Source organism: Eubalaena glacialis, chromosome 1 (assembly GCF_028564815.1).
Source record: "Eubalaena glacialis isolate mEubGla1 chromosome 1, mEubGla1.1.hap2.+ XY, whole genome shotgun sequence".
Taxonomy (NCBI): domain Eukaryota; kingdom Metazoa; phylum Chordata; class Mammalia; order Artiodactyla; family Balaenidae; genus Eubalaena; species Eubalaena glacialis.
In genome coordinates this window covers 19431311-19678614 of record NC_083716.1, presented here as the reverse complement: position 1 = coordinate 19678614, position 247304 = coordinate 19431311, and the positions used below count along the sequence as shown (strand labels likewise).

At 44.4% G+C, this 247304-nt stretch overlaps 1 protein-coding gene across 1 annotated transcript; it reads left to right on the top strand.

Annotated features, from left to right (window-relative positions):
• The first annotated feature begins 33547 nt into the window (after positions 1 to 33547).
• On the top strand, positions 33548 to 236721 carry RBM20 (RNA binding motif protein 20). The gene is made up of 14 exons (XM_061193420.1): positions 33548 to 33714; positions 174648 to 175734; positions 177134 to 177195; positions 179050 to 179141; positions 179946 to 180043; positions 191956 to 192090; positions 196839 to 196970; positions 205469 to 205548; positions 208400 to 209048; positions 215484 to 215588; positions 216963 to 217623; positions 219175 to 219309; positions 232661 to 232782; positions 236611 to 236721. Exons 1-14 carry the CDS (start codon positions 33548 to 33550, stop codon positions 236719 to 236721), a joined length of 3636 nt encoding a protein of 1211 aa, XP_061049403.1.
• The last annotated feature ends 10583 nt before the right edge of the window (positions 236722 to 247304 follow it).

Sequence of the window (247304 nt, the reverse complement as noted above, 5' to 3'; positions counted from 1 at the left end):
TTGTGACTGACTTCCTTTATTTAGCATGTTTTCAAGGTTCATTTATGTTGTAGCACATACCGGGACTTGATTCCTTTTTATTGCTGAATAATATCCCATTGTATGAATATACAATTTGACCCTTGAACAACATGGGTTTGAACTGCTCAGGTCCACTTATACTTGGGTTTTTTTCAGTATAGCACCTGTACTGTCATTTTATTGATCTTCAAGTATGAGGATAAAGATTGTGTTCATAATATGTGGAATCAAAAGATCTAGGGTTTGAGGCCTTATTCTATCCAAACTGTTTTAGCTTCCTGCCCTTGGGTGAGTAATTTATCAATTCCTTTGTTTTTGAGGCAGAGATAACAGTACATGAATTTTCAACTCCAAAGGGGAGTCAGCACCCCTAACCTATATGTTCAGGGGTCAACTGTATACCATGGTTTGTTTATCCATTCATTAGTTGGACATTTGGGTTGTTTCTACCTTTTGGCTATTATAAATAATGCTGCTATTTATGAACATTTATGAACAAGTTTTTGTGTGAATATGTTTTCATTTTTCTTGGGTATTTACCCTGGATTGGAATTGTTGGGTCATATGGTATGTTTAACATCTTGAGAAACTGCCAAACTTTTCCAAAGGAGCGGTACCATTTTACATTTCCACCAGTAATGTATGAGGGTTATGATTTTTCCACATCCTCACGAACACTTATTTTTCTGTCTTTTTAGTATAGCCATTCTTGTGTGAAGTAGTACCTCATTGTGGTTTAAATTTGCATTTTCCTGATGACTAATGATGTTAAGCATCTTTTTATGTGCTTACTGGTCATTTATATATCTTCTTCGGTGAGATGTCTATTCATATCTTTTGCCCATATTTAAATTCTGTTACTTGTGTTTTTATTATAGAATCATAGTTTGCATTATTATAGAATACTAATAACAGAAGTGAGAGTTCTTTATGTATTCTGGATGCAAAAGACCCTTGTCAGGTGTGTGACTTGTAAATACTCCAGCCCTTGGATTGTCTTTTTACTTTCTTAATGGTATCTTTTGAAGCATAACATTTAAAAGAAATAAGCTTGTTTGTCCAAATTTCCTCCTAAGGACACCAGTCAGATTGGATTAGGGCCCACTCTCTCCAGCCTTATTGTAACTTGGTCACCTCTTTAAAAGGTCCTATCTCCAAAACAGTAGTGATATTTGGAGGTAGTGGGTTTGGGACTTAAACTTGTGCATTTGGAGGGCGGGTACAATTCAGCCCATAACAGTTACCGTGGTACATTTTTCCCCCAACGTGGGTACATTTAGTTTTTCAACTAAACTTCAGATTTTGCCAGTTTTTCCACTAATGCCTTTTTTTCTCAGATCCCACAGAGGATACTACATTACTTTTACTTGTCATGTCTCCTCTGGTCTGTGACAGTTTCTTAGTCTGTTTTTCATCCTTGACAGTTTTGAGGACTGCTTTTCAGATGTTTTGTAGAATGTCCCTCAATTTGGGCTTGTCCGCTATTTTTCTCATGGTTAAACTGGAGTTAAATATATAATACCATAGAGGTGAAATGTCCTCATCACCTCACATCAGCAGTGCCTGTTATTAACATGCTTTATCACTGGTGATGTTTACCTCGATCACCTGCCCAAGATTGTTTGTCGGGCTTCTTCACTATAGTTACTTTTTTCCCCCTTTGACACTCCTTTGGAAGCAAGTCACCAGTACAGCCTATACTGGGTTGAATACTCTTGTGTCCTTGGAAATCTCCCTTATTCTACTAGGTCTTTTTTGTAGATTCTTTGAGATTTTCTACATAATCATGTCATATGCAAATAGAGACAGTTTTATTTCTTCCTTTTTAATATATATACCATTTATTTCTTTTTCTTGCTGACTTTTTTTTTCCCTCAGAGTTTATAGTTGTTATCTACAAGAGGGCTGGTTTGTTAGGAGTCTCCATTGGTGGGAGCCAGAAATCCCTAAAGATGCTCTTCTAAAATGAGGAAAAAGTATTGTGACTTTAAATTTAAAATGTACATTCACTTTGAGTTTTCATTTTGACCAGCTGAATCTCTGTAGAGTTTAAATGTTCAGTATATTGTTTATAGTTTTGCCATAATATAACTGATCTTCCCTAACAGAGAATTTGGTATAAGAAATATTCTAAGACCCCATTCAAAGGGTTATGTAAGCACAGTATCTTTGTGATATTCCGAAAATGTTTCTTAAGCATCTCCCCAAGAATATTCATTATGAGTCACTACCTGTGGAGATTGAAATGGTATATAGTTTATGATCTATAACTTTGCCCTGATATGACCCACCCTCTATAATAAAGAATTTGGCAAGGGATGTTACCTGCATGCCATCATTCTAGAACTTCCTAATAATCTTCTTAAGCATCTCCCCAAGAATATCAGTATAAATGAGACTCCAGTGAATTTGTAACAATAAGCACCTAGATAATGAAACATAGAATATAAATATAAAACCCATATTCCTTGTTATATCTCAGTCATAAATTTATTGTTTTATTTTTATTTTTGCGCCGCACTGCACAGCTTGTGGGATCTTAGCTCCCCGACCAGGGATTGAAACTGGGCCCCGGCAGTGGATGTGCAGAGTCCTAAGCACTGAACTGCCAGGAAATTCCCTATAAATTATTAATTCTTAATGAAAATGAATAGAAAAATGTGACAATCCTGGACATACTTGGCTAACTGAGAAACTTAGAGGAAGGACAGAAATTCACCAAAGGAATTAGCCAGTGATTCATAAATCTAAAAAGTGCTTCTCTGTGGCTGGATAGTCCTGTCCTGATTTTTCCACTTTGAGATTTTGTTAATATTGTTTCCAAGTATTAGTAGATTTGAAGTGCGTATATAATTTTATATCCTGAATTTTTCACTTAGTAATACAATATAAAATATTCCTCTGTTTAACCTCTTCAGAAACAAAATTTTAATAGCCACAAAATTCTGTCAAATAGAAGTAGCCTGATTTACTTAAAATACCTCCTATTGGGTGCTTAGATTGTTTCCTTTTGGCTACAATGCCAAAAACAAACCCCCTTAAACTGAGCATTTTTACACAGAACTGTGGAAATTCAGGATTATTTTCCCAAGATAGAAAGTTGTTTGTATAATTTTTGCACCTTTTTAAAAAATGTAAAATATGGAATGGTTAGCTCCTTGTTCCCCCTGGTTAACTATGAAAGTAAGAGATATTTTGTACCATAATTGTACAGTGTTGATTGGTCCTCCTCGTTACACCCAGTAACAGATTTTAAGGGCGACTTACCACCATCTTTAGTTTTCTTTACCTTTTCCCTCCCCACCCTTCTCCCCTTTTCTTTCGCCCTCACCCATTTAGGTACACTCTGATCACTTGTGTCCCTGAATGTCCTAGGGGGATTGGGTTACGCCCGGTTGCCAGACTTCTGCATGTAAGATGTCAGTGTTGCTCCATAAATCTGCCACCATGTGGCACCGAGTCTCCCCTTGCTAGAGACAGAGAGTCTCCTGGGTGTAAGAGCCCTTGTGGCAGCCAGTAACTGCACAGGGATAGGAGGCAGCATAGAGATTTGGTTTTCAAGGAGAATGTGGATATATTTACTCTCTCAAGTCATCACATTGGTTGGTATAAGTCTGTTGCAAAGAGGACATTAACATTTGAATGTCATCTTTTATGTATTCTGTGTGCTTCAGACCAGTGCATGGCATGTTGATTATATAATACACAAGCAGTCAAGTGTGCAGTGATACCAAGTCCTGCTTTAGCCTCATAAGTTAAGTCTGAAATTTTTCCTTCATTAAAGATGATAGTTATAAAGACTGGTAACACAGAAGTACATATAGGTGAGAGAGAGAGAAAAACGGTAGAAAGTTGAATTTGGCGGACATGGATGTGAGACCAAATCATTTGGAACTAAGGTCACAGAGGCAGTTAATGTGTAACATAGTAAAAGGGTCATGCCACTTCTAAGGCAGAAGCCTTTGCTAGGAGAGGTTTTTCAAACAGGAATCTATCATACGCCCTCAGAATTAGAAATGATGACTGCAAAGGTTTGCTTCAGCTTTGTCTATGCAGCTATTTTTTTCTCCTGATATTCTAAATCTCAAGTTACTTTGTTTATTTCCAGAACCGCTAGAGGGGGCCCTTGACGCATGCCAACCCCTCCATTTTTCCAGTCTAGTTTTCAAACTAGTTTCCTCTTTAGTTCCTCATTAGTAGAGTTCCAGGAGCAATGAGAAGGTCAAGGTGTGATATTCTTGAGATTGCCCTGTTGCTGGAGTTTATGAGCTAAGTGTTATAACTGCTTGCAACTCAGTCATAAAGCAGATGCTTTCAGCCAAGGTACCTAGTGCTCGCAACAGGTTGTATTGCCATTTAGAAAGATATACAGCAGCTGTTTAATAGGATCTTGTTAACAAAATGGCAACACTTTCTTCCAACAGCCTACTTGTTCCTCCTCAGAGCAGCATTTTTTTCTGCCGGTGTCTTCTGAATCCTTCTGTAGACCCAGAAGAGATTGTCTTCTTTTTCCCTGTTTCCTATTTCTGACTCACACCTTGCATCCCTTAATGGAAACACCTTCACCTATTACGTTGCTTTTCAGTTTACCATTTCAGCATCATCTCCCCAACACTACTCTGAGTCAGAATTAGGATCTCTTACATTCTCTCACAGAGTGATGACAATACTTAATGATTTGTTTTCTTGTTAGAAACCTAGTTAGCACCCCTGTAGCATTGGAGAAAGCACTATTATCCTCTTTAGGATTTTCCCAGAAGTCCAGTTTCTGTACTGCTGAAGAATAAAGTGTTCATTCTCTCGGTGAGCAGGTATGAAGGAGCATGTGTGCCTGCCTGTGCACATGCATGGCCCTGCCTCTGTTCCTCAGCTGGAGTCACACAGTGGCCTAAATCTTGTCCTCCCTAACACTCCATCCATGACCCTGATGCAAATACTGGCACCAAGCGTGGCCTTATGATGCACTGGAGTTTAAGGTACAAGTAGAGAAATAAGCAACATGGTGTTTCACTTCTGAGGTGAGAGTGTCTGTCTTTCATCTCAATTGTGAGATTAAAGCTCTGGAACCTTCAAGAAAGAGAAATTACTGAAGCTGCATGCCAAAGAGGTCTTTCCAGTGACTCTTTGCTTTTTCTTGTGGACACGCTCCTGGGGTGTCTCTCTCTCTAACCTCTGCCCTTGTCTGGGTATTAAAAAGAAACGTTTGGGGACTTCCCTGGCAGTCCAGTGGTTAGGACTCTGCTCTCCCACTGCCCAGGCACTGGGTTCGATCTCTGGTCAGGGAACTAAGATCCTGCAAGACACGCAGTGCAGCAAAAAAAAAAAAAAAAGTTCAATTTCAGGTGGTCAACTTGATGCCTTGGGGCAGAAGCATGAGGATTACAGTCTTCAGAGACAGCATCTTTGCCAGGTATTGATTTACACAGTGTAACTTGGTGTGAGTTAATAGTAATTAATTACCTATTAAGTACCAGACAGACCCTTTTATCATCTCACTTAAGGGCAACAGCTTTGAGGTGGGTGGCATGAACCAGTCTGCAAAAAGGGAAATGAAGCTTCCGTGAGGTTGAAGTAACTTGCTGAAAAATTCCTGTTAGAAAGTAGTGGGGCTGAGAGTAGAGCCCTGGTCTCTCCTATTTCACTAGACTTCTCTGACACCCTTTTTAAAACTCAAAATAAAGTTGGTGCCAACACTTGCAGATTGAGTAGCCACAGAGTAGCGTGAAAGCACCTCTGCAAATCTGTCGTGTATTTGTGAAGCTTTGCTTTTTCCTGCAGCTTTGTTCCCCCACCCCCACCCGTCTCCCAGGGATGCAAGGCCACAAAAGCAGAAGGTCTTGTTGAAACACCATCCTGCGTTCTGCAAGCTCTTAGCTTTAGGTGGTCCCTGGGAAGGAACTGCAAATCCAAAACCAGGAGCCCCCTTTTCCCCCTACTCTGTATCACACAAGCATCTTTGCAGAGGAGGATGCTGGCTGAGTGTTTTTGATTTTGGAATTCTCTAGCAGTTAACCATCAACTCCTCTTAAGTCCCCCAACCCTATTCTCTGCTCCCAATTTGAAAAAGGCAAAGGTTGCACACTGAGCACTGCCACCACCGCCACTCCTCTTCCCTAGCCTCTTAGAGCTCGGTTTTCCCTGAGGAGAGCCTGGGTTCAGTCCTCATTCATCTTATCTTCCAGTTCTGAAGAGCAGGACTGTGTGTGATTCTGTGCCCCTTCCCACACCATCCCTTTTCTCTTTTGGTTCTCAAATCCATTTAATTAGTCTTCACTTTGTAGTTTGCAGGTACAGGAAGGTTTTAAAGCAGTAACTTGAGACATTTGAGGTAGAGGCAGACTTGGAAGTTGATAGAACTAAGAATAGTTCCAGGTGACCAAGCTTTTAGACACACTAGTGTAGGGACAGGGCACGGGAGTAACAGTTTTATTTGTTCTTCAAGGCTGAAAAGGTTCTCCGGTCTCAGGAATTCAGGCCCCCTTTCTGGGACCTCCACAATCTATTCTTTTTTTTTTTTTTTTTAACATTTGGTCTTTAAATTTATTTATTTATTTATTTATGGCTGTGTTGGGTCTTCGTTTCTGTGCGAGGGCTTTCTCTAGTTGCGGCAAGTGGGGGCCACTCTTCATCGCAGTACGCGGGCCTCTCATTATCGCGGCCTCTCTTGTTGCGGAGCACAGGCTCCAGACGCGCAGGCTCAGTAATTGTGGCTCACGGGCCTAGTTGCTCCGCGGCATGTGGGATCTTCCCAGACCAGGGCTGGAACCCGTGTCCCCTGCATTGGCAGGCAGATCCTCAACCACTGCGCCACCAGGGAAGCCCTCCACAATCTATTCTTGCTCCAACAGATTGAATCTGAAAGCAGGAGCAAGGGCAGAACTCTCATCTGAATCAAACCTGTGCTTTTCCCCAAAGTTCTTTTCCTCTGTCACTTTAAAAACAAAAACCTTTTATTTGCCTTACTTTAGAGTAAAATCCCTTTAAAACCCTCTATTCTGTAAGCACTATGAGGACTGGGGCCATGTCTAAGTTTTTGTTTTGCTGTTTGTTTTTGCCGTTTTTATGCAGAGAGTGCTTGTAGAATGAACGATTGATAATAGCAGCTGGCACTTACTGAACACTTACTGTGTGCCAGGCTCTGTGCTCAGTGACTTATATTCTTTATGTCAGACAAACCTCACAACAACCCTGAGAGAGGAACTGCTGTCCTCATTTTCCAAAGAAGGTGACCAAGCCTCAAAGAGGCTATTTCCCCACCCCGAACCCCAGTCACACAGCTCTACATGGGGGCAGCCGGACCCCAGCCCAGGTCTGTCCTCCTCTGAGGTCCACAGGCACGTAGTGCCTCCCCGTCAGTGAGACTTCCTCCTGCCTGCGGGCCGTGTCCTGGGACACCCCAGGCTGCTTCTCCCCTCTGACTTCTCCCTCAGACTATTTCTATCATCGCCCTGGTTCCCTTTGACAGGGTTCTCCCCATGGAGAAGGGGGTGTGGATGCTCGGCAAAGCTATGCTCTGTGGGGTCCACTCTGCCCCACCCTAGGGGTGAACCTGGTGGCTGGGGAAGAAGCTGGAATAATTTAGTAGAAGTTTGACGAGAAGTGTATGAATACCCCATATCCTGGCAGAGTTCTAACAGAAACGTATTTTACCCAGGCCTTGCCTCATCATCAAATTCACTTGGAGTGGTTTTTTTTTTTTTAATCCCCCCCTTTTTTCTTTTTCTTTTTTGGCCATGCCGCACGGCTTGCAGGATCTCAGTTCCCCAACCGAGGATTGAACCTGGGTCACGGCAGTGAAAGCCCCAAATCCTAACCACTAGACCACCAGGGAACTCCCCACGTGGAGCGGTTTAGGAAGATGCAGTTTCTCCAGCCTTTCCCCCTGGAGATTCTAAATCAGCAGGTCTGGGGCAGGGCGCAGGAAGGCCTCAGGTCCTGCCTGTTAACTGGGGAAATCTACGGGCCTCACAGAGTGGGCTCAGGCCTGTTGAAAGCCTTGACCTCTGGAACAAAGAATGGCTGGTGACCTGGGAGAAATCCTTCTGAAGACGTCTATGCAAAGGAAAGCAGCAGACTTTTTTGGTTATGCTTCATCCAAAGAGGAAAATGAAACTTTCATCTGAACCGAGGTAAAGAGTGGGTGGCAGCTGGCTGCAGGGGGGTGGGTGGGAGGGAGGTCCCTACGACTGGCAGACCAGAGCCGCCACCGTCCCAACCTGCCTCAGGACCATTCCACCTCCCCCACTGGACTTGGGCGCTTTAAACTAATTCCTGTCTTGAGGGGAGAGTAGTTTTAAACTTACCAGCTTGACTCACGGGCTTCCTCAATAGAAGGGGCCTGGAGGCTCCCAGCTGAGGGTCCGTGCCTGCTGCCAGCAGTCCTAAGGGTGACCCTCGGGGGATAATCACCGCCCTGGTGCTGCAGTGGACGCAGCTAGAGGGCCTGACAGCTGCTCCTTGCTGCCCTGATACCTTCCTTGCACACCTGAGGTTTCTGGGGAGCTTTTGTTGAAAGCCAAGAGCCACGACCCAAGATGAGTGTGACCAACTCAGGGTGTCCTCTCGCCCAGCCAGGGAGGAAAACCCCCTTTTCTTAATCCCATTTTTTTTTTTTTCGGACACACTGCACAGCTTGCAGGATCTCAGTTCCCCGGCCAAGGACTGAACCCGGGTCACGGCAGTGAAAGCCCCAAATCCTAACCACTAGACCACCAGGAAAACCTCCAGTGCCTTTTGCCCAGAGTCCCCACTAGGAGCAGTTCTGACCTCTGATGTGCACCAGACCCTGCTCTGGTACAAGCCCCAGGCCTGCCCAGTCTGTCACCGGCCTCACTATGACTCCGCTTCCTTCCAGACGGCTTCCCGCCCTCCTGCTGCCTTCATCCCTGGGCCTGAGGCGAGGTCCTTGCAGCCAGCCATCCTCCATACCTGCCCCACCTCCTCCGAAACCTCTTATATCGCGAAGCCTTCTGGAACCTTCAGCCTCAATCTCAACACCTGAAACCTTCCTTCTACCCCCTGATGATTTCCTCTGAGGTCTCTCATTGTCGAAGCCCTTTTGATGGAGACCACATTTTCTCACCTGTCTCTTCTCTCAGGCTTAGGAAGAGGGACCCGTGAGCTCTGGGCTCTCCGTTGCCACTTTGCATCATCACGATGTTCAGCAATCACCCCTCTGTAGTTCCATCTACCCCCTCTCCTCTGCACCCCCCACACACATCACCACCAGCATCCTAAGCATCACTGCTCTCAGGACACAGGTGCACTTGGCCTTAAGCTTAGCCTTCCTCTCCATCCACAGCCCGTCATCCTCCACAGGGGCTGCATTCTTTCCAATTTCCACCCTCAGGGGTCCTCCCACCCCAACCCTGGCCTCTTCCTAAAAACGTGAGATCTGTGTTGAAGCATCATTTTTGAAAAGTTGAAAATACAATTCTCATACACAATATAGTGAGCGTGTGTTAAGAGATTTATCTCATTAATGAGGGAACCAGCAGCATGACAAAGGCTCTATAGGTCAATAAAACTATAATCTTTGGGGTTATTTTTCTAGCCTACAAGGATCATTTCCAACTTCCTAATCCTGTTTCTTTCTAAGTTAACATCTAACTTTGCAGAGTCTACACCCTAATCAGTGGAAGACAGTGTGTCAAACAAAATGACCTTCCCTTAGAGAGTCAGAAGGCCCCTAGGGGGCCTGTTGGACACTGCTCTAGTGTGACCTTGAAAGAGCATTCAGTAGGCTTACACCTTATTTCCAAGAACTGGGTACATTTTCTAAACATCCAAAGCCTCTTGGACCCCCCCACTCTAGCCCTCAGAAATGTGACCCTGAGGAAAGTAGCTCACGGACTTGCAGGGTTGGAAGGGGGAGGCCTAGGAAAGAGCACCTCGGGTCAAGCCCAGCTGAGTAGGTGTAGGGGTGCTAGGAAGGAAAGAAGTGCAGAGGAGAGTGGGGTCCGGGGCCTGTACCACAGGGAATGGATGGGTCGATGTGGCGGGGACTGGTTTTACTCAACCAGCGTTTGGTGAGGACCTGGGATGTAAAAACCTACGAGTTAGGTGCTATGATGGACCCATTTTACACGTGAGGAAACTGAAGCTTAGATTAGGAGCAGGCCCAGACTCGCCAAATTCATAACTGGTGAAGCCCAGAGTTAATCCAGGCCTGGGCCTCCTGTGCGAGGTCACTGGGTGGGAGGTGGAGGAGGCTTCCTCTGTGTGTGCGCATGTGCGCACTTGTCCGCACGCTGGTGCAAGGGAGGAGGCGGCCCTACCACCCGTCTAAACAAAGCCAACTGCAGGATTCCTCACATCCTCACCACAGGGCTCTCGTTCCTGCCCCTCTTCAGCAGCCGCCGCCGCCTAAGACCCCAGAGAATGAGCTCGGAGGGCGGGGGCCACAGCGATGACGGCAGCTGGCAGGGCCTTGGGTAGCTTCGTCCTCCGGCTCCCGCGTTGTTCGCGGGCAGGCTGGGCCTCTGCTTTCCTTTAGCAGCAGCAGGAGCAGGAGGAGGCCAGGGACTCTGGGGTCTGTAATCGGATCAGAGGCTGGGATGGTGACAGCTGTGCCAGGGGCCTGAGGAAGGGGCTTGGGCAGGTGGAGAAAGGCTGGGCCCGGGGTTTGTGCTCGTTCATTATCCTAGAGGCAGCTCTCCTGGGGCCCTGGGACCCTCACTCCAGCGTCTGCCCAGAGCTCCTAGTGCCACCAACACAGCCTGTCCAGGTGTGTTGTCTCAGACGTGGGGAGGGCCCCAGGGAAGCACCCGCCATCGAGGGAGGTTCTGGAAAAAAGCAGGGGTTTGAATCCCAGCCCTGGCATTTGCTAGTTGTATGGTCTTAGGCCAGCTTGCTAACCTCTGTTTCCATTTCCTCTCTAGGAAAATGGAGATACCACATGAAACTATCTTAAAAGGTGGTTCTAGAATTAAATGAGAACAGAGTGCTTTGCACGCCTTGGTTGCTCCATAAGAATTACGTTTAATTTTTTTTTTATGCCAGTTGGCATCCAAGTTACATTTGTAATATTTGGGGCCAAAATTAGCTTTAAGAAAAGCTCCAAAGAAATCCATGCTGACAACATGTATATAATTCAGGGGTGTGTGTACTCGCTTTTGAAAGTAGTCAACAGCCAGCTGCTCTCTGATATGTTCAGGATGGAAAGTTACCGTACAGTTATCTATTGCTGTGCAACAAATGAGACCAAACTCAGTAGATTAAAACAACCACCATTCTATTCTATCTCATGATTTTGTGGGTCAGGAATCTGGTCAGGGCTCAGCTAGGTGATTCTTTGCTCTGTGTGGCATCAATGGCAGTCCCCTGTGTGGGATTCAGCTGGAAGATGGGATCACCTGGGAGAGTCCAAGGTGGCTTCATTCCTGTATCTGGTATGAAGTTAAGGGAAACTAACCGTAGATGTCCCAGAGCATCATTCTCACATCATTCATTTGTTAGGCGACTCACGAAGCCACAGAGCCCAGCCGAGTTCCAAGGTGAGGGCCCCACCTCTGCACGGGAGGAATAGCCAAGATTTTGCAGCCATCTCTAATCTACCGCACTTACCCTCAAGTAGGAGCTTATAAAATATTTATTTCTTCATGTAGAACTTTTGCAGTGGCATCTTGGGGGAGTAGGAAGAGTCCTGGGCTCACCACCAGGAAACCTGGGTTTGAGTTCAGCCCGCTATCGCTTTGAGCCCCTGTTACTCTTGAGGCCTTAGATCTGACGCTGGGAACACAGAGGTGGGCAGGAGAGTATTCCTGGGTTGTAGACCTCAGCCTGCACCTGCTTCTACTGTGGGTGACCTCAGGCAAGTCCTGTCCTTTCTTGGCACTCCACTTTCCTGTCTAGAGGAATGGAAGGAGGCTGGACTTGCCGCCCACTGAATCTTTCCCCAGGATCACCACCTCTGCCAACACTCCCAGGGCTAACTAGAACTACTGGGGAAACAGAGAGCCCTGCTGGCTTCTTGCTGACCTTCCAGAGCGGTCTGTGTGCCTCTCACCTTTAACAAAGTCACAGAAAAACAGCTTTACAGAGCTCAACCGGGGAGGGGGCTGTCTGTTTAGAAATAAAGTCACAGCACGAGTCCTTTAGATGGCCGGCTCTCCCAAAGCTCCAGAACAGGAAGGGGATTCCTGACCCCTCCTCAGAAACGCTGAGGCTAAAGTGCTCCACCTGCTGTACCAGCTCCCGTGTGGGAGGGACTAAGGATCCACACCCCTGGCTGAGCCACATGTAAGGCGAGAGGCCCAGGCTGTGCCTCCCTCCACTCGCTGGTTCCAGATGGATCTCCTTAACCTGGAGAGGTCCCCGGAGCAGGCAAGCAGTGCAGAGTCTCCAAAAAGCCCTGCAGACAACCGGGGTCCCAGCCTCTGCCCTGGACCCCCTCCCTGGACCCTTCAGGACCACTCTGGAGCCCCTGATGCTCTGTGGCTTCCCAGGGCCCTGGGTAGGCATGGACCAGGCCATGTGGGGAGAGAGGAAGGCAGCAGGGCTCTGGCCACCAGCAGAGGAGGTGGGGTAGGGTTGGCAAGTGTTCTGGCCTGGGCCCAGGGCTGTGGGATTTACAGTCATCCTGGGGCCTATACATGCTTGGAGCAGCTTTTTAATTTTGAGGCCATGAGTAATTGAGCCAACTGTGTGCTGTATCCCACAGCCGGCCCTGCCTTTTCTCACTCATGAACACACACGTGTATTTACACCTTTACACACACACACACCGGCACACACATCATTTGGAGAGAGAGCAGAAGTACCTTGTATGGAGGGTTTGTCCTCTGTGCTAGGCGGGTGCCAGGTGCTTTTCCTACACTCTCTTACTTACCTCTGAAAACTCTTTAAGCCGGGCCTCATTTATCCCCATTTTGCAGAGAACTGGCTGAGCCAAGGCGAGGTAAGGCAGCTTGCCCAAGAATCCACAGCTAAGTGGCAGAGAAAGGATTTGAGCCCCTGTCCCCTCCCCACCAGCTCAGGCCCTTCCCAGGCTCAATCCAAGGCTGCTATATCCATTCATCTGTTGATGGGCACTTAGGCGGCTGCCATATCTTGGCCATTGTAAATAATGCTGCAATGAACACAAGGGTGCATATATCTTTTCTAATTAGTGTTTTTGTTTTCTTTGGATAAATACTCAAGAGTGGAAGTGCTAGATCATATGGTAGCTCTATTTTCAATTTTTTTGAGGAATCCTCGTATTGTCTTCTATAATGGCTGCACCAATTTACCTTCCCACCAACCCTACACAAGAGTTCCCTTTTCTTCACATCCTTACCAACACTTGATATTTGTTCTTTTTGATAACAGCCATTCTGACACGTGTGAGATGATATCTCATTGTGATTTTGATTTGCATTTCCTTGATGATTAGTGATTTTGAGCATCTTTTTTTGTGCCTGTTGGTCATCTGTAGGTCTTCTATAGAAAAATGTCTATTAAGGTCCCCTACCTATTTTTAATCAGGTTGTTTGTTTTTTTGATGTTGAGTTCTTTGTATATTTTGGATATTAACCCCTTATCAGATATATCATTTGCAAATATCTTCTCCCATTCAGTAGGTGGCCCTTTCGTTTTGTTGATAGTTTCCTTCCTTGTGCAAAAAACTTTTTAGTTTGATATAGTCCCGTTTGTTTATTTTTCCTTTTTATTCTTTTTGATGTGATTGTAAATGGGATTGTTTTCTTAGTTTCTCTTTCTGATAGTTCATTGTTAGTGTATAGAAATGTAACAGATTTCTGTACACTAATTCTGTATCCTGAAACTTTACCAAATTCATTGATGAGTTCTAGTAGTTTTTTTGGTGACATCTTTAGGATTTTCTTTGTATGGTATCATGTCTTCTGCAAACAGTGATAGTTTTACTTCTTCCTTTCCAATTTGGATTCCTTTTATTTCTTTTTCTTGCCTGACTTCTGTGTCTAGGACTTCCAAAACTATGTTGAATAAAAGTGGCAAGAGTGGGCATCCTTATTCCTGATATTAGAGGAAATGCTTTCAGGTTTTCACCATTGAGTATTATGTTAGCTGTAGGCTTCTCATATATGGCCTTTATTATGTTGAGGTATGTTCCCTCTATACCCACTTTGTGGTGAGTTTTTATCATAAATGGATGTTGAATTTAGTCAGAAGCTTTTTCTGCATCTACTGAGATGGCTATATAATTTTTATTCTTGTTAAAGATGGTTTATCACATTGTTTGATTTATGGATACTGAACCATCCTTGCATCCCTGGGATAAATTTTATTGATTCTTTCAAAGTAGTAGCTTGTGGTTTAATTGATTTTTATCCATTTGCCCATTTCTTATTTCTTTGGTTTCTGCCCTGGTCTTTATTATTTTCTTCCGTCTATTTATTTACCCTGAATTTAATTTGCTCTTCTTTTGGTAGGTTCTTAAGATGGAAGCTTAGATAATTTACTTTAGAGGTTTCCTTTTTTCTTTTTTTCTAATATGAGCATTTAAAGCTATAAATATCCCTCTATGCACCACTTTAACTGCACCCCACAAATTTTGATATGTGGTACTTTTTTTTCTTTTCTTTTTTAAAAAATTTATTTATTTATTTATTTTTGGCTGCGTTGAGTCTTCATTGCTGCACGTGGGCTCTCTCTAGTTGTGGCGAGCGGGGGCTACTCTTCGCTGTGGTGCGCGGGCTTCTCATTGCGGTGGCTTCTCTTGTTGCGGAGCACAGGCTCTAGGCATGTGGGCTTCAGTAGTTGTGGCACGCGGGCTTCAGTAGTTGCGGCTCGCGGGCTCTAGAGCGCAGGCTCAGTAGTGTGGCGCACAGGCTTAGTTGCTCCGCGGCATGTGGGATCTTCCCTGACCAGGGCTCAAACTCATGTACCTTGCATTGGCAGGCAGATTCTTAACCACTGCACCACCAGGGAAGCCCTGATATGTGGTACTTTTATTTTCATTCATTTCCAAATATATTCTAATTTCCCTTTTGATTTCTACTTTGGCCCATGGATTATTTAGAAGTTTGCTGTTTAATTTCCAAATATTCTGTATTCTTTAATATTTTCATATGATATGAATATATTACTTATTCAAAAATTAAATTTGAAATAATTTTAAAATAAGAATAATGACTCACAAGTTAGGTGTGAGAATCTACCCACAGACTGAACTTTCCATCTTCCCCTGACTACTCTCTCTCTTGTGTGCCATAATTCATCTCCATCCACCCACCTGCCTAGGCCAGAATACTTTTACACTGTCCTTAGCTTCTCCCTCTCTCATTCCTCATATCCAAATAACTACCATGGCTTGTGGCTTTTATTTTCTGAGGTTTATGAAATATGCCCACCTCCTTTGCTGTTATCTCAGTAGAAGACATCATTGACTCTAGTTTGCACACATGCAGCAGCATCCTAATGGCTTCCCCACAAAATTCTTATTAGTTACAAAGGGGAAAAGAGTGACTGTACAGTATAGAAGCCTGGAAGACGTCATCTTAATCAGGTGGTCCAAATGAACATCACTGTTAATGGGACAAATTGAAACCATGCACCTTGTTAAGATGCAATGAGAAAAATGCATACTAAATATATCATTTGAAATTTTATGTCAGAAATCCTAACATCTTTAAAAAAATCCTATTATTTTAATTTAATCTGTATTAAAAATTTCCTTTCTATTATTTGATTTTATTAGCTTTCTTTCTTAGGGTTAGATTTCTTGATGTGCTCAAAATTTTTGGTTTTCAGGTTCATCTTCAGTAGTCCACAGAGGTGTTCATTGTGCTCTGGAGCAAGGATTAATTTTTTTTGATATTTTATCTATTATTCTTTTGTACTTGAAGCAGCAGTAGTGCCTTAAAATATGAACTTATAGAGCAAATCTTTAAAGTCCAACATTCTGTCTATACCCTGATGTAGTAGAAAGAGCCAGGCTCTCAGCAGGCCAGAGCCCTACTTTTGAACCCTAGCTCTGCTGTGTGATCTTGTTCATGCTTCTGAATTTTGAGACCTAGTTCTCTCACCCAACAAATGTGCATAAGAACAGTTTTTTGTGAGGATTAAGTGAAAAGTGCCTGGCCCGGCTTCCCAAATGTTGACTTTGTAGTTGAGACTGTGATTGACTCTCCCATACAGCATGAATGAAACAGAGCAATTTGATATTCTGCCAACAGGTGCAAAGGAGGCTGCTGGACTTTAAACAAAAGGACTCCAGATACCTGTGACTGCTCACATTGACATTGAGTGGTCCCTTAATCCAATTTCTGTCTGTGTGTTAGAGGGAGTAAGTAGAACACAACGAAGTCAGAATGTATGTTATTTCTGGAGCCAGAAAGTGAAAAATCCAGTAGCAGAAGTAACCTTTCCGGTGCTGATCAGTTGCTGGAGCTCTGGTAACTTGCAGAAATTAACTAGGCAGGACCTATGTCTTTCTTAGGGACAGAGTCAAAGGGTCCTGTCATTCAGATCCAAACAGCCAGTAGTAATAAGAAGCTGGAGGATATTGGATGTTTAGGTGTGGGAGGTGAGAAGCTAGAGCTACATTTTTTTAAAAAATTTTTATTGGAGTATAGTTGAGTTACAATGTTGTGTTAGTTTCAGGTGTATAGCAAAGTGATTCAGTTATACATATACATATATTAGAGCTAGCTTTGAGTGAAAAAATGTCACAGATGAGCCCTGGTGAAGATCTGAGGCTGCCTTCCTTTGGCATTTTTAAAATTAAATTCTTGAGTCTTGATAGCATTTTTCTGGAGCACTTCCAAACCCAGGACCCAGCATTTGTCTCCACTTCCCAGATATTCCAAGATTCTTTTTGTGGGTTCCCTCTCCCTTGGAGGTGCTCACCAGATCCCTTCCAACCTGGCACCTGACTCCTAAAGTCATGGCCAGCCCCACACGGATTTTCACTTGAATTACTGACTCTCCCTTCTTTTTCAGGGTCTGCCTCATGGCCAGTACATCCTTCACAAGGACACCAGAGGGGGAAATTAAGGCAAGAGAAAGAACTGAAAAAGGTATGTGACTACATTTAATGCACTTTCACATTTGGAAATTCATTTAATTCACTGAAACCTTATAAGGCAAGGAGGACATAATACTTATTTTTACTTTATGAATGAGTTTCAGGGAGCTGGTAATAAACCCTGGTCACTTTTACTTTAATCACAAAATTTTTGAAATTATAGAAAAAATAACCTTATTTTGCTACATTAAAAGAAATAGTTAAAATTTGTTTTATTAGTCAAAATCAGCCTAAAAGAATTATTTTTGTTCTGTTTTTTCTTTCACTGACTACTGAATATCACTGTAAATGATAATGACAACAACAAAATAAACATCATTTATCAAACACATGTTCATAGTAAGTAGGCGCTAGGATAAACCTGTTTTGTCTCATTTAATCATCACAACAAACCAGTATAGTAGATGTTAATAGCCCCATTTTCCAGGTGAGGCCAAAAGAAATTTAACTTGTCTATCGCTTAACATTCTCACATAATTATTTTCCTAAGTTCCCATATAGTGTTCATGACTGGGGTTGTTAATTGCTACAGGCTAGTAATGTTTCCTAACTCACCCAGTTCCTTTTCCCTTCTTAGGTATGATGATTAAAAGAGCTGGGGGGAGCATTATTCATTTATTTGTTGCACAAATATTTAGTTAGCTCCTCCGATGCTGTCAGGTGCTGTGTTAGATCCAGGGGATACAATAGCAAGACAAAAACATTCACTTTCACAGAGCAGCCCACAGCTTCCAGGGGATATAGCCTGCAAGAGGCAAATACAAGGAAGGGTGGGACGGGGGAAGCCCTGGATGCTGTGGGAGCACAGACCAGGGAGCCTAACCCATGCCAGCAAGTGCAGAAGAACAGCTGCCAATTAAGGTTAAGTCACTCCTGGAAGACCGGAATGAGTTGAATGGTCACAAGTTACCATCTGCAAAACCATTACGGCCACCAGACATGAGCCATCCATGACCCTTTGATAGAACTTGGAAATTTAGGGGTCTCAGGGGTTCAGGTACTTTAGGATTTGGAGCCCCAAACTATTTTCATTCCATGGTAATTTCATCAGAGTCTTGTTTGCCATTCCCTAGGCCAAAGGGGCCTAAAACAGCAATGGTCATGCCTCTACTGTCCTTGTGGTGATGACATTGGTGATGACAATAATGGTGGTGCTGGTGCTGGTTTTGACAGCTTTCAATAACTAAGCAGCTAGATGCTCACTTTGTGAATGTTATTTCATTGATCTTCACAGCAGTCCTATAGGTAGTATTGTTACCCTCATTTCTTTAGGTCAGAAACTAAACCAGAGAGGTTAGGTAACTTGCTCGAGCTCAACTTACTAATAAACAGAAGGAACCAGTTCTCGAACCACAAGAGTTATACCATTCAGACGGTTAAGAGCAGTGAGAGTGTGCTGGTTTTCCCCTAAGGGTGCTAGTGGTGGGTTATCGTGTTTAAATTATATATACCCTGCTGCTCTTAATAAAGTGCTTGAGGTAGCTTACAATAAAAGCATTACAATATGGCTTAAAAATAGGTACTACTGAGTGGGAGTTAAAGCCAATGTGCTAACTGTTGCTGTGATTGCTCAGATAGGCTCTGAGCTTCGTGGCAGCCATGGTAAAAATGGGGGTATTGTGAGTTGCAAAGCTATTATTATGGAGAATACGGTGCATGCTTTTCCTGGCACTAATTTAGAAAAGCAATTTTTTTTAAAAAATTAATTAATTAATTTATTTTTTGCTGCATCGGGTCTGCGTTGCTGCGCACGGGCTTTTCTCTAGTTGCGGTGAGTGGGGGCTACTCTTCGCTGCGGTGCGCGGGCTCCTCATTGCAGTGGCTTCTCCCATTGCGGAACACGGGCTCTAGGCCCGCGTGCTCAGTAGTTGTGGCTCATGGGCTCTAGAGCGCAGGCTCAGCAGTTGTGGTGCGCGGGCTTAGTTGTTCCGTGGCATGTGGGATCTTCCCAGACCAGGGCTTGAACCCGTGTCCCCTGCATTGGCAGGTGGGCTCCCAACCACTGCGCCACCAAGGAAGTCCCACAAAAGCAATTTTTTATGATGGCACTAAATTATGTAAAGTATAATATCCTCAACAATTTTTTTGGGAAAGCAGAAGATGAATCCCCATAGCTATATTCTTCTATGTAGTGTCTATAGAAACCAAAGACAGATATTTTCAGTTGGGTTTCCCAAAAAAAGACTCTAAGACTGATCTTTGTGTACAAGAGGAGTGTTCTCAGTAACAAAATCTGTGAGGAATGTGAGAAGCAGGACTGTGCAGAGGGGAGGTTAAACTGCTGTGCAACTGCCACAGAGGTGTCGTCCTTCTGAGCCTATAGGAAGCAACCATTTCAGTCCACCCCTCGTATCTCTCAGTTGCACCTGCTTTTGTACAACAAACTTATCGCAGCAGGGAACAGCTCCTCCAAGATTCTAGTGGTTTCTTTGAGCGGAAAACTTACAAGAGAAATGTTAGTGAGACGAAGTACAGACCCCACTGCTAGAAATGGTCTTAAAGCTGCAACTGACACACTTCATCCATGGTACGCAGAATAATGACCCCACAGAAGATGACTTGCCTGCAAGTTTTTGTTCTCTTTTCAGGGATGGTGCTATATCAGGGACTCAGCTTTGGTCTCAGTTTTGGGCAGGTTGGATATTCAGCAATGCATTAGCTAGATCATCCTTAATGATTGGGAGCCCGTGCTGTTGAGTTGTTAAATGACCTCCATTCCTGGTACTCTAGATATTTCTTTGATATACTCATTGTGACAGTACCAGGGTGGCTGATGACAGAGGCTGACTGATATTAACTGGCCAAGTCTTTCTGGATACTTGGATGTTCCCTGCCTTTTCTATGGTGAATGCTTTCTGGTGAGCACTTAACATGTGATACAAGGATCTCCACACTTTATGCCCACTTCCATAGCTCCACCCATCTGCCTCAACCCTAGACTCCCATGTGCCTAATATTCCAATCCTTCTCTTTCCAGGACCCTGTCAAATGAGCCAGGTCACTCACCACTGCCCATGAGTCTATGCATATTCTTGTCTTGGGCTACTTCTGTGTCCACAGAAAGTGAATGGCCAAGTGTACCATTTGAAGCTCTTCCCACTGGGAGGACTTCCTCTCAGTGCTCTTACAGTGCTACACCAGAGCAGAGCTACATGGGCAGCAGTTCATTTTTGGCTCCATGTACCAAACAACCCATTTATGAGGACTTTTCCTTCTCTGTCAGCTGGTCATAAAGGACTTTCCCTTGTGAACATAGATACGAGCTGAGGGAGAGGCACTGGTGCAACAGTGATGGATGACAAGGGGTCTCAGCCACCTGCTGGTGCAGCTTACTTGTGTGCTCAGGTGTTGGTCATGCCCAGACCTGCCATACGACTTCCATCTTTCAATGGATTGCTGGTGGACCTACCTGAGCTTTTGACTTAGTGGGTTTAAGATAATCCGGTTCATGATAGGCAGCTGTGGTGGGACCATTTCTAAAATGGCCCCCAAATGTCCTATCTTAATCCTCAGAATTTGTGAATATGATGAGCTATGCCTCCTGTAATTCTGTTATGCTATCCAGCACATTTAACCTTAAGATAAGAAGATTATCCAGGTGGGCCTGATCTAATCACATTAGCCTAATCACATTAGCCAGGTGGGCCTGATCTAATCACATTAGATCTAATCACATTAGCCTTTCAAAGTGGAGAGCTTTCTTCGGCTATTTCCAAAAGAGGAAGTCAGAGAGATTTGAAGTGGGAGGGGAATTAGTTGTACTGTTGCTGGCTTGAGGATGATGGGGCCACATTAGAAGGAATGTAGGGGCCTTAAGGAGCTGAGAAAAGCCCTCAGTTGGCAGCCAACAAGAACAGTCCTACAACCACAAGGAACTGAATTTGGCCAACAACCTGGTTGGAAGCAGATTCTTACCTAGAGCCTCCAGATAAGTACTTAGCCTGGTCAACACCTTGATTTTGGCCTTGTGATATGCTAAGCAGAGAACCCATCTGAGCCATTCTGGACTTCTGACCTATACAACTGTAAGCAAATAAATGTGTGTTCCTTTAAGCCATTACATCTGTGGTGATTTGTTACACATCAATAAAAATAGATTACAGCATCTCTGGCCACATAGGCACTTGTTGCTCCATGGTCAGCAAGGTCAGAGATTCTGTCTCTACCAGGGCCCGGATATTTTTCATACATATATAATTCTCTGCTGCACATGTCATGGCTTATTCCAGAACACAGGTGTATACATTATGATTCTCCTATTGGGGTTTGTAATGAATTCTACACAGCATCTCCTCCTTACAGAAACCCCTCCAGCACCATAGGGTCTTCTGTGTCATGTGACCCAAGCAGCAGCCTGGACATAACTGCAGAATCCATTCTTAGTCGGTGCCTTGGTCAAAGCTGGCAGCCTTCTGTATCACTTGACAGATGATGGGTCAGAGCAGTATCCCAAGTGTGAAATAAATATGCTGCCTCTAGAACAGGAAGAGGTCAAGCAAGTGTTGTGTTTCCTTTTTGGTGGTGGGTGATGCAAGATGCAGTAATTTGTCTGTTACTTTGGAGGGGATGTCTGGCAGGCCTCAGACCACTGGATCCTTAACAGTTCACTAATGTGGCAGGCCCCTGAATCTTTATAAGGTTCACTATCTCACCATTTGGACTCCAACATATTTCTTGCTCATCTGCTATTATTAATATGATATTATCAAAATAGAGGACTCTTGTGATATCCTGCAGAATTTACAGCTTGTCCAAGATCCTTTGGGCCATTTTATGACAGATGACAGGAGAGTTAAAGTTCTGGAGCAAGACCATTGATGTATACTGCTGACTGCCCCATGTGAATGAAAACTACTTTTAATAGTCTACGTAGGCTACAGTGGGCTTAGCCCACCAGGCCAAAAGCGGAACTATTAAAGCAAAAATTAATGAGTTTAAAAAGTAGAAAGACAGCAGAAATAGTGAACATACCCAAATGCTTGTTCTTTGAAAAATCAACAAAATACTTAAACCTCTAGTTAATCTAATATGAAAAAGGAGCAAGGCAAAATACACAAAAGCAATGACAGGAACAAAAATCCCTGTTCCTGGAAACAGGGAACAGGCTATATTTTTCTATGTAGCGTCTATAGAAACCGAAGGCAGATATTTTCCTTGTAGCCACCTATGTAAGTAATTTTGAATCCCTAGTTTATCACAAGCGCAGGTATCAGGAGGGCGGTGTCTAGTCTCAGGAGAGGTGCTATAGCTGCACTTTCTGCCTTGGCTGGTTATCCATCTGGCTCCAGGTCTCTTGTGCCTCTGCGCTATGAGACTGGCAGCTGGTGTCAATGTGGTGATTTTGTTGGCTCTGTCCTCTCTTCTGGTATCACTTTTTCTGTAATAAAACTTTTGCTTTGATCTGCTGGAGTGTCAAGTGTTTTATTTGCTACCAATAAAATAATCAAAACCTCTCTGAGGAAAACTTTAAAACGCTCCCAAAAGGCATAAAAGGAGACTTGGACAAAGCAAGAGACATCCCTTGTTCTCTGACAGGACCATTCAACATCATAAAGCTCTAATTCTCCTGAAGTTAATATATAATTTTAACATGATCCTAATAAAAATACCATATTCTTTTCTAGAGGAGTCAACTCCAGAAATCATGTAGAAAAATAAACATGCAAGAATAGCTATAAAACCCCTCAAAAGGGACTTCCCTGGTGGCGCAGTGGTTAAGAATCCGCCTGCCAATGCAGGGGACACGGGTTTGAGCCCTGGTCTGGGAAGATCCCACATGCCGCAGAGCAACTAAGCCCATGCGCCACAACTACTGAGCCCATGCGCCACAACTACTGAAGCCCGTGCGCCCTAGAGCCCATGCGCCACAAGAAGAGAAGCCCCTGCTTGCTGCAACTAGAGAAAGCCCACGTGCAGCAACAAAGACCCAATGCAGCCAAAAACAAAACAAAACAACAACAACAAAACACCGTTAAAAGAAGAGCTGTGAGAAGAGAATAGGCTTCTCAAATAGTAAATGATATTATAAAAGATCTATGATTAAAACTGGTAAATAAATAGACGGACTATTAGAATAAAATAGCAAGTCCGGGAATAGACCTTAGTGCACGTGGGAATTTAGCATATGATAAAGATATTATCTCAAATCACTGAGGAAAAGCTGGTTCTTTTAATAAGTGGTGTTGGAGCAACTGGATGGCTATTTGGAGACAGATAAAGTTGGATCCACGCCTTACACTGTACATCAGAATAAACTCCAAATAGAACAGAGGTCTAAGCATACAAAATAAAGTCATACAGGTACTAGAAGAAAACAGAATCAACTAACAAGCATAGAAGGGTTGATTCAATTAGAAAAGCCTTCATTTATAACAGCTTCTGGCAAGGGTCATTAGTGGACGCTAAAACCATTGGGTGAATGACTATTGGTGACCAAGACACTTACATAGTCTCAAAGTGTCAGCGCAAAGATGATTTCTAATTACAAAGGGAAAGAGATGAGACCTGTTTTAACCAAGCAAAACCACTTAGTATCATTAATAATGGTACAATCTGAAAAAAATGGGCCTCTCATGCGAGGAATGGAAAACATACAACATCACCTATGTAGTCTTCTTGCTAAAAAATCTTAACCTGAATCTAGTAATGAGAAAATGATAAGACAAATTCAGAATATAGAATATGAACTCTACATATCAATTCACCTGGACCCTTTAAAAATGTCAATGTCGTGAATGATGGGAAAAAAACGGTGTGGAAACTGTTCTAGGATAAAGCAGACTAAAGAGAATAACAAATGCAATGCAAAAATTTGGTTGAATCTTAGACTGAAACAAAAAAGCAAATATAAAGGACATTATTTAGATGACTGGGAAAATTTGCATATGAAATGAAAATTATATATTATTGTATCAACGTTATATTTCTTGGGTGTCTTAATGATATTGTGGTTGTAGAGAAGAACATCCTTGTTCTTTGGGAATACTTGGCATTTAGGAATGAACTGTCATGGTGTCTACCACTTATTTTTAACTAGTTCAGGAACAACAAAAATATTAGATAATTATCTGAATCCTCGAAGCTTAATATGAAACACACATTTAAAAAACCGTTGTTTGGTGTTCCCTGGTGGCCTAGGGGTTAGGATTCCGGGCTTTCCCTGCCGTGGTCCAGGTTCAATCCCTGGTCAGGGAACTGAGATCCTGTAAGCCGCACAGCGCACCCAAAAAAAGAAAAAAAACCAAAAAACCTGTTGCTTTAGTAATGATCTTCATCTTCATGACACACCCTTAGAAATCTGAATTCTAATTGTTGGAGGTCTGGGGTGAAGGTTGTAGAGACACTCAATTATGATAAAAATCATCCTGGATGAAATAGTTCTTCAGGCAATGAACACCAAGGAATGGAGTGGTTGTAACTTGTCAAAGATTATGGACAGAAAGGAAAGACTAGAATATGAAGAAAGAATGCAGTCTTACTATCTAGCCTTAGACTATGTGAGATTTCTTTTTTTTTTTTTTCTTTTACTTTTTAAGGAACATTTTCACTAAAGTATAACATATGTGTAGAAAGAGACACAAATCATAAATGTATAGCTTGTGGAATTTCTACAAAGTGAATCCATCTATGAAACCATCCAGATCAAGACACAGAGCATCCAACAGCTCAGAAGCCTCGCTAGGACTAAGATTTAAAACTCAACTTGAGGATCACTCAGGGGATGCTTTTTTTCCCATTTACTTGGAATATTTATTTAATTGTTTAATACCTTCCTCTGAGTCAGACACCCTGCAATGCATGTTGCATCACACATCATCATGTCCTTCATTCTCAGTACACACCTGCCCTACCAGAGGCTGTTCCTATGCTAACATCCTTTTCAGTTAAAGAATAGACGTTTGTCAGGCTTTCACAGTCCAGCATCCACCTATTCCTGGCACCCTCAGATTTTCCACTAGGGGAATCACAGGCTCTCCAATATGCCTGCTTCAGGTGGAGTGGATGTGGCATCTGGCACCAGGGGTGAGCATGATCTCTGGCTCAGCCAGTGAGATTATCACATTTTTTGGCTGTAGATTGGTTCACAAATAGGCACAGGACTCAATCAGAGCCAGAGAAGTGTAATAAGGATTTTGTTAGATGACAGGGAGAGGCACACTCACTTTTCTACTAGACTTGAACCAAGGGGGAGTGTAGATGTGGAAATGCTGAGAGCCATTTGCCACTTCTGATGGGCCACCCCAGCCTCAGAATTTCCATGGGGTTGGCTGAGGTCTCCATTGAGGCTTTATTATAGCCTGACTTCTCTTTCTGCCCAATCCTGCTTCCTTCTCTTCTCTTCCACATGTACTGATCCCATGAGCAGGCCCTAATAAACCTGCTGTAGCCCATTTCCGTCTCAGAGTCTGCTTCCCAGGGAATTTTGGCAGGCTTGGTGCCAAGCACTTACATATATTGTTCATCCGCAGATGAACTCTGAAGGCATACTATGTGCCGGACACACAGCGCTGTAACACTCACAACCTATGAACCTCATTTTAGAGGAGAGGAAACTGAAGCACGCAAAGGTTAGTAACTTACCGAAGGTCACACAGGTATTAAGTGACAGAATCAGGATTCAAGCCCAGGTCTGTCTGATTCTAAAGGCCATGCCCCTAATGATACTGCTACAAACAAGCCAATGGCAGAACTAAAAACCACTCCAGATTTCCAAGTCTTCATAGCCAACATTCTTGTGCTGAATCAAAGAAACAAATATACATTCTATTGTGGGCAAATCTCCATGTTTGAGGATGAAAGGGCTACTAGGAGAAGCATGCCCAGTCCCTGCAGCCCAGGCATTCCTGATGTAGTCAGGAGAACAAGGCATGACACATGAAAACTTAAACCACAAAACAGTAAAAAAGGATCACATTATCAAATAAAAAATATACACACTTACTGGGAGTACGTGATTAATTGCCAAGTGAGATGTGCAGACCAGCAGTGCAATATGCTCTCCAAGAAGGGAGACATTCCTGGGCTAGAAGGCGCTCCTGGGGTGGAAATGGGCTCAGTCAGGCAGGGCACAGAGGGAGAAGGGCACAGAAGAAGAGGTGCAGGGGGCAAAACGCATAAGGTGTTTTCCAGGGAAAGGATTAGACCAGCCTGGCCAGACTCAAGTGTGAAAGGAGCTGAGCCTGGAGGCTGGACCGGGGGGAGGCTGTGAAGGTTTCTGGATGTCAGAGTCCTTCCTTCTTGGACCATGGATCCTTGTTTCCTGGCTTCTCACCACTTCCTATTCTCACGGAGTGAAAATATCTTGCCTTCCCTGGTGGCCCTGGGGTTGGAGTTGAGCTCAAGCCCTCAGGGGCTGGGGGATAAGGTGGGGAGCCCCCGAGTCCCCTCTGGTTGTACATCCCTTCACCTGGCTTACTGGGCTGTCAGACCAAGGGAACAAAATCCCTCAGCTCCTCCCTCTCCACCAGTCCCTTTCCTCCCTATATTACTTTCCTCAGGCTGTTGTAACAAAGCACCACAAACCAGGTGGTTTACCACAACAGAAATGTATCCTCTCACAGTTCTGGAGGCCAGAAGTCAGAAATCCAGGTGTCAGCAGGGCCATCTGAGCCTCTGGGGGAATCCTTCCTTGCCTCTCCCTAGTTTCTGGTGGTGGCTGCCAATCTTTGGTGTTCCCAGCCTTGCAGCTGTGTCATGCCAGTCTCTGCCTCTGTCATCACACGGCATTTTCCCTATGTAATCTATGTCTCAATTGCCCTCTTTTTGTAAGACACCAGTCATATTGGATCAGGGCCCACTTATGATGGGGGCACTATTATTCCCATTTTTCAGATGGGAACACTGAGGCTCAGAGAGGTAAGGTAGCCTAAAGTCATGCAGCTAACAGGTCATGGGGCTGGGTTTCTAATCCAGCTATTCTGACTCCAGAGTCTATGCTGAGAGGTGGCTGGGCAGGGCGTCCTGCTTCGGGTGACCCTGGGATGACCATAGGTGCCACATCAGGGAGTAGCACCAGTCTCCCCACTCCAGGCCAGCTGCATGGCTGCCCACTCAGTGAGGTCAGCATATCACAGGTTCTCACTGTTCCTGGCATCACGCTGGCATGCAAAGGCCTCCGGTGTTGCCTTCCATAATGGTCACCTGATCCCCGAGCCAGTGGGCAAACAGCCTGAGATGTTTATTCCCTGCTGACCAACTGGCCTGACAGACAGACAGCCCTGGTGATAAGGGAAGACGGAGGAGGCACCTGTGGGGAGGGGCTGGATAAAGGAATCCCCTGCCTCTGAGAAGTGCTGTTTTGCTTGGCTCTGGCCCGAGTCATACTACCAGCCTCTGCATGACAGTGACATTCCCCAGGGATTAAGCTTGCAGTGTAGAAGCTGGGTCTCCACAGGGGGTGCCGGGCCCCATGGAAGTTAAATCATGCAACTAGCCACCAGCTAACATTTCTCCCACATTCATTTCATACCTCCATCGCTTCCCATCCCCCCTCCAAGAAAATTCAGCTGCAACTTGTTTTATAACACCCCTTATTGTACCCTGCTGCTTTGCTTTCTCTTGGTAATAGCAAAAGAGATAAAGCCATTCTCTGGATCCTTCAAAGCACAGCTCAAAATTCTTCTTTTCCTGGAAGCCAGATGCAGGTAACCCTGCCCTACCCGGCTCTGAGCGCCTAGGATTCTAACTCAATCCACTGTTGGTTCATGGCCAGGTACTGAGCAAGCAGTGGAAAGACAGAGGTCAAGCTACCTAGGCTTGGGGCAGTGATGCTTTTAGGGAAGGCAAAGATGTTGATGTCACTCCTGGTTTGAGATGACTGCTTTTCTGTTCAGGAACACTGGATACACCTAGTGGTCCAGAACCCAGATTTTCTGACTCCCAGCCAACTGTTATTTTGATTAGAGTACAATACCTGTGCGTCTCATCAGAGGGCAAGGGGCCTGGCTGATAAATCCACCACCAGAGAGATGGAGGCTAAGCCTGTCCCTACAGCCAATGAGGGATGCTCTCCGTGAGTTGTTAGGCAGAAAAGAACCTCTTGGGTCATGTCCTCACTTTTCCTCAGCTAAAGTTCCCTGACTGTCTCCTTCAAATTCAAATGTGCATCCAGATCCATGAGTAACCATATTATTTTTAAACAGCATCCTTCAGCCACTGCCTCTCCTGCGTTTTCAGAGAGGCAATCCTTTGTGAAGCTAGCACAGGATTTTATTTTATGATTGTTTTGAGACATCTGCAGGGATTCCATGGAGTTTAAGTAAAAGATTAGGGTGTAGCTCTGAGAGAGAAGCCAGCAAACAGGTAAAGCTCACCTCAGGGGGATAGAAAAGAGAAGCCAGGTCTTGTGGAGAGATAGGAAACCAAAGGATGAGGTACTGGAGACAGCAGAGAGCGTCAAACCAGCCAGCATTTAGCCGAGGAACGCCTGGCCTCAGAAGCCCCATTATACCAAGAATCATCATGCCACCATGTGGAGCAGTTAAAAGCTCTATCCTAGGAGGAATAGGGACTGGGGTTAGATTTGCAGTTCCTCCACTTAGTAGCTGTTGAGTGGCTTAACTTCTTTGAGCCTTAGTTTTCTTATCCTTAAAATGGGCATAAACACAGCCACCTAATAAGGTAATTGTGAGGATTAAATGAGAAATATTATGTGCTCAAGACAGTCTGGCATAGAGTAATACTCAAGAAATGATAACTGTTGTTATTAATACCCAGATAACAGTTAATATGTTGTGGCTAATGTTGATAGGTTGCTTAATATTTATCCACAATTATCAAACTAGTAGATTGTAACTGTATCAACATAACTGATGGCAACTTAATGAGTTAATTATTCAATTGTCTCTACTGGGGTTGTTAGGATAACAAAAGGCTACTCTGGACAATACATTGTCCAGTCATTCTTCCAGTCGAAGTTTTACCTTAAAAATAAAATCCTATTCATGTGCAAAGTGTTATTAAGAATTACTAGTTGAAAAAAGAAAGAATTGTTTTGTTGTTAGTTAATAAAAAAAACCCACATGTTTATAGTAAAAAATTTCAAACACTATATATTTTGTACTTCGATAAAATTTTATTTCAAATAAAAACGATATAAAAGGTCATAAAAGAAAAAGGTTCCTGCCCCATCCCAATTTCCAGAGGTAATTACTGTTAATAATTAATTACTTGTATAATTTTCCTGGAATGTTTTATACTCTTTGGTTTTATACAAATTTAATCATACTGCAATACTGCTGAGGAACTTGTATTTTCTCCTTAGTAACAGGTCTTGGCAATTTCTTCCTAGCAGTGCGTACAGACCTGCCCCCTTCTTTTTGAGGGCTACATTGTAATCCCTTCCATGTAGGGACCATCCTTTATGTAACCAGTCCCTTTGCTTAGCATTCTGGTTGTTTCTGGTTTTTGCTATTATGAACAATGCCACAATAAACTTCCTTGAACATGGAACTTTGGTTGTTGCTACAAATAAACCTATAGGATAAATTCCTAGAAGGGTAACTACTGAGTCAGTTTCCTTGGTTGTAACTGTAATAGACAGTGCCAACTCACTTCCAAAGAGGTTGCAGCAACTGATAATTTCACCCACAGTATATGAGAATGTTTGTGTCCTGCATTTTCACCAGTTCTGAGTATTATCAAACTTTATAATCTACTAAGTAAATTGTCATTAAAAAATAGTAGTAATATACCTATATGGAATAGCAGTACATATTAAGTGATTCCATCTGCAGAGATGAATGCTCACAATCACCTTGAACAGAGGGCAGGTAGTTGCAGGGAGTCAGACCAGGGTCTGAACTTCAGCTCCACTATTTATTATCCCTGTGACCTCGGACAGGTTCATCAAGCTTCTCTGTCTGCAAACTGGTGATATTAAATGAAATAAGGCATAAGAAAGCTCCTAGAACCACTGTCTGGAACCCAGTAAATATTTATTAATATTACAAAACAAACCAGAGTGCCAGAGTCCCTGGCAAGTTTGAGAGTGACAGAGACCTGGTTTCTATTTCCTGCTCCTTTCTACTACCCACTGCTAGGCTGCTTAATTTCTTTAAATTTTCTTGTTTATAAGACATCAATTTGGATCCTGCCTATTAATTTACTGATTCGGATAAATATGAGTGGCAGAGTTGAATCACAATGCAGGGGGCATTTTACATTCACTGGAAGATGCAGGCAGCATCACAGCAAAAGAAGACAGGTGGCATCTTAGGTCTAGGTGTGCCACTGAGGCAGTGGGAGAGGTTTGGGGTCAGACTGACCTAACTGCAGTCCTGCTTCTGCCTCTTAAAAGCCAGGTGACCTGGGGCAAGTTCTTATAGCCCTCTAGTCTCAGTTTCCTGAATTCTAAAACAAGGTAACAGTAGCTACATCATGGGATTATTGTGAGTATGAAGTAAGTAATGATCTATGAAAGCATTTAGCAGCTGACTCCTGTGAAATGTTCAATATATTCATAGACAGCAAAAGCCTCACTTCCTGATCACAGTTTACTGGTATGTCAGCAGGGACAGAATGCTTCTGCAGAGTGGAACAGAGATGTTACCAGCCTTCCCCTCCCCATTTGTCACGTCGGGTGACCCCTCCCCCCAGCCTTTCCTTCACTTCAGTAACTGTAAAGCACATCCTAGTGTGATGGGGGTGGTGATGACACAGGGCAGACCCACAAAAGCAAGACTGCTAAAGATTCTTACATGGCTGCAACCCCAGCCAGGGGTCTTTCTCATTTTTCCTGGAAAGGAGTGAAACGACATTAAGTTAATAAGTACTTTTCATTGGAATTGCTTAATACACTTAATGTTTGACTTGCAAAATGGAAAGTCTTGTTCATTATTATCCTGGACAACATTTTGAGGGGATCTGAGATAGGACAGGAACTAGCTTAAGGTTTTTGCTGCAGTGTTTCCCTCACCCTTCACATCTGCTTCAATTCAAATTTCAGTTCTTACATAATACAGAAACTGCAAACATTAAGCTATGCTCATGGAAATGGGGCTTCTTAAAAACACCTTGTGAATTATTATTTTTTTCCTTTTTTTTTGAAAATTTCAATTTACAGAAAGGATGAAAGAAAAGTCTAATGAATAACCAAGATTTACCCACTGTTATTATTTTGTCACAAAACTAATACATCATTTTTGAGATGTAGAAAGGTGCATTTGTATAATACGAATTTCCTTTCCTCCCTCCCTTCCTTTTTTTTTCCTTCCTCCCTCCCTTCTTTCCTTCCTTTCTTCCTTTGTTTTTTGTGCCAGTAAAAATGTTATGAGAATGGATTAAGTTATATTAATATTGTGACTTCCAGGCATTCAGCTTCCTGGAGTTTGAGATCTGTTCTTCTCTTTGGCTACAAGTTTGGAATATAAGGAATCATGTTTGTGAGACCTGCCAGATTGAATACCTCTTGCACCAAATGTGCAAGATACATTATCTCTAATCCTAACACTGTGCAAGTCCGGGTCTCATCCCTGCCAGTTTACATATTTGGTAACTGACACTCAGAGAGACTGAGTCACTCAACCTCTCTAGTAAAAACTGCTGATCTGTCTTTTTTTGACTACAAAGCTTTTTTCACAAAGGTTTTGGGGGATTCTCAGAGTGATATTTTAATGCAAGCATATGGAAAGTTTTAGTTTCTGGGACAGTTGCAATGTTAATTTCAGATAATTTCCCTCAACCAAGGAGGTAGGGGAGCAGTGGAAGGTGAAGTTTTATGGAAACCATAGTCAGGACTTCAGTGATAGAAACTAAAGATGATGAACTAACCACTCCCAGAGCCCGAGAAGACTCTTTTTGGGACAGCCTCTTACTAGCCATATATAGTTGGAAAAATCACCCTGACTTGCCTCATTTGTGAAATGAATAAACAATCAGTACCTCTTTACCAGGGTTTTCTGGTGAGATTCAATTTTGCGAATTGTAATTACTTTTACGAATACAAGGAACTGATGTACCATTTTATCTGTAGGTGAAGGAGGGAGAGAGAGAGAGAGAAGGAAGGGTGAGAGTGGACAGGGCATTTTATGTATAGGAGAGAGAGAGGGAGGGAGCGGCAAAGATCTAAGTAGGATGACAGCAATCAAGGGAGGCTTACCTTCCTGAAACTGGCAGGGAAGTTGACAGAAACTCACAGTCTAGGGAGAGAAGAAAGCATCTTTCAGGGAATTCAATTAGTTGCCGGTCCCGGAGAACCCATCTCCAGAATTTTCCTTCACGTGGCTGCGGGAGGAGGATGGGTTGGCTTGAGACCTTCAGCAAACTTCTTTCCAGGCCGTGGGGTATCCTGACGTGCGCTCTGGCTTCCAACGCACCCAAGGGACGCTTTTCGGTGCTGCCCGTGTCAGGATTTAAAAAGCCGTGTGCCCGACGGAGGGTAAGGATCTCCAGGGTAACCACTCTCCGAGGTCTTTGCCCAGCTTCTAGATGTTTCTGCGGCACCAGGTGCCTCCCCAGACCTCTACCCGTGCTACCACTTTGCGGGGTGACTCCTCAGCGCAGGATGCCTGCGTCCACAACTGTGAACCGGTGTGTGCAGGTGAACTGGCGCACACTGGCTTCCCAGCAACCAACAGAGCTTCAGAGGCGGTGATCTTGGGGGTGCGATGTCACCGAACTCCTTTCCAGCCTTTACATTCCTACTGAGATCTGGGCAATAAATAACAAGAATAAAACATATACGTGGTTTTGTCTTTGCGCTCGCGGGATCGTGGCAGGTCCTTTAGAGAAGTGAGGAAATAAATGAAGAGAAATCACGGCGGCCTCGCCGGCTGCTTCTGGGGACCCCTGAAATCAGCAGCTGGAATGGCCAGTTTGGAGAGCCCTCGGGTCCGGTCATCTAAGACCTGGGGTTACCAGTCCCACCGACATGCGGAAATTCCGGGCTTTTCCCCCGCGGGGTCGGACCCCTCAGCCACCAGTGGCGCTGGCCCGGCTCCAGTCGCGGGAAGGTGCCAAGCCCCGCGCACTTTGCGCTGGCGAAGAGCGCAGACGCCCGGGGCGCGCTGGGTCCGCCCCGCTTGGCAGGAGCGCGCCAAGTCGCGCGCGCGGTCCCCAGGGATAGCCCGGAGGCAGCCCGGCTAGCGGGAGAGGCGAGAACTCGGCGTCCGGCGGCGGACTGGCGTGCGTCTCGCCGCCTCACGCGGTTGCACTGAGCTGCGGGGCGCCGGACCGGGGACCCAGAGGGCGCGCGGTGGCGGGCGGTGAACGCCGCGCCCAGGAGCGGCGGGCAGAGCTCCCCCGACCACCTGGGCGCCCAGGGGCTCCTGCTGGCTGGGAGACGCCCCCAGGCCCCTACCTCTGTTTGGCCCGGCCGGGCGAGCGGGACCGGCGGGAGGAGGAGGAGGAGGAGGAGGTGGCGCCGCCGGGACTGCCTCCTCCCCGCCCCTCGCGTCTCCTCCCCGCGCCACCGGGAAGGACAAGGGGACTGGGCACGGGGACCCCGGCCAGTGAGCGCCCGCGCCCCGGGGCCGCCCCTCGCGCGCGCTCTCCCGCCGCGAGCCCGGGCCGGTCTCGTTTCGCAAGGTGCTGGCCGCAGCCATGAGCCAGGACGCCGAGCCCAGCGGCCCCGAGCAACCGGACAGAGATGCCCGCAGCGTGCCCGGTGCCCCGGCGCCCCCGGCGCCCCCGGCGCCCCCAGGCCCGAGAGGGATGCAGCCGCCGCCACCGCCTCCGCCCCAAGCCGGCCTACCCCAGATCATCCAAAAGTAAGAGGAGGAAAGGGGGAGAGGGGACCCGGGTGCGCTTGGGGGACACGCCCCGGGCGCCCCCTTTTGTGGCTTCCTCTCTCCCGTTCCCGCTAAACTTCCCTCGGCCGCCTTGCGTTTGAAGTTTTCTTGCCCGCCCTCTCGGCAGGGTCGGTGTCATTCTGGCTGTTTGTGAGTTTGGGGAAAGGGAAGCCAAGCTATTTGGGGAAAGGGATGCCAAGCTATTTGGGGAAAATAATTTTGTTCTTCCTCATCCCCTGTCTCTTCTCTTCGGGGACGTTACCGGATATTTTGAACTAAATTAACTCAAACTGGGGGGAAATGGCCCAGGGACTATATTTCATCTTTCTAGTCCCAAGAGGCCGCTGGAACGTATGGAGAGCCATGCGTGAGTGTGTGCGCGCGCGTGCTGGAGGGCGTGTAAGTAAAACGCCGCCCGAAGAAACCCCGGTTAATGGTGCCCATGAAGTCAAACAGTGATGTTGGGTGAAAAGGGTGGTGAGGGTTTGTAGACAACGTATTTTTGCTTTGTCCTGCAAGAAGTGTTTACACTTTCCAAGAAGGCCCTTGCGAAGAGTTTTTAGCCGCGGAACCGTTTTCCATTAACGTTACCATCTTGTGATTTGGTTGAAACTGTGCGACGTGGGTCGCGAGTTTTCCGGGCCGGCCGTCCCAATGCGTCGAGTAGTTTGGGGGTGGTCAGTAGGCTCTGAGAAGCTCTTTCAGCCCATTTGGGAGACATAAAAGTAAAACGGTGAGGCTTCGTTCATTCTTTCGAGATTTTGTTTGACAGTTTAAGGCCTAGAATGTTGGTTTGTTTGAAGGATCTTTATTCTCCGAAAAGTTTCCCTCAGCTTGTAATGAAGTCCTCAAAACTAGTGTAATTAGTGTTGGGAAGTCTGAATGATGAGTGTTTGGGCGAAACTGGAGAAAATTAAAGAAATACAAGCACAGCAAAATCAGTCCTATGGAACCGAGCAGGGGTTTTTCGCCACTGCTTTGAGTTACATAAACTTATTAAAATGTAAGAGAAATAACCAGTGATGGGGCATAAATGGAAGTAAATATTGTTTTTAAGACTGACTTATGTAATAGAATAGTGAAAATTTAAGTTTGACATCAAAGAACGCTGGTATCGTATTTCAGAACAAAATGGTTCCCTTTTTTTTGACTGGTAGAATATTAAAAGCTCCATTTATGACAACTTTTTGCTTTAGTTTGATTTTATATAACTTTCAACTACTTACAAGTAGCTAACTATTTGATACTGAAAATATTTTATATTGTTCTGTTCCCTTTGTTTTGCAAATTTCAGCTAAGATTTACTAAATATGATAGACAGTTTAAGTACATCTTTGCTTAAAATTTGTCTTTAGTCCTTAACATAAATATAAACTAACAGAGAAAAAAATGTTTAAAACCTAAGGTTTATTTAGTAAAAGAGAAAAAAGAAACCTAATTGACTGATTATTAACTGGGAAACATCTCATGTGCTTCTTACTGGCCAGTGTCTTGTGGCTTGAAGTTAAGGTGCACATTGAGTTTGCTTTGGTATTGTAGTCACCCTGCATTTTCTTATCATTTACTTTTAATTAGGAAAAAACTAAGAATTTTATGTTCATAGAAAAATCTTTGTAGAGGGGTGACTGATTTTGAAATGTCGCCAGGTTGAAAATAAAGGCCGTTTTTGTGGGAGATGGATCATTTCAAGTGTATTTCAGTTACCTCGTGTAATAAATAATTTACCCTGTAAATTCACCCCCATTTTTAAAATTCCACTCCTGGAATATTTTACTTTAGTAGATAAGCCTGAGCTCTTCAAAGATGGCCCCTTCGGCTAGCAGTCCAGGATGGAGACCTCAAAGAGGTGCCTGATGGCTCTGCCTTGTTTTGCATTGGTGACAGATCAGTGTTCAGGCACCAGGTCCAAGGCTGGTGAATGTGCTCATGGGATTTGATGTTTGTGTGCTTATGTTTCTTTCTTTTTTTTTTTTTTAACATCTTTATTGGAGTATAATTGCTTTACATTGTTGTGTTAGTTTCTGCTGTATAACAAAGTGAATCAGCTATACATATACTTGTATCCCCATATCCCCTCCCTCTTGTGTCTCCCTCCCACCCTCCCTATCCCACCCTTTTAGGTGGACACAAAGCACCGAGCTGATCTCCCTGTGCTATGCGGCTGTTTCTCACTAGCTATCTATTTTACGTTTGGTAGTGTATATATGTCAGTGCCACTCTCTCACTTTGTACCAGTTTACCCTTCCCCCTCCCCGTGTCCTTGCGCTTATGTTTCAAAGTCTTTATTTATAAGGATGATTTGGGGTTTGCACTCCCCTCAGTAACCACTGAAATTCCATTGGAAGCAGACATAACATGGCAGACGCCTTGCAGGTCCATCTTTAATGGGCTGAAACTTGAGCAGGTTATTTTGAAACTGCGTTTGCATAATTTAATCTGAGCAACCATTTTATGTAGTTATGAGGTGCTGTTTGTATCAGCCATCTTTGAGAAAATGTAGTGGGGAGATTGCCCTCAGCCGCGAAATGAGTTGTCCTCCTCTTGATTTGAGAATTGTGTGAGCTAGAGCTTTGGGTGAAATTCTCCTCTAGTGGATGGCATGTTAAATACATTGTATTGGGGGACCTGCACTTTTTCTAGTTATTTGAGTAAGGTTATTATGTAATTCATAAGAGGAGAAGTTTTGTGTTTTTTTAATTAATTAATTAATTTATTTATTTATTATTTTTGGCTGCATTGGGTCTTCGTTGCTGCACGTGGCTTTCTCTAGTTGTGGCGACTGGGGGCTACTCTTCGTTACGGTGTGCGGGCTTCTCATTGCGGTGGCTTCTCTTGTTGTGGAGCACGGGCTCTAGGCCCACAGGCTTCAGTAGTTGTGGCGCGTGGGCTCAGTAATTGTGGCTCGTGGGCTCTAGAGAGCAGGCTCAGTAGTTGTGGTGCACAGGCTCAGTTGCTCTGTGGCATGTGGGATCTTCCCGGACCAGTGCTCAAACCTGTGTCCCCTGCATTGGCAGGCAATTCTTAACCACTGAGCCACCAGGGAAGCCCAAGAGGAGAAGTTTTGATTGCTTTCAAAATGATGAAGATATCAATATTCTTCATGTTGCATAGCGTTTAAGGATTACAAGAATTTTTTCACTTTCTTTTTTTTAAATAAATTTATAAATTTATTTATTTATTTATGGCTGCATTGGGTCTTCATTGCTGCGCGTGGGCTTTCTCTAGTTGCGGCGAGCAGGGGCTACCCTTCCTTGTGGTGTGCGGGCTTCTTATTGCAGTGGCTTCTCTTGTTGCAGAGCACAGTCTCTAGGCAGGTGGGCTTCAGTAGTTGTGGCATGTGGGCTTCAGTAGTTGTGGCTTGCGGGCTCTAGAGCGCAGGCTCAGTAGTTGTGGCGCATGGGCTTAGTTGCTCCGCGGCATGTGGGATCTTCCCAGACCAGGGCTCGAACCCATGTCCCCTGCATTGGCGGGCGGATTCTTAACCACTGCGCCACCAGGGAAGTCCCTTTTTCACTGCTTAATGTCTCTATTTACGGATCTTCATTAATCACGGTTTTCATTCTGGGTAAAGTCATGATCATAATAAAAACAGAATCCTATTCACCTATGTTATATTTGGTCTTAAGAGAATGAGGTGTGACAGTGAATAATGTGACTGACTTTGGTGTTTGTCTTATGGAATCCAGTCTCGGTATTTACGAAGATGGTGCCAAAAGTTAACTACTGTGGAGTTCCTTTGGCCTGTTCAGGTATAGTTAGTTTTCTCATTGTTGCATTGTTAGCTTCAGTCAAGCATGGTCCATGACCTCTCTGCTCTTGTTAACCTCTGACTCCAGGCCAATATTCGCATTACCTATGAAGATTATCAGCCATGTTAGACACATATAACTAATATCTTGTAAGATCTTTGTTTTAAACGTGCATTCTCTAAGATGGCCAATGTGGAGACATTATTGGATAAAATGTGAAGCATGTAAGCCATTTGGGCAACAACTAATATAAATAACACCTTAAGAAGAGATTTGGGATGAGTTTAGGAAATCAGAATAACTTGAAAGCTTAAAAAAATATCTTCATATAAGCAGAAGTGAGACATTGATGTTGTTGGTGAACATTTTACAAGGATTTATCTCCTCAAATATTCACAATATTTTATTTCCAAAAGTATTTTATATTTTAATTTTAATCAAACTTAATTCTTGATTTATAACAAGTTATTTTTTAACCATGATGAACATCAGAAATTACAATTTTAGGTTGTAAGCTTTAAAACTCTCTTCAGAATGAAAACAGAGCCATTAGTTCTGTGTGCTGTGTTGAATTCATTTGTCAGATGCAGTTAGAAAGTGTGGTACTAATCATGGTGAAAATTAACCAAACCAGCACACACATCTATGAGGTGAGCACACAGGTGATTTTCCTAAATTATTTGATTTGCAGTGAAATACTCCTGGCTAATGCTTGATATCGGGTTGCATATTTAATTTGCATATAGATGACTTATTTTTTCCTTTACAGATTATTTTGGTATGAAATGAATAAAAAATCAATTATGGAAATAGAAGAAGTTTTGGTTTAGCATTTGCTAGTTAGCATCACCTGCATGTGTTTGTGACGTATGAAGATATAAATCCAGCTTTGCTGAAGTTTATAGTCTCCTGCATCGCGTTAGGACACCGGCCAACTGTGTTTTCAGAGCAAAGCGCTCCTTAAGTCAGTCTCGAAAATGTTACAAGTGGTCACTCTGATCGCAGATCATTCTACAGACATTTTGCATTTGGAAGGATCTCCATGTAACTCTTAGAGAGTGATACACAGGCGAGTTGTGTGTGATGTCCACCCACTGTGATGGGCATGCTGACAGTTACATCCAGAATCGGAGAGGAAATAAGAATTTGCCAAAAAGGGACATTATCTCAACTCAAGTTGGTCCTTTTCTGGAAAAAGGATGTAATTTCTAACATCAGTGCCACTTTCTAACATTAGTTTGAGTCCGTTTTTAGGGGAAACAAGGATACACTTTTAGAAGGAATTTTGAAAAATTTAAACACCATCTTAAACTGCACGTAAGACAAGCATTCAGCAGGAGAAAACATCTGAGAAGATTAAGCGTTTACCCAAAACGGGGAAAGAGAGAGGGTGGGTTCCTTTCTTAGCATTCTGAAAAGTTTCTTTGCTTCATTAGAAAGCCTATTAAGGGTTGTTTTTTTTTTTTTTTTTTTAAGAAATTTTGCTTGAGAGGTTGTTGTGATAAGTATTTTTAGATAGTAAGTGTAGCCATCCAGTTATGAGTTTTTCTCAAATTGCCAAAGAGATCAGTATTATGAAATGTAGCACATTATTCCCATTAGTCACAGTAAATGACTATACATATGGTGTACAAAGAGCTGTTCTAATGCCAGTGCTGCAGGAGAAAAAAAAAGAAGTCAAATTTTGTTACCCATTTTACTCTTCTATCCACTTTTTCTTTTGTTACCGGTTTAGCAGTTTATCAAATTAATAATTTAAAAAGCCCATATCTGTCAGTTGGAATGTGGACTCTTGATCTGTTAAGATCTCTTTGCCTATGCATGTAAGTCACCAGGGGGGAAAAAAACCCCACCAGGATTGACTCACAGTGAAATGATCCCCCATCATCCAGTTTCTCTCTCTCTCTCTGATTTATTTTTCTTGCGGCTGTAGGTTCTTGACTCCAACTAAACTAATATTTCTTCCCCGCCCACAACAGCTAGTCCTCAAGTAAACAAACCAATATAGCTCAATTCAAAGCTTTGATAAACAAGAGTCTACAAAATGTTAGGAACTGAGATCTAACCAAGGGATAGAATTAAAAACAGACTGAACTAAACTTGGAAAGCAAGAATGGAAGAAGCTTGAGATAGTGGAGTTAAAACTCCAAAGACAAATTCAGAGGTAGGGCTCCCCATCCCTTCATCCTCCTTGGTCCCCCTGTTAGGCAAAAGCTTGAAGGGGTCTCCTGTGCCACAAAAATCCCACTTAATCTGATTTTTTGTTTCCTGCCACAGTAATTATTTTGTTTGGGATGGTCTAGCTGATACAATTTCGTGTATTTTAACAGGGGAAGTTGCTGTGGATCCACAGCTGGTGTGAGTGACTGGTAGCTGGGTTTAGAATAGCGTGTTGAAAAGTTTTGCAGAAAGGAAAGTGGTCCTTATTCCAGAATCGGGGCAAAAGACCGTAATTAGTGGCTTGTAGAAAGGAGCACATGGCAATTCCCTTTCTGGTTAATGAAACTGACTAGGTCTTGGTGATGTGTGTGTTGTTCTGGAAGCCTCATATTTCTTGTTCCCACCAGTGAGAAGACTGGGAAATCCTGACTTTAATTAAGAAGGCACATTTTTCCATCAGGAATGTGAATTTGGTTTCCAGCCACCACCAAGGGGGTATTGGCGGTGGGCTGGTATTTTGCCTGGCTCAGCGGGTGGTCACTGTTTAAATTCCAGCCAACTAAGGTTTCAGTCTTCGACATTTACAGGACAGCAAGTTTGGGGTATTTTGGATTTAATGCGTATGTCCATCTAATAGGATAAAGTCTTTACAGTGGCAGAAGTGACAGCCAAGTTAATTCAAACTCCCCTTTCCTACAATTCCTGCTGGATTTTATAAGATAAATAAGTCCCCTGACGGTTTACAAGGCAACTTTTCCAACTTGCTGACAGCAGCTCCGTCAGGGGGATGGTACATATTGATGTGAATGTACTTTATGAGCAAAAAGGGAGCTGTTAAGCAAGTTGTATGAGGATGTGTTAATAACTTGTAGCTCAGTTTGCCAAATAAGTCTTTCCATGTGTTCAGAAACAAAAGGCCCGGGGTCGTGCCTGTGTTTGGGGGTGGTTTTCACCCCATGAAGATAGTTTTCACGCCACTTTTCCCTTCTTTAACGTGGATATTTGCTTCAGGGATGCACCAGGGCCATTTGCTACTGCCCTTTGTTTGCACCTGCTTTCCCTCCATCACAGTAATGACCCACCAGTTCTCAGTTACCACTTCCACTCTGGTCCGAACCTAGAAACCTCCATTCACAGCTGTCTGAACATCTTAAATGCTTTTCAGTTGTGCAGCTTGTCTATAGACTGTCTTCCAGATATGTTTTTGGTTCTTACTGGACCCGCCCTTAAACCTGACCTCCAGTGTCATGATGCTGAAAGAGTAGACAAGGTAATATATATTTTAAAGATGTATTCATTTCACGGTTACTTCTTTTGGTTTATTTTGAATTCATTATTGAGTAGAATGATAGGTAGGATCTTCCCAGTGTTGTCAAGTGTAAAATGAGCGTCTTTGTTTTAAATTAATTATTGGGTTTCTGACAAAGAGGGTCAGAGAGGAAAAGGAAACCCTGGATTGGGAGGAGGTGATCTGGACAAGCCAATTAACCTTCCTAATCCTGCTTCTCCAGGGATTGGAAATGATTGGTGTCAGTTCCTTCCAAGAATAAAATTATGTGAATCCCCGGGAATATTGCTGAGTGATTATCACTCTAGAATGCCTCCCCTCGCCTCCTAGACATCTGATGGAGAATGAGTTACATTTTAATCAAGGGCATAGGTACATGTTTGTGAGATTGATCACTCACAGAAACAACAATAACCACAAAAAGAGAATTAAAAACTTTCTACAACACTTGCAAAGTATATTTGGATCAGTGACATAATTTTAAGACGGAAAAGTAGACACTAATGTCAGTGAAAAGGAGGGCATTTCATACTGTTTTCTAATTATTACAAACTTTAAAAAATAAAAACAATTATTTTGGAATGTTAATTATTTTGGAATCTTAAAGTGAATAGTTGAGTTTGCAAAAAGAGTACTGTTCTCAATTCGGGAGAAAGATCCAGTAATTTTCACGTGTCTAAATTTGATTGTATTAAACACAGGCAGGTGGGGGTGTGTTTGGTGATATTATTATTTTTAGAGGCAGAGAACATAAGCATAGGCTGACAGATATTTCTAAGAGCCTACCAGCTGCCCCAAGTAGGACTTGGTAAACGATGCTGTGTGCTCAGTTACCACAGCGTGGGCTGCACCCAGAGCTCACGGCCAAAAAACACTTTGCAAAGAGATCACGGTTATCCAAAAGCTGGGCCTCAGGTTTCCGTGTGGCCTCCTTGAATCGAAGAGACCAAATATTGTTTCCAGAGCCTTCTAAAGACCGGGTCTCCTCGGGCCCCTACGTCCTCCTGGGCTGGCAGGGTTGCTGATAGTCTGGAGTTATGGAGAACCTTTATTTGATACTTGAAAAGAGATTTTTTTACTTTCTGTATGAAAAGAGAGAGGGGTTGTGTGATTAAATCTTGATTTAGAGACTTTACATAATGAGGATGAACATAAGATATTTATTGCAGCATTGTCTAGAAGAGCAGAAAATCAGAAACCACCCAGATGTTTCTCACTGAGAAAATAAATCATGTGCATGTATAATATCATGTACCATTCAGCCATTAGAATGGTGCCATTATTCTATATTTATTAATATGGAATATAAACTATATAATATTGTTAACTAAAAAAAATTAGAAGCAGCATGTATACAGGGATCTCATGTTTTTTAAAAAACGTGTATGAGCCTGTGCCAAGGCCTGCAAGCCTGGAAAAGCATCTAAAGAACAACTATAAAGACAGTAACAGTGGTGCTAACTCTAGGTGGCGTAATTATAGTGGTTTGTCTTTTTTATCCGTTTTTTTTTCTTTTTAATTAATTAATTAATTTAATTTTTTGGCTGCGTTGGGTCTTCGTTGCTGCACGCGGGCTTTCTCTAGTTGGGGTGAGCGGGGGCTACTCTTCGTTGAGGTGCGCAGGCTTCTCATTGTGGTAGCTTCTCTTGTTGCAGAGCACGGGCTCTAGGCACGCAGGCTTCAGTAGTTGTGGCTTGCGGGCTCAGTAGTTGTGGCTCATGGGCTCTAGAGCGCAGGCTCAGTAGTCGTGGCTCACAGGCCCAGTTGCTCTGCAGCATGTGGGATCTTTCTGGACCAGGGCTTGAACCTGTGTCCCCCTGCATTGGCAGGCGGATTCTTAACCACTGTGCCACCAGGGAATCCCTTCTTTTTGTACTTTTTTTTTTTCGGTGAGCATGTATTAATTTTCTAATCAGAGGAAAAAAACTACTTGCATTTTTATTTATTTATTTATTTATTTATTTATTTTAATGAGCTCTCTAATTATTCTTCTAAAACTGTTTCTTTTTTTATATAAATTTATTTATTTTATTTATTTATTTTTGGCTGCGTTGGGTCTTCGTTGCTGCACGTGGGCTTTCTCTAGTTGTGGTGAGCGGGGGCTACTCTTTGTTGTGCTACGCGGTCTTCTCACTGCGGTGGTTTCTCTTGTTGCGGAGCACAGGCTTTAGGCGTGCGGGCTTCAATAGTTGTGGCTCGTGGGCTCTAGAGCGCAGGCTCAGTAGTTGTGGCGCATGGGCTTAGTTGCTCCGCAGCATGTGGGGTCTTCCCAGACCAGGGCTCGAACCCGTGTCCCCTGCATTGGCAGGCGGATTCTTAACCACTGCGCCACCAGGAAGCCCACTACTTGCATTTTTAAAAACAAAAATAGGAATAGACTTTTCACGTTGGCATTGCACATTGTCTTTAAAGACTGAATGAGCCATTAGCATCTTGGATTTTAGACCTGGGAGGCATTTGAAAGTTGCTTTAGCCCAGCCCTCCTGTTTTTCTAGGTAAGGCAAGTGAGCATGGGAGAAGTCAAGAGAATTGTTTGAGGTCACACAGCAAGGTAATGGGCAGGCTGGGATAAGAATCCTCATATTTCCGTCTACGGTGTTTTCTGCTATTTGCCCTTTTTTCTGCCTGGAAATGGGAGAGAGAGAAATGGAGAACATTCATAAACTGACCTTTTATCTGCCGGCTCTAGTCTGCTCAGCCCCCGAAAGAGAATTTTGGAAAGCATCTTTGGGTATGTTATCTCCTCCCATATCTTCCCCCAAAGGTTTTTCTGCACGGGGGGGTAGACTGGGTCTCTCTGGGGCGTCTCATGCTCTGTTCCATCCTTCCAAACAGAAGCAGAGCATCACATATTTTTCTCCTGAGCATTTGAAAGTAAATTGCATCACCATAATTCTGTTATCATATCTAAGAAAATTAGTCTTACTTAAATGAGTTTTCTGATAAACACTTGATTTTTAACTTTTTCCAGTTGTCAGAAAAATGTCTCATGTAGCGATTTTTAAACCCCCCTGGTTCAAGTTCACAGTGCATTTGTTTGTTTATGATGTCTCTTTTAATGTAGCAAGTGTACCTGCTCTTTTCTACTCTTCGTGTCCAAAGATTCCATGCTAGTTGTCTTGTAGAATGAACCATGATCTGGATGTGTCTGTTGTTTCCTCATGACCAGATTCAGGTTAAGCACTTTGGCAAGGATCCCCATACAACGGGTAATGTGTGTTCCGCTAAGTTTGATCCCTTGGTTAACGTGGTCACCGCCAGATCTCTCTATCACTACGGGACATTTTTCTCTTTGTGATTAGTAAGTTGTCTTTGGGAGTGATACCGTGAGACCCTCTGAATATCCTGTTTCCCAACAAACTTTCAGCTAGTGGTGTTATCTTTTAATTTGACCATATTTAAAAAAACTCCTCAATGAAATCTGTGGAACTGGAACAATAACTACATATCACTTTAGAATGGATTAGTTTGGATATGTAGGTTAAATCAGACAGCCTTGCAAATATGTTTGCATTGTACCAGCCCGTAGATATGATTTGGATCCTCTGGTTTTTTTCTCGTCTTGACTTGATAGGAACTTAATTGATGGGCCTGCCACTTTCCATTTAACCCCTCCAGCAGACATTCTATCCCGGGCTGCAGTACTTTTTAATGTCCATACAAAGTGAATATATAAATCTGTTTTAATGCTGAAGGCAGTGAATGGGCAGTATGTAATTTTTGCTAGCTCACACAATTTTGGGGGCATCCTCAAAGCTCTGTTGACTCTTTGCAGAAACCTTTTATCCCCCTTTTCGAAATCACTATGTGAAGACGATTTTAAAAATGACTGATGACTTGCCCTGGAACCTAAACTGGATGAGTCCTGGAGCTGGTCTGTGACTACCAGTTTGTTCATGCTTTTCAGATTTAAATTACACAGCTATTTTTGCCTTTTCCAGATTGGTACTCTTATTTTCATGCACAAAATATGTATGGGTGGGGAAAGTGGTGTGGAGTAATGAAAAGAATCAGGAGCAGGCATGCTGTATGTTCTACATTCAGCTTTGCCACCACTAACCCTGAGCCTCAGTGTTCTCATCTGTAAAAGGGAATAGTAATAATAACATGAATAACAACTAACACTCATTGAGTGATTCCTGTGTGTCAGCTACTAGTCTAAGCACTTTATATATGTATAATCTATTTAATCATTTAATCCAACAATAATCCTGTGAGGCTAGTGCTGTTATTCTCCCCATTTTACAGATGAAGAAATCAAGTCACAAACTTAAAAGGACTCAACAAAGTAAGAAAAATAGTATTTATGAAAGAACTGGTGGGGTGGGGCTGGGATGGGAGGATGTTATATAATACAGGTGATCATGTCATCTCTATGTAAATATCTACATCCTCAAAATAATTTATAGAAAACCCATTATTTGCAAAGAAAATATTATGGAAAAAACTGCTGAAATAAATTTGAAACTAGGCCAAATTTAATTTGAGACAAACTAAGCAGTCCAATTAAAAACCCCCTTTTTCCGTTTCTTGTAGCTTTAAGTATTCCTTTTTGGTTTTGAAATCCACATCCCAGTTTAAATTCCACGAGCAAATCTGACTCTGGCATTTGATTCACTGTCTTATTCTGCTTGTTATACATGTTAGGCAAGATCTGAATTTGATGCTTACGGAGAGTATATAAACACTAATAATCCACTCAGCGTGTGCTAAAATAATAACATATGATCGTTTGATTTGCAAAGTGAGCCTCTGCCAGACCATTTTTGAACCAATTCAGAAAACCAGGATTCAGCAGTGATTAAAGTGTCCTAGGCTCCTATTAATAGCAAGAAGAATTTCTGACTTGAAACATGGCCACATCAAGCTCGCTTAGTCTCCACCAGACATACTCTTGAACGGTTTTAGCAGACATTGTTACAGGTGTTCTTTTGCTTTAATAAACCGTTGAATGTAAAAAGCAGACTTAATAGAATCAATAAATCAGGGAAAGACTGTTTGCTTTTGACCTTTGAAAGGGGTTATAGCAAAGATCCTTTAAACAGTGAATTCCTCAGTGTATTTAGAAATTTAATAAGTCTAAGAATTTAGACATCCAGTGATAATTTTTAAAACATTTTTTGGTCTTTTTTTTTCAATTTTACAGAGGTATAATGGAAGTACCCTAAGCTGTACATGTTTAAAGCATCAATCAAACAATAAAGATAGTAAGAGTTTCTTCATGCCTTTTATAATTTATCTTTCTCTCTTTCCCTTAAGCCCCTTCCTCTCAAGCTACTAGTGACCTGCTTTCTAGCACTATAGATGAGTTTGCATTTTCTAGAATTTCATACAAATGAAATCACAGTATGCACTCCTTTTGTTGCCTGGCTCTTTCACTCAGCATAATGATTTCTGGGGAAATAATATTTTTTAAAACTGTGATAAAATACGTGTAACATTAACCATTTTAACTATTTTAAAGTGTAATTTAGTGGTTTTAAGTACATTCACAATGTTGTTTAACAGCTACTGCTATCTAGTTCCAGAACATTTGCATCACCCCGAAGGGAAGCCCTGTCCCCATTAAGCAGTTATTCCCCATTCCCTCCTCTCCCAGGCCTTTGGCAACCACTAATCTGCTTTTTACTGTCTCTATGGACTTGCCTATTCTAGACAGTTCATATAAATGGAATCATACAATATGTGGCCTTTTGTATCAGGCTTTCTTTCACTTAGCATAATGTTTTCAAGGTTCATCCATGTTGTAACGTGTATCAGTACTTCATTCCTTTTTATTGCTGAGTAAAATTCCATTGTATGGGTAGACAGTGTTTTGTTTTTCCATCCATCAGTTGATGGATTTGGGCTGTTTCCACCTTTTGACTATTGTGAGTAATGCTGCTATGAATTTTGTGTACAAGTGTTCGCTTGAACATCTGTTTCCAATACTTTTGGGTATGTATCTTGAAGTGGAGTTGCTGAGTCATTTGGTAATTCTGTGTTTAATTTATTGAGGAACTTCCAAACTGTTTTCTAAGTGGCTGCACCGTTTTACATTCCCACCAGCAGTGAATGAGGGTTCCAGTTTCTCCACAACCTTGCCAACGCTTGTTATTTTCCGTTTTTTAAAAAAATTATGGCCATCCTAGTGGGTATGAAGTAGTATCTCATGGTGGTTTTGATTTGCATTTCCCTAATGACTAATGATGTTGAGCATCTTTTCATGTGCTTGTTGTATTTATATCTTCTTTAGAGAAATGTCTGTTCAAGTCCTTTGTCTCTTTTTAAATTGAGATGTTTATCTTTTTGATGTGAAATTGTGTGTCCTTTATAAATTCTGGATACGAGACCCTTTTCAGATAGATGATTTGTAAGTACTTTCTCCCATTCTGTGGGTTTTCTTTCTGCATACGACTTTAAGGTTCATCTCTTCTTTTGCATATATCAAAAGTTTGGTCCTTTTTATTGCTGAGTGGTATTCTATTTTACAGATATGTCATAAATTATTTATCCACTCACCTGTTGATGGACATTTAGGATGTTTCTAATTTTTTGGCTATTACAAATAAAGCTATATGAATATTCCTTTGCAAGTTTTAACGTGGACATGTCTTTTAGTTTTCTTGGGTAAACATCTAGGCCAATGATAATTTAACCTTTTGGGAGCACAGATGTTATACATAAGAATCATTCTTTTGTTTGAAAACACCTTTGAATTTTTATGACTGTGTCTTTGAATGGAACTTATTAATATGAGCCTTCAAGGCTTTTAAAGAACACACACTTTATCATTTAAGTTTTCAGTGTCAGTTACTCATTAGCTTAGTTTATTTTCCTTCTATTGGTGACTCTTCCTTCAATAATTTTTCATTTTACAAATAATTATTACCCTGGAAATTGGGATACAAGATGAATAAGAAAACAAAACTTCAAGCTGAAAGGCACCCTAGAGATCCTCTAATTCAATGATCTTGTTTTGTAGAAAAGGAAGCCAGGTCCAGAAGGAAGACCAGATTTACCAAAGACCACTCAGCTGTCAGAGAAGTTAAGTGAGCAGAGAAAACATATGTGCCTGTGAGGGTAACTTTAAGTCTCCTAGCGACGAGGGGTCTACAGATGCAACAGTGCAGGGGGTGAGTGGACAGTCCTGCTTTCCTGCCATGCTGTATGGTTCACAAGGCACTGTTAATCCTCCAGCAACCCTGTGAAGTAGGTAGGGATTAAATAAGTACTAGTAGCTCAGGGTCCTCAAGCCAGCGACTGGAGAGCCCAGGCTCAGAGCCAGGCCCTCTGACCCATTCCAACTTGCCCTGTCCCCTTCCTTCAGAACTCCCTACCCACATTTCTTGCCCACTGCCACGGCCTCAGGCCTCTCAGCTTCTCCCCTGCCTCCAATGGAGCCTGTCCTCAGACTGTTCTTTTCTCCGTACCAGCACAGCCTTCGCCTTGTCATCTGCTTACTTAAAGCCCTGCGGTACCTTCTCATTGCTTGTGGCTCGAGATTCAGATGCTGAGAAGCCCCTTCTGGCCCTGCCCCCACTAGCTCTCCAGTCTGGACTTGCTGTTCTGTCTTGGCTGCCCTCCTGCTTCGTCCACCTGAACCACCTTCCCTGTCCTCAACTGGAACATTCCTTTTGTCTTCATGGATTCTGCTGACTCCCCTCTTCTAGGGAGATTTCCCTGGCCCCAGGCAGGAAGGGGGCGTTGGGTGCCTGTTTTCTGTCATGCTCCATGGCCTCCACTGTAGCATTTACCCCGTGCTCACCTCTTGTTGATCTCCTCTAAAGACCCTGCCACGTCCTTGCAGGCAGGGCCACTGTTGTTCATCTTGGTGTCCTCAGCATCTGGCAGGGTCCCTGGCACATAGTTTGTTGAACACCTGAGAAAAGGAGCAAGTTACCTGCAACCTAACTTTTGATCTCAGTGACTTTGTGATGAGAAAATCCACTCAGGAGGGTCTCATGGCTGAGAATTGATGTGAGACCAAAGCTTGGTTTTCTCCAACTTACGCTTTGTTTGGGCTGCCAGTCTGAAAGGGCTAGAGAGACACAACTAGTCTGCCTTTGTGTTTGGAGAGGTGGGATAAGTGGTGGTGTGTGTGGGAGCCACAAACTCAGGCAGCAAGAAGCCCAAGCTCTGGTCTGGGCTCCACCTTCAAGGCACACGTGAGCCGAGGTGCGGGGCTTCTGAGAGAGTGTGGGCTTCTTACAGGAAGTGGGGTTGAGTGTAACAGTCAGCGACATGACACAGGGACAGGAATATAGGAAGGACATGCTGAATACATGTTTGTCATAGCGTAACCTGGCTTTCTGTCTCACTCAGCCATCTCCAGTCAGGGGCCTAATTGTGCCTTTAAAGGTACAGGCAATTTCCAGGCTGAATTTCTTCTGTGAGATTCAATTCAAATAGGGGAGATGGTGGACGTGACCACCTGGGACACCCCTTAAGCCCCATGGCATCAAAGTTTTCAACAACAGAAATTCTTATGACAAAAAAAGTTTTTAAGCCCTAAGTGAACACTCTCCTTATTTCAAGCAATTTCTAGAACACCACAACTCAAGACAACTGCAGCATTTGGATACCTTATTATTACCTTGACATTGTGATAACAACAGTTTAATTGTGGCAATGGTAATGACAGTTGACCTGTGGCAGCTGCAAAAAGGAGTTGCCCAGAAAATAAGTTATGTGCCATGATTTGCCGCTGAGATCCACTCTGACCACTATTTAATTTGCATCCTGCATTTCCAGTCCAAACTCCCTTACTTTGTTCTGTTTTCTCCATAGCACTTGTTATCTTCAAACAAACTATCATTTACTTATTTTACTTATTTATTATGTTTTTATTGTCTATTACATTTCCTCCCATCCTGCCTGTGCTGGGGAGTTTTATCCAGTGATTTACACCCCCAGCCCTCAAGAACAATACCTGGTTCTTAGAAGCAGCTCACCAAATATTTGTTGAATGACTAGATGAAATGCCAAGCTTAGTCATTGACACATGGTGGCATCTGTTTCCTGTCTGAGCCCACCTAAGATGTGAACTCTGTGGGCTGCAGGATCTGAGTTTTGTGATTCAGGAAACTGAAATGAAGGTGCAAGAAGTTAGAGGATCATAACCTCTGCTCCTGTGTGGTTCTTGGAAGTAAAAGAAGGTGCAGAACCTGGGCTGCTCCCCCTGGATCTGGCATCATGACTTGGTGCTCTTATCATGGCTTGGCTCCAGCAGTGGCCAGTCCCACTGGACTCTCTTTGGCAGAGATCAGAGCTGTGCGCTTGGGGGAATCTTGATGTTGGACGAAGAGCAGCAGGACGAGGTCTCACTCAGTCCCTTGAAACAGGGGATATACTCTATTCCATGTCCAGCAACAGGGGATTAATCAATAAATACGGCTCTATCCTCCCATACTATGAGGATCATCTCTGTGTGCTGTAACAGAGAAATCCCAAAGATATATCAAGAGAAAAAAGCAGGGTGCAGAAAGTGTGCATAGTTGGCTAGCTTTTGTGTAAGAAAAGGGGAGAATAGGAACATATATAATATTATTATGTAAAATATATGTATATATTATGTCTAACATTTATATATTCTTAAATATATAAATATATATTCATATCTTCCTTTGTTGCATAAAAATTACTGGAAGAATAAACAAAAAGAAGACCTGATAAAATGATTACCTCTGAGTGCAGGTGGAGAAGAGGGTTGAGTGGGTAGAGGGTGTGAGAGTGAGACTCTGTTGTAGCAGGTACTGTAGGGGGGATGGAGGGTGGAGGAGGAGGGTCCAGGAAGGACCAGCCCAGATGTCTGAGGAGGTCATCCTGAGCTGATTCTGAGTCTGTGCCTAAGGGCTTGTCAAGTGGATGGGGGAGGGTGGGGTCTAGATGGAGGTGGGAGAAGAGATGCATTTTCAGAGATGAGAAAAAACGTGGTGAACTGGGAGCCCCAGAGTAATTCCACTTGACTGGAGGTCAGAGTGTGTTTTTAACTAATGGGCACGGATATGGGATGGAGTGGCTGGGAATGGCGAGAGCTGAGGATGTAAAAAAAGGCAGGATGCTGGTGATACAGAACTGTGTTTCTCAAGTTAAGGAGTTTGGATGTTATCTTTTGAGTAGTCATTTGTAAGCAGGGGTCTGATGTAATGCGATTGGTGTTCTGGAAAGATTACATGGGTATTGGAGAAGGGAGGATAATTGGCAGAGTTGTGTGCATGTGTGCACGTGTGTGTGTGTGTGTGTGTGTGTAGGCGTGCCCCTAGAGATGGGGAATGTCAGTTGGGAGGCCCCTGCACTAGTTGGGCGACAGGTGATGAGGGTCTGAAACATAGAAGCACCGCAGCACAACCGTTAAAGGTAGGTATGCATCCTGGCTAGCTTGGTGTGCATCCTGGCTAGCTTGCTAGCTGTGTGACCTTGAACTAATTACTTAACCTCTCTGCTCTTGCATTTCTTCAGGTGTAAAATGGGGCCGATAGGGCATCCACCTCATACTGGTATTGTGAGGAGTGAATGAGATAAGTGCCTAATCTGAGACGCTGGGAGGATACTGTAGGGAAAGGGGTGCTCAGGGGAGATGCTCTTCAGTGGTGTGGGTGCGGATAGGAGCCAGCACCCGCCTGTGGTACCATCGCAATCCTCATCAAATCTGTGATTTGTTAAAAGGAGGAAAGGGGACCAGGAAAGGAGAGAGCACTGAGAAGCCCCCTGCTCCCCACCCGTGAACTTCGAGTTTTCAGTTCAGGGAACGACTTGTAGTTCACAAAGACCTAAACTAACCTATGATATTTTCAATCCGAATATTTAATACTGTGCCTAACTTCTCTGACATAGAAAGAATTATGTGTAAACTGTGTATTTAAGTCAGAAGGGCAAGGGAGGAAGGCAGTTCCTCGAGCATGTCATTGCCCTTTCTCAAAAGAAATTTCCTTTGTCCAGAACGTGGAGAATTGAATTAGATGGGCTTCATTAAAACCCCTTTCAGGGATTTTTAATTAAGGCCCCTGAGATTTCAGAGATTTTTTAATATTAAAGTCAGCATGTAAAAATTATCACCTCATGGTGGGTATATAAAAATGGTACCACTTCTAAGGAGGGGAATTTGGCAATATTTAGCAAAATTACATGTGCATTTTCTTTTGACCACACAATCCTGTTTATAAGGTCTGTCCCCAAAATACACAGGCAAAAATAGGAAAAGACGTATGCAGAAGGCTTTCTGTGGTGGCATTATTTGTAATAGCAGAAGACTGGAAACAACCCAAATGTCCATCAATAGGGAATGGGTTAAGTCAGCTATGGGACATCCATACAGTGGGTTTCTATAGAGCTATAGAAAGGAAGGAGAATGATCTCTGTATCCAGCTACAGCTGTGGGATGATCTCCTGGGTATATTGTTAAGTGTAAAAAGCAGGGTGCAGAAATAATAGATAGCATGTTACCTCTTATCTGAGAAATACATATATATTTGCTTGTAATTAAAAGAAATGAAAGAGTAAACCAGTAAAATAGAGGGAGGGAGGAAATGGATGGATGGGTCAGGGATAGAATCTAGACTCTTTAAAATGTATTTTGTTTTATAGATTTGACTTTGGAACCCTATAGATGTTTTCCTTAACTATAAACAAAATTTAATTAAAATAGAAAAAATAACCCCCCCAAATCAAGATTAAAATGAAACAAATTTATGTGTCAAGTTGGTAGCTTAATCACACAAAGAATTATTCCACACAACTTTAAAACACAGTAATTTGATTATACATCTCTAGTGGAATATATCTTAAGGGCAAAACAAATTCAAATAAATCTTAAGCTGTTTTCAGTAATACTGTTAGTAATAATATTGGTTATTACTATTTGGAATCGATCACTTATATGTGTGTGTGTGTGTGTATATATATATATATATATATATATATATATATATAGTAATTATGTTAAAATCATCAGAAAGCAATATTTTTAGCATAATAGAAAAGAGACAGCAATTTTATAATCAAAGATGTTAAGTAAAAATCCTGTAATCTTAAATTTGAATTGAAAATTTTGGTATGAACTCCTGATGTATTTTTCTCTTTAACAAATGAAAAAGTATTTCCTAACTTTGTCCACTGAAAAGCCTAGAAATAGGGACCAACTCAGTAGCAATGAGCACCTGTAACATCTGGATTGTGGCCTCTAAATACAATTCCCCACTAAAAGGGACTAAGAATCCTGAGAAAAATGGCTGATTCCAGGTCTGGGACAGGAAATGTACAAAATGAGTTGGCATATCTTACATCAGAAAGCAAAGAAGCTATCAAAGACCACTTGTGTCATGTCAAAAGCACTTTGGAGACAAGTTGAAGGGCCTCCTGGTGCCCAAATATGGACTAATTTGAGCATTAAAACGAATAACTATACTGGATTCACATATATCAAACCTGTTCCAAAGTGTAAAATTCACGAGTTAAAAATTCAGTGATTTTTCACTGGAGAAGGTTGGGAAGCCAACTCATTCTGAACACTGGCCAAGAAAGGGAAAGAATCAGACATTCATTCTGTCCTTTCTTATTGGTTACCTTAGGGTATCCAAACTAGGGTAGATGAGGAAAAGTTCTTTTTTGTAGAAGAATTCTATCTAATAAATGCAGAAGGAATTATAGAATTGGAACATCACTATTTTGTAACCCCTAGTGAAACAATGAATTTAGAGAACATGGTTATTAAATGGCTGCTAAAACATTAGGTGAAGCTGATGGGAAACTTTATAATGGATGGATCAGGCTGATGACATTTAAACCTACTGATCAATCTTAATGTCCCAAAAAAGAAAGACTTCCAGGCATCATGTGCCTACTGATGCAGCAGGAAGTACACAGCGCCATCAAAAATAGAACCTGAATCTACGCCAGGCTTGAGATCTAACTATCCGTTTATAGGAAATACGGGGGACAGAGGAACATGTTAAAACAACACCATGGAGGTAATAATCCACCAATTGGAACGTGGACATTCTTTAGGCCAGGAGACCTGTTTTCTTCAACAAATAAATTACAAGAATAAGAACTGCAGGTGGTTTTATCTATGGGGCCTATAATCTTTGGATCTTAGCTGTAACAAACCAACTATTAAAAAACGAACTATGCCCCAGGTCTAGAATACCTAACACATAGTAGGTGTTAAATAAATATTTTAAAAATTGCTATACCAGAGAAACACAAGATCTAAAGGTAAAAATTCTAAAGTATCAAAAGCTCCCATGAAAGCTACTGGTTAGGTTTGATTAAATAAAGGCCTTTATTTTTTACAGGTTATAGAATTGACTTTGATTTCTACAGTTTTTCATTCTGGCTGGTGCTTGCTATGGGGTGGAAATTACGTGTAGTATGCACATATGAATAAAGTAGTATCCAAAACAAAAATCACTTAGGACGTTTGAACAGACTGGATATTGATGCTAAAGATTTATTTATTTATTTATAGTTGTGATAAAGATACTGAAATTATGTTAAAATTGAAATGATATTATATTTTAGAGCTAGATACCAAAGTATTTATAGATGAAATGATGTATCTGGAATTGGCTTCAAAATAATAGTGTGGAGGGTGGGAATGGGTAGGGGTACACAGCAATAAACAAGGCGGACCAAAAGTTAGTAATTGTTGAAGCTGGGTGATGGGTACATGGGACTTCATTATACTGCTTTCTCTACCTTTGTATAGTTAGAACATTTCCATAATAAAAGTTAAAAAAAAAAAAAAGCTGCCAGCTCAGTCATTTGGCCAATTCTGATTTCAGCTGCTCCTGAATTTAATTTGGGGCTGTGGAGTACACCCTTGTTGAAGTCACTTGGCTAGCAAGAAGAAGGGCTGGAATGCGAACTCACATCTGTCTGGCCACAAAGCTCAAATCAAGGTCTCTCCATTTTTCCCTGTATGTTATGACCTTCTATGGCTCAGGCTATCGTGGCATTGTTTAGGTTGAGGGTTTATAGGATTTTACAAGTGGCCAAAATATAAACGTGGAAAAATGGGGGCAAAAGCAAAATAAGAACCAAAAATCGGAACCAAAACATTAGAGTTGTCTTCCTTTGAGGGAGGGAAATTTACCCAAGTGAAAGGCAAGAAGGTGGAAAAATACTGCATACCTTCCACCTTGACTTTGTTGGGCCTTTCCTATTGCACTACCCTGGGTTTTGGATTGAGAGAGACCTGGTTAAAGCATGGCCCATCCCTTTCTAACTGTGTGACCTTACTGTTCTGTGCCTCGGTTTCTTCAACCAATCTCATCTGGTTGTTGGGAGGATTATGTGAGTTTGTAAGGCCTCAAATGTTTACTCAGGCAAGAAAGCAGAAGAGCAATTCACTGAGATCCTAAGAATCCCTAAGCTGGGCTGGGGATTGTGTGTTTGGAAGTGCCTTGTGACCTGGACACGCACACACACCCCAGCCCTAGCACTTTCTCCAGGACCTGGGGCAGCCTTGCCCAAGTTTGGAATTACCAGTTAGCCTGGGTGAGGAGGCTCAGTGCTCTAGGGGTGGTAATTTTCCCACCTGGCCACATTTTATTTTGTTATGCGGCTTGATAGCCAAGGGCAGCTGGAGAGGATCCTTCTTCGGTGGGTCCATGGAAAGGTCCAGCCGGATAGCCAGAGGCCAGTTTTAACTTCGCCATCTCTGAGATTGGAAGGAAAAGGTGAAATTGCTTGTCCTTTCTGAAGGAAGCATCACATATTCTCTACCTTCTACCCTGTGCACCTCCTACAATCACAACCTGTCCCCCTTGCCTCACTAAATCTCATAACACACCGGGCTCCATCCTGGCAATGAGGATCTTTTCAGGAGCCCTTTTTAAAAGAGTTCCTGGCGAATGCTCTTGGTTGAGGCACTTGGTCCCCTGTGAAGTGTCCAGGAGCCATACCTTGTGGTCTTTGATCGAGTGTGGCTTCTGATCCCTGGTGTCGGACTCACTTTCCCCCACTGCATGTGACCGGCCCCCTTGCTGGGGGCTTGGGTGTGAGGGAGCTGCTGGCCTGGGGAAGCTCAGCCAGAGGGAACCCTGATTTACGAACTGTCCAGATTTAACTGAGGCTACAGCACTTTTATTAATAGAACATGCTGCATTTCCTTTTTATAAAAACATGAAGATCGCTGCCCTCAGGAAAATGCCTGGTGACTTTCTGTCTTTAGGGCATGTTCGCATCACCAGGCTAAAATTAAAAGTGAAGTCAGGTCCTTCTTGAGCCTATTTTTAACCAAGTTTAGCATATGAATGTGAAAGTGAAGTCTTTCTTTAGATCTCCCTTAACTCAATTACTTACTTATGCCAAGCATCCCGCCTGGAATTCCTGAGCTGTGGCTGGGTCTACCTACAGGGGGAGGCCCAAAGGGAAATTAGGGGTACCTTGCTGATCCCCAGCTGTCTGAGTTTGCCTGTCTTTGTCCATCCCAACTCCACAGAAAGTTATTAGGGAAGGTCAAGGTGGAGCTAGTCATTATACTGAAAAAAATAAAACAAAGGGAGAAACCCACCAGCCAACCTATGGCCATTCTGTGATGCTTAGCTATCACGTAGCCCCCGATTGGTACATATTTTTCTAGGGGCCCCAATTTAGAAGCAGCCACTTGGGTGGAAGGGGAGACATGGGATTGCAGGGGAGACTTTGTCATTCAAGCAGAAAGTGCGATGGGCCCCAGCATACCAACAGAGACTTGGGACGACAGGTGGAGGGAGGGAGAGGGAAAAAAACTTAACAAGTGTCATTCCTGTGCAGAGAGTTCATGATGAGTGATGAGAATGCTAGGGAAAACTTTCAGAAACCCTCTTAAATTCTCTCTTTGAAATCTTTTTAATATCTGCTCTTTGAGGACTGTGAAGGGAAGGGAGGGCAGAGGGCAGAGTTGATCCTAACTTTTCTTTGGCCTAAAGTTTCACTGGAAGGCAGGGACTGACAAAGGCTCTTTTTTGAACTTCCTCCTAGGGCAGTTCTCTGTGGACATTTTTTGGAAGAGAAGCCTGTTTATCATGATAAATCCTGGCCTTGTTTGTTTGTTGTTTTTTTTGAAAAGTGATTTTTTTTTCTTTTTTTCTTTTTTTTGGCCATGCCGCGAGGTTTGCGGGATCTTAGATCCGGACCAGGGATTGAACCCGTGCCCTCGACAGTGAAAGCGCCGAGTCCTAACCACTGGACCGCCAGGGAATTCACAAAAAGCGATTTTTTAAATGGTGATTTTATGTGAAAAAACACTGACAGTTTGTATAGGTTGTGTCATTTCTCTTTGCAGTTTTACACGAATTCAACTCCTGTTGTCCTGAACCCCTTTTAAGGTGTTGTCATTTTTAAGCAGAGGGAAAACTTCCTTCTCTTTTTTTGGTATGGCAGCAAAGCCATCGTTGAGGATAAGCAGAAGATTAATTTAAAATACCAGTTACTTTTGCTAATCCGCTGATGGTGAGGTTGTTTATGGCTAGAGAACTTTGAAAATGTTTCCAGATAGAGTCTGAGAGGGGAGCATGGGGAAGAGGTGTGTGGAGGTGTGTGTGTGTGTTGTCGTTTTACTTTGGGGAATTGGAAAGATATTTGACCAATGAGCTCCTTCCATATATTATTTGCATTTTCTGTTAAAAGCAATCAAAATGAAGTATGATGTGTTTATAGGCCACTACCGTCTGTCAGAAAAAATCTCTTAATGGGTTTTTGCCTGCAGTTGTTGCCTGCAACAAGCCATTGCATGCTTTAATGATCTTTTCAATAAAATTTTGGACTAAATTACAACACTTTTAGGCTCAGAAGGTTGTTTTCAATTCTGAAAACTTTGTACCTTCACTTGGTTGCAGTAAATTTTAAGGGACAGGCTCTCCCAGCCAGACTGATATTTTTGGGTCTGTCCATTTAGTGAAAGAAGGTAGGGGCAGGGGTGGGAAGAGGTATACATTGCCTCAGTCTTTAAGTACAGTGACTGAAAGATGCTCTTCTGGTCTGAATAAGGCAGTTGCTTGGGATTTGGTGAACGGACAAACCCCTCATAAAGAGACTTCCTGAATTCAAAATAACATGCCATTTCTTTTCTTTCTTTCTTTCTTTCCTTTTTTTTGGCCACACTGCACAGCTTGTTGGATCTTAGTTCCCAGACCAGGGATTGAACCCGGGTCCTGGCAGAGAAAGCTTGGAGTCCTAACCACTGGACCTCCAGGGAATTCCCTGCCATTTCTTTGGAACCATTCAATTTTACCCTATTCAATTGTTCCAGATATTTGTCTTACTTTTGACCTTGACTCAACATTATTCTTTAGTGAATTTAATGATTCATCCTGTGAAACCTTTCAGTATCACTTTGGTTGTTCTTGTTAAGGAGAGCATTTTTGTCTTGTTTTTTCTTTGCCTCAACTTGACCCCTTAGAGAAGCTAAGGATTTCACATCTTGGAGTTTCAGGGTGGATCCAAGAAATGGTCAGGATCACTCTTATCTCTTGCCCAGGGACTGTTGGGTGGTGCCTGGCAGATAGATCACAGATAGATCAGGAAGTGAAGAATGTGGCACATTCTGAAATTGTCCGAAATTTCTCACTTCTTTAGATCGTGTGCTTGTATGTGAAAAGCCTCTGGCATTAGCCTTTGCTTCTTTCACTGTTATCATGATTTGTGGGATTGAGGCTAGGCCTGGAATCCCCACTGTGTTGTCTCAGCTGGAGTTCCCTAGCACAGCGGCTGAGAGCGGTGCTAATTCCAGCTGCCAGCAGGATCCTCCTCCTTCCCTAGCTACGGGGAGCCAGGCTCAGGGACCATTTAAATACAATGGAACCATCCCTTTGAAGCTTCTGAGGATTCAGAAGTTTCCTTCTGAATGCTCAAGGCTTGTGCAAATCTGGCTTATTCTCATAAATACTTTAAGACATACTTCCCTTTCTCCAGATTTTATTTATAACAGCTCTACTGTAACAATATAAAGGGAAATTTTTGAAAGAAAACAATTACCAGTGATCTGTCAGTCTCATTTATTTGCCTGTTTTGTCTTCATTACTTTAATGTTCGGTCATGTGCATATATTTTGAAATAGTACATGCAACTTTATTTTTCTCTACTTAACGATATATTGTAAACGTATTTTTTTTTGCAGCTGCATCATCTTCATAATTTAATTTTCCATGACTGCTTGATATCCCACTGAGCTGATCTACCAAAATTGTATCTAATTATTCACCAACTGATAGAAAATTATGGTTTCACTTTTTCACTCTTAATACTATAGTAATGGATATCTTCATGCATGGAGCCTTGGAATATTTCCCAGGAATGGGATTACTAGGTCAGAGGGTATGAGTATTTTCCTTGCTCTTGATATATTTGCCATGTTGCTTTACAATAAAGTTTTACCAGTTTACAAAGTCAGCAGTAACTTACAAGGGTATGAATTGCATATGAAACTCATGATTTTCATGAGGGGGTAGGAGAACCACTTTGCCTGGGGTTGAATCCCAGCTTTTCCACTTGCCACTTACCAGCTGTGTGTCCTTGGGCAAGTTATTTAACCTCTCTGTGCCTCCGTTACATCTTCTGTATAACCATGTGTGGGGATAACCATAGTACCTACCTCATGGGGCTATTATTAAGAATGAGTTAATATTTGTATAGTGTCTAGAAGAGTACTCAAAGTATTATGCACTGCTTGTTTGTAAAACACATCTCTCTAGTTCAAGATTTTAAAAATTAATAGAAATAATGTTAACACTTTGTTTTTATATTTAAACGTGTTTATTAACAGTATTTCTAAGTAACACCCCCTTTAAAATCTCTTTTTTGGAAAAGGTAGATTTTATAATGTTGATTTACAGAACAGACCCATTCTGGTGGGATTATTCACATTAATTAGGAGTTCTTAAATTTTTTTTTAAAATAAATTATTTATTTATTTTTGGCTGCGTTGGGTCTTCATTGCTGCTGGCGGGCTTTCTCTAGTTGTGGCGAGCGGGGGCTACTCTTCGTTGTGGTGTGCGGGCTTCTCATTGCGGTGGCTTCTCTTTATTGCAGAGCACGGGCTCTAGGCGCATGGGCTTCAGTAGTTTTGGTTCGCGGGCTCTAGAGCGCAGGCTCAGTAGTTGCTGAGCATGGGCTTAGTTGCTCCCGGGCATGTGGGATCTTCCTGGACCAGAGCTCAAACCCATGTCCCCTGAATCGGCAGGCAGATTCTTAACCACTGCGTCACCAGGGGAGTCCCAGGAGTCCTTAAACTTTTAAAACAGAGATCCTGTATCCCTTTAGGTTCCCGTCTGAAGGTCAGATGTCAGCTGGGTGGGAGAGGTGCCGAGGCTGAAGGTCAGCCACCCATCTCTGAGGAATTAGAATGCTTAAATGGGACCTCCGCCTCTCCTTCCGCCACGCTGGGAGTGGAGTGGAGTGGGCAAACACATGGGTATTTTAGGGCCTGTATTAAGGAATCCTCTTCCTCTCTTGTTGGATGGATGGCTGTTAATGTAGAATCCGGGTTTGGGTGTCCAAGATTGCTTTTACCTGGGAAAATGCAGGAGACCCTCGTTGCTGCTTCCGCGTTTCTTGGCGCACGTGGAGCGAGTTCTTCCGCGCCCGGTGGCGATGCCCTGGACCCTGCGGGTGCCGGCGGTGGTGGGGTTTCAGCTCGAACTGGGCGGCCAGGGTTGGAGGGCGGGAGAAGTGGCAGCTCTTGTCACTTTATGGCTCCATCAGCTTTCCTCTCCTTAATCCTGATTGTTTCTGCTGAGCTCTCCGAATAATTCAATCCTTGTGTGTGTTTAAAAGCTCTAGAAGCCTGAGAAATCTCCGCGAGCCGGTCGAAGGCGAGACTTCCCGTGCGCCGTGCGCCGTGTGTCATTTGTGCGGGGACCCTGCGTCCTCGCTCCGCCGAGACTGCCTCTACCGGCTGGCGGCCGCCCTCTCTCGGACCCGCGGAGCTTTCGCGGGGGTCGTCGGTCGAAAGCCCCGGATGGTGGTCTGGGACACTGACATCTTCCTGGGAGGGCGCCGGGAGGTGTGCGCGCACGCCCGCACGGTTCGCCGTCGCCCCCGAAGCTGCTGCATACGCAGCTTCTGCCCCCTGCTTGGAGACCTTTCCAGGCCTGGACGGGCATAGTGGCCCCAGAGAGATGATCTTTCCTCCTGGATTGGGAAAGCAGCTTCTTTCGTTTGGGGCGCCAATGCCCCCAGCGTGCTGGAACATACCATGGACCTGTACCTTACCAGTTTTTCAAATAGGGCTTAACAGGTGCTTAATATAGGACAGTAGAAAAGAAGGCAAAAAAACTCTTATGGGTCCACTCTCCAAAATCAGCTGCTGTTTGGGATAGTCCCTTTGCCTGCCTTTTCTATCCGTAGATTAGTTTTTCCTTTTTTCCTGGTTTTAATTGTACTATAATGTTGAATTTTGAAGTCTGCTTTTTTTCACTTAACATTATCTTACAAACGTGCATATTGGCTGTGTAACTGCCATTCCTCTGTTGGATATTTAGATGGTTGGGGTTTTCTTTTTATTTAAAAAAAAATAATTCTGTGGTAAACATCTTTTTGCCTAAAGCTTTCTCTGTATTAGGTTGTAGTCTCATTACTGTAATTTTTTGGAGCAAAGTGTGGGGATATTTTTAAGCCTTTCTCTGTGTGTGTGTGTGTGTGTATTTCAAATGGCTTTCCAAAAAGTTTGTACCAATTTTCACTCCTGCTAGCTATGCCTGAATGTATGTTCTGTGCCAGCCTCACCAGCCCTGAGTATTATGAGAATCCTCATCAGATACTGAGGCCAAGGCCACAGGCAGAGTATTAGGAAGTACTGACTGTGGAAGCCTGCCTTCTGTAACCCACTTATTTCCAACTCCCTGCCTTTTGAGGACATCAGCCTATACTGAACCCGAGGAAATGAGGTTTAGTTGTGTGTCAGGGATTGAAGTGGTTCTAGAGGTGTTCTTGGATTGATGTGTTTAAAGTAGGGCACCATCTGAAATTGTCATGGCTTGGTAAGGCAGGAGCTTGAGTCACATATAAAGGGAACACCATTTTCTGTGTGTGACACACCTCTGGGGGCTTGGCTTTCCCTCGGCAGTTTGAGGATGTGTCTTCTTGGGACAGGGGCTGGATCTGACATCGTTATGTGCGCTTTCCCAACCCTAACCAGCCCCAGAGGTTTATCCTGCAGTTGCTTGTTATGACTGTTGCCTGGAGAGAGAGGGTCTCTCTTCAAGGGTGCACGTCAGTCCTTTTGTGTGTCAGGTCGATGGGAAGACATGCAGAAATCACTTATAGCCATCAGTCTGCAAATGTCTTGGAAGTGTTACCAACCAGGGTGCTTAGCCTTCCTTCACCAGTAGAAGTTGATAAGAGGCCAGATGAGAAATTCAGGCAAGGCTTTACTGGGGCTCCTGCTGCAGCAGTGGGGAGCGAAAACAAGTAACAGGTTCTCTTGCTTGTTCTCTGAGTGGGGGGCGAGTTGGTTCTTTATGTGGGGTAAGGGTAGGGGCGGGTCCAGGGGTCCTGCTGGAAGGGTGGCTTAGGTAGTTTGCCCACCCCTCTGGTGGTGGTGTGTGCAGGGGGCATGCGCAGTACCCTGCTTTTGCTCCCAGTACCTCAGAAGTGGCAGTTGGGTTTTTGGGGTTTTTTGTATCTTGTTCATAATTTTCCCCAACTGCCCATGCACACAGTACTTTTTAGTCCCTTATAGTTTCTTTGTATTTTGTTGCTGGAGGAGATGTTTGTCCAGGTGCAAGCCCTGCAGCAAAGGGTCCCAGGTCCTAGGTCCCAGCCTGTCTCAGAAGGGCTGGGTTTAATAACAAGTGAACTGTGTAGGATGGTATTCTTGTTTGAATTGTTCATGGTCAATTCTTATTTTCTGTAAAATCCACTAGAAAACCTGTAACTGTATCAGCAGTTCACATATTCTGTGCCTGGCTCTCATGTTCCTGGGACTTTGCTTACAACTGTGAGCTCTTAAATCCAAGGCTGCTGTATTTGCCCTACTGCTTTCGAGTTAGAGCTGGGGTTCAATGTTCTGCATTTTAAACAAGTTGCGAGTATCTTCTTAGAGTTATTCTCAATTCCCAGCCCATGTCCAGATGATGGGCAGACTTGAATTATGTAACCTGTAGCTGGATGTTTGTGTCATGATTATACAAGCTCAACAGTGTCTCCCAAGTCTTTGTGGAGCACTTAGAAACTCACTGGATTAATGAAGCTTTTTTTTTTTTCTTTAAACCTTACAAAGCATTTTCATGTTCATTATCTGATTTAATCCTCAAATCAACTCCATGAGATAGTTATTATTTTCCCATTAGAAATGACCACATATTAAATCCTTAGTGATTGCTCAAGAAAAGCTGAAATCTTGAGTGTTACATGTTTTTTTTTTTTTTTTTAAACTTTGGGTTTATTTATTTATTTATTTATTTATTTATGGCTGTGTTGGGTCTTCGTTTCTGTGTGAGGGCTTTCTCTAGTTGCAGCAAGTGGGGGCCACTCTTCATCGCGGTGCGCGGGCCTCTCACTATCGCGGCCTCTCTTGTTGCGGAGCACAGGCTCCAGATGCGCAGGCTCAGTAATTGTGGCTCACGGGCCTAGTTGCTCCGCGGCATGTGGGATCTTCCCAGACCAGGGCTCGAACCCGTGTCCCCTGCATTGGCAGGCAGATTCTCAACCACTGCACCACCAGGGAAGCCCAATGAAGCTTTTTAATCCACATAATTTCAATTGCATAAAGGAAGCCAGCATATTAACAAGATGATAGTAAGAGTAGGCATTAAGATTGATACTGCTTAAGGCTTCGAGATCAAACATAGGGTCTGGTATTTTAGAGGCTGTCAATGAACGATATTCTTTAGACTCTTTCTTGAGTTCATTCTCCACTCTTGGAGATAATTTAATTATCTCAAATAAGTATGTTAAGTATCTTAAAATAATTTAAGCCAATAGTTTTAGGATTCCCCCACCAGGGGATATGCCCATTTTATATTGCTGTGGGTATGTGTGTGTGTGTGTGTGTACACTAGCTCTCTGTGTCATTGCTTGTAGAAGATATAGAAGTATCTCACGTACTGTCCTCAAGGAGCTTGCAACCAGGTTGTGGGAATAAGGCAAATAAAGCTGAAATATTAAATGAATGCTTCAAGACAGGATATAATTTTGTATTCATGGGGCATTGCTGATTGTTGATGATTTCTAAGTGCCAGTGTTAACGGGGTGCAAATGGTCTGGAAGGAGAAGATCAGTGGGGCCTCAGTGTTTGGGGAAGACTTCCTGGAGGGGGAGGAATTTTGAGGGGCCTTGAAGGAATGAGCAGGTTTTGGATAGTGGAAGTGAAGTTACTGAAGTTATACCCAGAGGAGACTGTTGTGGAATAGAGGAGATGAGAGCCTGGTCAGGAGAGTAAGATTTTTGTTACTTTTTGTGGGTGAAAGTTTCGATAGGATGGTGGGTCTAGGTTTGGGAGGAGCCCAAGGTCAGGAAGAGAGGCTGATCCTTGAAACCCCAGTCGCCATCATCATCAACAGCATAGTGTTAGCAGCTAGCCTTTATTGTGTGCTTACTACATAGTTCTAAGGACTTCACATATGTTGTCTTACTTAACCCTCAGACAACTTTATGAAACAATTACTAATATGTCCACTTTACAGCAGAGGAACTGAGATGTAAAGAAGTTAAGTAACTTCCAGCTGGTATGTGATAGAGTTGGGATTCCAATGGACTGAATCAGGCAGCCTGATTTTAGAGTCTGTGTTTTCACCACAGTGTGTTACTACCTCTTAGTAATAGTTAAGAGCTCTTGATGAGATTAACATGGTCCCCGCTTCCCCTTAGGTTCTGGAGGATCCCAGCCTTTCAAGTCAGACAGACCTGGGCTCACATTCTAGCTCTACTACTTAGTAGCTATAACCTTGCAAGTCATTTCTCTGAACCTGGATTTCATCATTTGTGAAGGAGGGATAATAACATTTACTTCAGGGTTGTTGGGAGGATTAAATGAGATAATAAATATACATATCACCTAGCAGAATACCCAGCAGGGAGTAAGCAGGTGGGAAATGATAGATACTACGGGCTTATATTTCTCAGATATACCTTGGGCTATAAAGAGGCCTCTGAGAAGGAGAAGGAATGAGGGTAAGACATGATTCAGGTAGAATTTATTTGGTGTCACTTGCAATCATAATTAGCCAACACAGATACCAGATGCTGGATTCCTTCTGGAGCATTCCAGGAATGGACTATAAATTCCAAAGGTGGTTCTGCATTGCTCTGTGAACAGACTGTATTTCTCTTTGTCCTCCAAAACTTGGAGGGTAAAACCAGGACATTGCCATTGTACTGAAATTTGGCACAGGGAAAGTGCCAGTTGTACATTCCAGGGGCTGAAATTGGGATCTGCTGAAATTATGGGAGTCCTTGCTTTGCTGCTTCCTGCTTCTTGATGGTGCTGACCGCAGATAATTGGGTTGCATCTTAGAAAGAACCATAAATATGTGAAAGTTGCATATTTAATTGTCTATAAAGTTAAATGATGCATGGAATAATTATAACTAAGACAGGGACATTTGAACAAAATATTTAAAAGGAACAGTAGAAGAAAAACCGTGCACTAAGATGAAATGCTGTTTAGAAATATGACTCTCAGAATTGATGAAGAAACAGCACTTCGTGTTTCTCATGCTTGAATCCCTGCACATTTCAAACTGTTCACATGGTAGTTTTCCTCTGTGATATTCTGTGGCTGTAGTTTTTCTTAACGTTACTTCTTCAAAGAATTGCAAAAGCCTCAATGCAAGGGGCTACAAAAAAAGAACAGTTTCTAGTTTTTTTCTGATTTTCAGTCTCCTTGGTTGTGATAAGTCTATTTGTTCTTGCCTGTATCCTTGATATAATCCAATTTGGTTTCTTTGGAACTATCAAATGTTCTTTGTTGCTCTTAATCCACTGTTGGTTTTGAAATTTGGGAATGCAAGAAGGTATAAAGGGAAATAAGTGTTTAAAAATATGTAGTGTTTCTGAAAATGTGAAAAGTTATTAAAATTCCAGAGTCACTGTAGAATTTTTAAGTTTTCGAATACAGCTAGAGTCAGATTGCTACTTGCTAGATCTATTTGGTGCTAAGGGGTATTTTGGAAAAACCAGAGTGTTGCCCACTGTTTCATTTTCCAAATTTCCTGATAAGCGCATTTTAAAACAGGGGGTCTTAAATAGTTGGTTATTTTGATGGGCATGTATCTCACATTGCTTTTCTTCATGTAATGGATGACTGTCCAAAGGTAATAATGTCAACCTGATTGGTAAAATAATGGCTTTCTGAATTGTTTTGTTTTAAGAAAAGGGGGTTCGCATCGTCCAGAGCCTGCTGCTTCCCCATCTAACACATGGGACACTTCATTCAACTAAGAGAAGTATTTATTGAACACGTACCAGTGCTAGGTGCTGTCATAGGTGCTGAGTGATGAACAGAACACGTGTGGTCTTTGTGGGTGGAAACTACAGTCTAATGGAGAAAACAAATATAAACCAAAAAAAAAAAAAAATACAGATAACTATAAAAGCATTAATTGAGATAAGTAATAGGAAGGAAAAGAAAGGAGTTCTTTCTACCCATGGTGGGAAAATAGAGCTATGGGAACTAAAACTAAAAAGTTTATTCGTATAAAAAAAGTTTCCTATAAAAGCCTAAACAAAGAACAAAGATTAAGAATGATTATGCAAAAAATGTGAGCGTCAAGGTGTTTAAATACATCAAGTTGCCATTAATTGGCCATGAAGGTGTCACTAAATGAATTCAAGACACATTTGAGTCCATGGCCATGCTGAGACCGTTAGCAGTGGATTTTCTCATAGTTTGGTTCATTTTAGTTAAAGCAGCATCATACCTACTGCAGTGTCATTGGAGAATGTCCCCCACTGGAGTCAGGGCCATCATGGAAAACATCTGATTGGGTGACTCCCCCTCATTGTTTATTTCTTTTTTTTTTTTTAATTTATTTATTTATTCATTTTATTTAATTTTTGGCTGCATTGGGTCTTCGCTGCTGCACGCGGGATTTCTCTAGTTGCAGTGAGCGGGGGCTACTCTTTGTTGCGGGGCGCAGGCTTCTCATTGTGGTGGCTTCTCTTGTTGCAGAGCACAGGCTCTAGGCGCGCGGGCTTCAGTAGCTGTGGCACACGGGCTTCAGTAGCTGTGGCTCGCGGGCTCTAGAGCGCAGGCTCAGTAGTTGTGGCGCACGGGCTTAGTTGCTCCGCGGCATGTGGGATCTTCCCAGACCAGGGCTCGAACCCGTGTCCCCTGCATTGGCAAGCGGATTCTTAACCACTGCGCCACCAGGGAAGCCCCTCATTGTTTATTTCTGGTAAAGTGCAGTTTGGTTCTGGAAAGCACTCTTGAGCATGCAAGGCCAGGGGGGTATGGGGGTCTACTCTCCATTCTGCTGCATCTCCTTTATTCAAGGAGCTTGGCTTCCCTGAGACTAGGGGAGTTGGAATATGAAGGGGTTGAACTTGATGTCCTTAAAGGATCTTTCTAGGTCCAAATTTTATTTTAGAAGAAATGGGCAGTAGGAGAATGTTTGGGTAGAATCACTTCATATTAAGACGTTTTCATGGTGTGATGCAGTAGAGGGAGCCCTGGACCAGAAGTGTGAAAGTTCCAGGCTCAACAATACCACGGACTCCTGGAATGACTTAGTTTGTGCTCATTCAGGCCCAGAGCATAGATGAGCTTGTGGTCAGCTGCAGCCCACGTTCCGAGACAAGGGGGCTCCATAGTGGGTACGCTTGCAGGCTCTGGGTTCAAATCCAGAACACTGCACTAAGTAGCCGTGTGGACTTGGGTGGGAAACTTGGCCTTCTTGAGCCTTGGCTTTTGCATCAATGAAATGGAGCCTCCTTTTTTCATCTATAAATCCTCCTCTCTTCCTCATAATGTTTCTCCCGATAAATGTCCATTACTGCTGTCATTTTTCTTATTAATAATTATTATGGCTTCGGTTATTGTAGCTCTCCAGTTGGGCACGTCACATAACCCCCTTTGTCTTGGTGTCCTGCCTATGGTGCCTGTCTCTCGGAATTGTTTGGAAAGTCAAATGTGATTATGTGAACGTGCTTTGTGAACGCTGAGATCCTCTCCGAGGGCCAGTTGGTAGGACTGGGCAGGTAAAAGCAGAAGGTTGGAGGTCTGTCTGTCTGCAGGGTGGCTGTTTTCTGAGGGAGGGCTTGGCTGAGGCTAGAAAGCAGGTCTGTCTTCCCCCTGCCCTGATGGACTGTGGCACATGCAGACACACTTCCCATCCAGACAGACAGGCCCAGCCCACAGATGGCCACCAAGTCATTCACTTGGTGATTGTCATTCATGGCTCCTGCCGTCTCAGGCCAGAGGCAGTCGGAGGACACCTCCATCTCAATTTCATCTCCAGACTGACCCTGCCCCCTCCAGCCTCTTTGTCTGAAGCTTCCAGAGAAGGACATAGTAGGACAGTGCTGTTTTTAAGTGACTTTCAAAACAATTATATAGGCTAGTTAACAACAATAAAATCCAGAAACTGTGAGTGGTGGCCCTGGAGCTGGGCACCTGTTGTCACGCAGCCTGGCCCGGAGCAGACAGCAATTAGTTTGTTTGGCAGAACCACTGGAATGTTCCCGGTGGGGGCGGAAGCTGGGGAGTGGGTGGTGGGTTTGCTCCTGGGGTGTGTTGCCTCCTTCCGAGCAGATGGGACTCAAAGAATTTCCAGAGGGAGGAGGGACGGCCCCACCCGGGGAGGGCCCGAAGGGCTGTTTTCCTGTCCAGATGGCCCATTCATAAATCGCCTCCTCTTCCTTTCCACATGGCCCTGGCCACGGCCTGGTTTTCTCCACCTCAAGGGTTCATTTCTCTCAAGGGGGGGAGGAGGAACGCTGTCAGCTGAAAAGGCACTCAGAGCCTGGTTCTCCAGGCTCTGCCGGGTCGCTCTCAGCAGACTCGTGGTGATAGATGGCCTGGCCTCGCGGGGCGCGGGGTCAGCTGGGAGCCAGCACCTGCCCAGGGGGCCTGGCTAGCTCCAGGACGGACACACACGGTGCCCCAGCCCGGGCTCCGGGACACTGTCCCGTGGTGCTTGTCACAGAGGCAGCTCACACGGGGGCCCGGGGCAGTGGGCCCCTGGGGGAGACCAGACCCACCTGGCCCTGTTTGTCTGGACCTTCCCCTCCGCCCAGCTTAGTCTACTTGCTCAGGGGCTGATCCTAAGGCTGGGGGCAGACAGGTGGTCCTTGAGGGTCCGTTTGTCCGTCTGCTTCTCGCAGGGAAGAGCTGCACCCACACTTCTCCTTCCTGCTCCTCACGTGTGCTCCCCCTGACCTCACACCTGCTCCCCTTTGCTTCTTTTTGCCTCCTCTTTCTTGTAATCTCTATCTCCGATTCTCTCTCTCTATCATGGCATAATTTGTGGCAACTCATAAGATGTGATTTGTTAAAATTCATGGAAAATCCTGACTCTTTGGCTTGTTTCTGTCCGGGGGCAGTTGCTTGATGGGCGAGAAGCAGGGGTCCCTACCCTCATGCTCCTCGCTGACCCTGCAGGGATAAGCCCTTGAGTAAATGAAGAGGGACATCTCTGCTGGAGGCATTTCCCTCCCTCATCAGGGCTGCATGAGGAGCTGGTGACAGAACTGGCCCTGCATCCTAGGAACACACTATCTCCCCCTGCTGTCAGACCAGTGTCCTCTGCGGTGGGATCCGCTCCGAACCTTTCCCTGTGACTCTTCCAAGACGATCTTCCTGTCTACCTACCTCTTAGAGTTGCTTTAGCCTTTGACAGACCTCATGGGAGAGATTTAGATGTCTAAGTTCATCCTTTTATTAAGTACTTTGTATTTAAGTGCAGGAATCCCCAAGCTATAATATACTTTTAAAGGCAGTATCGATAATACTCTCTGCTAATCCCGTCTACCTTCAGCCCGCTGGCATGAAGTGTCAGTGACATTGGAATTATTTTCACGGTTGCCTTTAAGCCCCAAAAGGACAAACTTTGGGAGGTGATGCTGGCCTCGAGACGCTGCTGCCTGCTGTTCCCTCGGCCTCAGACCAAGGCTGAGGACTTCATCACAATTCTTTCTTAACTTTTTATCTTGAAATGATTTTAGACTTACAGAAAATTTGCAAAAATAGCAAGTAACTATACAGAGAATTCCTGTATACTTTTCACCTAGCTTCCCCTAGTGTTAATATCTTACATAAGCACAATCCATTTATTAAAACTGAGAAAGGAATATTGGTACAATATTTGAAATCAAGTTATAGAGTTTCTTTCAGATTTTAGCAGCTTCCCCACGAATGTTATTTCTATTCCAGGAGACCATCCAGGGTCCCACGTGGCATTTAGTTGTGATGTCTCCGTAGTCTACTGCGGTGTGTGACAAATCCTCACTCTTGCCTTGCCTTTCATGACCTCGACGCTTTTGAAGTGTCAGTTATTTTTTAAAAACAAGGATCAGCCAAGGTTTTCTGTCAAGGGTCAGATAGTAAATATTTTTGGCTTTGCAGGCTGTATGGTCTCTGTTGTAAATCTTCAGCTTTACGGTTGTAACCCCAAAGCAGCTTTAGACACTATGTAAATGAATGAGCTCGGCTGTGGTCCAGTATAACTTCATTTATGAAAATAGGCAGAGGCCTCAATTTGGCCCTCAGGTTGAAGTTTGCAACCCCTGTTGTAGAAGGACCCTCTGTTTGAGTTTGTTGGATGTGTTTTTATGATCAGATTGAGGTTACGCATTTTTAAATAGGAATCCCACAGAAGGGATGTGCCCATCTCAGTGACCTCTTAATCACTTGGTTAAGGTGGCATTAACTGTCAAGTTAAAAGTGTTTTTCCCCCACTGTGTAATTAAGACTCTCAAGCCAGATACTCTAAGATTATGCAGATGTCCTGTTTCTCCTCAAAGTTTCACCTGTTCATTTTAGCTTCCATTAGTGGATCTTGCCTGTAACAGTTATCACTGTGGTATTCTGATGATGAGTTTCCATTTCACTCATTTCTTCTATCTTTATTAATTGGAATTCTTCTGTAAGGAAGAGCTGCTCCTTTATATCAGTATGGACTCATAGATATTTCTTTTATATTTTGGATTACGGTGATCATGATTTTTGAGGTGGCTGCAAAATCTCCTCTTTTGGACTTCTTTGGTCTCATCTAACTCTTGACCACCCTCTTGATTTCATAGCTGGCTTTATTCTATCTAATTTCCACTTTGTGGGCATCTGGTGTACTCAGACCTAATAGGTTTGCATTTCATTAACTTTTTTTTTTTTTTAAATGTTAAAGGTGTAGGTTTTTTTGTTTGTTTGTTGGGTGTTTTTTTTTTTAATTTATTTTTGGCTGTGTTGGGTCTTCGTTTCTGTACGAGGGCTTTCTGTAGTTGTGGCGAGCAGGGACCACTCTTCAGTGCGGTGCGCGGGCCTCTCACTATCGCAGCCTCTCTTGTTGCGGAGCACAGGCTCCAGACGCGCAGGCTCAGTAGTTGTGGCTCATGGGCCTAGTTGCTCCGCGGCATGTGGGATCTTCCCAGACCAGGGCTCGAACCCGTGTCCCCTGCATTGGCAGGCAGATTCTCAACCACTGCGCCACCAGGGAGGCCCTCATTAACTTTTTAATGGCAGAGGCAATTTTACTTTTCAGCCCAAAGCACTGGCCAAGTTTACACGCTGAGTCTACCACACAGCTGGTTGAGTTGCAGTGGGAGTGTCAGCTTTAGGGCGATTGGAGCTGGTTGGGAGCTGGCACTTGGTTTTCATTAATCTTGTTGGGTGGAGGAGGAGTTTGTAGTATTTTCTGATACATTCTAGATCAGGTTTGAACTGTGAGTGTGGTCCAAGTTACTAGCTCCTCCTCCTTGTTCACTAAGAGCTTTCTTTTTATTCTACTTGTTGGGAAACTTTAAGGGTGAAAAAGCTGGCTTAGGAACAGAGTTTAAAGTAAATAGAGTTTCATTGCTTTTGCATGCACATTACTAGGTTAAAGTAAAATGTCATTTTAAATGATTTTGCCTCAGTTAGAAAGTTAAACAGGCTTCCAGAATGTAAGCAGTCTGATCTACTTTTAAACGCAAAATGAGTATGTTGAGTCAGCTTTCTAAAATAGGAGAAACTTCTGTTTTTCCCTGTAAAACTTATTCCTTTAGCACCATATGAAAGATTAAGTAAACAGTCGTGAGTGTGGCTCTTCCATTTTTGTTAGTCCTTTAGATGATTTCAGAAAATGTTCTTTACTTAGGGCTCTTCAGTCAATGATGATGGAAAGAAGAGAGAAAAATCAAGGTACGTCCTGTAACAAGGAACGGGGTTGTATTCCTCACTTTGAAAGATTTTTTAACTAACTAATTTTGGGGGAAAGAGTTAAATTAACTCAGATTTTAAAGAAATTCATAGAAAGAATTCTCCTACAGTATCACTTAAAAAACAAACAAAACAGAAAGAAAAGAATTTTCATTTGCCCAAGACATTGTTAGAGTCAAGAAATATGGGAGCTTCTGATCTTGTCTTGGACAGAATTCACTAAGAGACTGAGCCTCAAAAACTGCAGCTTAATTCCTACCTTCTTTAGGGTAGAAACATGTGTGCTCCAAGTCTTGGGGAAGTTTAGGCAGGTTCCCACTAGTACTGAGAAAATGCATCCAAAACGCTGGCATGCCATTTCTCCATAAGTTGTTCATCTTGCCTGATTGTAGGATTGAATGAAAAGCCGAGATATTAATACTTTAAAAAATTTACAAAAGGGAATCATAGACTTTGTCACCAGGTATCCTTATCAGTGTCTGTGAAGCAGCCTAATAAAGTCACACACGTGAGTCAGATGTAGATCTCTTGAAACTTAGAGCCCCCCAAACAATTACTCCCAAAAAATACTGTGAAGGAGACAAGGAAAGAGAAGTGCTGGTGACATCTGTGGATGATCGTGGTAGCTCCTTACATCTTGGGAAGTGAGTTGATTCACAAAAGCTCTAGCACGGGTTCCTGGATCTGCCTCTCTGTCTGAAATGAAGTGCAGACTGGGGATGCTGTTTGTAAAATGAGGTGATTGGACCAGCTGTAGATTTGGGAAAGATGTTGTGTGGGCCACTCCTGGCCTTTCTGGGGTTTGTGATCACAGTGGAAGCTCAGCGCTTTTACTTGGGACATTATGGATTCATTGTCCTCTTGTCCTTGGCAGGCCTGTCAAAGAGAAGTTATTTTGAAAGCATATCGCTGATTGTACATTTCATTCCATCAAGCGCTCAGCGCATTTCACCTAACTGCTGGAGGCCACTGAGATAAGAGTGGAAAAGTGCCTTGTGCCCTTCTGAGCGGTGGGTGATCTATTTTCGACTTAGAGACTGGTGACAAACCTGTCTTCTGTCAGGTCAAACTCACACAGACTTTCTTGTTTTCTGTTCTTCTGTTGACAGCTGTGTCTGTGTGCAGGATGGTCATAGGGTAGCTGGAAGATAGCTCTGGCATTTAAACACCTAGATAGGAAGGAGCGATGGAATGTATTTTTCTTTTCTATTTTGGTTAGCAAGTCCCTAGTCATCCATAACGAGTGGTAAAGAGGTGAGGGGGAGACCTCCAGGAGGGTGGGCAGGAAAAGACACCCCACTTCTGGTTTGGAAAGCACAGAGAGAGAGAGAGAGATTTCTACCATTGGTGGATTTAGCGCCTGGAAAGGGGATGACTGGAAGGAAAATGGAAAATAAAGGTTGGATTTGAGGTAGCCTTGGGTAGTGGAAGGGGACGGAGAGGGGATAGAGGTGATGAGAAAGCAGGGCTTTTTTTTTTTTTTTTTTTTGCATGCTGTATAAGACAAAATTAAAACTCATGCACTGAAAATTGCATTTCTGTAATTCTTTTACATAATGTAAGATTTTGTTTCAAAAATGGTGGTGCGGGTTGATGTGATGGGAACACTTTTAACTCCTCAGCTGTACTTTAACATAAATGTGCATGTAGCTCTGATGGGGATCGGTTTAAATGCTGTATGAATTCCCATCATCTTGCATCCACAATTATTAGCCATGGAGCTAATCAAAGTTCTTTGCTTTCCTCATCTGTGAAACAGAGCCAGGTCTTCCTGCCTGCCACACAGAGCTGCTAGAGGGTCCACACTACAGTGCTATACTACGTTGTCAAGGCTCTTTAGATATTTCGTAAAACCTGCAATAGAACCTAGGGGTCTCATGCCCAGACCTCATTTTCTGCTATTTATAGTAGCTAGTGAGTCTTCCCTCACCCCTCCTTTATTTAAGGTCGTGGCTCCCTTTGAGATTCTGACGTATGGGCCTCCTTTCCAGAAACACACACACATACACACACACACACACACACAATTTAGCATTGATGTCAAGGGTTCATAGTTTGAAGCCCAGTTGAGAACCTCTGATGTGACTGTGCTTTTCTTTTATGGAAATTATAATTCCATCTGAGAGAACTAGGTTTTTACAGATGCCTTGCATTTGGAATTTTCTGCATCTTTCTAGATCATTTATTTCTCTCGGGGAAGAAATCATTAAATTGTGTCCTTACAAGCTCAGTGCTTTTTCCAGGACTGCCGCAGTTCAGCTGCATACAGCAAGATTATAAACTATCAAGAGCAAGATTGTAAATGCAACGAAAGGAAAAGCTGAGTCATGGTGCTGACCAGGAAAGTAGTATGATATTAAAAGTACATCAGTCAAAGGCCCCCAAATTATGTTTCCCTCTCCATCCTTAAAATGTCATAGTTAACCAGAGGGTTTTTTTTTGTTTGTTTTTTTTAGTGATGAGCCCAATCAATGTGATTTAAGTCATCCATGATATATTTATAGCCGAATGATTAAGTTGGATGACGTGACAAAACACTTAAATTGTATTTATGGTCATTGATGGTTTTACACATTATTAGAGAGAAGCATAGTTACACCAAATTAGACGGGGACATCTGATCCAGACATCAGTAATTCCATGGGAAAAAATAAATCTAAATGAGCAAAAAATGTTTTGGTATTAACTCCAATGTGATGATATTACCAGTTTTCCCAGTTAATTAGTAACAAATATTGTAGAACAAATGTTTGAAACAGAAATCTCATGTTTTTGCAAAACGGGAAGAACCCTGTACTAGGAGTCGAGCTGGGAGTCTTAGCTCTCTCCCTGCATTGCTTTGTGACCTTGGGCAGCTCACTTCACCACTGCGGAGCTCTGGAATGCAGGAAATGGGACTACGTATCGTAAATGAGAGAAGATTTCTTGCAGTGTTAACATTTTGTGACTTTGAATTTAATTCTGTGACTGCTGCTTTTGAAAAAAAAAATATTGTCAACATTTAATGTACACACAGAAAAGTGGCCAAATCATACATGCGTAGCTCATTGAATTTTCACACTTCTAACCAGCCATGGATTATGAGATAAAATGTTGATGTTATCAGCATTCTAGAAGCCACCCTGGGGCTTGAGTGCGACTCCTAAATGTAGGAAAAAAGAGAGAGAGGGAGAGAGAGTGAGAAAAAAGAATTGAGGTGGTAATAATTTTTAGAAATTTGTAAGTCTAACATTAAACGTCAAAACTTTTTTCATTTGGAATCCTATTAATGCAATCCATAATCCCCTATCTGCTATTTTGAAATCCAAATAGCTCTGAAAACTGAAAGTTTTTAGCAAAATTTTTTGGCAACAAAATCTTACCTGAAGAATGGTGGCTGTTTGTGGTCTTCATTTACCCTGCATGGTGTGACTGTTCATGCATCTTGCTGAAGAACTCTTCATGTGTTTGATAATAAACTGCTGCCTGGACTCTGCTGGGGGTTTCACGTACAGCACATGTGTCATGTTTCTTCTTTGAAATCAGATAGATTCTAAATTCCAAAACAAATCTGGCCCCAAGGATTTGGGGTGAAGGATTGTGGATTCAAACCACAGCATAATTGTTTATAAGAGTGGACACCTCGACATTTTTATTGCTTAAATTTACATGATTTTATCTGAAAAGTAAACAGGTGCATTGCTAGTTAACCACCTGGTGCATTATCAGATGTTTCTCCTCCAACACTACATTTTTTTTTTTATGACACTACATTTTTTAAAAATAAACTTTTCTTTTGGAATAGTTTTAGATTTAATAAAAAGTTGCAAAGATACTACAGAGAGTTGTCATATGGCCTTCACCCAGCTTCCCCTAATGTTACCAGCTTACATTTGTCAAAACTAAGAAAATAACGTTGGGTACAATCCTATTGACTAGATTATAGACATTATTCAAATTTCCCCAGTTTTTGCACTAATGTCCTTTTTCTATTCCAGGATCCAGTCCAGGATCCCACATGACATTTAGTCATCATGTCTCTGGTCTCCTCCAGTGACGGTTTCTCAGTCTTTCCTTATTTTTCATACCCTTGATATCTTTGAAGAATACTGGCCAGGTATTTTATAGGATGTCTTTTAGGCATTTGTGTTATTTGCTTAAATTTTGGTAAGCTTCTTAAAATTAAACTTTTTATTTTGAAATCATTCTAGATTCACATGCAGTTGTATGACATAATACAGAGAGACCCTTTACCCAGTTTTCCTCAATGGCAACACCTTGAAAACCACAGTCTGATATCACAACCAGGAAGTGGATACAGTCAAGTTACAGAACATTCCCACCCGCACAAGTATCTGTCATCCAGCCCAACTCTTGGACCCTCTTGGTTCAGTGCATGTTGACTGAGGTCTCCTGTGGGTCAGGCCCTGCTGGAGTCCTGGGGCGACAGGGCTGAAAAGAGAGACAAACCCACCCTCTTGGGGCTTAGCTTCCGGGACACAGACATGAACAAGGAAACACATGCAGAGATAATAGGATGGCAGCTAATCAGTGCCATGAAGAAAAATCAGGAGACTGTGGACTGAGAGAGAGGAGGAAATCCAGAATTCCAGCTTCCTGTGAGAATCCAGAGCCCTGGTCACATGGGGCGGGAGCCTCAAAGCAGCTGCTTGCTTTTGACAGGGTAACTGTTTAATCTGTGTTTCTCATTAAAATCATGTATAACTATTTTACACCCCATTTGTTGGAAATCCTTGGTGTTCTGTGGGGGCAGTGGGTCTTTAAAAATCTTTAAGTGAAACTCCAGGGAGAGCCTTGCTTCCATTGCTTCTCGTCCCACAGTGTAGGGTCTGGCCTCACAGTGATGGCGTTTTGTGCATTTAGTGACAACAGACAAAGTGTAAAAAGCCTGTTACAGTGTTTTTACTTCTTAGTATTCTTGGTACCTAAGGAGGTTGTGGCACGATCAAAGGGAGGAGGAAGGTTTTGGATTGCAAATATTTAGAATGGGCTTTTCATCTGATTGTCAAATTGTGTCACTCTCTAAAAGTGATTTCGTCATTTTAAGTGCTTCCACATCATGGGTATTAAAAAATACTGAAAAAGGGTTTTCAGCTCAGTATACTGAATGATGTCAGTTATTTTACAGCCCTGGAAATGAGTGATTTCAAATGCACTCAAGCCATTTTTTAATTGTGGTAAGATATACATAACATAAGCATTTTTTTTACATAACCATTTTTAAGTGTACAATTCAGTGGCATTATATACGTTTGTAATGTTGTATAACTATCCACACTATCTATTTCCTGAACTTTTTCATCATCCCTAATAGAAACTTTGAATCCATTAAACAATAACTCTCCATTCCTTCCTTCTCCCAACCCCTGGTAAGCTCTAGTCTACTTTCTGTCTCTATGAATTTGCCTATTTTAGGTATCTTGTATAAGTGGAATCATACAGTATTTGTCCTTTTGTGTCTGGCTTATTTTACCTAGCATAATGTTTTCAGGGTTCATCCATATTGTAGCATGTGTCAGAATTTCATTCTATTTTTCGACTGGATAATATTCCATTGTACATGCATTGTATGTATTTTGTTTATCCATTCATCTGTTGGTGGACACGTGGGTTGTTTCCATCTTTTGGTTATTGTGAATAATGCTGCCATGACCATTGGTGTAAAAGCATCTGTTTGGGTTCCTGCTTTCAGTTCTTTTGGGTATATACCTAGGAATGGAATTGCTGGATCATATGACAGTTCTATGGTAAGGTTTTTGAGGAATTGCTGAATTGTTTTCTGCAGTGGCTGTACCATTGTACATTCCCACTAGCAATGAACAAGGGTTCTGACTTCTCCACATCCTCAAAAAATGCTTGCTGTTTTGCTTGTTTGTTTGTTTTTATTATGGCCATCCTAGTGGGTATGAAATGATACCTCACTATGGTTTTGATGTGCGTTTCTCTAATGACTAATGATGTTGAGCATCTTTTCGTATGCTTATTGGCCACACGCATATCTTCTTTGGAGAAATGTCTATTCAAGTCCTTTGTCCTTTGCCCATTTTTGAATTGGGTTGTTTGTTTTTTGTTATTGAATTGTAGGATTTCTTTATATATTCTGCATGTTAACCACTTATCAGATATATGATTTGCATATATTTTCTCCCATTCTGTGGGTTTTCTCTTCACTCTCTTGATGATGTCCTTCAGTGCACAAAACAGTTAAATTTTGGAGTCCTCTCTATCCATTGTTTTTCTCTGTTGCTTGTGCTTTTGGTGTCATATCCACAAAATCATTGCCAAATCCAATGTCATGAAGCTTTCCCCTATGTTTTCTTCTAAGAGTTTTATAGTTTTAGCTCTTAAGTTTAGATCTTTGATCCATTTTGAGTTAATTTTTGTATGTTGTATAAGGTAAGGGTCCAACTTCATTCTTTTTCATGTGGATATCCAGTTTTCCCAGCACCATTTGTTGAAAAGATGGCCTTTCCCCCATAGATGGGAGAGTTTTTCCCTGGACTCTCTGTTTTGTTCCTTTGGTATATGTCTGTCCTTATGCCAGTATTATTTTGATTACTATAGCTTTGTAGTAAGTTTTGCAATCAGGAAGTGTTAGTCTGCCCTTTTTTTGCTATTCAAGGTCCCTTGAGGTTCCATATGAATTTTATGATGGATTTTTCTATTTCTACCAAAAATTTCATTAGGATTTTGATAGAAATTGCATTGACTCTGTAGATCACTTTGGGTAGTATTAACATCTTAACAATTTTATTAAGTTTTCCAATCCATGAGCATGGAATGTTTTTCTATTTATTTCTGTCTTCTTTAATTTCTGTCAGCAATACTTTGTAGTTTTCAGTGTACAGATCTTTTACCTTCTTTGTTAAGTTTATTCCTAAGTATCTTATTCTTTTTGATGCTACTGTAAATTGAATTATTTTAATAATTTCCTTTATGGTTTGTTCATTGCTGCTGCAAATGATTTTGTTGGTTTTGTATCATGCAACTTTGCAGACTTGTTGATTAGCATTAACAGTTTTATTCATGGACTATTTAGTATTTTCTACGTATAAGATCATGCTATCTGCAAATGGAAATAATTTTACTTTTTCCTTTCCAATTAGAGTGCTTCTTATTTTTTTTTCTTGTCTAATTGCTCAGACTAGAACTTCCAGTACTGTGTTAAACAGAAATGGTGAAAGCAGGCATCTTTGTCTTGTTCCTGATCTTAGGGAAAAAGCTTCCAGCCTTTCACCATTGAGTATGATGTTAGCTATGGGTTTTTTTGTTTTTTTTAAAATTTATTTATTTATTTATTTACTTATTTTTCGTTGCATCGGGTCTTCGTTGCTGCGCGTGGGCTTTTCTAGTTGCGCTGAGCAGGGGCCACTCTTCATTGCGGTGCACGGGCTTCTCATTGCGGTGGTGTGGAGCATGGGCTCTAGGCACACGGGCTTCAGTAGTTGCGGCACGCGGGCTTAGTAGTTGTGGCTTGCAGGCTCTAGAGCGCAGGCTCAGTAGTTGTGGCGCATGGGCTTAGTTGCTCTGTGGCATGTGGGATCTTCCCGGACCAGGGCCTGAACCTGTGTCCCCTGCATTGGCAGGTGGATTCCCAACCACTGTGCCACCAGGGAAGTCCCATGCTATGGGTTTTTCATAAATGCCTTTATCATGTTGAGGAAGTTTTCTTTTATTAGTAGTTTACTGAATGTTTTTATCATTAAAGAGTGTTGAATTTTGTCAAATGCTTTTCTGCATCAATTGAGGTGATCATGTGGTTTTTTTCTTTCATATTTTTAATGCCGTGTATTACACTGATTGATATTTTATGGTGCACCATTCTTATATTCTGGGAATAAATCCCATTTGCTCATGGTGTAGAGTTTTTTTATTATGCTGCTGAATTTACTTTGCTAGTATTTTATTGAAGATTTTGCATCAATATTCATAAGGGATATTGGCCTGTAGTTTTCTTTTCTTGTAGTGTCTTTGGCTATGGTATCAGGGTTATGCCTCATTGAATGAGTTAGGAAGTGTTCCCTCCTCATCATTTTTCTGGGAAGAATCTGAGAAAGATTGGTGTTAATTCTTAAAATGTTTGATAGAATTCACCAATAAAGTTATTTTGTCCTGGGATTTTCTTTGTTGGGAGGTTTTAGATTAATGATTCAATCTCCTACTTTTTATAGGTCTTCTCAGATTTTCTATTTCTTCATGGGTCAGTTTTGGCAAATTGTATGTTGCTAGGTATTTGTCCATCTCAGTTATGACCATTTAAAAATTGAACTTTTGGCAGATTATTTCTGTCTGTTTGATTTTATTACTTTCTTGCCTGGGTGAAACTCTCATTTCAAATGACATGTTGTTTCTTTACAAAGTAAAGTACCAAAGGAATATGAGAGTTTTTGTTGTATATATTATTGTTGATGTGTATTCTATTTTTGTCAGATATTTAATAAAATACTCTGTGTTTTGTGACTCATTAAAGGTGAAAAAGTATACATAAGATTATCAGGGTATATAAAACTATTTCCAACATACTAATTACTTATAGTTTAGATTACAGGGTTTCTGTGGAGTTTTGGGTACAATATCAGGATAGACTAAAAATTATTCTTACTCTTATAAACTGGCTGTTTTCGTGTAGTTTTTTTTATCCCATTTAATGGGTACAACAGAATGAACCAGTTATATATTTGGCTCAAGTTTCAATTTCTTAAGTTTCTTTTCAGTAACTGGGTCTGACAGAGCCAAGAGAAGCAGCCCCCATCTGTGTGGCATGAGAGCTTGTGACTTTCCCCTGTGCTTCCATCTGGTCCTCAGGCTGGGTGTTTTCTGGTAGAAAGTCATTCATTCAGAGTTATTTACTGAGCATCTGCTGTGTGCCACACACTTTTGTAACCATAGTTCTCCTGATGATGCAAAACACAGAAGCACACAAAAAGAGCAACTTCCTGTGTCTTGGGAGAACCAAGGGATAAAACCAAAACCAAAAGTCAGGGTTGGTCCTCAAAAAGAAGATGATTCTGCCACAGTAAAGTCTAGAACCTTTTCGTCCTGTTCCTATTAATGAACTGACTCCATCCCCAGGCGCTGTCATCTTGGCTGTCATCTTGGTTGGTGCTGGGTTGGCCCTTGTGTTGGAAGCTTGAGTGGCCCCTTGAACGGGAAGGAGACTGTGATGAAGCAGTAGGTAAATTTGTGCAGGGCCTTGGAAGCCTTCCAGAATTATATGTGAAAAGTGATATTGTCGCCGCAGAGCGAAATATGGCAAAATGGGAATCTAACCATTTCACTGAAACAGAAGATTGGATTCAAGCTGCAAATGCAGGGACAGACAGATGGAGAAGAGTTGAGGTTTGAATTCTGAGTTGCTCTGCTTGAAGTGAAGAGCTGGGGATGGTTTGGGTTATAAGGTAATTTCCAAGCCATAGGCCTTTCAACAACGGCGAACTGGATCTTACCCTAAGAGAACTCGTTCTGTTAGAACAGACCTTGGTTTTGCATTTTAACCACAGTCCATGAGAAGCTGACTGGCGTTTAATTTGAGACTTCCTACAATTTTGAAATACCTTCTACCCAAGGAATCAGAGTACGTCTGGCCAGTGGCCTCCTACCACGAGTCAGGAGAGTGTCAGGAAAGACATTTCAGCGAGAGCACCATGTCCGCGGTTCTAACATTGTGCTTTACCTCCTGAGTTACATTGTCATTGAGAGAACAGAATTGAATTTTTCAGGGTTGTCACTTCAAAGCACTCTTAAAACTCTTCCACACATGATCGAATTTCGTGAGGACATCCTTGGAGAGTGAGATGATATCCCAGGGTGCTGAAATTGCTAAGTTTTCTGGCCCCTGCTGAGTGGTGACCCAGAGTCCCCCGGCAGTTTAACTGAGGTGCTTTATTCATCTGCAGACTGGAAGCCCAGGATTGGAAATCTAACACGAGATAAATAATTAAATCTCGGCTTCCACAAGTGCAGAGGGCATAAATAATCCAACCGCATGCTGCCCGGGCATTCCATACCGTGGGCCATTTCGATTTAATGCCCAGGCACTCACTCGTCACTGAATATGTCAGAACGTGGCTCCCGCCTGGGACAGGGAGAGGGTGCTATTTCAGAGAAGTGTGCTTGTCTGTCTGCTGGAAGACTGCCTCTACCCTCTGACTCTTCTGGAGACCCTTTGCTGGCTTGGTCTCCAGGGAAATTCATCTTCCCTGCTTCTAGCCCTGAGTACAAAATCTATAACCAACTCCTCAGCTGGTTAAATGAAGGAGGTGATATATTGAAGGGAGACCCAGGAAAATCGCTCATTTAATTGGAGACATTTGGAGAAGCAGATGAGTTCACTGATGGGAGTAGACCTTGAAAACTTTATTCTCAGAGTCAGGAGTTTGAACCTGAGACCATTTGAGCATTGGGGAGTGGCTGAAAAAAAAAAGTTGGTGTCATTTTCTGCTTCAACAGCAAATCTTGTGAAGGGCACAGGGGAGTAGCAATCCATTTTCTGGTGACCAAAGGTGAGAAGACAGCTACTCGTTCTAATTATGTCTGCATCTTTTATATGGCTTTGCTCCTGGTAGAGACTTAATGAAAGTTTGTTAAATGTGCAAAGGAAAGAACACTGATGCATCGTGATGTTTCACACTTCCCAGCTGTGGTCTTGTCTGGTGCTACTCCCAGGGAGGTCCCTGGGCCACAGCACTAGCATCACCTGGGAGCTAGTTAGGAATCAAAATTCTCAGACCCTGTTCCAGACCTACTGATCCGTATCTCTGGGGTGAGCCCAGTAATCTATTGTTAACAAACCCTGCAGAGATTCTGATGCCCGCTAAAGTTTGAGCACCCCTGGCCTAGAGGTGCTTCAACCAGAGAGGTGACTTAATAATCTTACACATACCCACTTCCTCTCTCAGTAGGAAGTCACCACAGCTGGTTGCAAGAGAATCACGTTTAAAATCCTTACATGCATGTGTTTCTTCACCCCCACAGCTTCCCACCCAGGATGCAGCTAGTCTCCTGGCTTTTTTCTGCAGATCTCACGTTTCCAGATTCTATGTTCAGTGTCTTTAGGAAGATAGAGATGGGGTGAGCTGGGAGGCATCCTTCTATTTGCTGATTGCCAGATGGAGGATGAGCTATAATGTCAGACACTTGCTGAACGCCCACTGTGTGCTAGGCCTGGACCCCAGTGAACAGTACACAGCCTCTGTCACCACGACCTTGGGAGCTCCCAAGGAGGCAGACAAGGAGGTGACAGGTGCTGGGGGTGGGGTGTGAAGATGACAGTCACTGGGCTGTGTCTGGGAGTAGCCAGATGAGCCCAGCTCAGACCTGGGCTAGCCTGGGATAGGAGAGCCTTCCTGGAAGAAGTTCTGCCTGGGCCACCTCTTATTGGGTAGGTAGGGTGACAGCAGGGTGCAAAGAGGGAGGGGCAGAAGGGAATTTTAGATGGAAGGAGCAGCACACTCTAGAGAGTGCTTTACTCAGATTTTGGGGACTCTATATTTAAATCGAGTTAAAATGTACATATAATAAAGGGTACAGCTCTTTGATTTGCAGCTTGATGAATTTTTAAATGTGTCCTCACTCTTATAACCCACCACCCAGATCAAAATATGGGACATTTCTAGCCTCCCTATACTCATTCTAGCCCATGGGCCCCTGCTCCCAAAGGAAACCCCATTCTCGCCTCTGTCACCATAGATTAATTTCTATTGGGGACTTTTTTAGATTATAAACTTCTTGAACAGAAAATGTATCCTGGATAGTCAAAGGTCACTAACAGGCTGGATATGGCTCCAAATTATGTTTTGTTTGGACTGCACAGTTTTTTAAAAAAAATTTACTGCCCCAAAATGGGGGATTTCTCATAACAATCAAAAGATCTGGTAACACAGGGCTCATGTACCTTGGCAGTGATGCTGGGCTGCAGTTGGGTGGGGACTGTCCCCCCAGAGGATGGGTGTCCCCTCTTTAGTAACTCCCACTGCCCCCATTGCTCACTCCTAGCTGGCTATGCTTGTTGCCTGCCTGGTCCTGTGGGCATTTGACTTTGCGGTCCTTGCCATTAGGTATTGTTTGGTTTCTTGGTTTGGGACCTCTAGCATGGCTGAGGGTACTTGATAATTTTTATTCGTTGATTCATCAGCATTTATTAAGCACAGACTGTGAGTCAGGCACATGCCAGGTGTTGGGAGTACAGAGGTGTTCATGGGCAGAAAGATGATGCATTGTTTGTTAGCTTGCGGTGAAGCTCACCAGATGTGTGGCATGTCCCATCTTTGTGAGTTCACTTCTCACTACCCCCTTGGGTGCCACCCATGCTGGCTGTGTCCTGGTCCCTGAGCCCAGGGACTTATAACTGTCCCACTTCTGCCATCACCATCCCCCTCTCTCTTTCTTCCCTGTCTGGCCCTCACCCATCCTTCAAGCATTTGCTCAAGTCCTGTCTCTTCCAAGAAGTCTTCGCTGACCATCCCTTTGTCCTGGGACATTTTCCTCCTCTGAATTCCTCATCAATGTATTTCTTACACCACCAAACAATGGACTGTGTCATTGATTCCCTCACATTAAAAAAGAAAGGCCTTTTTTCTTAAACTATAGGTGGTATGCCCTGTGGGCAAAGGCTTTGCCTCATAATTCCTGACATGGCTGCATAATGCCCTGCGTGGTTCTGAGCATACAGAAGGTGCCCAGTAAATACAGGAGATGGTCTGGGAAAGTAAGTGGAGCCCCAAAAGAAGAGGCTGCAGATGGCAGCACCTGGGGTGAGGGGGCAGAGGGGAAAGCACTAGGAGATGCCCTCACTGGCAGTCGCCTGGTAGGAATCCGGCCTGTGAGGACCGCTTGTCCTTGTGAGAGCGTTGACACACACATGGAGAGACACACACTCCAGCTGGCCGTCAGGTTGCAGGCATTCCGAGCAGTGTCATGTGAGGTGGCCTTTGAGGTTCTCCCCTTACAGCCTGACAGAGTGTCCCTGGGGGGTGGCAGGACAAGGTTCACTGAAGATGGCCAGTGGCTAGAAAGGGAAAGTAGCATTTTGATGGCTGTACCCCCAGCTGTGCTCCATCGAGAGCCTGGGTACCTCACTCTGTCCCACTTTTAGTTCCTAACTTGGTGATACTGATCGCTAACGGCAACCTAATGGCAAATAGCCCCACACCTTGTAACACTGCCTCCTTGAAAAGTACCTTAGATGTTGGCAAAGGATGATGACCTTTCTTTAGTGGACTTCTGTGCCCAGCTCAGCCAGCCAGACCACTGCAGTGGAGGTGGGAGAGGTAAGAGGAGCCTTTAATTTAAGGGCGCTTGGCAAATAGCCATCTCATTTGCTAGGGTTCTGTTATATGTCACTTGGTGTGCAGGGTTCCAAGAACTACTTGGCCTCTTGACAGGGAACATGATAGAATGTCAGGACCTAAGCTAATGTAAAATATGTTTTGCCCCGCCAAGCCATGCACAGGCAGTGCAAGAAACCCATCGGTCATTCACATGTCTGCACCATGCGGCCAAGGGGCTCCACTGATGGGATCTGGCCTTTCCAGAGCTCTGTGATGATGGAGATCAGGCACACAGTGGTTGTTTACTTAGAGTGTGCTGATTTTGAAAGCGTGAGGGCATCCCTCAAAAAAAAATAATGCACATCCTTAAAGGGCACTTGTTTCCTGTCTCTCTTTCTTCCCTTGTACTTCCCCCTTCCTGTTTTTCCCCACTCTCCACTCTCCTTTTCCCCCTCCTTTCCATGTCTTTGTGTTTATTTGTTGTGCCTTTGGCACTAACCCCCGATGTCCAGGTGACAATGCTGACTAGGTTTATAGGTGCTACATTCTGTTACTTGGGAGCTTCAGATTTAGATACAAGGATCAAGAGATCTACAGGTTTCATCCAAGTTTCAGCCATGAGCCAGTTAGGGAATGTGACATTGGAAGCTATAATACAGTTGTTGAGCAAAGTCATTATGGGAGCTTTATGCCAATTAACAAATGTTTGACTGACAACAGAAAACCCAACAAACACTGGGTTAAACCAGAGGGACATTTATCATCTTCTTAACAAGAAGCCTGGAGACAGGTGGCCCAGGGTTGCTTTAGTGGTTCAACAGGGTCTTCAGGGACCCCAGGGTCTTTCCATCCCTCCACCTCTCCGTGTGCAATGGTGTTTTTGTTCTCATGTCCGTGGCCTCCTCTTCCCAGGGTGGCTGACACAGATTCCAAGTATCATGTACAGTACTTTTATGCCAGCAACCAAAGCAGGAAGTGGGGACGGAGGGTGGGCAACAGAATGATCTCTTTGTTTACCTCTCTCTTAATTGGGAGCAGAAAACTTTGGATCCTTATTGCAAAGGAAATGCTGTTTAAATGTGAAAACTGACGTGGATCTGAGTCATTTGGGGCTATCTGTGGCAGAGTGAGCTGAGACTCCGTTTTCCCATGCCCCTTTCCAACTCCATTCCCAATTGTTCTTTCTCAAAATCACAGGTTGAGAAGAACTTTATTTTCTCCTAGTTTCTTCCAGCCCAGAATTCATAGTTGGGCTTAATTTTCATCAACTGATGAGCCAAGGCTCACCCGAGAATGTCTATGAGCCCTTGCCTTAGAAACCAATAAAGTCTGGCCCCTACGGTCTGGTACCCATTCCCCCTTTTCTGAATGGTGCATCGTATCAGCCTGGACCATGGGTAACATACTGTTCACATCATTTACCCAGTAGGAACTCTGAGCCAGAGCCCTCACGATTAGTGTTAAGTTACAGTGCCCTCTGGTTGGGAGTCTGTCTTTTGAAAAGTTTGGGTCTAGCCCTCCCTTTGCCCTTTCTAGCATTGAGTCTTGGGAAATGATTTCTCTGCTAAAATAACTTTGGTTTGTATGCATGCGTGCATGTCCACACCCACATGCACATTCACATACCCCAGCTCTGAGCCGCTCCAGTGGGAAAGGGAGACTGCGGTTTCATGGTAGCTGTCTTTTTGATGGATGTCCCCATGTCCACCCACAGAGGCCGTGACATTCCTGCTTTCCCCACTTGATAATCTGAAAATCTTCCAAGACAGATTGCCTTGCTATAGACCTGCAACTCTGGAATGCCACATAGGTTCTGGGTTTCAATCGCCAGGGTCCTCATTGGCTCGCATTTGTAAGAGCTGGTGGGCTTGAAGCTGATAAGGTGGGGAGCTCACGGAGGGCCATTCCCAGAGTGCCAGGAAAGACACGGTGCCAGAGATAGGGCAGCAGGGCTGCGAGAGCTGGGGCCAGGGTGTGTGGAGCTTGACTCAATCACATGGTCTTGTTTCAGCTTTCCTCTTTCATCTACTCCCAGGTACATTTTGCTTTTTATAGCTCCTCACGCTTTCCCTGAAATGTGCTCCCACATGTGCCCAACTCTTCTCTCCATTTTCCTACCTCTGCTGGCAAAAGTGACAAAGGGAAGAGTAGATTTTACTGTGTGGCAAGTTGTTCTTGTGTTAAAAGTTTTCATCCTCTCACCCGGTGGAAGATTTTTACACTAGAATCTGATAATTCTGTTTACTGCCTTTAAAGTTGACAGCATGTGAAGTTTATGATTGGCTTTATGGTCAGAAGGATTTGTCAAACTTTCAGCTTGGATTTGGGGAATCCTCCAGAAGAGCCACTGTCAGCATTCAGGATCTAGTTTGCTTGGTGGTCCCCAGACTTCTAGGGTGAAATGCAAATATCTCTGAGGGGAGAGTTCTGGATCTTTTTTTTTTTTTTAACATTTTATTTTTTATTTATTTATTTTTGGCTGCGTTGGGTCTTTGTTGCTGCACGCAGGCTTTCTTTAGTTGCTGCGAGCAGGGACTACTCTTCGTGCGGTGCGCGGGCTTCTCATTGCGGCGTCTTCTCTTGTTGGGGAGCACGGGCCCTAGGCAGGCAGGCTTCAGTAGTTGTATGCACAGGCTTAGTTGCTCTGCGGTATGTGAGCTCTTCCCGGACCAGGGATCAAACCTGTGTCCCCTGCATTGGCAGGTGGACTCTTAACCACTGCACCACCAGGGAAGTCCCAGAGTTTTGGATCTTTTTTTTTTTTTTTTTACCAGTAAAACATTTAATAAAAGCAAGGAACAAAATACGAGTTAAAATGAATTCCCATTCAGGTAGTAAGTAGCCCAGTACATGTAGACATATATGCTGGTGCAAACTGGCATAAAGTACATGGCAGAACAACACCTTGGAAAGCATCCTAGTGTCCTGCACAGACAGCACAGAGCAATTATTTTACTAATTATTAGCACAGAGTAAGCAATAGGGAAGAGTTGAAAAGAACTCTGTGGATTGTTGGAATCCACGTCTTTTTCTTCATTATTGATAATGACTGCAGTAGAAACCAGTTCATCATTATATTTGCGTAAGTATCACTCTGCAGCCTTAGTCACATGTTCTATTTAAAGCATGACCCTACTTTTAAATCAGTGTCTCTTGTTTTGAGCTATAAATTCTCAGAGTAATAAATTTACATTTTGAATATTAGGGGCGAAATCTACCTCTACCTCTGGTAAACTGAGTTTCTGTGGCATGTTGTTTTTGTTGAGGAAACAAAAACATAACAGAGTTTTGGATCTTAATTGCCTGCCTTGGGATCAATTCAATCGGTTGACCTACTTGCTATGTGTCCTTTGGACAAGCTATTTAACTCCTCTGTACTTTAGTTTTTCTGTCTGTAAAATGGGAATAATAATAGTCATGACACCCTATGGTGGTTAGGAGGAGTCAAGGAGTTAACATTTAAGCGCTTATAATGTTACCTGGCAATTAGTAAGCTCCTTATAAGTGTTAAATAAATAAATCTTATTAGTTTGAGATATTTTTGTTGGCTTACAACTTTTCTGAGATGATTGTAAATTCAGATGCAGTTGTAAGAAATAATACAGAGTTCTCATGTTACATGTTCCATTTATCGTGTTTCCCCCAATGGTAACATTTTGCAAAACTGTGATACAATATCACAACCAGAAAATTAACATTGATGCAATCCACTTCTCTTATTCAGATTTCCCCACTGTTATGTGTACTCATTTGTATGTGTGTATGCATTTAGTTCTGTACAGTTTTATCACATGTGTAGGTTCATGTTTGCACCACCACAGTCAAGATACTGAACAGCTCCATCATCAAAAGGATTCTTCATGTTGCCCTTTTGTAACTACACCCACATCCCTCCTTTTCCAGCAACCCCTGGCAAAGACTAATCTGTTCTCCATTTCTAAAATTTTGTCATTTTAAGAATGTTAGAGACTTCCCTTGTGGTCCAGTGGTTAAGACTCCAGGCTTCCACTGCAGGGGGCATGGGTTCGATTCCTGATCGGGGAACTGAGATCCTGTAAGACGTGTGGTGCAGCCTTAAAAAAAAAAAAAAAAAAAGAATGTTATATAAATGGAATCATACAGTTTGCAACCTTTTGGGATTAGCTTTATTCACTCAGCATTAATTTCCTGGAGACTGACCCAAGTTCTTGAGTATATCAATAGTTCATTCCTTTTTCTTGCTGAATAGAATTCCATGGCATAGATGTTTAACCATTCACCCAATGAAGGACATCTAGGCTTTTCTCAATTTTTGGCTATTACAAGTAGAGCTGCTGTGAACATTTGTGTACAGGTTGTTGTGTGAACGTAAGTTTTCATTTCTCTGGGAGGAATGCCCAAGAGTGCAGTTGTTGGATTGTATGGTATATGTTAGGTTTGCTACTGTAATAGGTATAACACTTTGTTATTTAAATTTGCACCTCCAACAATAAATTTATGTTCAATTCTTTGACTTATAGTAAGCACTGTATTAGTATGTGTTAAATAAGTAAAAATGGGCCACTGACTTTTACAGTGTATCCAAGACTGTGTAAGAGGCAGGCAAGGGTATGGTGACTGGTTCTTGTCTTTAGGAAATGTTTCATCTTGGGTGTGGGAATTGAGTAGTTGCAAATAAGAGCCCAAATATAAAAATTGTGTGCTGCCTGACTATAGACAGTTTGGAAAAGCCCAGTGGACAGTGCAGAGGTGGGAGGTGCAGGATGGGGAGAGAGTGGAGGTTTGGGAAAGGGTTGTCAATGTCGGTGCCACCAGTGCTTGAAATCAGGAATTTCATGGTCTTTTGTATTTGAGAAAAATTTGGAAATATTTGAATTTGAGGAAAAGCATCAATTTTGCATGAAATATTTGTTTTGGTCAAAGATAGGATCATTATAGAATCATAACTTCCTTCATAAGGGCATTATTTACTTACAAGAGAGAATAGAAGCATGGCATTGCTGGAAAACCAGCTGGATTTCACACTTCACTGTTGTGGACAAAGAGCTGGACTCCTGGCCAGGTCACACGCTGGTTTTCCCAGGCCCTAGAAGGATGCTGGTTCTTCCTGTGGAGGGGGGTCAGTTCGATGGAGTGCAGTAAAAGCTCACCTAGCATGTCTGACATCTGGAGCAGATAATTTTTCACATTCCTATCCTCTGAATGACAAAATTATTTCCAGTAAAAACCATGTAATCAGTAGTCATTATTTTCTTGATTGTTTTCTTTAGTTTGTAAACAATGAAAGATTGAAAAAGAATACATTTAAGGCTTAAAGATACTACTCAAATTTAATAAGATATTTCACATCTGAATTAAAGTTTATGCTTCCAAGCAAAATTATCACATCTTGCAGTTTTCTGTTTTACTGTTTTGAACTTTAAACACGAACAAAAGCTCCAAGTGGTCCCGTAGTGTGACTGAATTGAAGTAACTCAAGTTCTGTTTCTTCGTTTTTACAAGCACTGCTATCGCTGTTTATTTTAAATCGGCTTAAACACAGGAATATATAGTACTGCAGGGATTGGAGACATGGACTGTGTCTGAATTGGAATCAAAAGATTCTGACCTATTATGAATTTATTTTTGAAATCAGTAGGAGTCTGGTTTGCATGGATGGGGGCCAACTGCAAAGCTAGGGATGCTCCAAATTACCTTTCATGTAAATACAATGTTTATCAAAGGATAAATAATACAGATATGCTCATTTGAAGCTTACAAATATATTACTCAAACTCAGCAGTAACTGCAGGGGTATTTTAGAACTTAAGCCAGCAAAATATGCTTTCCAGGAGGAATAGCTTCTTACTGACATTGTTTAGAATTGCTGATGCTTGGTGATAAAAAAAAGCAGGTGACTTTTCATGGTTTTTGTTTTAAATTCTCTAGAGACAAAGCCCTGCCTTATTGCCTGCACTGGGCAAGCCCCACATTGGGTTTCAGCACTGATGAAAAGCGGGGGCTTTTCAAGTTGGGTTGAACAGATCTTGAAGCCTGGCTTTGCCTGTTTGTAGCCCTGTGACTTAGAGCAAGTTACTTTACTAGCCATAGTCAGCTTGCTTATCTGCAAAATGGTAAGGTTTTGTGCAGGTTAATATTGATACTGGAATCTGCATAGAGCACCTGGAGTAGGCTCTGGGGCACAGTACGCTCCTAAGAAGTGTGAGTTGTCTTCCCTCCTCCATCTGGAATGGGCAACATCTGTGTGTCTCTGGGGCTAGCCCTGGACCCTGAGAAGGGAGCTGAGGCTGGCCAGTCAGAGACCTGCCTCCCTTCTCGTCCTTTCTGATGTTCCCCCAGGAAAAGCCGCTGTTCTGGTTAAGCAGCGTTCATTGAGCGACTCTGTTGAAGCCCAGGAGAAGCTTGAACACACACCCTGGGATTCCCAGCTGAGTCCATCAGAATGCGGGTTTGGGTGTGGACAGCTATTCTGGTCTCTCCTGGGCTGAAAGGTGGGGAATCTCAGGACAATGTGTCCAGCTTGTCTATCTGAAGGGTAACCCTCAGGAACACAAGTGATTCTCCTTTGCTGGGGAGAGAAGAGGTTCTGCAGCTGTTTCTCTTAAATGAAGAGGCTTGGGTATAGTCGGGGCCTTTTACAAACTACTTTCCCCCTCTTTCTCTGCCACCTCCTCATACTGATAATTGCCAAGGAATGTGGTCCAGGCCTTTGGTTGGCTTTTGTGAGCCTTTTATAGAAGTTTAGAAAGAATTTTTGGTATTCTTATCATGTATTAAAGATCAAGCTATTTTTATTCATGACCCAGCTCGTGTTAAACATGGAAATACCTTTAAATGACCCAGGGAGGCGCTAGGATGACTATCTTATGTAGCAATTTTTTTTGTTGTAACATGAACCTGTTGCACTTTAAAGGGACTAAAGAGAATTCTTAATTTTATACAGTTTAATCTGCCAAGTGATAAGGTTTTCTTTTCCTTTGCTTTTAGGGGAAGTCTGTTTAGTGATGGCTTATTGGAGTATAGGAAAGGAAGTACATATCTTCTTGTTTTAAAAAAGCTGAAAGCATATTACAAAATTTATCCTAGAAAATTATCTCATGTTGTAAATAATCTCAAATGTAGATTTTTGAATGTGAAATGGAGCTTAAGGTTTTATTTTTGCTAACTTGATATTCCAGAATGTTTTGTGTTTCTCCAATATTAGCTGCATAGCCAAATGCCTTTTGACTGGAAAATACGTCAGAAAACATGTAACTTAATCAAGGTCAAGCTAAAAATATACTGGTTTTTTTTTTTGTTTTTTTCAACATTCTTCCTGGCCTTATTCTCATCTTATTCATTCTTTAGAGAATGGTAAACATTTTTAGAAAACAGAATGAATGGTCTTAAAGGCAAACATGATAGATCTGAAGCCTTAAAAATACAAAGAAAAGTAAACATTTGGTAATCATATGGTTAAATTAACGTGCGTAGGCAGGGCCGGCTTCACTGGCATGTGACATGTGCAGTCACACAGGGCCCCGTGCTTAGAAGGGTCCTATGCTTCTTTATGCTCCTTTGTCACTGTTTGGAAATTCTTAATCATTTTTGAACGGGGGACCCCACGTTTTTATTTTGCACTGAGCTCTGCAAATTAGGTAGCTGGTCCCATGAATCAGCCACCTGGTAACTCACCTTAAACTAGTTTTGGGCTTTTGAATTTCCACCTTAATCCTAACCAGATGTTTACCAGCTTTTTTTCCCTAAATATGAATTTGTGAGGACCAGGATCATAAAGGACTAATGAAATTTCATTTAGATATATTTCTTTTCAACTATTTTCAAAGTTCTAAGTAATGGATAAGGCTGTGTTTTTGAACATTTTAATTTTGTTATATATGATATAAAACCAAAATCCCATTTCTTGACTAAGATCTATTGAAATATGTAGGTTCCATATATTTTTGCTAGATTAAAAAAAAGTGAAGTGACACTCTTGTTTCTCGAATTATTAATAGTGGCTGTTTCTGGAGGCTGAGATTTCAGAGGATTTTCACTTTTTCTGTTTTATGGCTCTGAATTCGAGTTTCTATGACCAGCAGGAATTATTTTTGTAATGTGGGAAGGGGGGAGAAACAATAAAGCTAAAAAAACCCAACCGGATTCATTCGTTGTAGCTTTAAAAAGAAGAACAGCTCCTTTTGATTCTGGCAGGCAGCCTTAAGAGTTGGGGTGCTGGGGTTCCCATTCCTGCAGGGCAGTCACAGAAGTCACAGAAATGTTAGCGGGGGTCAAGAGGTGGCTTGGATTGAGTGTGGCTGAGAGTGGGTGGTACTATTTTGGCAGAAATGTGCATGTTAGTAAACTTGGGGATAATCTGGACCTGGTATCCAATTTTACATGAGGCACTGATGGAATCTTATTTCATTTTAAGTCCTTGGCTATCAACTCTTGTGTTTCTTGGTTTTTCGTGTTTGTGTGTGTGTGTGTGTGTGTGTGTGTCTGTATCAACTATAGTCTTGTATATGTTTTTCTTGTTTTAAATGCTCCTCTCACAGTTTAATAGTAGGTCAGAAATGCATTGCTTTTGGCCAGAGCTGCAGCTGGCCTTTGTACCAGGGCAGGGCTGTCCTTCTTGTGATGTGTGGTCAGATTCAGTGTGAAATAAACAGCTTTGGCTTCAAAATTCTTGTTGACATCTCACCCCACTGCTATGCATGGTGGCACCCCTAAAGCCCTCCTGCTGCTTGTGAAATGGCCAGGAATTAAATGCTGGGTTGAGAGTAAAAGAACTAGGGGGTAACCAGCTCGTTCTTCTGCTGGACGCCTGCCTGCGAGAGGGCAACCCTGCGGGCGTGCTGGGAACACTGGACCAGACACCAGGCCAGTCTGGGATAAGCCCCACTCCAGCCAGCCTCTGTCCAGTCCCTTTGCTAAAGGGAAGTTCTGCCCTGACATTAGGGGGTCATCTTTTATTTTTTGTCTGTGAGCAGAAATGCTTTGGTCTATGCTGTGCTTTTTTTTTTTTTTAAATAAATTTATTTTATTCATTTATTTATTTTTGGCTGCGTTGGGTCTTCATTGCTGCGCGCGGGCTTTCTCTAGTTGCAGCGAGTGGGGGCTACTCTTCGTTGTGGTGCGCGGGCTTCTCACTGCTGTGGCTTCTCTTGTTGCAGAGCACAGGCTCTAGGCACGTGGGCTTCAGTAGTTGTGGCACATGGGCTCAGGAGTTGTGGCTCACGGGCTCTAGAGCGCAGGCTCAGTAGCTGTGGCGCACAGGCTTAGTCGCTCCGCGGCCTGTGGAATCTTCCCGGACCAGGGCTCGAACGCGTGTCCCCTGCATTGGCAGGCGGATTCTTAACCCCTGAGCCACCAGGGAAGCCCTATGCTGTGCTTTTCTTTTTTTTCTTTTTTTTTTCTTTCTCTATTTTTGATTTTTTTAAAAATAGATCTTTATTGGAGTATAATTGCTTCACAATACTGTGTTAGTTTCTGTTGCACAACAAAGCGAATCAGCCGTATGCATACATGTCCCCGTATCCCCTCCCTCTTGAGCCTCCCTCCCACCCTCCCTATCCCACCCCTCTAGGTCATCGCAAAGCACCAAGTCGATCTCCCTGTGCTATGCTGCTGCTTCCCACCAGCCAACTATTTTACATTTGGTAGCGTATATATGTCGATGCTACTCTCACTTCGCCCCAGCTTTGCCCTCCCAACCCATGTCCTCAAGTCCATTTTCTATGTCTTTATTCCTGCCCTGCAACTAGGTTCATCAGTACCAATTTTTTTTTTTTTTTTTTAGATTCCATATATATGTGTTAGCATACGGTATTTGTTTTTCTCTTTCTGACCTACTTCACTCTGTATGACAGACTCTAGGTCCCTCCACCTCACTACAAATAACTCAATTCCGTTGCTTTTTATGGCTGAGTAATATTCTATTGTATATATGTGTCACATCTTCTTTACCCATTCAACTGCCAACGGACATTTTACTGTGCTTTTTAAAGATAAATTATAATTTCAAAAATTATAAGACTCAAAGTAGAGCAGAATGAAAACCCATCTGAGGTTAAGGGAATCTAATGTTCGATCCATTTAGCTAGTTTGTTTTTTAACTTGTGTCCCCTGGAGCCCCGGGGGCTGCTGCAAAGGGACAGGGTAGGGTAAGGGTCCCCTCTAGGTTCTTGCCCCTCACATTTCCCAGAACTCCTTCAATCACATCAGCATTATATTTTAGTCTTCCATCTACTATTTCACATGAGAAAAGTGTTCATTACTAAAAAGCAGGAAGTGTGAAAACTACAGAATTTGACCCATCTCTTTTTTTTTTTTTTTAACATCTTTATTGGAGTATAATTGCTTTACAATGGTGTGTTAGTTTCTGCTTTATAACAAAGTGAATCAGTTATACATATACATATGTTCCCATATCTCTTCCCTCTTGCGTCTCCCTCCCTCCCACCCTCCCTATCCCACCCCTCTAGGTGGTCACAAAGCACCGAGCTGATCTCCCTGTGCTATGCGGCTGCTTCCCACTAGCTATCTATTTTACATTTGGTAGTGTATATATGTCCATGCCACTCTCTCACTTTGTCCCAGCTTACCCTTCCCCCTCCCCATATCCTCAAGTCCATTCTCTAGTAGGTCTGTGTCTTTATTCCCGTCTTGCCACTAGGTTCTTCATGACCTTTTTTTTTTTTTTTTTGCTTAGATTCCATATATATGTGTTAGCATACTGTATTTGTTTTTCTCTTTCTGACTTACTTCACTCTGTATGACAGACTCTAGGTCCCTCCACCTCACTACAAATAACTCAATTCCGTTGCTTTTTATGGCTGAGTAATATTCTATTGTATATATGTGTCACATCTTCTTTACCCATTCAACTGCCAACGGACATTTTACTGTGCTTTTTAAAGATAAATTATAATTTCAAAAATTATAAGACTCAAAGTAGAGCAGAATGAAAACCCATCTGAGGTTAAGAGAATGTAATGTTCGATCCATTTAGCTAGTTTGTTTTTTAACTTGTGTCCCCTGGAGCCCCGGGGGCTGCTGCAAAGGGACAGGGTAGGGTAAGGGTCCTCTCTAGGTTCTTGCCCCTCACATTTCCCAGAACTCCTTCAATCACATCAGCATTATATTTTAGTCTTCCACCTACTATTTCACATGACGAAAGTGTTCATTGCTAAAAAGCAGGAAGTGTGAAAACTACAGAATTTGACCCATCTCTTAACGATGCTGTTTGACCCTTAGTAACATCTGCCATCTCTTTAGCACTGACATTTGTGCTGATGAGTGAAAGCAGATACCAATAGTTGGGCTGTGACCATATTGAACACTGTGCTTTGTATTTGAGGTGGTTTTTAGCACAGCAGGTTGGTGGTCAAGCTGAGCAGGATATTATTCCCCAATAGTCTGGAAATGTAGCCAGGACTCCAGTGAGGAGGAAGATAATGCGAACACTTCTGTAGCAGACACTGTGTGCTCGGCACTGGCCTAAGCACTTCCCATTTCACTCACTTAATCCTCACAACAACCCCACGAAGTAAATAGTGTTTTTATCCCCATTTCACAGCACCTCTGGTTCTGAGTTTAGAGAATAACTGAATATTGGGGCTCCTGAGAGCTGCTTTCCACTTTCAGTTCTCTGCCTCCCAGCCAAGCCCCCAGCCCCATTGGAGCCAACCTCACCACTAGGGAGAGGGCTGAGGAGGGGGAGAGAAGCTCACATGTGGGGGAGTGCAGGTTTTTTTGAAGAGAGGCTGGCCCCTCCCTCCCTCTCTGGGTTGGGGGAGAAGGGGCGGGGCTTCCTTTTCCCAAAGTCTCTCATGGAGACCAGGCACCCCAGAGGCTGGCTTCGCAGTTGGATATCTGCTTCCTCAGGAACTGCTACCTGCTCTGGGCTCCTGGCCCAGGGGGAGAAGTGGGGATAGGACAGGTCCCCCAGCTCCAGGACAGGTCCCACATGAGCCCCAGACCCTAGAATGTGGAGGCGGGCAGGTGACGTTGGGACCACAGTCTGTGGGACTGACATTGCTTGAGAAACAAGGAGGGTCCCACATGGACATGTTGTCGTGAGATGTCACCCCTGGAAGGGGGCATCCAGATTTCCCAAGGTTCCTCTAGGGGAGTGGCTTGGGAGGGAGGCTTTTGTCAGTGTTCCTGAGGCCAGAGACCACAGATGAGGTCGTTGTGTGTGTGTGTGTGTGTGTGTGTATAGTAGTAGTAGTCGTAGTAATTGTGAACAGAGCTGAGTCCTTTTAAACTAAAGGCTACTGCAATTGAGAAGCTACTATAATAGTCCAATCATGGCATGAGAAGACTTTTTAGAATTTTTCAGCCTTTACTGATTGAGGCTAATAAATTGTTCTGGAGGCCCCAATAAATTACTCTTCTGTTATGTCATAGGTGTATACTTTATCACCTGGACTCAAATATATGTTTCTCTTTGGCAGAAACAGTTTTTTGGTTTTTCTGTAATTCCCCAGCACATCTATTATACTCTCTGTAGAGTATCTTAAAATGATTTTCAGTCGTTTTGGTCATCTGCACTTCGGCTTCCCTATTTTGAGTGTTTCTTTCGTCCTCTTTGAGTGCCTTGGTTCCTCTGGGCTACCTCCTGTAATCTTCTTTTGTTCTGCCCACTATCTCAGTTCTTGCTTTTTTCTTTTCTGTTCTTTGGGACTTTCAATATGAGAATCACAAAAGATAAGTAGTGGACATAGAGGCTGGACTAACAGGGCAGAGGCACAGAAGTGGATTTATGGGTACATGGGAGCAGTCCCGGCCAAGCAGTCTGGACACTCGGGTTCCAGGCTGGGCCTCAGTCCTGCTGCGCCATCCTAAGCAAGTCTCCGACACAGAGTAACATGCAGTGTTAGCATTATAGCTGCTGTTGGTTATTAGTTAACCATTCTGGGCCTCAGTTTCCCTCCCTGTTAAGCGAGGGACATGGCTGGGATGATATCCTGAGTCTTCTCCACTCATATTTTAAATTAGATTATAACCCTGATGAGGATAAGTCACTGAAGAACAAGGACCAGGCCTTAAACCTCTCTGGGTCCCTTGTGATACTTTGCATACTTAAGTGCCGGAATAGTTATTTAATAATTTAGTACCTTAATCTGAGTAATTATGACATTGATAAGGAATTTTAAAAATTAAATATATTTAATATATTGCTAAATATATTAAATTAAATATATTAAATATATTATTATATTTAAAATATAATAATATATTTAATATATTGTACAATTTGCAAAAGGGTAAGTAAGTAAGAAGAAGAAGTAAGAAGAATGAAGTATACATTGCTAATTGCCCAGTTTGGAAAAGACTAGTAACAAGTAGTTTAGGCATCCTCTGCGTGATGGTATCTTTCCTACTAACAGAGAGGAGGGTGGTTAGAGCAGGCCCAGATCCCTTGATCCAAGGCAAGGTTTGACCTCATTTCCTACCATGGAACAAGGGCAGGAACTGCAGCATCACCACATGCCTGGACACCAGAGTGCTGGCTTCTCTTGCTCTCCAGGCCTGGGTGAAACCAATCTTAATTACGTGGCAGCCAGCGTAATTAAAAAATGCATTGTTTACCTTTATACATTCAACCACCACTGAAAGAGTGTGGTTTGGGTTTGGGGTAATCTGGTTGATTCAATAATACAAGAAGTAGATTATGTCCTAATTTAGAATGAAGCATAAAAGTGGTCAGGATTTCAGAAGGCAGTGAGTATTTGAGTAAGCAAATATCTGTTAAATAAATGTCTGGAGTATGGGAGTAAAAGGCTTAAACAATATGGAAAACTTGAATTTGCAACTGTGCCTGTTATCCTTCCTGTAAGTGTATTTGAAATTATCTGTTGGCTGGGCTTTCTTCCTTTTGCATTTGGATTCTGTATAAAGAAAAGCTGGTTGGCTATATTGATGTCATGCTTATCTTGTCTGGGTATCCCATGATGGTCACTTGCATCCGTGTGACCATTTTCAGTGCAAGCTTGTGGAGACAGAGCAGTGATATACCTGCTCCATTCTCTTTACACAGCTACTTCCGCAATGCAAAACGCAGTGTTTAATAAATGATGAAGTTGGTGAGGTGGTCTTGAGGAATGGTCTTTATATTTAATTCACTACGCTCTCATACTTTCCTATTCTTTCAGAGAATTTTGGGACCCATCTCATCTTTTTCCCTCATAGCTCATAAATATTCTACTGCCCTCTCTCGCCCTTTACTTCTCTTTTTCCAGCAAAAGTCTATGTGCAAATTTCATTTTGTTCTAAGGGTAATAATCTTGAGGGAACTTTAAGGAACGTGATGGGTTTACTTGAGTTCTTGGATGACAGGCTCCCAGCATCCCCTTCACACACACAGGGCTTACTGAGAGTGGTGTCCCTTGGCCATTGACTAGCTGTGCAACACTGGGCAGTAATTTCAGATCTTGTTCATTTCTAGTCTGTCGTGGATTGTGTTGTCTGTTGCTTGGTCTGCCTGTCACACTTTCCCAACCCTCTTCCTCTGGTTGGGGTTCCTTTGGGGACATGCCTCACCCATTCATTCCACATGGTCCTGGGGGCTGTCAATCATGGAATCTGGAAGAGGGGCTTCCTCACTCACTGGAGTGGGCAGGTGACCCAAAGTACTCCATTGTCAAGTTTCCCCTGGGACTTATCGATGGAGAGAAACAGTTCCTTTTGCACTAGGGCTGCTCTGCAGAGAGGATGTGTGTCTGGGGCTTAGGCAGCCCTCTTGTTTGTCACGTGGTGATATCCTCTGAGGATGATGAGGAACTGAGAGGAGGAGAGTGAGAGCTGGGGCAGGAGATAGAGGCTTGGCCACGCTGTCTCAGCCCCTGCACGAAGGGGGCCTGGGGTCGGTGCTACCCCAGCTTCCCAAGTTCCATCACCTCCTCTTTTTGTTTCAGTGACTTTGCGCTGGGTTTCTGTTATGTGCAATTAAAAGAGTTTGAACAAGTATCATCATCCTCTAGTTTTTTTAAAAATGTATAAGCAGTATGAATTCCTAATTAGAAACATTCAAACAACTTAGTGTTTCCTTAGAGGCATTGAGTAATAAGTGGGGGGCTCCGTTCTTCCTCACCCCTGCCTGATATGAACCCCCTCTCCCAAAGTCTAACTGCTGCGAACAGTTTGGGGTATATACTTCTAGCCTTTTTTCTTTGCATTTACATCCGTATACATGTATGCACACATATATACTTTGTGTTTTATTTTTTAACATGTAGAGTAACATACTATGTATATTGTGCTGTAACTTTTTTCACCTTTTTTAGGAAGTCTTTAATGCTACTACGCATAGTTCTACTTCATTCTTTTTAAAAGATTTCATTGTATTTGATAGCATGGATAATTTGCTTAAATAATCCCATGTCGGTGGACATTTAATTGTTACTGTCATGCCTTTTTCCTTCTGTTACAGCACTGCTGCAGTGAATAATTTGGCGTGTTTTCTTGCATACATACGGAGATATATCTGTAGGTAGAGCCTTCTAGTACAATGGCTGAGTTATAGGACATACACGTGAAATGTTTGGACAGATTCTGCCAAATCATGTTCCAAAAAGGGAAGACTGATTACTCAGAGTAGAGTGTTTCCCACCCCCTTCCCAACATTGAAGGTGAGAACCCTTCCGTTTTCCTAATCCCCAAAGTGAAAACATGAGGTCCTTGTTCTCATGAATTCCTCTGAATGCTGGCAAGGTGAGCATCCTTTCACAGAAGTTCTGAATTTTTCCTTTGTGTTAGTTGATATCCATAGTTTTTGCTTGTTAAAAATGTGGTTCTTTGTCTTTTTCTTATTGATTTGAATAAATTCTTTGCATATTATAGATAACCAACCCTATGTTATTGATGTTGTAAATATTTTCTCGTAGGTATTGCTTTTAGTTTTGTTTACAAATGGGTTTGAGTCTGTGTTTGTTTTTGTCTATTGGGTATGTGTGTAGCCTTAAGTTTTGTCTTTTTTTTTTTTATCTTTGATCAGGCAGACCTGTTACATTTTTATGAATTCAAATCTGTCAATCTTTTTCTTTATGGCTTCAGAGTTTTGCATCTTGCTTGGGAAGGCCTTTCCTATCCCGGATTACAAAGAGTTTCTCCTATGGGTATTTTTTAAAACTTCAGATATTTCATCCAGCACTGTCATCGTCATCTATAGATGAAGACATATGTACCTCCTGAGGGTTGAATGAGATAATGTGCAAAGGCTCCTGTCTCCCCCTCCAACCTCCTACTTTTCCAAGCACTGCATTGAAGCCTCCTTCCTTCATAATGGTGTTGTCAGAGTTGTTTCTCTGATGCCACGGAGTTTGGGCACAATGTTTGGGAATCCTGTGTCCATCCTGCCACTAGTGGGTGACTAGCTGCTTCCAGGGAGTACCCAAGACCTCACTTGCTATCCTCGAAAAGCAAAACTCTTCTCATGTCCTCTCTCTTAGTGCACAGATTGCACCCTAACTTTGAGACTCAAACATATTCTCAGACCCCAGACCTTCAAGTCATCTGGGACTTTCATCTTTCTCCCCCACATCCAATCCATCAGCGGATCCCATTAGCTTTACCTTAAAACACAGTCAGAACCTACCACTTCTCACCACCTCCTCTGCCACCACTGGGGCCAGGCCACCATGACCTCTTACCTGCAGTCTGCTCTCCAATAGCAGCCAGAGGGACCATTTAAAATGCAAGTCCAGTCACTTCCTTCCTCTGCTGAAAACCCTCCAGCCCCTCCCCAGGTGACTCAGAATAGAATCCAGAGGTCTTGCCTGGAGGCCCTCCATGGTTTTTACCTACGGTCCTCTTCTTTCATTCCTGTCTTCTCTCTGACACTCTCCACTGGGTGTCTTGCTCTTCCTCCGGTGCCCCAGGGCCTTTGTGCCTGCTGTCCGGAGCCCTCTCCTTCCGGATGCCTGCTGCGCTCACTCCCTTGTTTCATGCGGGCATCTGCTCAACTGTCACCTTATCCAGAGGCCCTTTTTCCGTTTTCGGTTTTTCTCTTATCGTTTACCAATGCCTGACACATTATGCATTTATCAATTTTTCTCTCTTTCTGTACTGCAATGTAATTTCCATGAGAAGAGAGATTTTGTTTTCTGTCGAATGAATCTCCAGCACACAGAGCAATGCCTGGCATATCCAAGTCCCTCACTTATTTGCTGAATGAACATAGAAATGTCCAACCTGGGCTCTTCCTGATGAGGGCCAAGGCTGCTGTTAGAAGCTTGGCTGCCTTCTCATTGGTCAGCTAGAGGATGCGGGCTATGGGAACGCTTGCTCTTGGTAGCGCCGTTTCCCGCAGGCTCTGGGCTCAGGTAGGCTCGGCCAGGACAGAAGGGGTTGGCGTTTGCCTGTGTCTGCCCATGTTTGGGTCTGTGCAGGCAGAGTCCTCCCAGCAGTAAATCATCGCTGCCCAGACCATGCCTGCCCACATGACCAAAGGGCAAATCAAGCTCTTCAGCAGCCTCCCTAATTGGTGTCATCTTCAAAAACACCCTGTGGCATCCGACTCTGGTTTTGCTTGTGAAAGCGTCTCCCTGCTTCTCATGAGACATCTTAATGTAGCCAGGTATTTGGATCTCCCACACCTTCTCAGTTCAGTGCATCCCAAGACCTCAGATGTCAGAATGAGGCATGTGGGGGGCAGAGTCTTGTCTACCCTCCCATTTGGGGAGGGGAGGGCTTCCCGTTGGGCACCTGCTCCTGCCCCTACCTCTGACCACTTCCTCTTGTCTGCCTTTGGTTAATTTTGGTGGCTGGGGAGGACTGTTGTCAGTAGTTCGGAGCAATGAATTTAGTTGTATTTCTTTCGGTGGCAGTGTTTCCTCTATAGAGCCTGCCTGGCTCTTAGTTGCTATTAGTGCTTAAATGACTGTTAGGACAGATGATTTGAAATGATTAATAGAAAAAGGTATTTTAAGCATAGTAGCGGGCATTTTAAAATTTAATTTTAATTACTCAAGTAGTATGTGAATACATTCTGCTTTAAAATATTAAAACATTACATATAAAGCTAAGGTGTTTTTTTTTCACCACCACCCACAATCTCAGAACCTGTCCCAGTACCAATCCTCTTACCCCTCTGTATCCTTCGCTTTGCTCCGCAGGGAGCCTGGAGCACAGGGTGATAATACTAATTCCACCTTGAGTACTGTTGACAAAGGAGCCCCAGGACCCGGGTTCCAGGAGCGATGCAGCAACAGGCTCGGTAATTCTCCCAGCAACCCTGGGAGGTAGGAGGCAGGTACCCTACAGTTGGTAACAGCTCTACTGGAATACGTGTCACACGCTATACTATAAAATTCGCCCTTTTAAAGTTTGCCATTCAGTGTTTTGTTTGTTTTTTTTTTTGTATATTCACCAAGTTCTACATCCATCACTGCTGTCTCATTCCCAAACATTTTCATACCCAGAAGGACATTGTGGCGTGTAAGTTGTTCCCACAGGTTGCAGCCTGCTCCAGCTGAAATAGCTCAAAGCTGGGAGCTGTAGCACTGAGGTGGCTTTACAGCCGGTCACCACTTCTTTGTTGAAGGGGAGGGAGTGTGAAGGTGTTTGCTTGCTGCTCTGCAGGAGTGCTTTGTCAGGATGTCCTCAGTTCTGTTTCTAGGGCAGAAGACAGATTGTTGGGTCGTTCGATCACTGACTCACTTTACCGTTGTGAGTGGAGAGAGTGGTCAGTATTCAGGCAGCGCAGCATCCTTCCGTTGACTCCTGGGCTCTTCCTCCCAAATGTTTGCCTTGCAATGCCTGGTGACGTCCCTGCCGCCACTGGTATGCTGGGTCATGTTGTCGCCCTGTGGGCAGCCTGGCACTTGGAGACTAAGAGAGGGTACATTCTTTTTCTGTAGCCAAAGCAGATATTTTTGCTGCGTGTGAGGAGTCAGAACAGCAGGCAAGGAAGACAGGATCACCATGATCACAGAAAAGCGTTTATCCAGCACCCTGTGTGCGTGCGCCTGGTTTAGTATGGCTGTGCCCGGCTTCTCCCCACCGCCAGGAACCTGACCTGTCGGCCCTTGATCGCACACCTAGCACGTGCTGGGTGTTTGGTGACTGAGGCCCAGTCTCTGTTTTCAAGAAGTGTTAAGTCTTTGGTTTGGAGAAACGTCTGTGGACCACCGCTGTGATAAAGAGGTCCTGAGCTGCTGATAAAGTGACAGACATAACCTTGTGAACTTGGACCATCACTGCCCTTTCCCTCCTGCTCATTCTTTCCCTGTTTAATTCACAGGGATGTCTTGAGAGCAAATGAGACCAAGGATGTGCCAGCCCTGAATGTGCTAGTAGCGCTCACATTTTGGGGTCAGAGATCCCTTTAAAGAGATGATGAAAACTTTGGACTTTCACCTCAGAAAAATTACTCTGGGGCACACACCCATGTGATTTTGCAGACAATTTCAATTTCATGGCTTTTATGCATATCTTGAAACCCATCCACGGACCCCCATGAGGCTAACACCTGTTTCAGAGCTTATTTCCTGAAGGGTGTTTTTAAAATCCCAGATGATAATTCATATTACTGTTATTTAGAATACTGATGCCCAGTTATTTCTTTGTTAAAAACCTTTCTTCTTCAAAATACCATTTTCTAAATGTTCCTTCTGACGAGATATTACTTATTGTAGATTCTTGAACCCCAAGGATAAAGCAAAAGCAGGGTAATCTGATTGACCAGAGTTTTCTTCTGTCCTTGTATACATGTATAAAATAAAGTAGAAGACAATGGCATAGGAGCAGACTTTAAAAAAGAATACATACAAAGCACATAAATCTGGATTTTAGGTATGACATCCTGCTTGGTTGTGTATTTGGGGGGCTGCAGAGCCCACAGAAGTGTTTCTGGAGGGGACAGTGTTAAATCTACTGCTCTTGTCAAACTGATCTTATGGCACAGAGCTGGGGTGGCGTGTATGTAGGAGGCCAAGGGCATTGGCCATGCCAGGCTTCCGGAGACGCGGGGGCAGGATTGACAGGCACAGCTTGGTCTCAGTGCTGGGGGGGAATCTGCTGTGTGTGCAGCCTCCTTCCTGCCCCTCCCCCTGCTGGCAGGCGGTGGTGCCACCGTTGGCCACCCTATCCGCCCCCTCCTGCCGGAGTCCTCCCTCCGCACACCCTCCTCTCTGCTCCCCTGACGCAGCCCCTCGACCGGCCTCTTGGTAGAATGTCCTGTCCTGGGAGGCATTGCATCACTCTGTCCAGGCTCCTGCTTCCCAGGGCTGGTGAGACTCTGACCATGAAAGGGCTGAGGTTTGGGTTTCAGGGCTGCTGTGGTGTCTCTGTCCTAGGTGGCATGTCTCAAGGTTGCAATGGTAAGGTCACAATACCACCCAGCATCTATAAACAGCACAGTATTTCATTTTTCCTACTAAAACACTTTCTAAGTTCTCCCCTTATCCTCCCACGGTGTGGCCTGCTGTTCAAAGAGAGGCCCTCTATTCACTGGTCTGCAGCTCTCGCGGTAGCCTGAGATGTGGTCTGGCAGGTGGTGGCAGGACCACTCGTGCCCAGGTGAGAGTTTCACTAATGCTGCAGCTTAGTGATTAACCCCAGGTCCCCCACCTGCTGGATATGGGATTGTGGGCAAGTGATGGCCTCTTTCAGCTACTCAGTCTCCTTGTCTGTGAGGTGGGAATGATAACACCTATTTCTTTGGGTCTATGTGCGAATGAAATGACAATGCAGAGGGACTCCAAAGTTCAGAGGTCCCCAAGACCCTACCCTTACTTCTGACACCAACTGCAAGTTCAGCAGAGCCCAAGACTACCCTCAGATGCAATAAATCATTAGAAAGACTTACAGAACTTACTGGAAGCTGTGATAATTACAGTTATATTGAAAGGTTACAGATTAAAATAAGCCAAGGGAAGAGAAACACAGGGCAGAGGCCAGGAAAATTCCGTGCGCGGAGCTTCTGATTGTCGTCTCCCGCTGTAGACACAGTCGTCTGCCCGCAAGGCTGACCTCAAGTCTCCAGCCTCTTGAAGGTCAAGCTGATACCGTATGGGCCAGAGCCCCCACCATAAGTCACGTTGTTAGACTGTCAGGTGAGGCCCCGGGCACCCAGGTAACAGACACTCTTATTAGGCAGGACAATGCAAGGGCTTAAAGATCGCCTCTCAGAACCAAGAGCAAGATGAAGGCCAGACCTCTCTTTGTGAAGCTTGATTCTTTACTACACAGAGACAGCGCCTGCTATGGGGTAGACTTCAGCGAATTGCTGTTGGCTCTCATTTTTATGCCCCAGGGTCAAGGTGAGGGGGAGCGGCCTCAATTCTCCTTCTTTCTCCCTTCTCTTTGATTGTGTCTGTGGTCTTGCGAGGGTGTCACTCACCTTGCCTATTTGAAGTTAATATGGGGTATGTTTTTGCCAAATAATCAGGCCTCTTGTTCATGTGGTGCTTTGAACCTGTGAGGTTCACCCATGCTTGTTTGAACCTCACAATAACCCGATGAGGTGGGTAGATAGGTGTTATTATCCTGATTTTACAGGTGAGGCAGTGAGGTCATAGGAGGCTGGCTGAGTTTCCAGGACTCAGGACAGACCGCAGGGACAAGGGTAGCAGTCCGGGGTATCTATCAGCTTCTCCTGCCAATCCCCAGAGCAGTGCCTCTCTGGTTCACGTGCACAGCCGCAAACCAGATGGGCCTGGGTTCAGATCTGCTCCCTGCCACACCCAGGCTGCGTGATCTTGGGCAGATTCCTTCATTGCTCCCCTGCCCAGTAGGATTGTTGTCAGAATCCCATGAGGTCAAGCAGGTAAAGGGTAGACTCATAATACTGGTAGCTGATGTGGATCATCGGTACTCACAGTTAACACTTGGCACTATTACTGCTACTGTCACAATGACAGGAATAACTTAAGCGTTTTGCTAGGTGCGTAAGGAATTCAGTATGAGAAGGTACCTTGAATACAAAGAAGGCAGCTCATGGCACAATCATTCCTCCTTTTTAGATAATTACCAGGTAATTAGCTAAATAGTCTATAAAACAATATTTGTTGCTCCCAAACCTCCATCCTGCTACCAGGCGTGTCTACCTTCAGCTCCAGGCACCTGGCCTCTCCTCTCCCCTGGGAAACCCCACCGCCGCCTCCTCAGCCCAACCCTGACCCCAGTGGAGGCTCACACCCCGACATTTTACACTTTCCTTTGAAGCATTTATCCAGTCACAGTTTCACATTTCTTTGACAGTTTGATTAATATCTATCTCTTCTGCTAGGCTCTGAGCCCCTCACGGGAGGAAGCTGGGATGTGATCTCCCAGATCCATCGTGATGTGCCGCAGTCATAACGGCCGGGGTAGGGGGCATCTCTTCCAGGCTCCAGGGCTTGATTCCCACTGTGGAGACACTGGCCTTGGCGCCCTGGCTGCAGTGCCCACAGCCCTAGGGGTCTGCGCCCCAGGTAGGATGTTGGAATGCTCCGCTGACCTCCTCTTTCTGGGGAATGTTATCATCATTTCCTGTCCTTTTCGAGGAGCCCCAAGTGCCAGGTGCTCGCCTGTGCTGGCTCTTAGCTCTGCATGCTGCCTGGGAGGAGCAGCTTCCTGGATGGGAGACAGCAGCTAGGTGGTAGCTTGTACCGCATTTGACATGGTTTCCTACCACTGGTGTCCTCCCCGTTGTGCATTCACACAGCAGCGCCCAGGCAAAGCCTCTACGCAAAGATTTAAGAACATCCAAATTGAAGGCTCCCAATTTTAACCTCGTGAATCCTGGCTTGTCCACCCCACTCCCTACCCTGGGTGTCTTAACTCCGTTAACACCTCCACCCCTTCTGCAAGTCCTCTGGCAGAATGAACGTAGCTTGGTCCTGAGCGCTCCTTCTCCAGCCTCGGAAGGGGCGGCAGTGCGTGCAGACCTTGGATTCAGACAAGCTGGGGTTCCCTTCTGGCTGTGCTGGTACATCCGTGCTTTGAATAAGCTCTAAGCTGCTCAGAGCTTCATCTGTAAAATGGACAGGGTGTCCGGCCTGTGGCTGGCCCTCGGGCCATGTCACCATATCCTCCCCTCCAAAGCTCGTCACAGTGGGATGGAGATCCCCCCCTCCAGTCTTTCTCAGTTTCCTGAGCCAGGACAAAGAGCCCTGGGACCCTGTGCTCAGTACCTGCTTCCTCTTTCTTCTCTCTTCTTCCTATTTAACAGCAATGCAAGGGCAAAATCATGTGTCAGAGGCCGGCAGGCAGGGAAAACAGGAGGAAAGAAGGGAGGCATCCTTTTTGGTTTCTTCCTCCCTCCCCACACTTGTACTTGAAGTGCCACCTGCCTTCCCCCTGCAGCCCCCTCCTGCTTAGGGTGGGCATGTAGGCTTAGTCACCCTGTGCTGTCCTAGTAAACCAGTGTGCTAGATCTGTTCTTCAACGTGTAGCGTACATGCTTTGTGTTGAGTGGTCTCTAAGCCTCCTAGTATTTCATTCAATGACTAAGTTAAGTTTTAGGCATGAAATTGTTTTGTTTTAGCCTTTCTTGGTATGAAAGGTCATCATCCTCTCAGTTACTCTGAGGGTGGCCAGTTCTCAATATTCGGGAGCTGGTTATTAACCCTGTTGGAAAATAGCCAGGCTCCTTCCTGCTTTCCTCTCGCCTTCCCCATGCCTGTCCTCAAACTCAGACACAACACAGGCAAGCAAGCCAAGAAGCTGCTAGTGTCCCTGCTTTATTCCTTTCCTTGAGAGAATGAAAGAAGGAAGAGGGGGCATCTCATTTGATTTCTTGGCTAACAATGAAAGGATGGGATGGATGAGGGGAAAAGTTGAAACCGTGTTTGGAATTTCAGTTAGAGCAGTGATGTCCCCTCCATATTATCTTACACTTGTTCACGAGGCCACAGATTTCCTTTGTCATATCCCATATCTTTCTGAAAAATCCAGGAATCCGTGCTTTTTAGCTGAATTTATAAATCTGCTTTAGTTACAGTTCTGTCATTTTTATATGTGCTGCCATCCTGATCCTTAAAATAATGTTTCAGCAGCCCTTTATCTTACACATTTGTAGGTAATATCTTTTTTTTTATAGATCTTTTTTTGATGTGGACCATTTTTTAAAAGTCTTTATTGAATTTGTTACAATATTGCTTCTGTTTTATGTTTTGTTTTTTTGGCCCCAAGGCATGTGGAATCTTAGCTTCCCAACCAGGGATTGAACCCATACCCCCTGCATTGGCAGGCAAAGTCTTAACCACTGGACTGCCAGGGAAGGCCCTGTAGATAGTACCTTTTTCCCCCTTTGTTTTGTTGTCTAGGCTGACTCAACTTAGACTTTTCTGAGAATGTGCTAATGAAGATAGAAATCTTTATGGTAGAGTGGCTTCCAAAGGCAAAAGCTACCTTTCTTTGTCCACCTCAAATTGCTTTCCTTAGGGTTTGGGCTTCTGCAGGAATTTTCCTTAGTTTCATACTGAGTATAGTGTTCTCTTCAGCTGAATTTGCAAAATGTAAGATTTGAGGTATAAATCTGGTCTTCTTTCATCCAGTGCATGCTCACTCATTGCCCTTGGCGTTAGATGCCTTTTAATCTCACAGGAAGATGGCTCTCATGCCATGGGTTTACCTTCATCACCTCAAGAGCCATTTCTTGTCTTCTTAATCTTCCCACCTATTTTTTTCTAAAAGGACAATGCATCTCAAATAACTGCCACTTTTGATGAGTTAATAATCATGCTTTATTTCTGATTCTGACGGTCTTTTCCTCCCTTTTCTGTCTTTTCTCCAGGGTATTTCTTTTACGCAGCAGCCTCCAGCATTTCTATATTGCAATTTTGTTTGCTTATCTTTTTAATGGTTGTTATGTCTGCCTTTTCCTATTCTTCCCTGCCGTTGCTTTTTGGGAAGTTAACGTCGACTTTCTTTCCCTGACCCACCGTTAGTCTGTACTTGCTTCTGCAAGAAGCATTTCTGTGTTGACAGGCATCTCTGCCCTTAGTCTCCTCTCTCAGATTTCTGTTAAGAATTTGGGGGAAGCTTTCATTTCTCCACCAGGTATAAGCAATGTCACTTGGCCACCGACTTCTGACAGAGGTTAACACTGGGTTTTCAAGGGCACATTCAGTTCACTGTTTGTCCCCAAGAGTTGGGGTTCATTCTTTGGTAGGTTCTGAAATCATTCCCTAAATTTCTTTTATTTCCCAAATGCCAGTTTTCCCTCCTGGGGCCCAGGGGCCTTCTGGGCTGAGTGTGAATCCCTGACACTGAGGTCTGTCCCTGCCGGTTGCTGACACCCCATTGTTGGATTCTGGAGCAGAAATTCTGTGGGAGAGGCTTGCTCTTTTTCTTGCCCCAAGAAGACTGAGCTGGTGGTAAGGGTGGGAACCTGGCCTTCTGAGCCTAGGAGACTTGAGGACCTTGCTGGAAATCTCTCACCCTTGGAACCATCAGCAGCCCCTTCCCCCGCAGTACCTAGTTCCCTATAACAGACCCCAGGAAGGCCTAGTAAACCTTCCCAGGCAGCAGGATCTGGCCTGAAATCAGTGATGACCTATCTTAGTTCCCTGTATTATCAGGTCTATTCACCAGGCTCAGAAAACTTCCTTTAAGTCAGTACTTCCTTTATGGAATCAATTTTTGTGGGTACCAGAATCCCTGCTGGATATCCTACCTCAGTCAAGATTCTTTGCTCCCTTCCTGTCTCTGTCTTAGCATCATCACCACTTAAAAATACAGCAATAGAGAAGCTGGTAAGGCTCTAAAGTGATGCACCCTTGACAAACAATGCCCTTTTGGCAAATGGAGTGGTTTTTTTTTTTGAAACAACATAAATAAAGGGCCAATTTATTATAGTAAGATATTATGTTATTGTCTTCACTGTTTTAAGTCTTTAAAATGTCAATACCCGATAATGTCTCAGTGAAATAATGCCAATTTACTCTTCTCACAAAGCAGTTATGAGGATAACGATGATGGTAATGGTTAAGGGATGATGATGATGATAGAGGAATTGTAGTGTCATCCATACTAGTTTGGGGAATAAACAATGTCACTCTACAATAACAACCCCAGAGTGCATTTCTATCCAAAGTGGCAGGGAAGCCTGAGGGTTCCCTGGGGTTCCCAATCACCTGCAAAATCCAACAATATCAGGAGGTACTTACTCATGTGCAGGGATTTGGTTTTTGTGACTTCTAATACTTTATTACTAATAAAGGTTGAATCAGATGTACTTTCTTAAGATCAGAGGATTCCACAACTATTCACCCAAATGTTATTTGCTCCGAAACTTGCTACCACTGCTACTGCTACTACTGCTACCATCAAAGACCGAAGTTTGATTCCCCTTTCTGCTGACAACCTGTTCATGAGATGTGCCTTGACCAGGCCATTTGCTTGCAGCAAATGGAGTTCTTTTTGAAGCCATTCTTGGGGCCTCTTTCCAGCCTTTTAGCTCCCCAGCTGGTTCATGGTGTCTCAATTCCATCCATCCCTGTCCCACCCTGACATTTCTTCTAGGGCAGAATCAGTGACCCCCTCACATCCTTCACCCCTTGCTGGGGATGCTGGTTGTGTAGGGATGAGCAGAACTATGAAATGAAACCACAAAGCACAGAGCCAGGTGTATGGATGAGAGAATTGTCCATGTGGCTTCCAAATGTCTACCCAGGTGGGTGTCTTTTGGAGGAAGCTGCCTCTGGGCAAAGATCTCCAGATACACTGAGGAGGCAAACACCGTGATTTGTGGTTACTATGAGTAGAGTTGCCCATGCACGGCAAGCTCTTTGGTGTGTGCGCCTTGATTAAGGTCATGGCAAATCAGGGGTGCAGCCCCTTGTATGCTCCCTGGGGATCTTGTCTGGGGTTTCTGTTTAGCCCTAGAAATAGTGGCTTTGCTCTGGCTACACTTTGCCCACACTTTTGTGACTCAGCACTTTCTGGCCACCTGATGCCCAAGAATGACCAAGAACTGCTCGCTCAGCTACCTTCACTCTCACATTAAAGATTATCGCCTCTAAAGCAAGGTAATGGACATATTTTATTCTCAGTAATTCGGTTTTCCCTTCTGGAGTGCTTTCTCTAAAAAGCGGTCTCACACGTGACTTCAGCTAAGCAGCTTGTGTGGGTGTGATGTTTAGCCATACCTGTCTTCCTTGTCTTTTCAGTGTACCTGGGACTGTCTGTTAAACCACATTCACTAGATTCATTCCTTCCCTTTTTTCATAAAACTAAAACCAACCCCTTCCTTCTATTGGATGAAGAGATCATTTTCATGGTTTACTGAAAGTCTTCATTCTGTCTTGAATTATTGGTCTTTGGGCAAGAACTTGAAGGAAGCATGCTAACTCAAAAATCTCTTCTTGATTGATTTAGGTTTTAAAATGTCATAGAGTGTGATAAGAAGGTCTCATCTGTGTCCCTGAAGAAATTGATTTGTGTTTCCTTTGATGCTGACCTACTCTTGAGATATTGAGCAAAAAGGATGGTGAGATTGTGGGAGAAGAAAGAGGAAGGGAGAAGACACTGGAACAGGGAAAATTAGGTCCAGAGATACTGCCTTATCAGTTTAGAAATGAACTCAAGACTTGGCTCAAGGAGCTCATACATATTTGTAATTTTTAAGTAATTTACTTTCAGGTATGGTTTTGAGTATTTTTTGAACTTCAGGGGTCATTGGGAATGATTCCCTCTGTTTAATCTTTCCCCCCATTAAAACTGGATTTGCATGTGCATCAAATTTTACATTTTAACTACCCAGCGATTCCACTACTGGGCATATACCCTGAGAAAACCATAATTCAAAAAGAGTCATGTACCACAATGTTCATTGCAGCTCTATTTACAATAGCCAGGACATGGAAGCAACCTAAGTGTCCATCGACAGATGAATGGATAAAGAAGATGTGGCACATATATACAATGGAATATTACTCAGCCATAAAAAGAAATGAAATTGAGTTATTTGTAGTGAGGTGAATGGACCTAGAGTCTGTCATACAGAGTGAAGTAAGTCAGAAAGAGAAAAACAAATACCATATGCTAACACATATATGTGGAATCTAAAAAAAAAAAAAAAGGTTCTGAAGAACCTAGGGGCAGGACAGGAATAAAGAGGCAGACATAGAGAATGGACTTGAAGACATGGGGAGGGGGAAGGGTAAGCTGGGACGAAGTGAGAGAGTGACATTGACATATATACACTCCCAAATGTAAAATAGCTAGTGGGAAGCAGCCGCATAGCACAGGGAGATCAGCTCGGTGCTTTGTGACCACCTAGAGGGGTGGGATAGGGAGGATGGGAGGGAGACACAAGAGGGAGGAGATATGGGGATATATGTGTATGTATAGATGATTCACTTTGTTATAAAGCAGAAACTAACACACCATTGTAAAGCAATTATACTCCAATAAAGATGTTAAAAAAAACCAAAACACCAAAAAAAAAAACCGATTAAATACTTAGGAATAAATTTAACCAAGTAAGTAAAAGATGTACACTGAAAACTATGAGGCACTGATGGAAAAAACTGAAGAAGACACAAATAAATGGGAAAAGATTCTGTGCTCATGGATCAGAATAATTAATATTGTTAAAATATCCATACTACCCAAAGTGATCTGCACATTCAAGGTAATCCCTATCGAAATTCCAATGGCACTTTTCACAGAAATAGGAAAACAATCCAAAAATGTGTATGGCACCACAAAAGACCCCAAATAGCCAAAGCAATCTGGAGAAAGAAGAACAAAGCTGGAGGCATCATACTTCCTGATTTCCAACTATGTTACAAAACTGTAGTAATCAGAACAATATAATGCCAGCACAAAAACAGATACGTAGACCAATGGAACAGAATCGAGAGCCCAGAAATAAATCCACACACATAGTCAACTAATATTTGACAAGGAAGCCAAGGATACTCAGTGGGGAAAGGATAGTCTCTTCAATAAATAGTGCTGGGAAAACTGGATACTCACATGCAAAAAAATGAAATTGGACACCTATCTTACACCTCTCACAAAAAATAACTTGTAATGGATTAAGGACAAATGTAAGACCTCGAACCATAAAACTCCTAGAAGAAAACATAGGGAAAAATCTCCTTGACATTGGTCTTGGCAATGATTTTTGGATATGACACCAAAAGCACAAGCAGCAAAAGCAAAAATCAACAATTGGAACTACATCAAACTAAAACTTCTGCACAGCAAAAGAAACAACAAAATGAAAAGGCAGCCTGTGAAATGGGAGGAAATATTTGCAAATTATGTATCTGATAAGGGGTTGATATCCAAAATACATAAAGAACTCATACAACTCAATAGCAAAAAAAATAAAATACAAAACAAAAACAAACAAACAAAAACCAAATAATACGATCTAAAAATGGGCAGAGGACCTGAATAGACATTTTTCCAAACAAAGCATACAGATGGCCGACAGGTACATGAAAAGATGCTCAACATCACTAATCATCAGTGAAATGCAAATCAAAACCACAATGAGATATCACCTCACACCTGTTAGAATGGCTGTCATCAAAAAGACAAGAGATAACAAGTATTGGCTAGGATGCAGAGAATAGGGAACCCTTGTGCACTGTTGGTGGGAAGACAGTTGTTGGGGCAAAAAGTATGGGAAGAAATTGAAAGCTAAAGGGAGAGAGAAATAAACCCCAAATTGACAACACCTCAAATAGGAGGGAATGTACCTCAATAGAGGACATTTTCAGCAGATACTACATTCCATTAATTCCCTAAACTTTGTATTAATCTCGATTCTTTAAAATAGTTACCAGTGTAATCTTCTTCCTTAAAGCTAGTTTACATACATGTAAGAAAACTATTTTCTAAAATAAACCAAAGTATGGAGATTTAAAAAACTTTTTTTACATTTTAGCTTACTTTATTCAATCCTGTGGGTGAATTCATTTTATCCTATAAGCCAAGACGTTAAAACTTTGGCATGGATCCTATATAAAAATTCCCTCATATTCCCATTTCAAGCAGGTCCTAAATATACCTAGACCCCAACCCACTGAGATGAGTAGTGCTCTTAATCTTAATGGTGGATATTTTCTTATTTGTGAAAAGGGTTGCTGAGAGGATGGGGTGAGGTTATGCATGTGCCTGCACACCTCTCAGGTAGCTCTGTCATTATCATCTTCCCCACAGCGGCCCCTGCTCAGCCCAGCTCAGCCATTATAGCGAGGGAAGTCCAGGCCAGGCTGTCTGCCCAGTGGGCATTGGGCTGGCCTTAGGTGGCCCTTGAGGCACATCCATGGCAGGGCACAGTTGTCCCTTCCTGCCTCTCTGAAGCTTGAGTGTCAGAACTGGGTGCCCAGCTGCCTCAGAGGCTCCTTGGTGAGGTTGGGGCAGTGATGTGCCTTACCTCTTCCCAGGTCCCTGGGACAGCACTCAGACTCCACTTGCCTACCTCACTGGAAAGCCAAATGGAAAAGCATTGGAAGCCAGGCATGCTTCCACGTTAACCGCCACTGTCCTCACGAGTGGCTGGTTCAGTGAGAGGCAAAATGGGGAAAGTGATGGTGATCACTCCCTACCATTTACTAAACGCTCACTTTGCCCCGGTGATCGGGGCACTGGGCTAAGCAAGTTTACCTCCAGGACCTCATTTAACCTTCACAGAGGACCCTACAAGGAAGTGTTACTGTCTGCACTTTACAGATGAGGAAACAGAAAGCGTCATCTGCCTGATGACACATGGCGAGTAAGGGGCCAAGCCAGGATTTCAACCAGAGCCCATCTGGCTTTAAACGTGTGATCTTTACTAGTCCCTAGAGAAATGTATATTTAATGAATATAATAATAACACCAAGATACCTGAGGCCAGGAGGGAAAGTGGGTTGAGCTCTTTCACAGGCAGACCAAAGGTATAAAACATTTCAGAGATTTATTATATATTTTGGGGAGGGAGGGGCGTCTAATTTTGTTGTATCCTTCTGGCCCCTGCTCAGAGCTGACTTGCTTCTGGAGTCATCCCCAAATACCCCAAATAACTCCACTTGCTTTTATGTCTCCTCGCAAGCTGTGTATCTAAGTTATTATTTGGCTCATATTGATTTGGGCTAAAATCAAGTTTCTGTCTTCTGTTATGTATATTTTTCCAGTGAATAAAACTAAACTAAATTTATTATTTGAAAAACTTGCATACATATGATAAAAATGCAAATGGTGCAAAGGTATAAATAATAATCAGTAAATCTTCCTTCTTTCTGAGACATTGTTCATTTCTCTGTTTCCCCTCTTTGGTTTCTTGGGTCTCTCTCTCGAGATATTCTTCTCTACTTATAAAAACATGTATCTGCATGCATATCTTTTTTATGCAAAAAGTAACATATGCACACTATTTAGCCACTTATTTCACTTTGCTTTAACAATATGTCTCTGAAGAGTTTGCCTGTGGGCACATTGTGCTTTTGTCTTGATTGAATCGTGTTCCACTGTAGGAGTTACCATAATTTATTTGCAGAGTCCCTGTTGATTTAGGTTGTTTCTAATATTTTGCTGTTACTGACAGGGCTGCAGTGAGCATGCTAGCACATGCATTTTTGTGTGAGTCTACTCGGAGGATACATTTCTATAAGTAGGATTGCTGGGTGGAAGGAATATGCTTCTCTAGTTTGATAAAAATAACTATCCAAGGTATGAGAGTGCCTGTCTGCCCCCCGGTCTGCCATTGTCTCTAGATTTTATGCCTTCTAAACACCTGCTACCACATATAGAACCCAGGACACTGACCCACATACAAAAGGTATATAAGCAAAGTTGCTAATTAACATGCATCTTAGTAGGAGTTTGGCATGATTGCCTAGGATTGCCAATTTCATGGCTTGAGCATTCAGCCCAGGGAGTGAGACTTCGGAATTTAACCACAAGCTTAGGCTGTTAAAGGTTCAGCACAATAGGTATGTGTGTGTGTATGGTTCTCTGGTACCAGCTGGGTTCCTTACAATTTCAACTCAATTCTGACACTTTGTACTTGGAGATAGTGTCAGATCCCACAGGTGAAGGGCTTAGTCCCACAAGACTGTCCCCTCACCACGTTGCCCACCTTTAGATGCCATGTTGTCACCTGTGCTTCTAACCGACTGGCTATAGATTGGAGGTTCCAACGACCCCCTGCTTGGGTTTGATTAATTAGCTCCAGCAGCTCACAGACCTGATGGAAGAGATGCATTGAGCAAGGTACAGGGAAAGATTGGGGAGCTTCCATGCCCTTTCCAGGCCGCCACTGTCACTGAATCTCTGCGTGTTCACCAGCCTGGAAGCTCTCCAAACCCTATCCTTTTTGGATCAAGGCTTCATTACATAGGCCCAATGGATTAAATCACTGGCCATAGGTGATTGATTCAACCTCCAGCCCTTCTCCCCTCCCGGGAGGTCCCAACCCTCCAATCACATGGTTAGTTCTCCTAGCAACCAGTCGCCCTGCATAGGCACCTCCACCAAAACCCACCTCATTAGCATAACAAAAGAGATCGTTATCACTCTCATCGCAGGGAATTCCAAGAGTTTTAGGAGCTCTGTGCCAGAAACTGGGTAAAGACCCAATACATATTTCTTATTATAGGGCTTCCCTGGTGGCGCAGTGGTTGAGAATCTGCCTGCCAATGCAGGGGACACGGGTTCGAGCCCTGGTCTGGGAAGATCCCACATGCCGCGGAGCAACTAAGCCCTTGAACCACAACTACTGAGCCTGCGCGTCTGGAGCCTGTGCTCCGCAACAAGAGAGGCCGCGACAGTGAGAGGCCCGCGCACCGCGATGAAGAGTGGCCCCCGCTTGCCGCAACTAGAGGAAGCCCTCGCACAGAAACGAAGACTCAACACAGCCAAAAATAAATGAAAAAAAAAAAAAAAAAATCAGGCAAAACTAATACCTGACATTAGAAAAATGGTTACCTTGTTGGGGAGGTTTAAAGCAGGAGGGAGGTATATGAGAGAATCTTTTGAGGTACTGGAACTATTTTATAGTTCCAGCATGGTGAGCTTGAGCATGGTGGTTAGATGGATATACATGTATGTTAACAAAATTAGTGCCTTTTATGTACTTTATTGTACATTTATTATTTCACAATAAAAAATTAAGCATTATTTTATTTTATTAAAAATTTTAAATTATTTTAAAAAATATTTTTAAAAGTTTTAATTAAATTTAAAACATTTGTAAACCGATTTAAAAATTGTCTTGGTCTTCACACTAGTTGCAAGCTGCTTGAGACCAGGACCTTGGTTTATTCCTATCTGGGGGGCCGTTCCCAAGCTGATGGGTGGCCCAGCTCCTTAGCTGTGGTTTTCCTGCAGGTCAGCAGAAATAATGTGGGGGCCGGGGCAGCTTGCTCAGTTTCAGGAGGTTCGGAGCAATCAGGCTGCTCTTCTCCTAAAGGAAATAAGTGGTGTTGCAGGGTCTTCAGCCACAGCAGCCCTACAGGGAATCTGGCTCAGGGACTTTGTGAGATGTGAGGGGCCCATCTATCTGTCATTTCCCAGTGGGACTCAGGAGACCTGTGTTGGGAGCCCAGGCCGGCAGCACTGACTGCGTGGGAAGAGCCCATTTGCTGCAGAATTAGTGGGAAGTGTTTGAAGTGTTCCACAACTGCTCAGAATCCTTCAGGCGCTGACACAGAACTGAAAGGGGGTGGGGCTTGTCAGTTTCCTCCCAGGATCCCACTGTTGCAGGGGGTATTTCTGGCTGGACGAGGGAAGTCAGATAGATATCTTTCTGTTTGTTGAGTGTAGGCTGGCCTCATGAGGACTGGTATCTGCACACATCTGAGTTAGGCTGGCATGTGACTGCTTTAGCCCAGCTGAGGGTGCTTGAAACCTTGCCTTGTTTTTAGGAAGGGGATTGACCAGGAACCATGATATCTTTGCAAGAATCTGCAATCTAGGAGGGTGTTTGTTCAGCAAACGTTGATTGGGTGCCTTCTTGCCTTCTCTGTGTCAGTATGTGCTGGGCGCTGTCTCGGACACTAGACATTCCGAAGTGGAGAAAACACAAAATTCCCATCCTTGTGATGCTGCATTCATCCATAGTCTTCTCTCAAAATAGGGGTGTTTTGTTGAACTGCCTGATTTCTTAACATCTCAGACAACTTTACATTAGGAAAAAGTGCTTATGTATATGCATAAGGAAGAAAGAAAGAAGGGAAGAAATTAGAAAGCCTTCCAGATAGAACTCAGAGGACCCATCTGTTTGGGAAGGCAGAGTAGAGGAAAGAACATTAGCGTCAGTTTAAACTTCAGGGGGTGACTTCCTGCAGGTATGGTTTAGGGCACCTTTGGTCTATAAAAGGCAAAGTAATCCCCACTGGCAGGATTGTTATGAAGATGAACTGAGATTGCGGAGGTAGGTCAAGACTCTGGCCTGAGGACTGGTGGGCGGCCGTCTTGGCCGTCAAGGTACGGGGCTTTGCAAATGCACCCCCCACAGCAACAAGAAAACCTCACCCAGTGGCCCCACCTGTTCTTGCTGTTCTCAGCCCAGGCTGGGCTGCCCTCCACTGCTCCCTGCTCCAGCGCCCAGGCCTGCTCCAGCCTCCCCTGATCCTCAGCAATGCAGGCTTGTCTGGGAACTTGGGCGCTAAAGCAGCTTGGCATTTCGGCCAACTGCTGAGCTGAGACAAGGTCTGCAGTCAATGCTGGGGCCAAGGAAGGAAGTCTGGTCAGCGGCCCCAGGGCTGCTCGCCTCAGAGTTCTGGAAAGATTGCTGTTCAGGATTTTGTAAAAATCTGTTGCTTGGGTGTGTGTTTGATGGCCTTGGCATGGAATAATGTTGACCTTGGAAGGTGAGGATGCTTTTGTCTCTGATGGAATTGCCCAGTGTAGGTCACCAGGCTTGTGTGCTGGAGAGAAAACGAATGTTTTTTCTGAGCTTGGGTGTTTTTGAGCCAGCCAAACCCGAATGGGCCGGGCAGACCCGGGCCCCTGAGTTGGTACCAGCTGGTGTGAGTGTTTCATGGGTGAGGGTGGGGTCTGGGGAGAGGAGGTCGGCCAAGGTCCAGCTGGAGAGGAAGGCTGCAGGGGGGCTGGTGGGAGCCCAGGGTGGAGGCTGCCTTCTGCAGAGCCAGGATAAGCATCTGCCAGAGAGATGGAGCCCACCCTCCCTCCTCTCCCCTCCACAGCTTCCCCTCCCATGAGACTCGGTGGGGCGTGTTGGAGGGCAATTTGTGGCCAACCTGACCTCCACTGGGAATGGACGGGGGGCTCCTTCCTGGGCTAAGATGACTTGGTTTCTTCACCTTACTCAGGAGAACGGCAGCAGGTATGATATCCTTATTCGTGTGAAAACTTGTAACAGTGAACCCAGCAGACGGTGCTCAGCAGATGCACAGGACATGCACGATAGCTCTTGTGAGTTCAGAGAGAGGATTCAGAAGCCAGCTGGATCCTCTGTGGTCCCTGTGTTGGGAGCTTCTGTCTCAGGTAACGTGGCTCTCATATCTGAAGTCCAGGTCCTTCTCTACCTTACTGTCTGCACCTGTCTTTTCCTTTGATTCTGTGGTATTCAGCTGGGCTTTCCTTAACTTCCTCCTCTGGGTAGGCTGTGCTTCCCTCAGCAGCTCCCCGGCACGTCCTCCAGCTTATCTTGCTTCTCCAGTGTCTCCCATCCCCCTCAGTGCATTCTTTGTCTTTGCCTTCCATACCATTTTCCATCTGGGGCCTCTTCCACCCCTCCCCATGCCAGAGGCTCCTGTGAATAAGCTGAAAAGCACACACATTAAAAAAAAATTTTAATTGAAATATATTGGACTATAACATTGTGTAAATCTAAGGTGTACAACTTGTTAATTTGCTGCATTTATATATTGTAATATGACCATTGTAGTGATAATTAGCACCTCTATCATGTTACATAATTATCCTTTCTTTTTAGTGATTAGAATCATCAAGCTCTAGTCTCTTAGCATGTTTGATGATTATAATACAATATCGTCGTCCGTATTCACCGTACTGCTTATTGGATCTCTAGAGCATATTTACTACTCGTTGTAAGTTTGTACCTTTAAACAGCATCTGTCCTAGCCCTCAACCCCAACCACCATTTTACTCTCTGTTTTTATGTTTGGCTTCTTTAGATTCACATATAAGTGATATCACACCGTTCTCGCTTTTCTCTGTCTGACTTAACATAATGTGCTCAATGTCCATCCATGTCACAAAGGGCGCATCGTTTTTCTTATTATGGCTGAATAATATTTCATTTTATATATATATATATACACACACACACACACACATATAATATATGTATATATATACACACACATCTTTAACCATTCATCCGTTGATAGGTACTTAGGTTGTTTCCTTATCTTGGCTATTTATGAATAATGGTGCAATCAACATTGGAGTGCAGCTATCTCTTCACTGTCCTGTTTTCATTTCCTTTGGGTATATACCCAGAAGTGGATTTGCTAGATCCTATAGCACAGGTATTTAAGTTACCTTAGAGTGGATACAAATGAGAAGAAACTGTCTACAGAGGTACCACAGAAAGCACAAATATTAAGGAAACATGGGTCTCTGGCTCTGTGACCTTCCCGACCTTCTGATTTGGGCATCCAGGGTCCTGCAGCCATTTCCATCTTATGTCCCCTGGCACCAAAAACTTCACGTGTCTGAACTTGAACTCATCATGCTCTTGGCCCCTCTCCTCCTATTCCACGTGATACCACCACCAACTCAGAAGGCCAGGGCTCTACAAGTCATACTAGACTCCTTCCTTTATCTCTTTACCCTTTATCTCTTTATCTCTTTACCTCTACCCCACTCCTCCATGTCCAAGTTCTGCCAGCTTTTTGTCCTAAATTTTTCATGAATCTATCTCTTCAGCAGGACTGCCCACCCACCCAGCCCCCTGGCATTCACGGACTCACAGCTCTGCAGCAGGCTGAAGTTGTTTTCAATTCCCTGCAGCTGTGCAGGTGCTGCTCCCCGTGCCTGCACTACCCACCCGCCCCCCCCACCACTTCCCTTCCTTTCCCCAGATGCCCAAACCCTGCTTCTTGCCTGTCTTTGTCCTACTCTTTCACCAAGCCTCAGCTCAGACCTTACCTCCTCTAGGGAGCCCTCCTGGACTAAAAGCCCATGTTCCCCGCTCTCTCCCCAGGAGCATCCAGTGGGACCCTCTTCCAGGCTCCTGCTCCTCTAGATGCCCACTGCTGTGGGAATGGTCAGTTTACATACCTGCCTCCCCCCAGATCAGCCACTCCTCCAGGGCAGAGCCCAGAAGTGGCTAAAGTTGTCTTTGCCTGATTCAAGGGAGGCAGGGGAATATAGAGGAAAAACCAGTGGATGGAAAGTTGGGACATCAGGTGCTGCCTGGACCCTGGAGCCACCCGGAGAATGCCTGTCCATTTTGGTTGACCAGATAGACCAAGGAGCAGCTCCAAAGTCCCTTCCTGCCCTCATGTTCTGAGATTCTGCCAGCGGGTGTCCACTGCTGCCAGTTGGACTCTTCCATCTGCTCTTCCTCGTCAGAGAAGCCTTCTGTACCACCCTCTCCCAGATCAGGGGCTGGGGAGAGGGGAGACCTTGGCCTTTCATTAGCTTCCTGAGCCGTTCCTTCCTTAGCTCCCAGCCTGGAGGGTCTTCCCCAGGTCCCCCATATACAAGCCTCCAAGACAGAGGACATGGATAGCATCGCTGCTTGAGCAACTGAAGTCTCTGGAACCTTAGCAAGGTGGACCCCTGGACCTTTGTCTAGAGGGTGCGGCCTGGGCCAGTTCCTTTGCAGTACGCTCATCTGGACTTTTTCTGGATCTGTTAAGGCAAAAAAAAAAAAAAAAAGGAAAAAGCTGAACCAGCGTTTTTCCTTCATCCACAAACTTCCTTGTATAAAAGTTCTAGTTTCTCATAACACTATTTCTTTCTTTTACAAAGGACATATTGGAAGAAAATGAACCCCAACTTTAGACCGAAATCCAAGTAGTGTAGTCTTCCACTGCTCAGGCACAGCTGGTCCAGTAACTATATTTTAGTAACTCTTCTTAGCATTTTCTGTCTTAAAAGCACCTGGTGGTAGCTGGGAGGCTCTGTTAATGTGTTACCACCCCCTGCCCCAAGCTGCATGTGCAGAAAGCAGAGACTCCTCTGATTATTGAGCACAGGGCTGATACCAGAAACACAAAAACATTCATTTCCATCTTCTTCAACCACATTCTTTGCCTCCATCTCCCCCCATGGAAGATCTGCTTTCTGGGGGGCTTGGATCCCCCAGATCCAAGGAAAGACCTGTTAGCTGGGAACAGTTTTTTTACTACAGTTTTGTAACATAGTTGGAAATCAGGAAGTATGACGCCTCCAGCTTTGTTCTTCTTTCTCCAGATTGCTTTGGCTATTTGGGGTCTTTTGTGGTGCCATACACATTTTCGGATTGTTTTCCTATTTCTGTGAAAAGTGCCATTGGAATTTCGATAGGGATTACCTTGAATGTGTAGATCACTTTGGGTAGTATGGATATTTTAACAATATTAATTATTCTGATCCATGAGCACAGAATCTTTTCCCAGTTTTTTGTGTCTTCTTCAGTTTTTTTCGTCAGTGCCTCATAGTTTTCAGTGTACATCTTTTGCTTACTTGGTTAAATTTATTCCTAAGTATTTAATCGGTTTTTTTTTTTGGTGTTTTGGTTTTTTTTAACATCTTTATTGGAGTATAATTGCTTTACAATGGTGTGTTAGTTTCTGCTTTATAACAAAGTGAATCATCTATACATATACATATATCCCCATATCTCCTCCCTCTTGCGTCTCCCTCCCATCCTCCCTATCCCACCCCTCTAGGTGGTCACAAAGCACCGAGCTGATCTCCCTGTGCTATGCGGCTGCTTCCCACTAGCTATTTTACATTTGGTAGTGTATATATGTCAGTGTCACTCTCTCACTTCATCCCAGCTTACCCTTCCCCCTCCCCATGTCCTCAAGTCCATTCTCTATGTCTGCCTCTTTATTCCTGTCCTGCCCCTAGGATCTTCAGAACCTTTTTTTTTTTTTTAAGATTCCCTATATATCTGTTAGCATACAGTATTTGTTTTTCTCTTTCTGATTTACTTCACTCTGTATGATAGACTCTAGGTCCATCCACCTCACTACAAATAACTCAGTTTCATTTCTTTTTATGGCGGAGTAATATTCCATTGTATATATGTGCCACATCTTCTTTATCCATTCATCTGTCGATGGACACTTAGGTTGCTCCCATGTCCTGGCTGTTGTAAATAGAGCTGCAATGAACATTGTGGTACATGACTCTTTTTGAGTTATGGTTTTCTCAGGGTATATGCCCAATAGTGGGATTGCTGGGTCATATGGTAGTTCTATTTTTAGTTTTTTAAGGAACCTCCGTACTGTTTTCCATAGTGGCTGTATCAATTTACATTCCCACCAACAGTGCAAGAGGGTTCCCTTTTCTCAACACCCTCTCCAGAATTTATTGTTTGTAGATATTTTGGTGATGGCCATTCTGATCAGTGTGAGGTGATACCTCATTGTAGTTTTGATTTGCATTTCTCTAATGATTGGTGACGTTGAGCATCTTTTCATTTGTTTGTTGGCAATCTGTATATCTTTGGAGAATGTCTGTTTAGGTCATCTGCCCCTTTTTGGATTGGGTTGTTTGTTTTTTTGATATCAAGCTGCATGAGCTGCTTGTATATTTTGGAGATTAATCCTTTGTCCGTTGCTTCATTTGCATAATATTTTCTCCCATTCTGAGGGTTGTCTTTTTGTCTTGTTTATGGTTTCCTTTGCTATGCAAAAGCTTTAAGTTTCATTAGGTCCCATGTGTTTATTTTTGTTTTTATTTCCATTTCTCTAGGAGGTGGGTCAAAAAGGATCTTGCTGTGATTTATGTCATAGAGTGTTCTGCCTATGGTTTCCTCTAAGAGTTTTATACTGTCTGGCCTTACATTTAGGTCTTTAATCCATTTTTAGTTTATTTTTGTGTATGGTGTTAGGGAGTGTTCTAATTTCATTCTTTTACATGTAGCTGTCCAGTTTTCCCAGCACCACTTATTGAAGAGGCTGTCTTTTCTCCACTGTATATTCTTGCCTGCTTTATCAAAAATAAGGTGACCATGGGTGCGTGGGTTTATCTCTGGGCTTTCTATCCTGTTCCATTGATCTATATTTCTGTTTTTGTGCCAGTACCATACTGTCTTGATTACTGTAGCTTTGTGGTATAGTCTGAAGTCAGGGAGCCTGATTCCTCCAGCTCCGTTTTTCTTTCTCAAGATTGCTTTGGCTATTCGGGGTCTTTTGTGTTTCCATACAAATTGTGAAATTTTTTGTTCTAGTTCTGTGAAAAATGCCATTGGTAGTTTGATAGGGATTGCATTGAATCTGTAGATTGCTTTGGGTAGTATAGTCATTTTCACAATGTTGATTCTTCCAATCCAAGAACATGGTATATCTCTCCATCTGTTTGTATCGTCTTTAATTTCTTTCATCAGTGTCTTATAGTTTTCTGCATACAGGTCTTTTGTCTCCTTAGGTAGGTTTATCCCTAGGTATTTTGTTCTTTTTGTTGCAGTGGTAAATGGGAGTGTTTCCTTAATTTCTCTTTCAGATTTTTCATCATTAGTGTATAGGAATGCAAGAGACTTCTGTGCATTAATTTTGTGTCCTGTTACTTTACCAAATTCATTGATTAGCTCTAGTAGTTTTCTGGTAGCATCTTTAGGATTCTCTATGTATAGTATCATGTCATCTGCAAACAGTGACAGTTTTACTTCTTCTTTTCTGATTCGGATTCCTTTTATTTCTTTTTCTTCTCTGATTGCTGTGACTAAAACTTCCAAAACTGTGTTGAATAATAGCAATGAGAGTGGGCAACCTTGTCTTGTGCCTGATCTTAGTTGAAATGGTTTCACTTTTTCACCATTGAGAACGATGTTGGCTGTGGGTTTGTCATATATGGCCTTTATTATGTTGAGGTAAGTTGCCTCTATGCCTACTTTCTGTAGAGTTTTTATCATAAATGGGTGTTGAATTTTGTCCAAAGCTTTTTCTGCATCTATTGAAATTATCATATGGTTTTTATCCTTCAATTTGTTAATATGGTGTATCACATTGATTGGTTTGTGTATATTGAAGAATCCTTGCATTCCTGAGATAAACCCCACTTGATCATGGTGTATGATCTGTTTAATATGCTGTCAGATTCTGTTTGCTAGTATTTTGTTGAGGTTTTGCATCTATGTGCATCAGTGATATTGGCCTGTAGTTTTCTTTTTTTGTGACATCTTTGTCTGGTTTTGGTATCAGGGTGATGGTGGCCTCGTAGAATGAGTTTCGGAAAGTTCCTCCCTCTGCTATATTTTGGAAGAGTTTGAGAAGGATAGTTGTTAGCTCTTCTGTAAATGTTTGATAGAATCCGCCTGTGAAGCTATCTGGTCCTGGGCTTTCGTTTGTTGGAAGATTTTAAATCACAGTTTCAATTTCAGTGCTTATTATTGGTCTGTTTATATTTTCTATTTCTTCCTGATTCAGTTTCGGGAGGTTGTGCTTTTCTAAGAATTTGTCCATTTCTTCCAGGTTGTCCATTTTATTGGCATATAGTTGCTTGTAGTAATCCCTCATGAGCCTTTGTATTTCTGCAGCATCAGTTGTTACTTCTCCTTTTTCATTTCTAATTCTGTTGATTTGAGTCTTCTCCCTTTTTTTCTTGCTGAGTCTGGCTAATGGTTTATCAATTTTGTTTATCTTCTCAAAGAACCAGCTTTTAGTTTTGTGGATCTTTATGATTTCTTTCCTTCTGCTAACTTTGGGTTTTGTTTGTTCTTGTTTCTCTAGTTCCTTTAGGTGTAAGGTTAGATTGCAATAGAAGCAAAGATTGTTTATTTGAGATGTTTGTTGTTTCTTGAGGTAGGATTGTATTGCTGTAAACTTCCCTCTTAGAACTGCTTTTGCTGCATCCCATAGGTTTTGGATTGTCGTGTTTTCTTTGTCATTTGTCTCTAGGTATTTTTTGATTTCCTCTTTGATTTCTTCAGTGATCTCTTGGTTATTTAGTAAAGTATTGTTTAGCCTCCATGTGTTTGTGTTTTTTACATTTTTTTCCCTGTAATTGATTTCTAATCTCATAGCGTTGTGGTCAGAAAAGATGCTTGATATGATTTCAATTTTCTTAAGTTTACTGAGGCTTGATTTGTGACCCAAGATGTGATCTATCTTGGAGAATGTTCCATGCACACTTGAGAAGAAAGTGTAATCTGCTGTTTTTGGATGGAATGTCCTATAAATATCAATTAAATCTATGTGGTCTATTGTGTCATTTAAAGCTTGTGTTTCCTTATTAATTTTCTGTTCGGATGATCTGTCCATTGGTGTTAGTGAGGTGTTGAAGTCCCCCACTATTACTGTGTTACTGTCGATTTCCTCTTTTATAGCTGTTAGCAGTTGCCTTATGTATTGATGTGCTCTTATGTTGGGTACATATATATTTATAATTGTTATATCTTCTTCTTGGATTGATCCCTTGATCATTATATAGTGTCCTTCCTTGTCTCTTGTAACATTCTTTAATTTAATCTATTTTATCTGATATGAGTATTGCTACTCCAGCTTTCTTTTGATTTCCATTTGCATGGAATATCTTTTTCCATCCCCTCACTTTCAGTCTGTATGTGCCCCTAGGTCTGAAGTGGGTCTCTTTTAGACAGCATATATATGGGTCTTGTTTTTGTATCCATTCAACGAGCCTGTGTCTTTTGGTTGGAGCATTTAATCCATTCACGTTTAAGGTAATTATCAATATGTATGTTCCTATTACCATTTTCTTAATTGTTTTGTTTTTGTTTTTGTAGATCCTTTTCTTCTCTTGTGTTTCCCACTTAAAGAAGCTCCTTTAGCATTTGTTGTAGAGCTGGTTTGGTGGTGCTGAATTCTCTTAGCTTTTGCTTGTCTCTAAAGCTTTTGATTTCTCCATCGAATCTGAATGAGATCCTTGCCAGGTAGAGTAATCTTGGTTGTGGGTTCTTCCCTTTCATCACTTTAAATATGTCATGCCAGTCCCTTCTGGCTTGTAGAGTTTCTGCCTAGAAATCAGCTGTTAACCTTATGGGAGTTCCCTTGTATGTTATTTGTCATTTTTCCCTTGCTGCTTTCAATAATATTTCTTTGCCTTTAATTTTTGCCAATTTGATTACTATGTGTCGCAGCATGTTTCTACTTGGATTTATCCTGTATGGGACTCTCTGCGCTTCCTGGACTTGGGTGGCTATTTCCTTCCCCATGTTAGGGAAGTTTTCGACTATAATCTCTTCAAATATTTTCTTGGATCCTTTCTCTCTCTCTTCTTCTTCTGGGATCCCTATGATGTGAATGTTGTTGCATTTAATGTTGTCCCAGAGGTCTCTTAGGCTGTCTTCATTTCTTTTCATTCTTTTTTCTTTATTCTGTTCTGCAGCAGTGAATTCTACCATTCTGTCTTCCAGGTCACTTATCCATTCTTCTGCCTCCGTTATTCTACTATTGATTCCTTCTAGTGTAGTTTTCATTTCAGTTATTGTATTGTTCATCTCTGTTTGTTTGTTCTTTAATTCTTCTAGGTCTTTGTTAAACATTTCTTGCATCTTCTCGATCTTTGCCTCCATTGTTTTTCTGAGGTCCTGGATCATCTTCACTATCATTATTCTGAATTCTTTTTCTGGAAGGTTGCCTATCTCCACTTCATTTAGTTGTTTTTCTGGGGTTTTATCTTGTTCCTTCATCTGGTACATAGCCCTCTGCCTTTTCATCTCGTCTCTCTTCCTGTGAATGTGGTTTTAGTTCCACAGGCTGCAGGGTTGTAGTTCTTCTTGCTTCTGCCGTCTGCCCTCTGGTGGATGAGGCTATCTGTCCCTTGTATGTTATTTGTTGCTTTTCCCTTGCTGCTTTTAATATTTTTTCTTTGTATTTAATTTTTGATAGTTTGATTAATATGTGTCTTGGCGTGTTTCTCCTTGGATTTATCCTGTATGGAACTCTCTGTGCTTCTTGGACTTGACTATTTCCTTTCCCATATTAGGGAAGTTTTCAACTATATTCTCTTGAAATATTTTCTCAGTCCCTTTCTTTTTCTCTTCGTCTTCTGGGACCCCTATAATTGGAATGTTGGTGTGTTTAATGTTGTCCCAGAGGTCTCTGAGACTGTCCTCAATTCTTTTCGTTCTTTTTTCTTTTTTCTTTCTACTGCTCTGCGATAGTTATTTCCACTATTTTATCTTCCAGGTCACTTATCCGTTCTTCTAACTCAGTTATTCTGCTATTGATTCCTTTTAGAGAATTTTTAATTTCATTTATTGTGCTGTTCATCATTGTTTGTTTGTTCTTTAGTTCTTCTAGGTCCTTGTTAAATGTTTCTTGTATTTTCTCCATTCTATTCCCAAGATTTTGGATCATCTTTACTATCATTACTGTGAATTATTTTTCAGGTAGACTGCCTATTTCCTCTTCATTTGTTTGGTCTGGTGTGTTTTTACATTGCTCCTTTATGTGCTGCATATTTCTCTGTCTTCTCATTTTGCTTAACTTACTGTGTTTGGGGTCTCCTTTTCGCAGGCTGCATGTTCGTAGTTCCCATTGTTTTTGGTGTCTGCCCCAAGTGGGTAAGGTTGGTTCAGTGGGTTGTGTAGGCTGCCTGGTGGAGGGGACTGGTGCCTGTGTTCTGGTGGATGAGGCTGGATCTTTTCTTTCTGGTGGGCAGGAGTGTGTCTGGTGGTGTGTTTTGGCATGTCTGTGAACTTATTATGATTTTAGGCAGCCTCTCTGCTAATGGGTGGGGTTCTGTTCCTGTCTTGCTAGTTGTTTGGCATGGGGTGTCCAGCACTGGAGCTTGCTGGTTGTTGAGTGGAGCTGGGTCTTAGTGTTGAGATGGAGATCTCTGGGAGAGCTCTCGCTGATTGATATTACGTGGGGCTGGGAGGTCTCTGGTGGTCCAGTGTCCTGAACTTGGCTCTCCCACCTCAGAGGCTCAGGCCTGACACCTGGCTGGAGCACCAAGACCCTGTCAGCCACACGGCCAGGTACGTGGGGGGTTTCTTGCCTTTTGGGAAGTCTGAGGTCTTCTGCCAGCATTCAGTTGGTGTTCTGTAGGAGTTGTTCCACATGTAGATGTATTTTTGATGTATTTGTGGGGAGGAAGGTGATCTCCACGTCTTACTCCCCCGCCATCTTGAAGAGCCTCCTCTAATCTGGGATTTTCATAAAAAGGAACAAACTGCTGAAGCATGCAACAACATGCATGAATCTAGCAGACACTATGATGGCTTCTCTCTCAACTTCAAAAATGTAAAGTCAGCTGGAAGAAGACAAGGTGGCTCCAAGCAGGAGGAGTAGAGATGGGCAGGAGGAGAACCAGACCCCTTTTAATGTGGAGGAAATAGAACAGAATTATCAAGATCTTGGGACTTCGGTGCCGTGGTGACACATATCCTGAGTTTGAACCCCAGCTTCTCTACTTGCCAGCTGTGTGACTTTGGGCAAGTTACTTCACCTCTGTGAGTCTCAGATACCTCATCCATTAAGGGGAAATGCAAGTAGGAGTATGAGGAGGATTAAATGAAGTAGCGCTTGTCAGTCCCTTAGCAAGTGCCTGGCACACAGTAAGCTTGCAGGACGCCAGTGGTCCTGATGCAGCTAACCAGGAGCCCATGAGGAGGGCATTCCAGACTCTCACGTCCTGTCGTGGGGAGAAAGTGGCAGGGAAAGTGTAGTTTCACAAGCAGCCGGCTGATGCTTATTATCTGGATGATGGGGGTGGCTACCAATGGGATGAGAATATGAAGGTGACTTGATATATAAAGTAAAAGAACTTGGAGGAAAGCTATTACCTTAGAACATTCTTTTTCAAAGTGTGGTCCTGGACCAGCAGTATCATCACCTGGGAACTTGATAGAATTCAAATTCTTGGACCTTATTCCAGACTTACTGACTCACAAACTCTTGGGGTGGATGCTAGCAATACTGTGCTTTAACGCACCCTCCAGGTGATTCTGATGCCTGCTGAAATTTGTCAGCCATGCCTTAGAATTGAGCCAATCCCTTATTTCATTTCAAATAAGTTTAGATGTACATGTAGCAACTGAGGAAGAAATCTAAAGATACGTTCACTTGTACCAAGACGAGAAAAGAAAGGAATCTCTGGATAAGGGGCTCAGCTCTGTTTCTAGCAAAGGCAGTGAGTCCATCCTTTGCTTGTCTTGTGGTGAAACACAGTGGCTGGCGTGTGAACCAGAGAAGCCGCAGTTGGGACACTGAACAGTGGCCTCAAACTCGCCTGTTCCCAGCGCCAACGAGAGCCCGGGATGAGAGGTTCTTTCTGTTTCTTCGGTGCGCCAGCATCTTCCTTCTGCACCCTCTCTGTCACTGTTGTTCTTGGGGTCAGTGTTGTAAGCAGTTGCTCAATTACAGACCTTCTGCCTTGTCATCTTTGTTCTTCCTGGGCAAGCCCAAATGGTGACTGCAGAACATCTCAAAATAGTCACATTTATCCCAACGTCTCCCACCCAGTTCAGCAAAATACCCCCATCTAGTGGCAGTGGAGTCGTCTGAGCACCCGTGAGTGTAGCTTGTACAATAATTGGTGGAATCAGGCTGTACCTGTGACAGAACAAATATCACAATCCTCTCCACAGAAGATAAGACCCTCCTAATACAAGATCTGCAAGGAAGGGGCGATTAAGGAATGGAACATTATTTTCTTTAACTCCTTGTATGTTGTCTCTGTTGCTTCCTGCTCCTCTGAAGCCATCACATCACCCTCTTATACTTTCTTTGGGTGTCATGAATCTTTTAGGCTACTTGTTCCCTTTTTCTTCTTCCTCTTCTATCAACGTTCTTACCCCCCAAATCTCTGGGCTGAGATCTTTCTCTGCTCAGATTTTCTTCTACTTTATTAGGGCTGAATATTTCTTTCTTTTTTTTCTTTCGTATCTTCTTCCTCCCTCAGAAAGCCTCTCTGTCCCTTTCCCCCTCCCTGATTTGAGATATTCCCAGACTCCTCCGGGATGTGAAAGAACATCTCATCTTGAGCAGGTAGGATCAGTAACAGCCCTGGGCAAGCCTGTTACAGCTGGGGCCTGGGAAGGGTGGCTCTGAGGTTATCTGGGCAGCGGGGCCAGTCTGTGGGTTGGCAGGGGGATTCCCCATGCCACTCACAGTTGGTGTTGGAGCTTAAAGGCTTGGGTGTCCTCACGTTCCAGCTCCTCCCAAATGACTCCAGCAGTTGCTGATACATCCGGATGTTCCTTTTCCAAAATCATTCCTTAAAGCTGTAAAATACCAGTAACAGCTACCATTTATTGAGGGCCCATTATGTTCTAGCTAGATCATTTGTTCTCAAACTTTAGCAGGCATCAGAATCCCTAGAGGGTAGAATCAGACACAGATCGCTGGGCTCACCCCAGAGTTTCTGATTCAGTATGTCTGGGCGGGAGCCCCAGAAGTTTCAGTTCTAACAAGTTCCCAGGTGATGCTGATGCTTTTGGTCCAGGGACCCCACTCTGAAAGCCACAGACCTAGATCATCTGACAGGTGCTCAGGGGATTAACTTCATCCTCACAACACCCTGTAAGTCAGGAATTATTGCCCCATTTTACAGACAAGAAAACAAAGGCTATGAGAGAGAACAACTTGCTGCAGGTCATGGATAGTGAGCGGCAGAGCTAGGATTTGAACCCACAGCCCCGGTAGCTGCTGTCCACCATCAAGCCACAGTGTCTCCCAGATCTCACGAGTTGCATGGGCTGTGGAGGTGCTCAGGGTTCTCTTGCAGGTTTGTCTAAGACCGTGAGACCCAAAAGAACCCTCAACCCTTCTTAGCCCAGCCTGCCATCGTTCAGGGAGCTGCCCATGTTTCCCCAAGGTTTCTCTTCTGGCTGAGATCTTGACTCAGCCAAGTACTCTGTCCTTTATCCTACATAGTTTAATGCTTCTTATTCAAATGTTCATTGATATTCTCCTTTGAAAAGGGCCCATGTAGACACAAAAGGAATCGTGTCATCTCTACTGTGGTGGCCTTTGACCATCTTTCATGGCAGAGCTAGAATTGCACCAGGATGAAAGATCATCAGAGACCCTGATGCTGCTCCGAGGGTGGGGGAGAGGCAGGTAGAGAAATGGATGGATGGCATGAAATAATCTGATCATCTCCTCAGTTGTAAAGCCTTTCTAGCCCACAGCACCTCACGTGGCAAATCCTAAGCCTGTTTGCTGGCATTCTTCCCTTGTTCTTCCAGTGCTGTGTTCCACATCGCAGGACGGTGATCCCTGCAGGTGGCATCTCCTTGGCTCCTGCTGGGTTTGACCAGTGACAGGCACTGGTGGGAGATTGGAGGGTGGAGAAGGGGAGATACCCAGGCATTTCTGCCTTTCCTTCACTATGGCTGGTGGCATCTTTGGCAGTAACTATCTTCCAGGACTCTACCCATCTCTTCCTGTCCCACCATCTTTTGTTTGCCTTCTCACCTGTATAACAAATTCCCTGGATTAAATCCTCTTTGTTCTAAATACTTGGAGTGGTTTCTCTTTTCCTAATTGGGTTTTGACTAATATATCCATCCAACCACCCTCTCCCTACCCCTGTCCGGGTAGTTGCTCCTCTGTTCTAACCTAACACATACCACAATGTTATGATGCATTTGTAGATGTGTATTCTCCAATAGCCGTGACCTTAAAGGTAGGCATCATATCTAATTCAATGCCAAGTCTTTCATGCCTCCCCTGTAGCTATTACTTGTGACATGCTCAGTTAATATTTGATGAATGAATGAATGATAACACATGGCAGGGTCCGAAAAATGCATAAGAAAATCAAAGCATACAACATTCAAAATTTGTGCGAGTCAAGATTCATCATGTGAAAATGTTGATGTATGCTCCCTCCACCAGTTTAAAATAGTAATAAAAAACCTTAAGCTTATAGTTCAGAATACATATTTTTAAAACATAAATTTGAGAGTGTGTTAGTTATCTACTGCTCTTTTACAAGCCACCCCAGAATTTAGTGGCTTAGAACAACAATTTACTATTTCTCATGATTGCGTTGGCTTCAGCTGGTCTTGCCTGCGCTTATTCATCACTACACTTGGTAGTGGTTCGCCTGGAACTGCCTAGTCTTGGATGGCCTCATTCACATGTCTGGGACCTTAGAAGAAATGACTGAGATAGCCGTTCCTCTCTCTCCCCGCGTGGAGTCCCATCCTTAAGGAAGCTAGCCTGGGCTTGTTCAAAAAGTGGCAGTGTTCCAAGAGAAGGAGGTGGGAAGCTCTGAAGCCTCTTGAAGCAGCGGCTTGGAAGTCAAGCAGCATCACTTCCTGTGCATCAAGTCACCAGCCCAGCCCAGAGTCAAGAGACAGATGCCACCTCTTCATGGAAAGGGCTTCAAAGAATTTGTGGCCGTATTTAATCTACAGCAGAGTAGGTATTTCTCATTACAAAACATTCCTTATTAGAATATTCAGTACCTTAAGTAGAGCTTCCTGGAGTAGATTTAAAAAGTGAGTAGGTAACTCAAGGTCTACAAAGAGCTACCCATTATCACCTATTTTCTTAGTTCTTTGACCACCAGATGGCGGCATTGCTAAATCAACCTGGAGTTTTCAAGGTCAGCACCAAATTCCACCTGGACATGCCCTTAAAGCTGAGGACTCCTGTAATTGGGCTGGGTGGATCAGGGCTGGGTGGTGCTGATCGCAGAGGGGGCCTGGAATGAGGACCCTAATGGGCGTTGGCTACCCCTTTGGAAAAGGAAACACCAACTCTTCCTTATTCTTACAGAACTGTTGTGGGAACAGAGATCAGTGAAGCCTCTTTATCTCCTAGGATGGGAGATTCTATAAATATAAGCAGATAAGATGCTTCAAATATCATCCCATCACAATGGGCACAACGCGAAGAAATATTGTTTGTAATATTGTTTGTAATTGCGTACTCATGAGCTACCTATCAAAATTACATTGTATTGATTTCATTACAGTGTTGCAAATTATTCTATAGCAGTGTTTTCTCTATCCTCTACCATTATAGCTGTTTGTAAACTTATTTGTAGTGAGGTGGATGGACCTAGAGTCTGTCATACAGAGTGAAGTAAGTCAGAAAGAGAAAAACAAATACCGTATACAAACATATATATATGGAATCTAAAAAAAAAAAAAAAATGGTACTGATGAACCTAGTTGCAGGGCAGGAATAAATGAGGTAGACATAGAGAATGGACTTGAGGACTTGGGGTGGGAGGGTGAAGCTGGGGCGAAGTAAGAGTAGCATCAACATATATACACTACCGAATGTAAAATAGTTGGCTGGTGGGAAGCAGCAGCATAGCACAGGGAGATCGGCTCGGTGCTTTGCGATGACCTAGAAGAGTGGGATAGGGAGGATGGGAGGGAGGCTCAAGAGGGAAGGGATATGGGGATGTGTGTATGCATATGGCTGACTTGCTTTGTTGTGCAACAGAAACTAACACAGTATTGTGAAGCAATTATACGCCAATAAAGATCTATTAAAAAAAAAAGCGACAGTGTGAGCAAAAACTGATGACATCTGATTGAGATCTGTAGTCTAGTTCATCGTATTGAGCCAAGGTCAGGTCCTGGCTTTGATAATGTAATACAGTTACATAAGATGTTACCACTGGGGGAAGCTGAGTAATGGGGACAGAGACCTCTCTGTGCTATTTTTGCAACTTCTTGTAAGCCTATAATTATTTCAGAATAGAAAGTGAGAAAAAAAATCCTCTCTATAAATAACCCCCACCTGCTTGTGTTTTACTCGTATTTGCATTATTGTTTGAGAGAAAAGAGTTGAGCCTCGATTTAAAAAAATTTTTTTTGCTTGTTCTGCCAGAGTATCATCTTCTCCTCCTCCCTCAGATCCACTGGCCATTTCCGCAGAGCACCTGCTAGACCAGCTGACCAGCTGTGCACAGGGGCTAGAGCCAAGGACATGGAGGTGCTTTCACCTTCCTTCTTCCCCTCTGGACTGAGGTCCTGTTCTGGGTGCCTCCTACATTCAGGGCTCTGCTTTTTATTAAGCACTTTCCCATTTGGAGTATTAATAGTGTCTTACAACACTCCTCCAAGGCTCATAAGAAGGCACTTTTAGTCCCATTTTGTGGATAGGAAAACTAACTCTGATGGGTGAGGGACTTGCCCTAGGTCATAAGAGACGGATCCAAGGCTAACATGCGAGCCTTAACCTTTAACCTAGGTTTTCCTTGCCAATTCCTAAATAGAGTAAAACGAGAAAAAACTTTTTCAAGTGAAGTAATAAAACTTGTTTTGAAGTTTCCATGTTTAAACTCTAAGCCATTATTTCACATGTTTTTATTTATTGGCTTGCTCTACAAAAATGCAACCTATGATGTTCACCCAGTGTTTGAAGTAGAGAAATGAAACTTTCTCTTATGAATAAGTGGAGAAAGTGGTGTTAACTTTTGTTTTTCCCACCAATGAGAAAACAATAGGTAGCAATTGGCTTAGTAGATCTGTGGCAAAAAGGTATTTCCTGAGATTGACTCACTGGCAAAAGGAGACTGTGATGTTTTGCTGGCCAAAGAGCATGGGAACTTTTCCGTTAAAATGCAAGTCAAAACCTTGAAAAAATATAGCAGTGCCCAGCATGCTTGTCAGTATCCGCCACACCAGTGAGGTCAGTAAGCTGGGTGGGAAGGCTGTGCCGCGGGTCCTGCCCTCAAAGACCTCAGGGTTTAGCTGTGGAGACCCAGACCAGTGTGCATGAAGCCGCCAGAGAGTAACACGGAGCAGTGATGCCTTTGTACTGAGCTGTGCACCATGGGCGATTCTGGAAACAAAGGCTCCTGAGGCCTGGATCACTCAGAGGGGGCGTCAGAGAGAATGCCCTGGATTTGGGCAGGATGTGGAGATGTAGGGGGATAGCTCTCTGTTGCCTCTTAAAATTGCAGTGAAAAACTAGGCTCTTAAAATCAACTCTTACAGTCATATTCACTGGCTCTGTGCCCTCAGAATAATTTATATCTTTTCAGCCTCAGTTTTTAAAAATTGAAGTATAGTCAATTTACAATATTGTGTTAGTTTCAGGTGTATAGCAAAGTGATTCAGTTATGTGTGTATATATATATATATATTTTTTCCGATTCTATTCCATCGTAGGTTATTACAAGATATTGAATATTGTTCCTTGTGTTATACTGTAAATCCTTGTTGTTTATCTGTTTTATATATAATAGTGTGTATCTGTTCATTCCATACTCCTAATTTACCACCCCTCTCCACTGGCTTTCCCCTTTGGTAACCATAAGTTTGTTTTCTTTATCTGTGAGTCTGTTTCTATTTTGTAAATAAATTCATTTGTATTATTTTTTAGATTCCACATATAAGTGATATCATATAATATTTGTCTTTCTCTGACTTACTTCACTTAGTATGATAATCTCTAGGTCCATCCATGTTGCTGCAAATGGCAAAATTTCATTCTTTTTTATGGCTGAGTAATATTCCATTGTGTATATATACCACATCTTCCTTATCCATTCATCTGTTGATTGGCACTTAGGTTGCTTCCATATCTTGGCTATTGTCAATAGTGTCGCTATGAACATTGGGGTGCATGTATCTTTAGAGTTTTCATCTTTCAGACTCAGTTTTGTGTGTGTGGTAAAATATCCATAGCATACATTTACTATTTTAACCATTTTAAGGTATACATTTCAGTGTTATAATGTTGTGTAACATCACTACTGTCTAGTTCCAGAACCTTTTCATCACCCACAAAGGCGACCCTGCACCCATTTAACAATCACTCCCTCCTGCCTCAGCCCCTAATAACGACTGATCTGATTTCTGTCCCTATGGATTTGCCTACTGTGGATATTTCATATATGGGATCATACTGTATGTGGCCTTTTGTGTCTGGCTTCTTTCACTCTGCATAATGTGTTCAAAGGTCATCCATGTTGTTTAACCTTAGTTTTACTTCCTGAAAGATCACCATGTAAAGGGCACTGTGGGGTATGACTAGAAGAATGAAACATAGTTCATGCCCTTAAGGGTGCTTGTCTGCTGGAGAAGAGAGGCGTGTGTCTGGTTCATTCTGTCACAAAGTGGTGACACTAGTGATACAGGAAAGAGCATTCAAGTTCAGGGGTGAAAGGTATAGGTGTGTTTGGGTAACTGCTGACGGCCTGGGTGGCTGACGCATGAGGCCTATAGGGAAACAAGGTGGGAGATGAACCCAGCTCAGAGCTGAATGCCTTTCTGGAATGTCTGGATTCATTCAGTGTCAAGTAGGAGCCATTGAAGGTTTTGAGCAGAGGAGTGACGTGCTCCACCCTGCTCTTTAGGAGGACAGCATGGCGGCATTACGGAGCTCCGTGTGGGGCTGGGAGTGATGGGAAGAGGTATTAGAATCATTCAGGCAAGAATACCGAGGGGTGAATTGGCAGTGGGAACAGCGAGGAACAGGTATATTTGCCATTTGTAGTGGAGGTGGACTCAAAAGGATTTGGCCTCTGCGTGGCTCTGGGGTCTGAGGGAGGTAAGGAGGTGAAGGTGGGCCCAAGGGGATCCTGTAGGAGGCCCTGCGGCCCAGCCATCCTGTTCAGCTTCTCTCATTTCTGCTTTGTTCCACATTGAGCTGGACGTAGCCTGAGACAGGTTGCTAAGTAATAAAGGCGTTTTCATGACACTGTGAGGGAAGGCTTTATGGGTCTTCCTGACGGAGCCCAGCTAATAACTTATCCCCAGTCTTCTCAGCTTGCCCTGATCCTTCAAGCCAACCATTAAGGGATTTTCAATCTCTTTTCAATCTCTAGCCTCAGTGCAAACTTCCTTCAGGGGCTTCGGACGTTTCAGGTTCTAAGCAGACTGTCCTTCAACCCTGGCCCATGCTGCAGTTGAACTTGGGACCATAGTGCCTGTCCCCATTTTACAGATGAGGTACTTAGAGACTGAAAGTTTGCCTATGGTGATATGACAAGTAAGTGGTCAGGTCAAGACCTGAGCCCAGGCTCCCTGCCTGCAGAGGAGCACGGTCCTCTGTTCACCACCTGTGCCTGCTCCTGCCTTTGCACCCTGCTGCCGCGGAGCGGGTCACTGCCTTCAGTCTTTCTCATTTTACCCCGGATGTGCAGCATCACTCCCGTTTTCCCTTTCCAGCTGTTTGCTTGGACAAGGCTAAGGAGAGTTTGGGGTGGCGGTGATAGTCATCTCATCTCCCGACATTCACGTTCCTCCATGTATGTCAGGCAAGTGAGCTTATCGCTGGGAAAATGACTCGGGGATGCAGCCAGTGGCTCAGCCAGGGGCAAAGGGAGCAGGAACTTGAGCGTGAGAAGGAAGCACAGACTGCAGTTCTGTTTCTCTCTTCCTCACCATAGGCATTTTCTCGTCAGGACTGAATGGAGTTCCTGGTGGTTTTGTGTGCATAGCCTCAGGGGGACTATGCTGGCCACATTCCCAGGAATAGCATTTTTGCTGAGAAGCCAGAGGTGTGCGGCATCACTCCAACTGAACCGTGAGGGCAGCTCCCTCCTGCCTGTGGAGTTGCTGCTCTACACAAAGGAATAGGTCCTTGGGTATCCGAAAACGTCAGTGACCCATTCAGGGGACAGTTAGTCTCTTCAATTAATCCTCTCTTATATGGGATGAACAAGGAACGAGCAGATAAACAGTCTCCAGAGGGTAATCAAATCCCAAATCCGTGAAAGAATTCACTTTTTAAAAACCAGAATCGTTTGTTTTCTTCATGAACCCTAAGAGCCTCACTACTAAAGCTATCATCTTCATAAAGTTAAGTACACACACACACACACACACACACAGGAAGAACACTCATCTTAAAACCATCTAGCCAAATGTTGCTGCAGTGTCTACCACATTCACTAGGGTTAGAGAAGCAGGAAGTGTCAAAATAAACACCAATTAATAGAGTTTAAAAATATATAGACAACAGCAAACATTTACTGTGCACTTACTCTGTGACAAGCACTGTGCTGTAATGGGTGGAAAGATGTATGCGATTTAGACCTTGCTCTGAAGGAGCTTACTAGTTGAGAAGATGCCATCTGAGAACATAAAAAAGGCAACTGCCATCCTATGGCCAACATCATGCTTACTAGGGTAACCTTAGTTACCTTCCCAGCTAAAGTCAAAGATAAGGATACTAGATATCACCACTGTTCAGCATTGTGCTGGAGGACCTAGCCAATGCAACAAGACAAGAAAGGTAAATGAAGCATAAGGATGGAAAATAAGAGACAAAGTTTTTGTTATGTGAAGATTATATGATTTCTTACCTTCAAAATTCAAGAATTTTGAAAACATTATATATAACAAAAGAGGTAAACATAGTTTCAGAGTACAGTATCAACACACAAACAGCAATAGCATTTCAGTATAGCAATAACCTATAGGAAATGCTGTAGGAAAAAAGATATTACTCATGATAACAAGTAAACTGTATGGTGCCTAGGAATCAGTTAAATAAAACATGTATAAGGCTTTAGTGGAGAAATTATAAAACATTATTAGAGTATAAAATAAATGAACAATGATATGTTCATAGACAGGACAACTTATTAGCATAAAAGCATCTCATTTAAGACAATTCTAATAAAAATCCCAACAGAATTTCTCTTAGAACTACAAAAACCAATTCTAAAATTCTTTTGGAAAAGTAAGGTACATAAATTGGTCTGATTTTTTGGGGAAAAAAAGGAACAAGGAGATCAATAAAACAGATTAGAGAGCAAAAAACCAGACCTAAGGATCCCTGTAACTTGGCGTGGGGTAGCAGTGCATTATAAATCAGTGGGAAAGTCTGCGTCCTTCAGTGACTCATGCTGAGATAACTGGCTTTCTATAGAAAAATATTAGATCCTTATCACACAACATATACAAAGATAAATTTTAGCCAAGCCTAAATGTGAAAATTAAAACTTTAAAAGTCATTGTTAGAAGATAACCCCAGGGGAAGTTCTTTATGACCTCAGGGGTTAAAAAGAATTTCTTAGAAAAGACCCAAAACACACAACTCAGAAGTAAAAAGGTTGATAAATTTGACTATGTTAAAGTATTATTTACTGATGTGTAGTATAAGGATATGGCTTAGAAGTATACACATAGATGTTGTCTCTGGACAGTGAGGGAGGGGGGAGGATGAGAGAGGGAACTCAACTTTATCCATAATGTTAAAAGCGAGGAAATGTTAACATTGGTTACTTTTGGATGGTGGGAACATAAAGCTAATTATATTTATAAATATTTTTTATAAAGTTTAAAATTTTTATTTTTTCTTTCAGTTTTATTGAGATAAATTGACATACCGCACTGTATAAGTTTAAGTTTAAGGTGTACAGCCTAATGATTTGACTTACTTGCATTGTGAAATGATTGTCACAGTAAGTTTAGTAAACATCTATCATCTCAAATAGGTGCAAAATAAAAGAAATAGAAAAAAAGCTTCTGCTTGTGATTTACTCTAACGACTTTCATATATAACATACAGCAGAGTTGTACGTTACATCCCTAGTACTTATTTACCGTATAACTGGAAGTTTGTACCTTTTGACTGCCGTCTTCCAGTTCACCCTCCCTGTCCACCTATTCATAAGTATTTTTGTATTTAAAATTGTTTTCAAGGAAACACATAGCAACTCCCAACCCAAATCAGCAAGCAATGTGGAAGGTACAGTTGTATTAGGGAAGTTGCCTGGACCCAAAAGTCTGACTCTGATCCTGGCACTGCCATCAGCAAGCTGTGTCCATGGGTAAGACCTTCTGTCTCCAGGGCTTTTCACTCTGGAAAACAAAAGTCTGCTCATGTCCTCTCCCTTACCAGCTCTAACATTTTTTCTTCTTTTCTTGGGAGAGGTTACAACTGCTGGAGGAGCAGAAAAGGAAGAATGCACAGGGAAGATCATTTTCACAAGCATAAGTTCTGTATGAGCTCAGGGAGGTGATTATCACTGCATTCAGTTCCTGTTTGCCTGACCTCTTAATTCATGGGCCCTGCCTGATTTCTGTTAAACCCTTGACCTCGCTGTTTTCCTCGACAGGGTGGATCTGGGTGCCCTGTAGTGATAAGTGTGTTCCCTATCAAGTGGCAGAGATTCTTAATTAGCTGGGACTGAATAGGAGCGGCATGATGCTGACATGGATGTCTCAGCTTAATTGGTCTCCATTATTGCTCTGGAGTCAGAGCCTGAAAAAGAACCAAAAAATTCACCCGGGTACGGTGGGGTGGAGCAAGAAAGAATGTCAGGGGTCTCCAAGGAGGTACCAGTGCTTTGATCAAGGTGGTTGTCTGTGGGCTGGTCATTTAGAAACAGGAGTCTTGGAATCCTAGCTCTCACCTATGGATCTGCTGGCCTGTCAGCCCAGTTTTCTCACCTGTGAAATGGAGCTGACCAAATGAGACCAGAGTGATGTAGGGGATCGTTTCCTTTTTACCTGCAAAGAGAGAGAGGGCTTTGCAAACAAGAAGAAGGCGGGGTCGGGGGGCGGGATGGGGAACAGTTTCTCACGGGCTGAGTATTTATAATTATTACAGTTATCGCTGCTCTCAATCCCTGCAGGGAGTGTAACCAAGATCTCAGTCATCTTAAATAATTTTCGTGTGTGGACACATTCTTCAGACTTCACATGATGTCCTTGTAAAACCGGTCTGGGTGCTTAATGACAAGAAAATCAGAGTGGAAAGGCAGGGCATCCTCTAATGGCCCCTCTTTGCCACAGGAATGAATTTTAAGAGACTCGGTTGATCTAAATGGAGAGCTGGTTGTAGCAGGATCGGATGGGAAGTGTAGGCACACATTCTCCCTACGTTCATCTTGATCTTTCCGCTGCAAGTACTAAAGAAATTCATTTTCTACCACAGCCTAACTCCTATCTTTTCCTCTCTCCTCTGTTTCTTACACTCTTTACTTCATTTAACCATCTCCTCTTTGCATCTTCTGAGTTCTTTCCTTGCAAGGTGGTTTGAGAAATCCTTCAGAGGCTTCATTCTGTCTGTTGTGAAACAGTGTTTTGTAGGGTAGGCTCTAGAGATGCCCTAAAACAAATCCACTGTGGCTTTCTGTGACCTGAACGATTGGAGTGAAAACGGTCACGCGTTTTGAAACCCATGGTTCCCAAAGTACTGGCTGTGATTTGACTTTGTAGCTTTTAAGCTTCATCACTAGCTTGTTGACATCAGTGAGGAGAGCGGCCTTATTTGAGCGAGTTCACTGAAGGGATAGTACTTGCATAGCAGAGGCTGAGAGTGAGAGGGACCTGGGGAAAGTGAGCATTGCCCAGAGGCAAATGTGAAGTTCCTGTTTTCAGTGACCAGTGTGGAAAATCTTGTGTTTTATGGCAGTTGTTTTGATCGGTTAGGAGATTATAATTAAAAATTAGCAATAAATGAAGTTGCTCCCTAAGTATTAGTATTAAGATGAAATTGATTTCTTTAAAAGAGTACGGATTTCTTTCTTTCTTTTTTTTTTTTTATAAATTTATTTATTTAGGCTGTGTTGGGTCTTCTTCGTTGCTGCGTGTGGGCTTTCTCTAGTTGCGGCGAGCAGGGGCTACTCTTTGTTGCGGAGCACGGGCTCTAGGCGCGCGGGATTCAGTAGTTGTGGCACACGGGCTCAGTAGTTGTGGCTCGCAGGCTCTAGAGCGCAGGCTCAGTAGTTGTGGCGCACGGGCTTAGTTGCTCCGCGGCATGTGGGATCTTCCTGGACCAGGGCTCGAACCCATGTCCCCTGCATTGGCAGGCGGATTCTTAACCACTGCGCCACCAGGGAAGCCCCTGGATTTATTTCTTAAGCCACTGCTACTATTTGTGCTTCTCCTTCTCCACCACCCTCCCTGCCCACCTCTCCCCACCCCCTTCCCAGGGCTGTGTGATACTTCCTCCCTGAGCGAATCCCTTGGTCTGGGGCAATGGCAGCTTCCTCCTACTATGGTGCTGTTTTCCTTTGGTTTGATGCATGACTTGAGGTTTTAGCAGTGTTGTTTTTGGCGAGCATCTCACTGGGAATCCACCTCAAGTCCAGGCTTGATTATGTGTCCTGTTTTTTTAATCCCTGGTCTTGCACTATTGCATCAGTATTAAGGGAGAGTCTTGCAAAAGCACTGTTAATTACAGGCGCTCTCACGTTTCTGGCCACTAGCATGTCTTTCTTACATATACAGAATAGTTAGAGGCAAAAGGATGCAGACTCAGTTCTGGGGCTCTCTCAGTGCAACAGATACAATCCTGGGAAATCTTCAGATGTGTTTGTGACAAATGGAGTGTGTGTCTGGGGGGAGGCAAGTGAAAAATAGAATCTGCTTGTTTTTGAAAAGCAGACGTAAAAGTTATTCTCGGTTAACTGTCCGGATAAAATCACTATGGCCTTGGACAAATCGTTCAACTTCATTAGACTTCAGTTGCTCACCTATAACTAGGTAAAATAAGAATATACTTGTCTATAGACAGGAGGCTGGATGAGATGGTCTCTGGAGAAGTCACCTATGGATTTTTGATTTGCTAAACACTGAGCTGGGATAGAAGAGTCTGGACATAGAGTATAGTTGAAAGGGATACATCTGTGATTGTTGTTTGCAGTTATTTTCCATTGTAAAATATTGTGTATATACCAAAAAAATAATTAAAACATATATGCAGAATTCGACAAATAAACACCTATGTAACTATCACCAGGTCGATGAATGGGATGCTGCTGGCTCCAGGAGTCTCTGAGGGGCCCTGACCCATCCCAGCCTCCTCCCTCACTTACACTTTTATGGTAAATTCCTACTTTTCTCTATAGTTTTACCACCCGTGTTTCCCTCTACTGCTTTGAAAGTTATATGCTCTTTGTATTCTAAAAATTACAATATTTGTACTTGGAGTTTAAAGTTGATCAAAACTTTCATTTCCCATTGGGTAATACCAGGTCCTTGGAACACTCTAAAACATTTACCCCCTTCTCACTTCTTTTCTCTCATTACTGTGTGTTTTAATTCTGTACATTTTTAAGAACATCGCAAAACAAATTGTTCTACACAGTCAGCGTTCAATTAGATTTATTCATGCATTTGTTACTGTCTTTGCTTTTCATTCCTTTTTGTGTTTCCAGTCTTCCATCTGCCTGATGTACAACCTTTAGAATTTCCTATGCTGGTAATGAACTCTCTCAGGTCTTATATGCCTGAAAACTCCTGAATTTCACCTTCATTGTGGAAGGGTAGTCTTGGCAGTTAATGTTAGTTTCCTGTGGCTGCTGTGCAAACTTGGTGACTTAAAACAATAAGAATTTATTCTTGTATAGTTCTGGAGGCCAGACACCCGAACCCCATGTCACTGGGCTAAAGTCTAGGTGTTAGCAGAGCTGTGCTCCTTCCAGAGACTCTAGGGGAGAATCTGTTTCCTTGCCTTTTCCAGCTTCTAGAGCTGCATTCCTTGTATACTTTGGTTCATGACTCCTTCCCGAATCTTCAATGCCAGCATTGTAGCATCTTCAAATCTCCACCTTCTTTCATATCACCTTCTCCTCTGTGTTGAGTCTCCCTCTGCCTCTCTCTTGTAGTGACACCTGTGATTGCATTGAGGGCCTACCCAGATAATCCAGGATAATCCACCCTTCTGGAGATGCTTAACTTAATCATATCTGCAAAGTCTTTTTTGCCGTATAAGGCAACAGGTTCCAGGGACTATGACCTCACCATCTTTGCAGGCCATTATTCATCTTTGCACAGGACTGTATAAAACTGTAGGTTGATAATTATTTTCTACATTAAAGATATGATTCAACTGTCTTCTGGCTTCCACTTTTTTTAACCATTAAAAAAAATTGAAGTATAGTTAGTTTACAATGTTGTGTTAATTTCAGGTGTACAGCAAAGTGATTCAGTTCTTTCTCAAGTTCTTTTCCATTATAGGTTATTACAAGAGATTGAATATAGTCCCCCGTGCTATACACTAGGCCCTTGTTGTTTACCTATTTTTTATATAGTAATGTATATATGTTAATCCCAAACTCCTAATTTACCTCCCCCTTTCCCCTTTGGTAACCATAAGTTTGTTTTCTATGTCTGTGAGTCTATTTCTATTTTGCAAATAAGTTCATTTATGTCATTTTTTAAGATTCCACATATAAGTGATATCATATGATTTTTGTCTTTCTCTGGCTGACTTACTTCACTTAATATGATAATTTCTAGGTCCATCCATATTTCTGCATATGGCATTATTTCATTCTTTTTTTATGACTGAGTAGTATTCCACTGCATATATGTACCACATCTTTATCCATGCATCTGTTGATGGACATTTAGGTTGCTTCCATGTCTTGGCTATTATAAATAGTGGTGATATGAACACTGGGGTGCATATATCTTTTCGAATTAGAGTTTTCTCCAGATACATGCCCAGGAGTGGGATTGCAGGATCGTATGGTAGCTCTATTTTTAGTTTTGTAAGGAACCTCCATACTGTTTTCCATAGTGACTACACCAATTTACATTCCCACCAACAGTGTAGGAGGGTTCCTTTTTTTCCATACCCTCTCCAGCATTTATTATTTGTAGACTTTTTGATGATGGCCATTCTGACCAGTGTGAGGTGATACCTCATTGTAGTTTTGATTTGCATTTCTCTAATAATTTGTGATGTTGAGCATCTTTTCTAGTGTCCGTTGGCCATCTGTTTGTCTTCTTTGGAGAAATGTCTATTTAGGTCTTTTGCCCATTTTTTGATTGGGTTTTTTTTTTTTATATTACGCTGTATGAGCTGTTTGTATATTTTGGAAATTAAGTCCTTGTTGGTAGCATCATTTGCAAATATTTTCTCCCATTCTGTAAGTTGTCTGTCCATTTCATTTATCATTTCCTTTGCTGCGCCAAAGCTTTTAAGTTTAATTAGGTTCCATTTGTTTATTTTTGTTTTTATTTCCATTATTCTAGGAGGCAGATCCAAAAAAATATTGCTTCAATTTATGTTAAAGACTGTTCTGCCTATGTTTTCCTCTAGGAGTTTTATAGTATCCATCTTACATTTAGGCCTTTAATCCATCTTGAGTTTATTTTTGTATACGGTGTTAGAGAATGTTCTAATTTCATTCTTTTACATGTAGCTGTCCTGTTTTCCTAGCACCACTTATTGAAGAGACTGTCTTTTCTCCATTGTATATTCTTGCTGGCTTCCATTTTTGATGTTGAGACATCATCTCTCAGTCTAACCATCATTTGTTTTAAGGTAATCTATATTTTAATCTTGGTTTTGATAGCTGTGACTACTGATCACCATGATGCGTCTAGGTGTACATTTCTTTATATTTATTCTGTTTGGGAGTCCGTGGGTCTTTTGAATCCGTGGTGTCTTTCAATAGTTCAGGAAAATCCTTAGCTGTTATCTCCTCAGAATTATCTCAGCCCGACCTCACTCTCTTCCTCTTCTGGGACTCCAGTGAAATGTATGTTGGACCTTTTTACTGTATCCTTCATGTTGTAAACTCACTCTTCTCTGTTTTCCATACTTTTACTCTTCTCTGCTATATTCTGGACATTTTCCTCTGATCTAACCTCTGGTTTATAATTCTCTCTTCTGTTGTTTTTAATTTGCTGCCAAACACCTCTATAGAAATTTTAATTTGTTACTGTATTTTTCCTTTCCAGAAGTTTTGTTTGATCCTCTTCCAGATCTGCTAAGTCATCTTCTACAGCTTTTTTCCCTGCAGATATTTGCGAACTTGTTTCCTTTTTTTCATGTGGTAAGCATGTTTAAACTTAATAAGTCTGTATCTGAAGCCTGTCCAGGTGTGTTTCTGCTCTCAGCTGTTTGTACTGGTTCTCACTCATGTTGCCTTATTTTCCTATGCATCTGATTATCATTAACTGTTTTGCTAGTCATTGCCCTTAAAGCATTATTTGTGGAGATTTTCTGAGGCTTGGGATAAGTGTGCTTTCCTCCTTATGGCTGGCTTTTAGGGGCACTACAAGTTGGGGACCACATCAAACCAAATTCATTGCCCATCTTTGCTGTACATTCCTGGGGCAAAATGTGCGTGAGGACAGGTCTATGGTTACATCTTCTCAAGATTATTTTATCCCCCTTCCTTTTCCTTCTCCTGCTCTACTTAAGTACAGAGCAACCTTCTCTTGGCCTGTGGGGTTGGGGAGGAATAGGAAGTAACAGATTAGTTCAGGTTTACCCTAATTCTGAGAGTATACTCTGGGACCCTGCTTCATGCAGGAAAAAGTATCCTATAAGTCTTTACATTGAATGTGCTCTTTGCCTGGTTGCCTGTCGCCCTTACCCCTCCAGTGTCTTCGAGGTGAAAGCAACTTGGGCACTCAAATAATTCTCTAGTTTCTTCGAGTTCAAGCTTCCCCCCCAAATTGGCCTGGTAGGGCTGCACTATCTTTTCAACTCCTGAGTGCTTAAAGGTGATTATCCAGAGTTTTTTTCAGCCAGAGGATTTATCTGAATAACCCCCTACCTAACCTGCCCTATGGGAAACAGCTGTTCCATGTTTATTGTGTACAATTATGCACTATATTTACCTTTAGGAAATTTATAGTGCAAAAAGATCAAGGGAATGTGCGCCCACAAGTTTTGTATGTGTGTGTGTGTGTTAAAAGAGATTAGTAGTCATCCTGTGGAAGACTGATCTGGTGTAGAGTTTTGGGGAAAAAAGGTGTGAGACTCTGATGGATTGTTCCAGTGACATTATGAAATTGAAGAGCTCATCTTGCTTGACACCACTTGTTCTTTCCTCAAGGGGTAACTTCAGTTGGTTGGCTAATAAGTTGCATCCTTGCCTTTAAAAATAACCACCAAAGGAAAACCACTCTTAGCTGGTTTCCCTGACACCTCAGCCTGGTCCTGAGCTGCCCTGTAATGGCCAAGGTCCAGCTTTTTCAAATCCGGGGCAGCTGTGAGGGCAGCTGGCTTTGATTCAGATGGTAGAGACAACATTAGTCAGCAGCCTCCTCTCTCATGGCCTGATGCCTTAGCACTGCAACGTGTGTCTGTGACAGTGAAGGTGGACTCCTGACTCTGGCTGTGGATAAGTAGATATGCCTGGGCCAGGTTTGTGAGTCCAGTCTTTGGCCAACCCTCAGCATCACGCTTTGGCCAGTTGGTCTTGGATCAAGCTTTCAAAACTTTAAATCCCAAATGTCAAGAATGAATTTTTGACCCCTTGGTCCTCCAATCCCAGATTTGGATGGAAGCCTCTGAAATGACAGTCAACATGAGGAAAAACTTGTAAATCATTTGTTGATTCATAAAACATTTAACGGACTTCTACTGTCTGGAAAGCATCATGCTGGGTATTGTGGTATCCTTGCCCCCAGGATGCTTAAAATCTTGCAAAGAATTAAGTAAGAATGGTCACCTAAGAAAGAAACTGAGATTTAGTGGGGGGGGCCCTGAGGCTGACTGTGAGAGCCATCTGTGATGTTTGTCATCCCATTGCTCATGAGGTTTGATTTGGCTGGTCTGGTTGGCTGGGGTTCTTTTCCTTCCCCACACTTCAGTGAGCATCCCTTCCCAATCTGGGTTCATATCTGTGAGTGTGACCTTTCCACCTGGAGGAGGCCCATCCTTTGGTCAAGTATAAAGGTGGCTGTGCTTCTGTTTTTAAGACTTAGCAAAAGACAAAGTGGAGAAAGGTGGAAACCAATCTTGCTGCCTATCACCAAGCTTCACGCAAAGAAACAAAAATTAATTCATGATTTATGCATCAGAATAGACTCAATTTCCTGGAAATCATCTTAGAATGGATATTGAAATTTGATTAATAAAACATGGCTGGAGTGAAAGATGTGTTCTCTTCACCAGCTCGCTCAAAAATCACTGTTCTGCATTGTTCTACACAGATGAGTTTGATGCACTTTTTAATTAATGCCACTAAGAGAGCAGGTAGAACTTCAGTAGACAAATGCCACATGTGCCTTTAAGGAGAAACCAGCTTAAAATCAGATTTGTTTCTTCAGCAAGAATTAGAGGATACACTCGAAAGCTTCACCAAACTGCCCCTCTCTTTCTTGGCAAGCAGTCATCAGGCTGTTAGTTTCCAGCCCCCAACTTCCTTGACTATGAGAATTCCTTCCTAGTTTGATTCTGAGCGCAGATTCCGCTTGCTTTTATTTTTGTTTACTGTTTGCTCGTTACTCTTCTTTCATTGCACACGCTCTTTTTCCATGTCCTGCTCCTCTGATTGTCTTGCTGAGTTTTTTGATCCCAAACAAGGGTGACTTCTGTACTCAGCTTGTTGTGAAAATTCAGTAACATGTGACACATGGTATGTTGTCCAACTTTTATATCTTTATACTCCTCTGGCGTTTGGCCGTGGGGATCATGTTTTGCTGAATGTAATACTCTTGCCATTTAAATTTTAATTGATGTAAATAGTAAAACACAATTGTAGTAGACTGGACCCTCTACCTCCCCCTCCTCCTCTCCCCACCTCCTCCCTCTCCTCCTCCTCCCTCCCCTTCTCCCTCTTCTCCTCCCTCTCCTCCTCCTCCCTTTCCTTCTTCTCTTCTCCCAGAGGAGGCATCAGAAAGCACTCATAGAGTATGCAGAGTCTTAAAATACCAACTCCTTAAACTTAGGATAAATCTCGTTCTATTACTTGCTTTTGTATGTACATGTGGAGGAAAAGTGATCACGTGTTGGAGAGTATCTAATACTATGTTAGAGGTTATTTTGATCTTTTACAAAAGCAGAGAAGGAAGACAGTGCAAGTGTGTTGGGCACAGCACTGTTGACGGGTTGATAGCGGTGACACAAGGTAACCAGTGTTCTTGGAGGAGAATCAGGACAAGGTTGGGTTTTGGCTTCTCTGCTACTACCTGGGCACCCCTGCAACACTCAGTCTCCCCAGGTGCTCTTATGGGCCCATGCTTGGACATTATCTTGGCCCATGGGAAGATAAGCTGCAGCTCTGTTGGATGGCTGGTGTCCTCTGATCCCTGAGTGCTGGGGTAAACCCTACTGTGAGTCATTTATACAGCAGTACTTACTGAGCTTCTGCTTGTGCCAGGTACGGGCGTTGGGCAGGCAGCAATAGAAGAGGCAGATAAGCTCCCTGTTCTCATGGAGCTTATATTCCAAGGGAAGGACAGGCAATAAAGCACAAAATAAACAAGATAATTTCAGATATTGACAAAGGTAGGATAAGGGGACAGAGTGACCATATGTCCTTTAGGTTCCCAGGTCTGAGGTGGCCTCTTTGGGAAGGGGACAGTAGCACAGGAACCTGAGGTTGAGAAGGGACCAGTCACATGAAGATCTGAAGCAGTGCTGTCCTGTAGAACTTTCTGAGTGCTGGCAATGTTACATACCATCCAGTGTGGTACCTGCTCGTCCCATGTGGCTATTGAATGCTTGAAATGTGGCTAGTACAACTGAGGGACTGAGTTTTAAGTTGTATTTAATATTAATAACTTAAACAGCTTCGTGTGTTAATAGCTATCCTCTTGAACAGTGCAGATCTAGAGGAAGGACTTTCAAGGAGAGGGAACAGATTGTGCAAAGGTCCTGAGGACATGGTCCCCCTGAGAACCCAGCATGGGATCTATGTCTGGAAGCTGGGCTCAGACTTCAAAGAGCAAATCTGGTAAACTTAAAATTGCTTCCTGCCTGTGTTTTGTGGGTCCCTGGAGAACCCACAGAGGAACAGCAGTTAAGCAGATGGGAATTAAAAACCCCTGCCCAACAAAGAACCCGTTTCCTTTCTTAAGAAGGGCTCATTCCCACATTGTCTGACTCACAACTCTTAACTGGTTTCCTCGACTCACAGGCTGGGGCTGGCCTTTGTCTGTGCAGGATGTAGCTGTTACGTAGGCCTCGCTTGTTCATTCTGGGAATGAATCCTGTCTTTGTTCTTTCCTTGCATCTTTTTGTAACCAGAGGCTGGAACCTCTACTATTGCTCTTTTAAGGGGTCCCTCTGCATTCTTCTTACTGCCTTCCATTCATCCCAGAGGCCTGAGGCCCCATCTTTTCTGGCTTAGCTCCCCCCTCCCCCAGCCCTATTGCTAAAGATGGCATAGTCAGCCCTGCTTATAAAGAGAAACTGGTCTTTGGAGATAGTTTCACCATGAATTTCCACGTCTGTTGAAAGGGTTAAGAAAGAAAAGAGGAGAGGAGAGGAGTGACAAAGAAAGGCTCCAGGAATGTTTGCAGTGGTTTTCTCACATGCCACACATGCACTGGGATCTCCTAGGCCATGGAAACCTCTGTACCGCTTGGCCAAGCACTGGGCTATTCCAAGCAGCTCTTGGCTTATCCCGGGGCTGGGGGGGCTGGGGGGGCGGGGAGTGGCAGGGACCAGCTCTGCCCCTCCAGTGCAGGTGGAGATTCGTCTCCAGCAAGATTCTCAGCTGAAAACAGAGATGAGGTGGCCGCTCCAGGGTCAGTGTGCTGAAGATGAGAGGAGGCCCATTGGTTACCACTCTCTCTGCACCTGCACACCCCAAAGGAGGTAGTTACTTAGTACCACCCTGACGGGTACATAGGACTGAGGCCATGGGCCCAAGCCAGCTTCCGGGGATTGAGCTGTGACCCTGCCTTTTCCCCTCGGTCCTGCCTGACCGTCTGCAGTGAACTCAGAGCTCCCCTCCCCACCCCCCAAGCCAGCAGTGGGAAAGGGAAAGAGGCTGCGGACTTTGAACTGCAGCAGGTACCATGAAGCTGTCTCGATGCTGGCAACCTTGATCTCTCTAGTGAGATGTCTGAGGTCATAAAATGCCCCGTTGTTGACCCCTGAGCAATGTGCTGCTTGCTCTGCCTGCTTTGTACAAGTGCCTTCTCGGTACAAGTGTGAAAACGCACCTGGATTGTGCGCTTGGGCCTTCATGAGAGGACAAACGCGGATGCCTTGCTTCTCCAGGTGTCTTGCCCTTACTTTTTGGCATTTGGTTCTCCAGGAGAGAGACCGTGATAGACAACTTAATATACGGGAACTCATTAGAAGGTCCTTATAAGCTAGATGGGGCAGTATCTGCCCAACTGAATTCATTTGTCTCTAAAAAATTACTTTTTGGCCCTGAAAAATAAGCATGTTTATTAGAGAAAAATTGGAACATTTACAAAAGGAGAAAGGAGGAAAGAGTTACCTGAGAGTCTACCATCTAAACACAGCCACTCCTGTTAACATTTTGGTGTGTTCTTTAATATTTTTTCTTCCTACCTAAGGGTTATTTTGCCTTTTACATGTCTGGAACCATAACATATATGCAATTTTGTGCGCTGGCTTTTAATTTTTTTAATTTTTAAAAAAATTTATTTATTTATTTTTATTGAAGTACAGTTGATTTATAATGTGTTAGTTTCTGATGTACAGCAAAGTGATTCAGTTATACATAAATATTCTTTTTCATATTCTTTTCCATTTTAGGTTGTTACAAGATATTTAATATAGTTCCCTGTGCTATACAGTAGGACTTTGCTGTTTATCTATTTTACATATAGTAGTTTGTACTACTAATCCCAAACTGCTAATTTATCAATATCTCTCCTCTGCCCTTTCCGCTTTGGTAACCATAAGTTTGTTTTCTACATCTGTGAGTCTGTTTGTTTTGTAAATAAGTTCATTTGTATCATATTTTAGATTCCACATATAAGTGATATCATATGATTCTTGTCTTTCTCTGGCTGACTTACTTCACTTAATATGATAATTTCTAGGTCCATCCATATTTCTGAAAATGGCATTATTTCATTCTTTTTTTATGACTGAGTAGTATTCCATTGCATATATGTACCACATCTTTATCCATGCATCTGCTGATGGACACTTAGGTTGCTTCCATGTCTTGACTTTTGTAAATAGTGCTACTGTGAACATTGGGGTGCATGTATCTTTTCGAATAGAGTTTTCTCTGGTTACGTGCCCAGGAGTGGGATTGCAGGATCATATGGTAGCTCTATTTTTAGTTTTTTAAGGAACCTCCATACTCTTTTCCATAGTGGTTACACCAATTTACATTCCCACCAGCAGCGTAGGAGGGTTCCTTTTTTCCCATACTCTCTCCAGCATTTACTATTTGTAGACTTTTTGATGATGGCCATTCTGATCGGTGTCAGGTGATACCTCATTGTAGTTTTTATTTGTATTTCTCTGATAATTAGCGATGTTGAGCATCTTTTCATGTGCCTGTTGGCCATTTGTATGTCTTCTTTGGAGAAATGTCTATTTAGGTCTTCTGCCCATTTTTGATTGGGTTGTTTGTTTGTTTTTTTGTTATTGAGTTGTATGAGCTGTTTGTTATTTTGGAAGTTAAGCCCTTGTTAGTGGCATCATTTGCAAATATTTTCTCCCAGTCCATAGGTCGTCATTTCATTTTGTATATGGTTTCCTTTGCTGTGCAAAAGCTTATAAGTTTGATTAGGTCCCATTCGTTTATTTTTGCTTTTATTTCTATATCCTTGGGAGGCTGACCTAAAAAAACATTGCTGTGATTTATGTCAGAGAATGTTTTGCCTAGGTTCTCTTCTAGGAGTTTTATGGTGTCCTGTCTTATATTTAAGTCTTTCAGCCATTTTGAGTTTATTTTTGTGTATCGTGTGAGAGGGTGTTCTAACTTCATTGAGTTACATGCATCTGTCTAGCTTTCCCAACAGCTCTGGTTTTTAATTTAACATTAAATAGCAAGTGGACCATAGACTTCACGTTTCACGGCCACATGGTATGCCCTTAAGTTTCTGTGTGCTTGGCACTTTGGGTGTTTTGAGCCACAAGGACTCTGTAATGGGGTGGAGGTCACGCACTGAAGCCAGGTGCAGACCCCACGTTTCCCTCCTCCCAGGTGAGAGTTCCTTATACTCGGTTCTCAACCTTCCACTGCCTTCATCCCTCACGCATGGGTTGTATACCCCTGTCAGGTGTGTCTCTTGTTATGTTACTGGGTGTAACCCCTCGCCCACCTTCCACTGAGGGTCACTACACCACCCCCTTTGGGACGTCGCCCCAGGAGTGGAGGCCAAATTATCCCCTTCCGTCGTGTCACCTCAAGGAACTCATAGTCTCATAATAAATAGCAGCATTCATCTGGGCCAGATTTGCCTTCTGCTTCTCCCAGCCCAAGGTCCACCACTGAACCCTTCCCATCCCCTGTGTTAATGCTGGCTCTGTAGCAGGAGAAAGGATTAGCCGAGAAAACAAGGACAGGCTTGGATGTCCAGCAAACAGCCTTGGGCTGTGGTGCTCTGGGAATCGCTGCCGTCAAGGTGGGTGGATGATGAGTCCCACCCCTCCTCTTCCCTCTCTGAGCTCTTTCCTCCCTTTCAGGACAGGCTTCGTGGGTATGGGTTCACATAGGGCCCTTCGCTTAGAAGGTTTAATGCTCCTCTGCTGCCATCTTGAAATTCTTAACAATTTTTGAACAGTGATCCTGTATTTTCATTTTTCACTGGGCCCCACAAATTATGAGCCCGTCCTGCTCTTATGACACTTGGAACACACCTTACCTGCAGCATTCATCTTATTTTACTCTATTATTCACACTTACAACTCACCTTGCACACCGGAAGGTGTTTTAGTGGAAGGACAAGGCCTTTGGAATCAAGCAGACCTTTTTCAAAACACTGCATACTGACTTTGGGACTTCGGGTAAGTTACCCAGTCGTTTGGAGCCTCAGTGTTCTCATCTATGAAGTGGGGATAGTGATCTTAATCTTTTAAGACTTGTGAAGATCAAGAGAATGTGTGGGTAGTGTAATGCCTTGCATATCCACCCTCAGTATTACCTCTTGTTCCTCCTTCCCTCCTTGCCTGGCACAGTGCTGGTATACAGTAGGTGCTCAACATATGCTTACTACATTTCGGTTTGTGATGGTCAGTTTTTGCCTCTTCATTTCCAAGTGGGGCCAGGGTTTGTGTCCTGATCTCTGGGTAAGAGCTAGGACTGCACAGTCACAGGGGCTCATTCTAAGGACTGACTTTTCTTCTCCTGGGAATTGCATTCCAGGCCCTGTATCGGGCACTTTTTTCCTTAATAGTTAAGTTCACCATCAGTGTGTCATGCCGTGGAGCTCACGATTGCACATCCTCAGCCGGCGCCGCTCGCACCGGGCCCTGGGCTGTTGGACACACACCTTCTTCCATAATCCTGGAGGCAGGCACAGTCCTCGTCCCCTTTCCTGTGGCCGCCTGCGCTGTCTGGCTCCAGGGCCTGCGTTCTTCACCACCACACACCACTGCTTCTCCTTCGGGACAAGCGAGGGCAGAGGCTTAGACACGGGTTTCGGGAGATGTGTGTGGTGGAGTGCCTTTTAGTAAACTCTTATTCTAAGAAAGTCCCAAGTATAATGAAATGAGACAGAGACAGAGGAAGGGCAGAATGTGCAATGGTTGGCTGGAGCCTAGCCTCGTGCCTCGGGGAGACCTAGTAGATCATGGGAGGGGCCCAAGGCCTGAGCAGAAGTGCGGCTGTGGCCAGGTTGGCTGGATCCCGTGGGTCAGGATCTGGGACTGGCGCTTTTAGGTGTCTGTGACTTAGTGAGCGGCAGAGAGCCAGGGTGCCTGGGGCAGCCTGTGGGCTGTGACTAAATTAGGAAGAAAGAGCCCTCGGGCTCTCCAGGAGCTCAGTGGGCAAGTGGGCGGTGGACTGGCTTTTGGTGGGCAGCTGGGAGCCGTCTGTTCAGACAGGCTTCTCAGTGGCTGCAGGAACGTCACACGCTGAGTCCTAATAGGAGGGGAGCCTCCCTGACGCTGGTGACCATCCCCGCCCCCCCCCCCCCGCCCGCCCACCCAAGGAGTCTCAATCAAATAGGAGAACGCTGTGAGCTTTAATCTCTAGGTCTTTCTAAGCTCTTTTGGGGAGGTTTTACCCTGTAGAAAGTGTACCCTCCTGAATAGTTTTGAAGGGTGTTATACTGGATTGTGGCCATCACAGATGAACATCAGATGGTCCAGACAGGGCACAAAGGGGCTATGGCTGCTCTATGTAACCTGGCAATGAGGTACCTGCAGACAGCAGCTTTTGACTTAGAAAATCACGTGAAGGTTTAGATGGTTTGATTAAGTATTACAGTGTGAGATTTGGAAAGAAAAGAGGAAGAAAAGTGGCAGGAGAATGATGGCTCCGGGAGAGAAAAGTGAGCAAGTTCCTAAGTAATTAAACTGTAAGTCAGGCCAAGCCCATCACGGGCCCAATGACCTTCAGTCAGTGCCTCACAGAGAGGGGCTTCTTGGCTTTGTTTTCTTCTCTTCCTTTCTTTCTTTCTTTCCTTCTTCCTTCCTTTTTTTTTTTTTTTTTTTTTTTTGGTGTCATATTTTTTGCAAGACTTTTAGAAGTACTTAGCTGTAGGATGTTTTCTCAGCTGCAGCACTATTGACATCTTGGGCTGGTAATCCTAGCTTATGGGTCTGTCCTGAGCGTTTAGGATTTTAGCAGCACCACTGGCCTCTGCCCAGTAGACACCAGTAGCGCCCCCAATTCTGAAACAAAACGTCTGCAGCATACCCTGGGGGAAATTCTCCCCCAGTTAAGGGCCCCTGCTTAGAGCAGAAGACAGCCGGTTTTTCCTGCTGAAAAGTGTTGGAGTTACTACTTGGGAAGGTGAAACGGTGGGTCACCTCACTCCATCTCCTCCTGCTCCACAAAAATTTAAAAAAGAGGGGCCAGCTGTTCAGGAGTTTTGCGGGTTGGGAGTCAGTGTGACCGTGCTGTCTGAGGTGGCTACATCGCTAAGGGTCCTTATGGGGTCCTTTTGGGGACCTTCAGGACTAAATCGTCACACGTGAAAACCCAGAGTCAAAAACAAGCAAGTAAACAAACAAACAGACAAACCACCATCACCACCACCACCCACCAAAAATAGGAAAGTAAACCAGGACCGAAGGCTTTGGAGTTTTATTAAAGATGGACTCATGGTTAGCACCAGACTCCCTCCTTCAGAAGCGGTCTCAGGAGTCCTGTCTGCATAGAGCTGGCCTGGGTGTTGATATGTGAAGAGGCTGAGAACATGTGGCATAAACATCGACTGATATTGTTTGCCATTTACACTCAGCATGTGTAATGCAGCAGGAATGGCTCCTGGCGGCATGTGACTGCCCTTCCAGCCGGGTGCGCGGTGCCTGGGACCGCTCTTTCTCTTTCTCTGGCTCCCTCCCTCATATTCCCCCTCCTCTGCCCCTTCCCAGACTCGGGAGGGAGAGTCTAAGTGGACGCTTGTCATGACTGGCATGCGGAAAGCTGGTAGAATGTCATTGGAATTTTCTAGGGAGGCACATGCGCGACACCCAAAATGATTCCCGGCTTCAGTGGCCTCAGGTGAGCGCTCCATTGCCAGGAGCCCTGCTCTTTTTCGAAAAGGTAAGGTTGCATGACGTCATCCTACCTTTCCCCAGCCCAAGCAGGAAATCAAGGGTTTGGTGGGGTTTTTTGTTTTTTGTTTTGTTTTGTTTTGTTTAATTCTTTAGTCCGGGCAGCACTTCTGACCATGTTCTTGGCGCTAAGCGTTTGTGCATGAGTATGCTATTTGTCTGTATCCCCACCCCCTCCTGTTTAAAAAAGTTGCAATAAATGATTCACAGCAGCAGGGTAACATGTGACCTAAAACTTCTCCTCATGACCCCAGTGAAATCAGCGATCCCAATATGAAGAAAGTGTAGATGCTTTTTTTATGCTGGTTACTAAACTCTTTTACAAAGAAAAGTCGCATGGCTACGGGAAAACAGATTGCATTAACACCAGATCGCATTATCACCAGATCGGAGGGAATGTAAGGGGACATTTTCGAAATCCTGAAACTTTATGAATAATGGGGGTTTCCTAAGGTTGAGGTGTTTTGTGTTAATTGCTGGAATTTGTCTATGATGGAAAATGAACCTTAAGGCATTTGAAATGTCTCGTATCTGTTGAGTGTAGCGTCAGACTCATGAACCGGAGGGGAGTGCTGTGTTAGGATTCATGAGCAGGGATATTTTGCCAGAAAAGAATGCATGAAAGTTGCTTCTGAGCACCTCTGAAGGAGCCGTGATATGCATTTCAGCAACTTTAGGTATCTTTAAGTAAATTACATTTCAAAACACAACTATTTTAATAGTCCCCAAGCAAGCAAACAAGCAGGTATATAAACTTCTGTCATGAGGTTCAGGGGACATATTTGGACATGGATGTGATGATCTGTTAGCAGGCTCAAGCACAACCAAACATGACTCACCTCGTTTCTTTATCTGATGCAGTTAAAAGTCGCTTTGACACATTCGGGAAAGGAATACTGGTTCTCTGCTTGCAAGCGTGTCAAAGTAAATCCACACTCTCGTAAAATGGTGCGTATGATGTATCTTACATCATGGGAATTTTTTTAACCTTAAAAAAATCCATATGTAGCTTTGCCATTGGTTTCTGCCTTACATGTGTTGGAATCTTTTTTTTTTTTTCCTTTCTTTTTTGCACGTTTTTGCCAAGATGTCAGAAAACTGAAGGGGAGAGGTTAATACTTTCACACACTCACCCCTCCCCCACATGCGTACACTAACAGCTGCCACATATGATTTTGTGGAATTTGATATTTTGAACAAAATGACTTCCTTATTTTCCATAGTAATATAATAATCAATTTCACTATAGACAACTGTGTACGTGTCAAGCCTCGGCTGCCCCTAATTAGCAATGGGGGTAGCAGGGGAAAGGGCTGGAGAGCAGTTTTGAGTGAAAAGCCAGCCATCGGGTTTTAACCATTCTTTTCTGCCTCAGCCAAGGCAGTTCTCAATCTGCTTGGATCCGAACCACAGGTTTAATTTGTGGCGATTTGAGAAAATACCTACAAGGGCATGTGCACGTGTAACCGAGATGGGCCTGCCCCTCTGTTGCTGCTTTTTGTTTCCTCTCCACAGTACCTTTCATACGACCACCGCTTTGCAAAACAGAGGCAAAAGTCAGAAGTCACCTACATAGAATATTCTCTGCCTTGGGTGGCACCTGTGTTTTGTTGGCTGTAGTCATAAAGGTATGTTTCTTAAGGCACCAGAAACTTCCATCTGCTTTCTCAAATAAATAGTTATATGGTGTTTTAAAAAGTCCCAACCGTAATATTCTCATTTACTCTAAGGAATTTAAAAGAATTAAACAGGGCACATTCCCAGCACACGCACCGAAACATATACCTCATATTCCACAATGAATCACTTAGCATATTCTGCCAAGGTCTCTGTTCCGATAGGCCTAGAGACAGTCGTAAATTCAAGTGAGTTGAATAAGTATTTGTTCAGTGCCTCTAATTTGCCCGTCCCTGAGCCAGACAGACACTCAGGAATTGGAAAGATTTTAGGATGTGGATGATGTCTTCAAGGTGCTTATAATTTAGAAGGCAACAGTCATCCCCCAGCAAACCTCACCCGGCTTCCTACAGCAGAAACTGTATATGTACTCTGGGGCAGTCTTGCCACAAAAAATATTTTTTGAACTGTGTGAAAGACGCTTCAGTATAGCTAAGAAATATTGACTGATTGCCCACCGTGTTTGTGACCCTTTGTGGGCATATAAAAATTTCAGTGTTTATTCTTAAGTATAATTTAAGACAAATGGTCATGCTGTTTGTAGTGACAAAAATGGCTTGTGGGGATCAGAGTAATGAAGAACAGATTGATTCTATTCCTTTAGAAATTGGTGAATCTCAAACTTCGTTTCACAATATGTCTCCCGGGGAGCTACTAAAAATTCCAATGCCTAGGGTGAAAAGGAATCTCCGGAAATGGGACCCAAGCATCAGTACATTAAAAAACACCTCAAGTAATTGCAGTGCCATTGAAATCTAGTGATATAGATGATTTTATCAAAGACTTTTTTTTTTTAAGCCTAAGGTGAGTTGGAAGGTGGACTTTCTCATGATGATGTTGCTTGACTAAAGAACTTTTGACATTCTGGGGTCTGATTCTTCTGTTCTCTGTGTTAGTGAACTCAGTGTAAATGGAGGTATGTTTTCTTCCTATTCAACAAAGATAACATGACACTGAGCCAATCAATCTACCAACTAAATTACCTGAGGTTTGTGAACCTTGAGTGTTTTGATTCCAGGAGGCCAAATGTTGTTGAACATGTCGGCTGAGTCTCTTAAAGGAAGGTAGGTATAAGAATAATCACATTTTTCCTTTGCATAGAAAAGGAAGCCCCTTCCTGGGGTACTGCACGACTAGTAGATAGAGGTGGCTCCTAAAAAACACAGCTGTTACTAAATTCCTTATAACTCACCATAGATTCTTAGAGTTGGAAGATTGGTTCAAGATGGTCTAGTTCAGTGGTTCTGAAAGTGCAGCATCAGTATCACCTGGACTTGTTAGAAATGCAAATTCTCAGGTCCCAACCCAGACCTCCTAAGATAGAGACTGGGGTGAGCTCAGCATCTGTGTTTTGAAACTTTCCTGATGCCCCTGATTTTCCTGATGTTCTGATTTTCAACACTCGAAAATCACTGCTCTGGTTTCACCTTGTTATTTCACAGACAGATCTAAGTGGAGATTAAGTGCCTCTGAAGTCACCCAGGACTAGAGGAGCAATAGAGGCTAGAAACTCAGATCTCTCGGGCTGAAATCTGTCTCTACACTGTGGCCAGATCATCCTTGCTTTTCCATGTGTCCATAAATAACAGCTTTAGGAAAACACCCACCATCCTGAAATCACAAGGCATAAAGGAACCTTAAATGTTATCTCATTTGACCCTCCCATTTCACAGATGAGAAAACTAAGGTCTGCAGGGTAAATTGACTGCAATAAGATGTACGATTATTGGTGGCAGAGCCTGTCTAAGAAGGAGGTCTACTTACAACCAAAGTAGTGTCTCTCCTGGCCTCCTCCCCAAATACCCCACACTGCCTCTTCAGTTTCATATGGACTCCTAGTATTTGGCTTAAATCACATTGATTAATATGTCCAGGTAATAATCAGGCAACTCTAGGAAAAGACCAGCTTTATTGAGTGAGAATTTAAATTCTTTAAAATTAATCTAAATTTTTATTTTGATTTAAAATTGGCTTGAGTTTTATAATCATCCTTGTACATTTACCAGAAAAATCTCAGTGGTATAAACTACTGAAAATAAAGTTTAGAAAACATAGGGACCATTCCTGGAACATGTGTTTCATTTCAGAATCATGTAGATTAGGCACATATCTCCTCAGATCACACACTGAAATTGCACTTTCTTCAGATTTAGTTAAAAGGAAAAATGTGGCAACAAGTCTGTTTGTTGAATATTTTAGAATTTTATCCTTGATGTGGTTGGTGGTATTTACATAATTTTGACAGTGTTCAAAGACGGAGTCTAATCTACATTCTCCACGGAGCTTCATCTTCAAAGCCTTTTAGCAGTGTACACATGGCACATTTAGCTAGGAAAACAAATTGAGAATGTGATACGCAGCTATTATCTCCACACACACACACACGGAGCAGGTGTGTACATGTATAGATGTGTTTATTGGCTCCACACACGTACTGTGTGCCAGGCACTGTGACGTGAAATGTCCATGTAGTTTCTGCCTTCAAAATGACCGTGGGGTGTGAGGACATCAGATGAGTGATGGAGTAGACAATTAATAGCGAGGGTGGTAGGGGTTAGAGTGTAACTGAGGCTTAGCAGAACAGCGGGGCATTATGGGGGCTCACCGAAGGGGCACGAGCACACACTAGATGGGGGCAGGAGTCAGAGAAGGCTGCCTGGAGGAGGTGCCATCTAAGCTGCATGTTGAAGGATGGTAGTTACCCAGGTGAGGGGGAGTAGTGGGGAGGTTGTCCAGCTGGAGGGAGCAGTTTATTGCAAAGGTGTTCGTGTGCCCATTGTTCTTCCCTGGGGCTGTAGTGGCCTATAAACCCCTAAATATTTCATTTGCTTTTATAAGCATTAACATTTGGCTTCATAGAGAACTTATATAGCAGTTTTAAAATATACATTTCAACTTTTTTTTGGCCACGCCCACGGCTTGCGGGGTCTTAGTTCCCAATCAGGGATTGCACTTGAACCACAGTAGTGAAAGTGCTGCAGTGAAAGCACCAAGTCCTATACACTGGACCGCCAAGGAATTCCCTTAAATATACATTTCAAACAGCTTCTTTTTCCGTCTCAAAAGACCCTGATGTTCCCTAGAAAAGTTTGTGGGTTGAGAGGTCACTGTATCTTATGTCACTGAGAAAACAGAAAGATCTCTCCTAACCCCTGGAAGTGAAATTACCCCCCTTGATTTCAGCCTGCACAAAATGAGTGAAAGTCTGCGTGAATTTCCTGAAGAATCGTATCTCAGGCAAACCAACTCCAGTCCCGAATGCATTTTACTGTGAAAGCTGCATTTTACTGTGAAAGCTGGTTCTGTCTGTGGCATGCTTCGTGGAGGAGAGCGTCTTATGGCGAGGCACTTTTGGTATTTCATTCACTTAGTCTTCATGGACAGAGTTGAGAGCCTCTCCTTGTGTAGAACTGCCTGCCCAAGAAAGGAGGGTTAGAAGAAATTAAATTATTTCATGCTGGCTGGACTGCAGCACATCTATCTGAACCAAGATATATATAACAATTACAGTATAACAATAGTTTCTTTAAAAGCATTCCCGGGAGCTTAAAAATAGCTCAATTTGTGAGTAATAATAATAATAATTCAGTATTATTCAACTGTTATTATTATCATCCTGTGCTTTGCAGAACACCTGTACATTATGTTTGAGCTTTGTAACAGCTAGCAGGGTGGACGTTATTATCTCCGTTTGACAGATGAGGAAGTTAAACCTTAGAGTCATCAGATTTCAAAGGTGGAAGAGGCCTTGGAGATCCTTTCATCCAGCTTTCTCATGTTACAAAAAAAGGGAAGTTGACTGACATGTAATCCCACTGGGAGTAAATGGTGGCTGTGGGACCTGGCCTGGGTCTTCTGAGTTCTAGCTCGCCAATTTCTTCACTTCACCATACTGCTTTCAATCTTCAGTGTGTGAAAAGAAACTTGGAAGAATATGCATTTGTTTCTTTAAGGGAAATGTTGAAACCAGTCTTACACGCTGTTTTATGAGCTCATGCAGGTACAGAAAAAGTCTCTTACTTTTATAATTTTTCTATATATAGATGGGTAAACTGACAGATGTATAGATAAATAGATATACACACATATGTAGATGTTATTGGTGAGATGAAGGTGGAATTAGGCAGTGCCTCAAAGGGGATGTCAGCTTTATCTGTATAATTTTATTTTTTTTGATAAAAAACATCTGGGCCCAAAATGCCCATAATGGTAACATTTGTTAATTTGGAGTGATAAGCAATTAATTAATTAGTATTTGTTATAGTCTTTAGATTTTTGTAGTTTTATAATTCAAAACAAAACAAATATGAATATGAAAAATAAATTACCACCTACAATACCATCGTTTTATAAAATAAAGGATATTTTAAAGAAAGAAAATTGGTACAGAAGGACGGAAAAGAAAAAACAAAGCTAATATCTGGCTCTTGGTGGTTAAGTTGACATTAATTCTCTGCTTTAAGTCTTTTCCTGTTATGACACTAGCAGGATGTGTATTCTTTTCTCTGCAGTTGCTGCATTATCAGGTCTCTTTTGCACATCTTGAGCACTTCTAATAACTCCGGCAGGAAAGGCAGGCCCTCTCTTGTCAGTTATAAAATCACTAGCTGCCCCTTTGTGACTGCACGTCCCCCAGGTTCCTAGAATCTTATTCTGACTGATTAAAGTGGTACAGAGTGCAATGGACCAAAAGGCTGGTGATTTGATATCAAATGTGTTATTTAACATCACATCCGAGATGTGTTAACTAAACTTATTGTGGTGATCATTTTGCAGTATATACATGTATCAAATCATTACATGTATACCTTAAACTTATACAATGTTATATGTTAATTATATACTCATAAAGCTGGAAAATGATAAATTGGGAGAAAAAACACAAAATAAAGGAAGTAGCTTTATATTTAGTACCTTTAAACAAACAACTCCCCCCCAAGCAAAAAAACTGCACCCAAGGAAGTAGGTACAGGAATGTGGTTTTAGAAGCTCCCTTTAATGAATGTGGAAACCGAGGATAGAAAAGTGGCCTTATGGTAAAGAGACCCTCATTCAAGTCCCAGCCTAGTCCCTTATTTGCTGGATGCCCTTTGGTGATTCATCTGACCTTTCTTGGTCTCACTCAGTCTTCTTAATATAAACTGGAAATGGTCATATTTGATTTACCTACCCATATGGTTGTCCTAGAGGTCAGATAGCTAATGAGGTGAAAACACTAATGCTCCAACTAAAAAATATGAAACAAAAGAGAGATGATAGGATTATCATTGCTGTTATGAATCATTCCAAGAGGTATCATGGTGATATGAATCATCATATGATAATGTCAGGCTAAAACCGAAACACGGGGTAATGCCAGCATGAACCCAGTCATCTCAAAAATTAGTCACAGAGGCCTCTCAAGTGATAATCCAGGAGCTCTCTTGTTACCAGGAAGACAGCACTGTCAAAAAAGTGTGTGATCTCACTCTTCTCCCACAAAGAAGACTCACCTGGTGCATGCTGATGGGGACGGTACACCCTAGTGGCTGCATGAGCCCCGAGGAACGAGGATGAGGACTGGCTCTCAGTCCCAGCCCTCCTCTATCTAGCTGTGTGATTGGGTTGATTCACATATTATGGCAACTTCTTTGGGCTTCCCTTTTTTCCTCTGTAGAATGAGTGTGTTAAACTAAATAGTCTCTGAGATCTCTTCTTGCTCTTAACATTTGTGATAATTAGCTACAGTTTAAACTTCAGCCCCAATATTACTGTGGTATCATCATTGTCATCTTTGTAACCTGACACTTAGGGATGTTCCCTGGGGTTCATATCCTGACCTAGCTTCTAAGAGTGTTACAGCGAGTTGAGAATTTATGATTTGAGGTTCAGCTCCCAGGAGGCAATGGAAGGGCAGGACCCAGCAAAGGCCTGACCCTGACCCTGACCCTGACCATTGCACTTGATTTGATTTGGTTGCTCCGTAAAGTGTGAACAAACCTGGAAAACATTCTCTTGCCTGGTCATGAGCTCTCTCGTCCAGATTGTATTTTGTGTCTTACCATGTGAGAAGAAATGGCATATTCATTGCTTGGCCTGGAAAGGGGACTGTGTTGAACTGGAAGTGAATTTAAATTCCTGATTGTTTATCTTGGAAGTTATGGTGCTTACTGAAAATGTGACCGGTCCCGTTGGGGTAGGTGCCACCATGCTCTGAGCTGCGGTTCTTGGCTTCTGCTTCTGGATGGCCAAACGTTACCAGGGAAAAGCTTGCTGTGAGTCCACACACATTCATACCGCTGAACTTCAGCTGCGTCCTTGTGTTATTCCATGGCTTTAGATCTACTGTTGACTACTTACCCAGTTCACCAAGCAGCGGTGATAACGCCCTGTGTTCCCCCCAAGTGCAGTCCCCACTCCTGCTCCCTCCTCTCCCAGCACATGTCCACTCTTATTTTTTTTTTGCTTCCTTTCTCTCTGTGTTTACATCTCTTTGTGTTCTCTGTCATCCATCTCTATCTGTCTCTAAGGAAGATTCGTCTCTCTGCCTTGGCAGAGCTCACCTGCCTTTTGCCCTGATAATGACCATGATGACGGTGATGATAGTAATAGTAATGGTAACGATAGTGGTAAGAAGTCTAGTAGTAGTGCCGCTTGCTGCTGCATTGGTTTAGCGACTGCTTACTGTGTGTAGGAGCTGTGTGGAACAGTTTATGCCTACCCTGTCATTTAACTCTCAGAACAAACCTATAGCTTAGGTTATAGCTCAGATATAACCGTCTTTGCTTTAATAATGAGGACTGAGGCTGAGAGAGAATAAGTATTTGCCCACAGTCACCAGCTGATACGTGGCTAACTAGAATTCATACCCAGGTTGATACAAACTCTGAAACCTGTGCCCTTAGCCTCTGGGCAATGCCCCTTCCCATCCCCGCCCCCCCATGTGTGATGCAGAGCTCAATCACATCGGTATGGTTGGTATTCCATTAATATGGCTGAATCGATTTTACCTCTTTCTACTCTGAATCCTAGTGGCAATGAGATTATCTCCAAGGACGTGAGTGACAAATATCACTTCCTCTGTAGAGGAATGTTTTCTGAAAGGGAAGAGTGTGCTGTGATCACACAGAAGATGTTCTCTTTCCAGTAATCTTCGGCCAATGCCACATCCTTACGTCTGTACAGCACAGTTTCCAGAGCGTTCTGACAGCTCCTTAGTGAATCCCGCATCAACCCTCATAATGTAAATGAGGAAAGACTGTGACTTCTCTTTTAATAGATGAGGACACGGAGGCTCAGAGAGGTAAGGTCTGTTGTCCACTGTGACTCAGTTGAGAAGCGCTGAGTTAAGACTGGAACCCAGGATGCCTGATTTCCTACCCTGGTTCGTACAGGGCAGCCCACAGCCCAATATGTACACTCACCTTTCCTCCAAGTGAAAGAAGACCAGAGAACCATCATATCTGTAATAAAGAACTTTTCCTCCTGGGGGATAAATGAATGCCTTGCATAATAAAGCCAGTTCTTAGTACAACAAAAAATGGCTTGTTAGGTGCTGAGGAATGAAAGGCGTGGCTTAGAAACTGCTCCCAGGTGAGGGCCGAGGCATTATGTCCCCTCACACAGGAGCACCTGTGTGGCCAGAGCCGGGTCTCCAAACCTGTAGACAGTTGTGCAGCCCACACCCTTGCGGGGCGTCTCCCCTGGCACCCTATGCATACGTGGCCTCGTGACCATGGTGCAGGGTCTTAGTCCCCCGAGGATGGAGGAGCATTCTGTTTCCCGAACCTCCAGCAAGCAGGTCTCTCTGGTCAGCAGATACACCAAAGTGCCTGCCCGAGCGTCCCCTGAGTAACCCCTCGCCTCCAGCCGCTGGGTCCGTATGGTCAGTCTGCTCTGCAGAAGGAACTGGGGCGTGACAGGGAGCTCCTGAGTCAACGTGAGGCCGTGGAGGGAACCGTCTGAATTCCATGCAGGTGGTTCAAGTAGGTTGGCTTTCTTTTTACATTGTTATTTTTATTAAGCACATAAAGGAAATGCATTGGTTCATGGAAAGAAAAGTCCAAGCAGATCCAGGGGAAGCCGGCATGAGGCATCCCTGTGCAGACATTCAGGAGTGTGGCCTGTGCCCCTGTCTCCAGGCTAGTGTCTTTGGGTGGGCTTTATTCTCAGGCATCCTTAAGTGGTGGCTTAAATTCTGCCAGTTTGGCAACCTGGCCATGGCCTGACAAGAAGACAAGTGTCTCTCTCTTGACAGCTCCAGCAGTATCCAGGAGTGTCCATTCCTGAGCCAGTCACTGTGGCCAGGGCCTCTGACTGGCCGGGACTGGGTCACATTGGGTGGACATTACTATTCTTGTTGTATAGATGAGAAAATTCTAAGGGTTGGAAAAATTAAGCGACTTTCCCCCATCATACGACCAGTAACAGGCAGACAGAAGCTGGGTCTCTGACCACAACTCACCCTATAGCTGTCTTTCACCAACAGCTGATGCATCTTTGCATCTGTAGGTTGATTAATAAACCCAGAATGTTTGTAAGTTTTTGTTCAGAGTTCAGGGACGGCCCTTGAGTTGGCCTTTTCTTTTGCTTGTTACATTTCTCTGAAATGTCTGAGGCTTGAACCACTTCCTCGTGTACCTTGCTGTTTTGTGCTTACCTCGGAACATTCATCCTCTCTGTGTTGACCTGTCTCCCCTGTGGCTTTGGGAAGATTTCTCTTTTTGCATCTCTAGCAACTTTGCCTGGCACATAAGAGATGCTCAGTCCCTGTGGGCTGAATCAAACTCGTGAAGCCCCGTTGGCCCCTTTGCTGGAGTCTGTTTCAGAGCAGAGGCCCCGCGGCCCCTGTCTGTGTCGTGGGTACCCTCCCTTCCTTTCGGAACAGGATGGATTATGTCACAAAAATCTTGCTGAATTTCCAGCACCCCGACTCAAACTGAAGAAGGACAGTGCCTCACTTCTTGTGCCCAAATACTAATCCATCATGACATCCTGCTGGAGACTCAGAATAAAATGTGAAGGAGCTTTGGGACAAAGAGTGAGGGTTAGAGACAGATGTTGGCTGTCCCAGGGGGTGCAATATGTCACACATCCTTTTGACACTATGGGATTAAACCATTAGAACAGTTTTCATCTGGAGCTCGTAAATCTCCTGGTATTATAAAGGCAACTTGTTCTCCTTTATGTTGTATTTTATTTCTAAAACTCTTGAGAGAAATTCTGCTTTAATTGAAAAACAAAACCAAAAAACAAACAAACAAACAAAAAACCCAACTTTCTAAGTGAGCAGGGAACCAAAGTTTTTAATGTAATTACGCACTGTGAATTCTTTTTTTTTTTTGCACTGTGAATTCTTTGTTACAATTAATGGCTCAGGAAAGGAAATGAAACCTCAGCCCTGGGGGAAGTGAGCCTCGTGGAGGCCTGGATGAATCAGAGTGGCTGTGCTGTTTCTTCTGCGAATGTGGACCAGCCCTCTGTGGGGTTGTGTGGTAGGTATTCTAGCTCTGTGCCGGATGCCCAGGTCATGTGCCTGACTGGGCTGCACTCCCTCCTGCCCAGAGATGAGGTTTGACCATATGACTGCAAACAGAGCTGCTGCACAAGACCTAGAAGAAGAGAGGATGTGGCAGGTGCATAGAACCGTGCCCCCCACCTGTTCCCCAGACAAGGGGGCATCCCTGCTCTCACTTCTGGAGCTGACAGGAGTTCCAGAAAGGGCCTGTATCTCTGCATCTCCCCAGTGCTCAGCAAGTGCCTTGCATATGGAAGGTAGTCAGCATCTCACTGAACAGAGGGGAGGACCACAGGGAAATATGGGTGGAGATGATAATTTGGTGATGAAATAGATAGTTCTGGAACTTAAGACTTTTGGAGGCAAGCCTATTCTGCCAGGCACTAGAAGCTGGTTTGAAAGCTCTGGATTTTCATTAAGGTTTTACTGCCACCCAACTGTGTGCCTTTGGGCAAGTCACTTTCTTTGTTAATGAGAGGGGTGGATGAGTTGATCCCTAAGGGTCTGTAATTCTAAGCTTTCCCAGGATGCCATTGCTCCAGCTGCTTAGAGAAATATGACTCGGAAAAGGAAGAGACCTCTGGGTTTTTCTGGCTCTTGGCTAAGTTCCCAGAGGGTGTTCAGATCCTGGGTCAGATGGTCTGTGCTCCCCAGGATCTCTGGGGGCAAGAGTTCATACCAGAAAGATCCAGCCAATGTCCCCACACCCACTGCTGCCTCTCTGAGTGGAAGCCTCTTTTGCATCTAATTTTCTTGGTGGATTTTATTAGTTTCCTATTGCTTCTGTAACATGTTACCACAAATTTAGTAATTTACAGTTAAATTTAAAATTTAAATTTCTTACAATTCTGGGGATCAGAAGTCCAAAATCAGTCTCACGGGGCCAAAGTCAAGGTGTCAGCAAGGCTGCTTCCTTCTGGAGGCTCTAGGGGAAATTTTGTTTCCTTGCCTTTTCCAGTTTCTAGAGACCACTTGCATTTCCTTGGCTCATGGCCCCTCCCCCCATCTTCCAAGCCAGCAGCATAGCATCTTTTCTCCTCTCTGACTCTGCTTCCATCCTTATATCTTCCCTCTCTGACTCTGATCCCCCTGCCTCTATTTTATAAGGACTCTTGTGATCACATTGGGTCAACTCAGATAATCCAGGATAATCTCTCCATCTCAAGATCCTTAATTTAATCACATCTGCACAGTCCCCTTTACCATTTTAGGTAAGATTCACAGGTTCTGGGGATTAGGATGTAGAGATATTTTTGGGGGGGGGGGAGGGTGTTCATTATTCAGCCTACCACAGGGATTATCCATTTGATTTCAAAACCTGGATTTGGACAGGGAGTGAGAATATTGGAACTCTTGCTTTGGAATGGGGAATTGTAGACAGCTCCCTAGGCCGGTGACTCTGTGCCTGAGTGAAGTTTAAGCTGTATACAACAGCAAAATCCATTTGCTATCTGCGTATATTTAGATTCTCCTTCCTATAATGCATCCATTATCTTCTTCATTCTGTTCGTGGCGGTTACCAAGTACCTACCAAGTGCGAGGCAGTGTGCCCGGAAAATGCGAGAATCTCCAAGACGTGCTCCCTGCCCTGGTGGAACTTACGTTTAGTGGAGGGAGAGAGGCACATAAGCAGTTATTTTCAATATAAGGCAGTGATGTGACAGTGAAAAACCAAGGAAGACAGGAGGGTGACCTCCGTTCTATCCTTTAGGGTGTCAGACCACATGCCCCAATTTTTGGCTCAGAAGTATGATTGTTATATGCACCTGAATTTTAAGTTATTAATGCTGATAGGCTAAGAATTTTAACGCTTTTTAAAAGTAGGATAAAGTGTCTTTTCTTTTTTATCTAAGGGTCTTTAGTTCAAAAAGTTATCTAGCTCTGATGATTCATGTGAAATCACTTCCATTCAAGGTTGATTCAAGTTAGGGACAATAGGAATTTGCTAGGCAAAGCGGAAGTTGGGAAGAAAATCCAGCCAGTCTTCTTAATTCATGCTGCATGTGAATGAGTAAACTTCTGTAACCTGGACTGTCCTCAGAAAAGCACTCGTTTCCCGTGGCTGACCTACAAATACCCAGCGAGGCTGGCTCTCCTAGTTGGAAAGACAGCTCTTTCTTGCGTGTCCTTTCAGAGGCAAAGGGGAATCTCCAGCAAGAGCTCCCTCCAGCCCAGAACACAGTTTTAGAAAATACAGTTGACTTCTCTGGGAAAAACAGAACCAACCTTGTCTTACTCTCTCATGGAAACCAAGTTGGCACCTCATTATCGCCTTGTTAGCAAGGACAGGCCGCGTTGCGGACAGCCCTGGTAGGAAGGGTTGGCCCTGTGTGGGCAGGGTTTTGAGTTAAGCTTAATTGCTCCTCCAAAGCTCAGCTACTTAATACTACACAAGTAGAAATCTATCACCAGACTCTAGACCATCCTCCTTTTTCTTTCATATTCTTGCCTGCGTGGACAGTTAACACCTCCGCAACTCTGCTGCTGCCGTGATTTGTGCCCGGGCCACACTGGGGCCACCAAGGCTTGGCTGCAACCAGCACAACTACCCAGAGGAGAAAGGGTCTGTCACCACCTTTAACCAACCCTCCAGTATCTTAAAATGCAGCCAGCCTGTTCTGTCCTTGGAGCACAGCAGGGCTGCTGGCTGGGTGAAGGTCCTGTCTCTTTAATGACTTACAGCAAATTCTTGATCTCTCATAGAATGAGAAAGAGTAAGACAAAGTCGTTTTTGTCTGGCTGCGAAATGTATTTTGTACTTGAATTTGAATGTGGGTGTGCCTAATGTTCTGAGAACTCACTTCAGGCAAAACAGTGAAGCAGCCCATGAAGAAGTACTCAAAGAGGGCTGAGGAGCTGTGTACTTAACCACTTGCGCTCCTTCTCTTCTTTGCAAAGCCTGGCTGGGGTTTGACTCCCTGGTCTGTACTCACCAACAATGGGTATTTGTTAAGTAGATCACCTAATCTCCCTGAGCTTTAGGTTCTTGCCCTGCAAAATTGGGGTGAAGTTACCCATAGCCCATAGGACTAATGGCGAGATCCCATGAGATAACATAGGCAAAACACTGGTCACACAGTGTCGCAGTAAATGTGAGAATCTCTCCCACTCACCTGCCTCCCCCACCCGCCTCCCCTCATTCTCTCGGACCAATGCAAAGCACCAACCCAAAGTGGGAGAGGAGTGGCATGCCACACGCCTCCCTTTTTTCCCTCGCCTGTCCCTGCCTCTGGCCCTTCTCCTTTGTTTCATTATCATCAGACTTGTATGGTACAGAGCACGTGACAGTGGACACCTTGTCTAAAGTGTCCCGGCTTTGCAGTTTCTATCCCACACTGCTGTAGACATGCTGAACGTGCAGCCTGGGCTGTCCATGGCAATCCCAATCTCAATTGCACGGTCCCATTCTTCCCATTAAAATGTCCTGAGAATTCCAGTTTATCAACATCCCGAACACATTTCCTGATTGCACCCACTCCTCAGAAGGGGACTTTAAGACCAGGAAATATAGGGTCTTACAAAAGAGCCCGGACAATGGTAACCATGTATCCCAGATTTTCTGGGAAAGTCTGTTCCCTTTCCAGTCCACAGGTCCTGATTTTTGGTCTAGAAAACACCGTAACCAACCAACAGGGGTCACGTGTCAGACAGAACACCCCCAAAATAAGATTCTGTGAGAGCCCACCACTGCCTATGATCTCAAATTCAGATTCTTCACTTGTAATTTTGTGATTGTTTCCTAGGCTAGTTGGGTTTGAGAGTGAACTGAAGGGCACATGATTCTTGTTGCTTTTGGATGTGAAATGAGGACAAGGATGAAAATGTGTTCGGCACAAATATACACACACAATTCATTCTGTGTGCAATTTTGAAGACTACTTTTTTCATTTAACATTAGAGTATATGGATTTTTCTCATGTCACTAATTTTTTTTTTCTTTGTAAACGATGACCTTACCAAATTCAAAATGGAGCCTATCACTGGCAAGGATGAGTGTGGGATGAGGATGGGGAGAGCAGATACCCAAGGAGGACGTAGTGTGGTGGAATGTTTTCTGTCTTAAGCTTGGTGATGGGAACACTTTTTTGAATGTCTTAAATATTACATAATACAATAGAAATTTATGCACCAGTAGTGAATGGTTACTGAACATTTCATTCTATAAATGTATTATAATTTACTCACTTTAAAACTCCCTTCCCTACTGTTATCAGTTATTTGTAACTTTCAATGTTGGACTCTTAAATAATGTAGTATCATTAAACATCTTTGGGTATCAAGTTTTGTCTGCATTTTAGCTCATTTTCTTAGGATAGATTTATAGAATTGAATTATTGGGTCAAAGAGTATGGCTGTAATGAATGCATGTCGCCAGACTACCTTTGGACAAAGTTGCACGAGTTTAGACTATCATTGATATCGTATCCATTCTGCTTTATCTCACCAGCACTGAGTGCTGTGAGATATATATATGGTTATATAGTTATATATATATGTTTATATATTTATATATATATATATATAGTTTTATATATATATATATATTTGCTACTTTGCTAGGCAGATATTTGTTTCTAATGGTTTAACTTGTATCTCTTTGATTACCAGTGAGATTGAACATTATGCTGTATAAGAATTTTTCTGTTGGAGTTTTAAAATAATTGTTTAATTGATGTGTATGAGAATAGGTTTTTGCAGACTCGATTATATGTGGGGCCTGTGTGGGAGGGTCTTGTTTGTATGGGAGGGGCGACCACAGGTGAGCAAACAAACAGCCTGTTGTCCCCCTGGGTGGAAAGCAGCTGTGCATCTAGACCTTTGTCTCCCTGCAGTGCCGCCAAGCTCCTGGACAAGACCCCGTTCTCGGTCAGTAACCCAAACCCGCTGCTTCCTTCGCCCGCGAGCCTACAGCTGGCTCAGCTGCAAGCTCAGCTCACCCTCCACCGGCTAAAGCTGGCACAGACCGCCGTCACCAACAACACCGCGGCCGCCACGGTGCTGAACCAAGTCCTCTCCAAAGTGGCCATGTCCCAGCCTCTCTTCAACCAGTTGAGGCATCCGTCCATGATCAGCTCCCCCCATGGCCACACCGGGGTGCCCCAACACGCAGCAACCTTGCCCAGTGCCCGGTTTCCCTCTAATGCAATTGCCTTCTCGCCCCCGGGCCAGACACGAGGCCCAGGGCCCTCTGTGAGCCTTCCCAGCCAGCCCCCCAATGCCATTGTGATGCACCCTTTCAGCGGGGTCATGCCTCAGACCCCTGCCCAGCCAGCAGTCATCTTGGGCATTGGCAAGACTGCGCCCACCCCTGCTGCAGCGGGATTCTATGAGTATGGCAAAGCCAACTCAGGCCAGACATATGGCTCTGAAACTGATGGTCAGCCCAGTTTCCTGCCAACCTCGTCCTCTACCTCGGGCAGCGTGACCTATGAAGGGCACTACAGCCACTCGGGGCAAGATGGCCAAGCCGCCTTTCCCAAGGACTTCTACAGACCCAACGCCCAAGGATCGCAGGTGGCAGGTGGATTTGCGGCTGAGCCGGCCGGGGGCTTGAAAGGCGAGGTAGGTCCGCTGCTGCAGGGTCCAAACAGCCAGTGGGAGAGTCCCCGTGGATTCTCTGGCCAAAGCAAGCCCGATCTTACAGCAGTCCCCAACGTGTGGCCTCCAGCCCCCAGCCAGCCCTATGAGCTGTATGACCCCGAGGAACCCACCCCAGACAGGACCCCTCCTTCCTTCGGGGGTCGGCTCAACAACAGCAAACAGGGTTTCAGCGGAGCCTGGCGGCGGGCCACGGAGGAGAAGGCGACGCTGTCCGTGCGGCCCTTGCAGGCGCACGAGCTGAATGACTTTCACGGTGTGGCCCCCCTCCACCTGCCCCACGTCTGTAGCATCTGCGACAAGAAGGTGTTTGATTTGAAGGTGAGTCATCCAGGACCGGCTGGGAGCCACAGCTGGAGCCTTGTGGGCTCGCCACCACAGCCCAACCCTTGCTGCTCACGGGCCAGGAGCTATGACATTTGGGGACTGGGTAACAGAATTTTGCCATCGGTACCCTTGACGAAAAGCCTAAGTATTAGAACCAGAAGGAATTTCAGAAATGTATCAGGGCCAGTCCCTTGCTTTAAGGCAAGTAAGAGATTCTTACCCATGGTTATAGGTGAGAGATGAGGGTGAGTGGAGGATCAAGTGACCCCACTTGGGTTATGGGAAAGGGACTCAGGAATTAGCCTCTGCCTCCTTGTCTACATTCCTTGAGAATGTATACTGTACTGAGTACAAAAGGGGGAAAGTGTTAGTAGAATTTTGAGTGGGGCAAGGGAGTAATTCTCAGGTGGGACCTAGACAAATTATTATAGAGGGGCCTCAGCTTCTGCATCTGCAAAATGGAGGTAGAGCCTTATTACACCTTTTCAGTGGTTGTATAGTGCTTTGGGCCCCTGCAAACAAAAGTCCATGGTAGTATAAATTTTCCCCCAAGATGTATTGATGATGCAGTGAAATATTCCAAAGCAATAATAATTGCAGTTAGCATATATTAAACCCTTTCTCCGTGTCAGCGGTAACTCTCCAAGGTAGATACTATTATTATACTCGTTTTACAGATGCAAAAACTGAGGCCCAGAGAGATGAAATGACTTGTCCAGGGCCCCATAGCCAGAAAGTGGTGGAGTGGAGATTCGAACATGGGTCTGACCCTCCCAGAGCCTGTGCCTCTTATCACTGAGCTGTATGGCCTCTTGTCTCTCATCTTGTCTGCAGAGCACAGTAATCCTTGTTTAGCGGGCAACACACCACAGTGTGTCATTCACCTCTGCTTGGGTTATGTCATGCAAATGCATCCCTGTCACTTGGGTGGGCCATACCCTCTCACCTCCTGTCTCAGGAGGGGGCCGGCTAACGTGGGAGGTGTGATGGAGGACTTTGTCTCTCATAGTCTTTTCTAAGGCTTTGCAACACCCTGGGAGTCCACCTGCCAGATTCTCATATGGAAGTACATTGGAGGTGTGGTGGGACCAGGGGCCCCCTGAAAGGGGAAGAGGAAATCGGACTTGTGAACCTGGGCTCCTGTCCAAGATAGGCATGGGATGTGCAGGTGGAGGCCGATGATGATGATGATGATGACGACGGCTGGTTAGGGAGGCAGGAACGGGGGAGGAGCCTGGATGGGAGGGGAGCAGGGGAGGGAGAGGCATCAGCAGGGCTGGTCCAGCATCTGGGCACTCTGTGCTCCCTGCCTTTAGGAGGAAGCCTGTACTCGTCCACTGCCTTCCCGGGGGCTCAGTTCTCCTTCGGTCATTTTTCTTTCCTTCTGACCTAGGACTGGGAGCTGCATGTAAAAGGGAAACTACATGCTCAGAAATGCCTGCTCTTCTCTGAAAAGTAAGTGCTGTCCAGGAGGACAGGTTCATGCATGCACTCAGCGAACATTCACTGAGCACTTACTGTGTGCCTTGCTTTGTTCTTGCTGGGGAAAGAGCAGAGGACAAAACAAGCAAATCCCTGTTCTCAAGGAGCTTTACACTTAATGGTGGGGTAGGGGGGGCGGTGTCAGATGATAAACTAGTGAACTCTATAGCATCTCTGGTGGTAAACGCTAAGCAGAAAACGGCATCAGGGCAGGGGCAGGAAGTGTGTGTGTGTGTGCGCACTCAGAGGGGCTGGTGGTGGGAAGGCCTTACTGAGGACACCCCAGGAGGGCATGGAATGAGCCGTGGCCGTCTGGGGGACGTGCAGTCCCAGCAGAAGGAACAGCAAGTTTGAGGGCCCTGCGTGGTCCAAGGATGCTCAGGCAGCATCAGTGTGAGCAGTGCGGAGTACCTGGGGGGAGGAGCCCGGGAAGTAGTGGGGTCCCATCCTGAGCACTCGGGCTTGTGGAGAGGACTTTCACTTTTGATTTGAATGGGACTGGAGCCCTGGAGGGCTGAGCAGAGAAGGGATGTGCTCTGGCTTCACTGACTGGGACCCTGGCTGCCATGCTGAGAATAGGTGGTGGGGGCAAAGGCAGACTCGGGGAGACCAGTGAGGAGGGGGTTCCAGATATCCACACAGAAGAGAGGAGCCTGGGCCCAGGGATGTAGAACAGAGGATGGGGTTAAGTGTTTTGAAATGAGCTGATCCAAAAGGCCTCCCTTCCTAATTTACAGTAACCAAAAGGTAGAAGCGACCCAAATGTCCAGGCCAGATAAATAGATAAACACATGTGGTCTGTGTTTACAGTGGAATATTATTCAGCCTTCAAAAGGAAGGAATTTCTGACACAGGCAACAACATGGGTGAACCTTGAGGACGTTACTCTAAGTGAGATAAGCCAGTCACAAAAGGACAAATGCTGTGTGATTCCACTTACAGGAAGTACTGAGAGTAGTCAGATTCATAGAGACAGAAAGTAGAAGGGTGGCTGCCAGGGGCTGGGAGAAGGGGCTGGGGAGGTAGTACAGAGTTTCAGTTTTACAAGATGGGAAGAGTTCTTCGGGAGATGGAGGGTAGTGATGGTTGCCAAACAGTGTGAATGTACTTAATGCCACCGAACCGTACACTTGAAAATGGTTAAGATGGGAAGTTTTATGTTATGTGTATTTTACCACAATTTTAAAAAGTGATTTAAAAAAGGCATTTCTTTTCAGGCTCCCCATTTTTTTATTGTGATAAAACTCACATAAGACTCACCATTTTAACCATTTTAAGGTGTACAATTCAATGGTATTTAGCACATTCACAAGGTTTTGCAAATAATACCAGTCTCTAATTCTAGAACATTTTCATCACCCCCAGAGGAAACTTATACCCATTAGGCAGTCACTCCCCATTCCCCCTCCCTACCCCCAGCCCCTGGCAACCACTAATCTGCTTTCTATCTTCATGGATTTGCTTCTTCTGAACATTTAATATGAACAGAATCATATAACATGTGACCTTCTGTGACTGGCTTTTTCACTTAGCATAATATTTTCAAGGTCCACCCACATTGTAGCGTATGTAGCCTTTTTATGGCTGAATAATATTCATATATATATATATATATATAACATTTTGTTTATCCATTCATCTTTTGATCTATATTTGGGGTGTTTCTACCTTTTGGTTATTATGAATAGGGCTGCTGTGAACATCTCTGTTTGAACATTTATTTTCTACTATTTGGGGTCTAAGCCTTGGAGTGGAATTTCTGGGTCACATGGCAATTCTTTGTTTAACTTATTCAGTAACTGGTTCCCCTTTTTCACCCCTCTCCAGCGCCGCTGTCCAGTGTGTACTCGGTTCGGCAGAGGGAACACTGTGTGCCTCTCCCAACAGCACAGCCGTTTATAACCCTGCTGGGAACGAAGGTGAGAAAGGGCCCACAGATCAGCAGCTTGAAGCAGAAATCAGTTTTCCAAAGGCTTCTTACTCCCAACCTTTATTTATTTATTTATTTAACATCTTTATTGGAGTATAATTGCTTTACAATGGTGTGTTAGCTTCTGCTTTATAACAAAGTGAATCAGCTATACGTATACATATATCCCCATATCTCCTGCCTTTAGCGTCTCTCTCCCACCCTCCCTATCCCACCCCTCTAGGTGGTCACACAGCACTGAGCTGATCTCCCTGTGCTACGCGGCTGCTTCCCACTAGCTATCTATTTTACGTTTACTCCCCATCTTTAATAACCAAATGTCCCCGATGTGCCCTTGTGGACACATCTATAAAGCAAACAGATCCCAAGATGCTAAAATGCACTGGGCCTGCTCTCTGGGCTCCTCAGTGTTTTCTACGTGCTTTAGACGTACAGCTTTGCTGGTTATCAACATGCCCAGAAGTATAATCATGCCAATCACTAATCACTGTGTTAAAATGGAATTTTCACTTTTCTCTTCCCACTTCTGTCCTAATAATGACTATTTTGGGGACTTAAACTAGTTATTTTATTATGTTTGCCTTACGACTTTTAAGCATTTATGAAAAAGAATGATTTATTTCAAGAAAGAAAAGCTAAATTTAATATTTTTTTAAAAGAACATTTAGTAAAAAAGTCATTTTTAGTTTTAAATAGGAGGAACATTACTCTTGCACATATCCATAAATAATGACTTTTGAAAGTCAAGGAAATGACTAGGTTTTCACCCAGTTTTGTGTAATTTACCATTTAGATTACTCCTCAAATCTTGGAACATCATATGCGGCCATTCCTGTGAGGTCATTTGCTCTGTCAAATCCCGCATTCCCTTCAGCTTCCCCAGGGACAAATGTGAGTACAGAAGCATTTTCTCCGCTGTCATTTGTCATCATCAACGCATTTGTATCACCTGCTCTGCCTGGGTGTAGAGATACAGAAGGGGCTGGGGTGAAGCTGGCACAGATGGGACTTAGTGCAGTGCAGGAAAGCAGAGGTCAAGAGTTGTTTAATTCAGGGTTTTCCCTGGTAGTCCAGAGGCTGGGACTCCGCACTCCCAGTGCAGGGGGCCCGGGTTCGGTCCCTGGTCAGGGAACTGGATCCTGTGTGCCACAACTGGGAGTTTGCATGCCGCAACTGGAGATCCCACATGCCACAACTGGGACCCGGCCCAACCAAATAAATAAATAAATGGATGAATATTTTTTTTAAAAAAGAGTTGTTTAATTCAGTCCAGCTGGTGTTGAAACACATGGATTAAAAAGCTGACATAATTTCTTAAAATTGAAAGCACTCAAAGATTTTCTAGCATTCAGCACTGGTTTAGAAAAAAATAAGTATGAGGGTTTTGTGTGTGTGTGTGTGTGTGTGTGCTGTGTGTTTTCTAAGACTTGGACATTTTATTGAAGTGGACCATTTCCTGTGAGTGGGTAATTCTGAAACTTGAACAGAAAGAGAAAATGTGTTTGAAAAGTAAGGACCGTGCACTAATGGTATTTTTGTCCCCTTGGGGAAATGGTGACATCTGCATAATATCAATACTTCGTTTTTAGTTGTGTTTGTGTTCCTTCCTCTCTACAACGGGCACTTTCGTCCCCCAAAGCTCTAAAGATTCATTCCTCCTTTTTCCAGCAATTGTGACAACTCGCTCTCCCCCCTCAGTTTTCCCCCTGCATGTAGCCTGGTCCCCCAGGAGCTGCCCAGCTTCTCTTCCTCCCTGGGAAATGCGGGGAAGGGGGTGGGAGCTGCAGAGCCCCCTGTAAAGCAAACTGTGTTTGGCTGAACCAGGCTCAAGGGCGTGTGTCTGTGTGGTTTTGCCTGTGCCTGCATTTTTTTTTTTTTTAATGGTTTTTAGTATATTCACAGACTTGTGCAACCAACACCAGAACCAGTTTTAGAACATTTTCATCAACACAAGAGATAATCCCGCCCCCCCATAAGCAGTCATTCCTCATTCCTGTCACCCCAGTGCCTGGTCACCACTGCTCTGCTTTCTGTCTCCATGGATTTACCTCTTTGGGTCATTTCATAGAAAAGGAATCATTCAATATGTGTGTGCTTACATTTTTCCAATTCGTGATGTGAGCAGCTGCAGGCTCTTTCTCTCTTCTTGCGCTCAGCAGAGCGGGTCTCCACGTGCCGTCCCCTCCACGTGTCTGTCGGGGCATTTGAGCAAAACTTAGGAAGAACAAGCAGAGAAGTGTAGGTTTTAGACCCTGGGGGCTGAGTGAGTGGGGAGGCGAAGAGGCTCGTGATGAGAAGTGAGGCCTGTCTGGGCTGAGATTTCCCTTTGTTTGTGTCTGTTTAGTTGTGTTTCGGGGAGATGTGCTTCAAGGGGGAGCCCCTGTCTGCAAGCCCGTGTGTGAAGGAATGTTGTGGTTTCCCTCTGCAGTCTTCAGGCTGAGAGCCACGGCCGGTCAGGGACAGCTTGGGGTCAGTCCCAGGAGAGCAGAATGGCTGGGTTCAGTGAACCAGGCATTTGTCTTGGAGTCAGACGCCCTATTACTTGAGCTCGTGTCCGATGGGGGCACTGGCTGCTCCAGCACCCCCCCACCCCCCCCAGGGCCTGTTTCCCACACTGTGGACCGCGGAGCCAGCTCTGAGACCCCAGCACTGAGCGGAAAGGGGCTGTGACCCAGACAGGGGAGGCAGGGGTGGGTGCCAGATGGGCCAGGGGTCTGGGCACAGGAGAGAGAGCCCGTGTCAACTGAGTCCCTTTATGAAGGGGCAGGGGCTGAGGGGGCGAGAGGAGGCAAGGGCAGGAGGACTCTGTGTCTGTCTGTGCCTCAGCTGCGTCCTCCGGCGCTGACCAGTGAACCAGAGGCCCTTTGCTGTGGATGTGGAGGCAAGAGGCCCTAAGTTCAAGTCCCAGTTCTGGATCCTGAAGCTGAGTGGCCTCGGGCAAATGGCTTTACTTCTCTGAGGCTCCATTTCCTTAAATGGGGAAACTACTCCCCTAATAATGACTTTTGAAGTTAGGTTTTCACTTGGCTTGTGATCCTTTTGATTATGCCTCTAATCTTGGAGCATCTCATGTGGCCATTTGAGCACAGTCTCCCGATTCGATGGTCTGAGGGTGGACCAGCACTGTCCTGCCCGTGTGAGGGTCAAATGAGACCGTGTAGGTGACAACGCTTTGTGAACCGTGCAGTGTGTCAGAGGTAATAATGGCTGATATTGAGTAACGAGTCTGTTTAGCCTGCTGTGGGGAAACCCATGCTAAGGCCAGCTCTGTCTGCCGGTCATGTGATTTGGGGCCGGTCTCAGTGTCAGCGTTCCTCCTGTGCGCATCTGTCTGGGAATCCCTGTAGTCGTATCTGCCCTCCCCACCCCGAGAGATGCTGAGAGAGGCTCCCGCGGAAGGGCTTTACTTAGGTGAGGGGCAGGCACGAGCAATCTGCTGACTCGTGACCATTCATGAGTACAGTTTCCTCCAGACGCCTGGAGATGGGCATTCATCTGGCTTGAGCCCGAGAAGCAACACAAGAAACGTTTCGCTTTCAGCATTGGCAGCAGCAGGAAGGTGATGGAGAGCCCAGACACTGTCGGATGGTGATCATAATAGCACCTTTACATAGTGCTCAACACATTCTTAGCATTTTTTGTATGTATTAGCTCATTTAATCCTCCAGACAACTCTGTGAGGGGAGGAAACTGAGGCACAGAGAGACTAAGTAACCTGCCTAAGGTCACACAGCTGGTAAATGGCAGCCCTGGGATTTGAACCCAGGGGACCCGGCTCTATCTAGAAGCCTCATTTTCAACCACTAAGTGCTGCTGCCCGTCTCTGAGGGTCTCTGAGTTCTCTCCCTCGTGATGATTCTCTCATTAGTAAGTCCCCCGCTCCCCCACTCCCACTCCACAAGCTGCTTGGCAGGCTCTGAGGCTGCCTTGGGGTTGATGAGGACTTCTCAGGCTTTGGCCAGCAGCAGCCGTGGAGCAAAAGGTGAAAAGGCCATCAGACCCAGTGGCCGAATTCTTCTGTGTACCGTGACAGCGTCTCCCAAGATGAACCCGACATTTGGAGGCATTGCTGTACACCCATTGGAGGTGAAGAGGTCTCATCTGACTGGTTTTATCGTTACAAGCTCTGCGAAGCCTGCTGGTCACGTGAGCTTCCCAAGGATAATCTGGGGGACGAGGACACAGTTTGCCCCAGCCACTCCCTGCATCATCAGTGCCTGGATGGTCACAGCCTTCTGTCGGCTTCTGGTCCTCTTGTTGCCGTTTCTGACAAATGCTATCGAATGTGGGTATGTCTCTTTAGAAAAACCTGAAATCCAAAAATATTGACCTCTGGAGAAAAGCCGAGAAATGAAGAGCTGATGAATCTGCCGCGATGCTCTGCGAGGCTCCTTTAAGTAGCAGGAGAGTTCCTCAGAGAAACTATTGGGGTTTTTTCTGCCTACAAATGCTGACCTCCCAAGATAAGCAGATACATCAAGGGGTGGTTACTGTGTTACCAGAGGATGCTTTTCTGGGCTCCATGAGTGCCCGGTGAGCTCCTTTTGCATTCTATTGGTTCTTTCTGCTTACATATTTATGCTTTTTGTGAAAATTCAAACAGAAAAGAAATATTTAAGGAGGACAGTGAAATTCCTCCCACTTCCCCCTTCCAGCTACCGTAGAGAACCCATAAAGGCTTTGATGCCTTTTCCCCAGAAGTGTGTTCCAGTCCAGTGCCAGGGCTTTTTCTGCCTGATTCCGCTTACATGCGTCTTTTCAGAAACGCATTCCGTTGAGTAAAAGCCGGAACAGCCAGGACTCAGCCGTTGTCATATCACTATTGTTTGTGGAGCAAAGAGCAGTTCCTCCTTCTAAAGCCCTCTGTTTTTAAGCAGGGGAACACAGTGACAAGGGGCTCCGTGTCATGACTGAGGCTTCAGAGGGTATCTGAACTGCCACGAAATCTATAACGACCACATGACCCATCTACCACCTCCCCCAAGCCCAGGCTTGGCTGAATTTACGTTTGTCTCAACTCGGTGGGAATGCGAGCCCTTCGTTTCCACGTTTATTTCTGACAGAGATGGGGCACTGAAGTGACAGTCGTGTGCTGCGTTTGCTGAGGGTGGGTGCTTTGTGTCTGTCCCCGCCCCCTCCCCTCCAGCCCCAGGGTCCTCCAGCCCCAGGGTCCTCCAGCCCCAGGGTCCTGGGAGACGAGCGTTCACTTTCACTTAAGCTTCTGCCGTTTGACAGAGCAGAGGCACTTTATCCTTTGCTGCCTGAGTTGTCATAAACAGAGTAGTCAGGTTTCTAGAAGGGGCCATAGGGGCCTTCTCAGGCTGTAAATAGTTTTCTTGCGCCTGCCTGAGATGCACTTTGCCTGCTGGCTGTCCCTGTAAAACCGCCTTGTAGTTTTCACAGCCACCTTGGAGTTTATTTAGTGCTGGTGCCTCAGATGGGGCCTCCCTGGCCTGGGACGATACACATTGTTTTTATGGTTTCTTTCTCACCAGGACCCTGCACGCCAGAAAACGTGTATAAGTAAGGAAACCGAGGCACAGGAAAATAGAAATGTTTGTGAAAGACCAGAGGTTTAAGTCACAGGTTGTCCCTCAGATTGCTGGCTGTTTCTTGAACATCTGTCTGTCCACCTTGGCCTTCTGGGTCCATGGCTCAGAGCACTCTGGTCTCCTGACCGCCAAAGAGCATGGAGAGTTCTTAACTGATGTGGCACCCTCCCTCACCATTCCAGCTCTGTCCTCGCTCTTGTCCCCTGGGCAGGGGTCACCTTGTACATTTTCGAAGAGAGCAGAGAGTGGGGAGACAGGAGACCTGGGTGGGGTTTGTTTTCTGGGTTTTTTCCTTTTCTTTTTACAAATCTGAATTATTTTTTCTTGTTGCAAAAACAGTAAAATGATGTAAAAAATTTTAAACAGTAACAGAGATATAAAAAGTAGAAAATCTAACCCTGCAGAGAAAGCCAAAGGTAAATGTCTTTGCCTATAGCTATCTATCTCTAGCTAGTGTACGTGTGCATGTTTATTTACTAAAAGTATATATTTGGGGGAAAGTCAGATTACCCCATATCATCTGTTGTGCAACTTGGTTTTTTTTCACTTAACATAAACTCTCAAGACATTTTAATTGATTTATAGACATCTTTTCACATCTGAACATAAAACACTATCAGATGTTGTAACACCATCTATTGTATACATTTACCGTAATTTATCAAGTCTGCGATTGATTGGTTTTTCAGTGAGAGTTGTTATCACACATCTACCCCTACTTCATTGCCCACAGATTAAGTTCCTTACCTTCTCCCAGGCATCAGTGTCTGCATACACATTGATGAGTGTGGATCAGATGACCTCCTGGTTTTAAGGTTCCGTGACTCTAAAGTTTACAGTAATGTTGAAGTTGCTCGGCACATGAGCCACCCAAGACCCGTAGGCAATCCGGCACCAATAAAAGTAGATTTTCCCTAAGTCAAAGCTAATATGCTTTATAAAATATTTGAAAGTATCAATAAAGACATCTGTTTCTATCCTCCAAGTTACACCAAGATCCATAGCTTTGGAACTCATGCCCGTTCACTCTCTGCATAGTATGTTCGAAATCAACACCATGAGAAATAAACATTTGCCCTGTGTCTGTCCTCAGGTTTGTTTAGCACAAACCCAGCAGAGGCCCACAGACTGTGTGCCAGAGGAAATTAGGTCACATCTAAAGGAGATCAGGCTGGAGCAGAGAAAATTGTTTATTGAAGATCGAATCTACATTTCGTAGCTCTAAGAAGCACTTTGAGAGACTTCTCTCACCCCGCAGGCCTCTTGCCCTGAGCCACATTTTTATTGCAACTCTGTGAGTTATTTGAACTGGGGCTGTTCTTTGAACTCATCCGCGAAGCCTGTTCCCACCTGCATCGGAGGGCATTGAAAGGTCTCAGAATCTTCCTACACAAGTCTGCTCTTTTCACATTTCTACCCATCTATAAAAGATTTGTGGGTGACTTGAGAGGTCTTGGACTCGGCTGCATGAACCATTAGAAGCAGCATCTGGTTTTAAATGAGTGACCCCAGCCTGTGAAAATGTACAGCCCAGGCGCCTGATTGCACGTAGGGGCATTCGGGTCATGCTGGTCTACGAGCTGACTGAAGTGTCCCCCGGGCTGGTGAAGGATGATTGTCCCCTTAGGTTAGTAATGAGGGCTTCAGTTACAGCCCAGACGCCTTAGCTCTTTTAGAGATTTGACCTTGGACTGGGAAGTTCCAAATGCACTGTCGCATGTGTGCCTCCCGGGAGCTCAGCAGGCAGACCATCAGGTGGGATGTTAGCGGAGCCCATCAACACCAGGTTTCACAATTCTCTCTAAACCCAGCTGCTCTTCTGCCACAGAGCACATCTTTTAAAATTTATTTTAGTAACTTTTAATTTTAATATAATTTAGACTTACAGAAAAGTTGCAAGAAAGGTATAAGGAACGCTCCCCACCCACATACCTTTTGCCTAGATTTACTACTTTTTTTACATTTTGGCCCATTTACTTCATCATTCTCTCTCTGTGTCTCTTCTGTCTCTGTCTCTTTATCATCTGTCTCTCCATCCATCTCTATCTTTATCTGTTCATCCATCCATCCATTCATCCATCCATCCATCCATCTAATGATCTATGCATATTTCTCCTGAACCATTGGAGACATGGTACCTCTTCACTCCTAACTACATCAGCATGAATTTCCTAAGAACACAGACTTTCTCTTACATAATCACAGTACAGTTACATTTTTTCCCAGTCCAGGAGCATCATAGCACATCCTTTAACTGTTGGAGGAAAGAAGGAGACAAATATTTATTTATAGAAGCCTGCTGATGCCAGGCCTTGCACAAAGGCACTTTACATACATTGTGGCATTTTTGTCTTCTAAACGGTCCTGTGGAATCAATGTTTATTTTCCCTGGTTTATAGACAGACAAACTCAGGCTTGGAGAAATTCAGTAACTTGCCCACGGTAGTCACTGGGGAGCAGGGACACAGACCCAGGTCTGTCTGATATTCCCACTGGCCTGGCACTGGTGCCTGAAGACCTTGAGGCACACACCTGATGTGTGTCTGTCCTCAGAGAGGCAGCGGTCCCGCCTGTCTTTCGTTTATCTCAGTATATGATCTCAACTCCTCTCGTTCATTCAGGGAGCAGCGTCTTTCTCAGGGCAGAGCACATTGGCAAGGTGTTCACTGCTTGGAGCTTATCTTCAGCCCTGTAAAGATGAAACCAGCACCAACACATACAGGCCTGTCTGAACGATGGCCATGCTTGTGCACATATGCATGCTTGCTGAAACAGCTGATCACACAGAGCGGGAGGACAAACATTACATTCATTGGGACAGGGAGTGGGAAAAACACAGATTTCCTGTTTTTGCCCAACACAGTTGGGGAAACTTATCATTAACCTGGATCTTAGGGTTTAGCTTGGCAGGGCTTCTGAGAGGAGTGGAATTTTAGAACTTTGAGCCACATAAGCATGGATATTTTACGTCTGGAGAGGACTTAAGACGTATAGGCTAACTTCCTCATTCCAGACACTGGAGAACTAAGGAAAGGAAAACTAGTTTGTCCTTGTCATGTACTAATCGGTCGCTGAGCTGGAACTGAAACCCAGTCCTCTGTCCTCCAAGATCAGGTTCTTTCACTACATCAGGAAGTCTTGTGCTTTTTACAGCCCAAACTGTTTTCAGTTATTACTCCTACCTCGAGCAGCACCTGTCCTGCATTTCATGTTTGGCAAAAGTACTGTATCTGCCAAAGCACTTACATTAGTAAGTAATTAACTAGCTCCCCATTTCTATGAATCGAAAAACACAGACACACCAGACTTTCTCATCAGGGTAAGGATCTAACCAAGATTAGCATCTCAGTAAAGAAACTCAAAGTATGATCTCAACTCAGGTTTTTTTGTTTGTTTGTTTTTAAATTTTTTAAAGTCTTTATTGAATTTGTTACAATATTGCTTCTGTTTTATGCTTTGGTGTTTTGGCCGCTGGGCATTTGGGATCTTAGCTCCCTGACCAGGGATCAAACCCACACCCCCTGCATTGGAAGGCGAAGTCTGAACCACTGGACCGCCAGAGAAGTCCCTCAACTCCGGTTTTTTAAATGTCAAAAATAACAATCCTTCCTTGATATATTATTACCTTCAAAGACCCTTCAGGACTTGGACTTCTTAGAGAACCCAGGTTGGGAATTAGCGTAAGGCATCATGCTGCCTGCTCCAAGGCACTCAGGATTGTCTGTGACCCCAGTGGACAGATTTTACTCTACAAGAGTACCACCTAGACCGTATTCTGCCTTCCTCTCACCCCTTCTCCCCCATCGTCCAGAGTTCCCATAGGACGTAAGGCAAATAATAGCCATGTTTATATGAACTGTTCAAGGATAGAGTGATTATACATATAACCCCACACCCTTTATGAATCAAATATGATTTTGAACCTAGTTGAGTTTAACAAAAAGATACTTTAGGTCAGTGACAGAAAGGAAAGTAGACTGAACTATCCTAAATCAAATATTTGCAAAAGAATACCACACATAAAAAATGTTTCTAACTGGTTAAGATTTCTCACATGCCCTGACACCAGACACAACACAGATTTTTGATGGGCAAGATTTTCATTTCATGGGTCCCTTAGAAAATGATACACTGAAGGGAACTGGTTAAAGTGAAGAAGCTGCTTGTGGCCACTGGAGGTGCTTTGCCCCAAGGGGCCAGTATCTTGGCATACCTGTAACCCATCTGCAGTTCACCAGTGGAGAAACTCCAGATTAATATGATTAATTGGAAGATTACTAAAAATCTCATGAGTATTTTAAGTGACGACAAGGGTGTCAATAAAATCCAATTTCTATTGCTGATTAAAATCTTGGGAGGAAATAGAGCCAATGAAATGTACTTTTTTTTCTATGTAAATAGATACTTTTTTTTTTTAGTTTTTCAAAACAAACAACTTTCTATTGAAGTAGAGTTGATTTACATGTTGTATTAGTTTCAGGTGTACAGCAAAATGATTCAGTTATACATATGTATGTCTATTCTTGTTCAGATTCTTTTCCATTATAGGTTATTACAAGATATTGAATATAGTTCCCTCTGCCATAGAGTAGGTCCTTGTTGTTTATTTGTTTTATATATATAGTAGTGTGTATCTGTTAATCCCAAACTCCTAATTTATCCCCCTCCCCCCTTTCCCCTTTGGTCACCATAAATTTGTTTTCTATGTCTGTGAGTCTATTTCTGTTTTGTAAATAAGTTCATTTGTATCATTTTTTTTTAGATTGCACATATAAGTGATATCATATGATATTTGTCTTTCTCTGACTTACTTCACTTAGTGTCACAATCCTCTAGGTCCATCCATGTTGCTGCAATGTACTTTTTAAATTTAAATGAAAATCTTAATTGAGACTCACTCATTTTAGCGCCTTTCTAACTTGTCCGCAGTGTGACTTCATATCGTTCTTTGGTGACCAGCAGTGGTGAGGGTATTTATTCCTCGGGAGGCATGCTCTGCTCTCAGCAGTAGTTGCTACACTTACGCTTGGATAAAAGCCTCTTGAGTTGCTCTTTCAGTCTGGAGGAGACAATGAGAGAGGCGCTGGCCCTCGTGCCCAGTCACTAGGCAACGGGACAGGCAAGGAGCAGGATCGGTCCAGAACTGCCCTGCGTGTCTGCTCTGTTGTCCAAGCACACATGAGCCCGGGCCGGCCACAGCAGAGTCACATGGGCAGAAACGTGCCTGGCTAAGAGGAGCCAGCAGAGCACCCAGCCTCAGCCCTCCTGTTGATAAACTCAGAGGACTGGCCACTTTGCCCAGCCCGAGGGCTCAGTTGGGTCTGCATTTTTGTGTGGCCCCTCACCCTAATGAGAGGCAAAGATCCTGCCTCTTAGCCCTCCTCCTGTCTTCCCTGGAGAAGGGCTCGGTCCTCCTTAGCCAGGCTCATACTCAAAGTCTCCCAGCTTATGGAGAGCACCGTTTGCACTTTAGGGAGGTGTGGGCATGCTCTGGGAGCTGCCTGGGCCACACACCGAAGACTGTTTCCCTTTGGGAAAGTGATTGACCTCTGGACACTGCAGAGAGGGAGGTCTGAAAGGGGCACTTGGGTTTCTCCAATTCAGGGCTGAACCGTCCAAGGAAATTCTTATTGACTCTTATTGTCCTCAGCCCAGATGAGACAAACAAGGGCTTTTCATGGTAGAATCACCCAAGTATTAGCCCTTGTTAGGGATGAGACCTCAGACTTTCCCACTGTATTACTATAGTAGAGTAGGACCCACATCTAATGTAATTAGATGTTGAAGTTCACTTTATCATAGAAAGAAGATGGTGATTATGCAAATGTGGGCTATGCTATTAGTACGGGTTTAGAAAATTGCATCCTTCTCTTCCACATTGGTTTGGCTTATGGCTACTAATTCTTGAACCTCCTGGAGACTCCAGTCTGATTAAGGTTTGCACAGACCAAACAGACACACTTCCTCCCTCCAGGAGCTTTGATTAGGCCCGGGTCTTCGTTTCTAAACTGTGTTCCTTAGAGATGCCTTTGGGACTGCTGGATGGGGGATGGCGGCAGGGTGTTGGATCGCAAGGTTTGTCTAGAGCAGCACCTCTTTATTTGTTGAATATGTTGGGCTGGTGGGCAAGCTTTTGTTTGAAGAAGGATTTCAAGGCTAACAAAATTTTGGAAGCCACTGCCCTAAACCAAAGGTTGTCGCTGTGAATGTCTATGTATATGTATTAAGTTCACAAATCCTTTCTATGCTCTTTTTTCTTTATTGGGTTTTTTAAAAATTATAAGTCAAACAATATGAGACATATAAGAAATAGGTTAAACATCTCCCCCTTACTCCCTTCCAGTTCTGCTCTTTGAAGATAACCAGTACTGATAGGTTGATATGTATTGTCCCATACCTTTCTGTGTCTGTGCTGATATCCCTTAAAATGTTTTCATTGTGAAAAATTTCAAACATACAGAACAGTAGAGACAAGTGTAATTAACCCCTGTGTACTCATCCCCCAATTCTAATAATTATCAAAATTTTACATTTGCTTCATCTTTTTCTTATATATTTTTGGGTTTTTGCTTTGTTTTACAAGAATATCATCATATTACACCTGTACTTGGCAACCTGCTTTTTACTTTATCTTAAAAATTTTTTCCTGATCAGCTCATTTACCACCTTCTTTCAGTGGCTACATAGTTTTCCATTGTAGGTGTGAACCATCAATTACTCAATCATTATCCTATTCTTGGACATTCAGGCTGTTTCCAAAAATTTTTGCAATAAATTATAAATTTATTATAATAAATTAACTGCAATAAATCTCCTTGTACATAAGTATTTACATATTGGTGTATTTATTTCTGTAGGCTAGATTTCCAAAAGTGGGATGGCAGGATCCTGTGCTATATATATTTTAAGTTTTATTCAATATGCTAAAGTATCTTCTCAGAAGATTGTAGATACACAACCTCCCACCAGCAACATATGGATATGCCCATTTCCTTATCTCTTCGACAGCCCTGGATGTGATTTCTCGTTAAAATTGTTACGAATCTTTTTTGTAAAGAGATGGCATAAAATCAATGTTTTATATCTCTCTGCAAATGGATTATTTTTCTGCATTCATTTTGTAAATTATAGTTTTTTGATCATTATTTGGGGGAACATAGCCAGTAGGAGCATCTGGAATAGATAGAGGGCAAGAAGGAAATGTCTTTTGAAGACCAAACCACTGCTCTCTGTTCCCGTTAGTTTGCGCAGCGGAAAACGGGTGCTGGCCGCGTGGTACACATCTGCAATCTGCCGGAGGGAAGCTGCACCGAGAATGACGTCATTAACCTGGGGCTGCCCTTTGGAAAGGTCACTAATTACATCCTCATGAAGTCTACTAATCAGGTAGGTCTGGGCACTTTCACACTGGTATGTACCAGATAGACCACACATTGGTGGAGGGGAACTACATAATTTTTTTAAAAAGCAGCTGTTCATAACATAAAGGGGTAGTACACAGCTGGCCTCTAGCTGGTACAGCACAGAGGTTTTCATTGATGGTGGTGTTTTGTTTCCTCCTGTTTCACCTTACCCTTCTTGTGATGGATCCAGGCCTTTGTGAGTTACCTAGAGGTGAGGATGTGCTTTGGAATGAGGTACTCATTATCACAGAAAAGCTAGCAGGTCCCTAAAACAGAAATCCATGGACTTGAGTCTTTTCACCGTGTTACCCACCCCCTGAGCTAATACTACTGTCTTTTTTACTTTCTAAGTTTCTCATCTCTTGAGGGCGTGGATTTTTGAGCCAGCCAACAACTGACGGGGAACAGGTTATTTTCACTGATCCTTGGTGTTAGCAACTGAGGCTCTTGGTTCTCAGAGCAGAAGAATAGGTGGGAATTAATGGACGCCTGGTGAATCTACGGAACTAAGAACCCTTAACCTATGAGGATTGACTGAGTCTTTGGGGGTTAATATGTTTGTCTTCATTTCTAAAGTCAAAGGGGGTAGTTTATACAGTGACTGGTCAGAAGTAAGAATATTTAGTCTTTTATTTTTAATAAATATTTTAACTTTAGGAATCAGAGGAACAGGCATAGGAGAATTCTTTTCTTAATTAAGGCATGAATTTTGGAGACTCAAAGCCACCTTGGATCATCAGTGGTCTTCCTCTGTCAACCTGGCCTTAGACTACTCATTTAGTCTCTTCATTCCTCCTTCTCAGAATTCTATTTTGGGCAAATTTCCAAAATTCAGCTTGCAACATGAATGCAGTGAGATTCACTGAATTCGTTTTATTCCCATGTGACCGGTGAGAGCTCGAGGTGCTAAAATGTTTGCATGAAGAAACAGGCACTTAGAGTCAGACAGAGAAAGATAAATACTGTATGATACCACTTATATTGTGGAATCTAAAGTATACAACAAACTAATGAATATAACATAAAAGAAGCAGACTCACAGATATAGAGAAAAAACTAGTGGTTACAAGTGGGGTGGGGGAAGGGGCAATATAGGGATGGGCAAGTGGGAGGTACAAACTACTGGGTGTACGATAGGCTCAAGGATGTATTGTACAACACGGGAAATATAGCCAATATTTTGTAATAACTGTAAATGGAAAGTAACCTTTAAAAATTGTATAAAAATAAAAAATTTAAGAATTTTTAAAAAAAGAAAGAGGCACTTAGCTGAGTGGCGGAATTTGAAAGAACCCTGACTTTTTTTTTTTAACATCTTTATTGGAGTATAATTGCTTTACAATGTTGTGTTAGTTTCTGCTGTATAACAAAGTGAATCAGCTATACATATACATATATCCCCATATCCCCTCCCTCTTGAGTCTCCCTCCCACCCTCCCTATCCGACCCCTCTAGGTGGTCACAAAGCACCGAGCTGATCTCCCTGTGCTATTCGGCTGCTTCCCACTAGCTATCTGTTTTACATTTAGTAGTGTATACATGTCCATGCCACTCTCTCACTTCGTCCCAGCTTACCCTTCCCCCTCCCCATGTCCTCAAGTCCATTCTCTACATCTGTGTCTTTATTCCTGTCCAGCCCCTAGGTTCGTCAGAACCTTTTTTTTTTTTTTTAGATTCCATATATATGTGTTAGCATGCAGTATTTGTTTTTCTCTTCCTGACTTACTTCTCTCTGTATGACAGACTCTAGGTCCATTCACCTCACTACAAATAACTCAATTTCGTTTCTTTTTATGGCTGAGTAATATTCCATTGTATATATGTGCCACATCTTCTTTATCCATTCATCTGTCGATGGACACTTAGGTTGCTTCCATGTCCTGGCTATTGTAAATAGAGCTGCAATGAACATTGTGGTACATTACTCTTTTTTGAATTATGGTTTTCTCAGGGTATATGCCCAGTAGTGGGATTGCTGGGTTGTATGGTAGTTCTATTTTTAGTTTTTTAAGGAACCTCCATACTGTTCTCCACAGTGGCTGTATCAATTTACATTACCACCAACAGTGCAGGAGGGTTCCCTTTACTCCACACCCCCTCCAGCATTTATTGTTTGTAGACTTTTTGATGATGGCCATTCTGACCGGTGTGAGGTGATACCTCATTGTAGTTTTGATTTGCATTTCTCTAATGATTAATGATGTTGAGCATTCTTTAATGTGTTTGTTGGCAATCTGTATATCGTCTTTGGAGAAATGTCTATTTAGGTCTTCTGCCCATTTTTGGATTGGACTGTTTTTTTTTTTTTGATATTGAGCTGCATGAGCTGCTTGTATATTTGGGAGATTAATCCTTTGTCAGTTGCTTCGTTTGCATAATATTTTCTCCCATTCTGAGGGTTGTCTTTTGGTCTTGTTTATGGTTTCCTTTGCTGTGCAAAACCTTTTAAGTTTCATTAGGTCCCATTTATTTATTTTTGTTTTTATTTCCATTTCTCTAGGAGGTGGGCCAAAAAGGATCTTGCTGTGATTTATGTCATAGAGTGTTCTGCCTATGTTTGCCTCTAAGAGTTTTATAGTGTCTGGCTTTACATTTTGGTCTTTAATCCATTTTTAGTTTATTTTTGTGTATGGTGTTAGGGAGTGTTCTAATTTCATTCTTTTACATGTAGCTGTCCAGTTTTCCCAGCACCACTTATTGAAGAGGCTGTCTTTTCTCCATTGTATATTCTTGCCTCCTTTATCAAAGATAAGGTGACCATATGTGTGTGGGTTTATCTCTGGGCTTTCTATCCTGTTCCATTGATCTATATTTCTATTTTTGTGCTAGTACCATACTATCTTGATTACTGTAGCTTTGTAGTATAGTCTGAAGCCCGGGAACCTGATTTCTCCTGCTCCGTTTTTCTTTCTCTTTCTCTTTTCTTTTTCTTTGGCTATTCAGGGTCTTTTGTGTTTCCATACAAATTGTGAAATTTTTTGTTCTAGTTCTGTGAAAAATGCCATTGGTAGTTTGATAGGGATTGCATTGAGTCTGTAGATTGCTTTGGGTAGTATAGTCATTTTCACAATATTGATTCTTTCAATCCAAGAACATGGTATATCTCTCCATCTGTTTGTATGGTCTTTAATTTCTTTCATCAGTGTCTTATAGTTTTCTGCATACAGGACTTTTGTCTCCTTATGTAGGTTTATTCCTAGGTATTTTATTCTTTTTGTTGCAATGGTAAATGGGAGTGTTTCCTTAATTTCTCTTTCAGATTTTTCATCATTAGTATATGGGAATGCAAGAGACTTCTGTGCATTAATTTTGTATCCTGCTACTTTACCAAATTCATTGATTAGCTCTAGTAGTTTTCTGGTAGCATCTTTAGGATTCTCTATGTATAGTATCATGTCATCTGCAAATAGTGACTGTTTTACTTCTTCTTTTCTGGTTTGGATTCCTTTTATTTCTTTTTCTTCTCTGATTGCTGTGGCTAGGTCTTCCAAAACTATGTTGAATAATAGCAGTGAGAGTGGGCAACCTTGTCTTTTTCCTGATCTTAGAGTAAAAGAACCCTGACTTTTTGGTTTCCCATGCTTCTGCCAAAGACTGTGACAGCACGGAGAAAGGCATGTCTGAAATTCAAAAGCAGATGTGAGGGAAGGAGGGAGGATGAGCTTGTTAAGCCCGTGCAGTTCAAGGAAATGGGAGATGAGGGCCCACAGCAAGGGCTCCCTTGCCACAGGCCATGTTTCCTTTTCAACACTGAGGGACCAGATCAGTGCAGCGTCAGTATAGTACAAATCCAACAAATCTAAGACAATAACAGTGATGAATCTGCCACAGCAGCTCCTGGGGTCAACTGACAGGTCAGTCAAAACAGGCTATTTAGAAACTCCCTGTAGGCACCGATTGAGTGGAAAACCCGTTTCTATGTAAGGGTTTTTATCAGAAAAGTTAAAGAGGAGAGGTGCTGTGGAAACGTAACTGAGGGTCTCCTCTCTCCAGCTCACAAAGACATGGCCTTCCTTCAAGCCTGGGGAGCCCCCGAGTTTTTTAGTGTATTTCTTTCTTTGCAAAGAAATTGAGAGCTCAGATACCCAGGGCTTGTGTCTGTCTCCTGTCATCGCCACCACCGAATAGCAAGTTTTTCAGGGATAAGCCCAAGGTCACTTGTGCAGCAGACTCACTCCCCCCCACTCCCTTCCCTCGGGGGAACTGTGGGTTAATGGACCCTCCCATCCAGAGGGACTCCTGTGGCATGATGTAGCCCAGGATGGACATATGTAATTAAGAATAATGTTTGGTAACCATGGGGATCAGGAGAGGGGCCATCTTATAATGAGCTCTTTTGCTGAAGTTAATAAATGTCTCTTTGAACAGATGGGATCAAAGAAAGCTCTTCCTTGTACTGAATTTTTTCCTTTTTATTGAGGTATAAAACACATACTCTAAAATGCACTAGTCTTAAGTGTACTCCATTAATTTTTTACACGTGCACATCTATGTATTTGCTATGCGGGTCAAGATATAGAACATTTCCAGAACTCCAGAAGGTTTCCTCATTTCCCTTCCCAGTCAATATCCCACCCCCAAGCCCGAGGGAAGCTCAGCTCTAACTTTTACCACCATCAGTTTGTTTTGCCTAATTCTTGAACTTCATATACATGGAGTCATACCTTGAACAGAATTTTCTTTAAGACCATTCAAGTCAAGTCCAATGTCTGTCCTTCCTTTCTTTCTTAGGCCTTTTTAGAGATGGCTTACACAGAGGCTGCCCAGGCCATGGTCCAGTATTACCAAGAAAAATCTGCGATGATCAATGGTGAGAAGTTGCTCATTCGGATGTCCAAGAGATACAAGGAATTGCAGCTGAAGGTAAAGCATTCCCTCCTTCATTCAGTCATTCAACAAGCAACAGCTAAGTGTCTCCTCCTTGTCAGCCACTGGCCTAAGTGCTGGTGGGAAGGAGAGCACAGGAAAAGATCCAAAAATTACCCACTGCCTTTGAGGATATCACATGGAAAGGCAAACCCATTATAACATGGCAAGAAAAGTGCTCATTGAGGTAAGTACAAGATGCAAAGGGGTGCTTGGGGCAAGATGACTACCTACCTGGGACCCAAGGAGGATTTTAAGAGAAGTTTTGAAAGATGAAGAAAGAAGGGAAAGATGGTTGCTTTTCAGAGGTGAGAGTTCCAAGCATAAACCCCTGAATGAAACCCAGACAGGTCTTCAGTAACTTTTTCTTCATCTGTCGCCCCTTTGATCTTTTATTCTCTCCTCCATCCTCTCTATGTTTATTGTCTTAAGCCCCATAGAAAGCCTTCTAAGCAGCACATGACTGAGTTGGCCATTGTCCGAACTCAGGATTGAATTGAGGTAATTCCGAACAGGGCTTTTGTTTTTGTTTCAGCTTGCTCTACCATTCTCTTCTTTTTTTCTTTCTTTTTTGTTTTATCGTGAAGTATAACATACAGACAGAAAAGTGACTAATTTTGTATTGCACAGTTGAAAAAGTAATAATGGGTGAACTCCCATAAATCCCACAAAACCACCACCAAAGTCAAGAAATAGGACACGGACAGCACCAAGAAGACTTTGTAAGTCCCTTCTTGTGCTCAACCCCTCCCTCTCCGCTCTCCTGACCCTGAGATAACCATTTCCTTGCTTTTCCTTATTATTCTACCCCCTCTCTATGCCTTTTTTAACATTATAGTTTAGTTTTACCTATTTTTGAACTTTATGTGAATGGAATCATACTGTGTTCTTTCATTCGACGTTATGCCATCTATGTTGGGTGCGTCTTTATTTTCATTGTTATATAAATTTCCATTGTATGACTATAAATTTGTTTAGCCATTCCACTGTTGATGGACATTTGGGTTCCAGTTTTAGGGTATTAGAGACACTGCTACTATGAACATTTTCAAACATGTCATCCCAGTACCCATGTACATGTGCGTATAACCAGGGAAATGTACATAACTAGAAGTAGAATTGCTGGATCACAAGGCATGCTTACCCTCAACTGTACTAGATGATAGCATTCCTACTAGTAGTGTCTGAGAGTTTTCAATAGCTCACCTTCTTGCTAACACTTAGTCTTGTCCAACTTTTTAATTTTTGCCTCTCTGGGGAGAGTGTAATGGTTTATTATGATTTTATTTTTTATTTTCTATATTAATTGAGGTTGAGCAGTTTTTCATGTGTTTGTTGGTTATTCCATCTAGGTCTTCTCCAGTGGGAAATTTCTTTTTAAGCCATTTGCCCATGCTTTTCTTTTTGATTGTATCTTCATATTGGTTTGCAGGAGTTCTCTTGGCTGGAGCCATTAGTCCGTTTGGATTTATTGTATTTAATGCCATATTTGTGGTTAAATCTAACTTCTTATTTTGTGCTTTCTACTGTCCTATTTAATGGGATTTTCCAGTTGACTTCAGCTCATTCCATATTTAATTAGGGTCCATTTTGTTCAAAGCTCACAGCCCTTAATCTGCCTTCAAGGTTCAAGTCAGAAGACAAAGGCTCAGTGGTTGTTTCTGGGTAGGACTAGCATTCTGACAAGTCTACATATGTAGATAGGTAATATGTCAACCAGTTGTCAAAGTCCTGATTCTGCTTTGCTTGCATTATTGCTTCTGAAGTTCCTTTGCCAACAGTTCTGCTTCAGGCAGAACCTGGCACTTTTTTTCCAACTCACGAAAGCCTGTTGCTTTTCTCAGACAAGTCAACGATCCCACCCCATTCTGTACCCAAAGTTCTTGTTCTCCTGGATTCTGCCCTGGGGGCTTAGAATTGAATTACTGCAGTGAATTCCCAGGGGAGCTTTGGTCTCCAAATGAGATGTTGTCATAAGGTTCTAATTAGGATTAACTGCAGTACTCTGCTTCTTAAAGTACCAAGGCGTTTGTAGTCCCTTATCAAGAGAGGTTCTTTGGGGTGGTGCAAAAACTGGGGGTTAAAGAGGTCAGATGGTCAAAGTTTGCATTCAGCAAATGTTCAGTGAGTGCTCACTGTGGGTGGGAACTGGGCCAGGCCCCACGGATTTGGAGGTAGCAAGTCTGGGGAGGCAGAACACATAAACATAGAACCATCAACAGCCATGTGACCTACACTAGATTGCAGAGTGGTAGCGCCAGCCTAGCCTCTACGCCTTCCCTCTTTGATGACCTTGGGCAAATTGCTTAACCTCTGTGAACCTCAGTTTCCAGATCAGTAGGACTATACCTTGTGTTCTTTGATTTTAAGCATTTTTTTTTTCATACATGGTCTCTTTGAGGCTCACAATCACCCTCCCCTGTGGGGTGTGTAGGGTGGATAATAACAGTAATTAAAATAGTACAACAATAATAACAAGAATATGTACCTTTAATTGAGTCCTGGGTCAAGTAATGTGCCAAGCACTTTAATACATTATCTACTGCGATCCTGGCGTCAGTCCTGTCAGACAGGTATTATTATCTCAGTTTTACAGATGAGGAAACTGAGCCTCATAGAAGTTCAGTAACTTGCCCAAGATCATAGTTACTGGAAGAGCCATGATTAAAACCTAGGACTGTTTTGGTTTTGCACTGTATTTGCATCTCTGTATTGTGTTTTTATAATCTCTATTGTCCATGTGAAAAACAGAGAAATCAGGTAATTTGCTTACAGTCATCCAGTCAGTAAGCATCAGAGATGGTATTCTAATAGAGCTTATCAAACTTCAATGTGCATACAAATCACTTATGGATCTCGTTAACATTTCGGATTCAGTAGGTCTGAGGCGGGGTGGTGATTCTGCGTTTCTCACAAGCTCCCAGGAGATGCTGAAGCTTCTGGTCCTCAGAGCACACTTTGAGCGGCTAGAAAACACTGTTCCTGACCTTTAGTAAGGATTTTCTGCTTCCCAAGCAGTCACACTGCCTCTATGTGAGGGCATCTCAAGGCATGTTTCCACTGCATAGAAATATGTGCATTGTGGTCCCTATGTTGACCTGAATCAGCTAGAACTTTAGCATAATGGCTAAAGTAAAAAAAGGAATTTTTTCACTCATGTAACTGAAAAGACCAAGGAGTAGCCCTGGCTGCAGGCATGGCTGGATTCAGGGCCCAAATGCTATCATTAGGACTTGGTTTCTCTCCACTCTGCTTTCTGTTCGCTTGGCTTTGTCATTGGGGTCTCCCTGCGATGGCCCCTGACAGCCCCCGGCTCTCTCCTCTAGGTGGCGTGATGGCTTCAGTGATTCCAGCAGCTTTGGCTCCTCAGCCTCCCATTTCCTCCACCAAGAGAAAGCCAGAGTTTTTCCTAGTAGCTCCCACAGAAGTCCCAAGAGTCATTCCAATCAGGCTAGCTTTGGACATGTGCTCTTCCCTGAGCCAGTCTCTGGGGCCGTGCTGTGACTGGCCAGCCCTGTGTCACCTGCTACGTCCTGGGAGCAGGCTGCAGAAGAGAGGATGGTTCCTGGGGAGGCAGACAGCAAAGCACTGTATGCACATGTGTCACTGTATCCACATGTGTCTCTGGGCCAAAGGGCTATCACATGGGGTCCCGCCAGGGCTTGCAGAGGTGGGGGAAATTTTGATGGGTCTCTGTCCTGTAACTTTACCTTTTGCTCACCAGGCAAAGTGGAGGGAGAAGAAGGAGAGATTTTAAGGCATTTTCTCCTCTCCTCTCTTGAATATTTCCTCATGCCAATAATCTTGTCTCACTCTTTGTGGCAGAGATTTTATTCGTCAGGGCGTTTGGGGCAGAAACTTTCACATAATAGGTGTCCAACAAATGTGTGAAATGAATGAGAAAGAAAATCTGAAGGAACAATAAAAAGTGAGTGTTTTCCTGCCTGCAGACCTGCGTGACAAGATTGGTTATTCTATAGAGACTTCCCCAGAGTCACAGTGTCTTACCGGCAGAAGGGAACTTGGAATAGTTTAAACCTGGGTGTTCCAGTCACTCCATCAGAGAACTGTCAGGGGAGTTTGCAAGTCCTCTTGCCCAGATGTTCTCATTTAGTGGATTGGGGTGGGACTGAAGCTCCCAGGTGGTTTGGGGACAGCGGGCCTGGTTTCAGAGCCACTGGTAAATTGCCAGCCTCCTAGCCACAGAGATGGTCCCTGGCCCTGGGAAGCAGTCTTGTGAGTGGTCCATGATGCTCTTGGTTAGGAAGAATAAATCAGCAAATGATGATTGAGGGTCTTTTCCATGTAAGATGTGGTGCCGAGAGCTACAGTGAATATGAGAATGGTCCTCACTTGGGGAAAGTTTGCTGTCTCACTTGTGATTATTTTCCCAATCACAGAACAGCCTCCTGGGGCCACTGTCAGCCCAGCGCCCCCTGAAGTTCCTTCTGTTCAGGTCGCACGGCCCCGGTGAGGCAGGGAATGGGGTTATTGATCACAGCCGTTAGTGGCACAGAGCCCCGCATGGAATGAGCGCTCCATGATGACTGGCTGGAGAGATGGAGGGATGGGCTGACGAGAAAGATCATGACAATCTGCAAATACTATACGCTGGGGCTGGCGGAGTTAAACTGGGGAGATAAACAATTCTTGTGATTTCAACCTGAGTGCATACGTACGGAGCTCCTAGAAGTTCAGTGGCAAAAGGCAGTGTGACTTGCTTGTGTAAAGAAGGGAGAGATTCCTGAGTAGGGCCTTGAAGGATGAGGCAACTTAACGAAACAGAGAGGGGGTTTCTGGGCAGCAGTCGGGTGAGAAGAGATGTAGAGCCTGGAAAGCACACTCATGTCAGAAACAGTCAGGGCTGCTGGGACAGGATCTGGCTCTGACAAGTTCAGGGCTCATCTGGAAGGTTTCAGCATCTTCCTGGGACTCTGGAGACATGTAAAACAGCCACGGAGGGGTCCGAAGGCACGAAGCTCTCTTGCAGCTTCTTTTATGCTGGCCCAGCATCTGCCTCCCTCTGGGGGCACACTTCCCTGGGACTGTATGGGGCTTGGAAGCTCACCCTTGTCCTAAAGTAGCAAGATGTGTTGACCAAGAGCACTGTGGATGGTCCCCTGGGGGCTTGTTGACAGTGGAAATGGATTTACCTGGGGGGGGGTTCAATCTACCATTCTGTCTACTTTTGTGTGTGTTTGAAATGTTCTGCAATAAAAAGGTACCTCCAAACATCATCGCAGACCTACTCTGTTCTCTTCCGTTTCCATTCCCCTGTAGCGATTACTTTATTGTACCTGCCTCCTTTATACCTTTAACCACAGGATAACGAGGCCAGGCCTGAAGAGGAAGATTGAGAGGATTTTCTTAGAGTGAAAAGTTGACTCTGTTATTTGAAAGTCTTTGGCCACTTCTGACTCCTTCTCAGATGGCAGCTGGCAGGGTGTTTGGGCCAGAGAGTGCCAACAATTTGGAATTACCACTTAAAAGAGAGAAACTGACCTCTGGTCCTCAGAGGGGGGTCATAGTGCCTGTGACCGCCAGCCCCAGCGTATAGTATTTGCAGATTGTCATGTCCTTTCTCGTCAGCCCATCCCTCTATCTCTCCAGCCAGTCATCGTGGAGCGCTCATTCCATGCGGGGCCCTGTGCCGCTAACGGCTGCGATCAATAACCCCATTCCCTGCCTCACCGGGGCCGTGCGACCTGAACAGAAGGAACTTCAGGGGGCACTGGGCTGACAGTGGCCCCAGGAGGCTGTTCTGTGATTGGGAAAATAAGGGGTAAGGAAATAGTTAAGCCCAGAAGAGGCTCTTCTAGCCCCCATAGAACTCTGGATGCATCTCTTTGACCCCCGGGGGACCACATTGGGCCACTAGAGGATGTTTCCATCTGTGGTGCTTGATTGGCTGCTCTGCCCTCATCAGGGGGCACCCAGAGGGGAAGGGCCCGAGGGGCTGCTGTCTGTGGTGATGGAGGTGCAGAAGGCACCATGAGCTCCTAGAACACCTCTGGCTCTGACATTGGCCTGACCTGCCCGTCCCTGCAGGTCTCAACCCCACCACCCATGCTACCCCTGGGTAACCGGCAAAACCTCAGCTGCTCCCTGACCAGGCCCCCTGCTCTCACCCCAGACTCTCCTGGATCTGGACCGGAAGGAACAATCACGAGGATTTGAGATGCCAGAGAGCAGAAGAAAAGTGTTGGGGACGTTGGGGACTCCTTTTTGCCACAGAAAGTCCCTGATCCAACCCCCTCAGGGAATTTGTGTGTCCTGAAAAGTTGCCATGGTATATTGTACCCGGTTTGGGGGCACATTCTTTAGCCTTCGCCTATTCCAGCTTGGCAGGGTGAGGACAGATTTGGGACTTGGGATGTGGCCTCCCTGGTGCCAGGAGATCTCATCACATGTCCCTGCACTTGATCCTGATGGCTCCCGCCGGCTTTCCCAAGCTGGCTGGCATGGAGGCAGTGCTGCAGTGGGTCTCCTGGGGACCAGCCATCCCAGGCGGGCCTCTCCCATGATGGTGCAGTAGGCAACTTCCACCTTGTGGCCCAAGGTGGGGAGGCAGGAGGAAAACCCACTCAGTGGAATCACCTCCACGTGAACCTTCTCGTTCTACCCACAGGTGGTGACCAACAACGCTGGCAGGAGGACAGATGGTCTCGGGTGGGGTGGAAGGAAGCATCCTGGGCAGTAGCCTTCTTCTCCGCCCAGGCCCACAGCCCCAGCTCTTTTCTTGCTTGGCCTTCGGTCTCTGGTTCTGGTCCAGTTTAAGCAGCTCAGGTGCTAGTTGACAGGCAGGGCTTGGGTGATCTGGTTACTTGTAGGTGACACTTCCATATGCTTACAGAGGGTCAACCTTTATAGCTACAGTCAGATGAAAGGGACCATTTGCCAAAAGTGTGAGGCTCCTTTCAGGTGGGTATCCTGACCAGTGCTCAGTTCCTGGGCCTTTTCTTGAACGGGGATTGACTGCCTTCTTGACCTCCTCCTTCTTCACGACCACAAGGGTAGCGGTCACTTCCTTCTCTTTGATGTTCTCTCCTCTTGCATTTCGAGTTGACAAGAGATCCCTCCCTGGCTTGAACATTTTACATCCTTTCCCTAAGTCCGAGCTCTGACGTCTCCCCTGAAACCACAGGCAGCTCCTCCTTTATTCTCTCCTGAACTGTTTTCCCAGCCCAAGCTTCAATCTTAACAATAACACAGATAAGCAGCTGCGCGCTCAGAGGACTCACAGAATTCTAGTCCCAGCTAATCACAGATCTCAATTCATATCTCTGGTCCTGGGTTTCACACCTATAAAATGAGATATTTGATGATACCTAACATTTGTATAGCTCTAAGATTTCATGATCCTTTGTTAAGTACATAGGAAAAAAATTGAGGCTAAAAAGAGCAGTTGATTAAGTTTCTTAATAAAATTCTTTGTCAAAAGTTGACATCATAGACTGAGGGTTTTTAGGTCTTTTTTTAACATCAGTATTATTGAGAGATAATTCACGTACCATAAATTCAGCCTGTTCCATACATTTTAATTGAATGGATGAATTTTGTGTAGTCTTTTGGAAAATGCTTCCATCCTTTCTTCTGTGCTCATGAATTTCTTATTTTAATCATTTATTTTTTATTGTTTTGTTAATGTTTGGCCATTCTGGGTTTAGGAAAGGGCTTTGGTTGGGATTTGGGAGCTGGCTTGGTCCTGTCCTGGCACAGTCATTCCGTAGTAACTTCTGGGAAGGGCAGAGCCTTTGGGTGCCTGGCATCCTCAGCTGTGAAACCTGGCTCACAGCCTGCACTGCCCACCTTGCAGATTTACGTGGAGCACCAAATGACCCCTGCAGAGACCCGCACTGAAGTCAGGAGTTGCAGGAAGCATGGGGCATAGAAAGGACCTTGGAGTTAAAATGCCTGTTGTCAAGTCCTGATTTTCTAATGATCTCTGTGACCTTGAATGTGTTCCTTAACACAGCACAACCCCAGGAGTCACCCTAGAACACAATGTGGCTGGTGACTGGAGCTGTGCCAGGCAGAACTCTGCCTCAGTGACCTCTCTGGGTCTCAGTTTCCTCAGGTGTAAAATGTGGAGGCTGCATATTAGTGATCTTCAAGTCTCTTTCCAAGTTATAATGCCTGCCTCCCTCCCGCCCTCTTTCCCTTCCTTCCTTTCACATTTTAGATATTTTCTTTTATTCGGAAGGAGGTGGGAGGTGGGTATTAACAAATGCTGCTTTTTCCCAGCGTGTGGATGGTGAGCCTCAGGCTCCTTCCTTCCCAGCTCAGTGGATGCCACGTGCCCTGGACCACTCAGCCCCACCACCATTCAGCATTATTCTCATACTCCTCATCCTCTGGATTAAACTTTTTCTTCCCCTAAAAAGGCACTTTCCCCCCTTTGGTGGACAGGGCAATGAACCCAAGTCCTAGCTGCTTCCTTCTGGTGTTTGCAAGGCCGTCTCTGGTCTGATGGTGACCCCTCTGACTTTGCCTAGAAACCTGGGAAAACCGTGGCTGCCATCATCCAGGACATCCATTCCCAGAGGGAGAGGGACATGTTCCGGGAAGCAGACAGGTGAGGCCCGGTCTTAGGTCTCAGGGCAGATTCTGGGTCATTGGAACATTCTGCCCTTTCTCTTTCTTAGGGGTATTTCAGTCACTCTGCTCTGCCCTTGCCTCTGCCCTGTCCATCAGCCTCTCTGGGCCCTCTATTTCCACGTGCCTGATGGAACACATCAGTCCAGTCCAGTGCTCAGGTTAAACCTCAGAAAAGTTCAAGATGCTAAGCTTCCCCTCAGCTGCTCCTCCATTGTTGTCAAGGAGTATAGGAGGGGATCTGCTGATATATGGCTCTCAGGGGCAAATGTACACTCTCTTAAAACAGCCTGAAAGTGTGTCTGTGTGTTGTGTGTGTTGTGCCTGTGTGTTTGGTGTGTGTTGTGGTTGTATTGTGTGTGTGGTGTGTTGTATGTGTGTGTGTTGTGTTGTGTGTATGGTGTGTGTTGTGTGGTTGTACTGTGTTGTGTTTTTTGTGTGTGTGGTATGTGTTTGTATTGTGTGTTGTGTGGTTGTATTGTGTTTGTGGTGTGTTGTATGTGTGTGTGGTGTGTTCTGTGTGTGTGTTTGGTGTGTGTTGTGTGGTTGTACTGTGTGTGTTGTGTTTTGTGTGTGTGTGGTATGTGTATTGTGTGTTGTGTGGTTGTATTGTGTGTGGTGTGTTGTATGTGTGTGTGGTGTGTTCTGTGTGTGTGTTTGGTGTGTGTTGTTTGGCTGTATTGTGTGTGGTGTGTTTTGTGTGTGTGTGTGGTGTGTGTTTGGTGTGTTGTGTGGTTGTATTGTGTGTGTGGTGTGTGTGTGTGTGTTATGTGTGTTTGGTGTGTGTTGTGTTGTTGTACTGTGTGTGTTGTGTTTTGTGTGTGTGTGGTATGTGTATTGTGTGGTTGTGTTGTGTGTTGTGTGTTGTGTTGTAGTGTGTCTATGGTGTATGTGGTACATGTGTGGGTGTATGTGTGTGGTGTGAGTGTATGTGTGGTGTGTGTTTGGTGTGTGGTGTGTTGTGTTTGGTGTGTGTGGTATGTGTGTGTGTGTTGTGTGTGTTTGTTGTGTGGTTGCATTTTGTGTTGTATGTGTTTGGTGTGTGTTGTGTTGTGCGTGTGTGGTATGTGTATGTGGTACATGTGTGGGTGTATATGTGTGGTGTGGGTGTGTGTGTGGTGTGTGGTGTGTTTTGTGTGTGTGTGTGGTGTGTGTTTGGTGTGTTGTGTGGTTGTATTGTGTGTGTGGTGTGTGTGGTGTGTGTGTGTGTGTTATGTGTGTTTGGTGTGTGTTGTGTTGTACTGTGTGTGTTGTGTTTTGTGTGTGTGTGGTATGTGTATTGTGTGGTTGTGTTGTGTGTTGTGTGTTGTGTTGTAGTGTGTCTATGGTGTATGTGGTACATGTGTGGGTGTATGTGTGTGGTGTGAGTGTATGTGTGGTGTGTGTTTGGTGTGTGGTGTGTTGTGTTTGGTGTGTGTGGTGTGTGTGTTGTGTGTGTTTGGTGTGTGGTTGCATTTTGTATTGTATGTGTTTGGTGTGTGTTGTGTTGTGCGTGTGTGGTATGTGTATGTGGTACATGTGTGGGTGTATATGTGTGGTGTGGGTGTGTGTGTGGTGTGTGGTGTGGGTGTCTTCTGTTTAGAGCCAGCCCTTGATTTTTCTTGAGCTGAATGTAGGTGTAGAAACATCCATGACCTGACCAGTCATTTACTCTGAACATCGAGTGCAGTCACATTTCCAACTCATTTCTCCCAGCTGAAGTTGTGACCCTGCCAAGCCCAGGCTACAAGTTCACCACTGTCACTGACCTATGGAGACAGTCCCTGCAGAGGCCACTGTGGAAAACAGCAGGAGCGGCACCTGGCCGGCACATTCTGTGGTTCTTACCCAGGGCTGCCGCAGATGGCACTCACCTCGCTGCAGAGGGCCCAGCCCAGGCCGCTTCCCCAATGGAGGTCAAGGCTGGTCCCAGTGAGCCATGTCTCTTGTCCCCTGGTCAGTGAGGACTGTGTGATTTTCCTGTATTTGGGAACCAAATGAAAGTTGCCTGTCCTTTTAGAATGTCAGGTGGATGACTCAGTTGACCTGCTTAATAACAACCTTTGTGTGTGTGTGTGTGTGTGTGTGTGTGTATCTTTGTACGTAGCTGTTCAGGTTTGGGATTTTTGTTCATTTGTTTGTTTTTAATATTATGGTTGTTTGGGTTTTTAAAAGACGTGTGAAGCCACACCGTGACCCTGCAGTTCTGTGGTAGAGTCGGGGGACAAGTGACCAAGAGGTCTTGCTCTGAACGCTATACAGGCTGGGGTCTCTTTCTGGGTTTCTGTTTCTTCGTCTGATACATGAGCAGGTCAGAGCTCTAAGGATTCTTCCAACCCCAAAATGCCTTCCTAGGAAAATGGAGCCCAAGAGGTGGCCTTTATTTCGGTAGAGGCCAGGTGGAGGGGCGGCTTCAGTCTCATAGTCAAGAGGTCGGCTGATTGAACCCCGGGGTTAGGCAGTCTTGCCCACCAGGCTGAACCAGGGCAACCTGGCCCACAGCCACCCCACCCCCAGGAGAGTCTCCTGCTCCCTGAGCGTAGCTCATTTCCAAGAGGAAGAGAGCTGGGGTGAGCCAAAACAGCCCAAGTTTTCATCCCAGTTCCTAGGAGCAGAATGAATAAAGGGGCAGAAAGCCCCCAGGACCGTGCTCAGGGAAAACCCTCCCAGAAGCCTGGAGGGAGGGCGAGCTTGCTCCTGGACCTCTCTGTGCGCTCTGCGCGGTTGTGGTGAAGCGTGTGTGGCCAGGTGGGGTCACGTGCACAGTATGTCTGTTGCAGAGACGGGGTGTATCTGGGGATGGAGGCTGAGGGAGGTGCAGATTCTAAAACGGCCCCTTTGCTCCCTCACAGATACGGCCCAGAAAGGCCGAGATCTCGAAGTCCGGTGAGCCGGTCATTGTCCCCGAGGTCCCACACTCCGAGCTTCACCTCCTGCAGCTCTTCTCACAGCCCCCTGGGCCCCTCTCGGGCCGACTGGGGCAACGGCCGGGACTCGTGGGAGCACTCTCCCTACGCCAGGAGGGAGGAAGAGCGAGGCCCGGTCCCCTGGAGGGAGAACGGGGAGGACAAGAGGGAGAGGACGGACACGTGGGCGCATGACCGCAAACAGTACCCCCGGCAGCTGGACAAGGCCGAGTTAGATGAGCGACTGGAAGGAGGGAGGGGCTACCGAGAAAGGCACCCGAGGTCTGGGTCCCCCAACCCGCTCCACTCCGCGTCGGGATACAAAAGCCGAGAAGACGGCTACTACCGCAAAGAGTCCAAGGGCAAATTGGACAGGTACCTGAAGCAGCAGCAGGATGTCCCTGGGAGGTCCAGGAGGAAAAATGAGGCCAGGCTGCGGGAAGGCAGACACCCCCCCGCTGACGACTCGGGCAGGGAAGACGGGCTGGAACCGAAGGGCACCAAGTCGAAGCAGAGTGAGAAAACCAGAACCAAGAGACTTGATAGAGACCAAGAAGGAGCTGATAGGAAAGAAAGCAGAATGGCAGAGAATGAGGTAATGATGTAATCCCTTCCGCCAGGTAAGGAGAGGCAGGTCCCACGGGAGAATACTATTAATAGAATGGTGATGAACGTTTCAGTGAATGAAACGTTTACTGAATGTTTACTCTGTACCAGGCACTGTGCTAAACACTTTATCTCAATTTAATTCTCACGGCACGCCTATGAGGTAATACTAGTAATAATACTAGCATTGCTATAGATGAGGAAACCGAGGCACAGAGAGTTTAAGTTAGTTGCCCAAGGACACACAGTCAGGAAATGGTGGAGCTGGAATGTGATCTGGCTCCAAATCCCACAGCACCCTGCTACCTTTACTAGAAATTAGGCAGGGACGTGATGCAAAGTCCTTCTATTTTTTCTGTTTGTCTAGAGTGGAACGGCCCTGAGGTATTTGCACCCACAGACTGTGCCGGGGGAGATTAGACCTTTGGTTTGCTCCATCCTCTCTCCTGCCAAAAGCGTCTACCAGTGTTGGGGCTTTGATGAGAGGTGGTAAAGGAGAAGCAGCCACCACCCATTCAGTGATACTGGGCACCCAGGGCTTGATGTATTTCTCTAGACCCAGTCCACAGTGTTTTCCTTCCACTGGAATAAAAATGCTCAGCAGCTGGCTGGCACATTTCATCCAAGTGCTTCATCCAGGGCTCACAGCGTGCTGCACGACTTCAGTTCACACAGTGGGTCACAAGGAGGACTCTGGGTACCAGGTTTATACTCTAGTTTGGCGTGCACTTCCTTCTTGCCAGAGCCGCCTGCACTTAAGTAGGAGTGGGATGGTGGAGGTTGGCGAGGAGGTGGGGGTGGCCTGCATAAAGAATCCAGTTAAAAAATCCTGCATGCATATTTTCTAGTCTGACCCAGGAGCTGTTGACAGTGACTAAGTCCAAATAAGAATCCCAGGTCTCAACTCCATGAACACTGAAGGGCCGTGCTTTGGCCACGACTTTATTCCTACATGCATTGCCGGGGGGTGTGCTAGGCACAGGGGTTCAAAGATGAGTAGGAAGTAGTCATGTTATGGCAGAGATTAAGTTCTAGTGGTGGAAGCCAACCTACGAAAATAATTTACATACAGTGGGGCCCCTGCTGGAGTCGAGTGGACAGTCAGCTCTGCACAGGAGAGAAGGAAAGCTGCACAGAGGAGGTGACATTTGAGCTGGACATCGAAAGTGGGGAAAAAAGCAATTTGGGAAGCAGCAAGGGCAAAAGTGAGAAAGGAAGACTTTTTTAATTGCTGATTTATAATATATTAGTTTCAGGTTTACAATGTAGTGATTTGCTATTTTATAGATTACACTCCATTTAAAGTTATTATAAAATATTGGCTGTATTCCCCGTGCTTTACAATATATCCTTGTTGCTTACTTATATTATACATAGCAGTTTATACCCCTTAATCCCCTACCCCTATCTTGCCCTTCCCACCTTCCCAGTCCCCACTGGTAACTACTCTTTTGTTCTCTGTATCTGTGAGTTCTTTTCTGTTTTGTTATATTCATTCATTTGTTTTATTTTTTAGATTCCACATATAAGTGATAACATACAGTACTTGTCTTTCTCTGTCTGACTTATTTCACTAAACATAATTCCCTCCAGGTCTATCTATGTTGTTGCAAATGGCGTTATTTCGTTCTTTTTTACGGCCGAGTGATACTCCAGGTTCTTCATAACAGGGAAGACTGTTTTGAAGAACCTGGAGATACTCAACGTGGCTGCATCTTTAGGGCATATTAAAGGGTAATGTTTTTAAGAAGTAAAATCATGGCTCTCATACAAACATAAAATGAATACCTGTCAAAGGTATTGTTTAACTCATTAATTAATGAGGGAACCAGTAAGATGTAAAAGGCTGTTCAGAGGAGAATCCAAAGAGCAGGCATATAGAGGCAGTCAGTAATGCTGAGATGAATTTGCTAATAGATGTGAAACTGGCCTCTTCTGTGGGAACCAGTGGCATCTCCAGCAGATAAAGTTCCTTCGCATCTCTATGAACAAGAATCATTTGTACTATTATCCTATTTCGGCAATTTACAAAGTTGTGAAATAGCTCAGTTCAAGCTAATGAAAGGTGCAGACTCCGATAGAATCAGGTACCCTGGAAGGGTGCTAGACAAATGCCCAGCCTTACACTGGAAGGACTCCCAGCAGTCTTTTTTGCCCATCTCAAAGTCTGCCACAACTTCCCCTGGCAGAGCAGGGGAAGCACAGGAGACAAGATTAGGGAAGTGGGTGGGGTGGGCCCATGAAGGACCTCTTGTGTGTACTTGAGCTGGATCCAGAGGACCTGTGAACCAGTGGATGTTTTTAAGAAGAGTGTCTATGCTCGGAGGTGTCCAAGGGGCTGGTGATGGGTCAGTACCTTGAGAAAAGAAGGAAAGAGAGCAAGAGTTAGCAGGGCCTCAAGGCCTCGTATACGTACCACCAGTCTGCAACCCTCTGTCCCCCATGGCAAAGGGGCGGAGCTGCCCCGTTGCCCTCCTACCCACACTTCTGAGACTCTTCTTTGGTAACTTCTCCTATTGTACCCACCCTGCTTTCACTGGTTTGCACAACATTGCTCATTCATGGTGACGCACGCTGTGGGTCATCCCAAGAGCCCCTGCTGCAAAAAAAAGCTTCCCAGAAAGGCCCCGTGGGATTCCCCCACAATTCTGTCCTTCTAGTAGGTTCTGCCTCTAATAGCCCTAGAGCAGGGTCAGTAGGGACTTGTTGGGGTCCCCAACAGATTGTTTCTGTGGGTTTGGAGCCAGGCAGCCCTATACCATTTGTTGGAATAACAGCAGAACAAAGAGTTTTCCTCACTGATCTCATCACAATCTTGAGAACAACCTAGAACCCACAGGGTTGCCCCAGGAGTCCGAGAACAGGCAGCGACTAAACTTGGGGAATGAAGGCAGCAGGGCTGAGGACAGGGTCCCTGCCTTTCTTATGATATACCAGACACCTCCCACCACAGGGCCTTTGCACGTGTTCCCCTGCCTGGGAGCCCCTCCCCCACCAAAGTCCATGTGGCTCCCTACTCACTGTCACAGTCTCCAAAGTTTATTCCTGGCTACCACATAAAATCACAACATCCCAACCCACTTCTTTTCCTTCCCTGCTTTCTTTTTCTCGGTGGCATCTGTCTCCTTCTGACCTATCCCCTAATGTCTTTATTTATTTTATTTAGAGTCTGTTCTCCCTCCCAACCCTCCCCTACCCCCATCCCCCATGTAACCTCCATGAGGGCAGGAATTTTTGTCTGCTGTGCTCACTGCCCTGCCCCCAGCTCCTAGATTAGGGCTTGGCCCAGAGTGGGCATTCAATAAGTATTTGTTGAAGGAATGAATGACTGAACCCAGACTCTGGAGGTAGAGGCCTGGCTTCTGAGAACCAAGTCACACTCTGTTCTTCTCAGCCTCAGTTTTCTTGTTTGTGAAATGGGTGTGATCACAAGGCTGCTGTAGGACTTTAACAAGCTTGTGCTCACGGGAAACCCTGGGAGATTCTGGAGAGAGTGCCCAGTGCTGGGGAAGCCAGTGTGTGCACTGCTCAGTGTTTCTGGGTGGCCACAGCCAGACATGAGGCCCAGCCCTGACCATGAGACCAGAGGTAAAAAAAAGAAGTCAAGTCACTGAATAGGGAGTCTTGGAAAAGAAGCGCTCCCCCACTTTCCTGGAAGGGGCATCAGGGTTTACAGAGCCAGGTGCCTAGAGAAGGGAAGCCAGGCAGCTGACACAGACCAGACAGCATGATTGAAGCCGAGGTGGAGAGCTGGGACCGTGGTGGACCAAGGAGGAGGTACCTGTCTGTTGGGGCAGCCACTGCTCAGCTCCATTCTGTGGCTGCCATTCAGGCACAGCTGCCCTGTGTTGTCAGATTTCCCACTTCTTAGAGCAAGACCAAAGTCCAGATGCAGGTATCTGTATGAAATTTCCCACGTTTTAGAAACTGTATAGAACAAAACATGTCTGTGGGCCAGATGGAGCCCCAGGCGTCCCCAGAACGCAGCCCCCAGTATAAACAATCCATAGGAGACAGAAATAGCAAACCCACTTATGTTCAGTTCAAAGCCCAGACAGAGACCCAAGCATGCTGGGAGGCAGGTGTGTACTTGTTATTCACTCCACCCTCTCCTACCAGTCTCCATTCTTGTACTGACCAGTGTTCGTGGAGCACCTAGCACTGGGGCTGCAGTTGTGAGTCAAAGCTAAAATGACTCTTGATCGCGTAGAGCTCATGGTCTAATGAAAAACAGGCTAATCGAATAATTCCTTAAATGAGTACCCGAGTGTGAGTGTGAAGTGCTAAGGAGATGGAGCTGTTAGTGCCGGTAACCAGGGGTCCCCTAACCTCCGGTTAGGAACCGGGCTGCACAGCAGCAGGCGAGCAAAGCTTCACCTGCCGCTCCCCATCACTCCCCGTCACTGGCGTTACCGCCTGAGCCATCCCCCGCCGCCCCCCCCATCCCTCCCCGTCCATGGAAAAATTGTCGTCCACGAAACCAGTCCCTGGTGCCAAAAAGGTTGGGGACCACTGCCTGTAACGAATCAGAGGCTCTCCTTGGTTAGGATGTGGCTGCTGGGGTTGAAAGGAAAGGTGGGTATTTACTGGGTGAAGCAAAGGGGAAGTGAACGAAATGTTCAAGCAAGAAGGTGCAGTGAGAATATGATAGATTTTGCATTTTGGAGTCATCATTCCTCATCGCCTCGGGGAGAATACACTTGGGAGGAGGCTACAGAGCAGAAGTGGAAGACCAGTTAGGAGGTGGTTTAACAGTAACCCCGGCCCTGTGGTGGCGGCCCTGCTTGCAGCAGTTGGGACCTAACACGTTGGTCCCTGAGCTGGTTGGTGGCAGGGTGGGACGAGTGCCTTGGTTGCATTTGTCTGTTCCCTGTAAGCTGCTGTCACCTGGAAAGGATCCCAGGGCCAGGGGTGCACTGAAGGGCACTGCTCTGTCTCCTTTGCCTGCAGGGAGGGAGAGCAGGTCCGCCTGGCGGGGGGCTCTCGGCGGCCAGGCTGTCCCTGCCTCTCCCAGCTTGAACTGGAGGGAGTCTCTTTACTGTGTTGACCTGGGCGTGTGCTGCAGGAACTGCCTGGGAAGGGTAAGGGCTATTTATTTTGACAAGGGAGGGCCGTGGATAATTTATTCAGGAAGACAAAAATAAAGAAAAGGGGTCCCCTGTTGGTAGAAGCTCTGGGTTCTGAGGGCTAAAAAGGCATTTGGAGCTGCTTTGAGCTCAGGTCAGCTCAGAAGGCTGGAGCAGAGCTTCCGCTCCGAACGCTGGAAAGAGCAAAGATTCTTTTTAAACTGTCTTTCCCTGTCCCATAACAACTGGTTAAACCCGTCAGCCCTGAGCTCCTGCCCCGTCTGCCTCCTTGTCGGCAAAGACGGGTGTGTCTGCTCATAAGAAATCAGAGCGAGAGTGGTTTACTTTGAGCCAACCTCGGCCAAAATTGTCGAGAAAATTCAACTTGCTCCCAAGAATGCCCAGGAACAGTGATTGATTTGGTGGCCAAAGTTTGTCATGGGAGAATGTCCTCCTCAAACTTCTGAAATGGGGATTGGCAAACTTTTTCTACAAAACACCAGAGAGTAACTATTTTAGGCATATGGGCCAAGAGGCAAAATTGAGGATATTATGTAGGTAATATAATATAAGCATTTAACATGCAGCCATTTAGAGACATGAGAAGCATTGTTAATTCGCAGACTGTACAAAAAAGAGGAACTGGATCAGATTTGGCTTGAGGACTATAGTTGGCTGACCCCTGTTTTCAAGGCTGGTCAGAGACCCTAATTCTCAAAGCAAATATCTGCTTTCAGTTGTTCAATTTCCCAGACATGAGCACTAGCGTGAGGGACTTAATCTGAGGGAGGGAATAGGAGGAAGGAAGACGGGGCGGCATTGCTAGTTGGGGCTATAGCTCTAGGACAGAGATAAGGCAAAAGAGAGGTGAGAGGGGCCCTGATTGGGTGACAACACCTTTCCTACCCATAAGTGGCCTGGAGGTGATATTTTTTATGGCTAAGACTGATCTGTTGGTGAGATGTCACCATGATGGTTGTGAACCCCAGGGTCAGTTCCCCCTTGGCCCCTTTACTCACCCTCACTGTCTACAGATTTTACAACTGCAAAAAGTACCCAGTTTGCCAGGGATGTCTGTCTCCCTAAAGCCCTCAGGCCAGCCGTGAAGACATTTCTGTGCCTCCGTTTGTGTGACCTTGAGCAAGTTACTTAACCTCTCTGAGCCTCTGTTTCCCCGTCTATATAATGAAGATGATAATAGCACCTGCCTCTGAGGGGTTTTGTGAGGATAAAGGAAGTGATGTGTGTGAAACACATCCGACAGCATTAGCTGTGCTCGATAGTGTTGTTTTCCTCTTGGCGTGCCCTCTGCCACTTCTCACTGTTAACTTGATTTGTTCTGCTCTTCCTTTGGTAAGGCTGAAAAAGAGGAACAGGACAGCATGGAAGAGAGCCCCCTGCATCTGGGCAGGCAGGAGAAAGAAACAGAGTCCTTTGATGCAGAGAACACAAAGGCAAGGAAGGTAAAGTTTGTCCCAGATGCTGGCAGCGTAGCCACATCAACACAACAGCCATTGGGCCCCAAGTCACAGGCGTCCCCATCCTGCCAGGTGATGACCTGCTTGCTGCATGGGATGTGCCTGAGACCCCACCAGCGGGTCTGTGAATGAAGCCAGCACTTCTTGGAGGAATGGCTTTGCCTGGGATCTTTGCACAGTCTTTATTGAGGAAATCTTTACCGCATGCCTGGGCTCTGCCTCAGTCTTCAGTAACTTGGCTGCACTCATAAGAAAAAACATGTGCCCAAAAAAGACTCAGGCTTCAGAGCCAGGCTCCCAAAATAGGCAGCTGCCTTGGGTGGGGCTGGAGGAGGAAGGAGGCTTTGGGTACTCAAGCTGGGACCCTGACCTCAGCAGGCCCTGACCCTGGGATTAACAAAACATCTACCATGCTTGTAAAGATTATTTTACTTAATTAAAATGAAAAACCCAGTTACAGGGCTGGGGCTGCCACAGCAAAAAGAAGTGTCCTTGGAACTTGGCCAGCTTCGTGACTTTCCGGCCAGGAGAGGCGGAGAGATGAGTATCGCTGGCAGGGAAGCTGATCTCCTAAAGCTGGCTGCTGGGTCCCTGGGCTGCTGGGGACGCAAGGGGAAAGTTTCGGGAGGGGCCAAGTTTGAGCCATGGCTACGGAGGGTTGCACCCTTGCTGGGAGAGGGTGTTTGGGGGAATTTTGTAGGGATTTTGCTGCAGTTAACATTTAGTGATGCCCTACATGCAAGGAAATAGCTCCAGCAAGTTGATGCATTTAGCGCTTACAACTCAATCATTCATTTGTTCAAAAACTATTTAGTTTTCAGAATTAAAAAAACATAAAATTTCCAGAAATTGATCAGAAAAAGATGAGCAGAGATTGATATCTATTAATAGGAAGCAGGCTAAATAACTTTGATTGGAATCCTACATGGGCATTAACAGTTAAGGTGTAGATGTAGATCCAATGACATAGAAACACCTCTAAGCCACATTACTGAATAAAAATGTGTTGCCCACAACTAAAAAAACAACAAAACAAAACAAAAGAAAAAAAACTATTTATTGAGCACCTACTATATACCAGGAGTTGAAATTCTTTGTCCACTTGGTGGGTTAAACATTAAGGGCTTATTCCAACTCCTGTGCTGTTTGGAGCCTCATCCTAGGGATAAATCAGTGATGAGAGACTTCAGTGGTTTACAGCTCCTAATTACCCAGTAAATGTTCCCAGGTAGGAGTAAGATTGCTCAGCATCTTTCTGGTTTGAGGGGTCCTGTGGTCAAGGTTTGCACCCTCTTCTGGTTAAATACCAAGACCCACTCCTCAGCCACCCTCTGACCTCCATTCCTCATTTGTATTCAGGAGCAAGATTCGGAAAGTGGAAGTGAGGCAGAGGGGGAGAGCTGGTACCCCACGAACATGGAGGAGCTGGTTACAGTGGACGAGGTGGGGGAGGAAGAAGATTTTATCATGGAACCGGACATCCCAGAACTGGAGGAAATTGTGCCCATCGAACAGAAGGACAAAATCTGTCCAGAAATAGGTCCCTGTGTGACGACCACCTTAGACCTGGACTTAGCCAAAGAGTTCACCAAGGAGGGAGTCAAGACCATAGGTAATGAGGCTGCGGAAATCAGCCTCAAGTTGCCCAAAGAACTGCCTTCTGCTTCCATGAGCTGTCCCAGTGACATGGACGTGGAAATGCCTGGCCTAAATCTGGATGTTGAGCGGAAGCCAGCTGAATGCGAGACGGGCCTCTCACTGGAGGGCTCAGATTGCTGCGAGAAGCAGGCAAAGGGAGCAGAGAGCTCAGATGTTCGTCTGGCCCCTACACTCCAGCAAATGTCTTCCCCCAAGCCAGCAGAGGAGAGGGCCTGGCAGCCTGGCCCCTTTCTTGATGACTGTAAGGCCAGGGGGACCCTGGAAGATGGGGCTGGTGAAGGCAGCCCCTTGGAGGAGAAAGCCAGCCCCCTCACCGAAACAGACCTCCAAAGCCAGGCTTGCCAAGGAGTGTCGACCCAGGGTAACTACCTCCTTTTTCTCCTGTGCGGTTGGGTTGATCGGACCACTGCTTCCCTAGAGCAGTGTATGGGCATGTGCAGGCTGGAACGAACAGAAGTAAGGTTTCAACCAGCCTGAAAGCTGGTGCAGAAGGCAAGCTTAACAGCCTGGCTAAATTGTTAGAGCTTTTAGGCAATTGGTGTAAAGGAAGTCGGTTGGGAGGCCACACGTTTCTGAGAAGCAAACTCAGATAGGACGGACTTCTCTGAATTTACGGGATCCCAGATGGACTCTGCCAACTAAATTAGCAAATGTTTGGAGTTATCAAAGGAGCTTTGGTTCCTAAGGATCTGCAAGCAGCCTCTCTTGTCTGCAGCACCGAGGACCACCCGGGCCGTTGCTTCTGTGAGGCCTGAGTGAGGGGGCGGGAGCGTGGGAGGCCGAGAAGGGAACGGGCAGAGGGAAGAATGAGGGGCTCATGAAGGGGCATGGCCGTTTCCCATTCTCACCACCTCAGACCCACTTTTCTCCAGCGTCTGACAGTGAAGCAAGACTTGTCCCGGGAGCTCCTCCACCTCCATTGCAGGTGATGTGTGTCTGTGCCTGGCACTATGACATCATGAAAGACAGAGTTTAAAATAGGCTAAGCCCTGTTTTCTGTGCCAAGTGGAAACTAAAGATCCATCAAGGACTGTGGGGGAGGAGAGAGTAGTCCTCAATTTTCTCTCAGTGAAAATAGCTAGAAATTCATTTTGCAGAAAGCCTGCAGCATTCCAGAGTTTGAAGTAAGGGGGATAAAAGTCGAGGGCAGAAAATACAGAGGAAAGGCTTAAAAATAAACATGTCAACCCAGTGCTCTGTGGTTGGCACGAGCTGGTAGGTGAGCTGGCGGCTTGGACTTCCCTCCATGTCAAGCTGACCTGAGCAGTTTTTCACCTGCGTGGATCTGAGTCTCCATGGAAACTCTGCTGTGAGCTGCCTTGTTGCTAGAGAAACGCTGAGGCCTGGGCTGTGTCTAGAGAAGGCAAGAATAAAGGAGCGAAGTGGTGTTCACCTTGCTCTGATTGAACCCCTTGTATTTTGCGGTATAGGTCTCGACATGCACTGGTGTTAATGGCTTGTTAGCTTAGCCAGTGTTTGGAGTTCATATTTAATAACACTGCTCGACAGGCTTGGGGTGAGAATGGCATTGCCTTTTCTGCCCGCCTCAGTGCTTCTGTGGACATCAGCACAATTTTTGCACTTCAATAATTCTTCTGCCTGCAGAGATGGAGTTGTTACTGAACCGGGGACGCGGGGATGGATCATCCCAACCGAAGGCATCAGCAGCCCATCCCCCCACGGACCTGATGCAGCTGCTTGCCAAGTTTTCTTGCGTGTGGCATTCTTTTGGCAGCGGAAAAAGCTCTTTGTTATAGCACTTTGGTTCTAATTAGCAGCCCTGGCCTAGTCTCATGTTATTAAGCAGCACAAGGGACTGTTTCCCATCACACAGTGCAAGGAATACAATTGCAGGGATTCTTTGAGGCATGTTGTGTTTCATTATCACTTTGCCCTGGCTCATGTTTTGCAGATAACTCCAGGTACATGGAAATGAAATCTCTGGACGTGAGGTCACTGGAATATGCTGAAGTGGAGCTGAAACAGCCCCTTTCTTTGCCTTCCTGGGAACCTGAGGATGTGTTCAGAGAACTTAGCATTCCTCTAGGTGGGTGAAATACACAGTCCTTCCTGAGAATTTGGCTCCAGGAAACGATAGTCCTGTAATAACATCTAAGAGCTTGAGAGGGCTTTTTGTCATTTTGTTGTCTTTCGTGTCTGATGCAATTACCTAGATGTGCATGCTGCCTTAAAGTTTCTTGAAATTTCAGTCTCCCATAGTAGACCAGATACCTCATGGGGCCAGACTTTGAACGGCACTGCCCTGGGAGGCAGAGCAGAGACTTGTTTTCCCTGTCAGGAAATGCTTTTTTTCCTGACCACACAGCCCTTATTCAGCCAGGGAAGCAGAGGCCAGCAGCCGCCATAAAGCCAATAGCTGATTCACTTTGTTATACAGCAGAAACTAACACAACATTGTAAAGCAATTATACTCCAATAAAGATGTTTAAAAAAAAAAAAGAAAGAAAGAAATGCACCTCTTCTGCTAACATCTTCCCTGCCCTCCTGGCCCCAGCCCTTCTCAAAACAACGCTGCATTGTTTTCTCTTTGAGAGACCAGCATCTCTGAGCCATTGATGCTGAATAGACTACGTCTGGGGCAGACCCTATATAGTTGATAGAAGAGCACTGAACAGAGACGTGGGCCCCTGTCCTTCCCATGCTGGGTAACTGCATGTCCTCAAACAAGTCATACCCAGGAATGTTTTTGGGTTTTTTTCTCCAGTCACTGCAAGTCCTTTATTAACAAGTCAATTAGCCCCAGAGGGGCTAGTCAACATGGAGGCTCACCTTTTCCATCAAGTTTCCTTTTTTCCTTTTCATCTGCTTTTAAAAATTTCATACTGTTTCCTGTCCTCCAAGTGTGTCATTTAGTCAGATTCGAAGAGCAAACTTTCTTTTTTTTAAAAGGATGAGTTTGCTGCATAGCGTCCAGTATGCTCTAGGACAAAAACTAAAAAAAGCAAATACACACTGACCTTAGAATGAACTAAGATGATTGCCAGAAGGCCCTGGGTTTTTTAATGCTGGAAAATAGTTGCAAAGGCTGCCTTTCAGGAAAAAGGTGCCAGACAGTTCATTTATGCATTCACTTAGTCAGCAAGCCCTCCTGGATAACGTGGCACTCTGTGAGACACTCAGGGGGAACTGAGAAATGGAACACAAGTCTCTTGGCATCTAGGAACTTAGAGATCTATATGATACACACAGGCAAAAATTAAGAATAAATTCTGCTACCTTATAATTCATGTTTTATTTTATTTTTTATTATAAAAAGTGTGAAAGATTATTATAACCAATTTTTAAAACCATATGAAGTAAATATTAAATGTTGTATCTCTTCCCTCCAGTCTCTCCCCCTCGCCAGAGGTAGCCACTGTCATACCCACAGATAGTTTTTCTCCCACAAAAATAGGATCAAACTATACACATAATGTTGTGCAATTTGCTTTTGTAACGTAACAGTGGGTCTTAGAGATCTCTTCACATCAGTACATAGAGAATGCATTCTTCTTAACCACTGCAAATATTCCATCTTAAAAGCTGTACCATACGTTATCAATCCATTCCTCTACTGGTGAACATTATGTTTTCATTTTTTTTTCCATTATTAAAATGCTATAATAGTTAGGTTTTTATCATTTACCATGTAGGCACCACTTCTAGTATTTTCCTCATTGAACTCTCAAAACACCTGTGAGGTAAGTAATATTTTTATCCCTATATCACAGATAAGAAATGAGATGCAGGGTTACAAAGCTAACAAACAGCCCAGACTGGAGTCAGGATTCAAACCCCAGCACTTTGACTCCCTGTGCCATGCTGCCTCTGAGCTTTGTTGCCTTCCAAACGCACTGTCACCTTTGTGTGTGAACCAGGGTTTCTGGAGGATAACGTCCTGGCCCGGGGGAGGGGGGATGTCCATATATATTTGTATTTCATGTTTTCATAATTGCCACTAAATTGCTCCCCAAAAAGATTATACCAGTTTTCAGCGCTACCTCAAGTGAGAGTACTTATTCTCCACATCCTCGCCAAGTTTGGATCTTATCAGTTTTTAATCTTTACCAACCTGTTAGGAGGAAAATGGTAGCTCATTTTATTTTTTAAAACACAGCTCTATTGAGGTATAATTGATGTTAATGAAGTGCACATAAGGCGCACAATTTGATGAATTTTGACACATGTATACACCTGTGAGACCATCACCACAACCAACGTAGTGAACATATTCTTCACCCCCCATATTTCCTGATACTCCTTGGTAATCCCTCGCTCCCACCCTCAATCTCCAAGTAACCACTGCCCTCCTTCCTGTCATTAAATATTAGTTTGCATTCTAGAATTTTATATAAAGGGAATTATACAGTATGTACTCTTGTTGCCTGGCTTTTTTCACTCAATAATTATTCTGAGATTCATCCAAATTGTTGGGTGTATGGATAGTTGGTTTCTATTTATTGTTGAGGCGTATTGCATTGTGGTTATGGGTAGATCACACTTTTTTTATTCATTCAGCTGTTGATGGGCATTTGGGTTGTTTCTGGCTTGGGGCTATTACATATTGTACTTTTATTCTTGATTGTAGTCTCCGATTAGAATTTTTTTTAACATCTTTATTGGAGTATAATTGCTTTACAATGTCGTGTTAGTTTCTGCTGTATAACAAAGTGAATCAGCTATATGTATACATATATCCCCATATCCCCTCCCTTTTGCGTCTCCCTCCCACCCTCCTTATCCCACCTCTCTAGATGGTCACAAAGCACCGAGCTGATCTCCCTGTGCTATGCAGCTGCTTCCCACTAGCTATCTATTTTACATTTGGGAGTGTATATATGTCAATGCTACTCTTACTTCGTCCCAGCTTACCCTTCCCCCTCCCCGAGTCCTCAAGTCCATTCTCTACGTCTGCGTCTTTATTCCTGTCCTGCCCCTAGGTTCATCAGAACCATTTTTTTTTTTAGATTCCATATATATGTGTTAGCATACGGTATTTGTTTTTCTCTTTCTGACTTACTTCTCTCTGTATGACAGACTCTAGGTCCATTCACCTCACTACAAATAACTCAATTTCGTTTCTTTTTGTGGCTAATATTCCACTGTATATACGTGCCACATCTTCTTTATCCATTCATCTGTCGATGGACACTTAGGTTGCTTCCATGTCCTGGCTATTGTAAATAGTGCTGCAATGAACATTGTGGTACATGACTCTTTTTGAATTATGGTTTTCTCAGGGTATATGCCCAGTAGTGGGATTGCTGGGTCCTATGGTAGTTCTATTTTTAGTTTTTAAAGGAACCTCCATGCTGTTCTCCATAGTGGCTGTACCAATTTACATTCCCACCAACAGTGCAAGAGGGTTCCCTTTTCTCCACACCCTCTCCAGCATTTATTGTTTGTAGATTTTTTGGTGATGGCCATTCTGACTGGTGTGAGATGATACCGCATTGTAGTTTTGATTTGCATTTCTCTAATGATTAATGATGTTGAGCATTCTTTAATGTGTTTGTTGGCAATCTGTATATCTTCTTTGGAGAAATGTCTATTTAGGTCTTCTGCCCATTTTTGGATTGGGTTGTTTGTTTTTTTGATATTGAGCTGCATGAGCTGCTTGTATATTTGGGAGATTAATCCTTTGTCAGTTGCTCCGTTTGCAAATATTTTCTCCCATTCTGAGGATTGTCTTTTTGTCTCGTTTATGGTTTCCTTTGCTGTGCAAAAGCTTTTAAGTTTCATTAGGTCCCATTCATTAATTTTTGTTTTTATTTCCATTTCTCTAGAAGGTGGGTGGGAAAGGATCTTGCTGTGATTTATGTCATAGAGTGTTCTGCCTATGTTTTCCTCTAAGAGTTTGATAGTGTCTGGCCTTACATTTAGATCTTTAATCCATTTTGAGTTTATTTTTGTGGATGGTGTTAGGGAGTGTTCTAATTTCATTCTTTTACATGTAGCTGTCCAGTTTCCCAGCACCATTTATTGAAGAGGCTGTCTTTTCTCCATTGTATATTCTTGCCTCCTTTATCAAAGATAAGGTGACCATATGTGCGTGGGTTTATCTCTGGGCTTTCTATCCTGTTCCATTATCTATATTTCTGTTTTTGTGCCAGTACCATACTGTCTTGATTACTGTAGCTTTGTAGTATAGTCTGAAGTCAGGGAGTCTGATTCCTCCAGCTCCGTTTTTCTTTCTCAGGATTGCTTTGGCTATTCGGGGTCTTTTGTGTTTCCATACAAATTGTAAAATGTTTTGTTCTAGTTCTGTTGAAAATGCCATTGGTAGTTTGATAGGGATTGCATTGAGTCTGTAGATTGCTTTGGGTAGTATAGTCATTTTCACAATGTTGATTCTTCCAATCCAAGAACATGGTATATCTCTCCATCTGTTTGTATGGTCTTTAATTTCTTTCATCAGTGTCTTATAGTTTTCTGCATACAGGACTTTTGTCTCCTTAGGTAGGTTTATTCCTAGGTATTTTATTCCTTTTGTTGCAGTGGTAAATGGGAGTGTTCCCTTAATTTCTCTTTCAGATATTTCATCATTAGTGTATAGGAATGCAAGAGATTTCTGTGCATTAATTTTGTATCCTGCTACTTTACCAAATTCATTGATTAGCTCTAGTAGTGTTCTGGTAGCATCTTTAGGATTCTCTATGTATAGTATCATGTCATCTGCAAACAGTGACAGTTTTACTTCTTCTTTTCCAATTTGGATTGCTTTTATTTCTTTTTCTTCTCTGATTGCCATGGCTAAAGCTTCCAAAACTATGTAGAATAATAGCAATAAGAGTGGGCAACCTTGTCTTGTTCCTGATCTTAGCGGAAATGGTTTCAATTTTTCACCATTGAGAATGATGTTGGCTGTGGGTTTATCATATATGGCCTTTATTATGTTGAGGTAGGTTCCCTCTATGCCTACTTTCTGTAGAGTTTTTATCATAAATGGGTGTTGAATTTTGTCAAAAGCTTTTCCTGCATCTACTGAGGTTATCATATGGTTTTTATCCTTCAATTTGTATATGGTGTATCACATTGATTGAATTGCGTATATTGAAGAATCCTTGCATTCCTGGGATAAACCCCACTTGATCATGGTGTATGATCCTTTTAATGTGCTATTGGATTCTGTTTGCTAGTATTTTGTTGAGGATTTTTGCATCTACGTTCATCAGTGATATTGGCCTGTAGTTTTCCTTTTTTGTGACATATTTGTCTGGTTTTGGTATCAGGGTGATGGTGGCCTCGTAGAATGAGTTTCAGAATGTTCCTTCCTCTGCTATATTTTGGAAGAGTTTGAGAAGGATAGGTGTTAGCTTTTCTCTAAATGTTTGATAAAATTCACCTGTGAAGCCATCTCTTCCTGGGCTTTTGTTTGTTGGAAGATTTTAAATCACAGTTTCAATTTCAGTGCTTATGATTGGTCTGTTCATATTTTCTATTTCTTCGTGGTTCAGCCTTGGAAGGTTGTACTTTTCTAAGAATCTGTCCATTTCTTCCAGGTTGTCCATTTTATTGGCATATAGTTGCTTGTAGTAATCGCTCATGATCCTTTGTATTTTTGCAGTGTCAGTTGTTATTTCTTTTTCATTTCTAATTCTGTTGATTTGAGTCTTCTCCCTTTTTTTCTTGATGAGTCTGGCTAATGGTTTATCAATTTTGTTTTTCTTCTCAAAGAACCAGCTTTTAGTTTTATTGATCTTTGCTATCATTTCCTTCATCTCTTTTTCATTTATTTCTGATCTGATCTTTATGAGTTCTTTCCTTCTGCTAACTTTGGCATTTTTTTTGTTCTTCTTTCTCTAATTGCTTTAGGTGTGAGTTTAGGTTGTTTATTTGAGATTTTTCTTGTTTCTTGAGGTCGGATTTTATTGCTATAAACTTCCCTCTTAGAACTGCTTTTGCTGTATCCCATAGATTTTGGGTCGTTGTGTTTTCATTGTCATTTGTTTCTAGGTATTTTTTGATTTCCTCTTTGATTTCTTCAGTGATCTCTTGGTTATTTAGTAGCATATTGTTCAGCCTCCATATGTTTGTATTTTTTACAGTTTTTTTCCTGTAATTGATATCTAGTCTCATAGTGTAGTGGTCAGAAAAGATACTTGATACGATTTCAATTTTCTTAAATTTAGCAAGGCTTGATTTGTGACCCAAGATATGATCTATCCTGGAGAATGTTCCATGTGCACTTGAGAAGAAAGTGTATTCTGTTGTTTTTGGATGGACTGTCCTATAAATATCAATTAAGTCTATCTGGTCTAATGTGTCATTTAAAGCTTGTGTTTCCTTATTTATTTTCATTCTGTATCATCTGTCCATTGGTGAAAGTGAAGTGTTAAAGTCCCCTACTCTTACTGTGTTACTGTCGATTTCTCCTTTTATGGCTGTTAGCATTTGCCTTATGTATTGAGGTGCTCCTATGTTGGGTGCATAAATATTTACAATTTTTATATCTTCTTCTTGGATTGATCCCTTGATCATTATGTAGTGTCCTTCTTTGTCTCTCGTGATAGTCTTTATTTTAAAGTCTGTTTTGTCTGATATGAGTACTGCTACTCCAGCTTTCTTTTGATTTCCATTTGCATGGAATGTCTTTTTCCATCCCCTCACTTTCAGTCTGTACATGTCCCTAGGTCTGAAGTGGGTCTCTTGTAGACAGCGTATATATGGGTCTTGTTTTTGTATCCATTCAGCCAGTCTGTGCCTTTTGGTTGGAGCATTTAATCCATTTACATTTAAGGTAATTATCGATATGTATGTTCTTATTAACATTTTCTTAATTGTTTTGGGTTTGTTTTTGTAGGTCTTTTCCTTCTCTTGTGTTTCCTGCCTAGAGACGTTCCTTTAGCATTTGTTATAAACCAGGTTTGGTCGTGCTGAATTCTCTTAACTTTTGCTTGTCTGTAAAGGTTTTAATTTCTCTGTTGAATCTGAATGAGATGCTTGCTGGGTGGAGTAATCTTGGTTGTAGGTTTTTCCCTTTCATCACTTTAAATGTGTCCTGCCACTCCCTTTTGGCTTGCAGAGTTTCTGCTGAAAGATCAGCTGTTAATCTTATGGGGATTCCCTTGTATGTTATTTGTTGTTTTTCCCGTGCTGCTTTCAATATTTTTTCTTTGTATTTAATTTTTGATAGATTGATTAATATGTGTCTTGGCGTGTTTCTCCTTGGATTTATCCTGGATGGGACTCTGTGCTTCCTGGACTTGACTATTTCCTTTCGCACGTTAGGGAAGCTTTCAGCTATAATCTCTTCCAGTATTTTCTCAGACCCTTTCTTTTCTCTTCTTCTTCTGGGACCCCTATTATTTGAATGTTGGTACATTTAGTGTTGTCCCATAGGTCTCTAAGACTGTCCTCAATTCTTTCCATTCTTTTTTGTTTATTTTGCTCTGTGGCAGTTATTTCCACTACTTTATCTTCCAGGTCACTTATCCATTCTTCTGCCTCAGTTATTCTGCTATTGATTCCTTCTAGAGAATTTTTAATTTCATTTATTGTGTTGTTCATCATTGTTTGTTTGCTCTTTAGTTCTTCTAGGTCCTTGTTACACATTTCTTGTATTTTCTCCATTCTATTTCCAAGATTTTGGATCATCTTTACTATCATTACTCTGAATTCTTTTTCAGGTAGACTGCCTATTTCCTCCTCTTTTGTTTGGTCTGGTGTGTTTTTACATTGCTCCTTCATGTGCTACATATTTCTCTGTCTTCTCTTTTTGTTTAACTTACTCTGTTTGGGGTCTCCTTTTTGCAGGCTGCAGGTTCATAGTTCCCGTTGTTTTTGGTGTCTGCCCCCAGTGGGTAAGGTTGGTTCAGTGGGTTGTGTAGGCTGCCTGGTGGAGGGGACTGGTGCCTGTGTTCCGGTGGGTGGGGCTGGGTCTTGTCCTTCTGGTGGGCAGGACCACGTCCAGCGGCATGTTTTGGGGTGTCTGTGAACTTAGTATGACTTCAGGCAGCCTCTCTGCTAATGGGTGGGGTTGTGTTCCTGTCTTGCTAGTTGTTTGGCCTGGGGCGTCCAGCACGGGAGCTTGCTGGCCGTTGGGTGGAGCTGGGTCTTAGTGTTGAGACAGAGGTCTCTGGGAGAACTCTCGCTGATTGATATTACATGGGGCTGGGAGGTCTCTGGTGGTCCAATCTCCTTGGCTCGGCTCTCCCACCTCTGAGGCTCAGGCCTGACACCCAGTTGGAGCACCAAGACCCTGCCAGCCACACAGCTCGGAATAAAAGGAGGAAAAAATAGGAAGAAAAAAAAATGAACAGATAGAACCCCAAACAAAATGGTAAAAGCAAAACTAAACAAAGTCACACAAAGAATCATATACACACACACTCATAAAAAGAAAACAAACAAACAACAACAACAAAACGCAAACAGTTAGAACCCTAGGACAAATGGTAAGAGCAAATCTAAACAGACAAAATAACACAAAGAAACATATACATACACACTCACAAAAAGAGAAAAAAGGGAAAAAATAATAATTTTTAAAAAAAGAAGAAGCGAGCAACCAAACCAATAAACAAATCCACCAATGATGACAAGCACTAAAAACTAAACTAAGATGAACATAAAAACCAGAAGCAAATCAGACGCAGAAAGCAAACCCCAAGTCTACAGTTGCTCCCAAAGTCCACCGCCTCAATTTTGGGAACATTTGTTGTCCATTCAGGTATTCCGCAGATGCGGGTTTCATCAAGTTGATTGTGGGGATTTAATCCGCTGCTCCTGAGGCTGCACCAAGAAATTTCCCTTTCTCTTCTTTGTTCGCACAGCACCTGGGGTTCAGCTTTGGTTTGGCCCCACCTCTGCATGTAGGCCACCCTCAGGTGTCTGTTCCCTTTTGGGAAGTCTGAGGTCTTCTGCCAGCATTCAGTAGGTGTTCTATAGGAGTTGTTCCACATGCGGATGTATTTGTGGGGAGGAAGGTGATCTCCATGTCTTACTCCTCCCCCATCTTGAAGGTCTCCCCTCTGATTAGCTTTGAGACCTATTGTCTCATCCATCTCAATAGGGGGCATACGGTACTATTTTCTGCATTTGACAGGTGAGGAAACTGAAGCCCAGAGACTTTCTTACCTGAGATCACACAGCAAGCTCATGTCAGAACTGAGGATTCCTAATTAGAGACCCTCTTGTTCCTACAGTTCAGGCAGCACAGTGGAGGAAAGGCAATTGGGTGCAGTGGTTAAGAGCACAGACTGTGGAATCTGACTCCCTGGGTTCAAATCCCAGCTGGCTGTGGGACAAAAAGCTGCTTATTTAACCTCTCTCCTTGGCTTTCTTCATCTCTTAAATAAGGGCTGGTGATAGATACCTACCATGTAGGGTTATTTTGAGGATTAGTTGAATGAGTACTGGTAAGGTCTCAGTGTCTTCCAGTAGAAGGTACTTAATACAGATTGTCTATTGTTATTATTCATTTATGAAATAGTTATTGAGACCTACTATGCTTCCTCTCACTGGGGCTACATAACCCTTCACCCTCCATGGTCTGTTTGTAGCAGAGAGACTTCTGGGGGTGGGGGAACAACTCAGGCTTGGTCCCTGTGGAGAGCGGAGAGGCAGAATGAGGAGGAGAGGGGGGCAGAGTCCTGCTGCTTAGGGGCTGGACTGGGCATGGGGGTGGGGAAGGGCACCCTATGTGTTTCAGGCCAGCTCTGGGTGACCCCAGCCAGTGTGAGCCTGCCAAGGCCTGCTCTTCCCAGAACCAAAGGGCATTGCCTGCAAAATGCAAGCTCCCCCGCCACCCATCCCAGGCTTTGCTGGGATGACAGAGTTGTAATTACCAGTGTCAGGAGCTATTATTAGAAGGCAGATGTAGCTTTAGTTATTGTACTTAGTAGAGGCTGAAAAATGGGAGGACCAGGTTGCTCCAGAACTCACTGGGGCTGTGGCAGTTTTTTCTTGACACTGCTGCTTCCTCTGGCCCTCACATTCCAGAGGCGTCCTGAGGCAGTGTTGGTATCCTAGTGCCCGTGCAACCCCCGGTTACTCAAGGGTGAGTTCCCAGGCATTTGGGGATCCTGCCCCAGCTTCTCCTTCCTCAGAGCTGTCTCTGACCACCTGCCCAACGAGCCCCAGAGGCCAGTGGGGGCAGGGAGAAGAGTTGCTGGCAGCCGTGGAGTCTGGGTTCTCCAGGCGGCTCTGGTGAAAGGCTGGAGGGCCTTCTGGCCTCTGTGCAGAAAGGTTTAACACGTATCTGGAAACTAATATTCTTTTAATGCTTTTTTTTTCAATTTATTTTTATTTATTTATTTTTGGCCGCGTTGGGTCTTCGTTACTGCGCGCGGGCTTTCTCTAGTGGCGAGGAGCGGTGGCTACGCTTTGTTGCGGCACACGGGCTTCTCATTACAGTGGCTGCTCTTGTTGCAGAGCATGGGCTCTAGGCATGTGGGCTTCAGTAGTTGCAGCACGTGGGCTCAGTAGTTGTGGCTCACAGGCTCTAGAGCGCAGGCTCAGTAGTTGTGGCACATGGGCTTAGTTGCTCTGCGGCATATGGGATCTTCCCAGACCAGGGATTAAACCCGTGTCCCCTGCATTGGCAGGCGGACTCCCAACCACTGTGCCACCAGGGAAGCCCCCATGGAAACTAATATTTTTTGAGCACCAGGCAAAATGATAGGTGCTTCCCCGTAACACCATTTGTGGTATTATTATTCCTGTTTCATAGATGAAGAAACTGATCTCAGAGAGGTTAAATAACATACCTGAGATCACACAATGTGAGTCAAAGAGCTAGGTTTATCTGACTCTAAATTCCATATTCCATTTTCTCTCCCGTATACTGTGGCTTCCGAGCTTTTTTGTTTTGTTTTGTTTTCCCCAGTGGAAGCCTTTGTTCAAGTGAAATCTCACTACAGATGGTAGCTGTGCCGCTGGGGTCGAAAGGGGCACAGCTGAGACCCTGCTTCACCCTCTGTGGTGGCTTCTGAGGCAGCTGCACCCCTTTTGGGGGGCCAAGGACAGGGACTAGGAGGCCTCTTGGGAAACCTGGAAGATTCTGGAGGCCCCGGCAGGGTCTGCAGTTGAAACCTCAAGGCTTCTTTCCTGGTTTTACCCAGCTGGCCGATCCTGCAGGGTCTGGGACGGGACACAGGGAGAGGCTCTGATCACAGGCCTGCGTCTGCTCCACGTGGCCTCGGGTGGTGCTTCTCCTTTTCTGGTTGCCCGTCTCTTGTCTTGTGTGGGCCTCTGCTCCCCATAGAGCAGCAGCAAAGGGGAGAAGTATTTTGCAGGAACAGAGGACAAAGGCAGGCCTTGCTTAATGCTCGTTTGCCAGCCACAGCCAGGAGCCAGCGCCCGGGGGAGGTGGAGGGGTGGGCTGGCCACACACAGGCAAAGCCAACACTTTCCCATCCTTTGCAGTGAGGGTGGGAGGACGGTGGGAAGGGGAAAGACACTCAGCCTTCCCTTGGGCAGCTGGCCTCCCCCGACTGGGGACCGCTGGAGACTGCTGAGGGCACGGCAGCGGGCTTGCTGTGTGGCAGTTAGAACCGGCTGAGGCCACCCAGGCCCCAGACCACAGAGGAGCCATCAGTCAAGGCAGGCCGCAGGCAGGCCTCCCAGGCTCCCTCCTCCCTCCAGGCCTGCCCCTCCACACTGATAAGTGGCTCTTTTGAAATGGAAAAAAAAGTTATAATTACAAGTCTAAGCTGCTCCTCTATGACAGGGTCTCCTGTGCACTTAGCTCTGTCTGTCAGGAGGCAGGAGAAGGAAAGTGAAGCGAGGCCCAGGGTTGTGGTCACACGCAGTGCCTTGGCCTGTCCCCCTCTCTGCAAGAAGCTGCTCTGGCCCTGGTGTGCCGCTCCCAGCCCCGCTCTCCCTGCCGCCCCTTGGGGCCAGATCTCCAACCTTCCCCCACCCCCAGCAGAACCAACCAGATGGGCAGCAGCAAAGCCCAGCTGAAGTGTGTCAGCACACAGGGAGCGGCCCCAGTCTGAAGGCGGGATCTGGGTGTCCTGAGTGGCTAGCCCCTTTCCTTTAGTTCCGCAGTGGGTCCTGCTCATCATGGCCCTCACCCTGTTCTTTAGCTGGTGCTTCACGATCAGGTGCCTGAGGAAACTGAGACCCAGGAGGGGTTCAGCCGGCTCTCCCCAGGCTACACAGATTCTTAGCCTCTGGTCTGTGCCTTTTCAGACCTGGGCTCTTTCCAGTCTGCTGTCTGTGTCTTCAAGAGGAGAACTGTGACCCTCAAACACCTTGGTGGAGGCTGGAGCGGCCACCGTCCCACTTCAGAGATGAATCCTCTGGGCTGTGACACTGTCACTTGTCTGGCTGTTGGGCCACCATTTCCCTTCCTCAGAATCAGAACGCCTCCCAGAATCCTGGCACTTTTATTTAACGCATCATAAATAAAATGTTACTAATTAATGATTCAGGTGTAAAGACTGGAGAAAGATGGAAAAATGTTTATGATAGATCATCACATGAAAAAAGGAGGAGATAGAATTACACTTAGGGTGTGATTAAAAATGTCCCCCTCCCCCCAAAAAAGGCTCTCTATATAGATAGTGTGGAAGAAAATATTTTGATTGGAATGACTCTGGGTGATTTTTCCTCACTTTTATCTTTAAAATTTTTCTTTAATGAACATAATTCTGAAATAAGCAAACAAAAATGAGAGCATTCTTGGGCTTCCCTGGTGGCACAGTGGTTAAGAATCCGCCTGCCAGTGCAGGGGACGTGGGTTCAAGCCCTGGTCCGGGAAGATCCCACGTGCCGCGGAGCAGCTAAGCCTGTGCGCCACAACTACTGAGCCTGCGCTCTAGAGCCCACGAGCCACAGCTACTGAGCCCGCGTGCCGCAACTACTGAAGCCCATGCGCCTAGAGCCCGTGCTCCGCAACAAGAGAAGCCACCGCAATGAGAAGCTCGTGCACTGCAACGAAGACACAACACAGCCAAAAATAAATTAATTAAATAAATTTAAAAAAAAAACATTCACTTTATAAAAAAAAAAAAGAGAGCGTTCTTCCAGAGTCCTGGCCACAACAGCTGCAGAGAGGGGTACAGTGTGGAGAAACAAAATCCACCCAGGGAAATGTAAGAAACCTCCTTCCTCCACCTTTCCCTGGAAATAGGCTGATTGTAGTAGAGCCTGGACCTACTTCCCAAAGGCAGTTGCAGAACATATAATTGCTAAGCCCTCCATCACACTTCAGGGAGTACATCCCTCACATTCACAGCTGCCTGTGAATGAAGTTGATGCTATTTTCTTCGTGCCTGTTTCGCAAATGAGGAAACTGAGGCCTGAAGAAACTGGGTAACCAGCCAAAGTCAACAGTAATCGAGGGCTGGAGTGCATTGCTCCTGTTACCACCTGACTGCTGTCTGGACCCTGGGGGCCTCCCTCCACCTTCCTAATTGCCTACCTATCCACCTCCAATCCTTCTGCAGGGGTGGAGTTCGTGGTGCCCAGGACCGGCTTTTATTGCAAACTGTGTGGGCTGTTCTACACGAGCGAGGAGATGGCAAAGATGAGCCACTGTCGCAGTGCTGTCCACTACCGGAACTTACAGGTAACCATCGGCCTTCCTTGCCTAGCGCCCGGGGAGGGTGTGGGGAGTGCGCCCTGGTCTCAGTTTCTGTGCGTTGCTGTCTCCTTCCATCTCATGGAAAACTCCTGTTCTCTCAGTCCTGACTCTACCAGGTGGCTCCGTATGGTAGCAGCTTCCCACGCGCTCTCAGAGCATCTGTCTCCACCTTGGTACAAAGCATTCTGTTTGGCTTGGGTTTTTTTGTAACTGCCTCTCCCTCTAGACCGAATGACTCGTTAGTGTTCACCTGGCCCCTGGTTGGGTCTGGTCCCTTTTCACCTGGATGTTCCAGATGCAGATATTTCTCTATGTTTCTCTTCCCCTGTGCACTATCCTTGTTTGCTAGAATAAAACCCACTATTATGTTCTATTGAAATGTCCGTCCATACTGCAGCTATTATCACAGGCATACCATGGACCAGACACTATTCTAGGCACTGGGTAGACAACAACAAAAAAAGCAGACAGCAATCCCTGCCCTCATGGACCTTCCATTCTAGCATAGAAGATAAGCAAAAAATAAAATAAGTACATTTCGTAGTATATTAACCGTGGCATATAAAAAATACCCTATATACCATATTTTATCTAATCTAAGGTGCCATCAGTGGTAAGACACACCACTATTTTTTGATATCAACAAGGAAAAAAATGTTACAAATTAAACCGTGAGACTCCATCAACTGTAAAATGCATCTCAATTTCAGAACTGTTAATGTGTGGAAAAAACACTTCTTAAAATCACAAGATATAGCAATATATTCTATAATATATACCTATATAATATATAGCATATTAGAATGTGATTTTCATATAACTTCTGGTATAAGCTGGGGATTAGTAATGTAATACAAATCATGGAAGATCAGACACTCAGGGGTAAGTTAGGCAACTCCTGTTTTTACTACAAGGAATCAAACTACATTTTTGAGGCACAAGGCCTTGACATTAGAAGACCATTGTGGTAGCAGCATGCCCTAATTCCAGAGCAGGCATTACTATCAGTTTAATTGTTAAAGAATGGCTGCTCTGGTGGTTCTTAACCAGGGATGTGAACCAAAATCCCCTAGACAGTGTTTCAAAAGTATTTATACTACTTAGGCCAGGTGTTCAGTAGAATTTGAGAACTTTCTCAAATATGTAATTTGAGAAAGTTCTCCAAATGATTTGAATTTGTACCCCAGTTAAGAAAACTCAGATATGGGCCAGTTCTCTTGTTTTACAATTGAGGAAACTGGGGCCCAGAGAAGCCAAGGATTTGTCCAAGCCTTGGATTTGTCCAAGGCCATGTAGATGGTGAGTTACTAGGCCTGGGGCCAGATTGCCTGATTCTTAATCCCTTTCCTCTTTTCACTCTACTAAGCTGGTCTTGAAAACTGAGACCCATATCATGGCCTGGGTCACCATCTGCAAGGGACTGTCCTTGGCTATGCCCAAACTCAGGTCATTTAAGCCTCTTGATTTCCCTCTGGAAAGCAGCTGTTCTATGACCAAGGAAGCCACGAGGTCTGGGGCCCAGGTCCCAGCCTCTCCTGGGGGCGGGCAGTGACTTGGCCAGGCCAAGGGTTCAGATTGGGCCACCCGGCGCCAGCCGAGGGCAGCTGTCTACCCTGAAGACATCATCGTCCCTCACCCCCAACAAGATTAAACCTCTAGAATGGCACGGCTGGATGGGGTCTTGAAGATCATCCGGTCCTGATTTTCCTAAACCTTGGTCTTCACACCAGCTGGAATCTTTTAAAAATGTAGCTTCTTGGACCTACCCTATACTTGCTTATTCATTCTCTCTCTAGCGTGGGGCCTGAGAATCTGCATTTTAAAAAGTCTTTCCAGCAGATTATAATACTTCAACATGAGAACCTGTGATCTCATCCGGCATTCTTGGCTGGATTGTGTAGCCCCCAAGGAGACCCACAGCTCAAGGTCACCCAGGAAGGTAGGAAGAGTGAGTGCAGACTTGCCAGGGCCTTGAATTCTAAACCCTGTGTCTTTTGCAGGGCAGCCGACTTCACTGTGTTCTGGCCCTCCGGGCCAAACCCCCAGGCAGACTCGCCTCCCCACAGCAGACCATTCCTGTGGTCCCAGGCATGTCAGGTCCAGATGCTGGCTAAGCCCCTTACGCCCGCCAACTGCAGTTCAGGTTGCCCTGGCGCACCTGTCCTGAAGATGGGAGCCTCCATCGCAGGCTACCCAAATAGGGTTTCTGCCTATCTGGGAAGTGGCCTTGACAGAATGTCTCTGTCCACACAGTCACACCCACCGCACCACACTCCATGTTACACGTGTGAAAAGGGAGGAATTCAGCCCCAAGTAGCAGGTGCTGAGTGACACCTAAGTCAGGCAACTTGTAAACCTAGCACCCCCAGGAGGCCTTGAGGTAGGAGTCGGGTTGTTCTTCGAGGCAGGGTAGAAGGAACCTTCATTTTCTCTCTGCAATCCCGGCTGTGCCCACTGCTGGTCATGCTCTGAGAGAACCCACCAGAGTGATCGGAATAGCAGGTGGAGTCAGTGCTAGATGGGAAAACTAGACGCCTGCTCGGTCCAGTTGGTGGTACACCCACCCGCTTGCCTTCCCTGAGACGAGGTAGAGGAGAAACCCGGCCCTCCAGCAGCAGCCTAGCCTGGAGAGATCCATGGTCTGCCCTTCTCCCCGTCAGGCTCACCCACCACTCAAAGCCAACCACAGTCTCTCCTAGAGAGAGCAGGTCGACCCCGTCACCTCAAGCACATCATCTTGTCTGACCCTCAAAATCAACCCTGGAGGAGGAAGGAGGAAGATATCATTTCTCCCATTTAACAGTTTCAGGTCTGAAGCTGGGAAAAGATGAGTGACTTTCCCCAAATCAGACAGCTGGTGCCACTAATGATAAAGGGCAACATTGCTGAGTGTTTATTCCATGCCAGGCAGTGTGCTCAATCCTTCATGGTACCTCTCTCGGACTTCACAGCAACCTTATGCAGTAGTTACTATATTACTCACACTTTACAGTTGAAGATATTGGAGAACTTGCCTACTGAGAGCTAGCATTTGAACCTGGGTCATCTGACGGCAAAGCCCACACACCTGACCACTGCAGGGGACTTAACCCTGCTGACTCATAATGCTGTGCTCTCTGCACTGCCCTTGGCTGCCCCAGCCATCAGCGGATATGCAGCTGGGGCGCCAGGCATTTTCCAGTTCCACCTCACTGCATTGAATCCAGAATCCCAGGAGCAGCCCGACAGGCTCGCCGAGTTGGGCTGGGGGCCAGCGGGAGCAGTGAGTGCTCTGGGGCAGGGTGGAGGTAGCCCCCCACCATGGAACCTCCGAGACACAGAGCCTGCCAGCCTGTCTGCTGGAGTCTGCAACGTCAGGCTGCGGTTTTGTCTTTCACAGTCACTATAGGACAGAGCTGCTCCCCTCCCCACCCTTCCAGCCTCCCTCTCGTCCCTCTGCCTTTTACACGTGATGTGCTGCCTGGATACTAGAAATCTTTCTGGAAAACAAGTAGAGTTGTTGTGAGCATTAAATGAGTTTATAGAAGAAAAGCAGTTAGAATAGCACTTGGTCTGGGATACGGCCTATGGATGTGTTTGCTATGGTTAGGATCTGTACTTTCTACCTTCTCTATGGGTCATTTGTAAACTAACATAAAGGGGGCGGAGCTTATCACTTAGCATGGGTCCTGGAGCCCTGGAAGGATCTGGGGAGGAAGAAGAGGGGTCCCACCCACTGGGCAAGGTGATAGGAGAGGGGGCCAAGGCACACACCCCCTTCCTCTCCCGCCAGCTCACCACTCTCTCTCCCCGCCCCCCGTCTTTGTCCCACAGAAGTACTTGTCCCAGCTGGCCAAGGAGGGCCTGATGGAGACCGAGGGGGCAGGCAGCCCTCGGCCTGAGGACAGCGGAATCGTGCCGCACTTTGAAAGGAAAAAGCTCTGACATCCCTGCCACTGCTGCAAGCGGAGAGAGGAGGGCCTGAGAGGTGGGGCCTTCCTGCCCTCGGGGACAGGAACTAAGGCCAGAGAGGAAGGAAGACCAGGCAGGCCACGTGGCCTGGGTTTGTCCTCAGAGACTCATGAAATGCCCCTGAAGCGTCTGCCGGAGTCCTCCGGTGTGTCCAGTCTGCTGAGGGGCACCCACTCTCTTCCTGTCGACTCCTGTTTCCTTCAAACAGTCTTTCAGTTTGCTTCTCTCTCTTTCTCCCTCCCCATCCCCCTCTCCCTCCCCATCCCCCTCTCCCTCCCCATCCCCCTCTCCCTCCTGTGCCCAGGGTCATTTTCTTTTCATAAAATCCAACTTCTCAGGGATTTTCACAGTGTTCCGATTCTTGATGGGATAGGACAGGTCAAGCCAGGCTGAGTCTTCCAAAAAAAAAAAGATTTCACGGAGACTCCTGGGTTGAGAACCACGCCAGTGAACCTGGAGCAGTTTCTCTGCCTGGCGTCCTGTGTATGGGGAGCTGAGACGGGTCCTGCAGTCCTGGAGGGGGGAACCCTAGACAGTCAGTGGGCAGAAGCTGGGAGTTCCTCCAGCTGGACCACCTTTCTGAAAAGCCCTGATTTTCATAACTCTTTCATCCTCTCCATCGTTCTAGAAGCCCACCAGATTCATGCCTTAAAATAAAATTTGAGGAGGAAAAGAGCCCTTCATTTTGGAAGCTCTGATAAGTTCCCCCCAAATGTATCTCCTTCCTCTTGATTTCAGGAGATGCCAGGGTTTGTTCTACTCTGGACGTTGAATTTGGTCTAGACTCACTTTAAGTAAAAATGAAAACAGAAGCGTCTTCCCCCTCCAGTTAAAACAGCAGAAGGTCAGGGCTTCCGTTGAAGTTTGGCCTCCCAGCCGTAAATGGTTGGCTTGAGAGACACCAAAACGAGGAAGTGGCATCTGCCCTTGACTCGCCCTTTGGGGCCTACACTCTGGGCTCCAGCAGCCTCATAGCAGAATGGTTTTTAAATAGTCTCTTGGAGGCAGGGGACACAAATGAGAGAGAAGACTGCAGGACTGAGGAGCATTTGAGGGTTGCCAGGTGTTTGTAGGTGGACCCTTTCCAACTGGGCAGAAGGTCAAGGGCATCTCAGAGTTGACCCCGTGTGCAGACTTTGATATTAAATGTTATGCAGCACAGAGCTCCTTCCCACCAGGCTCTGCGATACTGAAAGGTCAGTGGCTTCAGGCCCCAGACAGAACAGGCTGCAGCGTCTGCCATCCATTGGAAGGGTCTGGGAAAAGGTGCTGGGGGGAAATGAGGCTCAGCTGCAGCCCTGGAGAAACCCTTGAGAAGGTCAGAGGGGAGCCTGGTGCTACTTCCTCAAGCTGAGACACTCCCCTAGAGGCGGCCGCCCCAGCTCAGCCCCTGGAAGACGGTTCCTGTTAGTTCTATTCCTGACCACAGGCAGGTAGACTAGGTCGAGATTGTTTTATCTTAATTTTTTGCTTTTTTCTTTCAATGGTAGATAAGACTATACTGCGCATTCTGTCCTCTGCACTAAAGGCAGAAGGGTAGAGAGATTATCTGAGTTCGACACTGATGTTTTATCAGTGAGGAAACTGAGGCGCAGAACGGAAGGAAAAACAGAACATAAGAGGATCACGTGTAAACCTTGGGGCAAGCGGTCACGGGCAAGGAGACAACTGTTGGGGACCTGTGAGAGGGAAGAGTTCAGGCGAGCACCAGAGGCAAACAGACCAGCTTGGACAGGTGTAGGGAGAGGCTGGAGGCAGCAGGGAACCTGAACTTGGCATCAAGCAGCTGGGGGCCTCAGCAAGGTGAGTGTCTCAAAGAGAGTAGAGTTTGAAAGTGGTGACTCAGCCCAGACCTGGTCCCCTGGCTGACTCCTCTGTTTTTTTTACTTGGTGCTCTGGAAACCCACCTCCTCCATTTTTTGGAAACCTTTGACCCTGTGTGTCTTCCTTCCCACTGGTGGGAAGTCAGGGGACAGCTCTCTGGCCTCCTTACTGAACCTTGCTGGGAAAAACCTAAAGGCTAAAACTGCATTTTCAGAGATGCTGGCAGTCTTTTCTCCCAGCAAAGTGGAAGCTGACCCTGCCCGCTCATCCCCCCAAGCAGCGTTTCCATGGAAATCTGGATGGCTGTTCCAACAGCTGAATTCCCTAGTAACGTAATGGCTCCCTTGCTGATAGACTGACCTTCCCCATATTTTAAAGCTGGAGAATGGCCCTGTGAAGGAGAGAGAAGAGGCTCTTTGCATTCAATCAGAACCTGTAGTTTAAAAAATCATCTAAGATCCTTTTTTTGTGTGTATATATGTATTTATTTTTATTTATTTTTATACAATTCCATTGGCATAGTTTCACCCACTCTATAATTTGCACTTTTTATTCCTACGTGTGTCATACACAACGCAGTATTAAAAGCAACCAGGAAAATATTGATTTTTTTTTTTAAAGCTTTTCTTCAATGTTTGTTAACCATTTCAAAATGTCTCCCCGAAAAGGTTGTTCAAGAGCAAATGCTGCCTTGAGCAACAAATTTATTTGTACCCCGGGTTAACATAACAAAAGGCCTGTATACTTTCTCTTTATCGTAAACACCTGAAATAAAGTGTATCCACAGAGTATTCCCAAAGAATTTGGTAAATTTGATGTTGGTGTGAGCAGCAGCCGTTAGTGTCAGGGTTTCCCTTGACACTCTGAGGCTGTGATCTGTTAGATTATACTTGAAGTGGACCAGAGTTTGACTTTTGAGCTTATGAAAAAAAAACATTAGTTCATTTAAGTTTGAACTTGTAAAGTATTGGAATTTGTTGAGTGTCTCATAAATCGTCACCACTTTTCCCGATCTGTATAACTGACAGCAAGTGTTTGTTTTTACAAAAGGAAAAAAAAAGATTTTTAATAAAGAGAATTTGAAAGCTCTTGAGTGAGTAGCCATCTGTCACACAGGGATCCCTCAACCTTTGGCTGGGGGATGCTCAGCGAACACGGAAGTTGGGAGTTGGTCCCTCTCTGAATCTGGAATGTTTCTGAAGAGTTGAGAAAAGAGGACACAAGAGGTTACACTCAGGCCTCTGGGGGGATCAGAGCTTCTCAGGGGTGAACCTCCAGGAAGGTTGAGTCTGGGAAAGTGGGGAACTGCTGTTCCCCACCCCAGAAGGGTCAGATAGAAAAATCTCTTGGCCTCTTATACCCCCCGGCCCTTCTACCCAGTACTCTCGGATCTTCTAGTGGCCAAACTTTGTTGTCCTGCACCAGGGTCAGGCTGTTTCTGGAGGTTCCATCATTGTGAGGTGGTCAGCGCCTAGCTTGGGCACTTGTTAGCTCTGTGGCTTCCGAAGTCCCGCTTCCTTGGGTGTGAGGGCGGGTAATGGTATTAATCACCTCCCTGGTTGTTTCAGGGTTAAGATGATTGCTGGTGAATGCACTTGCTATGCTGCATGGCCCTGAATCTTTTTTGTTTTGGGAGTCTGTGCTCAGGACAGCAACCCTCCAATTTTCAGTGGTTCTTAAGTTCCTTCTCAACCATTTCTTCTAGCAAAACAATGCCAATCTCCTGGGACCAGTTAGCAAGTCCTTTGAATGGCCTGGAACCTTCTCTGGGCCTTCCCCTCCTGTTGGCAGTGCTCCTGAGTCAACGGGGAGGGGCTGGGCAGTCTGGCCCCAGAGGGCATAGTGAGTGGGGCTGCCTGTAATTAGTGGGAGCAGCTTTGTCCATCTGAGGTAAGTTCCCGTCAAGCCTGCTGCTGCCCGCCCCCTGCCCCCCCCCCCACACCTATTGTGGCCATGGGAGGGCTGAGCTCAGGCCTCCAGTTCCCAACCAGGACGGGTGGAGAAACATCCTTCCCCGCAAGTGCTGGCTGCGCCCTAGCAGGCCAAGGCAGTGGGTGGGCCTGGAGCTCGTCCTGCTGCCCTAAGTTCAGGATCCAGAATGGCTGGCGGTACCCTTGGTGCCTAGTCCTAGCGCGTCCCTCCACGTGGCACAACTCTTGGGGGCACCACGCACGTTGTATTCTATGAGATGCCCCCGCCCCCCGGAGCTGTGCAGTGGAGCCGTCCTGCCAGGGGGCCCCCTGAATTGCAGTTCCTTGCCATGCCTGGGGGCTCCCGTTTGCTCTCTTGTGTTTCTAAGGGCCTGAGAGCCAGGTTCTGAGCCAGCCTACCAGGCCGGAGCCCTGACATTCAGACCCACTCTCCAGGCTCCCTCCTTTCCCCAAGGATCAGCACCAGACTGCCCCAGCCTGACTCCACCACGGCCCCAGACACTCGAGTTGCTCCTCACAACCCTCGCAGGCCAGGCCGCTTAGGTACTGACCTTGGCCCTCATCTGGCCTGAGATCTCTGTGCCCCTCTGAACATCAACAGCAACTGTTGACTGTCCCCCAAGGCAGTCATGGGACATCTGGGATCACCCTCAACAGCTCCCCGTTCTCCTTTCCCACCACACCGACCCTACAAAGCAGCCTAACCCAAGTGGATTTCCAAACATGTTAGAGCAGGATGGCCCCAGAGACCCCCAAGTCCTGGCCCTTCCTTTTACAGGTGAGAAAACAGGCCCAGAGAGGGGAAGTGACTTGCTTAAGGTAACACCACTTATTGGTATAAGGTAAGAATGGAATCCAGATCTCCTGGGTGGTCCTACTGGGAACACATGGGGAGTCTGGATTTTTTCAGCTAAATTATTTCATGAATTTTCTAGGTCTAGCCCTAGCTGGACTCCAGCAATCAGCAAGGACTCAAAACAAACCATTGGTTTTTGTGCTTTGCCTGGATCTGGATCACCTGGGGAATCTTGTTAGAACTAGAGATTCCCGGCCCCCTGCGTGGAGATCCTGCCTCACTAGGTCATGGGGGCTGGGGGTGAGGCATTTGCATCTTAGCAAGCCTCGTGGGTGATTCAGTGCAGGTGGAGTCCACCGCTCGCGCTTTTAAAAAACGCTGCCCTAGATGTCAACCGGGGACTTCCCCAGCAGCTCCTGGAATAGTAGGGACATTTATTTTGCTGAGGGGAAGGACAGAACAGATGTGAATGGAAACCATTCAAGGTAGGGAAGACTCCAGTGTGGAAAAAGGCTTCAAGATGGGAGACAGAGCGAGGAGGAGCGACGGTCTGGCCATGGCAGATGGAGATGGTGGGAGCTGGTGGTGGTAGGGGGCGGTCATCAGACTGGGTTTGGAGCATGTGTCAATTTTTTTCAGTTGAATTCATACTTACCGTGGTTAGGCAAAAGTCTTCCAATGGTCTCTTTACCCTCGTTAATGGCTGAACGCATTGTGATTATTAAGAAGACTCCTGGTGATAGGCTGGCCCCCTCAGGGCAGAGTGTTGTGCAGTCAGCAGGCCTTTTGGGGAGACTGGAGTCACAGGCAGCAGGGGAGTTCCCCAGGGCCTTGTCACTGCCAGCGGGGAACCCTGGGGGTCACACCCACTCCCTCCCACGCTCCATGAGCCACCACGAATACCAGTATTAGCCCTGCAAATTATTAAGCCTGTCTGCACACCACACTCAGTGTGCACTCTGTAGGGACACTGTCTCTTAGCCTCTTTACAACGTTGAGAGACAGGCACCGTTATTCTCCCATCTCACAGATGGGGAAAATGAGGCTCAGAGACACAAAGCAGTTTGCCCAGGGACAGGCAGCCAGTAAGTGGCAGAGTTGGGATTCAAACCCATGTCCACGTGACTCTCAAACAATGCTTTTAACCACTATTCTCTACCGCCCGTCTCAGGGCTGGGGTCTTCTCTTGTTCCTGCTTCTTGCTGAAACCTCTAGACCCTGGGTGGGCCAGGAATAGCCGGCTTGGGAGGATTACAGAGCCGAATTTAGCTAGACTCAGGTGCTTATGACTGACCTCCTGATTGTTAAATTCCTGAAACTGATCTCCTCAACACTTCCCCTCCTTAGAAAATAGCTAAAGAAAGGCCTCCACCCACGCACTGCAGGAAAACAGGCAGGAAGGCTGAAGGTGCCAGAGAAACACTGTTTCTTCCTTCTCCCTACCCAGGAGCTTTCACCCCAGGGAGCTGGATCCAGGGGGTGAGGGCCGGGTGCTGGGGGTGCTGCTTCTGCTTCAGGGCGGGGAGGAAAGTGCCTTGTTTTGTGTTCCTGGGGAATTTAGGGGTATAAGGGCGTGATCAGAAGGGGATTTCCCACTGCCCCAAAATGCGGGCCAGGCTTTGCACTTTTAACCCTTCTTTCCTGAGGGGAACTTCATTGTTTATTTACCCACAACCTCTTAACAGCAAGGAGCTGAGATAATATACAACACAGGCCATGTGTGACCAGATTAAGCCCAGGGAAGATTTTTAAGTGAGGATTGAGGAAACCTGGAGGCAGCAAGTGTGTGAGCGGTAAGGGCTGATGTGGTGGTGGTGAAGAAGCATGAAATGTGATTGGGAGCCTCCTGGGAGCCAAGGCAAAAAGGGGAAGCATGCTCCCTTACTTGGCGCTCCTTCTTAGAATAGAGAGAACATGCCAGTTAATCTGGGGAAATTGTTCTACTGGATTCCATACTCTAGAAGAATTCTCCTTTGAGACTGTACATGGTATGGGCAGAGGCACTAAGAGGCTTGGAGAATATCCTTAGGTAGCTGGCAGCCCGAAGTTGGAAAAGAACACAGTGGCGGCCCCCTCTGGAGGGGACATTAGGATGGTCCCTGCTCTGTGTGAAGTGGTTCCTGATGTCACAGGCCTCCCAAGTGTCCAAATGCCTGACCTTTGCTCATGCCTGCCTAGCCCACGTGAGCCAGTGTGCTGGTTTGAGTTGCTGTGTTTCAGCTTTTTTTCCAAACTTTTTCAAATTTCTCTTGTTATTTGGCTGAGCTTCCAGGAGCCATGTCCACAGGACAAGGGGGCCACTGTCATCGCTACCATCTGACTGCTCAGCACACCCACCTGAGAACAGAGCACTCTGGGTGGGGACCCTGCCAGTCTGGGTTCCGGGAAAATCTCGAGGGCGTTTACTCTTTGGGGCTCCCCCATGGGCTGACCTCAGCCAAGAGGGAACCCAGCCATACTGGGAAGCACTGATCCCTTCAGGCTGAGCCTGGAAACCACCTCAAACCTGCCTGATAAGGACCAGCCCTGGGGAGGAGGGGCGCAGAGGACCCGCCTGTGAGTGCTCTCATGCTCGCCGCCGTCTGCAAGGCCGGGAGGGAGGGAACTTTCTGGTTCAGGGGCCGCTCCCTGTGCCGAGCCTCAGGGCCTTGAGCCCCTGTGTCACATCCACAATGAACTCACTCAAGCTTGGGCAAATGTGGCCCTCCCGCCACCTCAGTCTTCCCATCTGCACTTGATGTGTGTCTTGAGCTTGCCCGAGGTTGTTGAAGGGAAAGTGGGACTTGAGCGGGACTCGAGGTCAGTCACGAGGCAGGGTGGTCGTCTCTGTCCTGCACTTCCCGCAGCCCCAGCGCTGCGTGCCACAGGCCTGCCGGGAGATCTGGTCCTGTTACCATCTTCCCATCCCCGCTGGGGCGGTCCACCGTCTGCGGGGGACAGGTCCCTCTCAGGAGCAAACACGGGTGCGTCTGCGGGGCAGGCTGACTCCTGTGCCATCCTGGCCTCTGGGCTCTGGCTCCTCGTGTGCCTCCGCTGGCATCAGCTGAACCTACACACCGCCTGCCTCATCTCCACCTGCTGTCTCACCACCACAGCCTCCACTTGTGGTCCGGCCATGCTCAGTGCCGCATCAGTCCCCAAATAGGCCCCTTCTCAGCCCCTCAGTTTTGCGCCTGGCCCTCCTACTGCGTGGATGCCCTTCTCCTTTCTCTCTATTTGGAAACTATGATTTTCTTTAGCATTCATTCTAAATAAGCGTTACCTCCTTTATGAAGCCTTCTTTGACCCTCTTTTTTCTCCCCACAGGTGTTACTTCTCCTGCACTGTGTCCCAGGACACAGTCCCGCACCACACACACACACACACACACACACACACACACACGCACAGCTCGCTTTGATAGCCCTTATCAGGTTGCCTTGTGATCTGTTTATAGGTTTGTCTCTGCATGAGCCATTGAGTCTACAGGGCAGGGAGTGCGCCCTGCTGCCCTGTGCCCGCCACAGAAGAGGCACCAGTGACTGTTAGTTGAAGGGCTAAGCAGCCCCCTCGCCCGTCCCTGGGGCTGGCTGCAGCAACAGGTGCCCGAGCCCCGGATCTCTGCCCAGCCGCCAGCTGTGCTGTAGGAACAGGGTGTGTGGTGCCAGGGAGCACCCACCTCCCACCTCCCCGCCCTGGCCCTGTGCATCCTTTCCTTCCGGGTTCCCACTTACCGAGGACTTGGAGGTGGCTCTGACAGTTGGTGACGCAAACCATGCTTGTGTTGCCCAAAGCTTGTCCTTTTAACAGATTCTTCTACAGCCACAGAGCTGGGCTTCCTGTGCCAGCTTCATTTCTCTGTGCCCCCAGGGGCATCCCCTCTCCAAACCCATCTGTCCTCACTCCGCATCCCCACCTAGTCAGGCCCACCCAGTTCTCAGGGATCTTCCCGGGTAGAGCTGGGAACAAAGCACGGTTTATGACAGTTGTGTCAACACTGGGTAGATGGCCTCAGTTCATCCTGCATCTTGGAAACCGCCTGCTGCCTGCTGCCCACACCTAATCAATGCCTCCTAAAGACCCAGGGGCTGCAGAGGGAGGCTCCTCACACCCTCCTCCCCTAGCATCTGGAAAGCTAGGAGAGCTAGTGAGTGGGGATTTCACAGCTCTGGAAGAGAGAGACCTTGGTCTAGGCTGATTAGGCTGGTCTGATAATTAATAATTAAACGTGACCTGTTCCCAGCTAACACACACCGGAGCCAGGAATCAGCAGAGATCAGGGGCAGAGAAGGAAGCCTGGAAGCTCAGCATGGGCCCAGCTCCAACCCCCCGGGGGTTTGGGAGAGTCTTAGGGCTCCTCCTTCTCACCTACCTAAGGTCCTACAAGTCCACCTCCTAAATAAATATTTCCTGACTTTTCCCACAGGCTCTGAGCTCCGGGCAGGCCTTGGGCAATTCCTAGACTACAGCCAGCCTGGGTGGCTCTGTCCGGGGGTGGAATTTGCAGATCAGATTGGACTTGGGCTCCACCTGTGTTGACACTTGATTTCCTCAACTCCATCTTGACTTCTGCAGCCTCTCCCCTTTCTTATTTATACTCCCGCTGCCCAGAGCTCTATGAAGGGCAGGGTACGCTCTGCACCTTGTCTGATCCTGGCACGGGAAAAGCATTCAGCTTAGGGAGGTGGGAGCCAGTCAGCCGGGTTGCATTCTGCCCTCATCACTGGGGGCCTCCTGAGTTCTCCCAACAGTCCTTTTCTGGCCACAAGAACCCCGAGACTCTGGGTGCCTGCTGGGCAACTTGGAAGCTGAGGACCCACACACCAGGGCTCAGCTAGATGACCAAAGTGGGGCCCCCTCATTCCCTCCCCTGATGCAGATCATCCTTCTAGCTTGTCCCCTATTTTTTCCAAGATCCTAAGGAAGCATGATCTCCCCAGAGGCCACCTTCCGCCCCCCCCCCCTTCCTCCTTCCTGCTCCGCATCTCCCCAGAGCTAAGAGGCCTTTCCCACCCAGTGGAGGCCACTCTTTTAGTACATTGTCCAGCCTTTTGTGGTTAGTTTTTATTTGGACTGGGTGGGGAGGAGTGGGCTTTCCAGCCGCCGTGGTGCCCTGGCCTTAAGCCAGCCAGCCTAACTCTCCCTGGGCCTCCTCAACCCAGGAAAGCATGCAGTCATCCTCACCCCACCTTCCTCCCTCCTGGTGCTTTGTGAGGTGGGACAGAAAGGCCTCAGTCTGTTATTTAAGCACACGTGCGTATGTGCACATGTGTTTGTGCCTCCCTGCATGCATGTGTGATACATGTATGTGAAGCTTCTGAAGAACAGTGCTCACAGTTGGAGGTCTTAAAATCTAAGCCTTCCCAGGTTGCCCCATCTTAGGTAGCACTCCAAGCCTGCCCCTTGCTGCGGCCCAGGGCACCCACCTCTGTTTTAACCCACACTGAGATCTGCCTGTTCTCTCGCTCCTGGCCCAAGAGTTATTTCTGTGGGATTAGTTAAAGCCTCTTTGCCTTTCCCCTTCCTTGCTAAAGAAAATTTTAACTGCCAAGCGTTTGCCCCTCCCTCTCTTTCTTATTAGCTAGAACAGGTCAATCTGCCAGTCTGGGGAAGAAACAGAGGAGTGGGCCTGGGGTGATGTCCTTTGAAGATGGCTGAGGCTGACTCTCAGAAGAGGGGAGGGAGGGAGGGAGAGAGAGCAGGAGGGAGAGGAAGAAAGAGGATGCACTCTCTGGGGAAGATGTCAGGGAGGTTTCATCATGTTTTGGTGGAGAGTAAAGAGTTTGGGGTGGAAAGAGAGGCTTCTGGGCAGCTGTAGGTATTTGAGAGTTGGAAACCAAAAGAAAGCAGGGATTTCAGGACACGTTGCCGTGGATTACAAATTTGATCTTAAAGTTCTTTGAGAGACCCAAATAATATTTTTCATCTTATCTAAGACAGCATCAATTATAAATTTTATCATTTTTTGTACAACTAGGAAAGAAAAAACACTGCCAATTAAACTCTAACACATGTATTCTTATCAA

Bases quoted from the DNA above. Each gene is read 5' to 3' on its own strand.
- RBM20 (XM_061193420.1), top strand. From the start codon at position 33,548: ATGAGCCAGGACGCCGAGCCCAGCGGCCCCGAGCAACCGGACAGAGAT. The intron at 192,091-196,838 runs GTAGGTCTGGGC...TTTCTTTCTTAG, and splicing joins TCATGAAGTCTACTAATCAG to GCCTTTTTAGAGATGGCTTA. The intron at 219,310-232,660 runs GTGGGTGAAATA...ATCCTTCTGCAG, and splicing joins AGAACTTAGCATTCCTCTAG to GGGTGGAGTTCGTGGTGCCC.